We start from the raw sequence: 221,532 nt of genomic DNA, 5'->3' as shown, positions 1-221,532 counted from the left end.
GACCCGCTGACTGCTGACCTCGGTGCAGCAGAGAGCTCGACCTGTCCGTCCCAGAGAGCAGCGAGCGTGACCCCCGTCAATCTGCCGGACAGCTGACAGCAGCCCTGACTCAGGGATTAGATGGATCCCAGGGCTCGCATGTTTGTGTCGTTGTCCTCCAACAGGAAGCTGCGGTTTGGCACAACGAGGAGAGCGGGCATAAAAGCTCGGAGCGAGTGGCGCATTTTACCCTTAAATCAGGACCGCCCCTCGGAAACACGCTTTGATTCTTCACAGATTAACCGACAGGTTTGTTTGGGATCAGGTCCGATACCTTTGACCTCTGCTGCTCGGCTGAGGCTTCATTTACTCCCCAAAACATCAAGCACCTTTCATAGGAGGAAGCTCAGTAACATCCAATCAGAAAGCTAGAGTTTCTCTTGGTCATGACCTCACAGCCATATTATTGGTCACATGACACCATTAAAATGCTACAAACATGGTGCAGAGGTCCAGCCCGCAGCGTACAGATGCTGCTGTGACTGTGAGCGTAAATCTGACCGAAGCCTTACTGCAGGTTAAACAGGTGAGTTATAGCGACAACCCCCCTCCCCTCCTTCGTTCAGGTGTTATGAAGCAGGAAATGAGACCCTGTAAAGAGACCAAACAGTTTGTGTGTCAGGCTGTAAACATGTTTGTGTCAACATGGGAGTCTGTGGGGACTGACTCCCCGCTGCCTCTGCTGGATGTTAGAGGAACTGCAGGTTTGTTCTCAGCCTCGTGGATGTAACACGGCTGAGAAACTGATTCAGGTTACACACACAGAATTGACAGAAACTGGCCCCGCCCATTTCCCCACCAGCTTCGTGCTTCTGCTCTGACTCACAGGAAACGGTTTTCATGCCGCTGCTCTCTGCGCTCGGTCAGATTCTCGGACTGATCTCTGGTTTTTGTTCGCCTGTAACGTCTCTGCTGTCGTTGAGTCATCCTGAAAATGACCCCGAGGTCACTCTGTTCGCTCTGGCCTCTCAGCAGGTTGCATTCTGGGATTGTTTGTAACTGCAGCTGTTTCCCAGCATCAGCAGATGTTCACCTCCTCACATTTACACTCATCCAGGTGAAGGTGAGAGTGCTCAGGACAGGAGTCAGCACAGGTGTGTCTGTGCACCTGTGCTGACTCCTGTCCTGAGCCCGAGCGTGGAAACGTGAAGCAGCGCGTCTCCTCCCCCAGAGCACACCCGAGCGAGCGAGCGAGCGGAGGATGAGAGAGAGCGAGGACGTGACCCAGCCTCAAACTGTCGCTCTGCAGTAATGAAGTGTTGGACACTCCAGGGGCTCAGAGAGAGCTTTGATTAAGTCCTCCGAGCTTCATTAAAAACCATGAAAGCTCATTTTAGAGACAGACCTCCCCTCCCTCCCCCACCCTCCCCCTCATCACTCTCTGTTTGCGCCTGCATCAGCACGCCAGGCAGCACCGCTTTAAGGACACGCGCCAGCACTTTCACCACAAACAGCACAGACCCAGGCCCGGCAGCTCAGACAGGTCCGGCGTGTGGTTTCACCCTTTCACACTGACGTGAATCAGAGCCGGCGCCGATGACCCGGACTTCTGAAGGAGAGCGACCACAGCGACGCCTTCCTCACACGCTGACCTGTCCTTCCTCAGGTGGAAATGAGGCCACCAGACGTTTGTTCAAACACTGTCTGTGTGCCGGCAAAAAACAGCTTCCCCTCATGTCTCTGACTCTGGGGGTGTGGAGGAGGGTGGAGGAGGGGGCTGATCTGCAGTCGTGGTCGGGATCAAAGTCGGAGTTAATTTTCCCGTTTGGGAAATGCGAAAAAGAGAAATCGTTTCATTTCAAATGGAAGCGTCAGAGCGTTAATGCTGACGGACAGCAGCAGTCTGTGACACGTCTGTGAGGTCATCGATGACATCACCGACAGTCACTGGCCTCCATTTTGTGAGCACGAACACTCGGTGACGTCCTGTCGAAACCTTTTGAACCTCCAGCAGGTCACAGGTGACGCACCAGGTGATGCATTAACGTGCTTCACCTGGTAGAAGCAGACAGAAAGACTTCACCTGAACCTGAACTGAATATTTTTATGGTGTGGATCAAAAGCACGCGACACCAGCCCGTATCGAGTCTCCTGCTGGACGCTGAGCTTCCTGAGGGTCACCTGAGCAGCTTCTCACTGCTCGCCACGTATTTGTCGTGAACTCGACACTTGAACCTGAACCTCTGGCCCAGCAGGCGTGTGACAGGAGAAGAGCGGCAGTGTCCCGGCGCTCGCTGCCACACTGCTCTGTGAGGACCAGCCTGCTCCCTCACTGTCCATCAGTCCGAGGACAGCTCCGCAGCGCCCCCTGCTGCGCAGCACCTTTTAAAGCTTCATTAAGTGAATCCGATGCTTCCAGTTACAGCTCGATGTAAATTGAATCATCCAGCATCATCAAACCCACAGAACGCTGTTGTTGCTCTAGTCTGATGATGGCGAACATGACAAATGGAGGAGACGTTTCAGGGCCTGATGATAATCCAGCTGTAATCCAGATTACTGTGCAGGTTCATTCTTCGTGCCATGTTTGTGTTTGGAACGTCACAATTTCTTGAATATTTAAAAAACATTTGATTAAATGTAATGAAAAACAAAATAAAATCTTCAAATGTCACTGCGAGAATTCACTAATGAACAGTGTTGGGGAGTAACGGAGTACACGTGCCGCCGTTACGTATATACAATACAATACAAAATATGAGAAACCGTATACCGTTACAGTTACCGTTTAAAAAGGAGATATTCAGAATACAGTTACTTTGCTGAAATAAATGGATTACACGGCGGTATTTTCCGGTTTCATATGTCCGCTATGCTCTCTCTATTTTTCAGTTCAGTTCAGTTCAGTTCATTTTTATTTCAAACATTTCAAACATGTGCCTTCACAATCATTACAAAATATCATTCCATTATTTGTTTGAAAAGGAGTAGGCTGAAGTATTTACTTATTTGTCCCTACCCCCTCAAGTTTTACCTCTCATTCATTTAATTTTTTTTTTGTCTTAAATTAAACAAACAACATATGAAACATATAAACATATGAAGTAAAACAAAACATAACATACATAAATCAAAAACAAGAAATTAGCAAGCCCCACCACAGTATAGTTTCTTTCATATGAAAAATACAGAATGTGTATATTTGCAGATACACAAGTTATGGAAAAACAACAAACCAAAACAAAACAAAAAAACAAAAAAACAACCAAAAAAGAACCGCAACACCATTACCAGCAACATTACCGTCCTGGGTTAACCCCGTTTTCTTCATTCTTATACTTATTTAAAATTAGGTTTTTATATTTTACTTTAAACTGTTTTATGTTTTGACTGTCTTTTATTTCTTCTGTTAGACTGTTCCATAATTTAACTCCTGCAATTGAGATAGACATAGTTCTTAAAGTTGTTCTAGCACTTTGTATTTTTAAATTCCATTTCCCTCTTAAGTTATACCCACCTTCTCTTTCTATGAACAATTTACAGATTTCTTTGGGAAGCAATTTATTTCTGACTTTATACATTATTTGCGCTGTTTTAAGCTTCACCAAGTCTTGGAATTTAATAGCTTGCATTTTGACAAAGAGTGCATTTGTATGGTCCCTGTACCCCACATTATTTATTAATCTAATGGCCCTGTTCTGTATTATAGTTATTGTTTGTGTGTTACTTTTGTATGTGTTTCCCCACACCTCTACACAGTAGCTCATATATGGCAGTAGTAAAGCACAGTATAAAATGTGCAGTGCTTTCTGATCCAACATATGCTTTGCTTTCCCCAGGACGGCAATGCCCCGTGCCAATTTCCCCCGAACATAAGTAATGTGTGGCTTCCAACAGAGCTCGTGGTCAATGATCACCCCAAGAAATTTTATTTCATTTACTCTTTCTAAATATACATTGTCAACACATATTTCTACTTCGATGTTTTTCTTTTGGTTTCCAAACAACATAAATTTGGTTTTATCTAGATTCAATGATAATTTATTTATATCAAACCACTTCTTTAATATCGTTAATTCCTGTGTGATCATTTCCAAAACCTGTGGCAATTCCCCACCTGCACACAGTATATTTGTGTCATCTGCAAATATTACAAACTTTAAAATCTCCGATACTCTGCAGATATCATTTAAGTACATAATAAACATTTTTGGACCCAGTACTGAACCTTGAGGTACTCCACAAGCTATATCCATCAAATTAGATTTATATTCATTTATTTGTACATATTGTTGCCTATTCCCTACATAGCTTTTTAACCATTCCAAAACCACTCCCCTAAACCCGTACTTTTCCAGTTTTTTTAATAGAATTTCATGATTAACAGTATCAAACGCCTTCTTTAGATCTAAGAAAACTCCGAGCGCATACCTCTTATTATCCATACATTCCGTTATCTTTTCCATTAAATCTATCAGTGCCAAAGCTGTTGATCTGTTGTTTCTGAACCCATACTGACTATCTGTCATTAATTCATATTTTTCCACAAAACTGTCAAATCTTTTTATGAAGAGTTTTTCCAGTATCTTAGAGAACTGGGAGAGTATTGACACTGGTCTATAGTTTGTAAAATGATGTCTTTCACAGGTTTTGTAAATGGGAATAACTTTAGCAACTTTCATTTTTTGTGGAAAAACTCCTTTTTGAAACGACAAGTTGAATATATATTTTAATGGTTTTACGATACCATCAATAACTGTCTTTACCGTTACCATATCAATATCATTCCAGTCTGTACTGGTTTTGTTCTTAAGTCCTCTAACCATGTCATAAATCTCTTTCTCTTCCACTGCTCTTAAAAACATTGAGCTACTATTCCTTTCAACATTTTCACCAGTGTCCCTTTCTATTCCATCAACCTTTATTTCTTCTGCCAGTTTTGGCCCTATGTTTACGAAGAATTCATTAAAGCCATTTACTATCTCTTCCATGTTATTAATACTTCTTGTCCCTTCTATAAAGTACCCAGGGTAATCATTATTCCTTGATTCATCTTTGATTATTCTGTTTAATACATTCCATATATCTCTTGTGTTATCTTTATTGTGTTCTAACCTTTTAATATAATACTCTCTTTTACAGGATCTCATTATATTAGTTAATTTATTTTTGTAAGTTTTATACTTCATTTCAGTTTCTATTGTTCTCTTTTTTATGAATTCTCGATATAGGGTATTCTTTTTTTTGCTGGCATTTTGTAGTCCTTTTGTCATCCATGGTCTTCCTGCATAGTTGTGTTTCCTATTGATTTCAATTACTGGGCAGTTTTTATCAAGTAATGTGTTAAATGTTCTTAAAAATCCTTCGTAAGCTTTATTAACTTCTGTTTGTTCATACACAATATTCCAATCTTGCTTTAAAAGTTCATTTCTAAGACAATTTAAGGTCTTCTCTGTTCTTATTCTTTTGTAAATAATCTTATGTCCATCGTTGTTCACTTTATAATGGCAATTATACGATGCAAAGACTGGTAAATGGTCACTTATATCATTGATTAACAGCCCACTTTTTATCTTTCCTTCTATTATATTTGTAAATATATTATCTAATAGAGTTGCACAATGAGATGTTATTCTGGTCGGTCTTGTTATCAGTGGAAATAAACCGATGCTGTACATGGAATCAATAAATTCTTCTGTACTCTTATTATGATTTGGATTCAATAAGTCAATATTAAAGTCCCCACAAATAAACATTCTTTTCTGATTTATATTTGTAAATAAGTCCTCCATATTATCCTTAAATATCTCAATCTTAGATCCTGGTGTTCTATATATACAACTGACAATTAGGTTTTTCCTTTTTTCTATAATTATTTCCACTGATAAACATTCCATCACTCCATCAATAACAGTTGTCATTCTTCCCATTCTTTTGTACTTTAGGTTTTTATCAATGTAAAGTGCCACCCCACCTCCTTTCTTGTTGATCCTGTCTACATGAAGGAATTCATATCCATTTATTTTAAAGTCTTCTTCTTTTCCAGGAGTTATCCAGGTCTCCGATATGGCTATCACATTGAATGGCTGTTCAAACTGTGTTATGTAGTCTTTGATGGATTGAAAGTTTGCATATAAGCTTCGACTATTAAAGTGAACCATTGTTATACCCTGTTCTACCTTGAATTCCTTTTTAAGTTGCTCATTTGTATAATAATTGCATTCATTTGTCTTATTGTTAAAGAAATTACAATCAGGATCTATGTTGCTGTCATACATCAATGTCTTATTTTCAATATCTATATGAGTTGTTAGTTGAAAATTGTCAGACATCTGCGTTGGTTGAGCACTTGGACGGTCACATCATATTTAGCACTGCTTTGCATTTATCAGTTATATTTTTCTAGTTCCGTCATCTCTTTGATGACTAGAACCTTAGCCTGCTCTGGTGTTCCATTTAACTTAATGAATATTTTACAGTCTGACGTCCAAGTTGACTGTATTTTCTTCTGTTTTCTTAATATTCTTGCTTGTCTTGCAATGTCTGCATTTTTCTTGATTAGGTGTTCATTTAAATAAACATTTGTACCTTTTAGCTTTCTTCCTTGCTTGAACAGTTCTTTTTTCTGTTTTCTATTAACAAAACGAATGATAATGGCAGGTATTTGATTTTTTCTCGGAAGAGGATGGCATCCTTCAATATTTTTACTGTCCATTTCTATACCTTTGCTTTTAAAGAAGGCCATTACCTGCTCTTCCAAAGAGCGTAGCTCTTGCTCGGGTGGCTCCCCTCTCTCTGCTGCTGCTACCCGTGCGTATGTCTGATGCTTGGTTTCCAGTCCTGTCACTATCACATCATTTACTCTTGAATATTGTTCCAGATCTGACACCCGTCCTTCCAGCATAGCAATCTTCTTGTCCTTTTCCTCGCTCTGCCTTCTTAGTTCTTTAATATCATCCATTAAATTGAGTATCAGTTTTTGTTGTTTTGAAATTGTTGTTATTTCTTCAGACATAAAGTTTAGGGATTTCTTTATGTCCTCCAGTTCCTCCTCATTAACGTTGCTCCTCTTAGGCGGCATCTTAACGCTCCTGGGCCTGGTGGAGCAGGAGGATCCTGGGCCTAGTGGCTGCTGGAAGATCCTGGGCCTGGTGGAGCAGGAGGATCCTGGGCCTAGTGGCTGCTGGAAGAGCCTGGGCCTGGTGGCTGCTGGAAGAGCCTGGGCCTGGTGGCTGCTGCAGGATCCTGGGCCTGGTGGCTGCTGGAGGATCCTGGGCCTGGTGGCTGCTGGAAGAGCCTGGGCCTGGTGGCTGCTGGAGGATCCTGGGCCTGGTGGCTGCTGGAGGATCCTGGGCCTGGTGGCTGCTGGAAGAGCCTGGGCCTGGTGGCTGCTGGAGGATCCTGGGCCTGGTGGAGCAGGAGGATCCTGGGCCTAGTGGCTGCTGGAAGAGCCTGGGCCTGGTCCACGCGGATGGAAACCCAAACAAAACCCGCATTAAGAGGCTCTAATGTCTGTGTCTCAATCTCGCGGCCCGTGTCACCTCTACTTGCGGCCCACATGATGATTCAAAGAAATATTTAAAAAAAATTATCATTCCAAAATCATTTAATATGAAGGCAACAGGCAGTGTGTTACAGGCATCGCCCTAAAGCAGGGGTCGGCAACCTTATGGTCCTTATGGTGCGGCTCCGCGGTTCGGAAAATAAATTAGTAATAAACAAGTATTTAGCTGAAGTGTATTTTATTTATGTTAGTTCTTTTTTTAACTTGTAGTTCTACATTGGAAGACTATTGTGATATTGAAATATAAAAAGAAAATATTTTATTATTTTTTCATCGCTCAAAATAAGCGTCACATTCACGGTGTACCCGCCGACACGCCGTGCATTTATCGAGACTTTCAACCCCGGGTAGGCCAGTTATAGATCTTCGGATCCACATTATGTCAGCAGCTGTTCTCCACCGTGAACTGTGTTAAAAACAAACACCGCTCACGCCTCACAGACGACAGCTTACAGTCCTGCTGTTCAGAGGTTCAGGAGCAGAAGTCCCATTGTAAACATATCACGGCAGACCCGAGGATGTTTGCATGAACACGTTTTTCAGCATCTCAGATCAACAGTGGATCATATATGGAGTGCAGAGAGAGTATGAGCGTGCAGCGTTTAAAGCGTGGAAGTACTGACCTTACTTTGAGTTTGATTCCATAAAAAGTGACAAAAACATTAGTGTCCGCTGTGCGTGGGAAGAAAACTTCTTTTTACAGCGAAAAAACCCCTAAACTTCCAACAAGCACCAAGTAGCTACGAGGTAATGGGAAACTCACAGAGAAACTCACGGATTCTTCCACTGACCGCGGCACACCTGCACCAGGGTAAACCTCCGCCTACCCCACTCCTGCTTTACAGGTGAAAATAGAGCAACAGGACCGCTGAGTCTTTGACTTTATTTATTTTCTGCTGTGTTTTACTTGCATCTATTTCAAAGAGTGAGTGTAAACACAAAAAATATTTTATTTTATGTGCTGGAATGTGCAGAAAATAGGTTTAAATGTTAAACTAATTTCTTCCAGTCAGAGAATGTTGCAGATAATTTTAATTTTTACATTTTAAAGATTAAAACTGATAAAACAAGTTTTAAAAAGGGACTTTTCCATTTGATTACATTTTGTATGATGGATTATGCAGAAAAAGTAGAACATGTACTGTACCAGTGTACCTGCACGTGTGATGTGACAATAAAAGTGATTTGATTTGCTGCTCTTTGCTTCAGCTGTTTCATCAGCCCTGCTCTGCCCTCTGCTGGACGCTCAGCAACAGTGCAGCTCAGCTGATAAACATGTCTCTATGAATTATGTTCAGTTAATATATCTGAAGGTTATATGTCATTTTAAATAAAAACAACAAAATGTGGATCCACACTGACAGTCCGGATTTTTATATAATCCCTCATATACAATAAATCAGTTAATAATTAAAGTATTTATAATTTAATTTTTGTTTTTGTTTTTTTCCTTTTCTGAAAGTAAAATAATTTTTAATTTATTTGGACCTTTTGTTTCCTGTCAGCGTGTTATTTTCAAACTAATCATCTGGATCAGGGTAATAATAATAACACATTTAGATTATGAATAACCTGCAGATGGATCAGTGATGACATTAAACTGTGTGACTTCTTGTTTTGTCCATGAAGTTAATCAGATATTTCTCTCATATATCAATGATGGAAACAATCATTAGTTACATCAGGAGGAAAAGCTGTGACTGATGCATCGCTAACGAGAGGAACTTTTTAAATGGATCATGATGTGGGATCATCCATTTCATAATTTTCCACACAGAGATCACAGAGATCTGTGTCTTTGAGCTCTTATTAGATGTTTGTACAGTGTGTGACCTCTGAACTTTATGTTGAATGCTGTGAAATGTTCAGCCACAGAGTTCATGTGAAACGTGGACAGCTTCAGGCTGGAGGACGTCATGTTTCCTGCTGGACAAACGTTTGTTCAACTGTATAGAAACTGCGTCATGCTAGCTAGCACGCAGTACGAAAAAGTCAGCATAACGAAAATAAACTCCACCTAAACTTGGTTTATATCTGACCCAGATGGACTGCAGGTCATAACTTCTTACCTGAAGTTCAGTTCACCCTCGGACGTTTCTTCGTGTCTCTCCTCCTCCTGCCTCCCCTTTCCTTCATCCACCTGCTGGCCTCCACCACTTGCTAATGTTACTGAATCTGTGGAAGCTCCGCGATGCCACCACACGAAGTAACAAATAACGAGCCTATCTAAATCCCAGTAACGAGTAACGCATTCCTGGTTTTGGCATAATAACTAGTTACCGTGCTCGTTACCACAATAATAACGTAGTTACTGTAACGCGTTAGTCCCAACACTGGCTTCAGCTCTCAGCGAAGGCGGTCGCACTTTTCTCCTCTCCTCCTCACCCTTATCTTCCCTGCTTAGCCTCTATGTCCTTGTCTTGTCTTGTCTTGTGTGCATTACTTTCCCTGGAATAGCCTCCCACTGTCGTTCTCTAAAACCTAAAAGAGAATTATGGATTTGATCAACTGGTCTCTGAATGCTCTGGGCTGCTCGCATGGAAATTAACAAAATCAACATGAACATTGTGGATCCCCATCACGGCGCCAGCTGCAGGCCCAAGGCTGGAGCCGAACAATCACTCCCTGATAACGACTGTGTTACGGCTATTCTTCCCATCCCATGCCCTTTCCAACGCCTTCGATGCTTGTTTCCTGCGAGGGAACACGGCGGGTCTATGTGCCGCGCTGGAATGGTAGCGCTGTGCAGGGCGGCTGCTGTGTTCGCTTCGGATTACTCCTCACCCCCCACCCACCCCTGTGGCTTGTCATGTCTTCACAATGTTGTGCTGTGGACATTTATCTGCTTTTTTGTGCAAAGGAGTTTTTTGTTTCCTGTTCTCATGCTGTCCTACCATGGAAGCATAGCATAGCATAGCATGAGTAGGGGTCTCTTTTTTTCCTCTTGTACTTTCCCCATTGTAGTTGTACTTTCCCCATTGTAGCCTGGGGCTCGCTCGGGCCACTTCGGAGGTGGGGTGCCCCCGGCCTCTCGGCCTGGGGCTCGGTCACTCGGGCACGGCTGGCTGCCGGCGGAGCTCACGGGCGCGTCACTGCAACTCCCCCTGGTTTCTGCTCCGCGGCTGCTGAGTGAGCCCTCATCTGGGACTCTCCTCAGCTCTTTCTGGGACAGTGGCGCGGCTGCCCCTCTGTTGGTCTTCCTTGGTCTCTTGTGTTCTGGGGGCCTCTGGATGTCTGGAGTTTTGATCTCCTCCACACCTGCTTCACGCCCTGGAGGACCCACACCCTCTAGCAGATTATTACATGAAGGAACCTTTTAAAAAACAAAAAACAAGCGCGTCCATGCTCACAGGTGTACACACGGGTGATCACACCCACAAACTACACCCTTTTTGGCTCCTACCTCAAAGCACACTGTGTTCTGTTGATCTTATGTGCCGCACAATAATGTTTAATATTTAGTATTTACTGTCATATTCCCATATATCATTGTGATGTTGTTTATTCTATTACTCTTGTTCTCTTCTGCTTGTTTTCTTTTTTCTTTCTCAGCAGGTGATCCAGGTGATTGATATATGCATTTTTTTCTCTGCCCGTTCTGTTGGTTTGTTTTTTGCCCTTCTCCCCCGTCCCTCTTCTCAGCTGTTTCTCTTTCCCTCTTTCTTTCTCCCCTTCTTTCCCCCAGTCAAGTCTGTCCCGTATTCAGTAAGTGAAAATAAAATAAACAATAAAAGGTGAATCAAATGGACCATTACGGCAAGGCTGGGATGGTCAGTTTGGTAAAGTAAATCCGTTGGGCATCTTTCTTTGCCTTTAGACAACAATTCTGATGCAAAAGAAGCAAACGGGACAGGCAAAAAAAAAAAAAAAAAAAAAAAAAAAAGAAATCCAACATGAAGGAACATCAACACCTTACTGACATTATTGTGATGTTTGAACAGAATCACAGAGATGGGAGTGAAACATGACCAGACAAGGTACCTTTAAAAATGATTTTACTGAAGACACCGAGCTTTGAATCTGCTGTAGGATGATACAGCTGTCTGCAGTAAACCCAGCATGAGCCTCACGTTTGAGCCACTGACAAATTCAGATCAGTCTGCAGTTTCTGAAATCATATTTTCCTCTGTTTTATTCCACAGATCTGCTGTGGAAGAAAATAACAAAGATCTGAAATCTCTCAAAGAAAGGTACAGTACATGTCGTGATGCATCTCAATCATCCAGGAAAGCAAATCTCCAAAAGTTGATTCTGTTCATCTGGACGCAGCGTTTTGTGGGAGAAACGTTTCGTCATCATCAGGTGACGTCTTCAGTCTCAGCTGACTGCAGCTTTCAATCTTATAAACAGGACATTTGCATAATGACTGAAACCAGCCCACTGAAGGAACAATGGGCTGGGAGGTCAGTTCCTTAATCTTAATTATGCAAATTCTCAAGATTATTGATCAAAGACCACTGATCAAAGACCACTGATCAATGGCCATGAGTCCCATTCACAGAGAGTTGGGGAATGGCTGCAATCACAGCATTGTACGATGGTGACAGATGTACCCTTAGGCCCCTCCTCCATTCAGAGATGGTCTTTCCCTTTTCACGTAAATGGCCTCCTTGACTCCGCCCTCAAACCAGCGATGTGAACATCCTCATCATTGAAAGAGTGTCCACTGGCCTGTAGGTGTGAATAGACTGCAGAGTCCTGGCCTGACGAGGTGGCTCTTCTGTGTTGTGCCATCCTCTTAGCCAGAGGTTGTTTGGTTTCCCCGATGTATAAATCCTGGCACTTAACAGCGTACACTATGCTACTCTGTTTGTGTCGCGGTGTCACGGCCCAGCGGCACGAGGGAACAGGGATGGACACAGGTGCAGAAACCAACCCGGAAGCGAGGTGACAGAGAACAAATGATTTATTTCCGCCCACAGGTAAACAAAGGTAAAAAACAAAGCGACGCCACCACACTAGTGGCGCGTAGGATTCGTCGGTGAATAATGAGGGCGACCTAGACACCTCTAGGAGACGGCTGAACAGCGGGGGCAGCGGGGAGGTAGAAACAGGACTAGGTAGGGACCGGGGGCACTGGAATAAGAGGAGATCACGATCAGAGGGATCCAGCAGACAACCAACAATCCTCCACAGTTGAATTGAATTGCCTTACTTGGTTTCAGATGGAGGGGACAGGTGGAGCGGAAAGCCCGGAAGCGGTCGAGGCGTGGGGAGGCAGGCAGGTGAGCGGTGGGCCGGCAGGCCACGTTGTGTAAGCAGCAGGCGGCCCAGGTCCAGGAGGACGGGAGCGAGGGGAACGAGATCTCCACTCCGGGTGCTATCTCTGAGGACAAGAAAAGACAGGTGAGTCATCACACGGCGTCAGGACAAGGTTTATGATGCTCCACTGAACTAACATGGGGATAGCAGATACTCAGGCGATGAATGGTTGAGAGCGCAGGTCTGATATACCGCTGGCACGATTGCTCACAGGTGGTCAGCCAGGGAGGGGCAACCGGACTCCGCCTAAAGGAGGAGGAGCCGCTGTCTGAGACCTGCAGGTGCCCAACCAGACCATGACACGGGGACCCGATCCTGTTTATAAGATTCCGGAAACCTGCAGTCAGCTGAGACTGAAGAAGTCACCTGGATGTGTGACGAAACATTTCTCCAACAAAACTTACGTCCTGATGAACAGAACAGTACGTGATTAATGAACAACGTCACATTTCTTTAACCAGGAGGCAGGAAAACCAAAGAGTTTTAAAAAGACAACAGTGGATGTATGAGTAGAGCAGAATAGAACAAGCCTGACTAAAGCATATCACTGGTTCTGGTTTAGTGAAACCTTTTCTGTGACGTCTGGTTTTGATTGATGTGTATCTCCTCTGAGACGGTGGGGGCAAACAGGCGGCGCCCAGGATGGGGGGGAGCCAGTGTAAATATCACTGAGGGTATCCGATGACATGCTGTCCTGTCCTCGCCCCCCGATAAAGTTTTGTCAGCAGGTGATCAGGGATTTGAGTGTGCGTTAACATCCTCAGGAGGAGGAGCCTTTGCCGGTCTCACCTGATGGGAGATGTGTGCAGTCCAGGTGAGACCAGCCACCCTCTCTACTTCCTTCCTGTTTATGTAAGACTGTCTTTGGGTTTTGTAGTGTTTAAGGACTCCTGTGCTCACACTATTATGTCATCATTGTTGATAGCGGTCCTGTGACACCTGACAATCATCAGCTGATGGTGCTGTGGGTTGTGTGAGTAGGTCTGGAGAGACCCCCTGTGGGGGCCAAGGGGTCAGGATGAGTGGGTATTCTGGGGTCTTTTACTGAGCATCTAAGCTCAGCTTTGGGACCAGTTTGTGGGTGATGACAGTGTTAAAAGCTGAAACCCTGTGGAGAGCTGTGCGGGCTGCAGCTGGTGTCTGCCAAGTTAGCAGGATTTCAGACTGGAGAGGGACGATGGGGTAACTGCATGAAGGCAGGTGCCTGTACGCTGGTACTGCAATGAGTGTGGCAGATTCATGAGACTGTAGTTAAAGATGGTGGTAACCTCTGCGTTCTGGTCTGTGCAGGATGACTTTATCTATCCAGCTGCTTTCTGTGTGTCGTCTCTGTGCTGATGCTGGAGCAGCTGTGTGGGGTGACCCTTCCCTGGTTGGCCTCTGTGTTGTGGTAGTTCACTTCATTCCTGATAACCTGTTCCTCTGTGTGCTGCCTGTGTGTGATCTCTGTGATAAGAAAGATCAGTAAATACATGCATTGATTTTAAAAGTCCACATTGGTGACACTGCTGTGGTGCTTTTAAACAGAATGGCAACGATGGGAGTGAAACATGACCACACAAGGTACAGACACATGATTGGTGTTTCAGTGAATAATGTCAGCTCGTGCTCTTGACTTGGTTTGATAACCATTTTCACACTGGATATCTCACCCCACAGATCTGCTGTGGTAGAAGAAGAAGAGCTGAAATCAGTCAAGGAAAGGTGACGTGTATGTGATTCATTGAGAGAACAAATGAACTAAAACATGTTTTACCAACACATTTCCTTCTCTACAGACACAGGAAGTTTACTCAAAAACGGTTTTATTTTGAAAGTAAAATTCTGTGATTTAACCAGAGAGACATTACTGTGGTGTTTTTAAACAGGCTCAGAGAGATGGAAGAGAAATATGACCAGACAAGGTAAGAAGCAGCCAGTTATATAAATCTGTTTAATTCTACACAAACTCTTATCAGCACACAGTAAGAAAGAATAAACGGATGTGCTAAATGCTAACAAGTGTGGGACCAAGCAAAGGGAAACATATATCAGTTATATGAACAAAGACACTGAACCACCTTTCAGTTCTAGTACATGACATGTTACACTGAGTGTTTCTAACACAAACCAAAATCCAGAAGCAGTGTGTGGACTGCATCCACAGAGATAATCAATACACGTGATTAGTCAGCCAGTGAGAGCACCTTCATGAAGTTTGCATTCAGGTGTTACCACAGCGTCAGGGAGGAAAGACATCAAATGATCTTAGAGACGCGTCTGATGTCCCATCAGTCTGGGAAACCACCGTCCCACAGAGAGAGAAACTTCACCATGAAAAACATGAAGGACAGCTGCCACACGTCTCAGGAGGGACATGCCGGCTCGTTCATGCAGTGTTCACACAAGCTGCAACATTTCCTTCAGACTTCACAGATGTGATGTCTACACTGCAGCCACGTGGGTGATGCTGTTATATGTTCTGATTGGCACATCCAGTCAAAGCCTTTGCACGCTGGATAGGCCTGGGCCCCCTTTCCCTGGCGGGTCGCGGAGTATGGGAGTGCCTACTGGGGTCAGCGGGGGAGCTGGCCCCAGGGAGGGGTCACCTGCCCCTCCCTTCCTTCCCTCCCCATCTCCAGCTGCCTCCCTCTCCCCGCTCCACCACAACCACCCACACATGCAGGGCCTTGGAGTAGGGGTATGTCACCAGGGTGCAGAGGAGGCTACCCCCCTCCCCCCCTCTGTCCCCTTCTGGCTGCCTCTGCCTCAATTTTATCCCACAACTTAGACATTCACATTACTCACACTCTCATTACACATACATATAGGATCTTGGGGGTGGGCACGATACACGGAGTCCAAATTACCATCAGGGTGTACACCTCACCCCTGGCATCGTTGCCCACCTCTCAATTTTAAATACACGTAGACATTGAGGGCTAGCAGGAGGGGCTATGCGCTTACCTGCTGCTCTCTGGCAGGTAGCTCCATGCCCTCCTGGGTTTTAAATGCACCTTAGAACACACATGCATCAACACTACAATGAGCGGGTGGAGGGAGGTTTGGAGTCTTCTCTCACCCCCGTTCTCTGCGGCCTGCTCCAGTGGGGGGGCTAGGACTAGGAGGAGGAGTTGGCCGTCCGACTGTAGTCTGGAGTGTGGGGCCTCCCTGCTGCTGCGGAGTCGGGGCGGTCTGCCTCTCCCCACCGCAGGGAAAAGGGAAACACCACCTGGGTCTGGGTGCAGTTACCCCCTCCAGGGGCAAGGGTACCTAGACCCGGTTTGTAGAGTACGCTTGGGGAGTGTGATCGTGTGTACAGCGTCTCTTTATGTCTGTCTCCACGTTGGTTGAGTGTGGAGTAAGTGCATATGAGAGCATGAGGGTGGGAATGGATGTTTGTATCTGTGTGTGCCTGTATGTCTGTGTCTATATGTCAGGTTGGGTGTCAGGCGCCACCTCTCTGGGGACATCTCAGGCCCTCCAAGGTTTGGAGGCCTATCTCCCCCTACCACCACTTCCCCTGCCAGTGGCGGACTCCCTCAGACATCGGTGCGTTGGTGGTTTTTTGTGTCCGGGGGTGGGCGTCCAGGTACACACCGGCTCACTCCTTGGTGGCCGCTTATCGGGGCCTGGAGCCTGGGGCTCGCTCGGGCCACTTCGGAGGTGGGGTGCCCCCGGCCTCTCGGCCTGGGGCTCGGTCACTCAGGCACGGCTGGCTGCCGGCGGAGCTCACGGGCGCGTCACTGCAACCCCCCCTGGCTTCTGCTCCGCGGCTGCTGAATGAGCCCTCATCTGGGGCTCTCCTCAGCTCTTTCTGGGACAGTGGCGCGGCTGCCCCTCTGTTGGTCTTCCTTGGTCTCTTGTGTTCTGGGGGCCTCTGGATGTCTGGGGCCTGGATCTCCTCCATACCTGCTTCATACCCTGGAGGACGGGGCTGTGGCCCCCCCACACTCCCTATCAGATTGTTACATGGAGAAACCTTTGGAATGCAAGCATGCTGATCCACACAGGTATGCACACAGGTGTACACACGGGTATTCACAGACGCGGACTACAGCTTTCTTGGCTGCTGCCTCAAAGCACATTGTGCGCTGTCTATCTTGCGTGCTGCACAATATCGTTTATTATTTAGTATCTACTGATATCTACTGCTAGCTAGTTTATTGTGATGGTGCCGTTTTTTTTATTATGTTGCTCTTTGTTGTTTGCTTTCTCTTCTGTTTTTTTCTCCATACAGGTGATCCAGGTGTTTTGTTTTTTTTGTTTGTTTTTCTTTCTTTCTTCCCCCTTTCTCACCGTCTCTTCTCCCCTTTGGTTTTCTTTCTCTCCCTCTCTTTCTTTCATTCTTTCTCCCTGTCCTATCCCCCAGTCATGTCTGTCCCGTTTGTAGCAACTGAAAATAAAATAAATTCATAATTATAATAAAGGTCAATCAAATGGACCAATATGGCAAGGCCATGATGATCCACTTGGTAAAATAAATCCGCTTGGCATCTTTCTTGGCCTTAAGACAACAATTCTGATGCTAAAGATCCAAACAGGACACAAAAAAAAAAAAAGAAAAAAAAAAAGCCTTTGCACGCATGCTTTCTGAAGCTGTGCCCACCCACAGGGAGTTACACAGCTGTGACCAAAGGGACAGTGATCAGCCGTGTGGGGGGGATGAGCGCTGCCTTTGTCACAGTCGTTTATGCATGTTCAGATCATACTGACTGCAGCGACTAAAAGAGTGTTTCATTATTTACTCTATATGAGCAGAGATGGGCAGTAACGCGTTACTTGTAAACTCGTTACTAGTAATCTGATTACTTTTTTCAAGTAACAAGTAAAGTAAAGGATTACTATTGCAAAAACGGTAATTAGATTATCGTTACTTTCCCGTAGGAACGCTGTGTTACTGCGTTACTAAACCCTGGCTCACCTGCACCAGGGTAACCCTCCGCCTGCCCCACTCCTGCTTTACAGGTGAAAATAGAGCAACAGGACCGCTGAGTCTTTGACTTTATTTATTTTCTGCTGTTTTACTTGCATCTATTTGAAAGACTGAGTGTAAACACAAAACATATTTTATTTTATGTGCTGGAATGTGCAGAAAATAGGTTTAAATGTTAAACTAATTTCTTCCAGTCAGAGAATGTTGCAGATAATTAAATGTTTGCTTGATGCATAAAGTTAAAAGATTAAAACTAATAAAACAAGTTTTAAAAAGAGACTTTTCCATTTGATTACATTTTGTATGATGGATTATGCAGAAAAAGTAGAATTGGGCTGAAAGATCTATCACTTTATCACCTCTTCAGGTTGTAAATCGTGTTTTTAAAAAGTAACTAAGTAACTAAGTAATTAATTACTTTTGAAAATAAGTAATCAGTAAAGTAACGGGATTACTTTTTTGGGAAGTATCAGTAATTAGTTACTGATTACTTTTTTCAAGTAACTTGACCATCACTGTATATGAGTACTACTGTAGTGATTCATCCAGCACCAGCACAGCATTAAAGTCACTTCTCATCATTCGTTCTGGCGTCTGCTTTAAAATGTCATCATGAGCAGAATGTGTTCAATGCAGGTATTCATGAGCATTAATGATCCTTCTGGGTGTGTGAGTGACCTGAGACGACTCACTGGAGACCATGTGAGAGGTGGGTGGCTTAACGTGATGCCGCATGGTCACACAATGTTGTTTCTACTCCACAGAGCAGCTCTAAATGACAAAGACGAAGAACTAAAATCATTCAAAGACAGGTACATGCAGCTCCACCAAACATCAGTACGGCAAATCCGCTTCAGATAATCAGTCGTGTTTTTTCACAGAGTCACGAGAGAGGTCGCCCTTTCACTGAAGATGGGGAAAAACACAGAGAGCGTGAACAACCCTGTCAGTAACACCAGGCTCATACAGATGTATGAAGAGCTGAGGCTGGAGTGGCCAAAGGTCAAAGAACACCTGAAATCCAATAATGGAAACTCGGAATCAGTAAGAGCCCGCATTCAGGTACGGGAATGTCTGACTACTGTCACATACGTCCATTATTCTTTTTTTTTTTTTTCTTTTATTTTCACTTACTGAATACGGGACAGACTTGACTGGGGGAAAGAAGGGGAGAAAGAAAGAGGGAAAGAGAAACAGCTGAGAAGAGGGACGGGGGAGAAGGGCAAAAGACAAAAACCAACAGAACGGGCAGAGAAAAAAAAATGCATATATCAATCACCTGGATCACCTGCTGAGAAAGAAAAAAGAAAACAAGCAGAAGAGAACAAGAGTAATAGAATAAACAACATCACAATGATATATGGGAATACGACAGCAAATACCAAACACTAAACACCACTGTGCAGCACACAAGACCAACAGAACACAGTGTGCTTTGAGGTAGGAGCCAAAAAGGGTGTAGTTTGTGGGTGTGATCACCCGTGTGTACACCTGTGAGCATGGACGCGCTTGTTTTTTGTTTTTTAAAAGGTTCCTTCTTGTAATAATCTGCTAGAGGGTGTGGGGGGGGCACAGCCCCGTCCTCCAGGGCATGAAGCAGGTGTGGAGGAGATCAAAACTCCAGACATCCAGAGGCCCCCAGAACACAAGAGACCAAGGAAGACCAACAGAGGGGCAGCCGCGCCACTGTCCCAGAAAGAGCTGAGGAGAGCCCCAGATGAGGGCTCACTCAGCAGCCGCGGAGCAGAAGCCAGGGGGAGTTGCAGTGACGCGCCCATGAGCTCCGCCGGTAGCCAGCCGTGCCTGAGTGACCGAGCCCCAGGCCGAGAGGCCGGGGGCACCCCACCCCCGAAGTGGCCCGAGCGAGCCCCAGGCTCCAGGCCCCGATAAGCGGCCGCCAAGGAGTGAGCCGTTGTGTACCTGGACGCCCATCCCCGGACACAAAGAACCACCAATGCACCGATGTCTGAGGGGGTCCGCCACTGGCAGGGGAAGTGGTGGTAGGTGGAGATAGGCCTCCAAACCTTGGAGGGCCTGAGATGTCCCCAGAGAGGTGGCGCCTGACACCCAACCTGACATATAGACACAGACATACAGGCACACACAGACACAAACATCCATTCCCACCCTCATGCTCTCATATGCACTCACTCCACACTCAACCAACGTGGAGACAGACATAAAGAGACGTTGTACACACGATCACACTCCCCAAGCGTACTCTACAAACCGGGTCTAGGTACCCTTGCCCCTGAAGGGGGTAACTGCACCCAGACCCAGGTGGTGTTTCCCTTTTCCCTGCGGTGGGGGGAGGCAGACCGCCCCGACTCCGCAGCAGCAGGAAGGCCCCACACTCCAGACCGCAGTCGGATGGCCAACTCCTCCTCCTAGCCCCCCCGCTCCAGCAGGTCGCAGAGAACGGGGGTGAGAGAAGACTCCAAACCTCCCTCCACCCGCTCATTGTAGTGTTGATGCATGTGTGTTCTAAGGTGCATTTAAAACCCAGGAGGGCGTGGAGCTACCTGCCAGAGAGCAGCAGGTAAGCGCATAGTCCCTCCTGCTAGCCCTCAATGCCTACGTGTATTCAAAATTGAGAGGTGGGCAACGACGCCAGGGGTGGGGTGTACACCCTGATGGTACTTTGGATTCCGTGTATCGTGCCCACCCCCAAGATCCTATATGTATGTGTAATGAGAGTGTGAGTAATGTGAATGTCTAAGTTGTGGGATAAAATTGAGGCAGAGGCAGCCAGAAGGGGACAGAGGAGGGGGGGGGGGGGGTAGCCTCCTCTGCACCCTGGTGACATACCCCTACTCCAAGGTCCTGCATGTGTGGGTGTTTATTGTCCGCCACTGGCAGGGGAAGTGGTGGTAGGGGGAGATAGGCCTCCAAACCTTGGAGGGCCTGAGATGTCCCCAGAGAGGTGGCGCCTGACATCCAACCTGACATATAGACACAGACATACAGGCACACACAGACACAAACATCCAGCTCCCCCGCTGACCCCAGTAGGCACCCCCATACTCCGCGACCCGCCAGGGAAAGGGGGCCCAGGCCCATCCAGACCGGGGCCCAGTGCAGCAGCGCCTCCCGGCCCCACAGAGCCCGGGACAGTCCACCCAACCCCACCACAGAGAAAACTGCACCCACCCCACCATCCACTCATCTTCCAGACTACATAAGACAATAAACACCCAGGCTGAGATCTTCCTCTACCTCTCCTGTATCTCCCCCTCCTGCAGAGGGAGCTCCTGAGGAGAGGAAAGCTCCTGCAAGATGTGACAATCTCCCCCACCAGCTGAAGAGCCCCCCAGGTGGCTCGATGCACCGGCGGCACCCTGCTCCAGGGCTGGGCCCCCATGCACCCACCCGCCCACAACCCCGGCAACACACCAACCAGGACCCAAGCCCCCGAGGCCCGGTCCGGGTCCCAGCCCAGAGACGGAGCGCCCCCAGAACCTCACGCCCATCCCGGACCCACCCAGAGGCAGCCAGGCTACCAGGTCAGTAACCCACGTCCGTCAGCACAGACCCTCCCCTAGCCCCGCTGCACGCAGCCGCGAGGAAACAGTCACCTGAGAGCCAACAGAGCCCCTAACCGGACATGACCGCTACCCCGGGTTGAGCCCCCCTAAGGAAGATGCCTCCGGGGAACCCCCCGACGCCCTAAGCCTGTCCCTACCCCCACACCAATCACAACAGTGAAGGCGGGACCAAACTATGACCCCCCACCCCCACTAGGTGATGGAGCTGATCAAAGGAGTCCAGAGCAATTGATCTGATGTGGTGGCAGAGGCTGCATCAAGACTAATGTAATCTAATAGATAATTTCTATATTGGTTAGAATTAAGATTATTTTTATTTTTCCAGTTCATGAGGACTGTTTTCTTGGCTATGCATAGGGCAGTGAAAACCATATGGGCTATATTCTTTTCTGAAGTGACATTATCTAAGCTGCCCAACAAACACACTAAGGGGGAAGTTGGAATGTTACATTTCAGACACTTCGATAAGTCTTCACATATCTCGCGCCAAAACTTCTGAACTGGTGGACAGAACCAAAGAGCGTGGATGTAATTGTCCGGTGAATTAATTTGGCAGTGTGAGCAGTTGTTGGTAGACGTAAAGCCCATCTTGAACATCCGATGACCTGTATAGTGCACTCTATGTAATATTTTGTATTGAATTAATTGAAGACTGGGATTTCTAATTAGATGAAAGGTTTTTAAGCAAATCTGAGACCAGAAGTTTTGGTCTAAGTTAACTGATAAATCCGCTTCCCATTTTGCAATAGGAAGTGATATTGATTCATCTGTTTTAGAAAGCATTCTGTATATTTTGGATAGTAATTTGGGGGTTTTAAGAGTAAGAAATTGAACCACACTTGGTGGTGTTTGTAGTTCAACTTGACCCGGTTTAAATTTCTTTTTTACTATGGATTTAATTTGTTGATATTCTAAAAATCTTTTCTTGTTGATCCCATATTGTGTAACTAGTCTGTCAAATGAAATAAATTCTGTTCCTTCTAGTATATGTTCTAAATATTTGATTCCTTTACCACTCCAATCTGAAAAGTTTATCATATTATTGTTTTGTAATATGTCAGGGTTGTTCCAGATAGGTGTACGTTTGCATGGGATTAATGAAGACGCCGTCAATTTTAGAAACTCCCACCATGCTGTCAGAGAAGCGCTGATGTTGATGCTTTTAAAGCATTCATGTCGTTGGATGTTTGAGCTGATAAATGGTAGGTCTGAGATCTCTAGATTATTGCAAAGTGCTTGTTCTACATCTAGCCAAGGTTCATCTAAGAGGGTGTGTTTTAGCCATCCTGAGATAAACTGAAGCCTGTTGGCTAAGAAGTAGTGCTGAAAGTTAGGCAGTTCTAGTCCTCCTTTATCCTTGGTCTTTTGTAGTGTTTTTAAGCTTATACGTGGGGGTTTATTTTTCCAAAGGAATTTGGACATACATGAATCTAGAGATCTGAACCAATCTTGTGGCGGTTTAGTTGGGATCATTGAGAATAAATAATAAATTATTTTTGGTAAGACCATCATTTTTATAGCGGCAACCCTTCCCATGAGTGATATGGGTAGACATTTCCATCTAGCCAGATCATCTTCTACCTTCTTTAAAAGTGGGATATGGTTTAATTTAGTTAGATCTGCAAGCTTGGGAGAAACATTAATACCTAAATATTTTATATTTCCCGATTGCAGTGGTGTAGAAGAGGAATTATGGAGGGAGCAATTAATCGGTAGGACTGTAGATCTTGACCAGTTAATTGAGTAATCTGATATTCTTGCAAAAGAGTTTATCAATTCAATCACCCCACAGATATTGGTTTGTGAATTTTGGAGAAAGAGTAACACATCATCCGCATAAAGGCTGATTTTATGTTCCACGTTCTTGCATTTTATGCCTTTAATTACTGAATTCTGTCTAATTGCTGCTGCTAGTGGTTCAATAAAAATTGCAAACAGTGAAGGGGAGAGTGGGCATCCCTGCCTGGTGCCCCTCAAGAGACAGAAGTTGGAGGATGTCTGGTCATTTGTTCTGACACAAGCTGTTGGGGAATTATATAATATTTTTAACCAGTTTATGAAAGAGGATCCAAAACCAAATTTGTGTAAAGTTGCAAATAGAAATTTCCAGTTAACTCTGTCAAACGCTTTTTCTGCGTCTAAAGAGAATATTGTAGTTTCTAGGTTTTTACTGTATGAGTAGTCTATCAAATTAAGTAATCTACGTGTATTTGTTGATGAGTGCCTACCTTTTATGAAACCAGTTTGGTCAGGATGAATTAAGAGGGGGGTTATTTTCTCCAGTCTCTTTGAGAGAGCTTTGCAGATTATTTTAAGGTCTACATGTATAAGGGATATTGGACGATAGCTTGAGGGATATACAGGGTCTTTGCCTGGTTTTAGCAGGAGATTAATGTTTGCAGAATTCATATTTGATGGAAGTCTGCCCTTTTCTTTAATTTCCAACAACGTTCTGTAGAAAACTGGTGCTAGAATCGACCAGAATTCTTTGTAGAATTCTGCAGGAAAGCCATCTGGACCTGGAGCCTTATTATTGGGCATACTTATCAGGGCTTCCTGGAGTTCACCTGGTGTCAGTGGTGAATCCAGTGCCATTGCTTGAGTGTCCAATAATTTTGGAAGAGTTATGTTGTCCAAAAACAGATCAATTTCTTTTTTAGATGGGTTTATTTGTGGTGAATACAACGTTTTATAGAAATCCCTGAAAATGTTGTTTATTTGTATCGGATCATATATTGTGTTCCCAGATGAATCTTGAACAGCACATATAGTTGTTTTTTCTTTATTTATTTTTAGCTGGTTTGCTAGAAATTGACCGGATTTATTACCATGTTCATAATTTTGTAGGCGTAGTCTTTGTACTAAGAATTTTGTTTTTTTTATCAATTATCTCATTTAATTTTAGTTTTGTTTTGCGTATTTTGTTCAATGTTTCCTGATCTTGGTGGGACGCGTAGGCTTCTTCTAGTGATTTGATGTTTTTTTCTAATTCCTGAATTCAGTGTGTGAATGTGTGTGTGAATGGGTGGATGACTGGATATGTAAAGCGCTTTGGGGTCCTTAGGGACTAGAAAGGCGCTATATAAATACAGGCCATTTACCATTTTACCATTTCTTTTTTCTTTTTATGTGATGAGAAAGAAATTATTTTACCTCTCATCACAGCTTTCCCTGCTTCCCATAGAACAGAAGCTGATGTTTCGGGAGTGTCATTATAGTCCAAATATGAAGTCCACTCTTTTTTAAAATATTTAATAAAGTCTTCATCTTTAAGTAGTGATATATTAAATCTCCAGTTTTTTCTTGGCGTGGTATTATTCTTGTGCATTAGTGTTAAAGATACAGGACCATGATCGCTGACAGCTATAGGATGAATCTCAGTGTCTGAAATGTCACTCAGCAGTGAGCTGCTGACCAAAAAATAATCCAGACGAGAGTAGGAGTGATGGACATGTGAGAAAAAAGTATATTCCTTACTGGTGGGGTGAAGGGAGCGCCATGCATCGCAAAGACCAAAGTCGCTCATATACTGTTTGATTATATTTGTGGACTGCCAATTACGCTGAGTTCCCGCTGTATTGAGCCTATCCATGTCTTCATTTAGTCCAAGGTTGAGGTCGCCTCCAAGAACAAGTGTGCCATCTAAGTGTTCAGAGAGTGCACTGAAAAAACCGTGAAAGAATGAGGGATCATCAACATTTGGACCATATACACTTGCAATACATAGCTTTTTATCACGTATAGATAGTTTAATGATTAAGAATCTGCCCTCTGGATCTATAACTGTATCGAGTACTGTGAAATTAATATTTTTATGTATTAAAATTGCTGCTCCCCTTTGTCTAGAATTATAACAAGCTGAGAACACATTGGGAAACTCAGGTGTTTTAAGTTCATTCGAACCTCTAAGAGGTCTGTGGGTCTCTTGTAATAGGACAACATCTGCCTGTAGTTTTTTGAGTTGGTTAAATATTTTTAACCTCTTTACTCTGGAGCCAGCTCCATTTATATTCCATGTAATGAACCTCAGTGTACCCATAGATGTTTGTGTATAACATACGTCCATTATTCAACACTTACAACCTGATTATGGTTTGTTTATCTGGGAAATGTAAACTGATGAATTTAGGAAGCTTTTAAAGCTGGATTAACTGAGATGGAGAAGAAGAAGAGGCAGATAGATGAAGTGCTTGGATTGAGTGAGCTCAGCTTTGGGACGTCTCACAAGGTACTGGAGCTAAAACTCAAACTACACCTAAAAACTTCGGCTGCTCTCTTTAAAGCAACGTTGTGGTTTCAGGTTGAAGACTTCAGGCTGCTAGCGGCACAGAACCTGCAGCTGGCCATCTACCGCAGCAGGACACAGCCTGACCCAAAGGTACGACATGTTTTAGACAAAGCTGTCAGTTGTACAGGAGTTCAGTGCAGCTGACGTTGGCATTAATAACTTACAGAATCTTTGCTGAAGCTGAGTTTTGCAGCACAATATTTTCTTCCTAACAGGCGAAAGATGAAAATCCTCAGAACATGGTGGAGCAGTTTAACTCTGAATGTTACTGGCTCGGCTGTTTGATGGCTTTAAACAGTCCTCCTCTTCACCCTGACTGGGACAATCACGTTCTGGGGATGGACGCTTGGGACGTTTTCCCATGAAAACTGCAGCTGTTTCTGATAGGTTTGTAGCTTGAACCTATTCGCTGGAACGTTGAGGACAATATAACTACACAGTGAGCAAGACACGAAGTAGGCAACGTTCTCTGGTTTACTCATGCATGAGGGAGACCTGCCTGGAGCCAAGTGTCGTTCCACCACTTGACCTCCGTCAGACTCTCAGCCATGTTCCCCATAGCACTCCTTTTATTGTGGTTACATGAATATGCATAGGGTCATTAACATATAAGATAAGATAAGATAAGATAAGATAAGATAAGATAAGATAACCTTTATTAGTCCCACACGTGGGAAATTTGTTTTGTCACAGCAGGAAGTGGACAGTGCAAAAGTTATGAGGCAAAAATTAGAATACAATAAGAATAAATACAGTACACAGCTGTACAGAATAGAATAAAATAAAATACTATATACAGTAGAATAAAATAGAATAAAAATATACAATAAGATAAAAATAGAATACAAATACAAATACTATATACAACTGAGTAAAAATACAACGATGACAGAAAGGACTATTGCACTTAGTATTATTGCATATGTATGGATGTGTGTGCTTGATCAGTTAAAGTCTTTATTATGGAGTCTGACAGCAGTGGGGAGGAAAGACCTGCGAAATCTCTCCGTCCCACACCGTGGGTGCCGCAGTCTCCCACTGAAGGAGCTGCTCAGTGCTGTCACAGTCTGCTGCATGGGGTGGGAGACGTTGTCCAACAGGGATGACAGCTTAGCCGCCGTTCTCCTGTCACTCACCACCTCCACTGGGTCCAGAGGGCATCCTAGAACAGAGCTGGCCCTTCGGATCACCCTGTTCAGTCTCTTCCTGTCCCCAGCAGAGATGCTGCCGCCCCAGCAGACCACACCATAAAAGATAGCAGAAGCCACCACAGAGTCATAGAAGGTCTTCAGGAGTGGGCCCTCCACTCCAAACGACCTGAGTCTCCGCAGCAGGTACAGCCTGCTCTGCCCTTTCCTGTAGAGGGCGTCTGAGTTATGAGTCCAGTCCAGTCTATTGTTCAGATGAACACCAAGGTACCTGTAGCTGTTCACAGCCTCAATGTCCATACCTTGGATGTTCAGTGGTTGCAGTGGAGAATGCTTGTGCCTGCGGAAGTCTACCACCAGTTCCTTGGTTTTACTGGCGTTGATCTGGAGGTAGTTCAGCTGGCACCAGTCCACAAAGTCTTGGGTCAGACCTCTGTACTCCTTGTCGTCCCCATCAGTGATGAGGCCGACTATTGCAGAGTCATCAGAGAACTTCTGCAGGAAGCACTGGGTGGAATTGTGGGAGAAGTCTGCAGTGTAGATGGTGAAGAGGAACGGAGCCAGAACCGTTCCCTGTGGGGCCCCCGTACTGCAGACGACCCTGTCCGACACACAGCCCTGAGTCCTCACATACTGTGGTCGGTCGGTGAGGTAGTCCAGGATCCAGGTAGTGAGGTGATGGTCCACTCCAGAGTTCACCAGCTTGTCCTTTAGAACCGAGGGAAGAATGGTGTTGAAGGCACTGGAGAAATCAAAGAACATGATTCTCACAGTGCTTCCAGCGGTCTCCAGGTGAGCGAGGGAACGATGTAGGAGGTGAATGACGGCATCATCCGCTCCAATGCCAGGCTGGTAGGCAAACTGAAGTTTGTCCAGTGATGAGCTTATTAGGCGCCGAAGCTGAGCCAGGACCAACCGCTCCAGGGTCTTCATCAGGTGGGATGTCAGAGCCACCGGCCTGTAGCTGTTGAGGTCCTTGGGGCGTGAAGTCTTTGGCACTGGTACAACACAGGAGGTTTTCCAGAGCTGTGGGACTCTTCCCAACCTCAGGCTCAGGTTGAAGAGGTGCTCCATCACCCCACACAGTTGGTCCGCGCAGGACCTGACGACCCTCGAGCTGATGCCATCTGGACCCGCTGCCTTCTTGCCATAGCATCTTACATAGGTATACATGTGAACAAAGAATACTGTGTGTGTGTGTGTGTGTGTGTGTGTGTGGGGGGGGGGGGGTCAGAGTGTGACCCCATAAATGACTTCCCTAAACCTGCTGGTCTGGAAGTCCAACAGTTCATCTAAACAAAAGGCACTTAGCCCAAAACAGACATAGCCACGTTTATCCTACCATAAAACAATAAGACAAGGTACGACCTCTTCCCACACTCCCAGGATGTAGGTGTGCATTCTAGTGTGGAATACACACCAAGCCTTTGTAGCCTGCTAAAGATCACACAGCCTATCACTACACAATTGATTATACACCTCTAAGCATATATGGTTAAATATTTCTAAGCATAAATGACAATCAACAATACAAAACCTAACAGTTTCCAACAGCGAATCTTTCTGTTAGAGGCTGTCCAGGATCACATATACTGTCTAACACTAACCCTCAGTCATGTATTATGCCTTATCCTTTAAAACCTGAACCATGAAATAACTGCCAGAAACATTAAATTTTTTTCAAAATAGTGTGTTTGTTGAGCCTTTAGGCAAAATATATAACAATACATCAAATTTTAATCTGCATATACAGTGGGGCAAAAAAGTATTTAGTCAGCCACCGATGTGGATTCATGGATTTTTTTTTCACATTCTGTCTCTCACAGTTGAAGTGTACCTCTGGTGCAAATTACTGACCTCTGTCATCATTTTAAGTGGGGGAACTTGCACAATCGGTGGCTGACTAAATACTTTTTTGCCCCACTGTATATGATTTTTCATTTGTATCACATTTGCTACATTAGCCATATTTTTGCAATTTAGTCATTAAAATGTGTCATGTAATTTATATCATTTTTTGAGGGTAAAAAAAAGTCACACTGATGATGTAGAAATCACACGTGTCAAATACGATACGCGGGGCTTTAAAGGGCTAATTAAAGCGATTGGTTCGTTTTCAGTTTGACACTGATTTCTATCTGGAGTTGTGCATCTTTGTTTTTTGTTAATTATAAAGATGATGCAACACTAGGGATGGGTATCTCCTGCTGCTGCAATTTTGACATAGTAGCTAGTGCAGTTATTTGTTTGTGCAATCTGTGCGTTTGTTTAGTAGTTAATCCTATGTGCCGATGTATATATTGGATGGTTGCATGTGGAAATAAAGAAGCAAATGATACAGAAGTGTATGGTATGCGTTTATTGTTGCGCGTCATCAGGGTCCTCATGTTTAGCCTGCCGCGGCCATTGGTTGGAGTAGCCGCAACATCATCCTCATCATTTCTGCTACACTGGCAGGGCTAGGGGCCAGGACTCTCCTCTTCGGGTTTTTGGGGGATGTTGCTAAATCCGGGTCCGATAACAGGCACCACACCCGCAGTAGATGCGCTCGGTGTGAGGTCTCGCAGCAAGCTATCAAATACGGCGCATTTCTCGGCTTTAAAAAAAAACGCTATGCGTCGCCAGGTGTTTCATCAGATTCGAGGTGTTACCTCCTTTGACAGTATCACAGTATCAGCTTAAAGCACTTGTTGCTGCTGAGTTTGCATATTTTGCTGTGAAGTACAGCCAGACTTTGACCGCTTCACCTTGGGCATTTTTAATCTGTAGCTCTGCTCTAAAAGAACGTACGTACCTGGCCCCGCCTACTATCCTCGGAAACGTAAAATGATTGGCTCGAATCTAAAGTGTATCACAGCTCAGGAAAATAAAACACCGAAATGTGCGCTGCTTTTCGGTCTGGTTACTACCGTTTATGTCAGAACCGGTGCCATCATGGCACCGGACACCGGTACCCATCCCTATGCAACACTCACCAAAAATTTTATTAGTCCTTTATTTATCCAGGTAAAAAATCTCATTGAGATTAAAAATCTCATTTCCAAGAGAGACCTGGCATCATGGCAACAAAAGTCACATACCACATAGGTATATAACATTTAAAACAAATACAATATCCTATACCAACATGTGTAAAATATACAATAACAGATCAAATTAAGATTACATTAAAAACAATCACACTGAGTAAAAGAGCTGTTCTCTCGTTCCTTTAAGACAGACTTAAACTCTCCCAAGGTAACCAAGTCTGATAATGTCAGTTCCTTCTGCAGATTATTCCAGGAAGCAGGGGCAGCGTATTTAAAAGCCTCTTTCCCCCAATTCTGTTCTGATTTTTGGGACAATCAATTGTATGATATTGTGCGAATATCATACAATTGATTGTCCTTTCCAGGATATCCCAGCGACTCTCAGTCTGGTACAGATCTCGACTGCACGGCGTCCGTGTGGGAAAGTGCTGCCCTGTGTTCGCTCTTTCACAGTTTGAGCCTCAGCGTCGTCTTGGAATCGATCCAAAAATCCCAGAAAGCAAAACAACAAAAGCAGTCAGCTGACTTTTTCTTTTGGCACAAAGCGTTGTTGCTTATCCTAGAGCTCCGACCCAAGAGAAAGCTCGATCCACACTGCAGAGTGATGGTGTCGATGGTCCATTTTAAACACAAGAAAAGATGCAGAATTGTGATTTCTGAGATCATGAGCTTTAAAATGCATAGAAACGCGGGAGAGTGAAATGTTTGCATAGCAGAGATCATATCTGGCGTGAACAGTTTTCTTCCGGTGCGTCCAGCTGTTCATCCAGGTGAGCTGCAGGAAACTTCAGCCTGCAAATCATCAACAACTGATCCATCCTGAGATTTACTCAAACCACTGACAGCGAGCAGTTTCAGGGCCACTAAATCAAACTGAAATCTTGTCACTTTAACCAAAGCTTCATGGTATCCATCCATCTTTTGTGAACAATAAATGTATTTGGAGCTTTCTGATGTTTGTGTGTTTAAGTCGTGTAGCTGAATATATGGTTATTTTTCTCTTTAAGCCATTGATCAGCTGTGGAAGCGCTCATTCTTATTTCAGTGATTCATCTATTCTATGCTGCGTATCCTTGTCGGGCTCGTGGGGTTAGGGTTCGCCTATCCTAGCTGCCATAGGGCGAGAGGCAGGTCACGGGGCTAACACATAGAGACAGACAACCATTCACACCTGTGGGCCATTTAGATTCACCCGCTAACCCAGGGGTGGGAAATTCCAGGCCCCGAGGGCCGGTGTCCTGCAGGTTTTAGATCTCACCTTGGGTCAACACACCTGAATCACATGATTAGTTCGTTACAGGCCTCTGGAGAACTGCAGGAGCTAATTTATCCATTTAAATCAGCTGTGTTGGTTCAAGGACACATCTAAAACCTGCAGGGACACCGGCCCTCGAGGCCCGGAGTTGCCCACCCCTGCACTAACCCTAACCCCACTAACTGCATGCCTGTGGACTGTGGGAGGAAGTACGCGGAGAGAACATGAAAACCCGGCCAGGTGGTGGAATCAAACTCACGACCTTCTTGCTAATCACCGTGCACTATGCTGCCATGAATCATTAAATTATTAATGCTCTTTGTTCAGGTTGGAGCGATGAAATAATACTAAAAAACAAAGAAAAGTAAAGTAATATGACAGTAACTCGATTGGATCGTACATTGATGTCACATAAAGAAAAGTAAAAATCAGACTGTGTATACGTTTGCTTTACATCAGTGAATGCAGATAAAGTTCATCAGTGAATGCAGATAGTGTGGGTTTGTTGCAGTACTCCTGAGCGCCTTTAGAAGGCGCTGTTGCTCTGAGCAGTTCTAATGGCTCCAGGGTCTAAACACATTTAGTTTTGATGATATCTGAGCCGCAGAGACAGAAATGGATCAGCAGCAGCAGCACAGCCTCAGACTTTCACTTTACCCATTCAATCATGTATTTTTAAACGCTAAGGTTAGGTTAGGTTAGGCGGTCAGTACTCGTTAATTTAGCTGAATCTAATTCAGTGTAGCTGGGTTTATTCAACTGGTAGTTTTACTCAGTTACTGGTACATGACAATAGATATTTCAGACACAGAAATCAGCATTACATGCTCGGCGTCAGTCAGGATTACATTAACTGCCAAGTTTAACTACTTATAGCAAGGTAGTTGCAAAAACAGCAACTGCCTAATTACAAATGTTAGTAGGTTAGTATTAGCTGCTTCTGACATTCACAAATGATAATGTTACAGTGAGATTAACATTCAGACATTAAGTGTCTCAGCACAGCATTTGCAGGTCATTTCACACATTAGGAATCGAGCATTAGCAAGCTGATAACCTTCAGCTCCACACTTCTCTCATCAGAAAATAAGAGGTGCATATATTTCAAGTTAACATCAGAAGTGAGGATGCTGACATTAAAACATTGACGTTGCCCAGGTACAACTAATCTGAAGCAGCTACTAGCTGAAAATATCCTCCTCCATGAAAATAACTTGTAATATCCAGCATAGTCAGTCACCTTCTCACATAATGTTTTTTCTTTATTTCCATCACCATCAACAATATCAATGAACACATTATGTAGGAATCATGTAGTAAACACAAAAGTGTAAAATAAAATAACTCAAATCATGATTTATATTTTAGCTTCTTTGTAACAGCCCCCTTTACTTTGATCCCTGCTTTGCTCGCTCTTCTTCTCCATCAGCTCCGTGAGGTCGTCTCCTGAAATGGTTTCCAACAGCCTGGACGGAGTTCCCAGAGATGCTGAGCACTTGTTGGTCCTTTAACTTCACTCTGCGCTCCATCTCATCCCAAACCATCTCCACTGGGATCAGGTCAGGTGACTGTGGAGGCCATAGCTAACATAGATAATATTTGAACAAAGAAGCTAATGTTAGCAGCCAGTCATCAGACACAGAGGCTAGAATTCATTTCAAAGCTTTCGATGTACGGTCAACAGTAGCAACCGGTTTCAGATATTTAAAAAGTTTCAGATATTAAAAAGTAGCTCACTTCAGGAGGGAGTCCGCGCCTTGACCACCCGATCACCATCAGCTGATCATTGATCATGATTGAAGTAGCAACAGGAGAGGGAGGGGGGAGAATGAGAGGAGAAGAGGCAGCTGGGCAGCAAAGACACAGAATAACTGCAGCTTTGTGTCTTTGTTTCATTCCAGCTGAAGTCCGGCACGAATCGCTTCCCTTTCACCTACATACGGATGTGTTGTGATTGGTCCAGCCCAGAGTTGATCATGACCAGTTGGCTAATCCACCACCTTTCATTGTTTATACAAAAACAAACAAAGATAAAAATGAAAAATCACCATCGTTGATGATGAACCTCTTAACCTGAACACCTCGTTACCCCGAGGAGCTGCTCAGTGTTCGCTGAAGGAGAAGGTGACCTGTGTGACGCTGGAACAACCTGACTGGATCCTGGTTCGTCCGATTAAAGCTAACAGAGTCCAAACCAGAGGAAAACGTCTCTTTGTTTGTGGTGCTTACACTTGTTGGTGGAATATTCACTGCTGTCCTGTGAGAACCTTTTTCATACTTGAATAAGCAGCCCGTGTGTCTTATCCCTCTAACGAGCTCACACTCTGGTCCTTCCTACGTTTCAGTGCTCTGCAAACCTCACATGGGCTACGTTTTCACCTGGCAGTGAATGTTTGTGTGTTCTTTGTCTCTTTGCGTTTTGTCTCTGTCGTTTTTCTGTTGCAGTCTTCGGGTCATGGTCCGGGTCTGTGGCTGGAACTTTCCATCAGGCTCCCGAGCCTACCTGGTATCCGTCCCTGGGCGGGGCCACGTCCTCCTCCACTTCCTCACAGCTGGAGCTGATGGCAGGCCATCAAGAGAGTGATTTAAGCCTCACGCTGACATTTGTCTCTCCATTTGGGAAATCACTCTGTGTCTCACCTGCCTGCCGTCCTGCAGGAACGTCCGGATCGCAGGTCACACCGCCTTTCCACACCGCTCAGCTCACTCCGGATCACGTCACCCCTCTCCCATCATTTCCTCCTCCTACAATGTGACTCCTTAACTGTCCCGTTCCAGTCTGCATCTCTGCGCCCGTTCCCTGTTTTTAGATCCACGTTCACCGAGCCACGTTACCCAGGCCACAACAAGCTCTATGTTTTGTTGCCTTGTCACGATTTCCAGTTTAACTAATAAATATATTGTAAACCTACCTGCTGAGTCCAGTTTTGTACTGACCTGTCAGTCCTGTGACAAAGTATCTTTATTTTCATTTAAAAGGCTTCATATGGCAAAATTAGTCCTCAGTTTAGATCACAAAATCCTTAACTGGTAACTGCCTGAATTACAACATGAAATAAGTATTTCTTAAAACACTGGAAGCTCCTCCTGTGCCGTCACTAACCACGTCTCCTCTAACAGTAGATCTGTGAGCAGCCGTGATGAACTGCCTATATGTAAGGACGTGTTTCATGAGGCCTGGAGCCTCCTGCAGTCAGTCTCAGCTTTCCTCATTTATGTGTTTAATTTAGTACATTTTACTAAACCAATAAATCTTCCCAGTCTTCCGTTGTTGTTGTGATTTATAGTTTCCTCAGTCCCGGCTAACTTCCTGTGAAGAAGCTTGTTTTTAGCCGACAGACGGCCCAGCCAGGCAGACACGGGAACTCTCACTACGCTCGCTCACATCTGTGACTAAAAATAGAATTACAATAGAAACACATTCAAGATCACAGCTGTGAATAAAGTACCGCAGTGTGAGTCTGTTTCAGCCACAGACGATGAGTCCTGCACACCATCGACCTGCTGAGGCTTTCACACCACTGACAACAGCTGCGTCACTTCAGGCACCTTTAATGTGAAGACGAGTGAGGGCTGCTTCACATCTGAGCTTAACTGTGATTGGTGGAAACACAAACATGTAATCCTCCACAGGAAGATGTTTAACAAGAAACAAGCACGTGTGAAACAGCAGCAACTAAACCAGTTTGTCCTTACAGGGAGGGGCCGCGACTGGTTGGGGTGAGGGGGAGGAAGACGGGAAAAAGACACGCTGTGGAAGAGAGCCGGAGCTTAACAACTAATGATTAAGTACAGAAAGGTGAGTGAAGCAGAAACACCCAGTGCATCATGGGAATCAGCAGCCTACGTCTATTGCAGCATAACTAAGGGAGGATTCAGGGTCACCTGGTCCAGCCCTAACTATATGCTTTAGCAAAAAGGAAAGTTTGAAGCCTAATCTTGAAAGTAGAGATAGTGTCTGTCTCCCGAATCCAAACTGGAAGCTGGTTCCACAGAAGAGGGGCCTGAAAACTGAAGGCTCTGCCTCCCATTCTACTTTTAAATACTCTAGGAACAACAAGTAGGCCTGCAGAGCGAGAGCGAAGTGCTCTAATAGGGTGATATGGTACTACAAGGTCATTAAGATCAGATGGGGCCTGATTATTTAAGACCTTGTATGTGAGGAGCAGGATTTTGAATTCTGGATTTAACAGGAAGCCAAAACAGGAGAAATCTGCTCTCTCTTTCTAGTCCCTGTCAGGACTCTTGCTGCAGCATTTTGGATTAGCTGAAGGCTTTTCAGGGAGTTTTTAGGACTTCCTGATAATAATGAATTACAGTCGTCCAGCCTGGAAGTAATAAATGCATGAACTAGTTTTTCAGCGTCACTCTGAGACAGGATATTTCTAACTTTAGAGATGTTGCACAAATGGAAGAAAGCAGTCTTACATATTTGTTTAATATGTGCGTTGAAGGACATGTCCTGGTCAAAAATGACTCCAAGGTTCCTCACAGTGTTACTGGAGGCCAAGGTAATGCCATCCAGAGTAAGAATCTGCTTAGATACCATATTTCTAAGATTTTCAGGGCCGAGTACAATAACCTCAGTTTTATCTGAATTAAGAAGCAGAAAGTTAGCGGCCATCCAGGTCTTTATGTCTTTAAGACATTCCTGCAGTAGATTCCAGCACTGCTTCCATCTGTCACTGGATGACCTGATTGATAAAAGCAGGAAAAACTCACCAAGATTGAGACTCATGACACTCTTCAGGTGTACAGTTCAGTAAGGCAGATTTTACCTTCAGGAATCAACAAGTCAAAAAGCAAAATGTTGAAAAAAAATGTAAATAATATTTAGGTGCAACCAAATTTTCATGAAAACTGATCCAGACAAACAGAAAGTGTCTATAAAGAGCAACAATACACAACTTACACAATGTGCTGTCACCGAAATCACTTCTTACATTAGTGGACTTAACTGACCTCCAGGTCAAGCTAGGACAATGATGGACGACTGACAGCTGCATTACTAAACTCTGCTACCAAACCATGAAGCAGCAGAAAGGTTCTGATCCACAGGATGAGCCCCAGGAGCTCCGCTGACTCCTGAGATATGAAGCGTGGGTTTGTTGGGGTGTTGTAACAGCCGGCCGGTGGGAGGGGGGCTTTGACTGACAGGAACAGCCTCTGCCTCCTTTTGCTCAGCAGTTCTCAGTGACTCTGGGTCTGCAGATGAACTTGTTCTCTGCGATTCCTTTAAAACACAGAGGTTCAGGTGTGTGTGAACGAGCTGCCGTCACACACTCTTAGCCTGATCCGAATCAGAGGATCGGGGTGGGCAGCCTCACAGGCTGCAGGGTGCATAAATGGCTGCTATGTCCCATCATGCCCCCTGAGTGTTTCAGCAGCCAATGGGGAGCGTCGGTGCTCTGATGATGCAGGTTGTCCCCCTGGTATAAAACCCTAAAGCACCATCTGGGCCCTCCTGAGCAGTTTGAGCATTCCCAACCTCGCCTCGGGTGGAGGGATTGCGAGGAGGGAAAGCAAAACTACACGGCCTCTATTCTGTGTAGTTTTGTTTTTTTTCGGGGGATATTTCGAGGCTCGACCGTTCTCATCTTGGATTTTTCTGGAAAAACCTTCCTGGATAAGGAGACCGTTGCTCGTTGCTCTGACGGGCTCCGTCCCATCATTTCAGGCACTCTTGTGATACAAGTGAGTACTCGCCGGTCCCCTAATGATGCTGACTCGTGGGGTTTACGGCGATTGGGGGGTCAGGGCTCGGGGTTTGGGTGAACTGTGTTTGGGTTTTGTGTTGGTTTGATGTTTTTCGGGTGCAGATTGCAGGTTGGCCCTATTCAGCGGGCTGTGCACTGACCCCAGGAAGGCCAAGAATAGCTGCTGATAGCATGAGAGTGGACTGTCAGCTGGGCGGCTGATGGCTTTTTAAGGGAATCAGCAGCAGGGCTATCACTTCACCCCCAGCTATGCGCCACATGCTGTCTGTCAATCAAGCTGCTCGAGGTTGGGGAGGGGGTGGTGGATATTTTTGGCCACTGCCTTATCTGTCGCTCAGCTCGATCTGTAAATATGGGCTGAGTTTATCAGGTCTGATCCTGTTTGGCTTATGATGAAGCGAAGTGTTCGTATTGATTGTTGATAAGGCTGCGATCAGCTGATCAGGTGCTGAAAGTTCACAGAGAAGGTGAGAGACTCACAACTCTGCCTGAAATCAGCTGACAGCGCTGAAAAAGAGCAGCAGCTGTCCCAGCGAGGCGTTCAGTGTCACAGTCAGAGAGCAGGAACAAATCAATCACCAGTAACTGATTATTGATCACCAGCTCCTTAAAGAGGTGTGAGAGTGGTTCAGCCTGTTTCCACAGACTTCAGATTCACAGCACTGGAGGATTTTTAGTCTTACTTTAAGGAGCTTCACACTGGTCCTCAGACTCCAGCTGTACGTTTTTACAGGGTTTCTGTGATTGAGCGTCCAAAGTCAATAAATGCGACGTCACACTCGAGATGTTAACCATGTGACAGTAAAGGTTTTTAAATAACTGTCTGACAGCAGAAACAGCTGCACGCTAGACTGCAGCCAGCGTTAAACCAGGATTACTGCAGCTGCATCGTGGACACAAAAGGAACGACGTTTAAACGGCTTCATGTTTGTTCGTGTCTTTGATCTGATCGTCACATTTACATGAAGTGTCATTAAGCTGCTTTTACAGGTGAAAGATTTCATTTATTCCTGTCATTATAAGGTTTCAATGGGAGTTGTCTTTGAATCAAAGCTTTGACTGTTTGATTCTCAGATAAGTATGGAAGCCTGTTTGTGCCAAAAAAGTATAAAAATGACTTTATGTTACCCGAGCTTTAGTCTCATAATATCAATAAACTGACTAATTTCATCACACTTATAATTATAACCAACACGTTATGTGGTTCCATTTTATGATGAGAAAATTGAGGTTTTAAATTTTAAATTCATAAAATTGTAACAAAATAAAAAAACAAAACAAAAGATGTTTTTAATTAATTACGGCAGAAAAAGCTTTTGAAAGCACAACATCTTTGTTTCTGTTTTTTACAAAAACCACAGCGAATAATCAACAATCAGAACCATTTAATTTAACGCTTCAATAATATGTAACGTGGTTATTTGTCAGCAACATGAAACCAGAGTGCAGAGAGAAAGAAACTTGAAATAAGAACATGAGTGGAGACAAACGTGGAAAACCCACAGTGACTCGTCTGAAAAGATTTCACAGCAAAATCAAAGATTTGTGTTAATCAACATTTCAGTCCAAATTCTGCCACGAAGAGATTTTAGAACAAAATCAACATAAACACAGAATCATGTCTAAATAACAATGTGGTGGATAAAAACACTCCACAGCACATTTCACCTGTAAGAGTTTGTGTCACATGAAGTGGAAACAACAACGAGCTCCATTTATTTAAAGATCACGAACCTGTGAGAAGATCCACTGCATCACTGCACTGACTAATAACATGCGTCGTTGTTATTATTATTATTATTATTATTATTATGGTTTTTAGTCTGCAGTAAAATCAGGAACCAAAGAGTTAAAACAGCAGACTCAGCTTTAGATCTGATCTGATGATTGATGGTTATAATTACTTGGAAACAGCTAATTAAATGTTGAAGATGATGGATGAGTTTACAGTATGAAGCACCTTCAGCTGAATGCTGTTGTGATTGGTGCTGTATAAATAAAGTTGAATTGAATTTGTTTATATCAATGAAGACAAACTGGTCCACGTCCACACTGAGGTCACAGCAGAGTGGACATGATCAGTGTTTGGTCAGTGGACCTTTAACAGTTCACACCAGAACACATTTGAGTTTTTCATCAGACTTTGTATTTTCAGGGAAACTTTTATTTCTATTTAAAATCAGTTTGTTTTTTTCCAGCATGCTAATCAGAGTCATGTTGTTCATCTCTGTGTCAGCGGCAGCATAAATGTTCTTTGTAAAAGTGCAAACCTGCAGCTGCTGCCGCCCGTCAGACATTTATAGCCGCCGTCCGTCTCACCTGTCTCACAGCTCTGAAACTCAAACCTCTGAGTGAAGCTGCAGAGACACTCAGCACATTTCCATCCAGCTGCTTTTAACTACATGTAAATGTGTCCCTCAACACAAACTCGAGTAGAGTTAATCACTTCATCAATTAGTCAAATGCATCCTGTGTTCCTACCAACCCAGGCAAGCACGACATGCAGGTGCAACTCTGAATGCAGAGCTCAGAGTTTGGGTCACCTCAGTGTAAAAACTGGATTTCTTCTTCTGCTCTGTTATTTACAGCAGCTTAGGATAAACTATACTATAGTTTATCCTAAGCTGTTTATCAGCACGGGGACTCCCAGTTTGTGCAGTGTTTAGATCATAATAGTCAGTTAATGCTGCCGCTGATGAGCCTTTGAAACCCTTTGTCAGCGTCTCTGATCGTTTGAACACTGCTGTGAGCGCGCAGCTTGTTCATCGGCGTGCTCACGCAGACGGTACTTAGTTATCATTAAACCAGTTTCACTGTTAAGAGGAAGCAGCTCTGCCTGACTGTTACATCATCCTGCTGAAGGACTGATGAGGCGTCCTCACAGGAGTCACTTCAGCCACATGATTGGTCAGTGACTCTTTCACACAGTGGTTATCTAACACGTCTCCACCCAGAGCGTGCTGCATGAGTCGCAGTAGCTGCTGCGTCGGTGACCGTCTCGATGGGCTTTCACAGGTTCTCGTTTCCTTTGTGGTTCTAACGCGACAGAGCTTTCTCGCCCTGTGACACAGACGGGCTCTGTGGACCGATGGACGGAGCTGAAAGTGTACGAATGTTCTTCAACCTTTGCAAACAACGACTAACATCAGAAAAGTGTTTCTGTTATATGTTGGTTACATCTATAAACACAGGATCTACAGCACCATCCCAGCGGGGGATCAGCTACACCTTAGCATCGTCACAAAGCTATGACATCACAACAACACGGCCAATCAAAGGACTGAGAGAACAGAGAATATAACAGCCAACATACCCAAGTGCACGTCACAACCATTTACTCACCTGTGGACTGTCCAGTGTGAAGACTAAAGAAATCTAAAGGTTCAAACGAACAATCTGGATATGCACATGTAGGATATCAGAGACATTTGTACATTATCAGGAAAGAAATGTATCACACAGCAAGAAAAGCAGCAGAAAAACACGTGTTTGTGATTTAAAGCAGAGAATGGAAGCTGATTGGTTCACAGAAGGCAGGCAGCGTGATGATGTCAGCATCAGCGTGGGAAACAGGAAGTGATATAAAGAATAGGATGAGCGATCAGCACTAGAAGAAAGAAATGACTGAATGAATCATTTATTTTATCTCAATGAAAGTAAAATTTGACAAAACGAGTATTTAACATAAAACTTGTTTTATTAGTTTTAAATTTGATCACAGAAGATAAAGTTAAAATACGGATTCGAATAAACTAGTAAACACAGGTTGCAACAAATAACACAGCAGCTAAACTGAAACTGAATCATTGAAGTTTTCTGGAGAAACAACATTATGAGAAGAAGCATCCACAATGCTCCACCTCCGTCTGCAGCTTCGCCTCCATCTGCTGCTCCACCACCTCGGCCTCCAGCCTGAGGCCGTCCGATTGGCTGTTCTGCTCTCACGTCTCTCTGTATTTGCTCAGATTAGGTTCCACTCTGGTTCCTCCGCTGCTCTGCACGCCCAGCTACACCCAGCTACACCCACAGTTCTCCACACCTTTTGACCCAGTCTGCATCCTCAGCCTGGCAGCACTTATTCATCTTTCATCTCACTGCATTGATCTCATGCAGCCATAAAATCTACATATTTGTAAAAACATGTTGTAATCTCGTTTTTGTCCTGCAATGACTGAAACAATAAAGTGAAAATCTGATGATTTTTTCATTCGTATTAAAAAGGCTGCAGGTTTGTTTGTATCTGCAGCTGTTAGTGGCTGCTCTACTCCTGCACTGGTTTAGTGGCAGCAGGTGGAGAATTAGCTCCACCTGCTGCTGATCTGTCAGTTTCTCTGCCAATGAAACCAAAGCCTGCTGCTGTTTTCTTTATTCTGGGCTGATCACCTCGTTTGTGTTCCAGGGTGCCGATCATCATGTCAACTCAAGCGCCGACGTTCACGCAGCCGCTACAGAGCGTCGTGGCACTGGAGGGTAGTGCCGCCACGTTCGAGGCTCAAGTTAGTGGTAAGAGAAACGTGTGATGGTGACGTTCTGCAGAGGACGATGTTTGACACTGTTGTATTTACACTGGAGATACAAAGAATGAGCAGATGTTTGACTTCATTAGTTAGAAAGGAGAGAAATAATGTTAAAGTTCATATAAAAAATATTAGACATTGAAGCCATGCAGCTGGTACAGAGGTTCACTGCAGACTGTGCAACATTCATATCTGGACTCTTTGTATTTATAGAGAGAAATGATGGACTTTTGAGGGGTAAATGTTCTCGTCACCTTTCTTTCTTTTCTCGTGGCGAGCGAGGCTTTTACAGGCTGCTGCTGCTTTCAGGGACATTCTGACATTTGGAAGGTTGGAGTCAATGCCTGTGATAAAAATAAAGCTGACAGAATTTCAGCAGATGCCTTTCCCTTTCAGGAACTCAGGGGAAGCATGTGCCAACATTTACACAGACAGCTCCTGATTGGCTCTTCAGCCTTTCTCCCTCAGTTTTCTGTTTTAAGTCCAAACAGCCCAAACCACAGGGAGCTGAGATGGTTGCTGCATTGCTGCTTGCTATTGGTGGCAGTGTTTGAGGGGAGAACAGTCTGCTTCTTGTTGCTTTGACCCAATGATTGCTTGACTTAAAAGGAGAAATGTCATTTGTTCTAAGTTTAACCAGTGAGTATAAGAGCAGCCGTCCTTTATTCTCCTGACAGACTGGTGCAATCAGTCACACAGGGACGGCTCTGCAGGTCGAGCTAGGTAACGATGAAGCCACATGAAGGAAACATATGAAGCTTCTGAAGTTTAGTCTTGATTCTTTCATGATTAACCAGGTAAAACAAACCTGATAGTGACGTTTTTCTGCTCTGACTTCATCTCACTGACGGTCTCATGATTCAAAAGAATTACTCTTTGTTGTATTGATCTTAGTTCTTATTTCCTTTAAAGCTCTCGTATATTTTAAACAGTAATTGTATTTTTGAATCCATCCACCCAGTTTTAAAATGTTTAATTTCTACTTTAGCTAAATAAATGTCACATTTTCAGTTTCTATATTTTTAAACAATTTGAAAACCTCATGTGAACAACGTTAATCTTAAAGATGATTTTTTTTAAATTTCAAATAAAAAGTTGAACATGAAAATTTGCTAAACTCTTAATAAAGTTTCTCCCACTAGTTCGTCGTTTGCTTTTCCTTTCACATTTTTGTTTTATGCATTAAAATCTCACTGTTTTACTGAAAGCACTGACTTTGTGGCTCAGGTCTTAGTCCCGGATCCTTTGGTGCATGTTGGTTTGTGGGTTCTCCGACAGAGTCTCATGCATCTCTTTGCAGGTTCTCCAGTTCCTGAGGTGAGCTGGTTCCGTGATGGCCAGGTACTTTCTGCTGCCGCTCTGCCCGGCGTTCAGATCTCGTTCAGCGATGGCCGCGCTGTTCTGAGGATTCCTGCTGTGACCGCCGCGCACAGCGGACGATTTTCTGTCAGAGCCACCAACGGTGCTGGACAAGCCACAAGCACAGCCGAACTCTTAGTTACAGGTGAGCTCACAGGAGGACTTCAAGTGGTAAACTAAAGCACTTCTGCTCCATGAACATTTCCCATACATTTCTTTTCAAAAAAGCTGCTACGAACAGCAAATTTTAATGTTAAAATTTTGATATTTATAGATTGTAAAGAAGGTTTGTTTGTGTATATGTTATCATTTAGCTGCCATCCAGAGTTCTCAAAGGATAAACAGCAGTGGATAACGGTCGGCAGACGTTGCAACATCATGAGCTGATTTTTAACACCCGTCTGAATCAAACTGAAAACAAACTGTTATTAAAAATTCAGTTTTCTAAAAAGTCATAAACTGGCTTTATTTTATTGTGTACTTGCACAACGAAATGCTGAGATCAGCTGATATAAAGCGACCTGTACCTCCTTCTCCAGCGGAGACGGTGCCTCCGAGCTTCATTCAGAGACTACAGAGCTCCACGGTGAGACAGGGCAGCCAGGTGAGGCTGGATGTTCGAGTCACCGGGATCCCCGCACCTGGGGTAAAATTCTACAGAGAAGGGGCCGAGATCCAGAGCTCCACCGACTTCAGAATCATCCAGGACGGAGACCTGCACAGCTTGCTGATTGCTGAAGCCTTCCCAGAGGATTCTGGGACGTATTCGGTGACAGCCACCAACAGCAGCGGACGGGCCACCTCCACAGCCGAACTGCTGGTTCAGGGTAAGAACCGTTCGTCTCTGCTTCTTCTTCCTTTTGGAAATTGCTTTGATGAAAAACACAGACTAAAGAAGAGACATTTTCAGGCGAAGAAGCCGTTCCAGCAAAGAAAACAAAGACCTTGATTTCAACCGCCCAGATTTCAGAGACCCGACACACCAGAGTAGAAAAGGTAAAAAAATCCTCAAAGAAATGTGTGATTGTCTAATTTACTCATACTTAATCTAACTTCATGAACTCTGCTGTCCGTCCCCAGAAGATGGAGGCCAGTTTCCAGGCCTCCGCCATGATGGAGATGCAGATAGAGGGCGCAGAGCTGGCTCACAAGACTCCACCCAGAGTTCCTCCGAAACCCACATCCAAGTCACCAACTCAGCCATCACTGGTGGCCAAGGTGACCGGGGGACGGCAACAGTCACCGTCACCTGTCAGACATGTGAAGGCACCCACACCCACGCCTGTCAGGTGGGTAGAGTCTGGGAGGGGTTAACGCTGGCTGTTATTTGCCTGTTCGTAACTTTTACATGGAAAGAAGTCAGCGAATGATTACTGACAGAGATCTGCTGATCGGTGTGCTCGATGAATAAACCAATCAGGGCAGCTGTGTAACTCTCAGTCTCACCTTTCAGGGCAGTCCCGTCCCCTATCGCCGCACACAAGCAGGCCGCCGGTGACGTCCTCCCGCCCTGGAAGCAGGAAGACTACGTGGCCGAGGGCAGGACTGTCACTCAGTTGGTCCGGGAGCAGCAGGTCACCATGGTCAAACAGGTGAGCATCCCTGGGGTAGCACGACATATTCCCATCCACAGATAAACCATTCCAGGAGACACTTCACAAAAAATGGGCATTTTCAATGAAACGTGAGGTTCCCAGATTCCTGAGTCTCTCTTCTTCGGGTTCAGCTGCGTTACCATCAGCTCCCTGACTGTGTTTGGTCATGAAATATTACTTCCACTTCTCTATTTGTGACGTTCATGTCTCACAGCCTCTGCGGTGGATTTCAGGTCCTTGTTTAAAGGTATTATGGGTTTACTCTGAAAAACAGAACCTGCCATCCACCTTCCTCCACCTTACAGCCAATTCTTTTCCATGTGTTCCTTGTTCTAATGTGCCTGATTGTTTGCCCTGCTCATATTCACATCATTGGCACAGCATCACACAGCAGTCTGAACATTTGGTCTTTGAAATGAAAAGAGAATCATCTGAAGCTGATGATGTGCGTTTTACCCTGGATGATGAGGGATGGGACATCTCTGCAGGCTGGGCGGGACTGTAACTTCTTTCAGCCCCACACAGATTCATACGGTGAGGGGGGGAAACATGTGAAAACTTTAAAAACCAAGAAGCAACATCTTTACTCACAGAAGAGGAGGAAAATACACCCTCAAAGAGCTGTGTCCTCTGTGTTTAACCACAAGACTTTAGCACCTGTTTCCAGTAGAGAGCAAGCCTGGCTCGGTTCAGCTGACGATGCTGTCAGAATACCTGATGTCCTCCTGATACCACATCCTCCTGATGTGTCTGAGATCGCTTCAGCTTAACTCAGAAGACTGGTCTTATTGTTTTATTGTGTCGCCACAAGATTGTGGCTGTCACTTTTCTTTGCAGCTAATGTTACTGCTGACAAACAGATGAACCAATGTGCTGTCTTCAAATGACTTTAAACCTTTAAGCTTGCATGGGTCAGGCTTTAAAAACCGTAGTACCTCATTATCTCATTTGGATAACTGGAGTCAGGCTAAGCTTTGCAAAAAACTGGAAGCTGGGGAGACAGCTAATCTGGCTCTGCCCGTAATCCAAGATCTACCTCTGAAGCTCATTCAATAGCCTCTTGTTTATTGGACAACCATCCAGCCCAGAGTTTTAGACCTGCGTTAACAGAGTCGAGCTAACTAAACCCAGTCTATATGCAAATTTGGGCAAATCAGGTCTTTCTCCCAGCTCTGTATTTTTCTTTGAACGAGGGGATGGAGATACTTACCAAAGTGATTTCCCCCATGAACCTGTCTGTTTCTGTACCGCTGTGCTGGATGTCCTGAGATCTGTTGTGTCTCCAGGCTGAGGGAGGGAAAAGAGCGGGGGCAGTGGCCACCGTGGTGGCTGCCGTCGACCTTGCTCGTGTCCGTCAGCCCGCGCTTGTCGAGGGGGGTCGAGCTGAAGAGGACGAGGCTGTAGAGGTGGACTTAAGGCAGCAGGCAGCCGCCGTGGCTGCTGATCAAAGCTATCAAGCTGCTTTGACATCAACAAGAGTGCAAAGTGGGCACATGCTTTCTACTGCTCAGGAGTTTACACGTGAAGCAGCCGTGCTGCAGCCTCAGGTTAGCTAGGCCTCCAGTGAACAACGATTACCAAGAGATTTGACCAAACTATCAGCAGATTTGAATTCTTTCATTTATTTTTTATTTTGGTATTTTACTCAGCCCCCCCCCCCCCCCCTTTTTGCTGAAGAGAACAGATGGATGTTTTATTTTCCATCAAAATGAAAAAGTTACAAAAAATGATTTTGCACAATTACAAAAAGAGTATCTCAGAAAAAACAGTCCATATGTCCGATCAATTATTTAATTATGTATGAAATGTGTCTTTGGGCAAAGTCTTGTTTGAATTATTTGGTGAATAATGACCGATTCATCTCTGTGAAGTCACCTCGTAGTCAACCATAAAAAAGACATTTGAAGCACAAATCTCTTGATAATCACATAGTCATCTTCTAAATATACTGTGCAGATTTTAAAATCCTCCTGAGGTTCTGACTCTTGTTGTGTTGGTTGCTCCAGATTCAGGGAGTGACAGAAATCTCCTCCCGTGTGGACACTGGTCTCACCCCGTCTCCAGTTCCACAATTCACAGTTTCTAAAGTGTCTGTCCCAAAACTCGAGTCTAGCAGTGAGGTAAGACAGGAAGCATCAGGCGAGCTGTGGACAATAATAATGTGATAGGACCGTTGCTGTGGCAAGCTTATTGAACTGCTGATTGGCTGAAATGCAAACTTGTGTTTTAATGCAGTGTCAACGTGATCAAATATTATCCATAAAATAACTAAATCAATCCTCCCTTAACCTTCTTTTGCTTCATCCCCTTATTTAATAAACTTGATTGATCCGGTACCTCCTATTAATCCATCTTAATTAAAGTCCCTCTATCTGACCCTGTTGTAGCATTAATCAGACTAACGTGCCATAGCTCCTCTGTGCTGTGGTTTAACACACATTTCAGAAAAGACTCAACAGTATTTTCTTGATGACGGTGTGGCTCTTCCTCTTTGGGTCGGTCAGGTTTCCATCGCCGGCTCGGCCATGGCCACTCTGCACAAAGAGTTATCCTCGTCTTCTGCCACTATTCGAAAGATCATCAAGCCTGTCAAGTCTCCCAGTCCATCTCGCAGAGTAGCAGAGACCAGAGAGATGCTGGAGACCATCCCACCACCGTTCAAACACTTCACTGACAAACATCAGAGTCGTTCTGGCTCTGAGTTACAGACCGGGGTGGTGTACTCAGGCAGAATGGAGAGAATGTATGAGGACTGGGGAGCCCAGGTTTGTAATGTAGCTCAGAGAGCTGGGTCTAAACAGGACAAGAAAACCTGATGTGGATGTAAGATCCATACGATCCGTTAGCTGCCAACAGCTGGCCAAAGTATCGTGAATTTTATCAGATATTTTCAAGATGATAAATCCTAATATGAGCTGCCTGATTAGATCCTCGTTCACAGGCTGAAAAACCTCTATTTGAACCCTGGAAAAATCTGATTGAAAGGGCAGAAGTTACCCCGGGTTTGAATGCTCCTGATTTCATTGACATTTTCACCATTTATTAGACTAAAGAACAGCTGAAGAAAAATGTTGTGGCACACAGGTCATACTTCTGGTTTTTACAACTTCTCTTGATGGTTTTCTTGATTTCTGTGAAAATCCATAATTAAATATCCCTGTAATAAACTTTAACTGGCTTCTCCATGCTATTGACAACCTCATTCTCACCTCTGCAGCCCATCCAGCCTTCCCTCCATCATATGTGCTATGTTATCTCTTCTTCATCGTGTGTGTGTGTGTGTTGGTTGTTTCTGTCACTGTGTCCATGTGTGGGATCTATAGCTGCTGTAGTTTTTCAGCCTAATGTTCCCAACATACCTGTGAATATCTTACAGGTGGTGGAGGCAGCTGCGGTGCCTTCTGCCGGTGGTGCCGTGGTCCCTCCCACGCTGATTTCTGTGAGTGGACTGCCCTCAGATCACATGTCCACACTGTTTAGGGAAAGAGACCTTTTTGTAAAGATGTTGTGATATTTTTTTGTGCAGGGATTGAAGAACACAAATGTGATCGAGGGCGAGTCTGTGACCCTGGAGTGCCAGATCAGCGGTCATCCCACCCCCATCATTATGTGGTTCAGAGAGGACTACAAGATTGAGAGCTCCATTGATTTCCAGATCACCTACGAGAACGGATTTGCCAGACTGGTGATCCGTGAAGCATTCGCTGAAGACAGCGGCCGCTTCACCTGCACAGCTACCAATGAGGCGGGAACTGTCAGCACGTCCTGTTACCTGCTTGTCCAGGGTCAGTGCAAGCAGAATGCAGTGTCACTCACACAGGAAGTAATCTTCTTTCGTAGTATGCTGTAACATACTGAGGAACGATGCCCAGCCTGTCCAGCAGATATCAGGATAACTTTAATTTGAGCCCTTTTTTCCTCAGAGACTGTTCACATGCATGCACCGAGCCCTGTTCTTGATACACACAGGACCTGAAATCTTCCCGTAACATAATCTCATCCCTTCCCGTCTATACGTTCTGCATATTCATGCGTTTACAGTGATGAACTGTCTTTCCCCACCAGTGTCTGAAGACATCGAGAGCAGAGAGGAGATTGCTGTTGTTACAGAACATGTTGAAACTGCTCAGTGAGTCACTTAAAGTTTGAGTTACATTCATCAAATCGTCAAACATATTGGTTTCTTATTTTACATCACTGAAACGGATGACAAGCGGTACAGGTTGGGCCTGAAAATAAGGAAACATTTTTATTTCCAGATTAAGAGAAACCAGAGAGGAGACCCAGGTGAGCATGGTGGAGTCAGAGTCTGCTGCTGCTGCTCCCTTCTTTATCAAGAAACCCACCATCCAGAAGCTAGTGGAGGGTGGAAGTGTTGTGTTTGAATGTCAGATTGGGGGAAGCCCCAAACCACACATCATCTGGAAGAAGAGTGGTGTCCCACTCACTACCGGATACAGGTGAGTAATACCTGTGCTCAGGTTTTCACTGTCCTTACATGGAGACCTTTGTGGTTTACGTGATCTATATTTTATCTGACGTGTGAATGCAGCTGCAAAACAAATCCCCTAACTCAAGGACTAAAGTGCTAAAGTCATCACTGTAAAACTGTAAGAAATGAACACGTCATTAGAGCTCAGCTTTCTACCAGAATACACAACTCGGACCCCCCCTCTCAAACCCAACTGACACCAATCCTAAAGTCCCTGTCAGATATAACACAGGATTAGCAAAACCAAACATCTGGCTCATGGTTCAGCTACGGTCAACTGTCTCACCCAGTAATGAGCCGTCAGCACATTAAGCTCCAGCTCTCATTCCTGCTTCTGCATTGAGATCAATCCCTTTAGACCTGAATCCATGATTTTATCTTCAGTGGGCTCTTAGGACAAACGGTGCTGGTAAGACGAAGTATGGGTAAAATATTAGGACACTGTTTGCTCCTATTGTGATGGATCACGCTGCAGCCTTCAGGGGCCTGTAATGCTCATTCCCCTCCATCAGATACAAAGTTGCCTACAAGAAGGAGACTGGAGAGTGCCGTTTAGAGATCTCCATGACCTTCGCCGATGACGCTGGAGAATATGCCGTGTTTGCCAAGAATAAGCTTGGAGAAGTCTCTGCCTCCGCCAGTCTGCTGGAGGAAGGTCAGTAAATACTGCAGTGATGGCAAACTGCTGTCCTAAAGATATAACACAAGGAGCAGAGATAAAGGGACTGTCAGTGGATATTATGCCATACAGCTCATGCAGAAACAGTTAGCTTGCACAGTCCTTAAAGAGATGATGGAAACTACTTGAACTCATAGGATTGTTTTTTTATTTTGTTTTTTTGCCAACAGAGGAATATGAAGCCTACATGAAGAAACAGGAAGCAATGTTTAAGACTGAAGTGACATCCATTGTGCAAGAGCCCAAGGTGGGAGATATTCCCCCTGTCACTGTCACAACAATGGAGAAGATAACCACCACCATTATCTCTGGACAGGTAGAGAATCCTTAGCCATAGCTGTGATCATAATACAAAACCAAACCATGTCAAAGCCATCATAAGGAACTAGATGGTTATGTGGAGTGTTTGTCACTATCCTGTGTAATAGTTTATATGAGCTCCAGTGAGCTGTTTACAAAAAAAAGTCTGGAGATGCCACAAAGTCCCAAATCCTGATAGAACAGTTAGTATGTGGACACCTCTATCATTTTGTGTGCTGTATATCACATCATGATGATGAGTACAGCACAAACTTAAGTAAGCACTTTACCTTGAGATTAAGTAAAAACCTGGGGTCCCTGTAGCTGCAGATACTGCTGTTGTCAGTAGTAACTGCAGTTGATATTGTAATTCAGAGCGCACTGTCAGACTAAGCTCTCATTAGAATTGGTGTCGTTGAATTTCCCACACTACCTGGTTGACTATCCAGCTTTAGTAAAACCTTTATGTGCCTTTAAATATGCGTTAAATATGCACGTTATTGGTCATTTTCGTAATCTACAAAGACCTTTCCTTGGGCTTGACTATGATCAGGACCCACTGACTGACATCATATCATATCTGCAGGAATTCCATCTGTCTGTCATTGAGCAGAGGATCATCCAGGAGATTGAGTTTACCATTATGAAAATCAGCTACAGAGAGATTGTGACAGAGGACGGAGAGTTGATGGTGACTGCCACTGAGACTGAGGCGGTACAGCCAGCCTTTGACACGCCAGTGAAAAGTTACAGGATCATGGAGGGGATGAGCGCTACTTTCCACTGCAAGATGTCTGGAATGCCGCTCCCCAAGGTGCTGAATCTTTAAGAAATATGTTACAATTAGAGAAATGGTCTTGAAATACATAAAAAGCTCTAAAGTAGAGTTCACATGATTTTACGATCACGTCGTATCTCTTGGCAGATTGCTTGGTTCAAAGATGGCCAGCGTATTAGGGCTGGAGACCATTACCAAATAGAGGTTCTTCAGGATGGACGGGCCAGCCTTCGCCTGCCTGTAGTGATACCCGAAGATGAAGGCGTGTACACCGCGTTTGCCACCAACATGAAGGGTAATGCTGTCAGTTCTGGGAAGCTCTATGTGGAGCCATGTGAAACAGTAACACCTCAGCAATTCACACCACAGCCAGCAGTGCAGAGGATCAGGTAAAGAAATTCACAAAGCTTGAAACAGGGAACACTGACGATAAGGGAAATGACAAGGATTAATACTTTCTCAGGTCCACATCTCCTCGCTCTCTGAGCCGCTCACCTGGCCGTTCTCCCAGTCGTTCACCTGGACGTTCTCCTGCTCGTCGGCTAGATGAGACTGATGAGGCTCAGCTAGAAAGACTCTACAAGCCTGTTTTTGTCATGAAGCCTTCATCATATAAATGTTCTGAGGGACAAACTGCCAGATTTGACCTGAAGGTTGTGGGCAGACCAATGCCTGAGACGTACTGGTTCCACAATGGTGAGTACAACAAAGAGGAAATCTTCAAAAAGAGTTTGAACAAAATTTGTTGATCTCACAAGCCATTCAACTATCTTCCTCTCAGGGCAACAAATAGTTAGTGACCACACCCACAAGATCGTGGTTAAAGAGGATGGCACTCAGTCCCTGATCATCGTCCCAGCTTTGCCACAAGACTCCGGGGAATGGACTGTGGTGGCTCAGAACAGAGCTGGACGCACATCCATCTCCGTCACTCTCGCTGTTGATGGTAAGAATGCAACTTCATATTCTCTCAACTTGAAGTTTCTTCCAGAATGAAAAATGTTGGGGGATTGGCTTACTTTCATTTAACTTTCTTTTTCAGCCAAGGAAACCCTGGTGCGTCCACAGTTCACTGAGAAACTGAGGAACATCAGTGTGAAGCAGGGCACTCTGGTTGAACTGGCTGTCAAAGCCATTGGAAACCCACTGCCTGATATCGTCTGGCTGAAGAACAGCGACATCATCACCCCACACAAGCACCCAAGCATCAAGTATGTTCTGTGACTTTAGCATTAAATGTAGATCACATCTGTTTGCTTCAATGACCTTGATGCAGCAACACACTTTTTTTAATGAAACTCTGCGTTTGTGGAGAGTAAAATTATTCCTCAAAGCAACCTGAGATTTTCATTTCAACTAAAAACACGTGTCAAATGTCAATTCTTCTCTAAAATGAGAATTTGATTTTCCAGGATTGAAGGAACCAGAGGAGAGGCTAAATTCCAGATCCCATCAGCAGCTGGCTCAGACAGCGCCTGGTACACCGCTACAGCCATCAATAAGGCTGGCAGAGATACCACTCGCTGCAGAGTCAATGTTGAGGTGGAATATGCTGAGCCTGAACCAGAGAGGAAACTCATCATTCCCAAAGGAACATACAAAGCCAAAGAGATCGCTCCTCCAGAGGTGGAGCCGCTTCATCTGCGATATGGTCAAGAGCAGTGGGAGGAAGGCGACCTTTATGACAAAGAGAAGCAGCAAAAACCACAGTTCAAGAAGAAGCTGACATCTGTCCGCATGAAGCGCTTCGGTCCAGCTCATTTTGAGTGCAGACTGACTCCTATTGGTGACCCCACAATGGTGGTGGAGTGGCTGCACGACGGCAAACCTCTGGCTGCTGCTAACAGATTGCGCATGGTGAATGAATTTGGTTACTGCAGCCTGGACTATGAAGCCGCTTATGCTAGAGACAGCGGCGTCATTACCTGCAGAGCGACCAACAAGTACGGAGTTGACCAAACCTCAGCCACCCTGATTGTCAAGGATGAGAAGGGCCTTGTTGAGGAAACACAACTTCCTGAAGGAAGGAAAGGTGCCCACCGGATCGATGAGATAGAGCGTTTGGCTCATGAAGGTGGACCTTATGGAGTCACTGCTGAAGAAGAAACAGAGAAGATGAAGCCTGAGATCGTCCTTGTTCCAGAACCAATCAGAGTTTTAGAGGGTGAAACGGCTCGATTCCGCTGCAGAGTGACCGGATATCCAGCACCAAAAGTTAACTGGTACCTCAATGGACAACTTATCCGCAAAAGCAAGAGATACAGACTTCGCTATGATGGCATTTACTACTTGGAGATAACTGACATCAAATCATATGATTCAGGGGAGGTCAGAGTCGTAGCAGATAACAATCTGGGCTCCGTTGAGCACGTCGTAAAACTGGAGATTCAGCAGAAGGAGGACTTCAGAACTCATCTGCGCCGCGCCCCTGAGGCTAAGCCAGCCGAGGCTGCACCTGAACCTGGAAAAGTACCATTTGAGGTAGTTAAAGCTGAAAAGCCTACAGAGGACACTCAGCTGAAAGAGGTCGTCAAACTCAAGAAGGCCCAGAGAATTGTCCATGAGAAAGCCAGTGAGGAGTCAGAGGAGCTGAGGAGTAAGTTCAAGCGCAGGACAGAGGAAGGCTATTACGAGTCTATTACCGCAGTGGATCTCAAGTCTCGCAAGAGAGATGACTCCTATGAGGACCTGCTGAGGAAGACAAAGGAGGAACTGCTTCATCGTGCCAAGGAGAAGGAGGAGGCTGAGAAGAAGAAGGAGGAAGAGCATCGCCAAGTTACTGCCAAGCCTCTAAAACCAGAGAGGGTCAAGCTCTCACCCAGCATGGAAGCGCCAAAGATCCTTGAGCGTATCACCAGCCAGACAGTCGCACAGGGTGACGAAGTCAAGTTTAGAGTCAGAGTTGTCGGCAGACCAGAACCTGAGTGTCAGTGGTTCAAGAATGGAGTTCAGCTGGAGAAGTCTGACCGTGTCTACTGGTACTGGCCTGAGGACCATGTTTGTGAACTGGTGATCAGGGATGTCACAGCAGAGGATTCTGCCAGTGTCATGGTTAAAGCTTCCAGTACTGCTGGAGAGACTTCAAGCCACGCTTTCCTGTTGGTGCAAGGTAACACAGACCTTGATCATGTACATATAATTCTGATTTTAAATCCTGCATTCTCTGAATAATGCTCTGGTGTCATTTCTGCAGCAAAACAAGTCATTAACTTCACTCAGAAGTTGGAGGACGTCAGTGCCAAGGAGAAGGATACCGTGGCTACCTTTGAGTGTGAAACCAACGAGCCTTTTGTGAAGGTCAAATGGCTGAAGAATAATGTGGAGATCTTCTCTGGAGACAAATACAGAATGCACTCTGACAGAAAGGTTCACTTCCTATCTGTGCTGATGATCGAAATGAGGGATGATACTGAATATACATGCGTGGCTGTAGAAGATGATACTGTCAGGACAACCGCCAAGCTTAATGTTGAAGGTGGGTTAGGTTCTTCATATTCTGTTCATTAGGTAATGAAATCAACACAGTTCATTATTAATTATTCCAAATACATAAACGGTTACCTCAAGGTACTTTATATGGTATATACTTTGTGACTGACTTGAACTCTTGTTGTATTATGTGACCAACAGGAGCTCCTCTGGAGCTGTTAAAGCAGCTGGAGAGCACCGAGGTGCCCGAGACTTACTCCGGAGAGTTTGAATGTATTGTCTCTCGTGAAGATGCCGAAGGCAGCTGGTACTTTGGAGATAATCTGCTGACTCCTGGCAGTAAATACGTCATCTCCTCCCGCCGTGGAAGACACACTCTCTCTGTGAAAGACGTCAAGAAGGAAGACCAGGGAGAATATACCTTCAAAGTGGGCGAGTTTAAGACAAGTGCCTCTCTGAAGATGAAATGTGAGTTGCTGTTCCCATGGCACTGAATTGGATATGGATGATGAAACTCTATGGACGGAAGTTATTGTATTTAAGAAGTAAAGTTAAGTCTACTGTTCAGACTACAACAAAATGTGTTACTGGAATTCGGGCTAACCATCTTCTCCTGTTTGTGGACAAACCATTTCTACTTTCCCTCAAAATACATTTAAATCTAAAAGTGCCAAGTTTTTATAAAAGTGCCACAAACCCAATTCCAAAAACGATGCGGTGCTGTGTAAAATAAAGATTAAAAACAGAATACTTTGATTTGCAAATCTTATAAAGCCATATTTTATTCATAATCAAACATAGAAAACATATCAAGGGGTGAGAAAGGTGAGAAAATTAACCATTTTAATACAAGTTTATTTTGTATTTGAGGCAGCGACATGTCTCAAAAACAGGCCCACGTGTCCCATGGTGTAGCATCGCTGGGTGTTTGGTTGCAGTTTAGCAGCGTGCTGCTCAAACACGAAGGCCTTCCTGAAACACACGTCTGCATGGAGCAGATGTTTCTCTAAAGCCCGTTCATACCTTTCAGCCCCGATGGGGCCTTTCCAGACACACACACACACACACACACACACACACACACACACACACACACACACACACACACATCGCATGTAGAGTGCTAACAGTGACATTTTTATTTTTTAGTGCGTCCAGTGACCTTGATGCAGCCTTTGTCTGACATGACCGTCTGCGAGGGTGACATCGCTCAGCTTGAGGTCAAGTTCTCCCAGGAGAATGTTGAAGGAACCTGGATGAAGAAGGGGCAGCCCATCACAGCCTCCAGCCGTGTGCATATAGTTATTGACAAACAAATTCACAAACTCCTTATAGAAGATACAACCAAGGACGACTTTGGAATGTATTCCTTCGAGGTTCCTGATCATGGAATTTCAACCTCTGCAAAGCTGGTCATTCAGAGTGGGTCACCTCAGATGCACATGTTTTTCTTTAATGACTTTGTTTCAAAATAAAATCCTATAATCAAAATATCTCATCTTGCAGCTATTGGCATCCTGATCCCACTGAAGGACAGTCATGCAATTGAGGGTACAAAGGTCGTCCTAGAGGCAAAGATCTCTGCTCAGGACATCAGCTCAGTCAAATGGTACCACAATGACAACCTGCTGACAGCCAGTGAGCGAATCCAGATGGTGGCAAAGGGAGCTAAGCAGCGCCTGGTTTTCACCAGAACATACGCTTCAGATGAAGGACACTACAAACTGGTGGTTGGCCGAGCTGACACCAGCTGCAGATTTACTGTTGAGCGTAAGTTACGCCATTATGAGGTCCAAGCATGTTTTGGAGTTTTACTACTGTAGTTGCATCATCTATATTCTGGAATGACCTGGAAGCTAAGTTTATGAATCTTTAGGTCTAATATGAAGCCTTGAGGCGACTTTTGTTGTGATTTGGCGCTATATAAATAAAATCGAATTGAATTGAATTAATAAACCATGACCACCACTAGTCACATGAAGTTTACCTGTAGAAAACTATTAAGAAACTACATGAGAGTCATGACATGAGAGTCTTTGCTTTCAGCTTCCAGAAATCTTATTCAAGCTGATTACCTGACAAGGGTCATTAATATTTGCTTGGCAACATAAGAAATGATTTTTCTGCTGAACACAATAGTTTCAGATTCTGCTGAATGCAACTTTCTTTAAAATCATATGAAAACTTGCACCTGCTTCTTACATATATAGTCTGACATGAACATCATGACCTCGTGGCATTTACAAAACTAGAACCAAGCCCATGTGGTGCATCTTTATTATTGAATGAGTCAGATGGATAATTGTGAAAAAGTGAAAGCAAGTCATCTACATTTCCTACAATTTTATTGTACATGTACAATAAAAATGGCTATTCTATTCTATTCTATTCTATTCTATTCTACTGTACATCAGTTCGAGGCTTAACTATCGTTCTGTCTCAACAGCTGTCCAGATTGTGACACCAATGAAAGACAAACAGTGCTCCGAGTCTGAAAATGTCACCTTCGAGGTTGAGGTCTCTCACCCAGGCATTGACGCTTTCTGGACCTTTAAGAGGCAGCCGATTAAAGCTGGTCCCCAGTACAAGATGGAGTCCAAGGACAAGAGGCATAGGCTCACGGTCATGAATGCAATGAAGGATGAAGAGGGCGAGTACATGTTTGCTGCTGGTGAGAAGATGTGCAGTGCTTCACTCACCGTAACAGGTACGCAAAACACACTTTTATTGCACACTTAAATAGTTCAGAGAAGATTTCTGTCACCAGGCAGTAACTGGCTATCTCCTTTCCCCAGGTGGTGCCATTAAGAAGCCCCTGCATGATTTGGTGGTAGCTGACTCCCAGACCGCTGTGCTGCAGTGTGAAGTTGCTAACCCATCCGCAGAGGGCAAGTGGCTAAAAGACGGTCAGCCTGTTGACTTCAACGAGAACGTGCTGAGCGAGGTGGACGGTGCTGTCAGACGCCTCGTTATCATCATCACTAAGGCCACTGACGTTGGAGAGTACACTTACCAGGTCGCCACCTCCAAGACCTCAGCCAACCTGAAAGTCGAGGGTAGGTCCAGCTTTCCATGGAAACACACACGTAGATCATACAGCCAATGCGGATCAGGAGGTTAGGAAGCTGAATTTGTTTGTGAAGGTGCTTAAAGTGTTTCTTTGAACACGGGCTGCCTCTTTATTCATGTCCAGTCCAGTTTTCAGAGCAATTATATTTTTCTGTCTTATGTCTCTTCACTGATATGAAGAAATATTGTGTCAACACATAACAGACAACTGAGCAAAGAACCAGTTTGCAGTTGTTACCAGCAACCTGCCATAAAAACACACCATTTGTTGACTCTATGAGTGCAGACATTTCTTCCAAATGATCGAATGATACTTTAAATTTAAATCATTTAGATCTAGTCTGCTGACTCGTACCTGCCCACAGCAACAACCACAAAGACCCACCCTGTGAGAGTTTAATTCTGGACTCAGCCACTTCACTTGTTTAACTGTTACCTTGCCTCTTGGTGTTTTTCTCCACAGCTGTCAAAGTCAAGAAGACCCTGAAGAACCTGAATGTAGTCCAGACTCAAGAAGCCACGTTCAGCCTTGAACTGACCCATGAGGATGTAAGGGGAGCACAGTGGATCAAGAATGGCGTTGAGATCCAGCCCAGTGATAAATATGAAATCAGTATTGAAGGCACACTTCACACATTGAAGGTCAAGAACTGCAGCACACAGGATGAGTCTGTTTACTCCTTCAAACTGGGAAAACTGTCTGCAAGTGCCAGACTCAATGTGGAAAGTAAGTATTAACTATTGATTTTGGAATAAAACAAAAAGCTTTTTGGCTCTGTGCCTACAAGGTTGGGAAATTTACCTAAACCACATGGGACCTCTAGATTCCTAAAGCTTTTTACCAACAGAAGACCTCTTTTCCCACAGCCATTAAGATCCTGAAGAAGCCAAAGGATGTGACAGCACTGTCAGGAGCAACAATTGTATTTGAAGTTGGCATCTCAGAGGATGACATCCCAGTGAAATGGATGTTCGATGACAAAGACCTGGTGTCTGACGAGCGCTACAGCATCATCTCTGAGAAGAAGAACCACAAGCTGATTGTCCACGACGTGGACGACAGCGTGCAGGGCAACTACATTGCTGTCATAGGACACCTGCAGTGCAGCGCTCACCTCGTTGTTGAGTGTAAGCATTATCACATCAGTAGTTTTTGGACGTAAAAAATGCTAAAACACAGGCCAAGGTCACGTTAGGACTAAACATGTCTGTATTTTACTCTTAGCTCTACGTGTCACAAGGCCCATGAAAAACGTGGAGGTCACAGAGACTCAGGTGGCCACATTTGAATGTGAAGTTTCTCACTTCAATGTCCCGTCCACCTGGCTGAGGGATGGTGTGGAGATTGAGATGAGTGAGAAGTTCAGGATTGTGGTTCAAGGGAAACTCCATCAGCTGAAGATCATGAACACCAGCAATGAAGACTCTGCAGAGTACACTTTTGTCTGTGGGAACGACCGCATCTCTGCAACGCTAACTGTTAACCGTAAGTTACCATCAGTGAAACTTAAACCTTTAGATTTACAATGTATCAATTCATCAATTCGTTCTTCAGAGACGTTTCACATGTTGCCAAATCATTACAATGTATCAAACCATGAAATGTCTTTAAGTAACTTTAATTGGATTCTTTCATTTCTCCTCTGAGTTGGAAATCTAAACATTTTTGTTACTAAAAAAAAGAAATAATTAGCACATTCAGATTTTCTAATTGGATATTTATGACAAATTATAAGTATAAGCCACTTTCAATTACTTTGTAGTTTAAGGTGAAAACTCTAACCGATCAGATGTTTGCACTAAGGATGACGTTACAGATTAAAAAACACAATTTTGTATTCTTCACTGTACTTAAACATCTCTTCAAACTTATTATCACTTTGCTGTTTTCCAGCTATTCTGATCACAACGATGCTTGAAGACCTGAACGCTCAGGAGAAGGACACGGTCACATTTGAGGTGAATGTGAACTACGAGGGAATAACGTACAAGTGGCTGAAGAACGGCGTGGAGATCCGCTCTACGGACCGCTGCCAGGCTCGCTGCAAACAGCTCACTCACTCTCTGAGCATCAGGAATGTTCACTTTGGAGACAGTGCCGAGTACACCTTCATGGCTGGCTCTGCAGTCACTTCAGCTAAACTTCACGTTGAGGGTAAAATGCTTTGATTCTAATTTAACTTTTCAATTGACTTTTCACATTAGATGTTTTTGGACTCCATCAACTTCAAATAAAATTATTTCAACACCTCACCGTGTTTTAGCTGGTTTTTAAATGTGTGTGTCTGTCGTTTGCCTGTACAACCATCTCCGTTACCCCTGAAAGACATTTAGAACTTACTGAAAGACTCTTAAAGCTACTCTAATGGACTATCACGAGTAACTCTGAAATAACCAGCAGAATCTAACACATTTGACATGTAGACTCACTCACAGGACACTTTGAACTTTTCAACGGACTTCTGGAAACTCCCCAAATAAGTTGATCCTCGTTAATGCCATAGGAACGCATACACGATTCTTTCTGTCACTACTAGAACCTCTAAAAGGTACCCTTCAGACCTTTTCTTACGGCCATTAATATTACTAATAGACATTTAAAACTGTGAACGTCCAAACTTCCCCAAGGACTCCTTGAATCTTGTTCTTAGTAGTACCTCCTCAATGAGGAAGAAAACCTTGCAGAGGACGACTAGAGCCTCTGGGCTCATGAGTGATTTGTTTCCATAAGGTCAGACACACTGATAGATGTAGGTAAAGTAACTGTATCTATGTCCCTGTTTTAGCCCGTGTGGTTGAATTCACCAAACACCTGCGGGACCTGAAGATCACAGAGAAGAAGAGGGCAACATTTGAATGTGAAGTTTCTGAACCAAACATCCAGGTGATGTGGATGAAAGATGGTCAGGAGCTGGAGCTGTCCGACAGGTAGAGTCCTTGATAGTCAGTTGTGGGAACAATTACTGAGTTTTACCAACATAGGGATCAACTCTTAAACCTTCTACACCTTCTTTGTTTGCTACAGGTACAAAATGACATCGGACCAGTTTGTGCACCGTCTGGTTCTGCCCTCTGTGCGTCTGTCGGACGCCGGTGAATACACCGCTGTGGCCGGTTCAAGCATGTCCAAGGGTCACCTGGCAGTCGAGGGAAGAGATGTCAGAATCTCAGAGCCAGCCACCAGGGACATCACGGTAAGATTAGGTGGTAGACTCCATAAAAATGCACCAAATCCTGGGATTTTCATACTGTCTGTCAGTTTATGTGTGACGATGACAGAAATATTTTTCAGACTTTATGATCTTTGAGAGCACACACTGCCGATCATTTAATATATTCTTTTTCAGATATTTTGTCCTACAGGAAGAGATTTCTTAATAATTGTGACAATGATTATTTTTTTAGAAATACTAGAAGGACGTTTCTGGTGTTGAGCTAATCATGTGGTGTTTTTCAGGTTGTTGAGAAGCAGAGAGCCACTTTTGAGTTTGAGGTGAATGAGGATGATGTAGAAGGTCACTGGCTGAGAAATGGAGTGGAGCTCCAGTTCACTGTGGAGGAGAGGTTCAATTATGCCACCATCAGGAAGCTCCACCGTCTCACCATCTCTGAGACCTTCAGGAGCGATGCTGGAGAGTACACCTTTTTAGCCGGCAAAAACAGGAGCTCTGTGAACCTCCACGTCAGATGTAAGAGCTCCAGTCCTGCATCAGTCCAGCACTGCTTTCCTTCTTTGCGTGAAAAACCACTGGACAGTTTCTGAAAATAAAAGTGAAAAGCTTAAAAATGATACTTGTACTGTTTAAACGTATCTGTTTCTATTATCATCAACGTATTCTTTGACCAGAGGACCAAGCAGAGTATTAACCTTTCTTTCTTCTACTTTCCTTCAGTGCCAGAGCCACCTCAGATCATCCGGGAGATGCAGCCCCAAACCGCGATCTCGGGCAGGTCAGTTCGCTTCTCGACACAGGTGAGCGGCCTTCCTCAGCCTCAGGTGTTCTGGTACAAAGATTCTGAGGTTCTGTCCACGAGCTACAAGTGCAAGTTCCTCCATGATGGAGATGAGCATACGCTGCTGCTGCTTGAAGTCTTCCCTGAAGATGCAGGCATCTATAGCTGTGAGGCCAAAAACAACTACGGAGAGGTGACGAGCTCTGCATCTCTCACTGTGGAAGGTACATATGGAGTGTTTGATTGGAATTATGAATTATTAGCCACCAAATCGAGCGATGACTTACGGTGTCTTTGTCTTTTCTGCAGTTCCGGAGGTGGTTGAAGCCGTGGCTCAGGTTTCCCCTCCAGTCCTCATCGCTCCCATGAGGGACCTGCTGATCTCAGAAGGACATCCTGCCCAGTTCCAGTGCAGCGTCTCTGGGGAAGGTATTGACCGTTACTCGTCCCCTTTACTGTCATACGGCATTTTAAATACTCATTGACCATAAATCCTGTCGCAGCTGTCATCAGTGTGGTGTGCCGTAAACGGTTTTTCCTGACTATGAGAAAACACTTTCTCTCCAGATCTGCAGATTTCTTGGTTCTGCAATGACAGAGAGATCAAACAGTCGGACATCTTCAGGATGTCTCATTATGATGACACCTGCCTGCTGGAGATTTCCCGAGTTCTCCCCAGCCTTGAAGGAGAGTACTCGTGTGTTGCTACAAATTTGGCAGGAATGGTCACATGTGCTGCCACTCTGAATATTGATGGTGAGTTCAGCAGACGTTCGCATACTAATTGGATAAAACTGACAGGCTCTTACTGCACGTTCATCAGCTGCCAAGAAGGCCCTAAGTCGGTGCATGTTCCTCACAGGATTGATTTTAATTTTAGAATATCATGTGGATTTCCTGTAAGACAAGGTCTGATATGTATAACGTCCAACGTATCGAGAACCGATAGTCAAAGTTTAACAGCACTCGCTGACTACGGTGATATAATGATGGCAGCATGTAAGCACGTTCTGATTGGCCAGGTGTGTTTTAAGTCTCCCTCCATCCGTCCGGAGCCATGAGAGCGTGTTACACAAGAAGTTTACTTACTGGCAAAACATAAAAGGAAGCATCTATTGGCAAGCAAAGCAACCTTAACTGAGCCAATAGAAAGATGCATGGTTCAGCCGGGGGAAGTGGCAAGCATGTCAGCTGTACTGGAGATCAACGCTGCTGGCTGCACAAAGATTTTCCTTTTCTTTTAATATCCTCGTGGAGGACAGAGCCTAGCTTAGCACTCACAAATAAAACTGTTCAATATGTAAAAACATTTAAAATGTCAATTCAGGACAGATCAAATCTCCTGCAGCTGTCAGCGGCTAGCACTGACGCCACATCAGCTCTTATACCGTCGTGGGGAAAACCATGAGCCCTGCTCATGTTACAGTCACTGTGTGCATGACGTCTCCTGGATCTTTGTGCAACCAGCCCTTGGACTGGAACGATTTTCCAGCCACTCCATCAAACTCAGATTTCATACTTTCAGTGCGATGATGTGAGAAACTGACTCGTTTCTGTGAGCATGCAGCTGCTCCACACTGAATCTGCTCTTATCCTCACTGGAAGCATCATCTTAAAGGTCTCTTTGCAATGCATGACGTCTTCTCTCCAACACAAACAGTATTAATGGTCTTTATTGCGAAACTGGAGTTTTCATGTCAGAGGAATGCCGCATGGTTCAGCCACTGCTGGACTTTGGAAATGTTCCTCACACTCAAGCACGGACGTGATCGCTGGCTGTGTTTTTCTGTTTGTTGTTGTTCTGTTCCAGTCGAGCTTGCATGATTGACAGCGGACACCCACCACTGTCCACTCCCTCACTCATCATTATTGATCCTCAACGCGCCACTCCCACTGCACTGTTGGCAACAGGCTGTGACAGTAACCTGGAGAAATCCGTAGCGTGATGATGTGTTGACCTAATTCTTCTACTCTTTCTTATTGCCCAGATAAAAAAGCCTTAGCTAGCGTGTCAAGCACTGGGGCTGAGGCTAAGCTATTTCAGAGACTGGAGGCTCAGAGTGAGAGTTTCAGCTCTCTGTCAGTGGGACAAACAGCCCACAGTGTTGAGTTTACTGAGACGATCACCGAGAGCTCCTCTGTGTCTTGGAGCACGATTGAGATAAGCTCGATGGAGAGGAGCTCTGAGAGCAGCTTTGACTTCAAACTCTCAGCCAGCCCGAAGCTGCTGATGGAAATGAGCGATGTCCGAGTGAAAAGTGGTGAAATGGCAGAGTTCAGCTGCTCATTCGACGGCCAGCCCTTCTCCGGGGTGATATGGGAACATAACGGCGAGAGCCTGGTGGACACCGAGCGGGTGAGAAGCTCTCAGAGCGGTGGCTTTTTGTCCCTGGTCATCCAGGGCGTCGGTGTGGCGGACCAAGGCACGTACCGCTGCACCGCTACCAACGAACATGGCCACAACAGCTCCTCTGCTCAGCTCACTGTTGAAGGTGGTTAATCTTTCTTTTTTTATCAGCCTGTCTCTCCATCTGGTCCATCCCACCTTTCCAGCTGCTCCTCCTGCTTAGTGCTCCCCCACCCCCATGACTTAATATTTAATATGTTATCCTGTAACCTCTTGTAGTGTAATAAAATAACAAACCCTAGTCCAGTTTATCCTCCCCTCCTGTCAGCTTCGCTACGCTAACCTCATCATTCATCCTATTAACCCTTTAGCATTTAGAGTCATGGCCATGTACTCTGTGACCCCTAATTACTTTTCCTAACTCTATTCTTACCCAGCTAAAGAAGCAAATCTCAAAGCAGAAACCCCCATCCCTACCGATTCAGTGCACAAAGTGTTACAGGCACACAGGGAGAGCCCTAGAGATCCCTCTGACCAAGACAAGCAGGAGGTGGTGGAGAAGCCGGGACCATCACCTCCATCTTCCCAGAGACCTCACAGCCTCATCAGCCTGTTGTATTTCCCTGACGTCGTGCCTAATGAATACCAAGGTCATCGCCCTTCCAGCTGCCCCGACTTCCTGATCAAACTCCCCCCTGAGCTGCTGATCAGAAACAAAGGCAGTGGCTCCCTGAATTGCGTCGTGAAGGGGCTTCCCACTGCGTTTGTCATTTGGCTTTACAACCAGTTGAATGCTGAGGAAACTGTGTGTTACTCTGTGAAAAATCAAGACCCCTCAAGCTGTATAAAAGTTAACAATGTGGGACCTGGAAAAGGGGGCTCTTACGTTTGCAAAAATATCAGCTCAGCCGGAGATGCTGAGCGCAGCACAGTGACGAAAGGTTGGCATCTGCATGCTTTTGGTCCTTCTGCTCGCTAAGGCTTCTTTACACCACTCATTCACACTGCTCTTCACCCACACAGCCAGCAGAGGCACACTTCTTCACAGGGTGACAACACTTCTTCAACGAGGTCATAACCACTTTGTGCTCACACCACTTAGTGTTTGAAAAAAAGCCCAGCGGTGCTGCACACTAAGAGACCAAACAGGAGCATGCACAAACGTCAGTTAAACGAAACAAAAAAGGGATGGATGCACGAGCCACCACTGGTTCTAACAGTCTCCCGGGAATCTTTAGGAATGTTTTTAATTTGTGAACATCTGTGTCTTTACAGTAACTACAGAGGAGAAGGTGACTCAGGTCCAGGAGGAGATAAAAGGTAAATATGGCTTTTATCGTGATGTCTCCATCCTTGGTCTTAGTTGTTTATGTTCTTTGTCTACAGGTTGTGTTGGTAAGAAGTTCAAGGGCACTTTTACGAGTTTACTTTGATAACTGAACCAAGTTCAGAGTGGACTCGGGACTTTTATTATCTGACTCTGATGATGTAGAATTTGTTTTGATTGAGGAAAAAGTCTTTGAATCCTGGATGCAGCGTTATAGAAGTTTTTAGTCAAACATGTAAAACACTGCTCCTGTACTGAAGCTGCAGTTTTCCTGTTTTCAGCAGACTGTACTGTGGTTGGAGTGTGAGGCTGATTTAACCTGTGATTATTCCACTCAGTCTTCTCTAGCTCAGCCGTCACAGTGGAAGAGGAAACCCAGGAGTCATACTTCACTGGCATAAAGTTAGCAGACAAAACCAAAACACTTGAACTTGAACCAGAGTCTAAACGCTTCTCCAGCACTTTGGAAAAGAAAAAGGAAAAACCAGTTTTCCTCAGTGAACTTTCTCCGGCAGCTGTGACTGTCGGAGAAACGGCTACGTTTACCGTCAGAGTGTCCGGCTTCCCTAAGCCCACCGTCCAGTGGTTTCACAACGGGCACACTATAACCAGTTCATCCGTGTATACATTTATTCACGAACACGATGAGTACAGCTTGGTGATTAACACAGTTCACAGGGAATGTGAAGGAGAGTACTCCTGCACGGTCAGCAACAGATTTGGCCAGTCAACCTGCACTTCCTACCTGCACGTTCAGGTGAAGGAGCCAGAAAAGCAGGAAAGAGCCGAGGAGAGAACATTTGCAGTGACTGGTAAGCGCCCAGAATTCACTAAAACTATAGAATCTCTTCAGCGGCAGGAGGGAGCTCAGGGTGTCTTCAGTTACACTGTGACTGGAGATCCTCTCCCTGAGGTCCAGTGGCTTAAAGGCACTTCCCACATCCAGCCTAGTGGGTTCTGTATCATTGTGAACAACCCGGATGGATCCGGGTTTATTAACATTAAGAGTGTAAAACAGGAGCACAGCGGCATTTACACCTGTAAGGCCTCAAACCAGTACGGGGAAGCCTCCTGTACTGCAGAGCTGCTGGTGTTCAGGGAGAAAGCTCAGGAAGAGGACACGTTAGTACAGAAAACACAAGGTTTGACGATATCGATGGCAGAACAAACCGCAGAACTCAGATTTCACCAGGAAAGATCCCGGTCTGAACACATGATCTATACCATTAGTACTGGAGACCGACAGATTATTCCCAGTGAAGAGGTGGAAACGCTCAGAGAGCTCAGCATCTCTTCTGCCACCCTTCATCGTGAGCAACTTACCCACCAGGCAGCGGTGCTGCAGTCCCATGAAATAGAGGAGAGGGTTTCATTAGCCCCCAGCCATCCACCTCAGGTCTCAGCTGTCCCTGTTAAACAGCATCACGTGGCTGCTTTCTTATCCTCAGTCCAGGAGAGACAAAAGATCACAGCGCAGCACTCTGAACGGATTCTCAGCCCCGAGGTGGTTGAGCTGGAGTCAGCCAAAGAGCAACCGCCCAAGCTCGTGTCAGCTACGTCTGAGGAGGTCCTTCCCCTCAGCACGGTGAGAGCTGAGGCACTGATAGGTCAGAGTCCAGAACACGTAAAGACCTCCAGCGAGCCGAGGCAACTTGTTACTAGTCACCAGGTCGAGCTCGCTGTACCTATCGCTGATGAAATCTCAGAAGACATGCACAGACAAGAGGAGGAGAGGAGCTTCAGAGTCACAGAGGGGGTAAAGATTTTATACTCGGCTCAGTGTGCAGGACAGCTTCAACTTACAGAAGGACACACTGAGCATCTTCCAGCTTTAGATGCAGACATTAAAGGTTCAGCTGGCAAAGAGCAGCCGAAACCAGTGGTAGCACCAGTGAGTGAAGCCAGAGTGGCTTTATCCAAAGAGCAAAAGCTTGAAACACAAAGACCAGAGCAGGAGAGCATTACCCCGTGCAAAGACATGGTTTATAATTCAGCCGTACAGACCGAAGAGAAATATGAGCTCTGTGCTGATCAAACAGGACAAGTGCCACATGGGGCATTTTCTGTAAGTGTGCAGCCACAGCAGGAGGGAGAACAGCTTCTGAATCTGCAGGTTATCAGTGATCAGGAGGTTTTACTGTGTGAGGGAAGGTTGAGCAGTGAAAAACCTCCAACAGAACAAGCAGAAGCGAGCAAAAGTCCGACTTTGCTGCATTCAGTGACTCAAGAAGAACAGAGGACTGTAGTTTGTGAGGCAGCTTCAGAATTCGAAACAAGGACGAACGCCACCTCCGTCCAGCCAAAGCAAGAGTTGGTGCAACCAAAACGCCTTCAGTCGGTCCATTCTCTAACAGTTTTACCAAAAGAAGGCATACTCGCTGTCACCAAACCTGACCAGCAGGTGGCAGCACAGAAGCTGGAAAAGGCTAGATGGCATGCAGCTACCTCAGAAGAGAGAATGGAGGTCACTGCGGATTACCACAAAGATCTTGACATGTCTGTGATCAGCGCTCAACCACAGCCGCGTACTGAGTCCAGGCCTCTACGCAGCCTTGCTGTGTCCTCCCAGCCCATGCAGCTCCCAAAAGAGACTCCTTTTGTTACGAGCGTCACGCAACAGCGAGCATTAGTCCAGGAAGAGGATTACTGGAATATCATGCAGTCTTTGATCATCACAAACAATCAAAGTCTGGAAGAGGGTCACACTACTAGCTTCGAAACTGATGAAAAATTTAAGCCTGAGATTAAAATTGAGGCCAAGATACCAAAAAAAACAGTTTTCATAGAGGAAAAAGCAATGGCCACCGAAAGCTGCACTATCTTAGAGGCGGCTGAGGGGGACTTTGCAGTCCAGATCCAGGAAGGTCAGTCGGTCCGACAGTCAGTGTTTCTAGAAGAAAAACAAGTCATCGTAGGAGAGCGGTCGAGTGAGATTGGTAAATTCGAGGGCTCCGCGGTCAGTGTTAAGACACAGCCTAAAGGGTTTCTTTTTGTCCCAGAGGCTCAGGATGCTCTGACTTTACCTAAGGAACTGAATTTCATCATTTATGCCCCCAAACCATCTAGTTTGAATGTACGACATCAGCTCAGAGATGCTCTTCACTCAGCTGTGGCCAGTAATCCACCAGTTTTACTGGCTGATGTTGTTGGAAGACTAGAGGCAGCGGAGGTCCATGAGGTCAAGGTTCAGAGAGAGCCCAGGCAGGCTGCATGTTCCTATCTTATCACATCTCCAGGTTCCCCCCTGGAGATCACGCTGACTTTTAAAGGTGATTACCCTCAGACAGCTGACCTTAGGCATGAACTCCAGGTAGCTTTGCATGCTATGGTTTCCCAAGAACAGCCGAGTCTTACATTAGAGCAGCCGGGCACCATGCACACTGATAAGCCTCAAAAAGTGCAGGTCAGCTCAGTGTCCTCCAAGGAGGTGTTGTCTTCTGTGGTGGACTCTGTGGTGGTGGCAGAGAGCGCAGGCAGTTTACTTCCTGCTGTATCTCAGTCTGCAGCTCTGACGACAGAAGCCAGGGCTTCCTTTCAAAGTGCGACACTTCAGAGCCAAACCGAGGTCCACGAGTCCAAGAGCAGCAGGACGGTTAGATCAGAGAAGGACGGCACAGTATGCCAGGCTGAACAGCATGTGGACATTTTTGTCCACAGAGAAACCAGAGAGGAATATCTTTCACAGGCAATCATGATCAGTGAGTCCTCGGACAGTATCACTGATTATCCCGTCATCGTAGATGTTCTGGAGGATGTCTGTGCTGAGGAAAATGGCAAGGCTGTGCTTACTGCCAGTGTTAAATACGTCACCAAAGTTAGCTGGTTTTTCAATGGGAAGCTGGTGAAATCTGGCAAAGAGTTCAAGTGTTTTAAAGACCGTGACACATACACACTAGTTATTGACAACGTTGTCAAAGACCACCATCAAGGAGAGTATGTCTGTGAGGCTGAGAATGAAGTCGGCAAGACGACGACATCTTCGAGGCTGACTGTGGTGCCACGAGGTTTGATGATGGGAAATTCTTTGATATCATCATCATCCACTAACTTCACGCTAGGGCTGCTCAATTAATCAAATTTTAATCTCAATTACGATCTGGGCTTTCAACGATCATTAAAAATGACTGAGCCGATTATTAGCCCCTCCCTCGTGCTTTACTCTCGCGCTGCTCCGTGTGGCAAATCGAGCGCACCTCTCTGCATTTCGAACACTCGTCACAACAATAAGAGGACCCGAGGGAAGCTCGGAAAGCTAAGCAGAAGTTATATGGAGAGGAGAGTGACTGCCGTTGGTTGAAAAGAGGTAAAAAAAACTTCAGTGGTGTGGAAACATTATGGGTTCGGTCAGACGTGGATCAAGTAGACACAGTGTGTAAACTTTGCTACGGTGTCGTAGCTGCACCAGAGCAACACTGCAAAGTTCACTAAACATAGATGTTTACATTTTTCATTTGTTTCTTATATTGCAAACATTTGCACTGTTATCAGTATTTGCACTATTTATTATTATTTTTCAAAGTCATTATTCAACACATTGTAATTGTAATTGTTAACCCTTTAAAGCCGGTCAGAGCAGCACGCTCCGTTTTGCGTAACTATTTTTAAATCCCTGTAGAACCGGAACCGTGTAAGCTAGCACAATAATTTGTTTTGCATAGGAAACCGGAGGAGTTGTACTTACATCTTATGCCATCAGCTTGTCCTCGGTCACGGTTTCCTTCCACATATAGTTTTGCAAAAATTGCATAAAAAGCGCTTGCAGGAACAAAAACATAATATTCCAGAAACACACTTTGCAGATCCGATCAGCTGTTCGTAACACTTCCCACATTGAACAAGACGTCAACGAGAACTATCGCATGTCCGTCATTTCCTGCCCGAAACAGGAAGTGACGTCATTTTCACGGAAAATGTATTTTTTTTACTTGTAGGCCTTAAAAGCCTATACTGGTGTTTTTATAGGTCATGTTTGACTTTTCTGAATAGTTGCTGGGATGCTTAGAACTCGAATTGCACTGCTGGAAATAGTTTATTTTGATGCACCTGCTGTTTTCTTTGCAAATTTGCATCATAGGATTGTTTTTTTTGTTTTTCCTGCAGTATATAAAAACTGCTGTATCTCCAAAATAAAACTATGAACACACTCAAGATAAATTTCCTGTGGTGGGAAACTATTTTTTGCAACTTTTTTGTATTTAAAGTTTTGAGGGATAAACCTCTTAAATTGTCAATTTTTTTGGAGTTTATTGCACTTTTTTGCAATTTATGTCGTTACTATGGACTTAATGCATACATATTATTAAAATATGGGCTATAACAGTTGTATAGCAACTTGAAATGCTCCCAATGGCACTACAACATGTAAAAAAAATAATAATATAAGCTCTGGCGGACTTGGTTCTATAGTAGGTCTTAAAGGGTTAAATAAATATCGTCAAATAATCGAGATCTCAGTTTCAGTGAAAATAATCGTGATTATCATTTTTGCCATAATCGAGCAGCCCTACTTCACGCTGTGGTGAACGTCTGCTGTCTGCAAACCTCAACCAAAACTCAAAGTTTAGGAAATGAGCACAAAGGCAGAACTGAAAATGGCTTACAGCAGGGGTCCCAAAGTCACGGCCTGTAAAACTGACGAATGTGTGCACTTATGTCTGCATTTTTACTTTGTTAAATACGAACACAATGATAGCAGAAGTGCTGCCACGTGTGTGGGCAGACAGACCAGTGACGCCTCATTGAACTACGAAATAAACACAATTAGTGAGGAAAAAACGTCTCGTTATAAAATATTTGAAATTTGAAAAACAAACATTTTCAGAAGTATTTGTGGGAGTTTGCTTGTTTGCTTTTCTTGTTCCACTTCAACACTAAGGTGGCCGTCCAATGAGAGGACGCTGCCAGCCCACAGCTCATTTACCTTCGAGACACCTGGCGTGCAGTTTTTTTCAAAAGAAAAGCATTTGGACTTTGAGGCTTTCGGCAGACAGCAGTGACATGATCACATCCCACTCCATCTACTCCTCTACAACCTTCACAGCCAAGCAGTCTCCTTTGACCACATGCCTTTAATCATTCATGTTTGCATGCCTTCTCTCCTTTTGTCGTCACAGACTTCCTGTTCATCACTTCAGCCTGTTCATTTTTTCTCCTCCACTTTCATCCCACCATAACTTTGTGTGTCGCTTTCCGTCCCAGGTTCACTTCATCACCGTCTCCAGTACAAACACTAATTTTTGTGTCATTTCAGCACCTGCTGTATATTCACATGTTCTTGTTGCCTTTTTCTCTCTTTTGCAAACACAGTGAAGCCTGTGTTCAGGAACAGAATCGTCCCAGTGGAGATAAACATCGGCAGCTCTGCCAAGTTTGAATGTGAAACTGAGGACGCTCCAAACGTGAGCTTCAAGTGGTTCAAAGATGGACACCCCATCAAAGAGGGTGAAAAGTGCAGGATTATCAGTCGCTTCAGCGCTTCCTCCCTGGAGCTTCTGAGGACAACCAAGGATGACAGTGGCGAATACACCTGCAAGGCGTCCAATCAGCACGGCAGTGATGAATGCTCCGCCTCCCTCGGTGTCACAGGTAAGAGCAGTGCATTTTTCCTTCTTCTTGGCTGGTTGAGTTTGGAACTCATGTTGTTTTCATTCCCCTCCGAGGGGATGAATGGCGCGTTTTCGTCTTTGTGCTGGCGTTTTGTTTGTGCAATTGTTTCTTGCCCTGTTGGTTTGATTTCGGTTAAGGTAAAACTTATTAACACTGATTTGTTTCTCTTCTTCTTAATCCCTGTAGAACAATTTCCTCCTGTCTTTATAAGTAAGCCTGACCCTCAGACTGTGTATGTTGGAAAGAGGGCTGTAATGCAGTGTGTAATAGCAGGAACTGCTCCTCTGAATGTTGTCTGGCTTAAAGACAACCAGGCCTTACCCAAAGTGCCCGCACACTACCAGAGCTCTTGTGAAAAGAATAAGCACACTCTTGAGATACCCAGTGTTGAGGCAGCTGACAGCGGGCTTTATGTGTGCAAGGTATCTAACAAAGCTGGGACAGCTGAGTGCCACACGGAGCTGTGTGTTATCGATAAACCCAACTTTGTAAGGCCCCTGGCTTCAGTCGCCGCTGTGGTCGGAGCTGCTCTGCACCTTGAGTGTCAGGTGGATGAGGACACTGGAGTAACTGTCAGCTGGACCAGAGATGGCAGAAAAGTCCACCAGTCTCCCGACTATAAACTGTTGTTTGAGGATAAGACAGTTACTCTTGATATCCTAAAGACCACACTGAAAGATTGTGGAAATTATGTGTGTACAGTGGCAAACGAAGCCGGCAGTGCGTCTTGCTCCACCACGGTGAAGGTACAAGGTAAGAGCTATCTAGTTAAGTTTCAGGGAAACTGCAGCATTTGTAACTTTTGCAAATCTGCAGTCCTGGAAGTTAACACAGTTCAATTCTCTGGTGTCCATTTTAGATGATAGACAGCGACTTAAATCTCTCCTCTTTCATTGCGTGGTTGCTGTTTTTAAATGCAGTCTTTGACTTCACAATAGCTTTTTGTTAACCACACACCTCTGCAGAGCCACCCGTCTTTGTAAAGCGGCTGGAAGCCACAACGATTTGGAAGCAGGGCAGCACCGCTCGCCTGCAGTGCACCGTCAAAGGATCTCCCGAACTCCACAGCACCTGGTTCTTGAATAACAGTGAGCTGTCCACTGGTGGCAGACACGCTGTCGGTCTGAAGGACGGTGTCGCCACTCTCGAGATACACGATGTCCTGTTGACTGACAGTGGAAACTACACCTGTGAGGTTCTCAACGAGTGCGGGTGTGAAAGCTGCAGCATTAAAGTAACAGTGAAAGGTGTGTCGAGTTTTTGGCAACAAAAGGCCCAAGTCTGTGCAAAAACACATATAACCGAACTGTATGTTCCCTTTAGAACCTCCGTCATTCAGAAAGGAGTTACTGTCCACCGAGGCAGTCAGAGGGTCGGTAGCTGTGCTGCAGTGTGAGATTGCAGGCTCTGCACCGCTCGAAGTGTCTTGGAAAAAGAATAAGAAACGCCTGTCCTCAGATAAGAAGTACAGCATAGTGTCACAGGGATCGCTGGCCTCTCTGGAGATCCAGTCCTTTGAGAGCGCTGATACTGGTGAATACGAATGTGTCGTATCCAACGAGGTTGGGTCAGCAACCTCAAAGTCAGTACTTAAACAAAAAGGTTAGTGGTGTAAAAAAGGACTTTCATTACAGCGTCCCACAGTCTGGCAGGTGTTGACATTATGATACCAATCGTGTTGTTTCAGAGCCACCTGTGTTCTCAAAGAGGATTGAGAGCGCTACAGCAGTTTTGGGAAATACAGTGAAATTACAGGGAACCCTGAAAGGTTCAGTTCCCATCACCATTAAATGGATGAAAGACTCTGAGCTCCTCAGAGATGATGATCCCAACATCAAAATGTCCTTTGTGAACAACATCGCTAGTGTTTCCTTCTCATCTGTTGAGCTGAAGCATGGTGGGAAGTATACTTGTCTCGCTGAAAATGAGGCAGGACAGCAAAAATGTGAAGCTATCTTAACTATTCAAGGTTAGAAAACATTCCCATTACAAATGTCTTCAGAGTTCAGATCTAACTGTTTGTTAAGTGTAAAATTCAATGTGTTTTAGAACCTGCTCGGATTTTAGAGAAAGCAGCCTCCATCAGCGTGACTGCAGGCGACTCTGCCACGCTGGAGTGCACCGTCTCTGGAAGCCCTGAACTCAAAGTGAAATGGTTCAAAGACGGCAAGGAGATGATCGGTGGTCGTAAATATAAAATAGCAGTTAAGGAGAACACTGCCATTTTAAAGATTCTCGCAGCAGATAAAGGTGACACTTCCGAGTACAAGATGGAAGTGTCCAATAAAGTTGGAAAAGATGAGTGCACGTGCTCGGTTACAGTTATAGGTCGGTTTTAGTCAATAAAACATCATTAATATCAATTTGTCCGATCAGCACAAGTGGAGCTTGTAATATGTTTGATATACTTCCCTACACAGATCGTGCAGTTCCCCCGTCCTTCACCAAAACTCTAAAGAAAGTGAATGGGAGCATTGGCAGTAATATCACGTTGGATTGCAGGCTTGCTGGATCTCAGCCGATGGCTCTGTCTTGGTACAAAGACAATAAAGAAATCCACAGCGATGCAAAATATAAGCTTGATTTCAGTGAGAGTACAGCCTCTGTGACAATAACTGGCCTGGATCAGAGCGATGGTGGAGTTTATACATGCAAAGCTTCTAATGATGCTGGAGAAAAAGAAACCAGTGGTACTCTTTCCATCAAAGGTCAGAGAAGCTGCATTACCTCAAGTTAAGCAGTAGCCATTAGAGATCAGCACAGGCTTAGTGACAGGGTGTGAACTGATCTGCTGTATTTCTTCCCAAATGCCTCCAGAACCTCCAGCCTTTACCTCGAAACCTGAATCTCTTGATGCATCCCCGGGATCACACGTTGTCTTAAAGTCTGACTTTACGGGATCGGCTCCACTTACCGTTAAATGGTTCAGAGAGGAGAAAGAGATTTTCACTGGGGGAAAGTATTTCATAAAGAAAGACTCCTCTTCCAGCTCCCTGGAACTTCATTCTGTGAAACCCAGTGACTCTGCCAAATACACATGCCAAGTATCCAACGACGCTGGGAAGGTTGACTGCACTGCAGCGCTCTTCATAAAAGGTGCAGAAAAGCTGCTGCTTTCGTTCTTTCTTTAAAAAGTGTTAAAAAGCTGTTTTCCTTTAATTAACCTCTTTATCCCATCTATAATTGTTACTCTTGATTTACAGAAGCCCCAACATTTACGATGAAGCTTGAACCTTCAAAGCTGCTGAAAACAGGACAACCTCTGGAGTTGTCCTGCAAAGTGCAGGGCACTCCTGTTATTACTGTCACATGGTTTAAAAATGGCTCAGAAATGGTTTCAGACCGCAGACACAACATGACCTTCGATGGCTCGTTGGCCAGTCTGGAGGTTGAAAGTTGCTCTGTAGAGGATAGTGCAGATTACGTCTGTGTGGCATCCAGCGAGGCCGGCAGGGAGCAGTGCAGCAGCTCAGTAACAGTGAAAGGTTGGTTCACTCTTCACCGGTCAAAGACTCCGTTTCCAACACCAAGATTAAACCTGGTTCAAGACGCAGGTCTTCATCTAGGTTTAGTTTGTGAAACTTGCTAATTGATTTTACTCTTGTTGCTGTCCTCAAACTTTACATTTGTTTCCATCTAAAGTCTGGTCCACATGGGTTTCTCACATGTTTGGTGCTGCATGCATTATATGGACGTCAGTGCAGGGTTTAGTTACTCTCCATCAAAGCAGAGACTCCCAGAAACAGTATATTTGTAAGAAGCTAGGAGGGGTTTCTGGCCTGACTGTTGGTGTAACTGGTTGTCAGCCATGTTATTAACAGCTGACCTTTTCGTACAGATGTTTAATGGACAGACTGCATTAACTGACAGTGTGAACTTGTGTTTTGAATATGCCGTGCCATGCTAACCCTATAAATCAAAAATAAAGAGCCAAGCAGGTTATTCAAATGCTCTGAAATGTCCATGTTTTATGAGGGTGCGTTGGCCCTTTGCCTCAGCAGATGGTCTAAAGAAATAAACCCATGACACATTACCTGTAACCCAAGGATTACCAGTCATTTAAAAACCACTGTCTGCTACAGGTTCACTGTTACTCAGAAAACCTAGAAACTAGAGTTTAAAGGCTAAATGAACTCTGTGGACCAGACTTCCCACATCAGACTAGAATTATTTCTTCATGCCTGTAAATGTAATTTTATTCTCTGTTTTGTAGAGCCTCCATTGTTTGTGAGGCCTTTTGAATCAGCTGAGCTTGTTACGGAGTCTGAGATTATCTTGGAAGCAATCGTTTCAGGTTCCCCTCCATTTGAAATAAGCTGCTTCCTCAACGATAAGCTGATCAGAAATGACAAAAGACATAAAATCAGCGTGGAAAATGATACAATCACTCTTCAGATCTCACACTGTGAGGCCGGAGACGAAGGAACGTACAAGTGCACTGTTTCAAACGATGTTGGGGAGACATCTTGCTCTTGCCAGATTTCTCTAAAAGGTTTGTGGCGGGAGAGTTTGCCTCGCTGCATGCGTCCACTTTCATTGCAAAGGTTTAGGATTTCAGTTTCATTTAGACTGCCTGTGAATGATGACAACATATGTGTTTTCTCACTAGAACCACCATCATTTGTTCAAAGACTAAAGGATATGTCCTGTATTGTGGGCTCTGAAATCTCCATGAAGTGTATGTTGTCTGGGTCACTTCCCATGACTTTGTCCTGGATCAAGGACGATCGTGAGCTTACGGAAGACGAGCATTTTAAGATGTCCTGTGAAACCAAAAGTGCCATGTTGAATTTGAAAAATGCTCAGTTGTCACATGGCGGGAAATATGTCTGTCAGGCGCAGAATAAAGCCGGGACCCAGAGATGTGCCGCGGTGCTCATAGTGACAGGTTTGTACGATGTTCGTGGGTCTCAATCGTCCGCTTTTGCCTTTGTGTCGAGCTCGCCGCTTCATCTGTCGCATGCAGCGCAGTGATCAAAACTAAGTTACCTTTGAATCATTTTGTTATCGCAGAGCCAGCAAGTATTTCAGAGCACCCAAAGTCCATCAGTGTAACCCATGGCGACCCAGCCAGACTTGAATGCAGGTTTTCAGGCACTAAACCGCTGAAGGTCAGATGGCTTAAGGCGGGAAAGGAGCTGCCGTCAGGACAGAGATACAGAATACAGAGCACAGACACGAGCTCTGTGCTCAAGATGATAAAAACAGAGAAGAGCGACGGCGGTGACTACACTGTCGAAGTTTCAAATGTTGCTGGGCACAGTTCCTGTGACGCATCAGTCACAGTCTTAGGTCGGTTTGCCCAAAGCTTTGTTGAATCTGTTTGCAGTTCTTTCTACAGTCACCCTGACAATGTTTTTTTCAACTTGTATGTAATAGATCAGATTATTAAACCGTCCTTCACAAGGAAGCTGACAGAGACTGATGGTATAAAAGGATCGTGTGCTCATCTAGAGTGCCTCGTGTCTGGTTCTCTGCCGATGACGATACAGTGGTACAAAGATGAAACAGAGATCCAGACTTGTCAAAAATATAAATGCACGTTTTTCGAAAATGTTGCTTTCCTGGAAATCGGCTGTCTCGACAGTAGAGACAGTGGGAGCTACACTTGTGTGGCTGAAAACGAGGCAGGATCTGCCCAGTGCTCCGGGAGTTTGTGTGTTAAAGGTTTGATCTCATGCATCATCAGTATTTTTTCAGTTTTTTACAGACTTGTGTTGTATGACAGCATTTTGGGGTTTTTCCACCAACAGAAGCACCACGCATTCTTGAAAAACCGGACTCCAAGAATGCGTTGCCTGGATCAAAGGTTAGGTTTACTCTTCGTGTCTCTGGCACACCTCCGCTCGCCATCAAATGGTTTAAAAACAAAAAAGAAATCCTTCCGAGTGCCAAGTGCTCTGTAATCAAAGACAACACTTCAAGCTCCCTAGAGCTCTTCTCTGCCAAAACCTCTGACGCTGGAGAGTATGTCTGTGAAGTTCAGAACGCTGTGGGCTCCGCTTCATGCAAGGCAGCGCTCTTTGTAAAAGGTTAATATTGGAGCTTCATCCTTTTCTTCACTTTGAAAATGATGACCGTCTTTAAGTCGCTTCTTCATGTATTTATTTCAGAGCCCCCATTTTTCACTGAAAAACCTGAAGCGGTGTCATTAGTGAGTGTCGGAGGCAGCAAGGTGTTTGAGTGTAAGGTTGCTGGTACCCCAGAGATCTCCATGAAATGGTTCAAAGATGGAGTTCAGATTCGCCAAAGCCTCAAATACAAGATATCATTTTTTACCTCTGTTGCCGTTTTAGAGGTTTGTGTAGTTAGTCAACAAGACAGCGGGAAATACTTCTGTGAGGCCTCCAACGAAGCAGGCACGGAGAGTTGCATTTTTGAGCTTGTAGTGAAAGGTTGGTTTTCTTTTCTCTGTTTATGTGAAAATTAAGATCAAGTTGAATGCTAAGTTCTGTATGTTATTATTTTTAATTGATCCAAAGGTTTCTTTAGAGCGCTTTGCTTTGTTATTTTCAGAGCCTCCGTCATTTGTTGAAGAGCTATCATCTCTGGAAGTCGTTAAAGGTTCCACGGCAGCGTTTGCTAGCAAAGTTGCAGGAAGTGCTCCGTTCAGTGTCACGTGGTCTAAAGATAAAAAGGCAATTTTGTCCAGCCAAAAGTACATTATTGTTGATAGTGAAAATGTGGGCTTAAAAATCCAGGACTGCGACGTGGATGATGTGGGCACCTACCAGTGCGTGGTAGCCAATGAGGTTGGGAGCTGCTCTGGCTCGGTGGTGTTGTCTCTGAAAGGTTGGTTTTATCGATGACTCCACACTCAATGTGTTATATATGCTCTGGTATTACAACAGTGTCTTCTCCCTGTTAGTGCCTCCAAAGTTTATTGAGAAGATAAAGAGTGTCTCCGCTGTTGTGGGAGATGCTGCAGTGTTTCGTTGCTCTGTGGAAGGGCCCCTGCCACTCTCTGTGCTATGGAAAAAAGATGAAAACTGGATCCAAGATGATCCGAAGATCAAGCAAATTTTCCAGAACAAAGAGGCCACTCTCAGGGTTCTTGCTTGTGAGGCTATTCACAAGGGGAAATATACCTGCCATGTTGTAAATGAGGCTGGGCAAGATGTGTGTTCAGCAACACTGACTGTGCAAGGTACATTTACTTCAAGCAGTTTATCTAATATTAGGCTGATTTCCAACTACACCAAGAAGTACATTTACTTCTTCTCTTTTTGGCATCTTAGAACCACCAACGATTGAAGAGAAACCGGAGGTTGTTAAAGTGACTTGTGGAGATCCAGTTAGCTTTGAATGCAGGGTAGCTGGAACTCCTCATATAAGTGTGAGATGGATCAAAGATGGCAACGAGCTCCATTCGAGCAGAAAGCATAATCTCTGCTATGGGGGCAACCTCAGTAGACTTAACATAATGTCCTCTCAGCTGGAAGACGGTGGAGAGTACATGTTTGAAGCCCAAAATGCAGTTGGGACTTGCAGATGTAAAGTGAAGCTGGTTGTTTTGGGTTGGTAGACACCTTTCACTCTTGGTTTACAGCTTTACATGTGTATTTACCACAGTACAAATAGAAGACACGGATATTTGAAGGTTTTCTCTGACATTAATTATCTTCTGCTATCATTTTAAACAGAAGAGTTGATTCCTCCCACATTCATTAAGAAATTAACAAACATTCAAGGAATCATGGGTTCAGTGGTGACCATGGAGTGCAGAGTAACCGGTTCGCTTCCTCTGACTGTTGAATGGAGCAAAGGGAAACAAAAGATTACAGAGAGCTCCAAGTACAAACTTGTACACACTGAAAATAGAGTCTTGCTGGAGTTAAAACTTACTGGGAGTGTTGACACAGGAGAGTACTCCTGCAAAGTTACCAACAAAGCAGGCAGCTGTGTGTGCAGTGGAGTCCTCACAGCTAAAGGTTAGCATTCAAAGTTTATGGGTTTATCAGCTCACGGGCTCTTAGTCACATATCATCATCATTCTTCTCTGTTGGTTTTAGTGCCGCCAAGATTCATAGATGAGCTTGAGTCTCAGGCTGTTATTCCCAAGTCTGACGTATTCTTCAAAAGTGTCTTTGAAGGGACGTCTCCGTTTATGGTGAAATGGTTCAAGGATGGCATCGAACTCATCACTGGGCCATCGTGCAGAGTTAGACTGGAGAAATATTCCTCCTCTGTAGAGCTCTGCTCAGTGGGCACTCTGCAGTCTGGGATTTATTCCTGCCAAGTTAGCAACGAAGCAGGCACGGCGAAAAGTGCGGCACAGTTACTGGTGAAAGGTTGGACTATTCTTTTTTTGTCCACCATCATCGCCGTGCATTTAACTCCATCTTTTTTCTCCATTTTTCACAGCTCTTCCCTGTCTTCATGTGTCTTTTCTTTGCTTTATTGCCTTCCAGAAATATCTGTGTTATTTTCAGAGTCCCCTGCCACAGCAGCCAGTCATGTGTCTGCATCCTCCATCCGTCCCATTACTGCTCAAGTGCTACTTTATGCTGAGGATAGTAACTTGATATTTTTCTTACTTTGCAGAACCACCTCAGTTTGTCCTGAAACTGCCTCCCGCTACGTCTGTGAAACAGTACGAGGGACACTGCTTTGAATGCAAGGTCACCAGTGTACAGTCTCTGAGAATATGCTGGTACAAAAATGACCAACAGATAACTGATGGAGGCAACTATAAAACAATGTGTGTTGACTCAACTGCATACCTCCAGATCTCCAATGCAACATTTGACGATAACGGAGTTTACTCTTGTGAGGCTCATAATGATGCTGGCAGTGCAAGCTGCAGCAGCGTTCTCACAGTTCAAGGTCAGCTTTTGAGTGGAGACTTGGCTTGTGGATTTTGCCTCCTCTGAACATATGTTGCATGAGGAAAAGGATAATTCCCTGTGTTGGAAGCTTGGATTCGCTGTTTCTTTCTGCAATCGTGTCTTTTTTCTTCAAAATCAAATTTGTCTTCCAGTATGTTGGGGAACACGATGTAACCTACTCTCCTATCATGAATATTAGGACTCTCATCATGAGCTTTTCTTTTTCTGTTTAACCCTCCACAGTATTTCTATTGGTTGAAACTGTCCGGATGAACTGCTTGCTTCGTGTTACGTCTTCATGAATGCTTCATCTGTTAATATATCTCATTGTATTTTCTAGAGTCCCCCTCCTTTGTTAAAACTCCAAGCCCTGTGGAGGGCATAAAAGGCAAAGATGCTAGTCTGCATTGTGAGATGTCTGGCACCCCACCCTTCCAGGTTAACTGGTACAAAGACAACAGGCCACTAAAGGAGGATAGAAAATGCAAGATGGTCAATGTGGGCAGCTTTGCTACACTTCATATTATAAAGCTGGAGCAAGATGACGCCGGGCTTTATGAGTGCAGGGCGTCGAACAATGTAGGAAGTAAATCGTGCCAGACTGTCATTACTCTGAAAGGTTAGTGTGATATTAGTGGTCATTTCCTCAAAGCTTGGCCACGTGCGATCACCTCTCCTCATCTGTGATCTTTCCATCACTGTTCAGAACCACCAGTGTTTGTGGAGAAACTGGTCGATCGGTCAGTGAGACTCGGTCAGCAGCTGACGCTGACAGCTACCGTGCACGGCTCGGAGCCACTGACTGTGTCTTGGGTTCAGGACAAAGATCATATTCTCAGAGAAGATGACAACAGGAGGATCACCTTTGAAAACAATGTGGTTGCTCTCGTAGTGCCCCAGGCTGACTCAACCACAGCTGGTAAATACACCTGCCAGCTGAGGAACGACTGTGGAGCGGTCGAGTCGGTCTCTCAAGTGACGGTTCTAGGTTTGTAGAACTCCAAAGTTAATTGCATTACCATTGCAATTAATTACCAGGATTTCTTTAGCCTAATGCGTTCTTGCATAATCTTTAGAACCTGCTGCTATCGTGGAAAGCCCGGAGCTGTTGAATGTGAAGTCAGGAGAAACTGTATCTCTTGAGGTAACAGTATGTGGCTCACCAGAACTGAAAACTACATGGTTCAAGGGCAACAAAGAGCTCTCTGCTAATGCAAAGTATCATCTGAGCTTCAAAAAGCAGCTTGCCACCCTGAAGATTCTGTCTGCTGACAAAGCAGATGCCGGAGAATACACACTACAGGTTACGAACCACGTTGGAACATCCTCTTGCAAAATTAAGCTCACAGTCTCAGGTTTGTGTTTTTTGTGTTCGCTGCCGATTTGTGAGCTTGTCTTCTTCTTGTCTTCTTCTTTTTATAAGCAATCAGCTCTCCATGTTATTGTTTCTTTACAATAGATAAGTTGATTCCACCGAGTTTCATAAAGAAGCTGAGAGATACCCACCTTGTTGTGGGTAAGCCTGGTGAGATGGAGTGTAAGATTACCGGTTCTACTCCTTTAACAACTTCCTGGTTCCATAATGGCCAAGAGATAAACAGTGGGCCAAACTATGACATTAGCAGCATGGATAATGTGCGCACGCTGAGAATTCCAGTGATTAAGACGTCAGATTCTGGCAAATACACATGTAAAGCTGTGAACGCTGCAGGAGCCAGTGAGACAAGTGCTTCAATGAATGTGACAGGTCAGTAATCCAGAGACCAGAATATTTTAAACATGGTTTCCTCAGCCAGGTTCAGAAGTTTGGTTACAACAAATCTTTTTTATTTGAATCTTTTTATTGGAAATCAGAACCACCATCTTTTTCTGAAACGCCCGAGGCTCGAGAAACGTTGCCTGGCCAAAGTGTGTCTTTCTTGGCTAAAGTGAAAGGCAGCATTCCCATAAAGGTCAAATGGTTCAGGGGAGCCAAGGAAATGCAGCACGGGAGAGGCTGCGAGATCTCCCTGAAGGACGACGTCGCCACGCTGGTGCTTCATAAGGTTGAAAAGTCTCATGCAGGAGAGTACACCTGCCAGATCGTTAATGATGCAGGAAAGGAGAGCTGCTCAGTTTTTCTGTTTGTAAAAGGTTTGTTAGCATTATATATGCTCGTCTTACAATTCATGCACTGATTTTTATTTAACTGACGGTGGACTTACCCCTCTCAGAGCCAGTCCACTTTGTGAAGAGGCTGAGGGACATTTCCATTGAAAAGAACAAGCCTCTGAGGCTCGAGGTCGCATATGCTGGAACCCCAACTGTAAATGTAACCTGGGAAAAGGATGGTAAACTCATCCAAGCCTCTTATCTGCACAATATGATCACCACAGACACCTCTTGCATCCTGGAGGTTCTGAACTCTGAAAGGATGGAGGCAGCTGGTAGATACTATTGTGAGATAGACAATGGAGCTGGAAGTGACAAATGTGAAGCACAAGTTACAATCCTAGGTAAAATGATTGGTTGTGCATGTAAATGTGGATCCCTCTGTTTTTCTTATGGTGACTTATGACCATACATTCATTAATTTGGCCATTTTTTTTTTCCCGATATTTTTATTAAAGTTTTTGCATCGACTTTTACAAAAGACAAATTGAACAATATGCCGTTTTCTTTTTAAAGAACATAAAGAAATATAAGACATACACTCCCACCTCATAATTATAGCAGTACCAGTGGGTGTACAAACAGAAAAAGGAAAATTTTTTTAAACACATTTTTCATTTGTATGTTTACACATCTGTACTTAAACTAAACCACCCTGATGTCTCACTTTAGAACCACCATACTTTGTTGACAAGCTGGAGCCAGTGGAGGTAACTATGGGTGAGGCGGTGACCTTAGAGTGCAGGATTGCAGGAACTCCTGTGATCTCTGTCGCCTGGTTTAAAGAGGATGGAAAGCTGCGCAAGTCCAACAGTTGCTCAATGGACTTTGCAGATGGCGTTGCCACTTTGCAACTGTTCAAATCTACCAAGTCTGATCACGGTGAATATATCTGCAAGGCCGAGAACCGGGTTGGTTCAGCCTCCACCAGCTGTAGCGTGACTGTGAAAGGTGATGCTCACGTTCACTACTTCATTTTTCTACATTAATGAAGAATGAATGAAGCCTGGTGTGACTGTCAATATTTTAAAGACATTTTTCGAGCTGTTTTGTTGAGTTACAAGGAATCTTAAAAGTCAGCAGCAAGCTTTAATCCAGGTTCATATTTAGAGGTTTCCCACCTTTCAGACAGTCTAAGGAGCTTGCAAAGAAAAGCGTCTGGACTTCTTTAAGTTGCTTGAAGACGTTTCACCTCTCATCCGAGAAGCTTCTTCAGTTCTAAGGTCAAATGGTGGAGAGTCCCAGATATAAACCTAGTGGGAGTTTCCCCCCACAGAGGGACAAAAGGACCCCTGATGATCCTCTAATCGCCTGAGCCAAGGTGTGAAACTGGGCGTGGGTCCCAATCAGCCAGAGTTTCGGGTGTGTTCATTGTGAAACCTGGCCCCACCTTATCATGCGAATTCCTGAGGTCAGATGGCCCAGGATGTGAGTGGGCGTTAAGGCGTCTGGGAAGGATCTCAAAACTGGATTATAGATGGCAGAGAGTTGGTGTCGTAAGCCCCGCCTCTGTTCAAAGATGGTCGCTCACAGTGGACATAGATGCTTCTTTCACTCCTCTTTCAAACCACCTTGGCTCAGGCGATTAGAGGATCATCAGGGGGTCCTTTTGTCCCTCTGTGGGGGGAAACTCCCACTAGGTTTATATCTGGGACTCTCCACCATTTGACCTTAGAACTGAAGAAGCTTCTCGGATGAGAGGTGAAACGTCTTCAAGTAACTTAAAGAAGTCCAGACGCTTTTCTTTCCAAGCTCCTTTGACTACGATGACCTGGATGCCTGAGAACCTTCACAGACATACACCTTTCAGACAAGTACTGCAAAAGAGCAGCCGGGACCCGCTGTTGTTTAGGAACACAGTATTTAGTCATCGAGGTCTAAAAACTGATCTTAGTTTATCTCCAATATTTCATAACCTCCATCACCTATTATTATTAGATGGCAGCATAACAGGGGAAGCGTGAACCAAACCATTGTTTCTCAGAACCAGCTTGCCTGGCATGATGTTGAGACTGAAGATATACTTGAAACACTCAGAGGACAATTCCCATGTTTATGTAACATGAGTAAGTGAATAATTCATAGATGCCAGTCATGTCAGAAAAGGTGGTGCACGAACCGACACGTTTCCTTTGTCTGATTCCCAGATATCCTTCTAATTACTGATGCTGTTGAACGTAGCTGTTTCCTGTGGTCTGCGGACCAAATGCACCTACATTTCCCGAGGTTCAGATTGCAGCACAGAGATTGGCCCTTGGCTGTGGCTTCACCTAAACTGTGGGACATTAGACACTCTCAAAACCCACCTGAAAACCCTCTTATTCTCTTTTAAACCAGAATAAGTTCTGATTACTTTTGTGCTATTTCTTACTCAGATCTTCTCGATTTATATTTACTTTCTTAAATTCTGTTGTCTTTCGTCATCTTTTTATGCCATTTGACTTTTCTTTTAGATGTTCAGCACTTTGGTGACCAGCTGTTGTTTTAAAAGTGCTATGGAAATAAATTTGACGTCCTGTGATCTTGTGCTTGCCAGGAATAACCAGGATGATATTTTAGGGTGTTTTCAGTGGCTGGCTCTGCATTTTGTAGGTCTTGAAATAAGGATTTACTAAGCTTTGAGAGATGCCTGAAACCAACGCTGTAGTGGTCAGATAATGGTCTTTTTCATAGACAGGAGATTTTTGGTCAGAATCTCTGATGTTTAGTATTTCTTTGCTTTTGTGTTGTTTGTATGTTGTCTCGTGTGCTGTGCCAGACTGTTTTCCTGAAGCTGTGGTAAAGGCCCAGTGGCCTGAACTCTTAAATTGGAATCTCAAACGTCCAATGCCACTGCATGGCATGATTTTCGTTCTTATTTTCTTCCCCACTAACAGAGCGCAAAGTTCCTCCAAACTTCACCAGGAAGCCTTCGGAGTCCATGGTGGATTCAGTGGGTAAGACCGTAAAGATCGAGGGCCGCGTGTCCGGCTCTCAACCTCTGACCGTCTCCTGGTACAAGGACAACAGTGAGATCCGCGCCTCGGACAAATATGATATCAGCTTCAAAAACAACATGGCCGTGCTGTGTGTCAGAGGCTCCACGGGCTCTGACGGTGGTGTTTACACCTGCGAGGCCTCCAATGAAGCTGGCAAAGCTTCTTGTAACGTTTCTCTCACAGTAACAGGTAGGACTCTGTCATTTAGGGTTTGATCCTTTTCATCCATGCAGCTAAAGCTGATGTGACTCTACAGGATGTTCTTATGGCACTAAAGATTAAAACCTGACACTTTCATTGTATTAAAGTAATGTTTGGGTAATATTTTACTATATTTGGGTAAAATTATGACTGTTTTCAGAATGAAATACAGTGACTTGTTTTGCTAGCATCCATCCAGATTTTGGATGAGCTTCAGTTGAACAGTTCACTGTTTGAAAGGTGAGTATTTGTAGTCATCCTGTCGGTTTTTGCACCACTTCTCCAGAGACTGGCCAGGCTCCCAAATTTGATGTTCCTCTGGAACCAGTGACTGTGGGTGAAGGGGAGAAGCTGAGCCTCCAGTGCCACGTCACCGGCTCTACTCCAATAACCATCCAGTGGATGAAGGACAGGAGAGAGCTCGTGTCCAGCGGAAACACCAAAATTTCATTTGTTGGTGGAACGGCCAATCTGGAGATCAGCCAGGTGTCAAAGACGGATGCTGGAGATTACCTGTGCAAGGCCAGCAATGCAAATGGCACTGACTTCTGCAAGTCTAAAGTCACTGTAAAAGGTAATCAATCTGTGGTTCCAGTTTTGTGTAATGAACACATCTTGTCTCTCCACTGCACGGTGGAAAAAGTTTACTGCAGTGACGCTAAACCAACATTACTACAAAACTTTGTTTTTAAAGTAGTTTTATGAGAAATGCAGTGTTTATTTCTTTCTGCTGGTTATGTGTTTCACAACATTTAACTCTCTTTCAAATCCTTTCAGATAAAGGTGCCAAGGCCACACCCGCTGAGGCTGCTGCCCCGGCTGCAGCCGCCCCGGTCAAAAGGCTCGACAATCTGTTCTTCATCGAGGAACCCCAAAATGTTTCTGTCACAGAGAGTAAGCACGAGGAGCCAAGGCTCTTTTTGCTTTCATTCATTATCTCTAGAGGTTTCCATTTTGAACTAACTTTGTGTATTTCTGATTTTGGCAGAGGGTACTGCAACCTTTATCGCCAAGATTGGAGGTGACCCAATCCCCAGTGTGAAGTGGATGAAGGGCAAATGGAGACAGATCACCCCCGGTGGTCGAATCTCCATTGAGCACAAGGGCCAGGATGCCAAACTGCAGATCAGAGAAGTGACCAAGTCTGATTCTGGTCATTACAGATGTGTTGCCACCAACAAACATGGAGAAATTGAGAGTGGCGCTGATATGGAGGTGACCAAAAAGGAGGACATGGGAGAAGTGGGAGACTTAAGAACGAGGCTCAAGAAGTAAGGCATTAAGATATGGTGGCAGTGTGAAATTCTTTTCTGTGCAATGACTCTTTTATCAAAGCCTAAAGGAAACAGAAGAGCAAACATCTGGGAGATATCTGCTGCAGAGAAAAATCTGATCGTGTATTTTCTATTTTCAGGACTCCTTCCAAGCAGAAGAGTCCCAAGAAAGAAGAAGAGGTCAACATTGTAGAGCTGCTTAGAGGTCACGACCCCAAAGACTATGAGAGGATCCTGCGGGAACATGGAATCCATGACTACCGTGCCATCCTGCAGGCCGTGGAGTTCCTGAAGAAGGAGAAGGAGATGGAGACTGGAAGAGCGGTAAGACAGAAAGTGTCAGCACAGATGACCGGACATCGTCCCACATAGCTGTGCGAGAAAGCAGCAGAATTAATATCACGGTTCAGCTTTACAATCTGTGAGCAGGAAGGATGGAGACAAAAACTTTACCTCTAAATTCCACCAAATAAAGGGCCAAATGGCCCTCAAGTCTCTGGACTGGTAACACACTTCTGGGGTCTCCAACATTTTGGCTTAGCTGTGGAGCAGATAACATTTTACCAACTTTAGTCTGCAAAGACTCACTACCAGCAGCTTCTTAGTGTGAGTATTTGGTCCCATATTTAAACTAAAACCTACTTTGGGCTTCTCCAAAAGTTGATTGTGTTCACCTGGACGTAGCATTTTGTGGGAGAAACGTTTCGTCACAGGTGACTTCTTCAGTCTCAGCTGACTGCAGCTTTCAATCTTATAAACACGGGCTTATACTTTGGGGCTTCTTAGTTTGAGTTGAGAGCAGCTGAACATAGTTGATGCAGACAAATAAGGCAGAAAAACAGGCATTTTACATACACTTCTCCTTTCCAGAGAGAAATTTGGACATGGCGAACATGATCTCTCCATATTTTTGCTACCAAGCCAACTTTATCTGTAAAGCTTTAAAACAGCAAGTGCTGACCAAAGAGCCGAGAACAGAATAATGCAAAGTTAAACAAATTAATAATAATAATAATAAAAAAAGCACGAATGAATACCATGGAAACATGGAAAACGTTCACTGAAGCGACTCTCACAGACTCGCCTCTGTCCTGCTGCAGGAGGTCGAGCGTGGGGCACGAGTCGAAGAAGAGGACATGGCCCGACTCATCGAGCAGCTAGAGGGACGCGTCAGCATGGAGGTAAAAGCACCATCTGATTATGAGGCCATTAAAAAAGAAACATCGTGTTTCAGTATATAATACAGATAATCAATGATTTGACAATACACAACTTCAGACGTTGATGAAACGGGTTTTTCTTGCTCAGCCCGTCTCTGTGATGGAGGACATCACTGACCAAACCATCACGGAGAACCAGAGCGCCACCTTTGAGTGCCAGATTAAGATCAACTACCCAGAGATCACGCTCACCTGGTACAAAGGCACCCAGAAACTGGACAACAGCGAAAAGTACGACATCAGCAGCGTGGGGGACCGCCATTATCTGAAAATCAAGAACTGCCAGGTCAAAGATCAGGGCAACTACCGCGTGGTGTGCGGTCCTCACATCTCCAACGCCAAACTGACGGTCACAGGTAAGAGTCCCGATGTCTGTCTCTGTGTGTCTGTAACACGTCCTCACGTCCAGCTCTTCCATTTTATTATCAGGAGCTGCTCGTAAGACAGGTAAGAAGGATGAGTCCAAACTAACACGACTCAGACTGACCTCTTTGAACCTGAAGGTTCTCCTCTACCTTTGATTGTGTGTTTGTTTCTGTGTCTTTTATACTGAATCTGATTTTAGTCCAAAGAGGAGTCTTAACACTTAACTGTGACATCAGATCTTCACATTTAAAATGCATATTTCGGAGGCTCACTCTTATTGTCTGGTTCTAGTCGATCAAATTCAGTTCACTAAAAGCATCCGAAGCATCGAGGTCAACGAACGCCACTCTGCCACCTTCGAGTGCGAGTTGTCCTTCGACAACGCTACCGTCACGTGGTACAAAGACTCGTGGGAGCTTAAAGAAAGCCCAAAATATAACTTCAGGACTGAAAGCCGACGGCACTTTATGACAATCCACAACGTAACTGCAGAGGACGAAGGTTTGTTACACGGCCAAGTTACTGTTTCCTCCGGAGACACTTTTCTAATAACTAGACCGAAGTTTAGCTGTTTGAGTAGTATGCATCATCTTATAGATTAACATCTGGTTTTAATGGTGCACAATAAAAGTATTAAAAAATAAAAGTATTCTATTCATGTCATTGAATGCATTTAGCCGGTTTAGCTGAAACTTTTACTAACTCACACGACAAACAGCAGCTGAATATCTCTAAGCTAAAAAGATGTTACTGGGCGCTTGAAGGGGGCGTTTTCTGCTGTTCCAGAGATTCATAGTAAACACAAAGTTCTTACTGTTTCCAGCACCTTTTGGTATTTTATCAGTTTTATTTATACAGCACCAAAACACAACAACAGTGACCTGAAGGCGCTTTATATCGTAAAGTAGACAGAAAAACCCAACAATCATATGAATGCTTTTAGGGAGAGGGGCAGTAAAAACGTAAAAGATCTGAAATTATTTTTAAGCGGACAGAAGATAAACTGATGATAAAGTAAGAAATAATTGAGAATTTTTAGGAGGGGGCTAGATCCCCTGTAAAATGATTTTTGGTACATGAAAAACTAATCGGACCAAAAGAAGACATGTCTGCTAACCTGGCAGCGTTCTGCCTCAGCTGCACAGACTCAATGCAAAGATGTGAAATCCGAGTAAAGGTGCGGTCACGCCAGCATCGTTTAGTGGATCCTCTGAACCCTGCTGCTCATCGACCCGCTGTCGTGTTACAGCCGAGTCGCTGCCAGAGTTCAGAGCAGCACGTGCACTTTCATTTAGCTTCTTAAACCTTGAGCTTTACTCAGTAATCAGTTTTTATTTTTATTTTTTGAATGAACCGAACAGGATACCGTCGAATAACAAAACTAGCCAGCGACCATATTTGTGTACCAGCAGTGGTGTAGCATATATGACTTGTCCTTGATTAGCTCTGTGAAACAAATTTAACTTCACCTGGACATTACTGCAGTGCTGACGTTTAGAGAGGATTAGCTGGGCTCTCTGGTGTGACCGGCCTTTACCGCGATCTCTTCTGTAAGTGTCTGAGGGACAGTTTGGCCTGAACTCCGTGATGTTTCCCCACCAGGCGTGTACTCGGTGATTGCTCGCCTGGAGCCACTGGGAGAAGCTCGAAGCACAGCCGAGCTTTACCTGTCAGGCAAAGGTGTGTACGTTTTTACACATTACTGACAGCAGCGTGATGTCAGCAGCTACAATAACGCTTCTGTACTTTGTCCTTTCACAGAAATTGAGTTAGGGAGGGTTCCTCAGGGTGAGTATCTTAAAAAGTGCAGCAAATAAACGACAGTAAACCTGAACACGTCTTCACCTGCAAACTCAGACACAGGTTTACGATTTTACAACACGGTCGAGGTCGCACTGGCCATTTCACCGACACCATTTTCACAAGAATCACGGCTCATCTATTTGCGAGGCTCCTTGACGTCTCATTGGTTTGCGCAGTACAGCCGACCACTGCCAACAAGGCTTTCACTGTGACTGTGACTGTGGGGTTTCAGTGCATCATCTTACACGTCACTGTGATTTCAGTCATACCGAACAAGTGTTAAGTTTTACTGTCAGAACATAAAAACAACAATAATAATAGTAATAATAATAGTAATCAAAGTGTTTGTGGCTGAACCTTCAGATGTCCCCGACACAGCCGTTCGTGTGTCAGAGGCAGCGTCTATGCTCGTGTGCAGAGGTGAGTCTGGTTCAAACTGATCAGGATTTCAGTGACTCTGCTCGTTTCTGTCATTTACACGATTGTTTTCTGCCACAAGATTCCTCCGAGTTTGATCACTTTGAGGAGAGAACAGAAGTGAGAGGTACAGCAGTCGCCACTCCCCAAGATCAGCTCTAACCGCCGTAATCTCTACAGTTTGCGTGACGAAACTTTCTGCATTAAACCGTTTTCTTTAACCGTCATCACCCTCAAGTCCATCATCATCATAACCATCATCATCTTCATCACCTTCTTCCTCCTCCTTTAACCTTCATCCTGAGTAACTGTGTGCTTGTTTTAAGCGTCATCTGTACACGACCCGTTATAATATCCCAAATATAATTCAGCTTCATTATCTGAGCTGTGCAGACGACGGTCACGTCAGTGTCTAAGAATCACTTTTCAAATTAATCCTGATATGACGAGATTTAAAATCCAGCCAGTTTAAAGATGTACAGTTCTTTTATTTTATTGTAGTAAAGAATTACAAGTTTCTGACTATACTTATGATTTTTATCACGTTGTTTTCTGAATTACAAAAATGTCAACATTCCTGTTGTAAAATCTGATTTATTATATTCTCATTATGGTTTTGGTTGCCTCTCAGACTTCGCTGCTCAGATTTTAAAAATAAAAATGAGGTTTTCAATAAATAAACAGTAAGTCTGATTTTTGTAAAGCTAAACTTAAAATTGGACTATCTCACCTCAAATTCAGAACTTTGATAAATTAACAGTATTTTCAGGATTGTGGAGTTTCATCTGAAATATTTAAAGGTTTCACGACCTGATCGTCGTCTGCTCAAACATAAACTGTTCACTGATCTGACGTCTAACGGCGAATATCTTTCCGTGGTCACTTTATGAAGTGTAATGACTGTTAACGTGCTGTGGACGTGTTATTGTCTGAACTGCTCATCGGTGCGGCCCACACCCGTCTTCCTGTTTCCCCTGTTATCGTGTTTCGTTGTGTTTTTAGCAGCTTTGGATACTCGACGACCTGCAGCAGCTTTCACGTGTCAGTCGTTCTTTTTCTGAGTTTACATTTTTTTCCTCACCAGAAGAGAAAAAGCCTGCAGAAGAAACTGTTGAGTGGACTGAGGTCGAGGGCAGAGGAGAACTCCCTGAAGGTATAACTGCAAATGTTCTGGCTGTTCATAAAGCTCGGAGCTGAAATATAATGAGGCACTGCCAATCAGCTGACTGTTATGTTTGTCTGCCCACTTAAATTCCACTTAAATGCTTCAAACACCAACTGCTGCTTACAGAAGCTGTTCTTCTCCTCAGGTGTTACTTCTATGATCCTGCATGTTACCTGTTTTTGTCATGTTTTTGTCTCATCTCTCTGCAGTTATTCTGTTCTTGCCTTCATGCTCTTATTAACCTTCACTGGAGCTTTCCATGCAGTAGATCTGGCAGAGTAGACGCTAGAGCTTTGCTGAAGTAGTTTTAATGTGACCTTTCTTGATCTTTCAAGTTCCTGAGATTCACAGGATGCCAGAGGAGAAACCCTCTGAGCCTGAAGCTCCGCCTCCACCTCTGGTCAAAGGTATCTACAAATGTCTGTTCTTTATATTCTTCTTCGTGTGGTGTTTGTCTTGTTGGTATGTCACATCTTTTCTTTTTTATTTCCATTCTTTATTTTTTCCTAAATTAATAATAAGAAAGAAACCTTGATGTTCAGTTTAATGTGGTGAGAAATTGAAATGAATGATGATGTTTTAAAGTACCTGAAGCAAAGAAGCTACAGCCTGAAGCCCCTGCTCCACCTCAGAGAGAGGAACGTCCAGCTCCAGAAGGTAATGTTCATGATGCAGTGAGTCACTAAAAATGTCTTATTTTATGTGCTTGTGGGTCTTTATTGGCTCACGTTCTCAACTGTTTATGTAAATGATGCGAATTACAAATCTTTACCAGAAAGCATCATACTTTTACACAAACTTCAGGAAATCTCATGATATATTATATTGGATACATACACTATATTTAAAACTTTAGTCAGGTTTTTGTAGCACAAACTCACCAACTTTAGCATGAATATGAAATTCAAACTATTCACAATTATGCTCTCAAGATCTTTCAGATTTAATGAGTATTTTTTAGGCTTTTTTTGTCTCTTTAATTGTTGTGTGAAGTATTTTCTTGCTTTCTTACAATGCGTAAATAGCATTGAGTTCTTGCTGTCAGGTTTTATGTGTCTCCTCTTTGCCCCAAGCTCTTACAACTCTGTGGTTCCTGTGTTAAATGATGGTAATATTTCTCTGTTAACCTTGAAGAACCAGTAGTCTTCACCCAACCTGAACCTTACCCACCCAAACCAGCAACACCAAAACTGGTTCATTCAGAACCTGAAGTGAAACCCGTGAAACCAGTGGTGCCTAAGCCTGAAGTGGAACCCGTGAAACCAGTGGTACCTAAGCCTGAAGTGGCTCAAATTAAGCCTGAGCTCCAAGAACCAAAAGCTGTCCCCACTAAGAAAACGCCAGAGGCCTTAAAACCAAAAGGTAATGTAATGAACACTTTGTTTTTCTGATGTTCAAATGGAAAGTCATTACATCCCAAGTTCTTCTAGTTTTGTTTCATGTTGCTGTGACCTAAGTGTGCACTTCTTAACATGTTCATATATGTCATGGATGTCCTTTGCTGCTAACCTCTTGATCTTTAAGCATTAACACTGTCTATAGTGTGGACCACACGTGGTGTTTGGAGTGTTTGAATATAGCCTTTAAAAAAGACATTGCTTTGGTGTATAAATAACAAATCTAACAAATTTTGATCATGAAAATACATCTATGGTAAGTAAAAGAATAAACATTCAAACATATAAATGCTGTGCAAAGTGCCAGCTGTAGACAAACTAGCAGAAGCCACAATTCAGCCAGTCTCTACAATGATTACTTCAACAAAGACTGACGCTAGCAGAACAAAACCGTGGTTCAGAGGGTTGGGAAGCTCATCTGTAACCGGAAAGTTGCCGGTTCGATCCCCCAGCTCTCTCTGTCCTGGTCGTTGTGTCCTTGGGCAAGACACTTCACCTACCGCCTACTGGTGTTGGCCAGAGGGGCCGATGGAGCGATATGGCAGCCTCACTTCTGTCAGTCTGCCCCAGGGCAGCTGTGGCTACAACTGTAGCTGCCTCCATCAGTGTGTGAGAGTGAGAGTGAATTAATAGTGGAATTGTGCGCTATATAAATCCAATCCATTATTAAAAGGTAATGAAGGGACATGTTTTTCATGTGTGACACTAACTCTCTTTACAACAAACAAGGCTCAGCTGTGTATTTAATGTACTGTGACTGTGTCTTTCTCTAAGCACTCGATAGAGTGTTGACGCCACCGTGGTTACCAGAAGGTTACTGAACATATACACTGTATGCATTTTTTCCTTTAAAGTACCAAAACCACCAAAGTCAGAAGAACCTGTACTTCACCCAAGTGCAGTCCTTGCTTCTCCATCATTGGAACATCTTCCAACTGAAGGTATAGATTGTTAACCAAAGTCGTGTTGCTTCTTTTTCTCTAATATCATCTTTCCTACTTTGACTTCACTCATTAAGAATGTATCTTTGATTCCATATGAATCTTAATTGTTAGCTGTTGGATAAAAAAATACACAATCTTCTCTTAAGTGCAAGAAACACCAAGACCAGAACAACCTGTACCTCAACCATCTGCACCCAAAGTTACTCCACAAAAAGTTGAAGATGTCCCAGTTAAAGGTACTACAAAGAGTTTGTTGAAAAGCTGCTGTGTTGTGCCGGTTTCTTTTATACTTGTTAGTATAACTTTTGCTTTTCTGAAATATCTTACATGAATATCTTTCAGCATGCTAAGCACTCGTTAGAGTGTGACTACAAATTTTTGGTATTAAAAAAAAAAAATTAAATATTAAATAAATCTTCTTTTAAGTTGCTTTAGAATCAAAGATACACGAACCTCCAAGAAAACCATATTTGCTGGCTGATAAACATCAGCAGGAAGTAACTGAACCAAGGGACCTGGAAACTCCAGAAAAAATCAAGGCTCCTGAGGTTCCTGAAGCAACAAAGAAGGTTCCTGAAGCACCAAAGAAGGTTCCTGAAGCAACAAAGAAGGTTCCTGAAGCACCAAAGAAGGTTCCTGAAGCACCAAAGAAGGTTGCTGAAGCACCAAAGAAGGTTCCTGAAGCACCAAAGAAGGTTCCTGAAGCAACAAAGAAGGTTCCTGAAGCACCAAAGAAGGTTGCTGAAGCACCAAAGAAGGTTCCTGAAGCACCAAAGAAGGTTGCTGAAGCACCAAAGAAGGTTCCTGAAGCACCAAAGAAGGTTCCTGAAGCACCAAAGAAGGTTGCTGAAGCACCAAAGAAGGTTCCTGAAGCAACAAAGAAGGCTACAGAGGAACCAAGGAAGCTTCCTGAAGAACCAAAGAAGGTTCCTGAAGCACCAAAGAAGGTTCCTGAAGCGGCAAAGAAGGCTACAGAGGAACCGAGGAAGCTTCCTGAAGAACCAAAAAAGGTTCCTGAAGAACCAAAGAAGGTTCCTGAAAAAACAAAAAAGGTTCCTGAAGAACCAAAGAAGGTTCCTGAAGCACCTAAAAAGCCTCCCAAGGAACCAAAGAAGCTTCCTGAAGAACCAGTTCCAGAAACACTGAAGAAAGTTCCAGAAGTAGCAAAAACAGCTGTGGTAGAACCACAGAAAGTTCCAACAGCACAGGTTATAGAACGATCAGCAGAGCCAGTGAAAGATCTAGAAGTGTCAGCAGAACCACAACATTTGGAAACACCAATACAACAACCGCAGGCCAAAAAGTCTGAAGGTAGATATGTCTGTCAATACCATTTGGTTGGTCTTATAACCACTTACTAGTAACTCATCTTGACCTATTAACACAATAAGTTGGCCTTGTTGAAATGCCGTAAGCTTTCTTCAAAGATTTTGTTATGATTTGTGTGTTGACTGTTCACTGTTTGTTACTTCATATCAGTCATCCAAACAGTCAAACAAAGGGGGATACCAACAGCTCTAGCTAAACCACAGCTGGAGGCGAGTACACCAGTCAAAGGTATGCTTTGACTTTGAAAGGTTCCCCGTGGATATTCAGCATTTTTATGAATTCCTTAGAACATGACTAGATACGTTTGCTTCTATAATCAGATGAGATCGTTGCTTCTGGAAAAGTAGAAGACAAGCCAAAGGCCATAGAAATCCCTCAGCAGAGAGGTAGAAATTCATAATACTTTTAAAATAGTTGTAAAATAAGGGTCGTAGTTGAATATGTACCACACTAAAGTTTGTATTTTTGTGTCTTGGTGGTGTGTATGTGTCGTGTTTTCTTCTTGGCCACCGCTCCATGGTGCATTTCTTCAATCTTGGGTAATATCTTAAAATTTATCCCAGTTCCTCTGAAGACTCATCTGAAGCCAACAGCTGAGGTTGAAGGCAGAAAGGAGTGTCCTGCAGAAAAAGGTGTTGAAGAAAGGACTTCCCTTACAGAAGCTGACTACAGGAAACAGGAAGTTGACACATATGAAGAAGGAGTCAACGAGTCAACTGCAAGAGAAGAAACCATTTTGAAAACTGAGATAATGGAACAAATTGAAAAGACAAAGGAGGTGGTTTCTGTATCATACAGAGAAGATCGTCAGGTAGAGATTATAGAGCAATGGAAAACAGATTATGAGGCTGAACAACTGGAGTGGACTGGACCTTACAAACCTGAGAAAATAGAGAAAGAAATGTCTCAGTGGTCTGCTTCTCCAACTCTAAAGGGGTCTGCCCATTCTCCTGCAGAACAAGATGTTGCACCTCCACCTGAAATGTCTCATCTTTTGCAGAAAAAGGTTTCTTCTCCTGATGTTGGTGTTACATCAGAAAAAGAGGCTTACAAGAAGAAAGAGCAGGCCAAAGAGGCTGGCCTTCCTACTGCGTATTTACAGACAAGAGTTACTGAATCATTATATCATGAAGAAATTCAAGACTCTGCAATAGAGGAACTTAAGTCTAAAAAGGTCACCACATCAAAGAAGCCGAGAGCTCTTACAGAAGTAATTTGTTTGAAGCAAGATGGGTCTGTTGAAGGTAAAGCAGATGTTCCCCAAACCACTCTTTCTCACCCTGCAGCAGTTTCTCCTACAATGGTATCTTCAAGTCAAGACATGGTGAAAACTCCTAAAACTTCCATAAATGTATGTGATGAAGATATTCTACCTCTGGACAAGCCAAGTCTTCTATCAGAAGATGCATCGATTAAACAAAGTAGGGATGGATCACGTTTTGTTACAGATCAGATTCCTTCACCCGAGGAGAGACGCTGTTCGGAGGAAGACATTTCTCCAGCAAAGAAGTCTGTTCTGCCAACCAAACACAGCTCCCCTACACTCTCTGAGGCAGTTTTTGGCCTAATAGAAGATCTGTCACTTGAAGAAGACACTCCTGTCAAGAAACCTATTCCTTCTGTGCCTGCTCCAGTAAAAACATCTCAAGTTCAGCAAATCTCTCCATCTTTGAGAGTTTCTGAGGAAGCAAACAACTCTGCAACTGAAGCTACACCAACAAGAGCAGATGACAAGAAAGCAAAGAAGCCAACACAGAAGACTGACCAACAGGCTCTTGATACAGGTATCTGAGCCACACAGGCTCCACGATCGCCTCTCTTAAACTATACTTTCACTAATATCTTGTACTCATCGTGGTTAACAAGAAAACCTTAGTCCATATTAAGCTGATCTTTTTAATGACGATTTGAGGCAGTCTTGGTCTGTTAACCTCTTTTACTGCTGGGATTTTGTTTTCATTCATCATCTTCATTCTTCAGCCTTCATCCACATCTTTATCTCTGTCGCTGTTTCAGCCTGTTTATGATGTTTGCAGAAATGTGCCTGAAATATCTGTGTCTAGTCTTGGCTGACTGTGCTGCTGTCTCGGTTGTGACCTTGACATCTTGTATTCCTAAAGTGCCTCCTCCTGAGGAGAAGAAACCATCTCTCCCAGCACCAAAGCCTTCACCTACTCCTCCTCGTGAGCAGAAGGGGGCTCCCCCTGCAGGTAGCCTGTTCAGTTTGTTCCTCATCTTTGCTGAATCTTAATGGGCCAAACTTTTTCTAATCTTCATCTCTATTTGTTTGTCCCTTCTGTCTAAGTCATCTTCAGATTTCCATGTTTATTTTTTGTTTTATGTACTTACTGTGAGTCAGTTTGTCGTGACCTTGGCATCTTGTATTCTTAAAGAATCTCCCCGAGAGGAGAAGAAACCATCTGCACCAGCACCAAAGCCTTCACCTCCTGCTCCCCCTGCTCCTGAGCAGAAGGTGGCTCCCCCTGCAGGTAGCCTGTTTAGTTTGCATGTTCCTCATCTTTGCTGACTCTTCATGAGTTGACCTTTTTTGTCTTTGATTTTTTGTATTCTTCCTCTCTAAGTTGTTGGATTTTTTTAAAATTAATGTGTGTATTATGCGTAAGTTTGCACTGACCAAGCTTATGGCTTCTTGGTCGTGACCTTGGCATCTTGTATTCTTAAAGTATCTCCCCCAGAGGAGAAGAAACCATCTGCACCAGCACCAAAGCCTTCACCTCCTGCTCCCCCTGCTCCTGTACAGAAAGTTGCTCCTCCTGCAGGTAGTTTCTTCGCTCACTTTTGTTATTGTTGTAAATGTTGTCTTTCTGTTTGGTTTCATTTGGTGGGTGACAATCGCCTCATGTTTGCTTTAACTTCACTGGCTGACTGTTGTTAGTCCTCTCTGGTGTCTCTACTGACCACATGGCAATCTTGGTCATGATCTTGGCATCTTCTATTATTATTTCCTTCAGAGGAAAAGAAACCATCTTCTCCAGCGCCGAAGCCTTCGGCTCCTGCTGCTCCTGCAGCCAAAGTTGCTCCTCCTGCAGGTACTTCTGTTACACCTCTGTTTGTTATTATAAAAAATTCTCCATGTTGTCTTATTCTGTTTCTGTTTGAGTTACTGTTATCTTTGTTGCCCATGTAAACTTTTCTTCCATCTTAACATCTTTATATTGTTCTCTGTCTGTTCCAATTTGTTGCTACTTTCGTGTCTTCTCTCTTGGTCGTAACCGTTGATATTTTGTACTTCTAAGTGTCTCCTCCTGAGGAAAAGAAGGTGCCTCCACCAACAACTAAGCCAACAGCAGAGAGAGTGGGTCCCCCCGCAGGTAGTTTCCACTGCTTATCATTAATCTTACTGACTGTTCTGTTTGTCCTGCCTTTGAGAAATCTGTTGGGTCTTAACAACAGTGAATTCTGTAGTTTTATACGTTTGGTTCATCTGTTTGTCAGTTGGTTGTTGCTTGTTGACCAGATCTTTGCCAGTGATTTAATCATGTTGGCGTTCTTGTAGCTGAAGTTGCATCGTTGGAGAAGGAAGCTCCTGCACCAGCCGTAAAGGCTGAACCAGCTCCTGTATCAAAGGAAATCTCGCCGCCTGAAGGTAACATCTGTTCTTTCATGTATGCTCCTCTCTTATGTTTGTCTTCTACTTTGAAGCATTTTTAATGGCACAGCTTCAATCTTCATACCAAACATATTTACCTTTTCTTTTAAAATGTGTTTCCTGTTTACATCTGTTGGTCTGTTTCTATACACAACAGTCCACTACCACACTTTGATCCAATTCACTTCTTTAATATTAACACAATTTGCTGAATGAAGCTAAATGACCTTATAAAGGATGTTTAAACATCTGGGGGCATCATGTTTGCAGTAATAAAACGTGTTAAACAGCTGATGAACTTCCTGCTTCTTCTTAAAGCTCACTGTCTCTATTTCTGCAAAGTATTCTGCTGAAAGCTCAAAGCAGTAAAACAACCCCAAACACAGCTGCATGCCTCAAACAAATGAACCATCTTTGGCTTTGACTGAGCCTTTTGTCTAACTCTGTTTGCATTGTTTGTACTTATAATGATTTTATATAATTTTTTGCAGACAAGGAACCAGTGTCAGCACCTGGACCAACAAAAGGTATGCAAAACCTTTTTATTTCAAAGAAACAAAGCACAACCTGCTTCAATTTTTTGTAGCCTTTTAGGATATTTTAGTTTCATCTACATGTGTAAGTGTGATTCTGTGTTATACTGTAGAAAATATTTTATTATTTTCTGTGTTATTATGGTGATATTATAAAAGGTGCATTTACTGCCCAAACCACAGTGCCGTCTCTTAAGCAAAAGGGTAAGATTCCTGTTCAGGAGGCAAAAACACCCGAATCACCTAAGCTGAAGAGTAAGTTCACCAGAATACCGAAAGAGAAAGAACCAGAACCAGAGGTCATTAAGCTGAAGAAGGTTCCAGTGAAACCTCCAGAGCCAGAGAAACAAGTCGTAACTCATAAGGCAGAAGTGACGAGGCATCACGATCCAGAGCTAGCAGTTCATGGGCTTCATGACAGAGACGATCGAGAGATAATCACACTTGGTAGAACTGAACGAGTATTCACTGCAGATGAGGAAACTATTGAGTTAAGCCATTTTGAGGAAATGGAAAGCCTTACAGTTGTGCAAAAACCAGAACCTGGCAAATGGACAAGAACCTTAAAACCTCAGAAAGACGAGGCACCGGAGGAGCCGCATGTCGCAAAGAAGAAAATAACTAAATTGCCAAAAGCAGATGAGCAAAAAGAATCAGTGAAACTAAAACCATTTGAAACATTTGGGAAACAAGATGCTGAATTACAAGCAATCAAACTAAAAAAGGTGCCACCTAAACCAAAGGAGCCTGAAAAGGAAGTCATAACTCATAAAGTTGAAGTGACAAGGCATTATGATGCAGAATTAACAGTCCAGAAACTTCGTGATAGAGAGGATCGAGAGTTAGTAACAGTTGAGAGAAAGGAACGAGTTTTCACAGCAGCTGAAGAGACATCTGAACTCAGCTTTGCAGAGGAACCTGAAAAACTGGAGGCAGAAGATGAGAAATCAAGATGGGTAAGAGCCCCAAAAGCACCAAAAGAAGAGGAACCAGAGTCAGATTTAAATAAAAAGAAAATAAAAAAATTACCAAAGAAGGACGAGGACCAGGAAGTAGTTACACTGAAGCCATTTCAAAAACCCCAAAAACAAGAAGCAGCTGAACCTCCGAAGGCTGAGACAGAAGCTGAGGCAAAAACAGATACTGAGCGGAGTCCTTACATGAGAGGTGAGCTGCCACGAAGAGATCAACCTGCTGCTGCTGTAAAACACCAGAAAGATGATGACGATGCTCCACTGATGAATGACAATGCATCTCCACATATCAACAAAGACCAAAAGGAAATCCCACATAAGAAAAAGGTTGATCAAGTACCCAAAGATGTAGAAACTACAGCGGCCGAAAAGCTCCGCAGAAAACCTAAAATTATTTCTACACCTGATAAAGAGAAAGAGCAGGTTGTGTTGAAACCATTCACTAAAATCACCAAGCCTGAAGAAAAGCCAGAAAAAGCATCAGAAGAGAAGAAGAAGCCTTTGGACACAAAGGTACCCAGTCAAGCAACTAAAGAGCCGAAGGAACAACTTAAGAAAGCTGAAAAGACTGTAACGCCTAAAAAAGACAACGAAACACCTCAGGAGAAGGAGAAACCAGCTGAGAAGCCCAGTCCTCCAAGTCAGAAAGAAGAAGAGAGACCGAGTCCTCCAAAGCAAACCGATATCCTGAAGAAAAGTCCAGAAATCAAAAAGACTCCTTCACCCAAAGCCAAGATAAGTCAAGATAAGCCTGAAGAGGAAAAGCCCCTCAAACCTATTGAGCAGCTGAAGAAGGTTGAACTAAAAAAGACCCCATCACCCAAGATAGAGAAAATAAAGCCAAGTGAAGTGGAGCAAATTCCCATCGAGAAGAAGCCAAGTGGTGAAAAAGTCAAAAGGATTCGCAAGACTATTTCGCCAAAAGACTCCACTGAAACCGTGACCCTCAAAAAGGTGCCCAAGAAGCCCTCACCAGAGGGGCCCTCAGAAAGGCCTGATACAGGGCGGATCCCTCTGGTGAAGGAGATCTCTCCTGGAGCTGTGGAGATGAAGCGGGTGACAACCCAGCCAGAGGAGGAGGTATGTGAAGAGGAGGGTGAAAAAATGGTAGCCGACGAAGATGAGGAGGTCTGGGACTGGGAGCTGGTTCCACCGGAAGACTGGGAAGGTGAAGGGGTGGATGGGGCGCTGGAGACTCCAGGCATGCCCGGCGCCAAGAGAGGTGAGGTGAAGGCCGGTGAACTCGTCCAGCTGATGACTCTGGAATCGCCTCATCCCATTTCAGACGATTCATCTAATCTTCATTACATCCAATTTTACGTTACATTATATATTTGTTCATCTGTTTGTCTGTCTGCTCATTGCCCATCCATCCTTTGTGATGTTTTTAAGTGGTCATCATCTTAAATCCGTCCTCAGTTGTGTCATCAGTCATTCGATGCTCATCTTCATCACTGTTTTTATTATTCACTGCAACAGTTTTTCCGTTTCCATCTCACCTTCATCCTCGTCACTGAACTTTTTTTTTTACATGTGTGTAATTTGATGTTCAGCTGTGATCTGGATACGATCTTGAATCTTGGCTGTTAGTTTTGTTAACATCTTTATCTTGGTTTGTGTTGGAGACTAGGATGAGCTCTTGCAGTGAAGCTTAAAACTTGTCCTACTCTTTCTTGCTCAGATGGAAAACCAACAGAAGAGCCCGCGAAAGGCCGAGGTCGAGGATTTGGGGGTGAGAGCTCACTAACATTAGATCTCATCAGCACAAACCATTCGGCACTTTCATTTGCTTCATACACACTTGTAAAGCCAAAGTTGTTTTTTTGTGTGTGTCTTTAGAACAAAACCAAAAATATATTTTATGTTACAATTTTAATTTTGAGTTCAAAGCTCGTTTCTGACTGACAGCTGTGTCTGTGTATCGTCGTGAGCATAAATCTAAAGCTTTTTTGTCCTGTGGGATTCGTTGTTTGTGTCGAATATGTTTATTCTTCACAGTAGGTTTAAGTCACAGTAGGTAGCTCACAGTTTCAAAGTAAGCTGCTGTCTAATTCGTCACTTGCCCCAACATCTGAATCAACAAGAGGAGTTTTTGTGTCTGATGTTGCAGCGAGACAAACTCCATCTCCTGGTGAAGGAGGCAGGGGCCGGGGTCTAAAGCCAGGTGGAAAAGGCCCATCACCTCCCGAGGACCCATTTGGAGGATTCAAGCTCAAACCTGTCCAGCTGAAGTTCATTAAGAAGCTTAAGGACATTGTGCTGCAGGAAGCTGAGTCCATCGGCTCCTCCGCGGTGTTTGAGTGCGAGGTCTCGCCTTCCACGGCCATCACTTCGTGGATGAAAGATGACAGCAACTTGCGTGAGAGCCCCAAGCACAAGTTTACATCTGATGGCAAAGATCGCAAGTTGCACATTATTGATGTGCAACTATCTGACACTGGAGAATACACGTGTGTGGCTAAGAATGCGGGCAAGGAAATAACATGCACAGCCAAGTTAATTGTTGAAGGTAAACGATTGTTTTAATCCAACATCAATTTTTAAAAACTTATTTGACATTCATGAAAACACTTTTAATCACCTTTTTCCCACAGAGCTGCCTGTGAAATGGTTGAAGGAACTGGAACCAGAGACAACATGCATTAAGGGTCAGCCAATGTACCTCACCTGTGAGCTGAACAAAGAACGGGACGTCATTTGGAAACGTAACGGTCAGGTTCTGAAAACAAAGGCTGGAAAAGTGGCCGTTAATGTAATTGGCATGCAGCATGCTGTGACCATCCAGAACTCCACCGATGAAGATGGCGGCGCCTACACCTGTGAGGTCGATGGACAGGAGGACGTCAAGACTACAACTAACGTCAAAGTTATTGGTAAGAAGTCTGCAGAGCATGGTAGCAATGAAACAAGATAAATACAGTCATTGTGCCGTCCATCGTTCAGGGTGAGTCCACCTACAAGCTGGATTGGTCCCAGGCTGAAACTGTCCCCCAGCAGTTAAAAACCAATATGAAGGGCAGCGACTATGAACAGTAGAGCTTGTATTTATGCACCATTTAAGGCCTAAGTTGATCCCTGTTTGAGTTGCCTTATGCTGCACCAAAGAAAACAGACCATGGCACAACCAAAATTACTGTGACGGTGTGCAGTCTCATTGTTCTGGCAAAGATGGCTGCTCAAAGACGGGAATCCATCGCCATCTTTAATGTGACCTTGATGCATCAAGATGGCAATAAAGCTGCACTAGGACGGCGTCAGTCTGCACACTCAAGCTCTCTTGCAGCCAATCTACCAATCCAGTGAACCAAAGATTTTCCCTAGTTACACAGAAGTCGTTGTCATATTTCCTTAGTGTGACTGAGGCATAAGAGTGTGTCTTGTTGAGCAGTTTTCCACTGTAGGAACAAATATAATGTGAACCCTTCCTCCTCAGAAACCATCAAAGACTGGCTGGTGAAGCCTCTGAGAGACCAGCATGTGAAACCAAAGGCAAAGGCCACCTTCAAGTGTGAGCTGTTCAAGGACACGCCCAACTGGAAGTGGTTCAAAGGAGAAAACGAGCTTACTCCCTCTGACAAGGTCGAGATCAATAAAGATGGAAAGGACATGACGCTCAGCATCAATAACTGCCAGCCTGATGATGTATCAGACTACACCATCCAGGTGGAGGATCGCAGATATACAGCCAAGCTGACACTTGGAGGTTGGTGTATCCACGTTGGGGAAGCATGAGGACCACGCTTTTCCAATCGCAAAGGTTTCTAACTCTAACTTTCTTTGGGTGCTTTCAGAGCGTGAGGCTGAGATCCTGAAGCCACTCTCCAGTGTGGAGGTGGTTGAGAAGGAAGAGGCCAACTTTGACTCTGAGATATCAGAGGACGATGTGGCCGGTGAATGGAAGCTGAAAGGCCAGGTGTTGACTAGATCTCCGGTAAGATATTTAACAATGCTTTGTCTCAGAGTAAATTATTGGAGATAAATATCTGAATTTCAGGAGCGGCACCACGCCTCCAAACATGCTCCGTCCAGTTCTCATCTATATAGGTTCCCCCAGTTCACCAAGCTGTTCCTTCTCGTTTCCGTGCCCCACCCTCCCTGCGCTTTTCAAGTCTTCACTTCTATTTAGTGCACGGGGATCTGCCAGGAGCCGTCGGCTCTTTGAGGCCTTCCCCAAACCGCAGCTCAGTTCATGTCCAAGCGTCACCTTTACCTACTAATGTGCTGTCAAACCTAAAATGAGGACGTGGGCCCAGCTAGTGAGATAGCAGCTAAACGTGAGCTCGTCGCAGGACTCAGGCCACTCGAAACCACAAATGAGAGGATCATATACTTCTGTGCTGTAGTAAATTTAGTAGGGTTTATAGAAATGTGAATAGGGAAGTAGCACTCATGCCTCTTTGTTTTGCAGACCTGTGACATTAAAGCTGAGGGCAAAAAACGTTTCCTCACACTGAAAAACGTGCAGCTGGATCAGGCTGGTGAAGTGACATACCAGGCTCTGAACGCCGTCACCAGCGCTATGCTCACCGTCAAAGGTACGGATTTACCAAAGACAAAAATTCCCCTGTTGTAACCTGCTGCATTTTGTTGGTCATGGAAAACTGTTGCAGAGCAAACACGGTAAGAGAAGCTGTGGTTGTGTCTTTGTTTCTGTTATTAATTGCCAAATCGTTCGCACCTCTCAGAAATCGAAATGGGCTTTGTTGACCCGCTCAAGGACCTTTCTGTGCCTGAAAAGAAGCAGGCTAAGTTTGAGTGCACCATCACTAAGGACGTGTCAAAGGTCATATGGTTCAGGGGGACAGAGATTGTCACTCCAAGCCCTAAATATGAAATAATTGATGACGGAAAGAAGCACATGCTGATCATAAACAGCTGTGAGTTTGATGACGAGGCTCAGTACACGATCGAAGCGTTGGGTCAGAAATCAACGGCTCAGCTGATGGTGGAGGGTAAGTGGCAAAGAGAAGCGCCACGCTTCATGTTGTTCATGTTTCCTCTGTGAGCTCGCTCAGTGGCCAATATCTGTCTGCGCTGACTCGATGTATTCCAGGCATGAGGCTGAGTTTTGTCCAGCCGCTTCAGGACCAAACGGTCAAAGAAGGTAACGCGGCACGCTTTGATCTCGAGCTGTCTCATGAGGACGTGCCAGTGGTCTGGTACCGAAACGAAGTCAAACTCCACGTGAGCCGAACGGTTCTGATTCACGTGGAAGGAAAGAGACACACTCTAGAAATGAGGACGCTGAGTCTAGATGATACCTGCCAAATTAAGGCAGAGGCTAAAGGCATTTACTCCATGGCCAAGCTGACGGTCGTAGGTAACTGCGCTCCCTCGTTTCCTTTTCACTTCTGTTTCACAGTAGCGTGACTTACATGACTCACTTTTTGCATTGTCATATTGTATACTGCATTACAAGACTGCTCTTCACAGAGAAAAATTATGAAAATCTACAAATTATTTGTAATAAACCAAAACTTCCTGTCTGCTCCAGAGGGCGACCCCATCTTTGTGGTGAAGCTACAGGATTACTCAGCCACCGAGAAAGAAGAGGTGACCCTGGACTGTGAACTGAGCAAAGACGTCCCGGTGCTTTGGTACCACGAAGAGAAGGAAATCATCGCCTCCAAGATGGTCATCATGAGGTCAGAGGGCACGCGCAGGTCTCTGGTCCTGAAGAAAGTGGAACTGAGCGACAAAGGCAAATATGTATGTGACTGTGGGACAGACAAGACGTCAGCCAACATCAATATTGAAGGTAAGCACGGTGACATGATTGCCTAAATTCTTTTAAACATAAAAATCAGTTGAATCATAAATTAATCGTAAAGCTGTCTAAGATTTACAGGTTGCTAGGTCAAAATAAACCCGTAAAACGTTAAATGTTCAAGCCTTTCACTGCACAAGGAAACATGACTCCGAAGGGAGGTCCAGGCCTCGTCAGCCTAGTGAGCGACCCCGTAGCAACCTCACGTCTCTAAAAATGCACATCTCCACACCGGTCTGGGAATGACACATCGATGCCTGCAGTTCACATCAAAGACAGCAGCTTCTCTGCAAACGCTCACTGAGCAGCAGTAAAACCTCAGAAAGAGATGCAAAGAGCATTTAAAAGTTGTGCCTCACTGCTGAAATCCCCACAACTTTAAAAATGAATGAAAAATAAAAACTTTGAAGGCGAGCGTTCACAGTTTCCAGTTTTTTTTAACTTTTCATGGTGAGCTGTGGGCGAGTTTGCAGCCGAGTCAGCGTCTTCCATGGGAACTGCAGGAAACCATGGCAACGTGACCCAAAAATCACTCGGCAACCAGAATCCACATTTTCCCCTAGCAACTGACCGAGGCCGCCGAGACTGTGTATGAGGACAGATGATGGATTTACTTTCTTTAAATCAAAATAAAAAAGAACTTTGGATTAAAATGAGAAATCCGAGGGAACAAACTGAAACTGATAGTTTCCAGTTCTTCCATTTTTTGTTGTTTAGCTGTAAAATCAGTCCTTTCTTCCAGAAGCAAAACAAACTGCATTTTCATATCATGACCCTTTTCCCCAAAAGCACGCGACATCAAAGTCATCCGGCCGATTTATGGCGTGGAGTTGTTTGATGGAGAAACGGCTCGTTTCGAAGTGGAGATCTCTGAGGACGACGTCCACGGACAGTGGAAGCTGAACGGAGCGGTGCTCAGTCCGTCCTCTGTGAGTGCTTCATCACAAGCGCCTCATTGGCAGCGCTCTCCATAACATGAAGCCAGTTTATCAGACTGTTTACGTCTTTGTTTAACAGGATGTGGACATCATCGAGGAAGGAGGCAAGCACACGCTGATCCTCTACAACTGCAAAGTGTCCATGACCGGCGAGGTGGCGTACTCTGCTGCTAATGCCAAGTGCGCCGCTAACCTCAAGGTCAAAGGTAAACCAGCCCACTGACCTCATCATATTTTATAAAAAACATTTTAAATCATTGTAACCTAAAAATGTGAAACTAAAAATGAGAGCGTCTCATAGAATAAGCCAGCGGGGGATCGCAGCAGTTCAATCAAACCTCCGTCTGAGCTTCACCTTCTCAGGTCTGACTTCTCATCAGACTTCATCTCCACTGAACAAAGACACCATATATAAAAACGTCAATACTTTTACTCTGTGTTGGTTACTGTCACAGTTTGGGGCTCGTTATGACGACAGGAATCCTCTAAAATGAACTATACTGATAATTATGATTATCTAAATTCAACTAGGAGCCTAAGTTTTTCTGTTTTTCTCACTGTTTTTCTTCAGAACTCCCGCTGAACTTCCTCACACCCATGACTGATGTTCAGGTCTATGAGAAGGATGATGTGAGGTTCGAGGTCGAGGTGTCGAGAACTCCAAAGACTTTCCGTTGGCTCAAAGGCTCACAGGAGCTGCAGAGCGATGAAAAGTACGAGGTGATCCAGGAGGGAAATTTGTACGTCCTGGTGATCCGATCGGCCGCCTACGATGACGAGGCAAAGTACATGTTTGAGGCCGAGGACAAGAGGACGACGGGCAAACTGGTTATACAAGGTAACGTCGTGGTTGTATTCATTTTTTTTAAACTCCTTTGGCACCAGTGAAACCTTCAGAGAGTCAGGGCACATTATAATCATATGTTCACATTTAGATCAAATTATTACAGTTTTAAATTCGCCAAATAAACACTTCTGTCCAAACCTTCTCCAGATGAATCCAGTTTGGCAGATTTTTACCTCTGCTTTGTCTTCTGGTTCGGTTCACTTTGAACTAGAGATGGCACGATACCACTTTTTCATGTCCGATACCGATATCATAAATTTGGATATCTGCCAATACGATATGAATCCGATATAGTGTTTTTTAATCAATAAAACTGTTTTTTAAATATCTTGCTGCTTTTTGTATAAGTTCATACTCAAGTTAAAAAAAACACTAAAGCTATTCTGTTATACCTGTATGCAAAAAATGCACTGCACCCAAAATATTTCATAGTTCAGCAAAACTGATCAATCTAATAAACTTAAACCTGCTCCATCCTCCCTATTCTGGTGTTTTAAAGAGTACTTAGCGTAAATATTAAGCAACCTGACTAACAGGGCTGCAAACTCCCAGCAAAAAAAAAAAAAAATAGGGAACCACCCCTCACGCTCCACCTCATGATGCTTAATCGACGTAATCAACTTTAATTTGATGCAGTGTGAAAAAAATGCACAGAAATAAATTATTTTTCAAGAATAATTAAATAGATTCAACATCTTTCTTCAACAGAACTGCACAGATGGTACCTTCCCAAAGGAAAAAGTACTATAGCTTACTAGGGTATATTAGACTTAACAGTTACTATATACAGTAATTGACTTCTATTCATTTTACATCAAATTAAAACTTTGGGTGTCAGATAATTATTTATTAAAAGCTCGACATTTTAAATGAGAATAAGAAAGAAAAGTATGTCTTTGTGCCCCTTTTCCCTGTTCATGCCCTATCGGCCCCCCCCCCCCTGGCTAAACTTTGCTAGATCCGCCCCTGCACAGTTACAGCCGTCAGCTACGTAGAAAAAGATCCTCGAGTAGAAAGTAATATTAAATAAATTCTAACAACAGCTGATCAAGCTTAAACGTGCTGCTGTTGTTCAGCCGCTGGTTTCCTCTTTCTGGTGCAAAGTGGGCCAAAAGCAAACAAGAGAGACGGACTCACAACAGAAAAGCCGATCAGCTGATCGTTAAGCAGTTTCATGATTGAAGTAGCAGCAAGAAGAGGCAGTCGCTCCATATATCGTTTGTTAAGCTTAACGCAGGAATGCTTTACAAACACTCAGAGATGAACTTACACACTTGCTTTACTTCTCTCTGGGATCACTTCCTCGGAGATGAAATGCCGGTTTGGTAGCGAGGCTACAAACACACACAGCTGCTCCAACGTGCTACGGTTACGAGCCCAGTGTCACACGTTTTGTGAGGTGTTTTTTTGATATTTAATGGATCGGATTACATTTTTTATTTCTCTCCGATATCCGATCCAGTAATTTAGGTCAGTATCGGACCGATATCGGATCGGTCCATCTGTACTTTGAACACAGCGCTGGTGCTCATTTTTGTTTGTTTGTGAGTCACAAATACAAATCTGCTGTGTTCTGCTTCTACTCAAAGTTAAATGCACCAATGTCTGATGTCTTCCTGTGGCAGGTATTCGCCTAGAGTTTGTCAAAGCAATCAAGGATGTGACAGTAAAGGAGCGTGAAACAGCTGAATTCAGCGTGGAGCTGTCACATGACAAGATCCCGGTGGTCTGGTACAAGAACGACGTCCGACTTCATCCCAGCAAAGTTGTTCACATGTCGGCACAGGCGAAGGTTCACACGCTGGCCTTCAAGGAAGTCATCATCGACGACACGTCCATGATCAAAGTAGAGGCCATGGACAAGAGCATGACCGCCATGCTCACTGTCATTGGTCAGTGCCTCCTTTCTAAAGCACATTGAAACAAATGACATAAAAACATAGGACCAGATGACAGGACTTTAGAAAGAACAAACATTAAAGCAATCACAACTCATTCTGATTTAAAAGAAAAAGAAAAAGAAAACAGGTGTAAACAAAGCAAACAGAGCAGGTGACAGCAAGCCACACCCACCAACATCCAAGAGTTCATCCTGTCAGACTGATTCAGACACGCTTCTCTAACGCCTGATTTTCATAATGAACATACGTTTCCCCACACAGAGGGTGACGCCTACTTCACCACTAAGCTGCAGAACTACACAGCAGTGGAGAGGGACGAGGTGAAGCTGGTCTGCGAGCTGAGCAAGGCTGTAGCTGATGTGAAATGGTTTAAGGATGGGAAGGAGATCACCCCCTCCAAGAACATCGCCATTGTCACCGATGGCAAGAAGCGCATCCTGATGGTGAGGAAGGCAGAGAAGGCCAACATCGGAGAGTACACCTGCGACTGCGGCTCGGACAAAACCACAGCTAAGCTCAACATTGAAGGTAAACCATGGATCTGTCCCAGCTCTCATGCTTTATGCATGCTGCTTCTCTGAAAATCTCTGAACACGTTCAGTTTTCAGCTGTTGGTAAAAGTCCATGTAAATACAATCAGTCTGACCTTTGACCTGACAAACAGAAACCAAAGTGTTTGGTAACGAGCTGAGACGGTAATAAACGGATCATTTGGCATCTGTAGCCGTCGTATCTGGATATGTGCTTTGTTAGTTACAGTTCAGCTGTTTGAAGACCTTTGACGTGAACATAAATGATGTTTTGTTCTGATAAGCACAGAGGTCACCAGGCTGTCAGAGCTTTGTCAGCATTTATCTCTCTCTGTAGAAACGTTGGAGAGGAGCACCGGTTGGGTTTCTTGGTGGATCCTCAGCTTTGTAGATTAGAGCCTCATCATTGGCGAAGTTAAATTTGACTGCTTTAACAAACAGGCGCTCCACGGGTGAAGATGTTGCTGGTTTTTATAGTGATTTCTGTCCTTTTGCAGAGCGGGATATCAAAGTTGTCCGTCCGCTGTACAGTGTGGAGGTCACGGAGACAGAAACAGCCAAGTTTGAGACTGAGATTTCTGAGGAGGATGTCCATGGAAACTGGAAGCTGAAGGGAGAAGCTCTTCATCAGTCAGCTGTGAGTCTGCAGTGACCCGCCTGGCAGTCGGTTTCATATTCATCGCCACAGAGATGCTTTCAGCTGACTTTCATGTGCTCGTGTTTACCTCAGGATGTTGAGATTAAGGAGGAAGGAACCAGACACCTACTGATCCTCTACAACGTCTGCATGGACATGGCAGGACCCGTTGACTTCTCTGCAGCCAACGCCAGATCCAGCGCCCAGCTCAGAGTCAAAGGTCAGAGGTCATTTTAGCCCTTATTTTTTAAACGATGGACAAAACGTCTCTGACACGGAGGAAGCTCCGTGCCGTTTGGCTGAAGCACACACAAACAGCAGCCCTGGTTTCTGTCACACACGGGTGTCGCACGTCTCTGTAAGTGTTCAGCCAATCAGGGCCTGTGGTTATTTTCACCACTTCAGTCTTTATCTGAAGGCAGGCTGCTCTCTGATTGGAGGAGCAGTAACCTGAAACACGAACCAGACCACAGGATCTCCAGCAAGTGCACGCCGGTTCATTTGTTGAAGGAGCTAACCATGTCTTTACCCTCAGCTCGGTCCATCACGCTGGTCCATCCTCTGAAGGACGTGACGGTGACGGCTGGAGAGACGGCCATCTTTGAGTGCGAGCTGTCATACGAGGGCATCGCGGTGGAGTGGTTCCTGGGAGGGCAGAGGATGGAGGCCAGCGACCGGGTGAGTCTGACCACAGCAGCGCCCGCCTCTCCTGTAACTCGCTCCACACCGGAGAAACCGCTCACAGAGCTTTTCCTCCTTTTTAACAAAATGTTTCTCACTCATAAAACTTCTGCTTCACCACAAAAGAAGAAGGAAAAGAAATGGGACGACAGAAATAAAGAAAGTTAGTGTGGATCCAGTAAAACACTAAAAAATAACAGAGCGTTACTTTTATTAAGCCTTGAGAATTTTAGCGATTTCCTGCAAAAAACCGAGTCGGTGCAAAAAGAAATGATTTCATAGTTTCTGTTGTGATCACACAGACAGCATTAATGAAATACTATCTTTGTGATAAGAAAGCTTTGCTTATATGTTTTGTATTTCTGTTCTCACATTTGTAACATTTTCACTCCAGATTTGGAAACTTTTCTCTTTGGTTAGAAAATCCGAGCATACAAACCTTCTTTAGTGTGATTTAAAATGTGAGATGGGACCTTTTAGTGGAAACAGGTTTTCTTCAGGCACAAACAGACCTGCACTGAGTCTGTCACACGTCTGATTTTAAACAATCGCCATCAGGACACGTTTACGGTCGCCGGGCTCTGATTTGTTCCTGTCTCTGAGCAACAAAGCTGAGTTTTAAAAGAATTTCAAAATCTGAATCCCAGTTTGGATTATGAAGAAAAGACACGAGTTTTGTTTTGCAGATGAGGACAAGTTGTCTTTGTGATGTTTGATGTTTCTCTGGTTCTGCAGAGGCTGCAGCTAAAAATATCTGGGAGATAAACATGCGGCTCTTATCTGTGACTCTGACCCTCGAGTGTCGCCTTATCTGCACAAAGACCTCAGATTCTTTCATCTCCATTAAATAAACAAATGTTTCTCAGCAGGTCGAGGTCATTTTGTGTTCCTGGTAGTTTCTAAACATATTACATGTGCTTGAATTAATAATCATGTTTTGCATTATAAGGAATGCATCAGCCAAACTAAATCTGCACTACTCGACCATCATTTGTTCGAACGAAGATTCCCCTCAGATGCTGTTTTCACTGTTTAACTGTTAGAGCACCAGATCCTCTCCCTGCTCACCTTTACTCATCGTCCTTTTGCGACTCTCTCTGTTATTTTTCTCTGAGAAAATCCTCAAAACACACCAAGTCCTGCCGTCTGAAGTTGCCTGTAGCTCTTCCTTTGTACTTCCTCTCCCATCACACTGTTTTTCAGCTTCCCTCTGTCACTGATATCTCAGATCTCAGCTGTAAGTCAAAAGCTTCTACCTGGACCCCGTTCCTACCGTTTGGGTCAAAGCCTGTCTACCCTCTCTGCTTCCCCTCATATCTGCTCTCATCTGCTCCTCACTACCACTGGAGCTGTTCCCAAAGCTGTGGTGATCACCCCAATACTGAAAAAAAAAACAGGATCCCAGTAATTTTGATCATTTCCGTCTCCAATTGACCATTTCTATCAAAACTTCTTGAAAAGACAGTCGCCGCACAACTCCACTCATACTTCACTAATAATAATCTGCATGAACAGTTCCAGTCTGGTGTTCGTCCCTCCCACAGCACTGAAACTAATAAAAATACTCACTGATCTTCTCATGGAAGCTGACTCTGGTTTACTCTCCATTCTTATTCTCCTCGATCTCACTGCTGCCTTTGATACTCCTCAGTAGGCTCGCCTCCATCGGTCTCTCCCATATCCCACTAGCTTTAAATCGCACTCAGTTTATTCGACTTAAATCCTTCACTTCTCAGCCCTTTCCTCTGGTTGCAGGCGTGCAGGGATCTGTCCTGGGGCCCCTTCATTTCATTATCTAGCTTCTTCCGCTTGGACACATTTCACTGCTATGCCGATGACACCCAGCTGTATCTGTCCACTAAACCTGATTCTGCTCTCCCCCGTCCTCTCTCACCCTCTGCTTAGCTGAACTAAATTCATGGTTCTCTTCCAATTTTCTCAAACTCAACAGTAACAAATCCTCCTGGTCGGCACTAAACAAACACTGTCCACAACTAACAGCTTTTCTGTTACAGTCTCCGTTTCTCCATGTGTGAAAAGTCTGCGTGTCATCGGCGATGGTACTCGATCTTTTAGCTCCCACATCAGTAACGTCTCTCAGTCCGCATATTTCCAACTCCGTAACCTTAATCGTCTCCGTCCTTTTCTCGCCCCACATGCCGCTGCCATCCTTGTTCATAGCCCGGTCACTTCCCGGATCGATTACAGCAACTCTCTTCTTTTTGGTCGTAGTCAAAAATCTATCCATCAGCTTCAGCGTGTCCAGAACTCTGCTGCTCGTATCATCACCAGGACTCTTTCTATGGTAAATGGCCTGTATTTATATAGCGCTTTACTAGTCCCTAAGGACCCCAAAGCGCTTTACACACTCCAAAGTGTGGGGAGTGAGTTGGAGGGTGGGGTGGGCTGCTTTTAACTATGTAAAGCACTTTGTGCTACATTTTTTCTGTATGAAAAGTGCTTTATAAATAAAGATTGATTGATTGATTGATTTACATATTCAGTCATCCACCCATTCACACACTGGTGATGTGACCAGAAGCCAGTGAAGCAGCCACAGCCACCCTGGGGCGCACTGACAGAGGCGAGGCTGCCGGACACTGGCGCCACTGGGCCCTCTGACCACCACCAGCCCTGCTCTGCAGCAGCTTCACTGGCTTCTGGTTAAATACCGCATCAATTTCAAGATACTTTTGTGCACATTCAAGGCTACCCATCATCTCTCGCCTTCATACCACTCTGGTTCAGATCACCGTCCCTTCCCCCCGGCTAGCCACCGTGGGGCGCAAGGCTTTCTGCTGCTCTGCCCCCCATCATCCCTTCCTCCTGAGATAAGAAACATCACTTCCCTCCCTCTTTTTAAGTCCAGACTCAAACTTCTACATAAATGTTTCCATCCTGCTACTTTCATTTATTTTATTTATTTGTTCAATGTTTTATCCTTATTATCTTGTAAATTGTTATGTTTGCTGTTGTTATTGCTTGTGTACAGTGTCCTTGAGTGCTTCGAAAGGCGCTTTGTTAAATAAAACAATTATGATTATGATTATTATTCCATCCATCCATTCGCTTCGGCTTGTCACGGGGGCGCTGGAGCCTATCCCAGCGGTCATAGGGCGAGAGGCGGGGTACACCCTGGACAGGTCGCTAGTCTGTCGCAGGGCCAACACACAGGGACAGACAACCATTCACTCCCACATTCACACCTATGGGCAATTTGGATTCACCAATTAACCTATCCCCACAAACTATTATTATTATTATTATTATTATTATTATTATTATTATTATTATTATTATTATTTATTTATTTATTTATTTATTTATTTATTTATTTATTATGACGTTTTTTCAGAATTTTAAATTTTTGGATATTTTTGAAGTGTTTTTTAGCAGGTGAGTGTCTGAACCCAAATAATGAATTAATAAAGCTTAATTATGAATTAAAATCACAAATGAGTTTTATTTAAAAACACAAAGGAGTTGAATTCATTGCTGGAGAAAATGAGGTTAAAGTGGAAAAAGCAGCCCAGTGATAGAAACCTGCCCGTGTGTGAAAGAGAGCAGCTCGATCAGCTGAATAATAAATTAGTAAAGTGAAATTTATTCTGTTGATATGACCAAAGGTTTTCACTCATTTCTAAAAACACATCTGCAGAAAATTCTTAAATATTTTATTATGATGTAGCTTCTCAAAGTGAATCAAGGCTGGAAGTTTGTGGACAATAAAAAATAAAAACGGTATTTTTCCCTGATTTCATCAGTTTGACACTCGGAGTTATTCAGTCATCGCTCAGACTCGCCGCCTGTTAGCAAACGAACCAGAATAAGTGTAATTATTATTTATAATGATTATTTAAGTGACGGCCCTGTATCTGTGTCCATGGTGACGCGTTCAGCTCGTGTTCGTGTGCAAGCGTGACGCTCGCTTTGTTTTCGGTTCCTGCAGGTGAAGACTCGGGTGGCGGGCCGAGTTCACACTTTGACCGTCCGAGACGTGAACCTGTCGGAGGCCGGCGAGGTCAAACTTACTGCCAAGGACTTCCAGACTCAGGCTCAGCTTATCGTCAGAGGTACGGCACGCGCTCAGACTGGGCTCCGAGGATCGAGGACAAAGCATTTCTAACAGGAGGCTGTGGTTACCACCTGTTAACCACGTCTGTCTCTGTACCTTTAGAGCCAGCGGTTGAGTTCACAAAGCCTCTGGAGGATCAGACGGTGGAGGAGGAAGCCACGGCCACTCTGGAGTGTGAGGTTTCCCGTGAGAATGCTGAGGTACGATGGTTCAGGGAGGGACAGGAGCTCAGAAAGACCAAGAAGTACGACACCATCGTGGACGGACGCAAGAGAGCTCTGATCATTCACGACTGCTCTCCTGAAGATGCCAAGTTGTACACATGTGATGCCAAAGACTTCAAGACTTCTTGTTTCCTGGAAGTTACACGTAAGGACCTTAACCAGGCTTTAATCTTTCAAATCTGCTGTCGCACCTCCAGCTGAGGTAAAGCATAACTGTGCTCATGCTGTGGCCTTTTCCATTCACAGCTCCGTATGTTGAGTTTACAAAGCCTCTGCAGGATGTTGAGGTCAGAGAGAAGGAGTCTGCCAAGTTTGAATGTGAAGTTTCTCGTGAGTCTGCCAAGGTGAGCTCAGCAGGATGCAAACAGTCGCTGCTGTCCTGTCGATCAGACTGAAACCGCTCTCACACTCTCGACTAACCCTTGTGTCGTCATTTTTCAAGGTTCGCTGGTTCAAGGACGGTGGCGAGATCAGGAAAGGAAAGAAGTACGAGATCATCGCCAAGGGAGTCCAGAGAATCCTTATCATCCACAAGTCTGTGTTTGATGATGAAGCCGAGTACGAATGTGACGCGAGAACCTCCAAGACCTCTGGCATACTCACCGTCATCGGTGAGGAACATTATTCATCTATTTCAGGGGTAGGCAACTCCAGGCCTCGAGTGCCGGTGTCCTGCAGGTTTTAGATGTGTCCATGATCCATCACAGCTGATTTAAAGGGCTAAATGACTCCTCAGCATTTCTTGAAGTTCTCCAGAGGCCTGGTAATGAACTAACCATGTGATTCAGGTGTGTTGAACCCGGGGTGCAATCTAAAACCTGCAGGACACCGGCACTCGAGGCCTGGAGTTGCCCACCCCTGATTTATTTTATGTGTTTGATTCATGTTGAATTTCCAGTTTCACCAACCTTCCAATGAGAAAAAAAGTGACGTTTTTATTCATGTCAGCCACAGATGTTTGTTCTGCTGGAAAATAAAACGTCATTCACTGATGACGGTCAGCTTTCTAACCACTGCAGGAAATTTCTCTGCTGAAGAAATATTCTTGTAAAAACTATAAACATATGATTTTAGGCTCGACTTAATAGATGGATATTTCTCTGTAAATGAACTCCTGGTGCTCGTGTTTCCTTCAGAGGAGGCAGCCAGGTTTACAAAGAACCTGTCCAACGTGGAGGGAACAGAGACGAACACCGTGAAGATGATCTGCGAAGTGTCGAAGGCCGGCGCTGAGGTTACCTGGTATCGAGGGGACGAGGAGCTCCCAGAGGGAGGTCGCTACGACCAACAGACGGACGGACGCAAGAGGATCCTGATCATCCGGGACCTGAGGATGGAGGACGCTGGTGATTACAACTGCAGGCTGAGTCCCACCATCAGGACATCCGCCACGCTCAAACTCAACGGTAAAACACGTCGCTTACTTTTTGATTTTATAGAAGAAACTGAAGTCACCAATTACCTACCCGAGTCATTATTTTCTTTGTAATGATTTCAAAAGCAATCTGAAGAGCAAAACAAAGAACGTGGAGAAATCCACTAATCCACCAAACCTTAACTCCGCCTTCTTCTCCTTTGCAGAACTGGCAGCCGAGTTCCTCGCTCGGCCTCAGAACCAGGAAGTGGTGGAGGGCGAGAAGGCAGAGTTCTCCTGCTCTGTCTCCAAAGACACCTACGAAGTGAAATGGTTCAGAGGAGACAAAGAGATAGAAGCTGGAGACAAGTACGGCATCATCAGTGAAGGAAAACGAAGAGCTCTTATTGTGAAAAGCTGTGAGCTGAAGGATGAGGGAGGCTACACTGCACACATTGGCACTGTTAAAGCCGTGGCAGATCTGCTAGTGATCGGTAAGACACTTATGGTCTTTGTCATATCTTATTACAGATTTCAGAATGCAGGTTTGGTTTTATTAAGTTTGAATTCTGTTTTAGAAAAACTGAGGATCATAACTCCGATCAAAGACACCGAGGTGAAGGAGGGAGGCGAGATCGTGTTTAACTGCGAGACCAACACGGAAGGAGCGAAGGCCAAGTGGCTGAAGAATGAGGAGACCATTTTTGAGAGCAGCAAGTACATGATGGCTCAAAGGGACAACGTCTTCTCTCTGAGGATCAGAGACGCCCAGAAGGCTGATGAGGCCGTCTATACCGTCAGCCTGACCAATCACAGAGGAGAGCTCGCCAAGTGCACTGCCAGCGCTAAAGTGGCAGGTGAGTGGGCAGTAACAGTATCTGAGTGAAGTTACAGGCTGGATTTGACTCTTTAATGAAACCAGGGCCAGCTTCCTGAGTGCTGAGTGCTTCTTTAGTTGTTCTTGTGACTCTACTGTACACACAGCCTTATTTTATTATCTGTATATGGCTCACAGTAATGTTGAAACATATTTAGGAGTTTATACAACGGCTGTCTCCACTATGTTTAATATTATAGCACCTTTTGGCAGGTCAGTGTCCTAAACCTGTTCTCAGTAATCGCAGACGTGACTCTGAAAGACAGATGGATGTGTCAGCTTTGTTATAAAGCAAAGAAAGCTGAAAATCATCTGAAGAATTCAGAATAACTGAAGTTCTGTTTCTTCCAAGAGTATCAGGACGTTTGATCCAAAGCAGCCGTTTCTTGCTCAGTGACTTTGTTGCACGTACTCCTTTGTTTCTTTACGTTCACCCTGAAATCATTTGGTCCTCCACAGAGGAGAAACTGAGGTTCTTGGAGCCAATCGAGGACAATGAGACTCAGGAGAAGAAGACCGTCAGCTTCGTCTGTAAGGTGAACAGGCCCGGGGCGACGGTGAGGTGGCTGAAGGCTGGTCAGGAGGTGACACTCAGCAAACGCATCGTCTACAGAGTCGATGGCCTGAAGCACAGCCTGACCGTTAAGGACTGCATCATGGAAGACGAGGGCGAGTACACGGCCGTGGTCGGAGATGACAAATGTGCAGCTGAGCTGATCATTAGCGAGGCACCCACAGACTTCACGGCACAGCTCAAAGACCAGACCATTACAGAGTTCGAGGATGCAGAGTTCACTTGCAAGCTGAGCAAGGAGAAGGCTGCCGTCAAGTGGTACAGGGAAGGACGAGAGATTCGAGCGGGCCCCAGGTATGACAGATCTGCATGTGCTGTTGTTTCGATCCAAAGGAACACAAATCAAATGCTAATCAACCAAGAAAATATTCAGAAAGTTAAAATTTGGGATACGTGGTCATGACAGAGGATTACAAAAGCCTGAAGCTTCTGGGACCTTGTGTTACCTTTGATTTAAAATAAAGTGCAGTGGTGTACAGAGGCAAAATTACACAGCTGATGCTGTTATCTAAGTCTTATAGTATCATATACATGACTGTACCAAGTTCCTGATGTTTGTTGTGTTTTTACAGATATCAAATGGAAAAAGAAGGAAAGACGTGCAGACTGATCATTAAGGTGTGCAGGCCTGATGACGAGTGTGAATATGCCTGTGGTGTGGATGAGAGGAGGACGAGAGCGAGGCTCTTTGTTGAAGGTGAGATGTTTGTTTCTTTTTGTCTTCAAAAGCAAAGATTTATTCGACGAATCTTCTTGTGAGATGTGTTTTTATGTTGCGCAGAGACCCCAGTGGAAATCATCAGACCACCGCAGGACGTGTTCGAACCTCCGGGTTCAGACATCGTGTTTGAGGTGGAGCTCAACAAAGACAGGGTGGAGGTGAAGTGGATGAGGAACAACATGATCATCGTCCAGGGAGACAAATACCAGATGATCAGCGAGGGTAAAGTCCACAGACTGCAGGTCTGTGAAATTAGACCCAGAGATCAGGGAGAGTACAGGATCGTGGCCAAAGACAAGGATGCCCGGGCCAAGCTGGAGCTGGCAGGTGAGTCAACTTCACATGCAAACAGGTAGTGAAACACATTTCAAGAAATGTTAAAGAAATCACTGATTTAACAGACTTTTAGAAAGTTGTAAACAAACAAATCTTTTCTTGACACTTTATGAAGCATCCAAGTTGTTTTGGGAATATAGTTGTAGACGCAAAGCATAACATGCAGTTTTATTTTAAGATGATATCCACCAGTTTGGACTGCTCTGTGTTATGCAGGGCAAATTAAACAGTACAAATTTCTCCTCTGTCTCTCCTGCAGCTGTTCCAAAGATTAAAACCACCGACCAGAACCTGGTGACAGATGCCGGTAAACCCTTTGTCATGACTGTGCCTTATGACGCGTACCCTCGTGCTGATGCCGAGTGGTTTTTTGAAGGCACCAGTCTTCCTGTCCAGAATATTGACACCTCTTTGGACAAGACCGAGTACCGCCTGAAGAGCCCTGCCAAGGAGGACCAGGGCCGGTACAAGGTGGTAATTAAGAACAAGCATGGTGAGGGTGAAGCCTTTATCAACCTGGATGTGATTGGTGAGTCTGTGATCAGATAACTGCTCAGTCCTCTGTCGGAGGATATCACCAGAGTTTCTGAGTGTTGTCCTGGTGGTTTTCCAGATGTACCGGGACCCATCAAGAACCTGAGAGTGGTTGACACTGTTGATGGCGAGGTCAGTTTGGCCTGGGAGGAACCTGAGAATGACGGTGGCAGCAAGATTATCGCCTATGTTGTAGAAAGACGGGATGTGAAGCGCAAGACCTGGACTGTGGCTACAGACCGTGCTGACACTCCAGAGTACTGTGTCAGTGGCCTGCAGAAGGAATCCTTTTACCTCTTCAGAGTCTGTGCTCGAAACAGAGTTGGCAGCGGACCCGCTGTTGCAACCGAAGATGCCGTCCAGGCCAAAAACAAGTTTGGTAAGCAACACCCCGAGATCCCCGCTCCACTAATCCTAACCCCATCTCCACAGTCGTCCTAATCATGTCCATCACATTTTTGTTTCCTAACTTTAGATGTTCCAGATGCTCCTGAAAATGTTGCAGTAGAGTCAGTGAACAAGTTTGGTGCCACCATCACTTGGGAGCCCCCCAAGTTTGACGGTGGCTCTGAGATCACTGCTTATGTGATTGAGCTCCGTGACAGAACATCTGTTAAGTGGGAGGCAGCCTTAGTCTGTGCTGCCAATGACCGCTTGGCTATGCTGAACGACGTGGTGGAGTACAAGGAGTACATCTTTAGAGTCCGAGCAGAGAACAAGGCTGGCATCGGCAGGCCCAGTGCTGCCACCAACCCCGTCAAGATCATGGATCCCATCGGTGAGCTCACTCTCAATGTTTCTATCTAAGTCCTGTGTAGAAATATCAAACAGTCTGATTTTGCTCATGTCTTGTGCCCACAGAGAGGCCGAGCCCACCTCTGAACCTGAACTTTAGTGACCAAATCAAGACAGCAGTCACGTTGACCTGGGAGACGCCCATAAACAACGGTGGCAGCATGATTACAGGATACATCATTGAGAAATGTGAGGACGGCTCTGACAAGTGGCTCCGCTGCAACGCCAGACTGTGTCCTGACCTCTCCTACCGGGTATGCAGCCAACCTGAAGAGTCTGCCTTTATTCTGATTCAACCTCAGCGCAGTTACATTTTTCTTCCTGGTCTGGATTGTTTTGTTGTTTTCTTCAGGTGTCTGGACTAAAACCTGGTCAGAAGTACCTCTACAGAGTTTGCGCTGAGAATGCCGCCGGTGTCTCCGATCCAGCCGAGCAGCTGGGACCACTGCTTGCCGATGATCCTCATTGTGCGTGCAACAAGCATAAACTCAACCAACCACTTCTTCTTTATAAATCCAAGTAGTTCACTGGATGTGCTTTCACAACCAAATGTTTCTCTCTTGGCAGTTGGTCCAACCTTTGATCTGAGTGGCTTCAGGAAAGGCCTGGAGGTGATTGTTCCTCAGCCTCTAACAATTAGAGTTCCCATTACTGGATACCCAACCCCTGTGGCCAAGTGGACCTTTGGCGAGAAGGAGCTGACCCCAGCGGATGAGCGTGTCTCCATGGTGACGAAGCCTACGCACACGGAACTGACGATATCTCCTAGTGTTCGTCCAGACAAAGGCATCTACACCCTGCAGCTGGAGAACGACGTATCCTCTGTCTCTGGAGATATTGATGTCAACGTCATCGGTAAGAACCCATGACCATGTGATCAAGTTTAGCAATGATGGTGCTTATTTTAATAGACAGCTCATTTTATTGTGGTACAGAGACGTCTGTTACCCCCAAATCATCTAGAAACAAACCCAAAAGAAGAAAACTGATGGAAGTCTTTTTCATCTTATTTTCCCAGCATGCCCCAGTGCTCCGAAGGACTTCAAAGTGGCTGAAGTGACCCGTCAACATGTCCACTTGATGTGGGAGGCACCTGAACACGATGGAGGAAGTCCAGTGACACACTATCAGATTGAGAAGAGAGAAGTTTCTCGCAAGACATGGGCCAAGGTACTTTCAGCTCATTTCAGTAATGTCATCTTTGGCGCTGTATGTAATAAAAATATTTCAGCTCATCACAAAATGTAAACTGAGTGAATTACCTGGTTTTGTGTGAAAAAGTAACCGCCTTCTAAAAATAATACATGAATGTGCAGCTCCTTTCTGAGCTACCAACGAAAAGTTTTAGAGGTTTTCAGATGGTGCAAAATGCAGCTGCTTGCTTTTTAACTAAAACTGGAAAATTTGAGCACATTCGAGCAGATTCTAAGCTGCTCACCTACGAGGCTTTCACTGGTTTGGCACCTTCATACCTCTCTAATCTTTTGCACCTTTACAGTGGGGCAAAAAAGTATTTAGTCAGCCACCGATTGTGCAAGTTCCCCCACTTAAAATGATGACAGAGGTCAGTAATTTGCACCAGAGGTACACGTCAACTGTGAGAGACAGAATGTGAAAAAAAAATCCATGAATCCACATGGTAGGATTTGTAAAGAATTTATTGGTAAATTAGGGTGGAAAATAAGTATTTGGTCACCTCAAACAAGGAAAATCTCTGGCTCTCACAGACCTGTAACGTCTTCTGTAAGAAGCTTTTCTGTCCCCCACTCGTTACCTGTATGAATGGCACCTGTTTGAACTCATCATCTGTATAAAAGACACCTGTCCACAGCCTCAAACAGTCAGACTCCAAACTCCGCCATGGCCAAGACCAAAGAGCTTTGGAAGGACACCAGGAAAAGTATTGTAGACCTGCACCAGACTGGGAAGAGTGAATCTACAATAGGCAAGCAGCTTGGTGTGAAAAAATCAACTGTGGGAGCAATCATCAGAAAATGGAAGACATACAAGACCACTGATAATCTCCCTCGATCTGGGGCTCCACGCAAGATCTCATCCCGTGGGGTCAAAATGATCATGAGAACGGTGAGCAAAGATCCCAGAACCACACGGGGGGACCTGGTGAATGACCTGCAGAGAGCTGGGACCAAAGTAACAAAGGTCACCATCAGTAACACACTACAACGGCAGGGAATCAAATCCCGCAGTGCCAGACGTGTTCCGCTGCTGAAGCCAGTGCATGTCCAGGCCCGTCTGAAGTTTGCCAGAGAGCACATGGATGATACAGCAGAGGATTGGGAGAATGTCATGTGGTCAGATGAAACCAAAGTAGAACTTTTTGGTATAAACTCAACTCGTCGTGTTTGGAGGAAGAAGAATACTGAGTTGCATCCCAAGAACACCATACCTACTGTGAAGCATGGGGGTGGAAACATCATGCTATGGGGCTGTTTTTCTGCCAAGGGGACAGGACGACTGATCCGTGTTAAGGACAGAATGAATGGGGCCATGTATCGTGAGATTTGGAGCCAAAACCTCCTTCCATCAGTGAGAACTTTGAAGATGAAACGAGGCTGGGTCTTCCAACATGACAATGATCCAAAACACACCGCCCGGGCAACAAAGGAGTAAGAAGCATTTGAAAGTACTGGAGTGGCCTAGCCAGTCTCCAGACCTCAACCCCATAGAAAATCTGTGGCGGGAGTTGAAAGTCCGTGTTGCTCGGCGACAGCCCCAAAACATCACTGCTCTCGAGAAGATCTGCATGGAGGAATGGGCCAAAATACCAGCTACAGTGTGTGCAAACCCGGTAAAGACCTATAGTAAACGTTTGACCTCTGTTATTGCCAACAAAGGTTATGTTACAAATTAATGAGTTGTATTTTTGTTATTGACCAAATACTTATTTTCCACCCTGATTTACGAATAAATTCTTTACAAATCCTACCATGTGGATTCATGGATTTTTTTTCACATTCTGTCTCTCACAGTTGAAGTGTACCTCTGGTGCAAATTACTGACCTCTGTCATCATTTTAGGTGGGGGAACTTGCACAATCGCTGGCTGACTAAATACTTTTTTGCCCCACTGTATGTTCCATCTCGTGCGCTCCCATCTCAGGACTCTGGCCTTCCAAAGGTTCCTAAAGCCAGAAAAAAGACAGTTGGGGAGCGTGCTTTTTCTTTTCGTGCCCTGTTTTTGTGGAACAACCTCCCTCAAGATATTAGGCAGGCTGCTCTGTGGAGGGTTTTAAAGCTAAGTTGAAGACACACTTGTTCAGCCTATCCTACAGGTCTTAATTCTTTGCCTATTAGTTTTTTAAATGTTTATCATTTTTAACTCTGCTTATGTTTTTAACTTGTGTTGCTATGTATCACTTTTATTTATTTATCTCTTTATTTTCAAATCGCTGTACAGCACTTTGTTTGAAAGCGCTTTATAAATAAAGTTATTGTTATTGTTAGCAGCAGTGTTGTTAGGTTTCAGGGCCTGGCTCAAACATGGCACGTGACATGTTGGCTTTTTTATTTTTAAAAACAGAAAACATCACTTCCACAGTGTGAAATAATGTTCACAGACCCAGAAGTCTACCCAGGTCTGAGTTTATTTGCTCAGCAGTGACAGTGACATTTTTCCAGGTGGCTGCTGGCGTCCTTGACCTGGAGCACACGGTAACAGACGTGATTGAAGGAAAGGAGTATCTGTTCAGCGTCTCTGCATGCAACAAGTGCGGACCTGGAGAGCCAGCCTACATCGATGAGCCCATCAATGTCTCTTCTCCTGCAAGTGAGTGTTTTTACACTTCATGTGAAATTAATTGTCTTTGAGTGGAGAAACTGACAGATAACTAGAATCTCACCTGTTTCACGTTCACGTATTTTCTCCTGCAGCTGTACCTGATCCACCTGAGAACCTTAAGTGGCGCGATAAGAGTGCCAAGTCCATTTTCCTGTCCTGGGAGCCTCCAAAATACGATGGTGGTGCCCATATTAAAGGCTACGTGGTGGACAAGTGCCAGCGTGGTACAGACAAGTGGGAACCCTGCGGTGATCCCCTCCCTGAACTCAAGTAAGACTTAAGAACTTGTAACTGCCGGTTAAGTTTTTTGGGCCACACGTTATTAGTGTCCTGTCTTTATTTTGGTACAGCTGGATATATTATATGATTTGAACTCACAGGTTCCAGGTTACCGGCCTGGTCGAGGGCCAGTGGTACGCCTACAGAGTCAGAGCTTTTAACAAGCTGGGAGCCAGCCGACCTTGCAGGGCTACCGATGAGATCCAAGCTGTGGACGCTAAGGGTAGGACGGGTTGTGCTCTTCCAGACAGTCACATGACGCTGCAGCCACACACTGCACAAAAAGTGCAGCAGTATAATTTATTTTTGTAATGGATTCTGCAGACTCACTCAGAAATGTGCAGCATCTCTCAGTGATACAGGAGCAAATCTTTCTTATGACAAATAAAAGAATAAGTGAGAATGTGTGGATTTTAAGGATATTACCATCAAGGTTTCAGGCATAGTTGTGATAATATAATATTTCATTTCTCCAAAAGGTGGAAATTCATTTGCAGAACAATTTTATAACTAATTGGCTTAAATAAGCAAAATTATATATAGTTCAGCCAAATAAAATGCAGTATGGCACATATCTGCCGAGAATACACAGTTTTGCATGAACAGTATTTAGAAAAAAGGAAAAAAAATATATATTTAATGTACAAATATACAAATCTGGGGAAAAGAGGAATTAAATACATAAATAAATGGTGTTATGTATTTACAGTTTGGGTTATTGCATGTAAAATTAAATATTGGACAGTTGTGAGTTATCGAGGGGAAACTGAAATGAACATATATTTATAGAAGCACAAATTGAAATGAAACACAGTAATGAAGTTGGGACAACTGTGACTATGTTTAAAAATTCCTACAGAACCTCCTGAGATCCAGCTCGATGTGAAGTTGCTGGCTGGATTAACCACCAGAGCTGGCAGCAAGATTGAGCTTCCTGCAGATGTGAAAGGGAAGCCCGATCCCCGGGTGAAGTGGACCAAAGCAGACGTGGTCCTGCGGGCTGATAACCGCATTGCCATCGACACCCAGCCAGGACACTCGAAGGTTTCCATTGACAACACCACCAGAGGAGACACCGCCACCTACATCATTGAGGCAGTCAATGCCTGTGGACGAGCCACTGCCACTATTGATGTCAACATCCTGGGTACAAAAGCTGATTTCTTATCGTAGAAGACAAATGATAGCTGTGATGGCAATGAAAACATGAGAGTAAACTTCCTTTACTGTAGAAATCCTAGAGTTCCTTACAGCTACAGGATTTTCATGCTACCAGGTGATTTTAAGTTAGTCAGAAAATGGGAAAAGCATCTCCTTTTTTGATTAAAGATATGAAAATAATCTTAGCATAACATACTGGACAGACCATTTTATAGGGTTATCCTATATCGCCGAGCCTGCTAAGCAGTTGTGGCACCTCCAGATGTCTTGCATTACCATTATCTTGGTTATGATTTTAATTTTGGCCCCTCCTCTTTAGATAAACCGGGCCCTCCAGCTGCTTTAGATATCTCTGAAATCACCAACGAATCCTGCGTCCTGGCCTGGAACCCTCCCAGAGATGATGGTGGGTCTCCCATCACCAACTACATTGTGGAAAGTCGTCAGACTGACAAGGAGGAGTGGGTCAAGCTGTCAGCCACGGTGAAGCACACCACCTTCAAGGCCACCAAGCTCACAGCATTGAAAGAGTACATTTTCAGGGTCAGTGCTGAGAACCAGTATGGCATTGGTGAACCTGCAGAGCATGTGCCAATCACTGCCAAGTATTCCTTCGGTACGTTGTTTTATACTACTCTCCGGTGATTTATTTCCAGCCTGTGCAGGTGAACCGTAGATAAATCCTTTTATTTTTCATCTGTTTCAGATCCTCCGGGTCCCCCAACCAGAATCACTCCCTCTGACATCGCCAAGGACGCTGTCACTCTGACCTGGTTAGAGCCTGACGAGGATGGCGGTAGCCCCATCACTGGATACTGGATTGAGAAGTTAGATCCGGAGAGTGACAAGTGGATCAGATGTAACAAACTACCCATCACGGACACAACATTCAGGTAACTAAGTACCTGAAGGTACAAGTGGCAGGAGTGATGGTGAAAGTCCTTCAGCTAACAGTGTGGACCATTTTTTTGTCAAGCATGTTTCTAACTTTGAATTTTGGGCTGCAGGGTAAAGGGTCTCACCGCCAAGAAGAAGTACCGCTTCCGTGTTCTGGCTGAAAATCTAGCTGGACCTGGAAACCCAAGTGCAGAGACTGATCCCATCCTCATCAAAGATCCTATTGGTATGTCACATGTCAGTCAATCTACTTAGGCTGAGTCAGATGTTGTGGTATCAAGATTATAATTTCCTTATTGCAAAGCACAGCACAAAGATCAGGAAATAAAAGTATTCATATAACTCTTCTTCAGATCCTCCATGGGCTCCTGGTAAACCTGTCATCAGGGACATTGCCAAGACCTCAGCCCTGTTAGGATGGACTCGTCCAGAGCACGATGGTGGGGCTAAGATTGAAGGCTACATCATTGAGTTCCAGAAGGCTGGAAGCGAGGAATGGATCAAGATTGCAGAGGATGTTCCTCAGACTGAGCATCAGCTGAAGGGTCTAATAGAAAAGCAAGAATACTCTTTCAGAGTCAGGGCCGTCAATAAGGCTGGTGAGAGCGAGCCCAGTGAGCCCAGCGACCCCGTGGTCTGCAAGGAGAGACTCTGTAAGTTGATACCAGTGTGAGCAGTGGGCAGCAAATGACGTCTGTAGAGGTTATAGACTATAAAATATAAGCTATCAAGAGTTGTTTTCATTTGGAAAACCATACGACCTTGAATTTAATTTTTTAAAGTAAAAGTCTTTGTGTTTGCTTCAATAGATCCTCCATCAGCTCCTCAGTGGCTGGAGGTGGCGAACATCACCAAAATTAACGCAGACCTAAAGTGGCAGCCTCCCAGCAGTGATGGCGGCTCACCCATCACCAACTACGTGGTTGAAAAGAGGGACGTGAGGCGGAAGGCGTGGCAGACTGTCGATACCACCGTCAAGGAACAGAAGTATACGGTTACCCCTCTCAACGAAGGATCGCTGTATGTGTTCCGGGTTGCTGCAGAGAATGCCGTTGGGATGGGTGAATTTTGCGAGCTGGAGGATGCCGTTCTTGCCAAGGACACTTTTAGTGAGTTTTTTAAGTCAGCATTGGTCTTCCCCTTTTAATTTACTTCTTTGTGAAACCCAAGGAACCACTATCTCTACGTGTTAATGCTTTTCACTTTTTCTCCAGCAACTCCTGGACCTCCTTATGCACTGACAGTGGTGGAAGTCACCAAGAGACACGTGGAGCTGAAGTGGGAACCTCCCAATAGCGATGGTGGAAGACCAATAACAAAGTAAGACAAACTGCTGTAAAGCCATTCAGACGAGAACAATTATAGGACACTTTTTGGTGGGTTTTTCCATAAAGCAGCGCATTCAGGCTTTCAGTAAGAGAACTCTAAAGTGAGACAAAAGACGTGGTTTATCTCATACTGTTCAAGAGCTGTACTTGACAAACACCATCTGCCTAACAGGTATGTGATTGAGAAGAAAGAAAAGGTGGGAACTCGCTGGCTGAAGTGCTGCAAAACTCCGGACAGAAAGACTCAGTTCAAGGTAACGGATGTTGATGAAGGTTCAGAAGTGCAGTTCCAGGTCAGAGCTGAGAACGAGGCTGGAGTTGGAGATCCAAGTGAACCCACCGTGATTCTCACCATTGAAGATCCAACCAGTAAGATACTTTTAACTGTATTTCTTTATTCTTTTGGTGCTCAGTGTATTTAAGCAGGGATATCCCCCCAAAATAACCCCAACAATAATAAAATAAGGACAAAAAGTTGTTGACTTTCTGCAGATAAATGCATGAAACCTCCTTCCTCTCCAGGTGCACCATCACCTCCACTTGAAGTGGTCATCCCTGATGCCAGCAGGGAGCACATCAATGTCACCTGGAAGCCTCCGGTCAAGGACGGGGGTTGTCCTGTCACTGGGTACCATGTGGAGGTGGCAGAAGCCCGTCCAGAACTAAAGTGGCTCAGGGTCAACAGCAGACCCATCAAGGAGCTAAATTTCAGGATAGATGATGGAATCAAACCTGAGAAAAAGTATGTCATTAGGGTTCGGGCCATCAACTCTGTCGGAGTCAGTGATCCCTCTGATGTCTCTGATAAGGTCGCCACCAAAGATCCTGACTGTAAGCAAGGACGGAATTCAACTTTAGAACTTCAGAAGAAGTGAACATAAAGCACCGATAATACAAATCTAAGTAATAATCCTGTGTTCTTCTCACAAGGTGCTCCAACCATGGATTTGGAAGCAAAGGACGTGATAGTGGTTGAAGGTGAGAAGCTGCACCTGAATATTCCCTACAGGGCAATCCCGACACCCAAGATGGTTTGGCAGAAGGACACTGTGGAGTGTAAGGCCGGTGACCGGCTCTCCCTGACAGTGGAGATGAACAGCGCCCACCTGGAGCTGCTCAAGTGCAGCCGCGGTGATGCTGGCGCCTATGCCATCACTCTGGAAAACAGTCTGGGAACTGCCACTGGAACCGTCAATGTCAAAGTCATCGGTAAGGCGATTCGATGCTTAGGACATATAACGCTGTTAATATGCCGTTCAGCGATGGTGTCCTCTGCAAACCAAATTTAAAGTTTACCACCAACAATTTCCAAGTTTGGATTTAGATCCATTCTTAGTCTAAAAGTCCTCAAGCAGACTCACTATTCACTATCAGACACAGACACTCTGCAGCAATCTTCTTAAACAGTTTTGCTTCTTTCCCAAACCGTGTAGGACTCCCTGGTCAGTGTAAAACTATCACCTCCAGTGACGTCACCAAGAACAGCTGCAAGGTCAGCTGGGAAGCTCCAGAGGATGATGGCGGCACCCCCATTGTCAGCTATACCCTGGAGCGCCGTGAAGCGTCCAAAAAGACTTACATGCCTGTTATGTCAGGAGAAAATGTCCTAACAAGTACTGTCAAAGATCTCTTTGTCAACTGTGAGTACTACTTCAGGGTGAAAGCTGTCAACAAGGTCGGAGCGGGACAATATCTGGAGTTACAAAACCCGGTCATTATAGAGGAAATAAAACGTAAGTTTCATTTTATGTTCAACAACTAAAATCTGTTTTATTGCTTTGAGCATTAACATTACCATTTCAGATAAAGTTTAGTCTGAAAAAGCACATGAATACTTTCCAAACTATGCTGCAAGTGAAATGATCTTCATAAACTGTCCCGTCAATACAAAAATGAGGACCGATTTAGTCAGGTGATTCTGATACAGGACAACTGACAGGGGGTCCAAGCAGATCAAGTGTAACTCCTAAAATATGAGGCATAAACAACTGGAACATCAAAACATCAGACATTGACTCTGTTGTTAATATTGATTGCACAGAGAAACCAGACCCACCCATCCAAGTGGAGGCTCATGACCCAACGTCCAAGTCCATCACAGTCACCTGGAAGGCTCCAGACTACGATGGCGGCTGTCCCATCCAGGGCTACATCATAGAGAAGATCGAGAAGGACGGCGACCGCTACGAGAGGGTCACACCAAGCCTGGTCCCTGGTTTCTCCTACGTGGTGATGGGCCTAAAGGAGGACATGGAGTACCAGTTCAGGGTCAGAGCTGAGAATGCTGCCGGAGTCAGCGAGCCGTCACGCAGCTCACAGCCCATCAAGGCTGCAGACCCTGTTGGTGTGTGAAAGTCAAATGCACTAACATCAGTGACTGTCACAAGTAAATGTGTATTTATGTTGGAGCTAACATGTCAAAATCGTTCATTCCTTGCAGAAAAACCCAAGGTCACCCTGCACGCCCGTGTTCAATCTGGGCTCTGCATCAAGAAAGGTGAGGAAATCTGCATTGACGCCTACATCTCTGGCTCCCCATATCCCAAAGTCACCTGGCTGAGAAATGATGAGGATGTCGCCAAAGAGCCCACCAAGAAGTTCATTCCTGTTATCAAGAAGAAGAAGACCAAAGCCAAGGTTTGTGTCTTCACTGAGACATCTGAAAGTCCTGAATGTTTCAAGTGTTTCAACCTTTCTGATTTCTTGCTGCAGGTTCCAGAACCAGAGGAGGAGTTTGTGACTCCCCTGCGTGAGCGTCTGGGTATAGACCAGACCAAGAAGGGACAATCTGCACTGATGATCCGTGATGCCGTCAGAACCGATCACGGCAGCTTCACTATCAAGGTGGAAAACACACATGGTGTTGCCACCGCTTCCTGCGTCGTCAACGTCCTAGGTAATAAAGTTTACCGATTAACTGGAGGCCACATGATTAGATTTCATAACTGGTATATTCACACAGTTAAAAGCGTCTGTGAGCTTCTCCATTATATGCAAGGAATCACAACAGATCCACATATTTAACTTTGGCACAGTGTTTCTGACATAAGCCTGCCTGGGATTCTTTCTTCTCCCAAGTTTGATTCAGAAATTGACTTCAGTTCAGATTTTTTTCTTATAGAACCAATTCTTAACAACAGTCGGCTCAAACCACTTTTCAGGTAGGGAGTGCAATATCAAAGAGAAAACCTCAACAATCTTGATTAGGCAAACATGTTTACTACAGAGCCGCTAGCAGAGTTAAACAATTATTCATTTCCAAAATGCCATTGAGATTAAACATTGGCTTGACTGTCTTGTATTGCAGACAAACCTGGTGCTCCGATTAACTTCACCTTTGATGAGATCAGGAACACGTCGGTCATCTGTAACTGGGAGCCTCCTGAGGATGATGGTGGCAGCGAGATCCTGAACTACATTCTGGAGAAGAAAGACAACAAGAAGGACGAGACTGGCTGGATCACCGTCACTTCTACCCTGAAGGGCACCAGCTGCCCCGTCACCAAGCTCATCGAAGGGAAGGAGTACATCTTCAGAGTCACTGCTGAAAACAAGTATGGCTGTGGTCCACCGTGCATCTCCGAACCACTCGTCGCCAAGAACCAGTTCAGTGAGTAAAAGCATAAAAATAATAAAGACTGTGATGACTGATAACAATCAGCTGTAAAAAAACAAACAAACTTCAAAAGTAATTATACCTCCTTTTTTTAATGTAATTTAGTGGTAATTTAACGGTGTCACAATAACGTATTTTGGACTTTAAAAATATAAAAAATACACAAATTTCTTAAAATTGATTCTTTATATTTTGTAAGAATAATTTGCATTTATTAACAGATGCAAAAATGTCTGAATTACTGCAGTTACTGGTATTTCTTTAAAACATGTTCTATGTCACATATGAAAATAAGCATCTATGCAGTATGTAAATAAAATCAGTGTGTTATTTATAAATCTGTTTAGCTTTTATTTTTAATTATTTCATGTATTCAACATTTTGTGCTTTCAATTATAAGTAATTTTTTCCGTTCCGCAAAGGTTGATTCTGTTCATCTGGACATTTCAGCGGGAGAAACGTTTTGTCACTCATCCAGGTGACGTCTTCAGTCTCAGCTGACTGCAGGTCTCAATCTTATAAACAGTACATTTGCATAATGACTGAAACCAGCCCACTGAAGGAACAATGGGCTGGGAGGTCTGTTCACTGATCATTAATATACAATTTGACATGATCATTGAACAACCACTGATCCATGGCCATGAGTCCCACTCACAGAGAGTTGAGGAATGGCTGCAATCACAGCATTGTAAGATGGAGACAGGTGGACACTTAGGCCCCTCCTCGATTCAGAGATGGTCTTTCCCTTTTAAGTAAATGGCCTCCTCCTAAACGGTTGTCCTTCTCTCCTGGATCGGCTGGAGCTTTCTTTGACAAAAGTCCAGCTGGGGTAACCACACTTACTCAGGGCCTTCTTGATGTTCTTCTGCCTCCCTGGCTGCTGTGTCAGTGGGGATGGTGTTCGCTCTGTGTTGTAGCGTCCTGATGACGCCCAGTTTGTGCTCCAGTGGATGATGAGAGTCAAACCTTAGATACTGATCCGTATGTGCAGGTTTATGGTACACGTCAGCTTTTAGATGTCCCCCATTACTGATGGAAATCTCACAGTCTAAGAAGGCTAACCTGCCACTGTTCATATCCTCCCTGGTGAATTTGATGTGTCGGTCCACCGAGTTAATGTGATCCGTGAAATGGGGAAAGTCCTGAGATTTGATTGTCACCCAGGTGTCATCCACATACCTGAACCAATGGCTTGGTGGTGTTCCAGGGTAGGATAGCAAAGCCCTCTTTTCCACTTCTTCCATGTACAAATTGGCCTCGATGGGTGAAACTGGGAGCCCATGGCACACCCATGTTTCTGCCTGTAGCACTGACTCTTGTATGTGAAGTAGGTGGAATGAAGACACAGTTCCAAAAGCAAACTCTTAGGTTTATATTGTTGGATTGTCATTTATGCTTAGAAATATATAAGCGCTCGTCTCGGGCATCTCCCTCGTGCACGTCATCATACAAAGAGCTCTGGTGACTTGTTTTTGCTGTTGTAGTAGAATTGTCTCGTACCAGCAATAGGTCTGTGCTAGACAAACCTATCACAAACACACTTGGTCGATGCTGAGATTGATCCTGTTGCTGAGGTTGGGGTCATCCTGTAATCTCTTATGAACTACCTCCGGTGCTTCAGTGACTGGCACACAAGTGAAGAGGTGTAACATCATACGAGACCATGGTTTGATCTGCCTCCATGATGGCATCTCTCACCTTCTCAACAAAATCCAGGGTGTAAGTGTCCATCTGTCACCATCTTACAATGCTGTGATTGCAGCCATTCCCCAGCTCTCTGTGAATGGGACTCATGGCCATGGATCAGTGGCTGTTGATCGATTGTCAATGCATATTAATGATCATAAACTGATCACAGTCCATTGGTGCTGGTTTCAGTCATTGTACAAATGTGCTGTTTATAAGGTTGGAGACCTCAGGTCACCTGATGATGATGAAACGTTTCTCGCACTGAAAAAATCCAGGTGAACAGAATCAACCTTTTGGGATTTACTAGCTGGATGACTGAGTGTGCATCCAGACAATATTTCACATTATCCATTTTTAAATACTAAAAGTTAAATACATCCTTAAAATACTCATTAATTCAATTTTTAATGATCAGTTACAGGTTATAGTGAAGTTAAAAAATATGGAAACAATTTAACATGATTGACATAAACTGACTTTTAGTTTCTGTTAAAACAAATGATATGTTAAAGCAGTTGTTTTTCTTTATACAACCAGCAACATTGTTTGACTCTGGCACAATATGGCACAACCTTATGGCCATATTGTGAAGGTAACAATGAAGACATCTCTTCCCTGTGTTCGTCAAATGTGCAAAGACCGTTAAATATAAAGTCACCTATATTCTCCTTTGTGCTCAGGTCCTCCTGATGCTCCCAACACTCCCAGAGTCCACGAGGTGACGGCAAGCACCGCGCACATCTCCTGGCATGAGCCAAAGGACAATGGAAGCCCCATCCTGGGTTACTGGATCGAGAGGAAGGAGGTGAACAGCAAACACTGGACCAGAGTCAACCGAGCCCTCCTCAACTCTCTCGAGGTGAAGGTGACTGGCCTGATGGAGGGCTTGACCTACATCTTCAGGGTCTGTGCTGAGAATCTGGCTGGCCCCGGGCCCTTCAGTGATCCGACCGATCGCATTGTCGCCATGGATGAAATCCGTGAGTGCAATACCAAAAGAGAACTTCAAAGAGAAAGCTCACATTTTCTTAAGTGTAGCATCAGATTTTTTGGTTTGATCTACTTCTTTCTAGTCATCACACCTGAGATGAGTAAAGTTAACACATTCTTATGACCGATAAAGATGTTTCAAAAGTTGTCCTGCAAACTTTATTAAATCTTCAAAATCTTCATCGACAAGAAATTATTTTAGTCTTTTTAATTATCAAAATTATGAATGACACATTTCTCATAAATAGAGAAAACTGCATATATGCTGCTGAAGGAAGAACTTGATTGTGTAACAGTAAAGACCAAGTGCAGCCTATCATTGTTCCACTCTTCCACTCAGTGCCTCCTGGTCCACCAATTCCATGGATCGTGGACACCGGGAAGGACTCTGTTGTTGTGGCGTGGAAGCCCCCGCTGTACAATGGTGGTGGAGACATCCTGGGATACCACGTTGAGAAGGTCTGAAAAACTCTGTGAAGTAACCTCCTTGAATTACACATTTAATAATCAGTAAATCTCCAACTGTGGGTCTTTCTTAAGAATCACGGATGTGGACGTGGTCAAACTCTTGTGCTCTTGTCACAGGTTCTGGCCGGAGAGAAAGACTGGAGCCGCAGCACCGAGTTCAGGTGTAAAGAGCTGACGTACACTGTGACCGGCCTCACTGAGGGAGCAGATTATTATATCCGGGTTCTTGCAGTCAATGACGCAGGCCCAGGAGCTCCTGGTGTTACTGAACCCGTTACCGTCAAAGAGCCCCAAGGTACCAGAAGTTCTATTACAGGGGCAAGATGCACTTTTACATATGCATTTTTAATGTGGGACAGTGTTTATAACTGTGCCTCACAAAACAGATGGCTTTCCAGTTCTGATTAACGGCTTGTGTCCTGCAGAATCTCCTGTTGTGGATTTCGATGACTCTGTGAAGAACGGCGTCATGATTAGGGCCGGCGAGTCTCTGAGGCTTCCTGCTGTGGTCCGTGGTCGACCCCAGCCGGAGGTAAAATGGGCCAAAGATGAGGCTGAAATCGACAAAGAGAGGATGATTGTGGAGACCGTGGGGAAGAACAGTACATTGTTCATCAAGAAGGCTGTGAGGGCAGATCACGGAAAGTACCAGATCACCGGCACCAACAGCAGTGGGAGCAAGACCGCCGAGACAAGAGTGGATGTTATGGGTTAGTGTTACATAAATTCAGTTATTTTAGGACTAATAAACTTGCTTTTTGAACTCAGAACACAAATGTGCATTTTTTTCTTTTGCAATCCAGAAGCACGTTGTGGTCTTTGAAGGGAACGATAGAACTGACTTCAGATCAGACTTTACTGTTGAAATCTAAATTATGTGATAAAAACTGTTATGTTCACATGAAATATTTTTCCTGGTTCCTGCAGATGTTCCTGGGCCGGTGGTTGACTTGAAGGCTGTTACAGTTACCAAGAAGAACATCGTCCTCACCTGGTCTGACCCCGTGGATAATGGTGGCAGCGATATCATTGGTTATGAGGTGCTAAAGAAGGATGCCAATATGAAGCTCTTCCGCCAGCCCATTGAGACTGCATCCTGCAAGTGTGATGTCCAAGGCCTGCTGGCTGGCGAGCAGTATGATTTCAGAGTCATTGCCAGGAACAAGTATGGTGATGGACTTCCAGCAGACCTGGGTCCCATCTTAGCTGAGGATCCAAAAGGTGAGCTTACCAAATATGTCTTGATGCTGCTGTTAGCTCACACTTTAGGGCATTAATTAAGCCTGATGAAAAATTCAGTGGCCTGATGATCCAATTTTTTCAGTGATGGCTAAATTCTTTCAAAATGTTGCAGGTACACCATCTGCCCCAGAGAAACTGCACTACACCAACAGAAGCAAGAACACCATCACTCTGGCCTGGCAGCCTCCTCGCACTGATGGTGGCAGCCCCATCAGAGGATACTATGTGGAGAAGATGAGGTCTGACAGCACCGAGTTTGAAGTGGCCAACCGCAAGATCTTCACTGAGTGCTGTGGAACCATTGAGAACCTGTCGGAGAACCAGGAGTATGACTTCCGTGTCAAAGCCGTGAACGAGGTTGGAGAAGGAGATCCATCCAAAAGAATCACCGTCAAGATCCAGGATGATGAGAGTATGTTCAAAGTCTTAAGGTCCTATCACATTCACATGTGCAAAACCAATAGAAATAAAGCGTATAGCTGCGCAAAGTTCAAGCACAATATGAAGGAAAAGATTCTGTGCGCTTGAGTTCGAGCCTTTAAGCCTTCAACAGCTCTGCGGACCTCAGGAGGAAGGCAGTGTTGTGGAAAGGACACACTCTTCACTAGTCGGGATAGTTACAAAGCTTTCTTCTTTATGAATAAGTGATGCATGTTTTATGAAATATTTGAGCATAATACAACACGAACTCTCGTAGAGGATTTCAAATCAACGAGATGTTTTGAAATGATAAGCAGGCACGTTTATAGTACACGTAGAGTGGCTGCAAAAAACAGACTTCCAAGCAGAGGCCCCACAAATTTTGGGCCCTTGGCTTTAGTTAGCAGTCAGTGCAACACATGCCATATCTGATGTGAAAGGGCCTAAAGGTTATGATGATACTTTACTTTTGTCAGGCTGATAAAGATTTGACACAATTTCCCAATTTTGTTGGCCAAAGTTGCTCCCAGCATTACAATCTTGAAATTCATCAAGAGCAACGCCATCAATGTGAGGAAAGGCGCCGCCATCGACATCCCAGCAGAAGTGAGGGGACTTCCTCTGCCGACACTGCAGTGGATGAAGGATGACGTCGTGATCGAGAAGACCGATGAGGAGAAGATGACGATGGAGACTGAGGAGGTCAGAACTAGTTTTAGTTTTATGGTATTATTATTCAGTGGAGCTACTGGTTTCACAGGAAGAAGTTCCCACATTTATTTACTTATGCATGTACGTTTGCCTATGTTTTTGTGTGACGAATGAATTTAAGCCACACTGTTGTTCCTTTGTATCTATTTGTCATGTTGAATGTTGGAGCAATGGAGAACATTTTTTACTGTTTCATCATTGGCACAGTTAATATAAAAGCAAAATCCTGCTTTACAGAGGATGAACAGATCTCTGACCCTTCGCACTCTGGATTTTAGAAATAGTTAGATCCTCAACAAATTAAGTTGTTTTATCTTCAGGTGGACCGGACAACCATAAGGACGAAGATCGCCATCCCAGAAACCATAAGGCAGGACAAAGGCAGCTACAAGCTGGTTGCTGAAAACTGCCACGGGAAAGCTCAGCAGATCATCAAAGTCGAGATCCTCGGTAAAACCTAAAATTCTGTTTGTATAATTTTAATGGCTTGTGTTTAACACGGCATCTTTTCCAATGTTTCACGTTAAATATGCAGTATTTAAACATTATTTTTCATCCCGAATTGCTGAGCTGTACATGAATTTAACACTGCATTTTCAGACCGTCCTCTTCCTCCACGGAACATCGTGGTCTCAGACATCAAAGCAGACTCGTGCTACCTGACCTGGGACGCTCCAGAAGACAATGGAGGAAGCGAGATTACTAACTACATTGTTGAGCGCAGAGATGCAAGCAAGAAAAAGTCTGACTTTGATGTTCTCACCATCAACCTCATTGACAGGAGATATGGGGTAAGACTTGGCTGCAGAGCATGGATGCTACACAGACTTATTCAAAATGAATAATAATGAATCATTTTGTTGTATTAACGATAAAAGCAGTTTGTCTACAGACAAATACACAGGTCAAAACATTAAAAACTATTCCAGTAATCAAATAAGAAACGTTTCTGTTTTTATTAGAAATGTTATTATTATCAAAATAGTCCTACACAAACAGCTATTCATCCTTAATGCCTGATCAAGAACAAAATGTGTCCTGCTTCTTCAGGTGTACAAACTGGACTTGAATGGTAGCTACCAGTTCAGGATCAAAGCTGAAAACAAATATGGCGTCAGTGATGGCTGCGACTCAGAGAAAGTCCAGCTGCGGGATCCATTTGGTCTTCCTGGACCTCCACGTAATGCAAAAATTATTGCTGCTACAGCGACCACAATGACCGTGACTTGGGATCCCCCTCTGGACAACGGTGGTTCCACCATCCAGGGATATTGGCTGGAGAAGAGGGAACGTGGTGCTGTGTACTGGGGTCGTGTCAACCGAGCTCCAGTCACCAAACCGGCAGTGAAAGGCCTGCAGTACACCGTGCTGAAGCTCATAGAAGGAACAGAGTACCAGTTCAGGATTTCAGCCTGCAATGCTGCTGGTGTTGGACCACCCAGCGAGGCCACAGAGTGCCGCTTTGCTGTGGATCCATGCAGTGAGTGACCCCAGAGCAGCTTTGTTAATCCATGATTCAGATTTAGACTGGAAGACAGAGATTTGGATAAAAACACTGCTTTATATTTTTGGGTTATTTTTTTGCGCTCTAATTTAGATGATTTCATATGAGTAAAACCAAAGTTCCCTTTTCATTCTGTAATAATGAAAGGACGCAGACACACCAATGGCTAAAATCTCCAAGCCTAGGTAACTCACACGAAACCATTCTAGGTGATAGACAGCACTTCAGGTTCAAAATGTGCACATTGGATTATTAGGTAAAATAAAAAAGTCAAGTTAGACAGCCTGACCCCTCCGTTCTTCTTCCGTAGACCCTCCAAGCATACCTGGAAATCCTGAAATTAAAGACAAGACCAAGAACAGCGTCACTCTAACCTGGACCCCACCGGACAAAGATGGCGGGAGCCCAATCAAGGGTTACATTATAGAGGTTCATGAGGAGGGCTCTCCTGATTGGAGGAGAGTGAATCCTGCTGATAAGCTCCACCCCTCCACTGAAATCACTGTACCTGACCTGAAGGAAGGCAAGAAGTGCAAGTTCAAGATTTACGCGGTGAACTCTGCTGGAAACTCAGAGCCTGCTAGGACTGGTGACATCCTGGTTCAGGACATCCTGAGTAAGAGATACAAACACAGATAAGAACCTCTGTTTAATACAGACCTGGACATAACAGACATGTTTTCATTTTCACCAGAGGTTTAATATTCTCATTCTGATTTGTGCAGCATAATTCAATACCGATTTAAAAGCAGAGCTTACATTAAGGACAGGATCAAACAGGACAGTGTGCCATGTGTGTCATGAACTCAAGGAAGGCATGTATTCCTCCGATGTTTTTTCTCTCCAGTTGAGCCAACGGTGACTCTCGATGTGACTGCTCACGACCTGCTAAACTGTAGAGCAGGAACGACCATTAAGATTCCTGCCACCATCACCGGCCGACCCGTCCCCAAAGTCACCTGGACTTTTGATGGAACGGCTGAGACTGAGAAAAAGAACGATCTACACACTCTGCCGATTGACTCAGAGGTCAGACGTCCATATATTCTGTCCAAATGACATATTTTAATATTTTAAAATATATTCAGCTCATTCCTCTAAAGAAGGGTTTGAAAGATTATTCAGCCCTGATAATCTTAGAAGACAAAAACTTTACTGTTTTTATGGTTTGCAATCTGAATTATGGCTCAGCCAAGTTAGTGCTGAATGTGTTAAGGAGAGGGTGAAATTCTTGTCGCAGATCCATTCCACCGACACAACCTCAGTGATTGTGATCCCAGCCTGCAAACTAAACCACAGTGGCAGATACATTATCAACGCAGAGAGCCCTGCTGGACACAGAGTGGTCAAAGTCAGAGTCAGCGTCCTCGGTAAGGCTTTTCACACTGACACACCTGGCAGGGTGCTACAAAGTGTGTAATGACTACAATAGAAGTAAATATACAAATTAAAGAAGGATATGTTAATTAAGTTAATTATGTCCAATTAGCAGTTTAAAATATGCCAAAAAACATTGAGTCTCTCTGTCTTTGACTGATTGTTACCCGGCAGACCTGCCCGGACCTCCCAGAGACCTGAAGATTAGTGACGTGACCAGGGGAACATGCAGACTCACCTGGAAACCCCCAGAGTGTGATGGAGGAGAGAGGGTTAAGAGCTACTTTATTGAAAAGAAAACAGCAGAGGGAAAAGCATGGACCAAGGTACAGCCTGCAGAATAACGCACATTAAGCTATACACTGTTTTGCTCCCATGTATTTGACGCTGATCTTGTTCTTCCAGGTAAACCCGGCCTGCGCTGCTCAGTCTCTGGTGGTGCCAGATCTGAATGAAGGCCAGGAGTACTTTTTCCGTGTACGTGCTGAGAACCGCTTTGGGTTTGGCCCCTACATCGCAAGCATTCAAAGGACCAAGGCCAGAGATCCAATCCGTACGTTCGATTTTTATTATCATCTATTGTTTCCTGCTCTGGCTCATCTAAACAGATGGGTTTTATACACAGAAACCTTTAGTATAGCATAATACCTTACCGTTTGTACACAGTGTGCAAATCCAATATAAACCAAACTATCTTATCTGTTTTCTACTTTTGTATCGTGATGTTCAGAGCATGTGCAGATGATACTGTCAGACATACACAGAAAAAGCGCACTATTCACAGCAATGTGACCTTAACAAACATCTAACAAAGTGTTGCTGAACAAATTAATATTGCTTCTGTACACTGTAATTTGATTTTATAGTGTAGACCATAGGTGTCAAACTCTGGCAGCCTACTTACATTTGGCCCACGAAGCCATACCAAATTACTATCAGAGCTGGCCTGCTGGTATCATACAGCTAATATATATATTGTTTAGTATCAAGCTTTGCTTGTTCCATATTCAGTTTTTCAGCAAAGCGTGTTTGAGTCCAAAAGAAAAGATTCATTCTTATATCTGGAGGATTAAATATATTTCAATAAATATTAACGTCAGCCCGCGACTTTGTTCCAGTTTTGAATTTTGGCCCACTGTGTATTTGAGTTTGGCACCCCTGGTTTAGACTGACTCTAAACTCAATTTTAACCCACACACTAGTTATGTGATAACAAGACTAACTTTTCAGACACAACTGAAATCAATAAAATAAATCTTGAGCACTATATCATAGAAGAAAAGGGTATATCCTGAATTTGATCAAATCACGACAGAAATGACATTCATCAGCAGCAGCATTACTCCTGATGAAACAAGTGTTATGTACATCGTGGCTGCTTGTGATCTGACACCAGTCTGTAATGTCTGCAGATCCTCCCGATCCTCCAACAAGGTTGAAGATCCAGAGCGTCAGGAAGGGCACAGTAACTCTGACCTGGAAGGCTCCAAAGAACGATGGTGGTTCACCTGTAACCCACTACAGCGTGGATCTCCTCTGCTGGGACAGCAGTGGCACCCAGAAGGAGTCCTGGAGGAGGTAAAACTTCACACATCTGCTCTCTTGGTTTCTGCTGAGACTCGATTTGAGAACATGTGGTATGGACTTACTCTGACTTTCTGACTACAGACCTAAATCTGTTAAATGGTAAATGGTAAATGGCCTGCATTTGTATAGCGTTTTTCTAGTCCCTAAGGACCCCAAAGCGCTTTACATATCCAGTCATCCACCCATTCACACACACATTCACACACTGGCGATGGCAAGCTACATTGTAGCCACAGCTGCCCTGGGGCGCACTGACAGAGGCGCCCCAGGTCTGGAAGATTTTTTTTTTCTTTGTAAGCCAATAGAGACTCATCTTTACCTTTTCGAGCTGCTGTTGTGTTGGCTTTGGCTGTAACTCCATGTTGTGCTACATCCAGGTGCAACAGGAGAGATGTGGACACCACCAGCTTTAAAGTGGAGGACCTTACAGAGGGAGATGAGTATGAGTTCAGGGTGATGGCTTACAATGAAGTCGGACCCAGCCGACCTTCATCTACTGCTGGACCAATCATCATCCAGGACCAGAGCTGTAAGAGAAATTTAATAAAATGGGCTGCAGAGTTTGATTTTCAGTTCAGTATTGAGTCCGTTCAACAGCTCCTTATATTGTCACTTAAAACCCTACATAACGTGCACCTCTGCACATATGCAGTTACACTGTGTAGTAACAGTACACTTCAGTACTTTAGTCATATTTGTCATTTTATGGGTGCTAACCTGTGAAATGTGATGGATGCAGAGCTGGATGTTCTGTTTGTAAATTATGTCCTTTTTAACCTCAAGTTACAGTGTCCCAACAGCAGTATGTAATGACTATCAGTACCTTTCATAAAATAAACAAAGCCCAATATTTTATGGACATTACCTTGAGTATTGCCCATATTTACTTTCGTCAGTGTTAGATTTCCACCTAGAAAGACAAGCTGCCAAAATGCAATTAAAAAGCAAATAACTGTCAAATCCTTTATTTCGTCCTCCAGGTGCTCCATCCATCGAGCTGAATGAGTTCATGGAGGTGGAGCAGGGCTCCGACATTAGCATTGTGGCCCAAATTCGTGGCTGTCCATTCCCTACACTCACCTGGTACAAGGCTCCGCCCCACAAGTCCGACGCGAAGGTGGAGGTTCAGTACGACGAGCATATAAATAAGATTGTTTCGGACGACAGCTGCACACTGCTCATCCAGCAGGGCAAACGTCCCGACACAGGCCTGTACACGCTGGTGGCTTCCAACAGCCTTGGCAAGGCCTCCAAGGAGATGAGGCTCAACGTGCTCGGTACAATCACAAAACACACCGCAAATATATCTAAAATATCTCATGTTTTATTTTAACTTTCATATTAATTATTTATTTTCATGATAGTCGGTGTGGTGGAGTAAATTGCTGGAATTTACTCACCAGAATAATTTCCACAGCATTATTTGAGTCTTGATTTTGTGTGCCTGCAGGCCGTCCCGGTCCTCCCTCTGCTCCCATTAAGTTTGAGGAGATTGGAGCTGAGAAGATCACGCTTTCCTGGCTGCCGCCGAAGGACGATGGTGGCTCCAAAGTCACGAACTACGTCATCTGGAGGCGGGTGGCCAACAGAAAGACTTGGGTGCCTGTCACCAGTGAGCCGAAAGAGCGGATCTGGACAGTGGAGAACTTGATGAAAGGACATGAGTACGTGTTCCGCATTATGGCACAGAACAAGTATGGAGTCGGAGAGCCATTGGACAGTGAGCCCGAGGTGGCCCGAAATCTCTACAGTGAGTTTAACCATCTGACTCTCAGCAGCAAACAAAGCTATGAAACCATTAATGGGTCGATTTAAAGTCAGTCACGTTTAAGGAAGCTTCATATACAGCATGCAATAATATAATTCTTTTCACATCTTCTGTTGCATTGTTATGCTAAACGACAGCAGGAGGGCTTTGTAATAGAGGATGACACTCAGAAAACATACCAAGCAGTAATCCATCTTTTAGTCATTCTTAACCATCAGCACAATAATAGCTGTGAGATTTTAACAAGTCATGCGAAACTATCAAATCAAATGTTCTTATTTAAAAGTGAAAGTGAGGATCAAAATGTAAAAGATGTACGGGTACGACCTGCATCAGGCCTTCTAATCCTCTAACCTTTGATGCTATGTGTCTGCGCACCTGCAGCTGCACCTGGTCAGGTTGAAAAGCCGACAGTTACCAGCGTAACCGTGGACTCCATGACCGTTAACTGGGAAGAACCTGAGGACGATGGGGGGTCCCCGATCACTGGCTACTGGCTGGAACGCAAGGAGACAACTGGCAAACGCTGGACCCGTGTCACCCGCGACCCGATCCGTCCCATGGGCCTGGGCGAGTCGTTTGTGGTGAGCGGACTCGTTGAGGGATCCCAGTATCTATTCCGAGTCTCTGCCATCAATGCCGCAGGGCCCGGACTTGCCAGCCCTCCCACTGACCCCATCTTTGCCAGAGACCCTATCAGTAAGAATTACACTCTGAAATCACTAGAATTCATACAGGTTTTAAGGACACAATATTAACCACCTCTGTCTCCTCCTGTAGCGCCGCCATCTCCTCCAACCCCAAAGGTTTCTGACTGGACAAAGTCTACAGTGGACCTGGAGTGGATTCCTCCTCTGAAGGATGGAGGCTCCAAGATCATTGGTTATTGGGTGGAGCACAAAGAGGAGGGCACTGAAGCCTGGGTCAAGGTAATACAGTTCTACAAACCAAACATCTGATAACTTCATTGACTGGCACATCTATCATGAGGCCAAACTTAGCAAACAAAAGAAGCCAAATCATTTCATGAGGTCCCAACCCAACATGAATAAACCGCAACTTCTCATGAAGCACAAAGCCTTAGTGTCTTATTAGAATAAACCATTTAAACATTCGTCTGTCTGTTAGATCCACTCCATTTTCATGTCTTTTAGGCCAAGGACACGGAAATCCGTGGCACCCGGTTTGTGATCACTGGTCTGAAGACTGGTGGTAAATACAGGTTCAGAGTGATTGCCTTCAATGCTGCTGGCAATGGTGAGCCAGGAGAAGTCCCAGAGGTTCTCGAAGTGAATGACAGAATTGGTAAGTCGGTCCGCTAATTTAGTCAAAGTTCTCCCAGCAATGACTTAAAAGACCTATATGGAGTCCTTTTGGAATAGACTACTGAGTTTCTTCCTTCCAGTTGCGCCTGAGGTCGACTTGGATGCCTCGGTGAAAGAAAGAATAGTGGTCCACGCTGGCGGCGTGATCCGAATCATTGCCTACGTGTCAGGCCAGCCATCCCCCGATGTCACCTGGAGTAGAGATGGAGCTGCACTGCCTCCTGAGGCTAAAGTGGAGACCACAGCCATCAGCTCATCTCTTGTCATCAAACCTTGCACTAGGAAACACCTTGGTGTGTACACACTGACCGCCAAAAATGCTGGAGGAGAGAAGACAAAGAAGATCACAGTGGAAGTTCTGGGTAACACACTGTTTTCATTAAAATGGAATTGTTGGACATTTAAAACCCACAGAAATTGTAAATATGTATTTATTACGTTTGATTGTGTCCTTCTTAGATGTTCCCGGGCCAGTAGGCATCCCCTTAGTTGCAGAGAACCTGAGCAGTGACTCCTGCAAAATCAACTGGTTCTTCCCTGAGAATGATGGCGGCTCACCTATAAGCAACTTCATTATTGAGAAACGTGAGGCTGAGCGCAAAGCCTGGACGTCGCTGTCCTACACCGCCAGCAGACAGAACGCTGTGGCTCATGACCTCACACCTGGAAAGGCCTACTTCTTCAGAGTAGCTGCAGAGAATGCCATCGGTATTGGACCCTTTCTGGAGACTGCAGCTGAGATTGTCGTCAAGGAACCCATCAGTGAGTTTAATTAAACAAACATAGTGGCCATTGGACACTAGAGGTCTTTTACTGCACTAAAGAAATGAAGAAGGTTATCTGATCCAACCAAGAGTACAAATCTAAATCACTAAGCGAGTTCCTGTCTTCAGATGTGAAGAATGTTTGTATGTTTGTTTTGTAGGTGTTCCTGACCGACCAGAGGAGGTGGAAGTCACCAAGGTCACCAAAGATTTGATCAGCATTGCTTGGAAGGCGCCCAAGTATGACGGTGGCTCAGAGATCACTATGTATATCCTGGAAGCACGCATGATTGGCAAAGACAAATTCACTAGACTGACAAAGGAGCACCTGATGGACAGGAAATACACCTACGATGGCCTCAGGGAGGGTGACACCTATGAGTTTAGGGTCATTGCTGTCAATGAGGTTGGCCCCAGCAAACCGTCTTTCTGCACCAAACCAGTCACCTGCAAGGACGAGCTGGGTAAGCGGTTGTCCATATTAGAACTGCATTATTATTGGCAGCGAACAGGGTTCAGTAAAACATGCCAGTGTCATCAACAAAAAATAAAAATGAAAAACAGTGAAATGATTGATTTCCATGAGGAACATCATGTCAGAAGATCTCTGTGAGAGGCCACTTCTTTGTCATATACAATATAAAGCAACCTGAGCAAACTGTTATAAATAAATATATAAATATAAAAATAATATTGAATTGAAATTTCATTTCTGGATTCACAGATCGTCTTCATCAGGTTACACAGTTTGCTCCAAAAATACAGTCAGAATAAAAGTTTTTTCACGTTACATAATAAAATGTTCTTAGTGGGTCTTTAAATTAGGTAAACACAACCTGAGATGAACAGCAACACAACATGTTGCACCATGTTAACACTAAGCCAACATGGAGAAGCAGTGAAAAAAAACAGTATAGTCTAAGTATAACCATTATTACTGAAAGCAGTGACAATTCAATGGTCAGCATCACTCGTATTAGAAAATATCCATTAGAAAAAATAACAACAAGAAGGAACAACAAATGGAAAAAAAAGTACTTTGAATAAAATTACTTTTTTTTATCAGACTCCACATGCCAGTGTGGTTTCTTACTCCCAGTAAGGCAAAATCGAAAACAGAAATGTCAAGATCATCCTAAATGTATTAAATGTTAAAAATGATGCTTTCCGTTTTCACAGAGCCGCCCACCATTGAGCTGGATTTCCGCGATAAGATCATCATCCGCGTGGGGGAGAGCTGCCTGCTGCAGGGCCGCTATACTGGTAAACCACCTCCATCCATCACGTGGTATTGTGACGACAAGGAGCTGAAAGTTGACAAACACATCATGTTCAAGAACACGCTAACCACCATGTCGCTGGGCCTGATGAAGGCAGAGCGTGAACACAGCGGCAGATACGTGGTCGTTGTAGAGAACAGTACCGGATCCAGGAAGGGAGTCTGCAACATCACGGTTGTTGGTACGTCAACACAGATCTCAAAGAGACGTAGCAGCTAAATGACTGATTTATTTTACATTTACTGCTTTCAAGCAGACTGAAATACAAGCTTTCTAAATAATGCAGGGAGTGCGTGATCACACAACAGAGAACTCATTTCTCTTTGTCTTTTCTTTCTGCCCTCCAGACCGCCCGACTCCTCCTGTTGGCCCAGTGGTGTTTGAGGAGGTTCACAGGGAATACATGGTGATCTCCTGGAAGCCTCCTTTGGACAGTGGTGGTGTTGATGTCTCTAATTACATAATTGAGAAAAGAGACATCAACAGAGAAACCTGGACCACAGTAACATCTGCCACCACCAAGACCACATGCAAAGTAGGCTGATGTGGCTCTACAAGATGTTCAGAGGTCCTGTTAAAGGTTTGCTGCAGTTGAGAGATGCTTACATGTTGTTGTTTCTTCTCAGATCCCCAAGCTGACAGAGGGCAGGGAGTATATAATGAGAATCTGTGCTGAGAACATGTACGGTATCAGCGACCCTCTGGAATCTGAGGAGATGAAAGCCAAAGATCTCTTCAGTACGTTCATGGAGTGCTATTTTTTTTGCTGTTCCAGTTTGAGGTGTCAAATTACCAGTGAGAAAAAATGTTCTTTTTAACTGGAAGACGTATGAAGAATTTACCAAAAAAAACAGCAAAAGAAAAATGATAAATGATCTGCAAATAACTGGTATGCTCAAAGTTACCAAATGTCGTTCCCTATGTGTCTGTTTGCTCTTGCTGCCTTCCTGCAGGAGTCCCCGAAGCCCCTGAAATGCCAACAGTCAGGGAGGTGTATGGCACCAATGCTCTAGTGCTGTGGAACCGGCCTCGTGATGGTGGAAAGCCCATCACCAACTACATCCTGGAGAAAAAAGAGACCACAGCCAAGAGGTGGTCCAGGGTCACCAGAGACCCACTGTACCCAGCCACTCAGTATCGAGTCCAGGATCTAGTGGAGGGCTGCGAGTATGAATTCAGGGTGATGGCTGAGAATGAGCTCGGACCTGGAGATCCCAGTGTCCCCTCCAAGCCCATACTTGCCAAAGACCCTATTGGTTAGTTTGTCAAAGACATTAAATATTTGTAAAAACAGTACTATACTCAGGTGTTCCTTGTGCATAAAAGGTCCCTGCCATAAAGTTACAAATATTTTAGGTGCCCATCTTTGCTACTAGGATTAAGAAAGCGTTTCAGATTTTTTTTTTTTTTTTAATCACAGTGCGCCCCAGTCCTCCTGTGACCCCCGAGGCCTATGATAAGACCAAGGACTCCGTCAGCCTGAAGTGGAAGATGCCACGCCACGACGGGAGGGGACGAATCTTTGGATACCTTGTGGAGTACCAGACACCTGGTGCCGTAGAGTGGATGCAAGCCAACGAAACCCCAGAGCAGTGCCCTGACCTCCACTATGTGGTGACAGGGCTGGCTGAAGGACACGAGTACAAATTCAGGATCTTCACTGTCAATGCTGCCGGCAAATCAGATCCTGCTTATGTCAAGGACACCATTAAAGTCCATGACAGGCTTGGTAATAGAATCAGTTGCACTTGTTTTTTTTCTGTATTTTAAGTTTTTTGAACAACATATTCTTTAAATACAGAAACATATAGAAATGTGCAAAATAAACAAATTATGTTACAATATTTTCAATTGTATTAAAGATTTATCATTTGAATGCATTTTTGCTTAGCTGCCAGGGCTTTCTGCCTTTTTCCCCCTACATTTACTAAATTCTGTAAACTTTTTTCCATTTGCCTCCACAGAGGAACCAGAGTTGCTGCTGGATGCCAACATGGCACGTGACCACCTGGCCATGCTGGGCACTGACATCACCCTGAGTGCAACCATCAAAGGTGTGCCGACGCCCACAGTCAGCTGGAAGAAGAACGATGCAGACGTTCCTGCTCACATCACCGTCGCTGTTACTGCCACTGGCAGCAAAGTCTTCATCCCGAAGTGCATCCGTGCAGACTCTGGCAACTACACCATCACTGTTGAGAATGCTGCTGGAAAGAAGACAGCAACCGTTGCTGTGCTTGTGCTGAGTAAATTCACTCTCTGTTAATACGATGAATTATTGAGTTCAGATCATATTTGAGTTTTACTTGACCACAAACTTTTGTTTCCGCTAGACAAGCCTTCTCCTCCCAGGGACTTGGCAATCTCTGATGTGACCAGTGAGTCTGCCTACCTCACGTGGAAGGCTCCAGAGGACAATGGCGGTGCCGTCATCTCTCATTACATCGTGCAGAAGAAGAACGTGGCTGCTGAGCAGTGGGTACCTGTTGCTGCGGCCAATAAGAAACTGAGTCTGATGGCCATGTACCTGATGGAAGGAATCCAGTATTTGTTCAGGGTAGCTGCAGAGAACCAGTTTGGCAGGAGTGATTATGTAGTGACCAAAACACCCATCAAGGCTGTCGATCCTCTCTGTAAGTGAAAGTCATTACTGCGTGACGTGGTCTAATTTGACACACTTTTAAATAGTGATTCTTCAGCTACTTTGGTAAATTGATAGTTGTATGCCATGTCATTATTGTAGGGTCTTTATCTTACAATAAAAAGTGTCTTGAGGCAAATGTTGTTTTTGGCGCTAAATAAATAAAACTAGAATAAAGTGAAACTTTAAAAGTGTAACTGTAAATTTATACATTTGAATCCCATCAATAAAAAGCATTAAAAAGCAATTAATTTCTTATTTCCTGGATACTTTAGATCCTCCTGGCCCACCCAAGAACCTGCACCATACTGATGCAGATAAGACAGAGGTTTGGTTGGCATGGGAGTGGCCTGACCGCACCGGCGGAAGTGAAATTACTGGCTTCATTGTGGAGCACCAAGAAGAGGGTCAGACTGACTGGGTCACCTTCAAGACCGTAAGCAACAATCACACCCATGTCACAGGTCTGGAGGAGGGCAAGACTTACCGCTTCAGGGTCAAAGCTCAGAACGCCATTGGCGTGAGCCGTCCCGACACCAGTGTCCCTGTCACATGTCAGGAGAAAACATGTAAGAAGCATAACTTTGCTGTATTGTAAATGCTCAACATTCTCCTGAAATAATTATAATATTTCTGCTCTGTTACTCTCTTTCAGTGCCACCTACTATTGAAGTTGATGTAAAGCTTATTGAGGGTCTCATTGTCAAAGCTGGCACCACTATTGCTCTTCCAGCCAAGATGGTGGGAATCCCTCTTCCCACTGCCAAATGGATGACTGATGGCAAAGAGATCACATCTGAGGGCCGCTATCACATTCAGTCAGCTGAATCCACAACCACCCTAAGTATCCCTGAGTGCCAGAGAGCAGACACTGGAGAGTATATACTCACTGTGTCAAATCCTGCAGGCAGCAAAACTGTTGCCCTTCATGTGACCGTCCTGGATCTTCCAGGTCCACCCATTGGACCCATTAATATTTTGGAAGTCACCCCTGATTACATGATGATCCAATGGAGAGCCCCAAAGGATGATGGTGGAACACCTATCACTAACTATGTGGTGGAAAAGAAGGATGTGAAAAAACCATGGGAGCCTTGGTCTGTGGTTAGCTCCAGTGGCACAGTGACCAGAGCCAAGGTGTCCAGACTAGAGAAAGGCCGTGAGTACATTGTCCGTGTGCGTGCGGAGAACAAGATTGGTATCGGTGCTCCACTTGAGAGTCCTCCAACTATTGCCAAACACATGTTTAACCCTCCCGGCCCACCAGGCCTACCAGAATGTTCTGATATAACAGAGAATGCTGTAACAGTGTCATGGAGCCTGCCTGACTATGATGGAGGAAGTCCTATCAGTGGTTATGTGGTTGAACGCAGAGAAATGACAGGAAAGTGGATCCGTGTCAATAAAACACCTGTTCTCGACCTCAGATATAGAGTCTCTGGCTTATTTGAAGGGAACACTTATGAGTTCAGAGTATTTGCAGAAAACATTGCTGGTATCAGTGAGCCCTCGCTTACCTCTGATCCCATCAAGGCCACCCGAGCCATCACCAAACCTGGCCCCCCTGGTAATCTTAAACTGAAAGACTGGAGTAAGTCCCATGCTGACATCTGTTGGACCAAGCCTACAAGAGATGGAGGTAGTCCCATTCTGGGGTATGTAATTGAGGCTCAGAAGTCAGGAACTGCCCAGTGGGACAGAATCAACAAAGACCTTGTCAAGATGTGTGCCTATAGAGTTCCAGGCCTCATCGAAGGACTAGAGTACAGACTCCGCATCAGAGCCACCAATAAGGTTGGAGACAGTGAACCCAAGGAGCTACCTCAGACTATCTTGGCAAAGGACATCCTGGTACCACCTGAAGTTGTTGTTGATGTGTCATGCCGTGACTCTGTGACAGTCAGAGCAGGTCAGATTATCAGTTTGATCACTAGAGTCAAAGGCAGACCCGATCCAGAGATCACTTGGACCAAGGATGCCAGAGCTTTGGCCAGGGATAAGCGCACACAGATGAACAACAACTACCCACTGTGTGAACTCATCATAAACGATGCAGTCAGATCAGACTATGGTAAATATGCTATTGTGGCTAAGAACAGCAGCGGGCAGGCACAGGCTGCCATTGTTGTCAATGTCCTAGACACACCGGGAGCTTGCCAGAATATAAAAGTGGCTTATGTGACCAAGAAATCCTGCATGGTTTCCTGGGAGAACCCTGAAGACAATGGAGGAACTGAGATCACGCAGTACATTATTGAATGTCGTCAGCCCAGCCAGCGAGGATGGACAGTGGTTTCCAATGACTGCACTAAGCGTCTGATAAAGGCTCCTCTTACAGAAAGTTGTGAATATTTCTTCCGGGTCAGCGCAGAGAACAAGATTGGCACTGGTCCACCCACTGAGACCAAGACACCTGTATTGGCAGTTGATCCCATTGAGAAACCTGGTGAACCCATTGACTTCCATATATCTGAGATAGGCAAGACCTTCTGCTTCCTGAAGTGGAAGAAGCCAGATTATGATGGTGGTAGCCGTAATCTGGGTTATCATATTGAAAAGAAACCAAAGGAGGCTGATGAGTGGGAGAGGCTTCACAAGGGTGCCATCAAGGAGACTTACTTCATGGCCGACAGATGTATCGAAAACCAGATCTACCAGTTCAGAGTTCAGACTAAGAATGAGGGCGGTGAAAGCAACTGGGTTACCACAGCTGAAGTCATGGTTAAGGAACAGTTAGTGATCCCTGAGATCAAGATTAAATTGGATGGAACCCTTATAGTGAAAGCAGGAGGCTCCATTCCTATAGAGGCAACAGTGACGGGCAAACCCCAGCCTGATATCAAATGGACCAGGGATGAAAGCACAGAGGAGATTAAGAAGGGCCCCAGGCTTCAAATCGAAAGTGGTGCAGACTTCTCTAAACTTCTGATTACTGGAGCAAGGCGCACTGACAGTGGCAAATATGCTGTTACTGCCTCCAACAATGCAGGAACATGCTCTGCTCATGCCAAGGTCATTGTACTGGATAGACCTGGCCCCATCAGGGATCTCAAGATATCCGGTATCACTAATGACAGGTGTCATCTGGCCTGGGAAATCCCAGAGGATGATGGTGGCTGTGATATCTACAACTACATAATTGAGAAATGTGAGACCAAGAGGGGAGTCTGGTCTGTTCACTCCAATGCTGTCATCACCAACAAAGCGAAGGTAACTCGTCTTATTGAGGGTAATGAGTATATGTTCAGAGTTAGAGCCGAGAATAAGATGGGCTCTGGACCAGCAGTACAGAGTGAAGCTATTGTTGCTGGAACGCAGTTCAGTGTACCTGGTGCTCCAGAAGCACCAGAGGTCATCAAGATTGCCAAGGAGGAGATGACTGTTCAGTGGTCAGAGCCAGAGAAAGATGGTGGAAAGCCAATCACAGGATATCTGTTGGAGAAGAAAGAGGAGCATGCTGTTAAGTGGTCTCCTGTCAACAAGGATCCAATTCCTGGAACTCGTTTCACAGTTACTGGACTCCTTCCACTTCATGAATACCAATACAGAGTGAAGGCGGTGAATGAAATTGGCATCAGCAACCCAAGCAAGGCTTCACGTGCAATCACTGCTAAGGATGCAGTTGGTATGTTGCTAGTAATAATGTTTACATTCTGCTTAATGTTGATAGTCTAGAAAGTCTCAATGGCTACACAAACCGTTCTTCTCTTATTACAGAGCCACCTGCACCTCCTACTAACTTGAAGGTTGTGGACAGCACCAAATCCACAGTCACCTTGGGATGGACCAAGCCGGTGTCAGATGGCGGAGCTCCCATCATTGGTTATGTTGTGGAGATGAGGGCAAAGGGATCTGTTAAGAAAGGTGAAGATGGCTGGAAGAGGTGCAACGTGGCAGCTCAGCTGATCATATGCGAGTTCACAGTCACAAGTCTGGATGAGAACCTTGTGTATGAATTCAGAGTGTCAGCTCAGAACCAGGTGGGCATGAGCCTGCCATGCAATCTGGAAGGCGCCGTGATTCCCAGGGAGATTCTAGGTGAGGACGTAATTGAATTTAATTATAATTCACGTAAAGTGTAACAGAAAATGTATTTAGACTCGAGGACAGTGAATTTACAATAAAATGTGATCTATGCTTGCTATTAAAAGATAACTCCACTGTTACTCTTCCAACAGAGACACCCGAGATAGACTTGGATGCCAACCTAAAACAGGGATTAACCGTAAGAGCCGGTTGTCCCATCAGATTATGTGCCACCATCAGAGGCAGACCACCTCCAAAGGTGATTTGGAGGAGGATGGGTATTGACAACGTGGTCAGGAAGGGTAAAGTTGACATCATTGACACCATGACCTTCCTGGTCATTCCCAACAGCACACGTGATGAATCTGGAAAATACTGCCTGACTCTGCAGAATCCTGCTGGAGAGAAAGCTGTGTTTGTCAATGTGAAGGTTCTGGGTAAGTCCTGGTCATTATGAAATTCATGCAGCTACCATACAGTTTATTAAAAATGCTTTTATTTTGGTGAAGTTATAAAATAATCCAAATATCATAACAGACACTCCTGGACCCGTGATGAATCTGGAAGCTACAGACATCAAACAGACATCAGCAATGCTGTCTTGGAGCCCTCCAGAGAACAATGGTGGCAGTGACGTCACACATTATATTGTTGAGAAGCGTGAGATTGACCGCAAAACCTGGGCAACTGTCAAGGCCGAAGTAGCACTCGATAAGATTCCATTCAAAGTCACCAATCTGATGCCAGGAACAGAATACTACTTCAGGGTCACAGCTGTCAATGAGTATGGTTCTGGGGTTCCCAAAGTGACACCCACTTCTTACCTGGCTTCTGATCCTGTCAGTACGTATCATGTCTTAATTACATCAACACAAACAGCCCAGCCACAACTGATAGCTACCCGTTAAACACAGATATGATGTTTCATCAGTCACAGCAAACAATTGAACGCAAGTGTTTTACTTTGTTTTCATAGGCAAGCCAGATCCTTGTCAGAAAATTGAAGTCCTAGAAATCACAAAGAACAGTGCTTTGGTCGGGTGGGTGAAGCCTGCAGGGGACGGTGGTGCCAAGATTGATGGTTATGTAATTGAATACATTGAGGTCAAACCTCCTCCAGAGCCACCAGCAGCTGTGGAGGTTTGTTATGTCACAAAACTAATTCTGTTCAAAAAAGCTTCAATAAACTTTGATTTCTTCTAAATGTGAAATTGTTTCATATATAGTATTTACTTTTGCTGGGGTTTTTTACACGAGCATATTCTCTCATATAGTTTTGCTACTCATTAATTATATAATTTACTGCAGGTTCCTGAAGGAGAGGAAGCTCCTCCACCACCTCCACCACCACCAGTTATAGAGGAGGAAGAGAAGCCAGAGCCTGAAAAGGAAGTGTGGAACGCTTATACTACAGTTAAAGGTTTGACAGTCAGCATCAGTGGACTGAAGGAGGGCAAGAGGTACAAGTTCAGAGTGGCTGCCAAAAACATCATGGGTCTCAGCTTGTTCACTGAAACCAGAGACCCTGTTGAGATCAAGGAACAGATGTGTAAGTTGTGTCTAATTAAACACTAGTTTTATTGATAATTTGTCACACTGTGGCCATTTGTGTTGCAATTTGCAATATTTAGAAACACTCAACCATCCTTTCACTTTTTTAACTGCTTGTTAAATTCAGGCTGAGGGGTGAGGCTCACCCTAGGACTGGTTTCTTTCATACATTTATTACTTCATGTTTCTCTAAAAGGTTCCTGAAAGGCTTCAGATGATCCACAGTGCCGCAGGGAGAGTAGTAACTAGGACTAGAGAGACCACATTTTTTTCATTCTGGCTTCTTCTCATTCTCATCCTGTTAAGTTCAGAATCAAACTTAAAATTCTGCTCCTCACCATATCACCCTATTAGAGCACTTCGCTCTCGCTCTGCAGGCCTACTTGTTGTTCCTAGAGTATTTAAAAGTAGAATGGGAGGCAGAGCCTTCAGTTTTCAGGCCCCTCTTCTGTGGAACCAGCTTCCAGTTTGGATTCAGGAGACAGACACTATCTCTACTTTCAAGATTAGGCTTCAAACTTTCCTTTTTGCTAAAGCATATAGTTAGGGCTGGACCAGGTGACCCTGAATCCTCCCTTAGTTATGCTGCAATAGACGTAGGCTGCCGGGGATTCCCATGATGCACTGGGTGTTCTTCACTCACTGTGTGTTTCTTATATTTTTACCCTCTTATATTTAATCATTTCATTTAATTTAATCATTAGTCATTTTTAAACTCTGGCTCTGTCTGCTGTCTTGCTTCACTCTGCTGTCTTCTTCCTTCCGTCATCCCAAACAGTCCTGGCTGATGGCTGCCCCTCTGTGAGCCTGGTTCTGTCAATAAGTGCTCAGTCAATCTGATTTTGGGGATTCTTTCTAATATTGTATTTTTACATTATAAAGCACCTTGAGGTGACTGTTGTTGTGATTTTAATCCACATATATGTGTGTGTGTATATATATATATATATATATATATATATATATATATATTAGTGCTGAATTAGAAGCTGCTTTCTGCATCCCAGAGTAATGTCTTTTCACATCCTGTCCTCCAGTGGAACCAAAGATTGTCATGCCAGAGGCAGCAAGTGCTAGAGCTGGAGCCAAGCTTAGAGTGGAGGCAGTGGTTTCAGGAAAACCGACCCCAACCTGCAAGTGGCTGCGTGGCGAAAAAGCCGTGGTTCCATCTAGCTGCCTGGCTGTGCATCAGTCAGGCAACTTGTGTGTCTTGATCATCAAAGACGTATCAAGGACTGACACTGGAGAGTACAGCCTTGTGGCTGAGAACAGCACTGCAAAGGTGACCCAGACCATGAAGATTGTCATCAGAGGTCAGTGCCCCTAAATAATAATAAATTTTAAAAAAGAATTTGCATATTTGACCTCAGCAACAGAAAGCATGAATGTGATGAAGAACATGATTGGTGTAACTGTAACCGTGTGTATTTCAGATATACCCGGGCCTCCTGAGGGCCCTGTAGAGATCAGCGATATTGACTCTGATGCTTGTTCCTTATCCTGGAATAAACCTCTGGAGGATGGAGGGAGCAACATCACTAACTACGTGGTGGAGAAATGTGATGTGAGTAGAGGCGACTGGGTGACTGCTCTCTCTACATGCCCAAAGACTAATTGCAGGCTGGGAAAGCTTATCCCTGGGAAGGAGTATGTGTTCCGCATCCGTGCTGAGAACCGCTTTGGCGTATCAGACCCCGTTCAATCCGACAGGATGGTTGCAAAGTTCCCCTTTGGTAGGTCTACCTAAATATGCCGCTTGGTAGAGATTAAGGTTTATGCCTAGAGTTGGTCAATTATATAATTGAAAACTGGTTTGCAGTACAGAATATAGATTAACTTTGTTTACTGTCACTAGATGTTCCAAGTGAACCCTTTAACTGCCGCATCAACAAGACCAACAAAGACTGTATGTTTGTGGCCTGGGATAAGCCAGAGAGTGACGGAGGCAGTCCCATCACGGGTTACTACATTGAGCGCAAAGAGAGGAACAGTCTGCTGTGGGTGAAGGCCAATGACACTGTTGTTCGAAGCACTGAGTACCCATGTGCTGGCCTCATCGAGGGCCTGGAATACACCTTCAGAGTATCAGCTATTAATCGCGCTGGCCAGGGCAAACCAAGCAAGAAGACTGACTTTTTCACTGCAAGAACACCCGTTGGTAAGTATAACTGGCTTCATATTAGATTAGAATAGGTCATTCATTCTATTTAAACTAATTTATCTGTTATGCACTACAGACACTCCAGGTAAACCTGAAGTCCTGGATGTAACCAAGAACTCAGTCACTCTGGTTTGGACCCGTCCTAAGAATGATGGAGGTAGCAAGATCATTGGTTACTATGTTGAGGCCCTGCGGGTACCAGGAGACACTTGGATACGCTGCAACACAAGTAGCCAGAATGTGCCTAAGGAGGAGTACACAGTTACTGGCCTGGAGAGAGACTTGCAGTACCAGTTCAGAGTTATTGCTAAAACTGCTGTCAACATGAGCAGTCCCTCAGAACCCACAGACCCTGTCCTCGTGTGTGCTGAAAATGGTTAGAAGTTTTGACAATACCATATAGCCTGATAAACTAGTCAGCCTACTATAATAGTCAGGATAACACCATCTTTCTACGACAGTTTTGAGCTAAGTGTTCATTTACCTCCTTTTCATTAAATATAGTTCCTCCAAGGGTGGAGCTCAATGCCAGGATGCAGAAGGGTTTGAAGGTGAAGGCTGGAACTACAATCCTCCTGGAGGCTGATGTGTTCGGTAAGCCCATGCCCAGAGTGACCTGGAAGAGAGGTGACGACAATCTGAAGTCAGGTGAAGGCCAGGTTATTACCCACCAAAGAAATCACTTTCAGCTGGAAATGACAGGTGTCACCAAGGAGCATACAGGAACATACACCATCTTGGCTGAGAATGCCAGTGGCTCCAAGAGTGCTGAGATCCAGGTCATTGTGCTAGGTAAGATCTTTAACTTTCTATGAGGAAAAAAAATACATGTTGAAACTAAAGATCCAAGTTGGAGTTAGAATGTTTAATATTACATTTTACATTAACTTCAACATGATTTTCACAAATAGCTGATTGGTTTTTTCAGATGTACCTGGTCCTCCTGCAAATTACAAATGTGTTGAGGTGTTTGCCACTAGCATCAAGTTGTCTTGGGAACCTCCTCTTAAGGATGGTGGTGCCCCAGTCACCAACTATATATTGGACAAGCGTGAAACCAGTAGACCTGAATGGGCTCAGGTTGCAGGTAAAATCAAGGGTGACATCCTTGAGTTCACTGTGGCAAAGTTAATTGAAGGTCATGAATACCAGTTCAGAATCCGCGCTGAGAACACGTGGGGAGTTGGAGACCCTCTTATCACCGGCCCTGTCATCGCCAAGAACCCATTCAGTGAGTCATTACTAGAATTTTGTCTGAGTTCATATATCACAGAAAGGATTTATGGTATTGGAGAATTGTAACAATCAATAATTTAAACTAGGTCTAAACCTGTGAGATAAGGAGACAAGTAGTTACATCAAACCAGCTTAACATCATTACAATATTCTGTTATCATATAGAGCTTCTTTTCATAACATTTCCATGTTGAATGGCATATATAAAATTTCCTTTAAAAAAAATACCATCTAAAGTCGTACCTTTGGTGTCACTTCCAGCTGTCCCTGGCCCCTGTGAAGCCCCAGTGATCACCAATGTCACCAAGGACCGTATGACCGTTAGCTGGAAGGAGCCTGCAGATGATGGAAAGTCCACTATCCTGGGTTACATGTTGGAAAAGAAAGAGACCAAGGAAATGAATTGGACCAAGTTAAATAGCAAACCACTGACAGAAAGAAGTCTGGAGGTTACAGGCCTCACAGAGGGAGTCGAGTATGAGTTTAGAGTTATTGCTGTCAACGTAGCTGGGCCCAGCAAACCCAGCGAGCCTTCTTCTGGCAATGTTGCACAGAATCCTATTAGTGAGTCGTAACTTCATTAGCTCTGATAACTCTGCATAGATCTTTCTGTGTTACTTGAACTTATATGTACTTAAATGTATATATAACCTAAACTGGGTCAATCTTCTCTTTTTTAGCTCCTCCTGGACCTGTTGTGAATCCCAGTGTGACTGACACCACCCACAGCACCATCAGTCTTGCCTGGACTGCCCCCACCAACAATGGTGGAAGCCCCATTATTGGATACTTGGTGGAGTGCAAGAGGACAGACACCAAAGACTGGATCCGCTGTAATGTCCCAAGGAACCTGCAGGAGACCCACTACGTCATTCAAAACCTCATTCATAAGTCAGAATACCAGTGCCGCATCACTGCTGTCAACAAGATTGGCTTTAGTGAACCAGTTGAAGTCCCTGGGAAACATGTTGCCAAGGACATCGTTGGTATGTATTTTCAGGCTGCATATATTTTAATTCTCACAAACAGTGATTAAATGGTAAATGGCCTGTATTTGTATAGCGCTTTTCTAGTCCCTAAGGACCCCAAAGCGCTTTACACATTCAGTCATCCACACATTCACACACTGGTGATGGCAGCTACATTGTAGCCACAGCCACCCTGGGGCGCACTGACTGACTGTCGCACTGACAGAGGCGAGGCTGCCGGACACTGGCGCCACCGGGCCGTCTGACCACCACCAGTAGGCAACGGGTGAAGTGTCTTGCCCAAGGACACAATGACCGAGACTGTCCAAGCCGGGGCTCGAACCGGCAACCTTCCGATTACAAGGCGAACTCCCAACTCTTTGAGCCCCGATCGCCACGATTAAGTAGTACATCTACAAAATAATTTAAGTACAACATAAAAATAACTGCTCCTGGACAAAGGCAGATTACGCATAGTTGTGAGGATCATGACCAAGACAGATGAAAATAGAACAACCAGGATTTCAGACTTTGTGACTTCACGTTATACAGGGAGTGCAGAATTATTAGGCAAGTTGTATTTTTGAGGAATAATTTTATTATTGAACAACAACCATGTTCTCAATGAACCCAAAAAACTCATTAATATCAAAGCTGAATGTTTTTGGAAGTAGTTTTTAGTTTGTTTTTAGTTTTAGCTATTTTAGGGGGATATCTGTGTGTGCAGGTGACTATTACTGTGCAGAATTATTAGGCAACTTAACAAAAAACAAATATATACCCATTTCAATTATTTATTTTTACCAGTGACACCAATATAACATCTCCACATTCACAAATATACATTTCTGACATTCAAAAACAAAACAAAAACAAACCAGCGACCAATATAGCCACCTTTCTTTGCAAGGACACTCAAAAGCCTGCCATCCATGGATTCTGTCAGTGTTTTGATCTGTTCACCATCAACATTGCGTGCAGCAGCAACCACAGCCTCCCAGACACTGTTCAGAGAGGTGTACTGTTTTCCCTCCTTGTAAATCTCACATTTGATTATGGACCACAGGTTCTCAATGGGGTTCAGATCAGGTGAACAAGGAGGCCATGTCATTAGTTTTTCTTCTTTTATACCCTTTCTTGCAGCCACGCTGTGGAGTACTTGGACGCGTGTGATGGAGCATTGTCCTGCATGGAAATCATGTTTTTCTTGAAGGATGCAGACTTCTTCCTGTACCACTGCTTGAAGAAGGTGTCTTCCAGAAACTGGCAGTAGGACTGGGAGTTGAGCTTGACTCCATCCTCAACCCGAAAAGGCCCCACAAGCTCATCTTTGATGATACCAGCCCAAACCAGTACTCCACCTCCACCTTGCTGGCGTCTGAGTCGGCCTGGAGCTCTCTGCCCTTTACCAATCCAGCCACGGGCCCATCCATCTGGCCCATCAAGACTCACTCTCATTTCATCAGTCCATAAAACCTTAGAAAAACCAGTCTTGAGATATTTCTTGGCCCAGTCTTGACGTTTCAGCTTGTGTGTCTTGTTCAGTGGTGGTCGTCTTTCAGCCTTTCTTACCTTGGCCATGTCTCTGAGTATTGCACACCTTGTGCTTTTGGGCACTCCAGTGATGTTGCAGCTCTGAAATATGGCCAAACTGGTGGCAAGTGGCATCTTGGCAGCTGCACGCTTGACTTTTCTCAGTTCATGGGCAGTTATTTTGCGCCTTGGTTTTTCCACACGCTTCTTGCGACCCTGTTGACTATTTTGAATGAAACGCTTGATTGTTCGATGATCACGCTTCAGAAGCTTTGCAATTTTGAGACTGCTGCATCCCTCTGCAAGATATCTCACTATTTTTGACTTTTCTGTGCCTGTCAAGTCCTTCTTTTGACCCATTTTGCCAAAGGAAAGGACGTTGCCTAATAATTATGCACACCTGATATAGGGTGTTGATGTCATTAGACCACACCCCTTCTCATTACAGAGATGCACATCACCTAATATGCTTAATTGGTAGTAGGCTTTCGAGCCTATACAGCTTGGAGTAAGACAACATGCATGAAGAGGATGATGTGGACAAAATACTCATTTGCCTAATAATTCTGCACTCCCTGTATAAAGCAGACACTTTCCTTAAACATACTCATGAAATCATTCTCTCTCTGTGTTTGTACAGTTGCTCCTGAGGCAGAACTGAGTGCAAAGCTGAAGGATGGCCTGGAGCTACGTGCTGGTGCCACCATGAGACTGCATGCCACCATCAAGGGTCGTCCCACTCCCAAGATAACTTGGGCAAAGATGAACACTAACATTAAAGACCGTCAGGGCATCATCATCAAATCCACCCATGTTGACACCATGGTGATGGTGGAGAAAGTGAACAGATATGATGCTGGCAAATACATTCTGAGCTTGGACAGCTTAGCTGGCATGAAGATGTATACCATCGTTGTCAAAGTTTTTGGTCAGTACAGGAAGTTATTTCACTAAACAAATGCATTAATATTTTGCAGTGACTATAGTCAAGTGAGATTGATATTAGTCACTAATGGTTAGTCTTATTTTCTTGATTAGTTCAATTTTACAAAAAAACAAAAAACAAAAACATTAGTATGAAGTGTTGTTTTATCTTTCCAGACACTCCTGGACCACCAGTTAATCTAATGGTGAAGGACACATGTAAGGATAGTGCCTCCATCTACTGGGATGCTCCTCTGATTGACGGTGGCTTTGAAATTACCCACTACATAGTACAGAAGCGTGACACTGAGAGGAAGGCTTGGTCTACCGTTTCCACCAACTGCAATAAGACATCATTCAAGGTTCCAGACCTAGATGCTGGGCGGTCCTACTGCTTCAGAGTGGCAGCAGTTAACCAGCTGGGTACTGGAGAGTTCTGTGAGACTGATGATTCAGTCAGAGCAACAGGTGGGTTGGATCATAACAGGTTCTGTACTTGGATTTTGTTTCTCCAACTGTCATACTAATTACATTTAATTTTACAGAGGAGCCTGGGCCTGTCATGGACTTCAAGACCCTGCTGGTTACCAAGGATTCTTGCACTTTAAGCTGGAAGAAACCCCTCACTGATGGTGGTAGTCGCATCATCTGTTATGTACTTGAGGTTCTCAATGGTGAGGATAAATACAAGGAGCTAATGAGGTCTAAGAATATGCAGTACAGTGCCAAGGACCTGGTGGAGGATAGAGAGTATACCTACAGAGTCAAAGCTGTGAATGACACAGGAGAGAGTGCTCCCAAGGAGCTGAAAGTGGTTGCCAAGGACCAGATCAGTAAGTATCCCCTTTTATGAAACATTCAGACAAATAACTTAATAAGTAAGCACATAAAGTCTTTAAATATGGATATATTAAGTAGTTGCTCCTTTCCTATAAAGTTCTTCCCAGTTGTGACTTGAGGGAGTTGCCCAACATGTGCTACATTGCCAAGGAAGGCAGTACCGTCCGCCTGAAGATCCCAATTATTGGCAAGCCTACACCCAAGGTAACCTGGAAGAAGGGAGATGATGAAGACCTGACAGACACTGGCCGAGTGTGTGCAGAGTCCTCAGCAGTTAACACCACCCTCCTCATCAGGGACTGCCAAAGGACTGATGCTTCCAAATACACCATCACGCTGAGAAACAGTGCTGGAAGCAAAGAGTCCACCATCTTTGTCAGGTAAGGATCATGTAATGGCATTTAAAGGGTATTTTCCTCAAAATGAATTTCACCATATCCATACAACAGTGTCTACACATAAAAAATGTCAAAATTATCCTTTTTCCTTATTAGGGTGGTGGGTAAACCTGGCATTCCTGGAGGACCAGTAAAGTTCAAAGATGTTGCTGCTGATGGTGCCACACTAAAGTGGGGTCCTCCCAAGGATGATGGTGGCTCTGAAATTACCAACTATATCCTGGAAAAGAGGGACTCCATCACAAACATGTGGGTGACTGTGTCCTCTGTTGTGGAGACCAACACCATGAGAGTAACTGGTCTTCATGAGGGCACAGAATACATCTTCAGAGTATGTGCCGAGAACAAGTATGGGGTCGGCGAAGGACTCAAATCTGAGCCGATTGTAGCCAAACATCCATTCAGTAAGTACTGTATACTATTTCAAAGGCTGAATTGTGTTGTTATTCAATATTTATTTGTCTTTTTGGACTGCTAATCACTCTTCATCACTATTTTTGTACAGATGTTCCTGATGCTCCTGCTCCTCCTCAGATTATGAGCATGCGCCATGATTCAGCTTATCTTGCCTGGACTGATCCAAGGAAGACTGGAGGATCTCCTATTACAGGTATGGTCTGCTTTAACATTTCACCAACCTCCTCTCTGGCTCAATTCCACAGCATGTCTTTTGCCCTGTCTTCTTTTCCTAACACAAAACCGGTTGCAGATGGCCGCTCCTCCCTGAGCATGATTCCCCTGAAAGGGGATCGTCTGATTGTCGAGGTTTCTCTGTATAACTGTAGGGTCTTTACGTGCCTTCAGATGACTGTTGTTGTTATTTTGGGTTACATAAATAAAACTGAATTTAATTGAACTATCAACAACTATGTTATTCTGTCCCGATATTCTTGATACAATTTATATGTCAACTTTGGTTTATTTTGCTTTGGTAATATGTGCAGGCTATCATGTTGAGTTCAAGGAGAGAAACAGTATGTTGTGGAAGAGGGCAAGCCCAGCTGCCTTGAAGATGAGAGAACATAAAGTCACTGGGCTGACTGAAGGTCTGGAGTATGAGTTCAGAGTGATGGCAATTAATTTGGCTGGAATTGGTAGACCAAGTGCCCCCACTGATCCACAGGTGGCCCTGAACCCCGTTGGTAAGTAAAAGAAAAAATTACAAACATCTTTACAAAAATGATTTTCAAATATAAAACAATACATTCATTATTGTCATATCTATACCGCTAGATGCACCTGGTAAACCAGATGTGATCAGCATTACAAGGAGCACTGTGACCCTCCAGTGGACTGAACCTCAGTTTGACGGTGGCCACCGACTGACGGGCTACATTATTGAGAAAAGAGACCTGCCTTCTAAAATCTGGGTAAAGGCAAACAATGTGAATGTTGTGGAACCTGCATTCACTGTCACTAAATTGCAAGAGGGCTGCAAATACGAGTTCAGAATTCGGGCAAAGAATGCTGCGGGCGCTCTCAGTCCACCCTCTGAGCAGACAGATACCATTATCTGCACAGATGAATATGGTAAGATGAGATATAAATCTATATTAAAACCATTCTGAATGTTTTCAGGCAGCATGATAAAAATAAAAATTTCCATTTGTCCTCCATCAGCTGCGCCAACCATTATAATTGATGCTCAGGTGATGGAAGGCTTGACTGTCCGAGCTGGCGATACTATCGTCATCACTGCCACAAGCATTTTAGGGAAACCTGCACCAACCTCCTGCTGGTCAAAGGGAGGAAAGTACTTTAAACCCTCAGATCTTGTTCAAATTGAGACCACTGCCACATCCTCCACTTTGTCGGTCAAATATGCTAGCAGGAAGGACTCTGGAGACTACATAATCACTGCCAGTAATCCCTTTGGTGTAAAGGAGGAAACTGTGAAGGTCAAAGTTCTGGATGTTCCTGGTGCTCCTGGACCCATTGAGTGCAGTGGTGTATCCTCAGAAAAAGTGACTCTTACATGGACAGCTCCTACTGAAGACGGAGGCTCTCCTATCAAGTATTACACCCTGGAGAAGAGGGAGACCAGCCGTTTGCTCTGGACTATCCTAGAAGATAACATTATTGATTGTCACTATGTGGCCAACAAACTCATCCAGGGCAATGAATACTTCTTCAGAGTCTCTGCTGTTAACCAGTATGGTGCCAGTGAGCCATCACACTCTGAGGCAGTTAAAATGGTAGATAGATTTGGTATGTATCATTTATTTTTGTTCTACAGTATATCTGGAAGAAGAATGCTAAATATTTGGATTCATCAATATATTTCTTTTATGGATCCACATAGGTCCACCTGGTCCACCTTCCAAACCAGAGGTTGAAAAAGTCGATGGACATTCAGCCACTGTGACCTGGAGAAGACCAACTGAAGATGGAGGAAGCGACATCATAGGTTATTGTGTTGAAAAGAAAGAGAAAAAAGGCATGAGATGGGTCAGAGCATCCAAGAAATCCATCACTGAACTCAGCTTTGAAGTCACAGGTCTCACTGAGGATGTGGAGTACGAGTTTCGTGTTCTTGCTGAGAACAGAGCTGGGTTTGGTGAGCCAAGTGAACCATCGATGGTTGTCAGGACAATAGTTGTTGCCTGTAAGTAAATAGATGTGAAAAGCAAAAGGCTACCAGACTCTGACATAATATTTCAACAATATAACAACAGCTTTGGGATTGTTTTGTGTAAAATTCTAGATTTATTTTATTAATTATAATAATAATAATTTCCTCTTTTATATCTTATAGATCCACCTGGACCTCCAGTCAATCCAAGAGTTACAGACACAACCAAAACCACTGCCACTCTGAACTGGGGAAAACCTCTTCATAATGGTGGACTGGAAGTTACTGGATATGTCATTGAGCACAAAAAAGAAGGAACAGAAGAATGGGTTAAGGATACCCCATCATCTCCACTTAGGATCACAGAATTTGTTGTTCCTGAACTAGACACTGGTGCAAAATACTGCTTCAGAATTAGTGCTGTGAATGCTAAAGGAGTGGGAGAACCTGCCGAAACTAAGGAATTCACTGAGATTGTGGAGCATGCAGCTGAACCTGGAATGGAGCTTGATGTTGAGCTCAGAAGAACTCTTGTTGTCAGAGCTGGCTGCTCCATTCGCCTTTTTGTGCCAATCAAGGGACGTCCTACACCTACTGTCACCTGGACCAAGGAAGGCGGACCTGTTCCACGTGCAGTCATTGACAGCACTGAATCATTTACGATGCTGATCATTCCTGAGAGTTCAAGAATTGATGCAGGCAAATATGAGCTTACCCTCGAAAACTCAGCTGGAAAGAAGAGTGCTGACATACACGTGAGAGTTCTGGATTCACCTGGGCCTCCGCTTAACCTAAAACCAATCAAGATTGACAAAGAAAGCATTACGCTTCAGTGGGAAATGCCTCTCATTGATGGTGGTGCAAAGATCACAAACTATATCATTGAGAAAAGAGAATCAACACGCAAGGCTTTTGCTACTGTTGTTACAAAGTGCCCAACTACTTCAGTCAGAATTTGTGACCTGGGTGAAGGTTGTGAGTACTATTTCAGAGTGTCTGCTGAGAATGAGTATGGTATCGGTGAGGCGGTTGAAACTTCTGATCCAATTCGTGCATCCCAGACACCAAGCTCTCCAGAGAGCATTATTCCTACTGATATCACCAAGAACTCTATCAGCCTGGCTTGGACCAAACCTAAGCACGACGGTGGAAGCAGAATTACAGGATATGTCCTGGAAGCCCAGAAGAAGGGAACTGATCAGTGGTCTCATATTACGACGGTCAAGAACATGGATTTCACTGTGAAGAATCTCAATGAGAATGAGGAGTACATTTTCCATGTAATGGCTGTCAATCACTCAGGTAGGAGTATTCCAAAGGAGAGCAAACCCATTGTTGTCAAGGACTCTACTTCTTTGCCAGAGTTTGACCTGCGTGGAGTTTGTCACAAGACTGTTATTGCCAAGGCAGGAGATGATATCAAGGTTGAAATTCCAGTTATGGGACGTCCTAGACCAACTGTCTCTTGGCAGAAGGATGGCGCAGCCCTGAAACTCACACAGAGGACCAATGTAGAAACGACTGCTGCTACAGTCATTATCAGCATCAGTGAGTGCACCAGAGCTGACAGTGGTGTATACACCATGACAGGAAAGAACATTGTTGGATCTGTGACAGACAGCATCACTCTGAAAGTTCATGATGTACCTGGTCCACCCAAAGGACCCGTTAAGATTGTGGAAATATCTCGTACTTATTGTATCTTTTCATGGGACGCTCCCGAGAATGATGGAGGGGTTCCCATCAACAACTATGTCATTGAAATACGAGACACCACTTCTCAAACATGGACTGAGTTGTCGTCTACCGTCATCCGCACAATGTTTAAAGCCATCCGGTTAACTACTGGATCAGAGTATCAGTTCAGAATAAAGGCTAAGAACAGATATGGTGTTGGACCTCCTATTACTTCAGAGACAGTGGTGGCTGCCTATCCATTCAAAGTCCCTGGTCCTCCAGGTACTCCTAACGTTGTTGCATTTACCAAAAACTCAATAACAATTGGCTGGAATGAGCCTGTGAATGATGGTGGAAATGAAGTCATTGGCTACCATGTTGAGAGGAAAGAAAGAACCAGCATAATGTGGTATAGGATTAGCAAGGGTCTTGTAAAAGGAAATATCTTTAAATCCTCTGGACTTGAAGATGGAGTTGCTTATGAGTTTCGTGTCATGGCTGAAAACATGGCTGGAATTGGTAAACCCAGCAAGGCCTCAGAACCGATATTGGCCTTGGACCCTGTTGACCCACCAGGTCAGCCTGTGCCAATATCTGTCAACAAGAATGCCATTACTATTCAGTGGACAAAGCCTGAGTATGATGGTGGGTTCAAAATCACCGGCTACATTGTGGAGAAGAGAGAACTGCCTGCTGGTCGCTGGATGAGAGCCAACTTTACCAACATAATTGAAACAACGTTCACTGTTAGTGGACTAACTCAAGATGCCTCATATGAGTTCCGTATCATAGCCAGAAACTCAGCAGGTGCAGTGAGCATACCTTCTGAGCCTTCAGATCCTATTATCTGCAAAGATGACATTATCGAACCACGCATTATGGTAGATGCCATCTTTAGGGATGTTGTTCTACTAAAGGCAGGAGAGTCATTCAAGCTTGAAGCTGATATTGCTGGTCAACCAACACCATCTATGGTTTGGACCAAAAATGGAAAGGAGGTTGAGAATACAATGAAACTGGAAGTTAGGTTCACTGAACTGACAACTACTCTAACCAACAAGGACTCTATAAGGCCAGATGGAGGTGAATTCATTTTGACTGCCACTAATGTTGGTGGATTTGCAAAGCACATTTTTAATGTTAAAGTGCTTGACAGACCAGGACCACCAGTTGGACCTCTTAAGGTAACTGATGTCACAGCTGAGAACTGTGCACTCTCCTGGGCTCCACCTGCAGATGATGGTGGTTCCAAGATTGAAGGATATGTGATTGAGAAGCGTGAATCAAGCAGACTGGTTTGGACCAGTGTTGTTTCAGACCTCCAAGATACACAATACAAGGTTACTAAGCTGCTCAAAGGAAACGAATACATTTTTAGAGTAATGGCAGTGAACAAATATGGAATTGGCGAATCGCTTGAATCACAACCCACTATTGCAGACAACCCATATGTGATTCCAGATCCTCCTGAGAATGCTGAGGTGACAGCTATCACTAAAGACTCAATGGTTGTCATGTGGCAAGCACCTAAGAGTGATGGTGGAACTCCCATCACCACCTACCATATTGAAAGAAAAGATAGAATGGGCCTCCGTTGGGTCAAGTGTAACAAGAGGAAAGTCAAAGATCTGCAGTTCAAGGCAACAGGTCTTGTTGTTGGACATGAATATGAATTCAGAATTATTGCTGAGAATGCTGCCGGATTGAGTGTACCAAGTGTGTCTAGTCCATTCTACAAGGCTACTGATGGACTATACAAGCCTGAAGCTCCATGCAACCCCAGAATCTTGGATACAACCAAGTCTTCAATTACTGTGGCTTGGAACAAACCTGCATTTGATGGTGGCTGTGAAATAATGGGCTACATTGTAGAAACATGTATCCCATCTGAAAAGAAGGAAGAAGAGGAATGGACCATTGTGACACCCAAGGAAGGTCTTCCTGCTACCTCATTCACCATTGTTAACCTGAAGGAGAATCAAGAGTACAAGATTCACATCTCTGCTGTCAATAGTGAAGGAATTGGAGAGGCAGCATCTGTACCTGGTAATCCAAAGGCAGAGGACAGGCTTCTCCCTCCTGAGATTGATTTGGATGCGGAACTTCGGTCAGTTGTCAGGCTTAGAGCTTGCTGTTCACTTAGACTGTTTGTGCCTATCAGAGGCAGACCACCCCCTCAGGTAAAATGGACCAAAGGAGATGGGGAACCAGTTGAGAGGGCAATCATTGACAGCACAACATCATACACATCACTGATAATTGAAAATGTCAACCGATTTGACAGTGGAAAGTATAATCTTACTGTTGAGAACAGCTCTGGCTCCAAGACAGTTACAGTACAAGTCAGAGTGCTTGATACACCAAGTGCCCCACAGAATCTGAAAATTACTGCTGTGACAAAGGATGCTGTGACTCTGACTTGGGATCCACCAGTGAATGATGGTGGAGTTAAAATTAAGAATTATGTTGTTGAAAAACGTGAGTCTACAAGAAAAGCATATGCCACAGTCAATGCTCTCTGCTATCAAACCACCTTCACTGTTGACCAGCTCCTGGAAGGATGCAACTATTACTTTAGAGTTTTAGCGGAGAATGAGTATGGCATCGGCTTGCCCATTGAGACTGGTGAATCAGTTAAGGTGTCAGAGAAACCACAGCCTCCTGGCAAAATCACTCTTAAGGATGTTACCAAAAACAGTGTCACTCTCTCCTGGGAGAAGCCAGAGCATGATGGTGGCAGTAGAGTGGGCTGTTATGTTGTTGAGATCCTGCCTAAGGGTGCTGACAAGTGGACCCAAGCACTGATCGTAAAAGAAACAGAAGCTACTATTAGTGGACTAAATGCAGGTGAAGAATATATGTTCCGTGTTGCTGCAAGAAATGAAAAAGGAACAAGTGATCCACGTCAGATTGGAGTCCCTGTGATTGTAAAAGACCTTGTTATTGCACCTGCTGTCAAAATGTTGTTCAACACATTTACTGTGTTGGCAGGAGAAGACTTGAAAGTGGAGGTTCCTTATATTGCACGCCCCAAAGCAACAGTTTCATGGGTAAAGGATGGTCTCCCTCTTAAGAGAACTAGCAGAGTAAACTTTGGTGCTACAGACACAATGCTGAACCTCACTATAAAAGAAGCTACTAAAGATGATGTTGGACACTACATTATTACTCTTACCAACACAGCAGGAGAGACTAAAGCAGATATTGGCATTGTTGTTCTTGACAAACCTGGCCAACCAGGTGGTCCAGTTAAGGTAGAGGAAGTCACTTCTGACAGTGTAACCATCTCCTGGAATCCACCAGAGTATGATGGTGGTTGCACCATCAAAAGCTATATTGTAGAAAAGAGAGACACATCTACAACTGCCTGGATGGTTGTATCTTCCAACCTAGCAAGGACCAAAATTAAGGCAGGCAGGCTGAAAACAGGTTCTGAGTATCAGTTTAGAATTACTGCAGAAAACAGATATGGAAAAGGTCCAGCTCTTCTATCACCATGCATTTTGGCTCAATACCCATATAAACTCCCAGGCCCTCCAGGTACACCATCCATTGCAGTCTGCACCAAAGATAGCATGGTGGTCACCTGGAATGAACCTGTCATTGATGGTGGAAGTTCTATCTTGGGCTACCACCTTGAACGTAAAGAGAGGAACAGCATCCTTTGGGTCAAACTAAACAAATCTCTTATTACAGACCAAACCTTTAAGACCACTGGTCTAGAACCAGGAATGGAGTATGAATACAGAGTGTATGCTGAAAACATAGTTGGAATAGGCAAAGCAAGTAAAGTGTCGGAGGGCTATATTGCTAGAGATCCTTGTGATCCACCTGGCACCCCAGAGGCAATAAAGATTACTAAGGACTCAGTGACTATTGTTTGGACCAAACCTGAGTATGATGGTGGTGCAAAGGTTACAGGCTACATTGTGGAAAAGAAGGAGCTTCCAGAGGGTCGTTGGTTGAAGGCTAATTTTACTAATGTAATTGAGACGGAATATTTAGCAAGTGGACTTGTGGAGGGCAATCAGTATGAGTTTCGTGTCATTGCCAGAAATGCTGCTGGTGTTTTCAGTATTCCTTCTTACAGCACTGGTCCAATTACTGCCAGAGATGAGATTGAGCCACCGCGCATAAGCATTGACCCAGAGTATACACAGAATATTGTGGTCAGTGCTGGCGACAACTTCAAAATTGATGCAGATGTTCATGGAAAACCACTGCCCTCTATCCACTGGATGAAGGGAGAGCAGGAACTAGGCAACACAATTCACAGGGAAATCAAGAACACACCCACCAAAGCTTTTATATCTGTCAAAGAAGCTAAACTGTCTGATGGAGGGCAATACATTTTGCTACTGAAAAATCCTGGAGGAGAAAAGACTGTACAGGTCAATGTTGTTGTTCTAGATAAACCTGGAGAACCACAAGGGCCTCTTGTTGTCACAGGAATAACCAAAGACAGATGCTGCCTTGCATGGAAACCACCATTGCAGGATGGTGGCAGCAAGATCTGTCACTACATTGTGGAGAGAAGAGAGACAAGCAGACTAATCTGGACTGTAGTTGAACAAAAAGTGGAGAACATTTGTCTAAAAGTTACTAAGCTCCTGGAGGGAAATGAGTACATCTTCAGAGTCCGTGCTGTCAACCAATTTGGAGTAGGCGCACCACTTGAATCTCCTGCTGTCATAATCAAGGATCCATACATGCTACCTGGATCGCCCAAGAACTTAGAAGTTTCAAATATTAAAAAGGATTCAATGGTGCTTACCTGGGAGGCTCCTTCTGAAGATGGTGGCAGTCCTGTAACTGGATACATAATTGAGAAGCATGACAAAGAAGGCGTAAGATGGACTAGGTGCAATAGGCAAACAGTCACTGATTTGAGTTTTAAGGTCAAAGGACTTTTGGAAAGCCACAATTATGAATTCAGAGTTGCAGCTGAGAATTCTGTTGGTGTTGGTGAGCCAAGCTCCCCAACTGTTTTCTACAAAGCTCTTGATCCTATCTTTAGGCCTGGCCCACCACATAACCCAAGAGTTACAGACACTACAAGAACATCAGTATTCCTGTCATGGGGAAAACCCATTTCTGATGGAGGCTGTGAGATTCAGGGATACATTGTTGAGTGCTGCACTACTACTGCTGAAGCACCTGCTGCTGAAGGAGCTGCCACAGACACAGTTGTTGAAGAATGGATAATGTGCACACCAGCTACAGGTGTTAAGAAGACTAAGTTTGAAGTTGCAAATCTGAAAGAAAACCAGGCATACAAGTTTAGAGTATATGCAATCAACAAAGTAGGAGTTGGTGAGCATGCTGATGTTGCTGGAATTGTTGTTGCTACGGACAGAGCAGATGAGCCAGACCTTGACATTGACCCAGAACTAAGAAAAATTGTTACCATTAAAGCTGGTGCGTCCCTAAGACTCTTCATTCCTATCAAAGGCAGGCCCACACCTACTATAAAGTGGGACAAAGATGAAGCTCCCCTTAAAGAGAGTGCTCAGGTTGAGATAACCAGCAGTTATACATTGCTTGTGATTGATAAAATGAGCAGAAATGACAGTGGAAAATACACAGTCTCTGCAGAGAATTCCAGTGGAACCAAATCTGCATTGGTTGTTGTCCGCGTCCTTGACACACCTAGTGCTCCTGTTAATCTTAAAGTGAAAGAAATTACAAACCAGTCAGTAACATTGGAATGGGAACCACCTCTGTTGGATGGTGGATCCAAGATCAAAAACTACATTGTTGAAAAAAGAGAAAGCACACGCAAAACATTTGCAGCTGTTGTCACAAATTGTCATGCTCTTTCATGGCAGATCGAACCACTCCAGGAGGGCTGCAGTTACTACTTCCGTGTACTTGCAGAGAATGCTTATGGTGTTGGTCTGCCTGCAGTAACTGTTGATCCTCTTAAGGTCTCAGAAGTGCCCCAGGCTCCAAAGAGTTTAATTGTTACAGATCAGACAAAAACAAGCATCTCTCTGGCCTGGGAGAGGCCAGAGTATGATGGTGGTAGCAGGATCATGCAGTACTTGCTTGAGGTGCAGCTGAAGGGTCAAGAGAAATGGTCTGCTGTAAACACTTTTAAGACAATGGAAGCAACAGTCTCCAATTTGAACCCAGGAGAGGAGTATCTTTTCAGAATTACAGCTGTCAATGATAAAGGGAAGAGTGATCCCAAAGTCCTTTCCGGGCCAGTGATGACCAAAAACTTGGTCTTTGAGCCAGATGTCCGTCCAGAATTCAGCAGCTACAGTGTTCATGTGGGCAAAGACATTAACATTGACATTCCTATCTTTGGACGTCCTAAACCTACCATCACATGGACTAAAGATGGCGCTCCGTTGAAGTTTACTACAAGAGTCCATATTGTCAATACACCAACACATACAACACTAAGCATAAAAGAGGCAGCAGGCGATGATGGTGGTATGTACAGCATAAATGTTGCCAACTCAGCTGGAAAGAAGGACACAACAATTGAAGTCATTGTACTTGACAAACCTGGCCCTCCATGTGGCCCTGTGAGATTTGATGAAATCACAACACAGAGTGTCACTATATCATGGGACCCACCAAAACACAATGGTGGATGCCAAATTTCAAACTACGTTGTACAGAAAAGAGATACGACTACTACAACATGGGAGAATGTTAGTATCAACTGGGCCAGAACCACCATAAAAGTACCTAGACTAAAGACTGGAGCTGAGTACCAGTTCAGGATCATTGCCCAGAACCGTTATGGTAAAAGCCATGGTCTGGATTCATCTGCTGTAGTTGCTCAGTACCCATACAGAGAACCAGGCCCTCCAGGCACTCCTTTCATCTCTTCTCTCTCTAGGGACCACCAAATTGTTGAGTGGCATGAACCTGTCACAGATGGAGGCAGTCCTGTTCTTGGCTACCATCTTGAAAGGAAAGAGAGGAATAGTATTCTCTGGGTCAAGATCAACAAGACTCTCATCCACGAGACAAGTTTCAAGAGTTACCCCTTGGAGGAGGGTGTTGAATATGAATACAGGGTTTATGCTGAAAATATTGTTGGAATTGGAAGGAGCAGCAAAGTCTCAGAGGGATGTGTTGCCCGTGATCCATGTGATCCTCCTGGAATACCAGAGGCCATCCATGTGACCAAAGACACCATTGTCATTCAGTGGACTAAACCAGAATATGATGGTGGAAGCAATATCACTGGCTATATTGTGGAAAAGCGTGATCTGCCCGAGGGCAGGTGGGTAAAGGCAAATTTTACTAATGTGATTGAGACCCAGTTTACAGTGACTGGTCTGACTGAAAATGCACAGTATGACTTTAGAGTCATTGCTAAAAATGCTGTTGGCACTGTCAGCAAACCATCATATAACAGTGGACCTATAACTGCAAGTGATGCTGTGGAGGCACCCAAATTCTCCATTGATCCTGCATTCACCAAGACCATTATTGTCAATGCTGGAGAGACATTCAAGCTAGATGCTGATGTACGTGGCAAGCCGCTGCCAACAATCCAGTGGTTCAAAGATGACAAACCAGTTGAAAACACACTTCGACTAGAGATCAGAAACACAGAAAACCATGCAATGATTGTCATTAAAGACTCCATTAGAGTTGATGGTGGAACTTATACACTCCAGCTGAAAAATGAAGCCGGTAGTGAGACTGTTCAATTTAAGGTTTTAGTACTGGATAAACCTAGCCCATGTGAAGGACCACTCCATGTCACTGGAGTCGCTGAAGATAGATGCACACTGGTATGGCACCCCCCTCTACATGATGGAGGTAGTCCTATTACACATTACATCATTGAAAGAAGGGAGACAAGTCGTCTAGCTTGGACTGTTGTTTCTAGCAACTGTGGCACCACATGCTACAAAGTTACCAAATTACTGGAAGGTGACGAGTATATGTTCCGTGTAATGGCAGTTAATAGTCATGGTGTAAGTGAGCCACTGGAGTCTGGTGCAGTAATAATGAAAACTCCATTTGTTCTCCCTGGTCCACCTCACATTGAGGATGTATCTAACATTGCCCATGATGGTATGACCATCTCTTGGTCTGCCCCTGAGACTGATGGTGGCAGTGAAATTACAAATTACATAATTGAGAAAAAGGATAGAACCGGGATCAAATGGACCAGATGCAACAGACAGAAGGTCACTGATCTCTCATTTAGAGTTACAGGCTTGACCACAGGCCATGAGTATGAATTCCGAGTGGCTGCTGAGAACATAGTTGGAGTGGGAGAGCCAAGCCTTGCAAGTTCATACTACAAGGCCTGTGATCCCAAGTACAAACCTGGAGCCCCAGGATATGTGCATGTGATTGACTCAACAAAGACTTCTATTACTGTGTCATGGGGTAAACCTCTGTCTGATGGTGGCAGTGTCATTCAAGGATATATTGTTGAAGTCTGCAAGGCTGAAGAGGAAGAATGGACCATGGTCACTCCTCCAACTGGCCTGCGTGTCAACAAATATGAAATTACAAAGCTTACTGAGGGTCAGGAGTACAAGATTCAAGTGTGTGCTCTGAACAAATTGGGAGTTGGCGAGCCGGCAGTTCTGTCTGGAACAGCTAAGCCTGAAGAAAGGGTCGAACCACCTGAGATCCACCTTGACTCTGAGCTGAGGAAGGGCATTGTACTGAAAGCAGGCGGCTCTGTTAGAATCAATATTCCATTTAAGGGCAGACCAACACCTGAGATAAAGTGGACTAAGGATGATGGAAACCTGACTGAAAAACCAGTGGTCGAGAAAGCTCATAATTTCACACAGTTGTCTATTGACTCATGTGACAGAAGTGACTCAGGAAAATACACCCTCACACTGACTAACAGCAGTGGCACTGTGTCTGAGGTTATTTCAGTTAAAATTCTGGATGCCCCTGGGGCCCCACAGAACCTTGTTGTTAAAGAAATCAGAAAGGACTCTGTCACTCTTGCTTGGGATGCTCCATTGATTGATGGAGGTGCCAAAATCAAGAACTATGTCATTGACAAACGTGAATCAACAAGAAAGGCATATGCAAATGTGTCCACAAAATGCACCAAAACAACATTCAAAGTTGAGAACTTGATTGAAGGTGCTATGTACTACTTTAGAGTCATGGCTGAGAATGAATATGGAATTGGGCCGGCTGTGGAAACAAAGACTGCCTCCAAGGCCTCTGAAGTACCACTGCCTGTTGGAAAGATCTTCCTCAATGATGTCACTAAATCCAGTGTCTCACTGGCCTGGGAGAAACCTGAGCAGGATGGAGGGAGCAGAATTGCTGGCTATCTAATTGAGATGCAACCTAAGGGTACAGATAAGTGGGGAGTTGCAACAAATACAAAAACATGTGAAGGTACTGTCACAGGCCTTACAGCTGGAACAGAATACCTATTCCGCATCATTGCTTACAATGAAAAGGGAAAGAGTGAGCCAAAAGCACTTGCTGCACCTGTGATTGCCACTGACATGACCATGGAGCCCAGCATCAAAATTCCATTCAACACTTACAGTGTATTAGCTGGAAAGGATCTAAAGTTAGATTTTCCTGTTCTTGGCAAGCCAAAACCTAAAGTCACCTGGGCCAAGGATGGTCAGCCTTTGAAGGTGACATCAAGAATGAATATAATATCCACTAAAACAACAACGGGAATAGAAATTACTGAGGCATGCAAGGAGGACTTTGGCAAATACACAATTACAGCAGCCAACACCACTGGAACAACCGCAGAGGATGTATCTGTCATTATCCTCGACAAGCCTGGTCCACCAAAAGGGCCAGTCAAGATTGCTGAAGTGAGCAACACCTTTGTCCACCTCTCCTGGGACCCCCCAGAGTACACCGGTGGATGCCAAGTAAAGAATTACATAGTAGAAAAGAGAGACACAACCAGTACAACATGGCAAACAGTCACCACTCAGCTAGCTAGAACGGCTTTTAAGGTCAGCAAGCTGAAGACAGGTTCAGAATATCAGTTCAGAATCATAGCTGAAAATAGATATGGAAAGGGTGCGCCTCTGGATTCCAAGGCCATTGTGGTGCAATATCCATTCAAACCACCGGGTCCTCCAGGAACACCACATGTGAAATATGCAACTAAAGAAATGATGATCATTGAATGGAATGAGCCAGTCAATGATGGTGGAAGTGCAGTTATTGGCTACCATTTGGAAAGCAAGGAAAGAAGCAGCATTCTATGGAGCAAACTGAACAAGACTCTCATTACAGACACACAATTCAAGATCGTTAACCTTGAGGAGGGTATTGGATATGAATTTAGAGTTTATGCTGAAAATATTGTTGGCATTGGCCGATGCAGTAAAGTATCCGAGTCCTTTGTTGCTCGCGACCCATGTGATCCTCCTGGTACCCCAGAAGCTGTATCTATTTCTAAGAACCAGATCAGGATTCAGTGGACTAAGCCTCAGTATGATGGTGGTAGCAAAGTGAATGGATATATTGTGGAAAGGAAAGACCTCGCCTCTCCTGATGGACGCTGGGTAAGAGCTAACTTTACCAATATAGTTGAGACTGAGTACACTGTCACTGGTCTAACAGAAAATGAGCAATATGAATTTAGAGTTATTGCAAGAAATGCAGCTGGCATCTTTAGCGAGCCATCTGACAGCTCTGGACCTATTACTGCTACTGATGAAATTGAACCACCAAGGGCCTCAATGGATCCTAAATACAAAGATGTTATTGTTGTAAATGCTGGAGAAAATCTGCTTCTGGATGCAGACATCTATGGAAAACCAATTCCTGAGGTGCTCTGGCTGAAAGAGGGCAAGGAAATGGACAAAGCTTTGCGCATCGAAGTGAAAACTACACAGAAACGTGCAGCAATGACGATTAAGGATGTAACCAAGCTTGATAGTGGCCACTATGACCTCATCCTCAAAAATCTGGGTGGTACAAAAGTGTTCCCTATCACAGTTAAAGTCCTTGATAAACCAGGTCCACCCACTGGACCCATGAAGATTACTGGAGTCATGGCCGACAGGTGCATTCTTGCCTGGTCTGAGCCAGCTCTAGATGGCGGAGCCAGTATCACTCACTATGTGCTGGAGAAGAGAGAGACTAGCAGGTTGTCCTGGACCGTGGCTGCATCAGACATCAAGGGTCTGTACCATAAAGTAACAAATTTGCTTCCTGGAGATGAATACATTTTCAGAGTCAGAGCAGTGAACAAATATGGCATTGGTGACTATCTGGAAAGTGAACCCATTATTGCACGCAATCCTTACAAGCCTCCTAGCGCTCCTGGAACTCCAGAAGCCAGTCTGATCACAAAGGACTCTATAGTTTTGTCGTGGACAGCTCCTGAACAGACTGGTGGAGCTGAAATTGAAGGCTACCATCTTGAAAAACGTGACAAAGACAGTGTACGGTGGACAAAATGCAACAGACAAAAGCTTACAGACGCTCAGTTTAAAGTCACAGGTCTGAGCACAGATCACTTCTATGAGTTCCGTGTTGCTGCTGAGAATGAGGTTGGAATGGGAGATTTCAGTGAGCTGTCCCTGTTCTACAGGGCATGTGATGCCATAAGACCACCTGGGCCTCCGCACCATCCTAAAGTAACAGACTACACAAAGTCCTCTGTCTCTCTGTCTTGGGGCAAACCTGACTTTGATGGCGGTGCTTATATCAAGGGATACATTGTTGAAATGAGGGAGTATACACCGGTACCTGAGTCAACAGAGGAGGCAGAGATAGCACCAGCAGTAGAAGCACCAGTTGAAAAAGAATGGACAATGTTCACTCCACCCAGTGGCATTCAAGCCACCAAATTAACTATAACAGACTTGAAGGAGGGTGGAGAGTACCAGTTCCGTGTCTATGCAATAAATTCAGAAGGAGTGGGGGAGGCTGCTAATGTCCATGGCACAGTGGTTACTTCTGACAGGGCAGAAGCACCAGAGATAGAACTTGATGCTGAACTCAGAAAGGTTCTATCTGTCCGTGCTGGTGGGACTCTACGCCTCTTTGTCACCATCAGAGGAAGACCTGAGCCTGCTGTAAAATGGGAGAAAGTTGACAGTACCCTTACAGAGCGTGCTGTAATTGATACTACTCGTTCATTCACCATGCTTGTCATTGACAATGTTAATCGCTTTGACAGTGGCAAATACTCACTAACACTAGAAAACAGTAGTGGGAAAAAATCTGCAATTGTTGCAGTGAGAATTTTGGATACACCAAGTGCACCACAAAACTTTACCGTGAAGGAGCTAAAGAAGGATTCAGTGACTCTTGCCTGGGATACTCCACTTACTGATGGTGGCTCTAAAATCACAAACTACATCATAGAGAAGAGAGAGTCTGTTAGGAAGGCCTATGCTGCTGTCACCAGCAACTGTACAGCAAACTCATTTAAGGTAGAAGACCTGCCAGAAGGTGGAAATTTCTACTTCAGAATCTGTGCTGTTAATGAATATGGCCAAGGCCAGATGGTCGAAACCAAAGAAGTAAAGGTAGCTGAGGTACCTTTGCCACCAAGCAAGGTTACCCTTGTAGATTTGACCAAGACTAGTGTGTCACTGGCTTGGGAGAAACCTGCTCATGATGGTGGATGCAAAGTAATGTGCTACAATGTAGAATTTAAGCCTAAGAGTGGGGATAAATGGGGCACAGCATGTACAGTTAAGGTACCGGAAGCAACTATTCCTAATTTAACTCCAAATGAAGCTTATTTATTCAGAGTTGTTGCAATCAATGAGAAGGGGAAGAGTGAGCCAAAGGATCTTGGCTTACCTGTGGTTGCAAAGGATGTTGCTATTGAACCATCTATCAACTTGCTGTTTACCACATACACTGTGAAGGCTGGAGGTGACCTCACTTTTGAGGTTCCAATAAGAGGCAGACCAAAGCCCGCTGTGTCCTGGAAGAAGGATGGCCTTCCTTTGAAGCAAACCACATCAGTTTCTATCTTAAACACTGCAGCCTCATCCAAAATCATTATCAAAGAGGCTAAGAAGGAACATGTTGGGAAGTATGAAATGACTTTGGCAAACACAGCAGGAACTGTTACAGCAGATATTGGAGTCATTGTCCTTGATAAGCCAGGTCCACCTAAAGGAATTAAGGTGGATGCAGTGACTTCAGACAGCATCTCCCTTTCCTGGTCCCCACCAGAATATGATGGTGGCTGCTCCATCAGCAACTACATTGTGGAGAAGAGAGACACAAACACACAGGAATGGCAGATGATAGCAAGTAATGTTGCTAGAACAGCTTTCAAAGCTGGCCGCCTTACACATGGAGCAGAGTATCAGTTTCGTATTTATGCTGTTAACCGCTATGGAAAGAGTAGTTATCTGGATTCACCTGGAATCACTGCTCAGTACAATTTTAAACAGCCCGGACCTCCTTCTACACCCATAGTGAAACTGGCCACCAAGTCTTATATGCTGGTGACTTGGAATGAGCCAGTTAGTGATGGTGGTAGTCCTGTTCTGGGCTACCACCTGGAGAGGAAGGAGCGTTCTAGCATTCTTTGGACAAAGATGAACAGAGGAATGATCAAAGATACAGAGTACAAAGTCACTGGAATTGAAGAGGGCATGATGTATGAATACCGTGTATATGCTGAAAATATTGCCGGTATTGGTAAATGTAGCAAGGCTTGTGAAGCCGTAGCAGCAAGAGATCCATGTGACCCTCCAGGTAAACCCATTATCATTGCAATCACCAGAACATCAGTCTCCTTATCTTGGGAAAAACCAGAATATGATGGTGGAGCAAAGGTTTCTGGTTACACAATTGAACGCAGAGACCTTCCAGAAGGACGATGGACAAGGTGCAACTTCACTAATGTACCTGAGACCCATTATGATGTGACAGGCCTTACAGAGAACAGCCAGTATGATTTCCGTGTCATTGCAAAGAATGCAGCTGGACTGTTTAGTATACCATCAGACAATACTGGTCCCATCACTATTAAAGATGATGTGGAGCCACCACGCATCATGATTGATGTGAAGTTCAGAGAGACCGTGTTTGTGAAAGCCGGAGAAACTCTAAAGATTAATGCGGATCTTGCGGGACGTCCTGCTCCTGTCATTTCATGGACCAAGAATGGCAAAGAAATCGAGCTAAGAGCTAGAATTCAAATTGTTTCAACAGACACCAGCACGTGTCTCACTATGAAGGATTGTATCAGAAGAGATTCTGGACAGTATGCCCTGACTTTACAAAATATTGGTGGAACAGTTACCATGCCAATAAACTGTGTGATTCTAGATAGGCCAGGACCCTCAGCAGGACCACTTCAGATTACAGGTATCACAGCAGCAGAGTGCACTCTGTCTTGGGGTCCACCTCAGGAATCTGGTGGTGCAGACATCACTCATTATGTTGTTGAAAAACGTGAGACCAGTCGGCTGTCATGGACACTGGTGAAGGCAGATGTCACAAAAACATTCTTTAAAGTCACAGGTCTGCTCAAGGACAATGACTATATCTTTAGGGTTCTTGCTATTAACAAGCATGGTGTTGGTGAAGCTCTGGAGAGTGATGTTATAAAGGTTACAAATCCATACACCTTTGCCACTGCTCCAGCTAGTGTTGATGTCACTACTATAACTGGAGACTCAATGACCCTCACCTGGTGCAAGCCAGCCAATGATGGAGGCAGTCCCATTACTGGATATGTGATTGAGCGGCGTGAGAAAACAAGCATGCGTTGGGTCCGTGTGAACAGAGATCCAGTTCCTGAATTTACCACAGTAGTAACTAAACTCCGCAAGGGTTGTGAATATGACTTCCGAGTTTATGCTGAAAATGCAGCTGGTTTGAGTCCACCGAGTGAACCATCTGCAACATTCAGAGCAGTAGATCCTCTGGTCATTCCTTCTCGTCCAACCAAGCCAAAGATTGTGAATTCAACCAAAGACACCGTGTCTATTGTCTGGAAACCACCAACAGATGATGGTGGTGCTCCTATCCTTGGATACAGTGTAGAATACAGAGACTACATCCATAAACCAGAGGAAGAAGAAGAATATGAGGAGGAAGAGGAGGTACTTGAGTCACCTGAAGAACTAGCAAGATGGGTTGAGGCCATCCCTCTTACAAAGAGCTTAGAATTCACCATCACTGGATTGAAGACAGATGCAGAATATGAATTCTGTGTTAAAGCAATCAATAAAGTTGGCAGCAGTGTGCGTAGTCCATATTCAAATCCATCTGCCGCAAAGGACAGAACTGCAGAACCATCATTTGATGTTGACATTGAGATGCGTAAAGTGCTCTCTGTTAAGCATGGTACAGCATTTACTCTTAATGTGCCATTCAAGGGAAACCCTTTGCCATCAGTGACATGGGCTAAGGAGGGTGTTGATCTGAAAGTCAGAGGAACCATTGAATCAACAGAATCCAGCACTTCATTGACTATTGAGAAGTCAACTAGAAATGACTCTGGAGAATACACTGTCACAATTGAATCACCACTAGGAAAAGCAACGTTGCCTGTGGTTGTCAAAGTACTTGACTCTCCAGGACCCCCAGTGAACGTTAAAGTAACTTCAGTGACCAGGGATTCTGCAACCCTCACTTGGGATCCTCCAGAGAATGATGGTGGTGATGCAGTAAAGGCCTACCATGTTGAAAAACGTGAGGCCAGTAAGAAAGCCTGGGTGTCTGTGACTGGCAACTGCCACACTCTGACTTACAAGGTGGAAGACCTACAGGAGGGAGCTATCTATTATTTCAGAGTTATTGGAGAAAATGAGTATGGAGTGGGTGTCCCTCAGGACGCTAAGGCTGGGACAAAGATCACAGGTAACATATGCACTGAGTGCTTATATTTGTAAAGGTTTTTTCTTTAAAAACATCATAAATCAATATTATGGACTTAATAAAATTGTTCTGCTGTCTGTTATAGAGGTACCAAGTCCACCTATGAAACTTGGAGTTGCAAATGTTACCAAGGACAGTGTTACTATTGCCTGGACCAGACCAGAATATGATGGCGGAAGCAGAGTCACTGGTTATCTTATTGATGCCCTGGAGAAAGGACAGACCAAATGGGTGAAATGTGCCACTGTGAGGATCTTGACTCACACAATCAAGAGCCTTAGGGAAGGTGCTGAGTACTTTTTCAGAGTCCGTGCTGAGAACCATGCTGGACTTAGTGAACCCAAGGAGATGATCGTTCCAGTTATTGTCAAGGAAATACACGGTATTGTTGCTGTCTTTACTTTAAACTTTTCAGATTACACATATTACATAATGTACATTTCTGACATGCTATGTCTATGTATAATTAATCCTAATTATAATAATTATAATAATCCTAATTTATATAAATGGGCAAGTTTTTAAAAGCTATGGTATTTCCGAAATAATAAACATTATTATTGTTTTACTAAGCTGCCATGTCTTACCACAGTCCTGTGTTATTATTTTTCTTTTCCAACAGAGGCTCCAGAGTTTGACCTAAAGAACTACCCCAAGAATACAGTTTATGTAAGAGCAGGATCCAATCTGACCTTTGAGATTCCATTAACTGGCAGGCCCATGCCAAAGGTCACTGTTTCCAAGAACAATATTGTCATTAAGGGATCCAAGAGGCTGCTGACAGAAGTAACTCCAGATAGTTTAATCATCACCCTAAATGAAAGTGTTTCAGTGGATGCTGGCAAATATGAAATCACAGCCTCAAATGCAGGAGGTACTACCAAGATTTTCATTATCTTCGTTGTGCTGGACAGACCTGGACCTCCTGTTGGTCCAGTTCAGATTGGAGAAGTTGGAGAGACCACAGTGTGTCTGAAATGGACTCCTCCAGAGTACGATGGTGGCAGTCCTGTTACGAATTATGTTGTTCTTAAACGTGAAACCAGCACTCCTGCCTGGGTAGAGGTGTCGACTACCATTGCCAGAAGTGAGATCAAGGTGACTAAGCTGACTAAAGGAGAGGAGTACCAGTTCAGAATTAAGGCTGAGAATCGTTATGGCATCAGTGATCATATTGACAGCAAGCCGGTCATGATAAAGCTTCCATACAGTAAGCCACTTTATCCTGTATCTTCAATTCCAATTCTTCTGTTTTATGAACAAGGCATCTTTGTTAATGTATTCTAACAAGAGTGTGTTCTGTAACAGCTGTGCCTGGACCTCCATCCACACCTTGGGTTAGCTATGTATCTAGAGAGAGTCTCACAGTCTGCTGGAATGAGCCAGTCAATGATGGTGGAAACCCTGTAGTTGGATACCATCTCCAGATGAAAGAGAGGACCAGCATCCTTTGGCAGAAAATCAATAAGACCCCAATCCCAGGAGACCAGTGGCGTGTCACAAACATCTGCCCTGGTCTTATCTATGAATTCAAGGTGGCAGCTGAAAATTCTGCTGGTATTGGAAAAATGAGCAAAACATCAGAAGAAGTGCTTGCTATTGATGCCTGTGGTCAGTATTTTAAGTATTAAATTTTTGCAGTTTTATGCCTTAATTATATGAGCTTACAACTGAAAATCTTTGCAGTTACTTTATTAAACTTTGATCTTTCTCACTTTAATAACACAGAACCCCCGGCAAATGTTCATGTCACCGAAGTCACGAAGAACTCGGTCAGTCTGGCCTGGCAGAGGCCTCCATATGATGGTGGCAGTAAGATTACTGGTTACAGTGTAGAAAGGAGGGAGGCACCCAGCGGCAGATGGGTGAAGGCCAACTTTACAAACATCATTGAGATGGGTTTCACTGTATCTGGACTGACCCAGGATGAGTCTTATGAGTTCAGAGTTTATGCTAAGAATGCAGTTGGGTCTGTCAGCAATCCATCTCTCATTGCTGGACCAGTGACTTGTGTTGATGCATGTGGTGAGCATATAATCCAAAATTATATGGACATTTATTAATTACTTGTAATAATTTTATTTATACACTTGTATAAATGTTTCTCGTCACAGGTGCCCCAGCTATAGACCTTCCTCCAGAGTACCTGGATGTAGTTCAGTACAAAGCTGGAGCTACAGTTAAGCTCAGAGTAGGAATTATTGCCAAGCCTCTACCAACGATTGAGTGGCTCAAGAATGGAAAGGAGCTAGTAACAACCTCCACTGTGTCTGCTGAAAGCACAACGGACTCTTCTGCTGTTCTGATCAAGGATGCAACTCGCAATGACACAGGTTCATATGAGATCAAGATTAAGAATGTTCTGGGGTCAGCATCTGCAACCATCAGAACTGAAATCCTAGGTATTTATAAGTTATTGATTCTCACATTTCCTTACATCTGAATTCCTAACCAGTTTAAATCCAGACTATAAAGCCTCCATCATCTCATCCATCCATGTTATTTTAATTTTTTATCTTTCCTTAGACAAACCTGGACCCCCAGCTGGCATTATTAACTTCAACTCCATCACAGCAGAAAGAATTATGTTCAGCTGGGAACCTGTGCCTGAGTGTGACCAGGGAGGCTCCAAAGTCACCCACTACATTGTTGAAAGACGTGAAACCAGTAGAGTGGTGTGGTCAACAGTTTCTGAAAGGTGTGAACAGACGTACATTACTGTTGGCAAGCTGGTCCGTGGAAATGAGTATGTATTCCGTGTAATGGGTGTTAACAAGTATGGAGTTGGAGAACCACTGGAGTCAGAGTCTGTCATCGCTAAGAATGCCTTTGGTAGGTTTCACTAGAGTGGCATGGAATCCACAGCAGCTATCCTCTGTGTTTCTTCTTCTTTTTAACACATTTTATTTTTATCAGGCTTTTTTGTCATTAACTTCACTGTTATGTGATCTTAACATACCTATTGTCTGTTCTTAAAGTCACTCCTGGGCAGCCTCATACCCCTGAGGTGACCACCATTACAAAGTCCACTATGGTGGTGGAATGGGGCAAACCAGGTGTGGATGGAGGCAGTGCAGTGACAGGCTACTACCTGGAGAGACGAGACAAGAAGAGCTTGCGCTGGATCAGAGTTTATAAAGAGCCTGTCACTGACGCCAAACAGACAGTTTATCACTTGACAGAAGGAAATGAATACCAGTATCGTGTGTGTGCCATTAACAAGGCCGGAGAGGGACCGTTTTCTGATGCATCAGACTATTATAAGGCTGCTGACCCAGTTGGTAAGTACACTTAGATTCACAGATTTACCACAAAAGTAATGATTACTAATCTACACTCCACTTAACAAATACATGGTACTTACAGATCCACCAGATGAGCCTTGCAAGTTAAAGGTGGTGGACTCTACCAAGACTTCCATCACTTTGGGCTGGTCCAAGCCAGAATGGGATGGAGGAAGTGAGGTCACAAGTTACATGGTGGAAAAGCTTGTGGAGGGAGAAAAAGAATGGGCTATGATTACCTCCAAAGGAGAGGTTAAAACAACAGAATATGTTGTCCACAATTTAAAACCAAATGTTAACTACTTCTTCAGAGTCTCTGCTGTCAATTGTGCTGGTCGCGGAGAGCCTCTGGAGATGACTGAACCAGTGCAGGCTAAGGACATCCTGGGTAAATTCATTACTTATTGAAAATAAAATAAATCGTGTCTTCAGTGTACAGCATGTGTTTCTTGTTTTGTATTCATGTTGCCCACATATAGTTTCCCCTGTATGACCTTCTATATACTCCCTTCCCAGAGGAGGCCCAGATTGACTCTGATGTTGCCATGAGAACTCACTACATTGTGAAGGCCGGCAAGGATGTTGAGCTGTCTGTTCCATTGAAGGGCAGACCTGCGCCCACTGCCTCTTGGAGCAAGGGAGAAGAATGCATTGACCACGATCCCAAATATGAATTCCACCATTCAGACACAAGCACAGTCCTTGTTATGCGTGAGGTGACCAAGCTTGATACTGGAAAATATACAGTAAAGATAGAGAATGGTGTGGGTGAGCCCAAGACAGTGACTCTGTCTGTCAAAGTCCAAGACACCCCAGCTCAGTGCAGGAACCTGGTCCTGAAGGAGGTGACCCGTGGAAAGGTGACTCTCTGCTGGGAGGCCCCACTTCTTGATGGCGGTGCAGAGATTACTAACTATGTTGTGGAGAAGAGAGACTCATCCAAGAGATCATACTCTATGGTGACAAACAAATGCACAGACACAACATACACCATTGAAGATCTTTCTGAAAAGACATCCTTCTTCTTCCGTGTCTTAGCAGAGAATGAGAATGGTATCGGTGATCCATGTGAAACACATGAACCTGTTAAGGCTACAGAAACTCCAGGCCCAGTCAAGGAGGTTTCAATGAAAGATTCATCAAAGACCTCCATCACTCTACAGTGGCTTAAACCAGATTACGATGGTGGTAGTATAATCTCTGACTACATTATTGAGAAGAAGGTCAAGAATGAAGATTGGTCATTAGGAGGAACAAGCAGACAGTGTGAGTTTGAGGTAAAGAAACTGAAGGAGCACTCGAACATGTTCTTTAGAGTTGCTGCCAGGAATGAGAAAGGACATGGAGATTTTGTTGAAATTGGACCTATCAAGGTCATTGACTACATTATTACACCAGAGGCAGACCTTACAGAATATCCACATGGTAGCATCAGCATTCGCCTGGGTCACAATGTGCACATTGAACTGCCATACAAAGGCAAACCCAGACCTTCTGTTCTTTGGATGAAGGACAGCCTGCCGCTTAAAGAGAGTGATCAAGTACGCTTCAAGACAACAGAAAACAAAGCCACCCTAATGATTAAGAATGTGAAGAAGGAGAATGAGGGCAAATACACCTTAACCCTTGACAACAAAGTGAACAGGAAATCCTTCCACATCCATGTCATCACACTGGGACCACCATCAAAGCCTGTTGGACCTATCCGACTGGACGAAGTGAGAGCAGAAAGCATTATGATCTCATGGGATGAACCAAATGACTATGGTGGTGGAGACATAACTTGCTACACCGTGGAGAAACGTGATACCTCCCAAAATGACTGGAAGATGGCCTCCTCCAGTGTACAGGATACTCAATTCAAAGTCTCCAACCTTATCAAAGGTGTCCAATACCAGTTTAGAGTGTGTGCTGAAAACAGGTATGGTGTCAGCGAGCCTCTGCTTTCGCAAATGGTTATTGCCAAGCACCAATTCAGACCACCAGGCCCACCAGGCAAGCCGATTGTATACAATGTTACCAACGATGGTATGACCATTCAATGGGAGAAACCTATCTATGATGGTGGCACCCCTATTCAGGGCTATCATGTGGAGAAGAAGGAGAAGAATAGCATTATGTGGCAAAAGGTGAACACTATGTTGATCAAAGAAACAGATCACAGGATTTTGGAGCTCATTGAAGGCCTTGAATACTCCTTTAGAGTCTATGCACAGAATGATGCTGGGTTCAGCCGAATGAGTGATGAGAGCAAACCAATCATGGCCGTCAGTCCAGTTGGTGAGTATTAATTCAGACCATGACATAAATCCCTTTGTTACACTAGAAAAATACAACATGCTGGAAATTTTGCATGTTATGTATAAAATCTGAGAAAAATGTTGTCGGAATAAAAACACTGTGGCAAAGAGTTAAAAGGTGCATTATGCATTTCAGATCCTCCTGGCCAGCCTGATTACACTGATGTGACTAGTGACTCAGTGTCACTGAAATGGGATGCACCCAAACGTGATGGCGGTAGCAAGATTGTTGGATACAATATCGAGAAACGCCAAGGACATGGACGCTGGTTCAAGGCCAACTTGACTGATGTGCACGACTGTCAGTATACCGTCACTGGATTGGCAACAAATGAACGCTATGAGTTTAGGGTCATTGCCAGAAATGCCATGGGTGTTGTCAGTCCTCCATCCAACTCTTCTGGCATGATTGCTGTCAGAAGTGAAAATGGTGAGTAATATCACAGTGTAGATATTGGGGAAGCATTAAATCAGAGTTTAAAGGGTAAATAGTATAGTTGAAGTCCAATGCTTTTGTTTCCCTTGGTTGCTACCCATGTTTTCCTCAGCTCATTTTTCCAAGAATTACCTCTACATAGCTTACTAAAGCTGCCCGCTGTAAACTAATGCCTTTTTTCCCAAACCAGCTCTTCCAAACATTGAGTTTGGCCCAGAGTACTTTGAAGGTTTGACAGTCAAGGCAGGAGACAGCATCAGGCTAAAGGTGACCATCACTGGACGCCCAGTTCCCAAAGTTGTCTGGTTCCGAGAAGGTGTGGAGATTACAAAAAAGATGATGGACATTATTACAGTTCCTGGATCCAGCACCCTCTTTGTCAGGGATGCTGATCGTTCACACTGTGGGCGCTACACTGTGGAAGCTACCAATGGGTCTGGAACCAAAAAGGAAAACATCCTTGTTCAAGTCCAAGGTTTGCATTTTTGAAAGTTTTCTCCCTATACTTCAGTATCAATATTTACCATTCTATTCATTTGTATTCTAACTTAACTTTCTCACAACTATTTGACACAGATACACCTGGCGAGCCTGTTGGACCGATCACTTTCAGTAACATCTCAGAGGGCAAGTGCAGTCTGTCTTGGAACCCACCAGAGAAAGATGGTTGTTCTGAGATTTCACATTACATCATTGAGAAGCGTGAGACAGCCAAGATTTCGTGGGCATTGGTGTCTGATGAATGTAAGGAGTGCACCTTCCACGCAACCAAGCTCATTAAGACTAATGAGTATCAATTCAGGGTCTCTGCTGTTAACAAGTTTGGAGTTGGCAGACCTCTGGAATCCAGTCCCATCATTGCACAGATGCAATACAGTAAGTTGTCATTTTGGAAGGTTTTAAAAATCAACATATGGAAGTTTTCAAATCTATATTACATTTATTTAGTCATTTCCACTCACTATTAAAATTGTTTCCCCAGCCACTCCTGATGCTCCAGGCACTCCTGATGCAACTGAAGTTACAGGAGAGAGCATCACCTTGTCCTGGACTCCTCCAAAATCTGATGGAGGAAGCCCGATTCATTATTACATCCTGGAAAAACGTGAAAAGAAGACTGTCCGGTTCTACAAGGTGATCACCAAGAAGCCTATTACTGACTGTGCACATAGGGTTATCAACCTGACAGAGGATATGGAATACGAGTTCCGTGTTATGGCTGTAAATGATGCTGGTGTTGGAACTCCTAGCAACATCTCTTTACCCATCAAAGCCGCTGAGCCAAAAGATATACCTTGCGCTCCATCAGTGGTCTGTGTTTCGGACTCCACCAGTACCTCCATCAGTTTGGAATGGACCAAGCCTGCTGACGATGGAGGCATGGAGATTCTTGGCTACATAATTGAAATGGTGAAGGGAGAAGAGGTGGAATGGAAGAGAGTAAATGAGGAGCTTGTAACTGAAACAAATTATGTGGTGACAGGTCTGCAGACAGGGGCTGAGTACAAATTCCGTGTTGCAGCTGTCAATCATGTGGGTAGAGGTGAAGACAAGGAAATTCCAGAGCCTGCTCAGGCAGTAGATAGGCTAACAGTGCCACAGGTAGATATTGATGCTGCCTTTAAGCAGACACACATTGTCAAAGCGGGAGGTTCAGTGTGCTTGGGCATCCACTTCAGAGGAAAGCCTATTCCTACTGCCACTTGGGTGAAGGAGGAAGGAGAGCTCAGTGTCATGTCAGAGGTAACAACTACTGATGGTTACAGTTCTCTGAGCATTGAAAACTGCTCTAGAAATGATACTGGCAAATATACTGTAAACCTAGAAAATTCCAGTGGTAGCAAGGCTACTACATTTGTTGTAAAAGTCATGGACACTCCTGGACCTCCAGAGACTGTTGCCTTCATGGAGGTGACCAGAGGCTCAGTCACACTTATGTGGAAATCTCCTCTTAATGATGGCGGAGCCAGAATCCATCACTATATTGTTGAGAGGCGTGAGGCTAGCCGCCGCACTTGGCAGCAGTCCGGTAGCAAATGCACACAGCACTACCTAAAGATACAGGACCTGCTGGAAGGAGTGCCATACTTCTTCAGAGTCTCAGCCGAGAACCAGCACGGTGTGGGTGAGGCATTTGAGCTGACTGAGCCTGTCATTGCCACTGCAGCACCATCAGCTCCAAAGAGACTGGATATCCTCGACACCACAGACAACTCTGTGTCACTAGGCTGGCTGAAACCAGAGCATGATGGCGGTAGTCGCATTCAGTGTTACGTCATTGAAGCTAGGCCAAAAGGTACAGACAAATGGGTAGTTGTTGGCAACACCAAAAATCTGACCTATGTTGTCGAAAAGCTCAACAAGGGTGATGAATATGACTTCTGTGTGAAGGCTAAGAATGAAGCTGGTTATAGCAAGCCCAAGGAAACTCTGGCTCCTGTGCTGGTCAAAGAGCCTCACATTGAACCTGCTGCTGACCTCAGTGAAATCACCAACCAGCTCATCACATGCAGGTCTGGAAGCACTTTCACCATCGATGTTCCAATCAGTGGCAGACCTGCTCCTAAGACCACCTGGAAGTTGGAGGAAATGAGACTGAAAAACACAGACAGAGTCTCAATCAAAGTTACTAAGGACAGAACCAGTATCTCAGTTAAGGAGGCCATGAGAGGAGATGGTGGGAAATACCATCTGACTCTGGAGAATGTGGCAGGAACCAGAACGTTTACTATTGAAGTTAATGTCACAGGCAGACCCAGTCCTCCAAGTGGACCAATAGAAATCTCATCAATTACTTCTGAGTCCTGTGTTGTTAACTGGCATCCACCAGAAGATGATGGTGGCACTGACATCACCAACTACATCGTAGAGAAGCGTGAATCTGGCTCAACGGCCTGGCAGCTCATCAACTCCAGCGTGAAGCGCACCTCTCTCCACGTCAGTAACCTGACCAAATACATGCAGTACACATTCAGGGTCTCTGCAGAAAACAGATTTGGTGTCAGCAAGTCCACTGAGTCTGAGACTATTGTCGCTGAGCATCCTTACAGTAAGTGTTACTCTATAATGTTACTTTTGAGCTTATGAATTTATAATATTCATTTCCATCCTATTCCATAAGATTCTTATGTTGAACTTGAATAAAACAGCAATACCTAATTTCTGATCACAGCACCTGCAGGTCCACCGACAAAGCCTATAATCTTTAATGTCACTGCTAATACAATGACACTGCAATGGGAGGAGCCCTACCATGATGGTGGAAGCAAGGTGACTGGTTACTGGATTGAGAAGAAGGAAAGGAACAATATCCTGTGGGTGAGGGAGAACAAGATCCCTTGCTTTGAGTGCTCTTACAAGGTGGAAGGTCTGGTGGAAGGCCTGGAATATCAGTTCAGGGTTTATGCCATGAACAGTGCTGGACTGAGCAAAGCTAGTGAGGCCTCAAAGGGAGCAGTTGCTCAAAACCCTGTTGGTGAGTTTAGTATCACACCATGAAGAGTTACTAAATTAATATGTTTTTAGACAAAAATGTCTGACAAACATTGTTGATTTGTTGTTTAGATCCACCGGGTAAGCCTGAAGTCACCAACGTAACAAGGACCACAGTATCCCTGAAGTGGTCGTCTCCACTGTATGACGGTGGCAGTCCAATTGTGGGCTACATCATTGAACGCAAGCCATACACGTTGACTGGCGAGGGCCGCTGGCTGAAGTGTAACTACACCAACGTGACTGACAACTTCTATACTGTTACTGCGCTGGGAGAGGGAGAGCCCTACGAGTTCAGGGTTATTGCCAAGAATGCCAACCAGGTCTTCAGCAGACCCTCTGAGTCCACCGGCTCTGTGCAGTGCAAAACTGACTTTGGTAAGATTTGAGACCATGACACAGTTTCATCAACATGCCACAAAATAAATTCACAGTAAAATGAAACTTGTGTTTTCTGCTAAATCAGTGTAAGCAATCAAACCGAGTCCCCAAAAGTTGATTCTGTTCATCTGGACGTTTTCAGTGGGAGAAACATTTTGTCACTCATCCAGGTGACTCCTTCAGTCTCAGCTGACTGCAGGTTTCCCCAATCTTATAACCAGTACATTTGACTCAGTGGTGCTAGTTTCAGCCATTATGCAAATGTACTGTTTATAAGACAAAACGTTTCTCCTACTGAAAACGTCCAGATGAACAGAATCAACTTTTGGGGATTTACTTACCTGGATGATTGAGCATGCATCAAGACAACCAAACCAAGACCAAAATATTTTCAAGACATGTCAATTCAGTTTAAACAAAGTTTCAAAACCCTGTACTTCATAACCACTTGACAGAGCCTCCAAAGGCCCAGCTTGACAGCAAGCTGCTCTCTGAAACTGTGATGGTCCGGGCTGGTTCAGACCTGGTTCTGGATGCTGCAGTGGGTGGAAGACCTGATCCTAAGGCTTCTTGGTCCAAGGGTAACAGAGAGCTGGACTTGTGTGAAAAGTACCACCTGCAGTATACCCCGACTAGAGCCATGGCCATCATCAAATTCTGTGACAGAGATGACACTGGAAAATACATCCTCACAGTCAGGAACGTAAGTGGAACCAAAACTGCAGAAGTCAATGTCAAAGTGCTTGGTGAGTGGCTTTTTATTTTTAACCATTTATTTTAATGCATTCACAAATTACACTGGACGTGTTAATTTTGAACATCCTAGCATCTAAGCATTCGTACATCTGGCTTTCTTTCAGACACACCTGGAGTTTGTGAGGGCAGCATTGAGATCAGTAAGATAACAGAGGAATCCTGCACTCTGAGCTGGAAGCCTCCTCTTGAAGATGGTGGTGATGACGTCTCTCACTACATTGTGGAGAGGCGTGACACAAACAGACTTAACTGGGTAATAATGCATGCCGAATGCAAGGAACTGACCTGCAACATCACCGGGCTGATGAAAAACACAGAGTACCTGTTCAGGGTGCGGGGAGTCAACAAGTACGGGCCTGGAGTCTGTCTCCAGTCAGAGCCCATGGTCGCCAGAAACACCTTTAGTAAGTATAACAGCCACATCCTTATGAAACAATACCTAGTTAGTTACTGACATCATCGTACAATCCGAGCGCTGCTTTTTTAAATGTTACACAAAAAACTACAAGAGAAACCCACAAGTACTGGTAGTACCAATACACATTCATTTCAAGTTTTCAATCAGACTGGTGATCGGTAACCAGATTTTCTTTGTTTGACAAAGACTATCTGTAATACATTTCCTAATTCTTCACCCACATTAGGTCTGTTTCAGATTTCCAGGATTGAACAGTGTGGGTCAGAAAATGCCCTGGCATCATAAAGTGTGAGATACAGATGCTGTTAAACATTTGGCAAACGAGGCGAGAAGTAATTTAATCTCATATAGTGGGAAAAATACAGTCTGTGAACACTGAATTACATTAGAGTATGCTGACCATTCAAGGTGATAGTTTTGGTATTTTTCAAACTTTTATTCACACTTCACCTCCCAGTCTACCCAGAATACATCTGAAAATGCACCATTCAAGTTTTGCTGGATGGTGTGAAGTTAAAAACCCAGCTTCTTAAAGAAGGACAGTAAATGTCCCGACAGTTTAAGGAGCTGTGTGATGTTTTTGCTGTGCAGTGGAGTCCTAAACAACTATGCCTATGTTGTAACAGGGTGCAGGCTTAAATGTCCACTGTAGTTGTTGGAAAGCACTGAGGAATGCTGAACTGATAACTGAAAAATGTTGAGATACTAGATAGTGCAATCATTTTTATGGTATTAATGCATCCCACCACTGAAAGAGGGAAGTCTGTTTCATTTTCCTGTCCCAGAAGTATTTCTTTTTTCTTACGCTAAACAAAAGTAAATGGAGATACAGAAGCTGTCAGGTTTGTGCCTCCATATAATCAAAAGGTTTTTGATGTATTTTGATTTGCAACAATAGTTACTCTAGATTCTTTGTAAATTAACTCTGCATCACCTGTCATCTCTCCTGCAGCTGTGCCATCTCCTCCTGGTGCTCCAGAGATCCTGGCATCAGGAAAGGACTTTGCCACCATTGAGTGGCTGAAACCAGAGAGCGATGGAGGTAGCCCATTGATCCATTACTTAGTCGAGAGACGTGAGAGAAAGAGTGCTCGCTGGGTGAAGGTGAACAGAGATGGTGCTCACTTAGACACCACGCTGAAAGTGTCCGGTTTGACTGAAGGCAACATCTACCAGTTCAGAGTGACGGCCATCAACAAGGCTGGAGAAAGTGAGCCCAGCGAGGTTTCTCTATATGTTGTCTGCAGAGTGCCAACATGTAAGTCGAGTTTGTTCAGTAACAAAAACTTCCACATTTTTATCCATTTATATTGAATTATCAGTGAATGCATCATGATATCTCTACTATATCTTTTTATGCTGTTCCTTCAGGTACCCCTGCTCCTCCTTCTATTCCTCGTATCACTGACACACACGCTGACAGCATCAGCCTGGCCTGGTCCCGACCCGTAGAGGATGGAGGAGCTGATGTGATTGGCTATATTCTAGAGATGAAGGAAGTGGGAGCAGAAGAATGGAAGAAGGCCCATGAAAAGACCCTGCGTACCACAGAGTATGTAGTAACCGGACTTTCAGCAGGCAAGAAGTACTGCTTCAGAGTGGCCGGCATTAACATTAATGGTACAGGAGACTTCAGTGACCCATGTGCTGAGACCGAGCCAGTGGAGAGAATTGGTAAGTAAAACTTTAGAAAAGCATAAACTTAAATGCATTTGCATTTGATTTTGTTGTGCCATTTCTTCTTCCACTACAGTTTATTTGCAAGTCTTTCCAGATATGGTAACTTTGACATTACTTTATCACCAAGATTACAAACCTGTCATTGTCACCTCACACAGAAACTCCTGACTTCGAGCTCCACGATGACCTTAAGAAAACTATCTGCTTGCGGGCCAGTGGCTCCCTTCGCTTATTTGTTCGTGTCACTGGTCGTCCTGCTCCTACAATAACGTGGAGCAAGCCTGGTGTTGACCTCCACAACAGAGGCTTCATTGAGGTCACCAACACTTCCACCACTCTCATTATTGACAAAGTCAACCGCTACGATGCTGGCAGGTACACTCTGGTGGCGGAGAACTCTGCCGGGAAACAGGAAGTCAGCATTTTGGTCAAGGTTTATGGTAGGTTGAATGGATTTTTTTTAATGTGTTACAGAAACTTTTATGAACTGGCCTTTTGAGTAAAGTATGTGCTTTTCTTTAGATACTCCTGGACCAACTGGGCCAATCAAAATGAAGGAACTGACCAAGGAGTCTGCAACCATCTCTTGGGATGCTCCAACTGTGGATGGCGGTGCTCCTGTCAACAATTACATCATTGAGAGGCGTGAAGCGTCCATGAGAGCCTACAAAACAGTCACAGCCAAGTGCAGTAAAACATCTTACAAGATCGATGGCCTGATGGAGGGCATGCTGTATTATTTCCGTGTTCTCCCTGAGAACATCTATGGTATTGGAGAGCCCTGTGAGACACCAGATGTCATCCTGGTTTGCGAGGTGCCTCTGCCACCACAAAAATTGCAAGTGATCGATGTCACCAAGAGCACTGTCACCCTGGGCTGGGAGAAACCGGAACATGATGGTGGCAGCAGACTGATAGGTTATGTCATTGAAGCCTGCAAGTTTGGTACCGACAAATGGATGAAGGTGGCTACATTGAAGCTCACAGACTTTGAGCACACCATTGAGAAGCTGAATGAGAAGGAGCAGTACTTGTTCAGAATCAGAGCCATCAACAGCCGAGGAGCCAGTGAACCCAAAGAACTTGTTGCAGCTGTCACTGTACAGGAACAGAGAGGTAACAAACAAAGCCAACTTGTACTACTTGCAGTTAAAATGTTTTTACAGCTTAAGGCAAAGAAAAATTGACAAAAACTCACAAAGTTGTTGTTCACTTTACACTTTTTCCTAACTATATTTTAATCTCTCCCTTCCAGTAATGCCAGTAGTGGACTTCTCTGGCATTCCTCAGAAGGTTGTCAATGTGCTGGCTGGCAAGACCCTGGATCTGGACCTGCCTATCATCGGCAGACCTCCTCCTGTTTGCTCCTGGTACTTTGGTGACAACAAGATAAAAATCACAGACCGTGTCAAGATCAAGAGTACTGGCAAGTTCACCAAACTGACGATGTCTGACACCACCATCGATGACACTGGTGACTACACCCTGGAGGTGAAGAATGCTGTTGGTGTCATCACTGAGTTCATCAAAGTCGTCATTCTCTGTAAGAAACCAACCCTGATTTAGTATTGCTTATATTTTTGCTACCAAGTCAAGTCTAGCTATTTCTGTATTGGCAGTGGTATAGGTAATATTAACATTTAGCTTTACGTACATTCAGGTGAGTGTAACGTTTAATTTTATGAAACTTTATTTACTAGCTAAACCTGATGAGCCAAAGGGACCCATCAGGTTTGACGAGATTGATGCCACCACCGTCACTTGCAGTTGGGATCCTCCAATCAGAGATGGTGGAGCTCCCATCAGTGGCTATGTGGTGGAGCAGCGTGATGCCCACAGACCTGGTTGGGTGCCTGTCTCTGACTCTGTCAGCCGACCAATGTTTAAATTTGATAACCTGATCGAGGGAGATGAGTATGTCTTCCGTGCAGCTGCTGTGAATCATTACGGCACTGGAGAATTCCTGCAGTCTGAGATTGTCACCTGCAGAAGCATGAAGAGTAAGACCGCTATCATTCCCTTAAATATTATATTTGGTTGATACATATGATGGTAACAGTGGTAACATGTTTTCCCTTCCCTCGTCAGATGTTCCTGGACCACCTGGACGTCCAGTTGTTTTCGATGTTTCTCGTGATGGTATGACTGTGGCTTGGGAGCCGCCAGATGAGGATGGTGGCCTTGAAGTTTCTGGTTACATCATTGAACGGAAAGAAGTCAGGGCTGATAGATGGGTGCGTGCCAACAAGAACCCCGTAACCATGACTAGATACCGGTCTACTGAGCTGATCGAGGGTCTTGAGTACGAACACAGAATCACTGCCATCAATGCCAGAGGACTTAGCAAGCCAAGTCTGCCATCTAAACCAGCAGTGGCAACAGATCCCATTGGTAAGACAACATTTTGATATAAATCTAGAATTTTAGACATATGTGTGTGACATGACTCTTGACATTGAAAGTCACAAAAGAGCAACAGACTACATACTGATATTGTTCTGTTCCCCAACCAGATCCACCTGGCTGTCCTCAGAATCCAAGGATCACTGATACCACAAAGTCCTCTGTGTCACTGGCTTGGAGTCCTCCTGATGATGAGGGAGACGCTAGGGTAGATGGTTACCTGATTGAGATGCAGAAGGTGGGCACTATGGCCTGGATCAAATGCAACACCACACCATCTCTAATTTGTGAGTACACTCTGACCAACATGCCACAAGGAGAGCAGTTCAAATTCCGTGTGATGGCCTGCAATGCTGGTGGCTCTGGAGAGCCCGCTGAAGTGCCTGGAACAGTTACTGTGACTGAGATGCTTGGTAAGAACAAACAGACTTTCTCCAAGATGATGTGTGTACAACTAAAACTAGTACAGAATGGACCTAACTTTTGGTATCAATATTTTCCAGAATCTCCTGAATATGACCTGGAGCTGAAATACAAAGATCTGTACGTGGTCCGCTACGGAGGAGTGCTTAGATTATCTGTACCCATTAAAGGTAAACCTCAGCCAACCTGCAAGTGGTCAAAGGATGGCGGTTTAGTGTCTGCCAGGGCTATGATTGCCTCCACTGAAGATGCCAGTGAGCTTGTAATCAAGGGAGCTGAGAGGAGTGACTCTGGTGTCTATGATCTCCTGCTGGAGAATAAGGTTGGCAAGAAGAAAGTCCAAATCAAGGTGAAGGTCATTGGCAGACCAAGTGCTCCAGAGGGACCAGTAGTCTTTGAGGAGATTCAGGCCAACTCTGTCAGGCTGTCCTGGAAGGCACCTATTGATGACGGTGGCTCAGAAATCCTTGGTTATATTGTGGAAAGACGTGAGGCAACCAGAAATGCCTGGTATACTGTAGACTGTAGAGTGACTGAAACTCAGTTGCTTGTTAAGGGCCTGAAGGAGGGAACAGAGTATCACTTCAAGGTCACAGCTGAAAACTCATTTGGTATCAGTGCATCCCTGAAGTCTGAACAGCCACTGGTACCCATGACTCCTCTCTGTAAGTATTCCTTGTTTTGTTTTTTGTTTTTTTTTTCAAACCCTTCAGGCTTGTATTCAGAAACAATTAAAAAATTCCCCATCTTTCAAATCAGGTTCCCCTGAGCCTTCAACTACCCCACCAGAGATTATGGATGTCACCAAGAGCTCAGTGGCACTTGCATGGTCCAGACCAAAGGATGATGGAGGATCTGCTATCACTGGTTACTTTGTTGAGTACAAGGTGGTGTCTGCTGAAACATGGTCCCGTCACGAGGCCAAGATAACCTCCACCATGTTTACTCTACCTGGACTCACCCCAGATACGGACTACCAGTTCCGCATTGTTGCTGTCAATGACATAGGCGAGAGTGAGGCAGGTCCTGTGTCGGACCCAGTCACATGCAAAGATCCATTCGGTGAGTCTCATGTCCTTAAAAGTTTTTGTTAGGTTTGGGGTTTGTTTCTGCCACATGCAAATTTTCAGAAACTAGAAGTGGGTAACTTTCGTCTGGAATTTCACACATTTTGGCATTACATTTTTTTGTGAAAGCTTTTGCATTTAGGTATTCCCGATAAGCACACATTTTAGAAACATGAGGGGGCCTTGAGCTAGCATAAACCCTACCACTAACCCGTGATTGGTCTTTGGCAACCAATGTTAGAAGTGAAATGCACTAGGTCGCTGAGGGATTTTAAACAGATGTGTTTAAATTACATTACATTACAATCTTATGTAAACTTATGTAATCAGTGTAATGAGTTGCAGTTGTACAATCGATTACTTGATCTTGTCAGTATATTGAAGTAGGTAGGTGGGCTCTCTCGCTGTGTTTTAAAAAGAGAAAAAAACATTAAATAGGCTCACCCTTTTCTCTCCTTTCAGACAAGCCCAGTCAACCAGGTGAAATTGACACAGTGAACGTGAGTAACAACAACATAACAATCCGCTGGCAAGCTCCAGAGTGTGATGGTGGAAAGGAGGTCCTGGGCTATTGGGTGGAATACAGGAAGTCCACAGAGAGCACCTGGAAAAAGTGTAACAAGGAGAGACTTAAGGAAAAGGAGTTCACGGCACGTGGACTAGCTGAGGCCACAGAATATGAATTCAGGGTGTTTGCTGAGAATGAGACGGGAATGAGCAGGCCTCGTAGGACTGCCACATGTATCAAAACCAAGCTGACTTGTGAGTACCTAAGAATATATTTATTATTAAATTTATATTTATTTACAGGGATAATACCTAGAAACATTCCTATTTGGCAACTAGTGATATACCACTATATACAATGTATGCACACTGGTACAGACCATATCCATGGGTATGGTTATAAGTTATAATGTTATAATTCAATACAATACTATTACAAAAAAAATAACCAGTATGAAAAAGACATATTTAGACAGACTTACCATATATAGAGTATGCTGTTTATTTTTTTATAAATATGCTTCTTTGGTTTGTTTTTCCAGCTGAAACTAAACCAAGCCTGAGAAAAGAAATGGATGAAGTAACTGCCAAACTTGGCCAGCCTGCAGTTATGAAGTGCCAGATTATTGGAAGACCCGTTCCTGAAATAAAGTGGTATCATGCAGGCAAGGAAATTATCGAGTCTCGCAAGTACGAGATGAGCTCTGACGGCCGCAACCACTCCCTGTCAATTATGACTGACCAGCAGGAAGATGAAGGCGAATACACCTGCAAGGCCATCAATGACGCTGGAGAAGCAGAGACCACAGGCATGTTGGTTTTGGAGGCGGCGCCATCATTCCACCCTGACTACCCACTGAAGGAAATCCATTTTGCTGGCCTCGGAACTACTCTGCGTATCCATGCTGTTTACATTGGCCGTCCTGAGCCAAAGATCATGTGGCTGCATGGGGCAAAGACTCTGGAAAACACAGAAGATATAAGCATTGAGACCACTGAGCACTACACACATCTGGTCATCAAGAACGTGCAGCGCAGAGTCCATGGAGGCAAATACAGAATAAGACTGCACAACCACTTTGGCCGAGCTGACACCGCATTCAGTGTTGAAATCTACGGTATGTTCTATGTTAATTACCTCCAGAAATTCAATTCAGTTTTATTCCCACAGCACCAAATCACAACAACAGTCGCCTCAAGGTGCTTTATATTGTAGGGTAGACCCTACAATAATACATACATAGAAAAACCCAACAATTGTATGACCCCCTACAAGCAAGCACTTTGGCGACAGTGGGAAGGAAAGTGCAGCAATGCATACATTTGTAAGCGTGAAATTATCCAATTTGTAAATATATCATACCTCTATTCCTAGACAAACCTGATATACCTCAGGGTCCCATTGTTCTGGATGCCCTGCTGAAGAACTCAGTGATCATCAGCTGGAAGCCTCCCAAAGATGACGGTGGCTGCATGATTACGAACTATATTGTGGAGAAGCGTGAGGACAGGGAGGGCTCAGAGTGGGAACTGGTGTCGTCATCCATCAATGGCACATCCTGCCGTGTGCCCAACCTCATCGAGAGTGCTGGATACTTCTTCCGGGTCTATGCCCAGAATCGCTATGGCAACAGCGAGCCACTGGAGCTCACTTGCCCGATCCTCATCAAGAGTCAGCTGGGTATGTTTAATAAAAGGCAATATTTCACAATGGGTCACATATACAGAGATGCGAAATACTGACAGTGGTTTCATAAATATATACTCCTTTCACAGAGAGACCATCGCCACCTCTATCACCAGTTGTTTCTGGAATTACTAAGGATTCCTGCGTGGTTTCCTGGAAACCCCCTCTCAGTGATGGTGGATCTAAGATCAAGAGCTACTACCTGGAGAAGAAGAACAAAAAGGACAGGCGGGAATGGACTGAATGGACTCCAGTGACCACAGATGAAATCAAACAAACAGTCTTTTCTGTGAAGCGCCTGACCGAGGGTGTTGAGCACATCTTCCGTGTCAAATGCGAGAATCTTGGAGGGCAAAGTGACTATAGCGAGGAGACCACTCCCATCATTCCAGCCGCAGCTGTCGAGATCCGTGCTCCTGCCTTTAAGGAGGAGCTGAGGAACATGAGTGTCAAGTACAAGAGCAATGCTACCCTTGTGTGTAAGATTACAGGACAGCCCAAGCCTGTAATTAAATGGTTCAGACGAGGAAAAGAGGTCCATTCTGATGGAAAGAAGATCAAGATCCAGGAGTTTAAGGGAGGTTACCACCAGCTGGTCATCACAGAGGCTGACGAGGAAGACTCCACTGTTTACCAGATTAGGGCCACCAACCAGGGAGGCTCCATCTGTGCCACTGTCTCTCTGGATGTTGAAAGTAAGCTCCGAAATGCTGTCTTACACAAAAAAATAACTATGAAATGTAAAAAACAAAAAACAATGTAATTATAAGAGCTATTTAGATTCATATATATCATGAAATCTCAAACAACTTTTTCCTGATTTCTAGTTCCTGCCAAGATCAACCTGCCAAAGAATCTGAAGGACAAGGAAGCCATCCCTGCCCTGCGTGGAGAGGTGGTTAATATCAAGATTCCTTTCAGTGGAAAACCAGATCCTGTCATCACATGGCAAAAAGGACAAGATCTAATTGACAGCAATGGACACTACCAGGTCATTGTCACCAGATCATTCACTTCTTTGGTGTTTCCCAATGGAGTGGAGAAGAAGGACGCTGGTTTTTACATCGTCTGTGCCAAGAACAGATTTGGCATTGACCAGCAAACAGTTGAGCTGGATGTAGCTGATGTGCCTGATCCTCCACGTGGTGTCAAAGCCAGTGATGTCGCGAGAGACTCTGTGACACTGAACTGGGTGGCACCAGCAAATGATGGTGGCAGTAAGGTCATCAGCTATATCATTGAGAAGTGCCCCACCACAGCTGAGAGGTGGCAGCGTGTTGCCCAGTCCCGTGACACCCATTACACAGTTACCAATCTGTTTGGCGGAACGAGCTATCAGTTCAGAATTATTGCTGAAAACAAGTTTGGACAGAGTGCCCCATCTGAGTCAAGTGGACCTGTCATGACAAAAGAGGACAAATCCCGAGTTCTGCTCTATGACAGGGAGGTTGATGATACAGGATATGTCCCCAGGAGCAAGGCTCCACACTCTGATGCCAAGAATCTGCACAACAAATTTGCCATTGCAGAGGAATTGGGCAGAGGGCAGTTCGGCATTGTCCACCGCTGTGTTGAAATTAGCTCTGAAAAGACTTACATGGCTAAATTTGTCAAAGTGAGAGGTGCTGATCAGACATTAGTAAAGAAAGAAATTGCAACACTGAATTTGGCCAGACATGCCAATTACCTTCTCCTCCACGAGTCCTTCGACAGCCCGGAGGAGCTGGTGATGATCTATGATTTCATCTCAGGTGTTGACATATTTGAGCGCCTCAGTATAGCAGAGTTTGAACTTAATGAGCGTGAAATTGTTAACTACATCAGGCAAGTCTGCTCAGCTCTTGAGTTCCTTCACACTCAGAGTTATGGACACTTTGATATCAGACCTGAGAATATTATATACACTACTAGAACCAGCTCGAATGTGAAGATTATTGAGCTGGGACAGTCCAGACACCTGACTCCTGGAGACCAAATCAAGATTCAATATACCACAGCAGAGTATGCTGCCCCTGAGATCCACCAGTGTGACATGGTTAGCACAGTCACTGACATGTGGTCGGTTGGTGTTCTCGCCTATGTGCTTCTCAGTGGCCTTAATCCGTTCACAGCTGAAACCAACCAACAGACGATCGACAACATTTCCAGTGCAGCCTACAGCTATGATGATGAATCCTTCAAGCAAGTCAGTGTCGAAGCACTAGACTTCACAGACCGCTTAATGACAAAGGAGCGTAAGCATCGGATGACTGCAGCTGAGGCACTGGCACATCCTTGGCTCACCAAACCTGCAGAGGAGATCAGTGCCAGAGCAATCCCAACTGGCAGGCACAAGAGATACTGCCAGACAATGGTGAGGAAAGAGTGGAACACTGTTGTCTCTGGTGCCCGTGTGGCTAGCGGGGGTTCCATTAGGTCTCAGCGTGGCGTCTTTGTTGCTAAGGTGAAAATTGCACCATTTGAACATGGTCCTCTTGCAGGGCAGATTGGCCACGCAGTGGTGAATGAGGGTGACAACGTGAAGTTCATTTGCAACATTGACAACTATGATAGCACTACTGAAGTAACATGGTACTGTGGTGTCAAGCAACTTGAAGCTAGTGACAAGTATGAAATTGAATATGAAGATGGTCTGGCAGTAATCACCATCAATAAGGTCACAAGAGCAGATGATGGCACGTACAGATGCAAGGTTGTAAATGAGTATGGTGAGGACAGTGCCTACGCTGAGCTGTTTATCAGCAGTGTTAGGTCTTACCGCGATTTCTTCACTGCCCGTGTGGTTAAGAGAACAAAGCGCAGAGTAGATACTGCCAGAATGCTTCAGAAGCCACCAGAGTTTACACTTCCTCTGGTCAACCATACAGCTTATATGGGTGAGGATGTGCGCTTTGGTGTTACCATTACTGTGCACCCTGAGCCTCGTGTCATCTGGCACAAATCTGGACAAAAGCTTATCCCTGGACATGATGAAAGGAAATACACTTTCATCAGTGACAAGGGCTTGTACCAGCTGATTATCCACAATGTGGAGACCGAAGATGATGCAGAGTACAGCGTTGTGGCCCGTAACAGGTATGGGGATGACAGTTGCAAGGCTCGTCTCACTGTTGTTCCTCGACCTAAACCAGCAGATCTCACCCTGAGGCCCATGTTTAAACGTGTGCTTGCAAATATCGATTGTAAGGAGGGCCAGGACATACGTTTTGAGATCAGAGTATCTGGTCGTCCATCACTGAAATGGGAGAAGGATGGCACGCCTTTAGCCTTTGGACCATCCATCGAGGTTGTCCATGAGGGCCTGGATTACTACATTCTTCATGTGAAGGACACTCTTCCTGAGGATTCTGGTGTGTACAGAGTTACTGCTACCAACTCTGCTGGATCCGCCAGTTGCCAGGCCACACTGAAAGTGGAGCGCACCGCTCATGTAAAGAAGGAATATGAGCCCAGTGAAAAGGAGAAGCAAAAGATTGCCAGAAAGGAAGAATTAGACAAAAAAGTTAGGCTCTCTCAGATTTTGGCTGGCACTGTTGTCACCCCCCTACCACCTGCAGCAGTAGAAGCTGTCAGGGAAGCCGCCACCATGTTTAAACCTGCTGTTACAACTAAGAAGGGTGAGAAGACTGAAGCTGAGATACAGAAAGAGCAAGAGGAGAGGAAGAAGAGAGCAGATGAGAAGAGACTGCGTATGCCCTATGTTGTCCCCACACCTCGTATCGTTAACCCAGCTGTTCTTGAAGAAGATGTAGAAATAAAACACTTCAAACCTCTTTCTGACATGAAATGGTATAAGAAATTGCGGGATCAGTATGAATTCCCTGAGCCAATGGAGAAAATCCCACAGAAAAGGATGAAGCGTATCCGTCTGTCTCGGTGGGAGCAGTTCTATGAGGTACCAATCAGGATTAAGGACCAATATAAGCCAAAGTGGCGCATTTCATCTATGACTCAGGATGACTTGGAGACTGTGAGGCCAGCAAGGCATCGCACTCCTTCTCCTGAGATGGAGACCTACCACAGAATCAGGAGGAGGTCTCTAGGTGACCTGTCAGATGAGGAGCTGCTGCTTCCTGTGAATGAGTATCTGTCCATGAAGAGAACTGAGGAGGAGAGGCTTCGTCTGGAGGAAGAACTGGAGCTTGGCTACTCCGCTTCTCCACCTAGCCTTAGTCCAGTTCGCTTTGAGTTGTCTGCCCTGCGTCCCTCATCTCCTAGAAGGACCTACGGTGACGATGAAGAGGAAGAAGAAGTTCACAGATATGATTCCTACAGAATTCCATCCAAATATGAGGCTGGCCCAAGTTTTGTTGATCTCCGCCAGCGTCATGACAAAACAACTTATAAACCTCCAAGACAAAAGCAGAGGGTGTATGAAGAACGAGAGGACCAGGAGCTGCTGCGGCCACACACGACTGCTCAGAGAATCACCTCTTACAAGAGTGAACTCAAACGAATGGAGTTTGAGGAGAAGACACGAATCTCACAAAAGGAAAGCACTGTTGCTGTTTCAAGAATCTCTGAAGTCACAGAATCTGAGCACCTGACAGCTTTTACCTCAGAATATATCCCTAAACCAATCAAAAAGCTCCCAGAGCCCGTGAGGAAACGATCCCCTACCCCAGAAAAGGCTGTCAAGACAGATGTGACACTCCCTAAGGTTGACTTCATGTCCAGGTATGAGGAGAGAAAGCAGGCTCTGAGATCAGAGAGAAGATCTGTAGAGAGAAAGGTTGAGGTGGTGACACAAGCACCCTTCAGCCTTGACCATCCCCCACGGATTACTGTCAGGATGCGATCTCATCGTGTACCTTATTGGTCCAACACAAGATTTACCCTGAATATCCAGGCCAAACCTGAACCTGAGGTCAAGTGGTTCCACAATGGAAAACAAATCCATGGGAGCAGCAAATATACCATGACCAACATCAGTGGAGTCCTGACTCTCCAGATCATCAACTGTATGACTGAAGATTCTGGCACCTACCGTGTGGTTTGCAAGAATGCCAAAGGAGAGACTTCTGACTATGCCACACTAGATGTAGCAGATGAATACGCTGCCTTCTCTTCACTTCGCAAAGATGAGGAGCCTCCATCTGCCCATCTGCCAGAGATGACCAAAACAGAGGTATATCACGTCTCATCCTCTAAAACATCAGTAACGGAAGCTGTAACTGAGACTGTGAAGGAGACCACTACTGTTGTTGAGAAGCCAAAGGAGAAGCCCAGTGTCCCTGCCAAAATTCTGACTAAGCCACAGTCCCTCACTTTAGAGGAGGGACACACTGCCAGATTTGAATGTGATGTGGATGGCGAACCAGCACCTTCTATAAGCTGGCTGCGTGAAGGAGCAGTTGTTGCTCCCTCTGCCCGACACCACATTGTGTCTACTCAGTACAACTCCTCCTTTGAGATCTCCTCTGTTGAGATGTCAGATGAAGGCAGCTACACTCTCTTAGTCGAAAATGCTGGAGGCAAACAAGAAGCCCATTTCACCCTGACCATCCGGAAGTCTGAGTCAAAGGAGAAAGTGGTTGCCCCTCCCAGAATAACTTCTCCAGAAGCTAAATCCCCTCTTGCAAAGTCCCCTGAACCGGTCAAATCTCCCCAGAGGGTGAAATCCCCTGAGCCAGTCAAGTCACCACAGAGAGTGAAGTCTCCAGTCTCACCAAAATCCCCAACACCAAAATCTCCAACACCCAAATCTCCAACCCCAAAATCTCCTACTCCCAAATCCCCAGTCACATCTCAGAAGGAACGAGCGATTTCTCCAATCAAGCCAAAGAGAGTGATGTCACCGCCTCTTGGAAAGAAGCCGTCCTTCTCTGTTGGGCTGAGTGACATCACAGCGTACTCTGATTCTGCTGTGAAGCTGTCAGTAAAGTTGACAGGAGAGCCCACACCTACAATCTCGTGGATGAAGGATGGAAAGGTAACCTAATCAAACACTTGAACTATTCCAGAATTTGTTTTTAATAATATTTGAGGGAAATGCATCATATTTACCTTATTTAGAAATCCAGTCATATTTTCTGTATGGGCAGGTTTTGTCTCAAGGTGGAAAGTATGAATTATTTGAGGATTCTGGCTCAGCTCATCTCGAGATCTATGAATTGGAGGCCTCTGATAGTGGGGTGTACAAGTGCACTGCTACAAACAGCGCTGGAGCAGTTTCAACTATGTGTACTGTCAGTGTACAAGGTAAGTCTACACCTGATTTGTACACCTACAAATGTTTAAACCAGAGGTGTCAAAATTACGTCTGCATTTCAGTGAAATTGGCGACTGCAGAATTTTTAAAAATTAGGAGCTGGGTAAAGTGATACCCATTTTTATTCTCAGCCATTTTCCATTGTGTTGGACAAAAGGTCCAGGCCTTAAACCTCATGCGTGTTCTCCCATTTAACTCCAAAGAGTCGTGCTGACAGATTTCTTTCTTTATCACAGCAGCTTTTTCGTTATCATGTGGAGATGGCTGTAAAATGAGTTTGACACGCCTAGTTTAAACTCTTTCCTGACATAATGTCTTTCTTATGTCTTTTCTAGGCTCAAAGAGCTCCAAAACAAAAGCTGAAATCTCTGAGGAAGTTGTAAAAAGAGAAATGATCCATGAAGAAATCTCGTCTTCTGTAAAGGAGGTGAAGACCTCCCACAGCCAGATGTCGATCACAGAGGGCCAGTCTCTAACACTGAGGGCGAGCGTCCCTGGTGCCTCTGACGTCAGATGGATCCTAAACGGGGTTGAACTGACCAACTCGGAGCAGTACAGATATGGAGTATCTGGAAGTGACCACACCCTAACCATCAGGACGGTGACTGAGCATGAGCAGGGGATCCTCACGTGTGAGGCGCAAACACAGCGAGGACTGGTCCGGTGTCAGTTTAACACCACAGTCACCACCAAGCGATCAGACACGCCTCATTTTCTGGTGCAGCCCAGGTCCCAGAATGTTAATGAAGGACAAAATGTGAAATTCATGTGTGAAATTGCAGGAGAGCCTTCTCCTGAAGTGGAGTGGTTGAAAGACAACATGATTGTGAGTGTTTTCTTCAGAAGATTTATGGAAATCAGCCAGTTGAATTAGTCTTTAAGCCAATTCTAAATTACTTAACTGTTTGCAGATATCTGTCACATCAAACTTGAAACTGAGCCGCTCTAAGAATGTGTATACTCTGGAGATACGTGAAGCCACAGTTGCAGACAGTGGGAAATACACAGTAAAGGCCAAAAATCAGTTTGGACAGTGCTCTGCAACTGCGTCCCTCAACGTCCTCAGTAAGTTACCGCCGCTGCGTTTCAGACACCGTGTCACAGTGTGTTTAATTAGCTTGTATGCTAATGAGTCTTGGACTGCACCAAAGTCACTATTTAGTGGAAATCCAAGGCACTTGAGCATCCTCAGCTTACACTCAGTGTACGCAAATGGTTTGCAGTAACTGTGCACATTGTGATATGAGCCATGTGCTTGTCATCTGCATCCTTACAGCTCTTGTTGAAGAACCGACAAAAATTATAATCGCAGAACAAAGAGCTTCTACTGACACTGCAGTGAGCATGCAGAAAAGATTCATGGCCTCCTCAGTTCACATGGAAGCAGCTTCCATGCAGGCCAGCAGTGTCAGCAGCAGCTCCCGCTCTGCTGCTGCCGGGTTTTCATTTGAGAGCATGTCTGCGACTAGCATGTCAGCCACGATGGCCGAGTCGGTGGTTTCCATGAGCTCCAGGAGCACGATGATGGAAATGTCTGCTCATACGCATGCCGAGTCCTCGTCCTCACTGAAGGCCCTCACCACGGGGATTAAAAGAGGTGAGACGACTTTCAAAATGTGCATGTAAACTCAGACAGCAGGACCCGAATGAGTTTCTGTGTGACAGCAACTGTAATGGTGAAAGCATTGTGGCATTTCTCCTTTCCTCCTCTCACTGTTATCATCAGCTTATGATTCAAATATCTGCACTGATATGTTTGCAACAACATACGAGGGAAGACAAACACATGGTCGTCACCAGCAGCCTGCTGTTCTCACACAGCCTTTGACCGTAACAGAGTCTTCATCCAACGTTCTCTTCTCTAACAGGCACGCCACCAAAGGTCGAAGCTCTTCCAGAGGATGTGTGCGCAGAGCCGGGGAAGTCTCTAACCGTAGTGGGGATGTTCTCTGGAGACCCCACACCCTCTGTCCAGTGGGTCCGCTCAGGTCGGACGCTCCCCAATGGGGATGAGCGATACCACGTGGAGAATACCACTGACCTCTCCACCCTCGTGATCTCTGCAGTGAAGGAGGCTGATGCCGGAGCGTACACCCTCAGACTGTCCAACGAGCTCGGCTCCGACTCTGCAACCGTCAACATTCGCATTCGGTCCATGTAAAAAGGAAGACAAAGTCAATTCACGTCCCCCGTTTCCCTCATCCAGAACCTCTTTATTTAGTGACGCAGCACCAATAATCCTACTTGATAAAGATCTGGATTTCTGTTCTTGTAAATATGAACTATTTTTGACATTAATTTATGCCAAACTAGACTAAAGTCTAAAGTTGTTATAAAATGTGCCATATTGGACAGTTATGACTTAGGATTTTTGACAGACGTTTCTGTGACATGTACATAATGTATATAGCCGAATTTAACGGTTATGGGAAATGTATGCATTGTTATTTATGACAATATAATATTAACTGAAACAAAAGAACAAATGTTTGAACAGGAGAAAGTTTCCGCTGGAACGAATACCCTGTGAAACCAAGAAACTAAAATCTGTGCCTCAACGGTAAGTTGAAGTCTTTAAGATTGCCTCGGCAGGTAGAGAGGTTCCCTGCTGACGTTATAAATCAGAAACAGAAGGACAACGTTTTTTATTTTATTTTATTGTTTTTTGGACGCGCTCCTGAGCGTGGGATATTACAGTTTCATATGAATTGTACCATGAGCGTAAGACCCCGAGTGCTGTTTTCATTACCCTCGTGTAAGCAGCGCAAAACGGCCTTGCGCTCAGACCGACTGTGTCGTACCACCACAATTTGATGACCGGCTCCGAGTGTGAGCGGCCTGCACTCGGAGCGTTAAGATCATTTTAATGAAGAGCGCTGCTTCTGGCGCAGGACGCCCGGCCTGGCTTTGGAAAACAGAACATCTCCTGGCCAAATAAGTGAAGAGAAAGTCAGAGCCGGCTCTTCTGTGCAGAAGCAGCGCCGTCTCTCGGAGGACAGTTAGCAACATGCTTTGTGTGTTTGAGTGTTTGTAGCTTTTAGTCGTTTCACCGTTTCAGTAGTCAGGGTCTCCTTCGTTCGCCACAGGGACTTCATGTCCCGTGAAGAGAAAGCAGTTAAGTCTCGCCCTGCACTTTGAGTTCATTGATCTGTTGATGTAGAATTGTTTCCTCCTCCTTGAGATTTGTGCATTACTGATTTAATAAAGCATGATTTCAGCACTACACACACGCTCGTCTGGATTTATTGTGTGGAGATGATGGAGCATTTTCACAGTGATCTGAGGATTTCCTCCCGATTTTCCCATTCAGATAATTATTACATTCAGGTGGATTGAAACATGATAATTCAGTGAAGTTAATGGGACTGTGCTCTATTTAATGACTTTTATATAGTTTGTTATTCAGTGGCCCGTTGCTTGTTGTTTGTCACATACAGAAAACAAACCTTCACGTCAGTGTTGTTTTATAATATTTAACTGTCAGAATAAAGTAACCCCTGGATATCAGGGCGAGTTACGAGCGGTTTACACGACCAGGACCAGACTGATGAGTCTCCGTGGGAAATATGAATGTGAATGTGGGATTAGACTAAGTCCAATTAAACAAATAACCTAATGATCTCGCCCAGGACCCCATGCCCCGGAGCCAGGCTCTGGAGGGACTGCTCAGATACACCTGCAGGAGGAGCCATACAGGTCTGATGTTCCAGTGTAGAGACGTGGACCATCACCTCTCATTTAATGGGCTAACAGTCCACCGTTAGCTTCAGCTGCACACAGCCTCTACAGGTCTTCCTCAGTGGGCCCATCTTCATCATCTGCCACAGTTCCATCCATTTCATTTGTCACTCTTTTTCTGAAGGGCCAATCCGACCTGTAAGGGGAGTTTTCTCAAAGATGTGATTGGGCCAGCTTGGTGTGAGTCTAGAGGGTCTCAAACTCGCGGCCCGTATCACCCCTACTTGTGGCCCGTACATTGACATGAAAAAATATAACGCAGTTTGATGTTTGACTTTTTTTTGTTAGGGGGGATTTGTTTGTTGTTGAGTGCAATGTTAAAATAAGTTATTTAAAAAACCCAAAAATGATTGAATATGAAGGCAACATGAGCAGAGAGCACAAACATGCTGAGGGATTGGGTGTGTTAGCTCAGTGAGAGTCACAACTAATGTGTACACTTATGTCTGCGCTTTTATTTTGTTAAATACGAACACAATGATAACAGAAGTGCTGCCAGGTGTTCATTTGGTGACTCAATGAAAGGCTTCAGTTTGTTAAGAGGGGGGTAAAAAAGTGTGTGTTTTTATACAATATTTGAAATTTAAAAAACCAAACATTTTAGGAAATCTTTGTGGGTGTTTACTTGTTTTGTTTTGTTTGTACTACTTGAACACTAAAGTGGCCGTCCAATGAGACGACAGTGCCATACGGCGCCAACTTAAGAAAACACCAGCAGTAGGAAAAACGCTGCAAAAGCACACAAAACACAACGGAAATAGGAAAAAACACAAGTGTTTCTGGGGAGACAATAACCCGACGGACCAGTTACAGGAACCAAAATATAGTAAGAATTGAAAGAAGTGGGGGATCTATCTGTTTTGTGAGGAAAGAAAAGATGAGAGGTAATAGTGTTAGCCTGACTATTAGCCTAAAGATCCGTCATCAGTATGATATGAATCATGATAAAACACGCCTACCGTGTTTTGGGTTCCTGCAATGGGTCCGTCGGGTTATTGTCTCCCCAGAAACACTTGTGTTTTTTCCTATTTCCATTGTGTTTTGTGTACTTTTGCAGTGTTTTTCTTATTGCTGATGTTTTTTTTAAGTTGCAGTCTGTTTGGCCTCTCAGGGCCACCGTAGTGCCAGCAGTGGCCCACAGCTTGAGAGCCCTGCTTTAGAGGAACACCTGAGCACAGGTTCAGGTGTGGACCTTTGATTAAAAGGTAAAAAGAAGCATTTAATAAGCTATCTGTTTGATTTAAATATATATATCTGCTGTTTAGATCTAATCATGATTTCTTGTATTAAATATCGTCATGTTTGTGATTTAATGTTTGTCTCACTCCTGTTGGACAGCTAACATGCTAACAGTGCTATGCTAATGCGAGCTGTCTTCTTGTAGTTGTTTGCTGACGGTCTCCATTCCCTCCGTGGTGGGTATGCAAGTGAAGAGGGAGACTACATCAAAGGACACCATGGTTTCATCTGGATCCAGGGTAAGTTTCTGGACGTTGTCGGTGGAGTTCTCGATGTGGTGTGGGATGTTCCCCACAAGAGGTGCAGGATGGTAGCAAGGTGTTTCGAGATGTTGTAAGTGGCTGAGTTTATGCTCCTGACAATGGGTCTGAGTGGGACCCCTTCCTTGTGGATCTTAGGAAGTCCATAAATGCAGGGTATGGCATCCCCTGGATAAAGTGATATGATATGTGAGGCGGTCAATGATTTTTGTCTCTTTCAAGGTCCTGAAGGCAAGCTATAACTTTCTTTTTGTAGTTGCTTGTGGGGTCTCGTTTTAAGGCTTCATAGGTATTGTTGTCACTGAGGAGAGTAGTGATCTTTGTGTGGTATGTTGAGGCGAACTGAAGAGGAGGAGCGGGACAGATGCTGCTAGGGTGAGCCAGACGTCTCTCGCGGAGTGCTTTAGTGCTGCGGGCAGGCAAGGTGTTCAAATAGGCACAACTTCTGTTTTTTTATTTCTATATGATGAACTCTGCATTATTCAGCGATAAGAACAAGTAATCTGGTGTCCTGTAATCATTATGATGCTATAATTTGAGATACAATAAAAGATACAGTAAAAAAAAAAAAGTTTTTGTACAAAGTATCGGATCAGTATCGCCGATACCACCAATATTACTTGGTATCAGATCAGAAAGGGAATCAGTGGTATCGCACATCACTAGTCTGCAGACTGACAAGCTCCGCCCACTGATACGAGCTGGCTCCCTCCGCCCACAACAAAAACATGCTTCGCTTTCCTTCTGGTGCCAACAGCCGGTCTTCTGCAATACTGACATTACACCACTGCGTTGCGCTATTGTCACGTAACTCCCGCCAAACTCCAGTAGAAAATGCCATATTTAAGATTCCCCTCCCACGCTCAAAATCTAAACACGGTGTTGAGAGCAACTTAAAAATAGGACAATTAAAAAGGCTTTTATTGGTTTCCAGTAAAGAATACAATCTAAATCAAGTAATGTGTGTTCTGTTCACCCTAAACATGCAATGAAACTATAAAACATGACACATAAAAGCTGTTTATACAGTAAAGTTTGTGTGGAAGTTTCTTTCTATTCCTTTATGTTTACTTTATTTTACTCCAAACTCTGTTTGAAGATCTTTTAAAATCCGTACCTTATAACTGAGGACACACTCTCCACTTCAGTCTGTATAAAATGTCCAGCTCCACCAAATAAAAGCCATCAGTATTTTCTTATTTTTCTCAGGCTTACATAACGCTCAGATATTAAATGTTATAAATATCAAATGATAACTCTTCTGGTCTGCAGGTGTCACTCCATAAAACCCGCTTAGAGAAATGCAGACGCACAGAAACAAATGTTTGTAAGTCACAATCATGCAGTTTCTCACACTTCAGTCACCTGCTAATGAACACCTGCTCACAGGAAGTACACATAATAAATGAAACTTGTGCACACATGGATCCTCTGCTCTTTATTTCATGATGAAGTGAAGCGTGCGATACTTTATGTCTACATGGAGATACAACATGTGGGGATGGAAGCATGAAGCAGCAGCTTTAATCTGCAGCTTTGTACAGCATGCTGTGTGGGAGGTGCTGTGAGCATGTATACAGTATACACTGTGGTAGTTGGTCCCATATGAACGTACACAGAGTATTTACAGTACTGGAAGCTATCATACACACAGATGGTTATCAGGTTAAATCATCCACTCCTCCACCACGGGAGCACAGAACGTTCAAACTAACCAATGACAGAACTTCAGTCATGTGATCCATCATGCAGCAGGCTAAATGTGCTGAATATGTTCATCTAAATGTGTTTGTACAGGTGGAGAGCTTAATCTCGGAGCATTATGAGGACTACATGAGCTACAGTAAAAGACTTTAAAGGGAACCTCAGCGGCGGCACAGCGCCACATTCTCAGCATCAGCACTAGCCACGAGCTAAACGCCACGAGAACGGAGAACGTCCAGCAGTCCACAGCTTCAGTTGTTTCTGCAGGTGCTTCAGTAACAAGACCAGATCTAAATGTAAGGTTTACATCTCATACTAACTCTCACAGGCAGTATAACAGATGGACGCAACTGAAAACTGCTGCCAAAGCAGAAATGCCTTAAACCTGCACTCATTTTAAAGGCCACCAGGGGGCAACAGCTGTGGGTGCAACAAGACTTCCTGTCCTGTAGACGTCTGTCACCTCGGTAAATACTTCCCTAACGAGTTTGAGCTCCATCAATTGTTTCATGTCAAACCGAATAAAAATTTATGTTCATGTTATAATTTATTCATTTTTTTAAACTTTTGCTCAGAAATTGTTAGCCAATGAGTGAGCAGTATCAGTCCCGCCCCTTTTCTTAGGGCGGGACTGATACAGCGTGGGACATTGGTTTCAAAATGTCACACGCTGATCTAGAGGCTTCAGACATCAGCGGGCAACATCACTTCCGTCTGTTATACTGTCTGTGGTAACGATGGAGCTCAGCGCTATGCTAACATCTCCGTTGTTCTCAGAAACCATGACATCACCACTCAGACGCTGCGAGTCAGAGTTACAAACAGAAGTCACAGCATCAAAAATCATTTTACCCGTGAGGCTATCGCTCAGCTGGCAAACATCACGAGAGGAAACGCTCGATCGAGACGTTTGTGCGCCGCACAGAAATGCAGCGGGAGCTTCATAACTGTAAATTAAAATCGCAGGCAGCCTTTTTCTTGTTGGCTAGCTTTAAGCCAAAGTCCGTATACACAAACCAGTTTTATTCTACTGAAACACATCTGAGGTGCTTGTTGCTGGTTCATGTTGTCTGGAAACCTGTAATTACCACGTGTGGGCACAGGAGGCGCTGTTCAGCCAATGCTACGTCACACAGAGGTGGCGGTAACACCACAGAGACCGACGTGGTTTTCTGGACCGAAAAAAAACCTTCTTCTTCAAGCTGATAGAGCGTGTTTTCTGAAGGTTTGCTCTTTAATCGAGGCTGGAGAGAGTAAGTCTGAGCGAGTTAATGGCCTTTGTTCTCTGGAAATGATCACTAATTATTTATCTGTTGGTTAAAACCGGCTCCAGAAAGCTGCTTTCGCATTTGTTAATCAGGTTCAGTCAGTAAGTGTGAGAGATCTACATCTAGTCCTCCACTCGGTCAGGCTGCATGATATGACCCACACAATATACACACATCAGCATCTAAAAACAGTACAAACGGTATAAAACACAGACATAACAAAACAGATCATTTTGAAAGGCATCAATAAAAGTTAACAGTATGATCATATTTCAGCTGACTGCACTGATGCTGTAATATTGTTAGTTTGAAATGTGCTAAATGTGAATAACTTCCTGTAGTAAGTGCACATTTAAAGGAGAAGTGTCACATAAACACATATAAATGTAAAAGGTTACACGTGCATTTATAAAAAATCGAAACATTCGGAGAAACAGGAGCAAAGAGTCAGTTTGGTATAAAAAAACTGAAACACAAAGCAAAGTCAAATAAAAATAAAGACAAAGAAAGCAGAGTTCTGTTTCCTTCCTGTTTCTGTAAAACTCCAGAGCCCACGTTTACATGAACTCTGCGAGGAGCACACATCAAATGGAAATCAGCAGAACATACGTGCTCAGTGCTCAATGATGAGCTGCGCCCAAGGACCGATAGGTGTGACAAACCCACGTCTTTGATGGGCGGAGCTTATTTACTTGCTGTAACGATGTAGCAGTAGTGTTTGTTAGCATATATGTTCTTTGAGAAGCACAGAGATGTTTTAGTGTGTAAAACATGTGAGCACATTTGGTTTTTCTGGAACAGTCAAAAGGAAAGAGTGACGTGTAAACAGCCTACACACGGACCTCCACCCAGCTCGAAGCAGCTACACCTTTGGTCTGAAACTGAAAGGATGGAAGCGTTTACTTGGAGGTGGAACAGGAAATGAGACCTAACGTGTTGTGATGAGCAGGAACAAAGTCTGAGCTGTACAGTCTGATGGCTGCTGTCCTCTTCTTCTCCTCGTTTCATCTCCTGCTCATCATTTTACAAAGCAAACAGGTGTTCCTGCTGACGTCAGTGTTGTTACCTGAGAAGGTCGTACATGGCCGAGGTTTCGCAGGTCACGTTCGCAGGTCACGTGGTTTAATAAAGTCCACGGGACGCTGGCTCGTCTTTTCTCCAGCGCTGACTGCAGCAGACCTCTGAAGGCAGTCGAGACTCTTCGGTAAAACAAAGTGCGGATAAAAAAGAATAAAGGTTGTCCAACAGTAAGGTTGTCGATCTGTTGCACATTGAACCAAACAGACCGTCAACAGGAGGCATCGTGAGCAGCTGCATAGCTAGATTGACTGTTTCAAGCAGAAACGCCTCTTCAGATCACACCACTACTGCACAAAGACACGCCAACACCGACACGACGTCCTACATACGTCAATGTTACTGCTAAAATTGCACCAGGTATCCTTTATAAGGTCTGTCCCTAAATAAATTTCATTGTTAAAGTGCATAAAGATATGACTGCTGTTTTGATAACATCACCTCTGGTCATTCAGACTACCTGCACTACCAGCCCAGAGGTGCATGAACCTTTCTACCAAAACAGGGAAGTTCTTAAGTCTGTGCTGGGTTCAGGCCTCAGCCAGCATCGAGCTCTCAGAGGGGACGACCCCTGATCCACGTCAGACCCAAACAGTCACTGCTAGTCCTGTTCAACGTCCTGCAGCAGCAGCACAAACGCTTATAAGTGAAAGAAGATGATGCTGAGTGCATTCAGATCCCTCTGTGGGACAGGACACAGCAGGAAAACAAGCCTAAAGAACTCAAAGGGAATGTCTCACTCAGACCTACGACGAGCTCTCGGCCATGCCCTTCAGCAGCCGGCCACATCCTACTCACAACAGGAAACATGAGGGAAGACCTCCACCCACACTGGCAGTCACAGCTGGAGACACTTCAGTCCTACGACAGGGTCAGTGACACACCTGCAGAGATAAAGAGGCGACAGACTGTAGGTACACTCAGATTTTTGAGCCGGGAGTGAGTCTGTGGAGCTGGAAGCTTCTTTCATTTGGACACCAAATGAGATCTCTAGGCTCGCAGCTACAACTAGTCCTTCGAAGCCTGAAAGTATTCCGGAAAGGAATTCCTTCAATATCCAACGGAGATTCCTGTAGATCAAGCCCACCCCCTACAAACAGCTGACTACACCCACCAGCCACAGAAGAATCATTTGGCCTCATCACCAACACCACCACTGTTTGGTCGTCACAGGTAACCTGATCTAGGAAACGTGTCAGAGGTCAGCTGATCACAGGACAGGTCCTGTCCATGAACAAACACATACTAGAAATTTAAATTCTGTCATTTGATGAAAAGTTCCTGCTGAGGGACGGATTTTGCATCCAGCTCCGAGTCGGCTCTGCAGGGTTTGGTTCTGGTTTGGAGCTGCGGGGGCCACACAGGTATCAGCTACCGACTCGTTTATCCACAACAAAAGAAGAGGAAGACAGAGAGCAAGAAAATTAATGAGATCTTAAAGAAAAGCAAACTTCGGATCACTTTAGAAGCAGGTCATCCCGTCGGGCTCAGAGGTGGTGGTCGCCGTGGCGCCGCCTCCAACCAAAAAGACCGCAATGCTGGATTTGGACTGGTTTAATTTAGGCATGCCGACACTTCCTGCTCTACAAACACCGGATGAGAACTGGTTCTGGCTGCTACTGGCATCAAACTCGAAGTCCGGGTCAAGAGCCGTATCTGTGGAAACCACCCAGGAGGCCGGACGCCATTTTTTCAGGGTGTATGGAGTCTTGACCCGACGCTTGATTTTCTCCCCTGAGGCGCTCAGACTGCCGTTATCCACCACCAAAGCATCATCTGAGGAGAAGAAAGTGTTACAGATGTGAGGAGTTTGCACTGTTTTTGCATCTTTGTGGAGCTGCAGAGGTCACCCATGCTGCAGATCCCTCACAGAAAACCTGGAGTTCAAGCCTTCGACTGATCTGACTGAGCCCTGACACGCTGATAATGACGGCTGTACTGTACTGAGTTTTAGAGACAGATCACTGTAACCAGTTTGTCTCTGATGACCTGGTTACGTCATGGTACACGGTGTAATCAGCTACAGACTGTCCAGCTCGAGCCAGTTTTGAAAAACTGGAACCTGCAGCTTATAAGTTTGTTTAAAAGTTCAAGAACAAACATGACTCACCTGAGGAGGTGCAGGGAGAGGACAGGTCCAGGGAACAGGGCCGCTCAGGTCTCCTGGCTTTGGTCTGTCCCACCTGGGATCGCATCAGACCTGCTGTCTGTGGCTCTAAAGCTGAACTTTGGAGACCTGCAAGTTGTGGACTTGAAGCTTCTGCAGGAGCTGTGGTGTCTGAAACTTCAGATCCCAAAGCTTCGAGGGTTTGCTCCTCTGGAGACGAAGCTCCTGGAGTTCCTGGTGATGAAGGTTTCTGAAGGAGGATTAATGCTTCTGTTGGGGCGTCGGGTCCTGGTGAGGCCTGGCTTACTGAAGCTTTTGTTAAGTCAGAATCTTTGCAGCCTCGGGGCAAAGCAGCGGTGACACAACGCACTGGGTGACCTTTTGAGTTTTGGGCACATCTGGGGGTCGACGTGGTTTCAGAGTCTTCCTGGAAACACAGACCTGTATCCACACCTTCGCTTTGACTGTGGGTGGTGGGAGGGGCCTGCAGTGAGAGGGCTTTGCTGGATGAAAGGAGACCAGAAGGAGCAGAAAGTTGAACCTTCTGCTCCAGGTCAGAAGTTGGGGGAGGGTCAGCTGATGAAGCCAGGGCTAGCCGGTTGTTGTTGTTGTTGGAGTTCGAGCCTCGGCCCGATAAGATGCTTCCAGCGCGGCTGTGACGATGATGAGCAGGAGGAGGGGCTTCGCTCTCAGCAGGAAGCTGCTCTCTGCTCAGCAGAGGTTCATGTTCATCAGGACTGAAGTTGAGGAGATTCAAACGGCTGTCTTCTCCTCCCCTCACCCCTCCATCCATGGTCCCCTCCTCGTCCTCCGTCTGCGGCCCCGCCGGATTGGTTCGACCTCCGCCTATCACACCGTTCGTCACCAGGGTGGGGACGCCTGCGCTGTGACTGCTGCCGGCCGTTGTGATAGGCTGGACCTCTCTTCCAGCTGCAGCACTGCTTCTCACGTTTGTGCTGTTAGTAACCGTGGTTACCAGGTGTGGTTCTGCAGCCATAGCAACCATCACTGTGTTCATCTTGGCAACACCTGTTTCCACCTGGAACATGAAGCATTTTGGATTAGTGACACAGTTGGCCCGCCTGATACAGCTTCAGCTCAGCTGGTGAAACACCGAGTCGAGTCACGGCGAAGCTGTCTGAGGATCAGCTGGAGAACCCGGTCACATCTAAGCCCTACCTGTCGGTGGTTGGACTTGAACTTCCCCAGCTTCAGCCGTGACGAGGTGAAGCCGCTCTCCTTGACTTTGGGCAGCAGATGGAGACTGGTGGGCCTCTGAGGCAGATTCTGCTGTTTGGGGAGTGGGTGGATGGAGGAAGGAGGGCTATCTACACCTCTAACAGCCCGCAGGCCACTATGAGAGGTGGATGGTGAGCTGTTCACCTGGAACAAAAGCAACAAGCATGAGCGTCTGATACGTT

At 44.5% G+C, this 221,532-nt stretch overlaps 3 protein-coding genes across 3 annotated transcripts in view; 2 read left to right on the top strand and 1 right to left on the bottom strand.

Annotated features, from left to right (window-relative positions):
* Positions 1-36,446: 36,446 nt before the first annotated feature.
* Positions 36,447-211,941, top strand: LOC113007498 (titin-like). The gene is made up of 239 exons (XM_080290769.1): positions 36,447-36,679; positions 41,102-41,205; positions 42,520-42,723; positions 43,118-43,405; positions 43,489-43,574; positions 43,659-43,867; positions 44,032-44,170; positions 45,460-45,720; positions 46,180-46,293; positions 46,678-46,938; positions 47,550-47,612; positions 47,700-47,958; positions 48,239-48,302; positions 48,433-48,633; positions 49,178-49,320; positions 49,515-49,660; positions 50,231-50,458; positions 50,570-50,811; positions 50,886-51,118; positions 51,204-51,368; positions 51,465-51,633; positions 51,835-53,531; positions 53,616-53,897; positions 54,053-54,319; positions 55,001-55,273; positions 55,358-55,621; positions 56,298-56,558; positions 56,647-56,907; positions 57,384-57,647; positions 57,788-58,048; positions 58,146-58,406; positions 58,815-59,075; positions 59,707-59,848; positions 59,946-60,114; positions 60,378-60,609; positions 60,814-61,098; positions 61,184-61,303; positions 61,442-61,630; positions 64,497-64,541; positions 70,855-71,133; positions 71,341-71,907; positions 72,120-72,401; positions 72,478-72,756; positions 72,842-73,123; positions 73,204-73,482; positions 73,575-73,862; positions 73,972-74,250; positions 74,358-74,639; positions 75,368-75,646; positions 75,764-76,042; positions 76,168-76,446; positions 76,534-76,821; positions 76,908-77,186; positions 77,268-77,549; positions 77,671-77,946; positions 78,023-78,301; positions 78,393-78,671; positions 78,798-79,085; positions 79,167-79,445; positions 79,699-79,980; positions 80,323-80,601; positions 80,689-80,970; positions 81,059-81,337; positions 81,442-81,729; positions 81,837-82,115; positions 82,196-82,477; positions 82,806-83,084; positions 85,010-85,300; positions 85,599-85,886; positions 86,090-86,206; positions 86,301-86,583; positions 86,727-86,910; positions 87,687-87,767; positions 87,895-88,162; positions 91,477-91,545; positions 91,893-91,964; positions 92,143-92,214; positions 92,692-92,919; positions 93,809-93,895; positions 94,045-94,134; positions 94,325-95,209; positions 95,378-95,455; positions 95,548-95,613; positions 95,791-97,011; positions 97,348-97,437; positions 97,621-97,716; positions 97,912-98,007; positions 98,200-98,277; positions 98,485-98,559; positions 98,745-98,834; positions 99,329-99,364; positions 99,554-101,566; positions 102,026-102,076; positions 102,455-102,853; positions 102,939-103,217; positions 103,778-104,047; positions 104,136-104,275; positions 104,753-104,879; positions 105,030-105,296; positions 105,398-105,664; positions 105,839-106,102; positions 106,901-107,040; positions 107,129-107,255; positions 107,621-107,887; positions 109,522-109,788; positions 110,059-110,325; positions 110,825-110,964; positions 111,058-111,184; positions 111,500-111,642; positions 115,595-115,718; positions 115,823-116,089; positions 116,191-116,288; positions 116,387-116,555; positions 117,081-117,350; positions 117,526-117,792; positions 117,877-118,155; positions 118,635-119,043; positions 119,322-119,446; positions 119,531-119,797; positions 120,066-120,335; positions 120,420-120,719; positions 120,816-121,118; positions 121,202-121,389; positions 121,488-121,602; positions 121,703-121,990; positions 122,154-122,305; positions 124,774-124,921; positions 125,026-125,203; positions 125,314-125,435; positions 126,072-126,359; positions 126,693-126,989; positions 127,080-127,266; positions 127,381-127,496; positions 127,624-127,923; positions 128,080-128,379; positions 128,485-128,590; positions 128,771-128,967; positions 129,121-129,429; positions 129,529-129,807; positions 130,032-130,331; positions 130,640-130,942; positions 131,039-131,235; positions 131,311-131,494; positions 131,906-132,208; positions 134,587-134,886; positions 135,237-135,355; positions 135,482-135,659; positions 135,790-136,074; positions 136,292-136,585; positions 136,719-137,018; positions 137,547-137,728; positions 138,058-138,187; positions 138,338-138,528; positions 138,788-139,217; positions 139,552-139,857; positions 140,089-140,270; positions 140,482-140,611; positions 140,793-140,944; positions 141,024-141,171; positions 142,031-142,196; positions 142,583-142,734; positions 143,186-143,482; positions 143,656-143,955; positions 144,358-144,672; positions 144,754-144,902; positions 145,128-145,278; positions 145,379-145,660; positions 145,758-146,060; positions 146,224-146,526; positions 147,242-147,523; positions 147,690-147,877; positions 147,969-148,080; positions 148,296-148,598; positions 148,763-149,071; positions 149,307-149,588; positions 149,676-149,975; positions 150,259-150,552; positions 150,639-153,608; positions 153,701-154,021; positions 154,162-154,446; positions 154,547-154,852; positions 154,986-155,149; positions 155,318-155,558; positions 156,598-156,873; positions 156,994-157,293; positions 157,416-157,718; positions 157,798-158,097; positions 158,226-158,513; positions 158,650-158,952; positions 159,219-159,521; positions 159,638-159,943; positions 162,099-162,386; positions 162,560-162,850; positions 162,928-163,215; positions 163,320-163,602; positions 163,717-164,024; positions 164,126-164,230; positions 164,565-164,762; positions 164,854-165,150; positions 165,241-165,828; positions 165,923-166,225; positions 166,376-183,655; positions 183,759-184,055; positions 184,296-184,883; positions 184,982-185,284; positions 185,402-185,698; positions 185,788-186,075; positions 186,200-186,505; positions 186,652-186,954; positions 187,040-187,345; positions 187,474-189,237; positions 189,394-189,687; positions 189,884-190,168; positions 190,270-190,569; positions 190,676-192,742; positions 192,866-193,168; positions 193,258-193,563; positions 194,022-194,312; positions 194,427-194,726; positions 195,693-195,998; positions 196,112-196,414; positions 196,579-196,860; positions 196,943-197,536; positions 197,676-197,963; positions 198,121-198,420; positions 198,509-198,811; positions 198,934-199,236; positions 199,327-199,911; positions 200,006-200,308; positions 200,776-201,075; positions 201,363-201,938; positions 202,196-202,501; positions 202,597-203,202; positions 203,335-208,439; positions 208,552-208,708; positions 209,054-209,544; positions 209,630-209,783; positions 209,995-210,315; positions 210,587-211,941. Exons 2-239 carry the CDS (start codon positions 41,115-41,117, stop codon positions 210,877-210,879), a joined length of 90,939 nt encoding a protein of 30,312 aa, XP_080146895.1. The 5' UTR covers positions 36,447-36,679; positions 41,102-41,114; the 3' UTR covers positions 210,880-211,941.
* LOC145421164 (myosin-binding protein C, cardiac-type-like) lies at positions 88,424-90,648 on the top strand. Its single transcript, XM_080291018.1, has 5 exons — positions 88,424-88,673; positions 89,742-89,852; positions 89,934-89,960; positions 90,339-90,395; positions 90,475-90,648. The coding sequence occupies exons 1-5, from the start codon at positions 88,424-88,426 to the stop codon at positions 90,552-90,554; spliced, it is 525 nt and encodes a 174-aa protein (XP_080147144.1). The 3' UTR covers positions 90,555-90,648.
* A 7,184-nt stretch (positions 211,942-219,125) lies between the features above and the next one.
* LOC113007501 (bone morphogenetic protein receptor type-2-like) overlaps positions 219,126-221,532 on the bottom strand; it is a 25,047-nt gene continuing 22,640 nt past the window's right edge. Inside the window, exons 17-19 of the mRNA XM_026144128.2 lie at positions 221,291-221,494; positions 220,115-221,150; positions 219,126-219,780 (exon numbers count right to left, since the gene is read on the bottom strand). Of these exons, the coding sequence (XP_025999913.2) occupies positions 219,467-219,780; positions 220,115-221,150; positions 221,291-221,494 (1,554 nt within the window). The 3' untranslated portion in view covers positions 219,126-219,466. The remainder of the gene's footprint in view (positions 219,781-220,114; positions 221,151-221,290; positions 221,495-221,532) is intronic.

Source organism: Astatotilapia calliptera, chromosome 16, assembly GCF_964374335.1.
Source record: "Astatotilapia calliptera chromosome 16, fAstCal68.1, whole genome shotgun sequence".
Lineage (NCBI taxonomy): Eukaryota > Metazoa > Chordata > Actinopteri > Cichliformes > Cichlidae > Astatotilapia > Astatotilapia calliptera.
This window is presented reverse-complemented; position numbering and strand designations above follow the sequence as displayed.

Coding starts and splice junctions, on each gene's coding strand:
- LOC113007498 (XM_080290769.1), top strand. CDS start 41,115: ATGTCAACTCAAGCGCCGACGTTCACGCAGCCGCTACAGAGCGTCGTG. Junction 57,648..57,787: donor TGCCAGACTCAATGTGGAAA/GTAAGTATTAAC, acceptor CTTTTCCCACAG/CCATTAAGATCCTGAAGAAG. Junction 127,924..128,079: donor GGTCTGCAAGGAGAGACTCT/GTAAGTTGATAC, acceptor TTGCTTCAATAG/ATCCTCCATCAGCTCCTCAG.
- LOC145421164 (XM_080291018.1), top strand. CDS start 88,424: ATGCATATTTCGGAGGCTCACTCTTATTGTCTGGTTCTAGTCGATCAA. Junction 88,674..89,741: donor CGTAACTGCAGAGGACGAAG/GTTTGTTACACG, acceptor TCTGAGGGACAG/TTTGGCCTGAACTCCGTGAT. Junction 89,853..89,933: donor GCTTTACCTGTCAGGCAAAG/GTGTGTACGTTT, acceptor GTCCTTTCACAG/AAATTGAGTTAGGGAGGGTT.